The 265,542-nt window shown below is 27.9% G+C and overlaps 9 protein-coding genes and 3 non-coding genes across 12 annotated transcripts; 7 read left to right on the top strand and 5 right to left on the bottom strand.

Moving 5' to 3' along the window:
- Window positions 1-8,484: 8,484 nt before the first annotated feature.
- On the bottom strand, window positions 8,485-10,900 carry LOC100202503 (50 kDa hatching enzyme). The gene is made up of 6 exons (XM_065807448.1): window positions 10,603-10,900; window positions 9,903-10,134; window positions 9,602-9,719; window positions 9,228-9,358; window positions 8,819-9,046; window positions 8,485-8,729 (listed from the first exon to the last, which is right to left on the bottom strand). Exons 1-6 carry the CDS (start codon window positions 10,675-10,677, stop codon window positions 8,617-8,619), a joined length of 897 nt encoding a protein of 298 aa, XP_065663520.1. The 5' UTR covers window positions 10,678-10,900; the 3' UTR covers window positions 8,485-8,616.
- Window positions 10,901-22,807: 11,907 nt separating this feature from the next.
- Window positions 22,808-22,880, top strand: trnat-agu (transfer RNA threonine (anticodon AGU)). Its single transcript has one exon. It is a non-coding gene; the product is annotated as a tRNA-Thr (tRNA).
- Window positions 22,881-31,205: 8,325 nt separating this feature from the next.
- On the bottom strand, window positions 31,206-33,470 carry LOC100215198 (retinol dehydrogenase 12). Its single transcript, XM_065807450.1, has 2 exons — window positions 33,372-33,470; window positions 31,206-32,351 (listed from the first exon to the last, which is right to left on the bottom strand). The coding sequence occupies exon 2, from the start codon at window positions 32,322-32,324 to the stop codon at window positions 31,374-31,376; it is 951 nt and encodes a 316-aa protein (XP_065663522.1). The 5' UTR covers window positions 32,325-32,351; window positions 33,372-33,470; the 3' UTR covers window positions 31,206-31,373.
- A 7,335-nt stretch (window positions 33,471-40,805) lies between these two features.
- Window positions 40,806-40,877, top strand: trnad-guc (transfer RNA aspartic acid (anticodon GUC)). The gene has a single exon. It is a non-coding gene; the product is annotated as a tRNA-Asp (tRNA).
- Window positions 40,878-44,492: 3,615 nt separating this feature from the next.
- trnad-guc (transfer RNA aspartic acid (anticodon GUC)) lies at window positions 44,493-44,564 on the bottom strand. The gene has a single exon. It is a non-coding gene; the product is annotated as a tRNA-Asp (tRNA).
- A 4,792-nt stretch (window positions 44,565-49,356) lies between these two features.
- On the top strand, window positions 49,357-50,115 carry LOC101241322 (leucine-rich repeat protein SHOC-2). Its single transcript, XM_065808482.1, has one exon. It carries the CDS (start codon window positions 49,357-49,359, stop codon window positions 50,113-50,115), a length of 759 nt encoding a protein of 252 aa, XP_065664554.1.
- A 5,446-nt stretch (window positions 50,116-55,561) lies between these two features.
- LOC100213983 (probable ATP-dependent RNA helicase DHX37) lies at window positions 55,562-142,396 on the top strand. The gene is made up of 31 exons (XM_065807449.1): window positions 55,562-56,087; window positions 58,191-58,294; window positions 58,370-58,677; window positions 61,576-61,778; window positions 62,712-62,866; window positions 62,946-63,041; window positions 64,400-64,440; window positions 65,435-65,490; window positions 71,347-71,460; window positions 78,120-78,302; window positions 78,402-78,598; window positions 82,539-82,635; window positions 84,104-84,199; window positions 99,347-99,454; window positions 99,534-99,580; window positions 108,012-108,089; window positions 109,201-109,297; window positions 120,454-120,519; window positions 121,336-121,393; window positions 121,479-121,627; window positions 122,874-122,921; window positions 123,017-123,079; window positions 123,179-123,335; window positions 126,789-126,856; window positions 128,016-128,068; window positions 129,129-129,180; window positions 131,727-131,841; window positions 139,552-139,689; window positions 141,372-141,540; window positions 141,769-141,866; window positions 142,254-142,396. The coding sequence occupies exons 1-31, from the start codon at window positions 55,788-55,790 to the stop codon at window positions 142,331-142,333; spliced, it is 3,594 nt and encodes a 1,197-aa protein (XP_065663521.1). The 5' UTR covers window positions 55,562-55,787; the 3' UTR covers window positions 142,334-142,396.
- Window positions 142,397-144,157: 1,761 nt separating this feature from the next.
- Window positions 144,158-156,457, top strand: LOC100215768 (potassium voltage-gated channel subfamily A member 10). The gene is made up of 3 exons (XM_065807447.1): window positions 144,158-144,313; window positions 154,754-155,993; window positions 156,188-156,457. The coding sequence occupies exons 1-3, from the start codon at window positions 144,288-144,290 to the stop codon at window positions 156,362-156,364; spliced, it is 1,443 nt and encodes a 480-aa protein (XP_065663519.1). The 5' UTR covers window positions 144,158-144,287; the 3' UTR covers window positions 156,365-156,457.
- A 7,875-nt stretch (window positions 156,458-164,332) lies between these two features.
- On the top strand, window positions 164,333-168,265 carry LOC100212155 (potassium voltage-gated channel subfamily A member 2). The gene is made up of 3 exons (XM_065807446.1): window positions 164,333-164,387; window positions 166,672-167,900; window positions 168,076-168,265. Exons 2-3 carry the CDS (start codon window positions 166,707-166,709, stop codon window positions 168,148-168,150), a joined length of 1,269 nt encoding a protein of 422 aa, XP_065663518.1. The 5' UTR covers window positions 164,333-164,387; window positions 166,672-166,706; the 3' UTR covers window positions 168,151-168,265.
- Window positions 168,266-168,532: 267 nt separating this feature from the next.
- LOC136086199 (uncharacterized) lies at window positions 168,533-171,370 on the top strand. Its single transcript, XM_065808481.1, has 3 exons — window positions 168,533-168,538; window positions 169,324-170,758; window positions 170,856-171,370. Exons 1-3 carry the CDS (start codon window positions 168,533-168,535, stop codon window positions 171,368-171,370), a joined length of 1,956 nt encoding a protein of 651 aa, XP_065664553.1.
- Window positions 171,371-214,886: 43,516 nt separating this feature from the next.
- On the bottom strand, window positions 214,887-254,109 carry LOC100215875 (mediator of RNA polymerase II transcription subunit 25). The gene is made up of 20 exons (XM_065807445.1): window positions 253,939-254,109; window positions 250,745-250,793; window positions 246,050-246,171; window positions 245,725-245,788; window positions 239,899-239,930; window positions 238,982-239,102; window positions 238,848-238,913; window positions 229,016-229,109; window positions 228,588-228,626; window positions 228,336-228,412; window positions 220,871-220,942; window positions 219,412-219,537; window positions 219,265-219,338; window positions 218,985-219,042; window positions 218,579-218,722; window positions 218,274-218,384; window positions 217,868-217,891; window positions 215,787-215,837; window positions 215,568-215,675; window positions 214,887-215,431 (listed from the first exon to the last, which is right to left on the bottom strand). Exons 1-20 carry the CDS (start codon window positions 254,049-254,051, stop codon window positions 214,973-214,975), a joined length of 2,004 nt encoding a protein of 667 aa, XP_065663517.1. The 5' UTR covers window positions 254,052-254,109; the 3' UTR covers window positions 214,887-214,972.
- Window positions 254,110-256,644: 2,535 nt separating this feature from the next.
- LOC100208249 (uncharacterized) lies at window positions 256,645-265,071 on the bottom strand. Its single transcript, XM_065807444.1, has 2 exons — window positions 264,943-265,071; window positions 256,645-257,419 (listed from the first exon to the last, which is right to left on the bottom strand). The coding sequence occupies exons 1-2, from the start codon at window positions 265,045-265,047 to the stop codon at window positions 256,730-256,732; spliced, it is 795 nt and encodes a 264-aa protein (XP_065663516.1). The 5' UTR covers window positions 265,048-265,071; the 3' UTR covers window positions 256,645-256,729.
- Window positions 265,072-265,542: the final 471 nt, after the last annotated feature.

Below are 265,542 nucleotides of genomic sequence, written 5' to 3'. Positions count from 1 at the left end.
TATATATATATATATATATATATATATATATATATATATATATATATATATATATATATATATATATATATATGTATACATAGATATATGTATACATAGATATATGTATACATAGATATATGTATACATAGATATATGTATACATAGATATATGTATACATAGATATATGTATACATAGATATATGTATACATAGATATATGTATACATAGATATATGTATACATAGATATATGTAACCATGAGCGAGATCTCGTCTCGTTCTCGTTTTTCGTGAGAAATGGGACTTCTCGTGAGAAACGAGAAATAGAAAATTCTCGCGAGAAGTAGAACGAGACTTAAATATTATATTATTTTCCAAATTAAAAATTATTATAATTTACAGAATGCTTAATAATTTGTTTTTTTAATTAATTAAGACTTCGTGATTTTAATTAAATTTTTTTTTTAAATCTAATTAAAAAATTTTAATTAGATTTTAAATATTTTAAATACAAAAACTTTTGTATAAAATGGTGCACTTTCGACTTAATTTCATTAGTTTACCAGTGGAATTCGACTTGACACATATTGTTTATATTGAAAAGAAATATTCTTGCCTCATTTCAACGATCAAGAATGTCACCAAGAAAAAACAAAATCTGGAGATATTTTCAAAAATAAAGTGACGGTGCTGAATGCAAGGCGTGCAAAAAGTCTTTGAAAACAAAAGATGGAAACACAAGCGGACTTCATCGTCACCTCGAAAAAAAACACAGCCAAGATTTGATTATATTTGTTCACAGAACAACATATTCAAGAAAGCTTTCAATACGGTCAAGAGAAGTTCAAGCTGGAATGAAGAGCATAATAACGGAGATTAAGCCAAATCTAAAAAGTGTTGCATTTACTTCTGACCTTTGGACTTCTAGAGCTCAGGACAGCTACATCTCTTGGACTTTTCATCCTATTGACGAAAATTGGAGACTATATCACTGGACACCCCATGTCCAACAGTTCCCTGCGTGAACAACCAGGCAAGAAACATGAAACTTGCAGTCAAATTGTCAAACCGCCTGGACCAGTACTTGTGCAACAATCATATTTTGCAATGTGCAGTTCGAGACTCATTTGCAATGACTGCTGGAATGGATGATGCGTTGCAAACATGCAAAGATTTGGCTTCTTTAACTCACCAGTCAACAGTTGCAGCTGAGTTGCTTGAATCAGAATCAGACGCTCAAGGAATCAATTTTAGACAGTTACACCAATCTGTTGACACAAGATGGAATGGTGAACTGGATTCCATGGCTTCTGACCTACATCTAAAGAGTGCAATTATCAGCTTATGTGCAAATGAAGATATTTTTTCTTCAAAGATCATCAGTGCATCACAGTAGATATCAATCGAGGAAGCAGTAGAAATTTTGGCACCACTTAAAGAAGCTACAGAAACGTGGTCGACTGAGTCTATTCCAACAATTAACACTGTCGCCGATTCTCTGTATTTAATTCATGACAAAACTGATCAATTTATTGAGACGGATGGAAAAAATGGCTACGGTGTCTTGTATGCAAAAAACTTGAAAAGCTGCATTGAGGAAAGATTTCCTCTTTGTCACACTGGAAACTTATTGAGTGCTGCAGCAAACTACTTAAATCCTGCTTTAAAGGGACTTCACTTTAAGCTCTTCAAAAAATTTCGAACAACAAAAGAATGGTTAGCCACTCAGGTTAAGGATAATGTTGAGTGCCAACCTGTTGCCAGAGTCCTTTCAGCATATTTGTCCCCTAATTCAAAACTGAAGCGCAAGTTAAACGTCAGACTTGAAACACAAGAGCCAACATCTGAACTGAATCCTATTTTGAGCGAAATTTGCCAGTATAAATATCTCCCTGATGCCAAAAAAGACTTCCCGATTCTTGATTGGTGGAAATTGCAAAGACAGATTTTAGCTATTCCAGCAAGTTCAACTAAATAAGAGAGAGTTTTTAGCTCAGGTGGAAATGTCGTCCGATCATCCAGACACAACTTACACCCAGAAAAAGTAGAACAAATCATCTTAATCAGAGAAAACATTGTCTTGTTGGAAAAGTTTGGCAAAAAAATTCTGAATTAATATTTGAAAAAGTTGTTTACATTTGACAAATGTCATTTGTGTCTATTTGTCAAAACCATGTTCACATTGTTTTTTTTTACTTGGATTTAAATAAATTTGTTTTCAAAAATTGTTAAATTTCTCGTCTCGTCTCGTTCTCGGTCTCACGAGAAGTACTAACTTCTCGTCTCGGTTTGAAAAAACCTAGTCTCGCTCATGGTTAGATATATGTATACATAGATATATATATATTCTTAGATATATACATATATATATATATATATATATATATATATATATATATATATATATATATATATATATATATATACATATATGTATATATATATGTACATATATATATACATATATATATATATACATATATATATATATATATATATATATATATATATATATATATATATATATATATATATATATATATATATGTATATATATATATATATAAATATATATATATATATATATACATATATATATATATGTATGTATGTATATCTATGTATATATATATATATATGTATATATATATATATATATATATATATATATATATATATATATATATATATATATATATATATATATATATGTATATATATATGCATTCATATGTAATTTGAGCTAGTGTATTCTACAAATAGAGTGCTCGATGTTCTTAAAGAACAAAGCAACAATAAATTAGTAAAAACACTTATTTAAATTTCTTCTACAATCTGTTTCACCTTCACATAAACCTGGTGAAGGTGAAACAGACTGTATATATAAATGTATATATATATATATATATATATATATATATATATATATATATATATATATATATATATATATATATATATATATATATATCTATATATATATATATATATATATATATATATATATATATATATATATATATATATATATATATATATGTATATGAATATATAAGCAATATATGTTAAATCGCATAACTTATCTTATCTCTTTATCTACTATATAAAATAAAGTAAGAGAATGTATAAGCTTTGCCATTTAACATATACTTTACATGACACATTTATATAAATTTTAACTTATAAGCTTATAAGCTATGCCATATATAAATATATATATATATATATATATATATATATATATATATATATATATATATATATATATATATATATATATATATATACATATATATATATATATATATATATATATATATATATATATATATATATATATATATATATATATATATATATATATATGTAAACTAGTAAAAACTTTTCACTAATTTATTATTGCTTTGTTCTTTAAGAACATTGAGCACTCTATTTGTAGAATACATTGACATAATTTATATATATATATATATATATATATATATATATATAAATATATATATATATATATATATAGTATATATATATATATATATATATATATTTTTAAACATCTTCGCTTCCAACAAGGCTGCAAGCAGCCACTAATTAAAGTTGGAAGTTACTGAAAGAGAAAAGATGAAGATTGTAGAGCAAGATAACGATTGACAGACGACTAAAAAGATTGAAAATTATATGAGTCAGGAAAGCAAGATGTAGGAATCGAATTCCAAAGAGCTGATGTTCGAGGAAAAAAACTAGACGAATAAGCGTTTTTGGAGGATCCGCCCCAGATATGGCAACAATATTCCATACAAGGCCGGATTTGAGATTAATAGAGATAGAGAATAGAATCCGAAGTAAGAAAGTGACGAGCTCGATAAAGAGATTCAACCTTAGCAGATGCTAATTTTGCAACTGATTTAATATATGGTTTCTAAGAAAGATTGGAAGTAAGAGTTAATCCTAGAAGATGAAGAGTAGGTGACTCATCGAGTACATCACCGTTCATAAATATAGAAAGTTCTAAATTATTGCAATAACGATTGGCTGAAAAATTTTTTATCTGAATTAAAGTTCACCAGCAACTGTGAGCCCCATGCTTAAGCAGAAGTAAGATTCTTTTCAAGCTCAAATGCCCCTTCCAAGCAATCAGAGGGTGTTGGTTTTTTATCAAGACAAGAATAAATGGTAGTGTCATCAGCAAACAATGCCACTATAGATGAGAGAATATCTGGAAGATTGTTAATGTAAATTAAAAAGAGTATAGGACCAAAGATAAAACCTTGCGGAACCCCTGAATTTACAGAATAAGAAGAAGAGTGTTGTCCATCGAGGACAACTTTTATGCTACGATTGGAAAGGAAGGATTCGATGATCTTAAAGATGTTGCCGGATACACCATAAGAAGAAAGCTTATGGAGAAGACCAGCAAGCCAAACTTTATCAAAAGCTTTTGAAATGTTGAGAGCGATGGCCTTAACATCTCCATCTTTATCTAATGCACGATAAAACCTGTCAGTTATTACTGTTAACTAATCAGCTTTAGAACGAGAAGATCGAAATCCATATTGATGGTCAGAAAGTAAGTGATTAGATTCAAAATGAGAAATTAAGTGTTTGTTAGTTAAAGATTCAAAAACCTTGCTTATGATAGGAAGAAGACTTATAGGACGGTAGTTAGACGAATCAGATCGCTCTCCAGAATTTTTGAAGATAGGGATAACAGATGCCGCTTTCCAGCAGGCTGGAAAGCAAGACTCTGATAAGCACTTGTTGAATAGTTTTGAGAGTATAGACGACAGCTCCGGAGAACACTTCTGCAAGACAATAACAGCTATGTTGTCCGGGCCACAAGCTGCAGAAGAGTCTAGGCAGGAAATCACTTTAGATACAGATGCTGGAGTGATATGAATGTCAAGCAATGGATCAACCTATTTGTTGCCAATATCAGGTAGAAAGCAACTAGAAGAATCAAGAGATGATATTGATGAAAAGTTTTTAGCAAACAATTCAGCTTTGTCTTTGGGTGAGGTGACAAAGTCTGAACCATACAAGAGAGGTGGAATTATAGATTTGCCCTTATTATTGATATTATTAAAGATTCTCCAGAAGTCACGAGAGCCTAATTTTTGAGATGAGATACGAGATTTCATGACCTAAGAATAGCGGGTTTTGGCGTTAGACAAAACCTTTTTACAATCGTTTCTAGCAGTAGTAAACAGACGTCTGTTTTCTGGAGAATTGTTTTGCTGATAAATATGGAAGAACGGTTTCGATTGGAAATCGCATTAGCACAGTGTGAAGAAAACCATGGAGGAGAGTAAGGCTTGACCTGGAATAGTCGAGAGGGAATAAAAGATTCCATGCCAGCCTGAATCCACGAAGTTATGTAAGAAGCACATTTGTCGACAGGAAGACGAAAGATTTCTACCCAACGGCCATCACGAAGAAAATCACGGAAAGAATCCCAGTCAGCTTTACTGTTGTTGTAAGAGGTTCGATAATAGGGGGATTCAGATGATGAAGAAGAATGAGATATTCGTTTTAGAGAGATCAAACTGTGATCAGAAGCACCTAAGGGTGAATGTGGAGAAACTGAGCACTGAATAGAATCAGAAACAAGACATAAGTCGAGTAGAGAAGTTAAATGATTCGGGTTGTCTGGAAAGCGAGTTTGAAAGTTGACTATTTGAGTTAGGGATTGAGAAAGGCAAAAGTTGTGGGCTTTAATGCCTGCCAATATATATTATATATATATATATATATATATATATATATATATATATATATATATATATATATATATATATATATATATATATATATATATATATATATATATATATATATATATATATATATATATATATATATATATATATATGAAGTATTTTATAGTTTACCTGAGTTGTATATTAAATGTAAAAATAACTAATATCTTAGTATATAAAGTACATTTTATTCAAAAATTCGATATTACATTTTTAATCATTGTCACTTTCCAATTCAAAAAGGATTTCCATACCTTTAATTTTTGCTATTTTGTTTTTCTTTTTTAAAAGGAACTTACTAAACTTTTACAGAATAGCTCATCCGGATCGTTATCATTAATTTTCATCAGTTTATTTTGCTCCACATCAATCATTATAGCTTTTTCAAGAGCAACTTGCAATGGGTCAGGTTTAATTTTTCTTTTCATTTTATTTGGTGACGAGATGATCATTTGTGGTAATGCAATTGAACTTACAACTGTTTCATTTTCCCTAAAAGTCAAATTATCTCTCGAACTTGATGCTTTAATCGTATTGTCTATATTTTCAAAAGCAATGTGTTCAACTGGAGGCTGTGTTGCAAAAATGTCGCATTTTATGTTTGAACTAGTCATTTTTACCCCAATGACATCTTTCAAAAACATTAATTCTGTAAAGAATTGATATGAGGGTAGTTGATCTCCACCAGCTCCAGACATGGTAGCCTTCTTTTGGCGGTTTAAGCATCTACGAAAATTTTCTCTTAGCTTTGTCCATGTTGAAGTCAGAATTTTTGCTAATCAAAAAAAATATATATATATATATATAATAATATGTTATCTTATTACAAGATAAAAAAAAGTATTGTTATTTGAATCGTTTTGATATGTTATGAATATGTTTCAATAATTCAGTGTTATATTAGTTTTATAACTATTACACAAGTTGTTTTGCTATTATTTCCTAATTTTGTTTTTTGGCTGTGTCTCTTTTGTCAGTGTTCCAAATATTTATGTAAATGCTTGATAGTAATAAAATGAACTATTATTATTTTGGTTCTATCATAAATTGTCATTGATTGCGTTTTTTATTGTTATAAACATAGATGTAGTTTTGTTTTACATACTTTTGTTAAAATTTACTTAAAAAAAAAATAAATTTAATAAAGCAGATATCTGCCTCCATGCTTCAATTTTTAAAGGTGTTTCTTTATATGAGCGAGTTGTAGTATCTCATAGACACGGAAACCTTCTCACTTCTTCTATCAAATGAGCTTCCAAGCTCTTGCTTGTAATAAGAATAACTCTGTATTCTTGAAAAATTGACGTTTAAATCGGTCATTATTAAATTGAATTTTCAATAATCAATGTCGGGAATCGGATAGGCCACTCGAAATTTTAATATGATAACATATTATTCGGATATTTATACAATTTAAAAAAGCAGTTAAACTGACATAAAATTGCAATTGTAGGTAAATAAATGTCGCAATGCTTTCCATTTGGCATGATGGTAAAAACTAAGCTTCGGGAAAACTAAATTACAAACTACGCATGCTCACGTGATTAATTTTCCCATCCCTTTCCCTTTCCCGTAGTAAAACGGATGAGTGGAAACTGACCTTAGCGCTTATTTGATCGGCCGTTTCGAAGTTAAAACAATTAAGTATAATAAAACAAGTTAAAAAAGTGGAGATAAGACAAAGTGAATTCTTAATTGACACGTACCCGACGTATTATTACACAAATCAAGAACTAAGATATAAAGATTTTGATTTTTTACAAGATTGGAGTTAGAACAAAGCGTAAGCGCTCAGATCGCGTACGGTTTATCCGATCTTAGATAGCAACAATAAATTAATTCAAAGTTTTAGGGGATTGTAATTATTGTTTAATCTTCCACAAAAATAATTTCTTTATTTAAAATTAAGTTTTTATAATGTGATATAATAAAAAAGAAATTTATTAATATTGTAAAAGAATTAATTTTGTTTTGTTTGTATTTATTTATATAAACTCAGGACCGGCCTACTTTATGGACAACCCATAATTTAAAAAAATTTCATTGTAATTGTTTGTTTTTTTTCTAAATTTTAATTTTTTTTAACTCATAAAGGAGCGAAAGAGGGTTAAAAAATGTACGTTCTTTAAGGACGACTCCTTAGTTTATATTATTTTTAACAATATACATTAAAAAATATTTAATTAACTTGTTGCTCTCACGTCATGAGCAGGGAGGGCAAAACGTTTAGGGCTTTGTTTGTTTCCAGGCTTTTTACATTAACATATAAACGTTTCGAGTTTGCTCCACGTCGAACTGGCACAACAACTTCAAGTTATTCTCAAACAACAAAAAAAGCTTGCTACGGGCCTTTGTTTACATGACCTCATTTTATTACAATTTTTTTTTAAGCCATGGCTACTTAAACATAGCTATTGGCGCCAGTAGCTAAACACGTTCTGACGTTGTGGCTAGTTAATATTAAAATCAACTTTTTTGTTAAACAATATTATTTATATTATTGTTATTATCATCTAAACTATTATATTTTAGCTAAAACCTTAGTAAAAAAAGTTACATCAGTTTGCTTTAATTTCATATTGTATACTAGTAAACTAAATATACTTGTCCAAAACTCATTTTAGATAAGTATATTTAGTTAAAGTAATACACTGCTATAATACAAACAGAAACAATATACGTTTATACAAAAAAGATGTTATTATGGGTTGTTGACTACGTAATGAGCTTTAAAGTAAAGTTATCACAAGTTGTTGATTACTATTACAGTTTATTGAAATAAAATATTAATATTGTGCTCTACAAATTGAGTCATAGTATTTTGTAAAATGTTCAACAAGTTCTTATTGCAGACGTCTTTTTAAAGTTGGTGCTTTATTATATTAACAAAATCTGCATGATTTAGCACATGATGCTTTCATGTAATCATGCCATTGTGGAGGAGATCTACAATAAGCGAGATTTTTTGAACAATCAGTTACTTTATCTGAGCAACCTAAAAATATTAATTAAAATTTGCATAATAACTTGATAATAGTTTGCAAGCTGTAAAATTTTAAATTTTTACTTAAAGTAATTACTTACTTCCAGTTCCAGTACCAGTACCAGTTCCAGTTCCGGTGCCAGTTCCAGTGCCAGTTCCGGTTTTTACGCCGTACATTTGCTGAATGCGTCTTCGATCGTCTTGATGTAACTGCAAATTAGGTCGATACCCTGAGTATGATGGATACATGATTGTTCCTTGGATATTTGAATGTTCTAATCCAAGGATATGACCGATCTCATGGACAGCAATTTCAAAAAGATCAGTACCTAGAAGGTTACAATTTATATAATTTTATAAACTCTTACAGTTTTTTTGTTACTTAAAAAACTTTTTTAACTCCATTTAAAACATACTAAATTTTAAAATGAAATAAAGTTTAGTATAAAGTATAAAAAAATAAAACCCAATATGTATTATAAAGTTATAAAAATAAAGGAAAATATTTACCAGTTGTTTTAATGACCCATCTTTCACCCTCATCAAAACATAAACGTCCTTCTGGTGGAAAGTAAGCATGAGCTAAAACCCGTCCAGGCCCATCAAAAGGTGAGTTATCTCCGTGGGAATTGTGATGAAATCTAAATATATATATATATATATATATATATATATATATATATATATATATATATATATATATATATATATATATATATATATATATCATAAGTTATCAACGGTTTTAAGAATTAGGCTAAAACTTCAAATAAAATTTTTTCATTATATTTCATTATTATTTTGATATTTATTTTTTTCATACATGTTTAAATAATTTGAAACAGGTAAAAAACCAATGAAAATCAAAATTTTAATTAACCTACCCAATAGTGATATCACCTTTTCCGCTGGTTTCTGTAAAAGCCAAATGCGTAACATCAGACCACATTTTAAAAGCTTCTCGAATCGTCTGTCTAACTGCAACGTCGCTTAAATCTTCACCTAAAGCAAACATCAGTAATTGCATATTAATTGTAATGCTATTGTTACGTAATCTAAATCAAGAGTAAACTAATTTTTCAAAATATCATTCGTTAGTTCATAAGTGTTTTTCAAGAAAATGTTTGCTTGACTGATAAATTAAACTTTTTATGGAGTTAAATATAAATTATAATAAATCGTTACATTTATTTCTAAATGAATAAGTCAATGTTGTCTTTGTCCATTTCGAATAGCCGTTATACCCGTGTCGATCTGGATTACCACAACGAGGTTTAGCCATCTCAGCTTTTGTATTTTCATCAACAACACCGGTGACTTGAAGATTGTTAAAACTCTGATAATCTTTAATGGCATCAGTTACTGAAACTCGATTGAAAGCATTTCGGTTTAAGTAACCAAATGATGTTAAGAAGTCCTATATAGAAAACAAGGAAAGAATGGGTTCAAAAAAAAAGTGAAACATTGTCAAAAAAGTTTTTAATTTAAATTTTTATTTATTATTAATACAATTAAACTATTCAGTATCTGTCAATATCAATATATATATATATATATATATATATATATATATATATATATATATATATATATATATATATATATATAACTTTATTTAAAAGTTACATTATATATATATATATATATATATATATATGTATATATATATACATATGTATATATATATATATATTTTATATATATATATATATATATATATATATATATATATATATATATATATATATATATGTATATATATATATATATATATATATATATATATATATATATATATATATATATATATATATATATATATATATATTATATTTGATAATTTTTTAAATGCTTTGCTTTTCTTGGTTTTTAATAAATAACTTACCTCCGCATCTATATCTGCCTTACAGATTACAACAACAACTAAGAGACACTCAAGGGCAAATACTTTTAACATCATTTCATATGTTTAAAAAAATTGAAATAGAGTTTTAAAAGTTTTTCAATTTATTTGAAAGTTAAAAGAAACCTGGGATCAGGTTAATTTTTTAAATTACAAACACGAGTAAGCAAAGTGTACAAACAAATTTCTTAGTAACCAATCAAATTTACGTGTTAAATTGCATATTTATTATAAAACGAGCGTAAGAATTGAGAAGTTGGTACAAAGTCACAAAAAGTACGAAAGCAGATGTTGTGGTCTATAGAAACTCTTCTAAAATGATATTGAAACAGATGGTTGTATTAAAGTGGAGAAATTAGCGATGTTATCTTTACACAGCTAGTTACATGGAATATAGCTACAATCAAAGCTAATCATAAAAAATTAAGTATAACAAGAAATTATGTACATTACACTTATAAATGTAGTTATGTATGCAGTTGATTACATAAAGTATTCTTATTTGCTAATCTAAACTTAAAAATGTGTTTAAAACAACTTTAAAAACTTTAACCCTGACAATTAGCCTGCAGATTTATGGTAACAACGAGAGTACAATTACGGTTACCTTTTATGCTTACGCGTAACATTTAACCTTTATTTATATGATTACTATGTGTTTAAATCAAATTTATTTTCAATGTTCAACAGTTTTTCTTTATAAATACGACTTAGTTATTCTAGTCGTTATTGCTGGTTTTAGAGATTTTTTTTTATTTAGATTTTTTTGGTATTTTTTTCTTTTAATATTATTTTGTTTTTATCTCTAATTTTGGTCAGATTGTTCAAGTAACTTACCAACTGTTGTCAAACGGCTTTACTATTATTATTATGAGGGTAAGGACGGGTAGTTTCAGCAGTGAGAGATTTTCGGCACCCTTTTCATAAGACACCTAAAAATATTTATTTGTTTGGACATTTAAATTATTTTTGTGTATTGTAACAAGATAAACAATTTTCTTAATAATTTAGATTTAAATTTTTTTTTTTTTTACATTACAAGTACGTTATTTTATGATTATTTGCTATTTCTAAATATTTTTTCCTTTTTTTAAATGTAGGATAAATGGTTTTTTCCTGTCCATTTTTAGCAAAAATAATTATTAATTTTATTCGAAAATATGATCTGAATAAAATGCGAGTATTATTAAAATGCGAGTATATTATTAAACTCCAAGTAGCATAAATTATAAGTTATTATACATAAATTATAAGTTATAAGAGTTTCATTAAGGACTGCTCTAAGGAGATAATTTATGCTGATTAACCATTTTTAATTTTGGCAGCGCCAAATTTACCGACCTGTGAAAAACTCAGTAACTAAAACGAATTAAGGTGAGTTTCCAATCATTTGGTTTTCTACGGGAACGGGAATTGTAAGAGATAAATAATCACGTGAGCATGCGTTATATAAGTTTTAATTTATCCGAAGGAAAACTAAGCATGCTCACGTGATTATTTTTCCTTTCCCTTTCCCGCTCCCGTAGAAAAACGGATGAGTGGAAACCCACCTTTAAACATTAAGTTTGTAACAAAATAATTCTTTGTATATACATCATTAGAAAACCCTTCAATACATTATTTTTGAATTAAAATAGTTATAAAATTTGAATATTTCTACAAAATGTTATCAGATTTTAAGTAGTAAATTTTCGATATATAGATTTCCTGAACAAACTATGGCCAAAATTTTTTTTTTTACTTAAATTGTTATAATTTTAAAGAAGACGCTTACAACGCATTTAATACGCCAATTGCATCTAATACCTTCATAGTAACAGACAGTTTGTTGTAAACATTTTTTATTTTTTTATTTTATTTAGGTGCCCCATAAAGTCCTTAAGGTCTTATCACAGAGCATCGCGGATGAGCATTTAATTGGTTTAAAAAGTTCACACTTCCTTCCTAGTCGATGTCGCAAAACTTGCCCAGAGCTGGGGTTTGAACCAAGCATCCTTTCTTTTTGAGGCAAGTGCCCTAGTACTGCGCCACGGCTGCTCAAATTGTAACAGGACTTTGGTTTTTTTGTTACTTTAAAGAACGCAGAGTTTAAGTTATTTTATTATTTTTTTATTTTTATAAAGAAGCCCCAAGAAGTTTTTTTTTTTTTTTGCTCGTTTGTTTATTTCGCCGTTTAATAACTTTTATAATTTAAAAGTTGGCGGGGCAAGTAGAAGACGTTATTTTATTTAATCACCGAGCCCCAATCGTACGTTTTTACAATAACGTACAATATATTTATACTTTACAAATTATTTATGGAAAACTATAAATGCAAAATAAATAACAGTTAGTTTAAAAAATATTTAACAATATTCATGTTAAGAGTAATTATAAAGTAAACAAGAAAAATTGAAAGAAAAGAAGCAAAATATAAATTAATTAAAGAGCATGTATTTGCAAGAGTCGTACTATATATGTATACTATACAACTTATTTATTGAAAAATATAAAAATAAAATAATAGCAGGTTGTAATAAAGTAATATTTAAATAAAGTACGAGAAATTAAAAATAAAAGAGTACTTAATTTACAACAACCGTAATTTATGCATATAAAAAACCGTTTTTATGTATATTTTAAAACTAATTTGTATAAAAGTAAAATAAATAAAAATTTATTTGTAGTTAAAATAAAAAAATAAAAGATATTCAAGAATTCAGATTAGATTTCAACAATAACTTTTAAGATTAGAGGAAACACCATAACTGAATTAATAAAAAAAAGTTGATATATTCTGAGACATATTTTATATAACTTAATTTTAGTTTAAAAGAAGCATTTAAAATCGGATATATTAAAATCCATAAGTAATAACACCTGTTTCGATTCATTATTAAACTGTTGTATACTAACTTTTTTCGTATTTGCAATATTAGAAAACTTTTTTTCACAAATAAGGTCCACGATATTGAATTGAATATGTAATTTGTTTTGAATTATATTTAGGGACTATGTAGTTATTATCTGAAAATTTTGTCGGGTATTTATGAACTACTTTTTCACAACAGGAATTAAATATTTTAAAAAATACCCCATCTTTATTTTATACATGAACATTAAAACTTGGTGTAAGTTGATTTTATAAACGTTTAAGGCGCCAAGTATACTCAAAAGAGGCTCGCATGGTACAGTTTTATCAGCTCCAAATAATATTCTGCACGCATGTTTTTGTTTACTGTACAATTTTTTTAATTTTGTATGATTTGTACTTGCCCGTGCAATATTGCAATAAATCAACTAACAATGAATGAAAAAAATAATAAACTTTTTAAGAATTTATTATTTAGAAATGGTTCAGCCCTATATATCACGGCAATATTTTTTGATATTTTTTCTCGATACTGTTTATATGAACACTCCAACGTAAATGTTTATTTAATATTACGCCCAAAAAGTTTACTGAAGTTTCTCTTTTAATGTTAGCGTTATTGATTATAAGATTTGGCAGTTTAATGGGAAATTTTCTAATTTATTTACTTTATGGAATAAAATAAATTTGGTTTTATCCACATTTAGAGAAAGTCTAATACTTATAAACCACTCATTAACCTTACCCAACTGTTCGTTAACTGTTTCAAAAAGTGTTTTAATATCTCTGTGGGAATAAAAAAGATTGGAGTCTGCATAAAGAATACAATTTAAGAAGTCTGTTAAATTATCTAAATTTAAATCATTTATATATACTAGGAATAATAAGGGCCCTAAAATAGAGCCCTGGGGAACACACAAGTTACAGCATATAGAGTTATTTTTCTTTTGCTCATTTTGTATAAATTGCTTTCTATTGGTCAAACAACTTTTAAACCAAAGTAACTTATTATTTTTTGCTCCATAATATTCAAGTTTTTTTATTAGTATATTAAGATTCTTACGGTTTTATCACAGAGCACCACACAGTGATTTAGAAACACTTAAAATTTGGCTAAAACACAGTTTTTTGAGTAATTTTTGAGGGCAATTTAAATGATTTTATTAGCTAACTATTTTCTACAGTTTTTTCGAACGGTATAAAAAAAAATCAAGCACTTTAGTAATAGATTTAAAAATTTATGTTTGAAATTGACCAAAAACAGCTTTTTTCTATCATTAAAATTTTATCATTATTAAAACATAATTTTCTCCCTAAATACAAAGCCTATCATTTTAAAATTATTATATAGAAAGATAATAGATAATTCTATCTTAATTTATGAAACTATTTAAATATGTATTAATACAAACTACGCATTTAAAAATGCAATTTTAACATTACAAGTTGAAACTGATTTTTATGGAGCCAGGACTTTTTACCTTTGACTTCCTCTTCGCGAAGCCAATTCTTTTTTTAAAGAGAGTTTGGATCATTCTATAAGAAACTAAAAAATTTAGCTGCCCTATCTTGCCCCATTTTGAAATAACGTGATTTTAAAAAGCTCATTTTGTAAAAAATATTAGCAACGTTAAAGCTAATACGACGTAATTTAATTTCAATTTTTATGTTTTAAGAGTTTTTTCTAACATTTCTGAACAAAACTTTTAATTTTTGTGAATGTGTGTGTATATATATATATATATATATATATATATATATATATATATATATATATATATATATATATATATATATATATATATATATATATATATATATATATATATATATATATATTTATATATATATATAACTATTTTTAAAGATAACACGATGTTTTTTATTCTTGACATGTTCGTAAAATTTATTTACATTTTCAAAAGATTATTTTACTATAATAAAAAACTCTGAAATAAATATTAAAAAATAGTCTTTACAAAGAAATATTAACGGACAAAAAATTATACATAATAAACCAATATATTTATTACAAAATAACTCGGCAAATAACCAATCAAAATAACCAACTGTCAAAAAAAAATAATAATAAACTGACAGTAAAATTAAATAGATAAATTTACAGCATAATGTAAAGTTTGATTATTAAGAGAGGGACTTTCCCATTTAATGTGGAGGGCTTCTTTTATCTTTAATTTGTGCTTGGTTGGAGCATTATCCAAAATCTCAAAAGAATCACAGTTAGCTAAATTTTTGTAATTAAGAGATAAATTTGAGTGTTTAAATATATGAGATTGTTTATCACTTTTAAGGTGCTGATTTACTCTAGTTGCCAAGTGTCTGGAGGTTTCTCCAATATAACTGTCATTACATCCAGCGCAAGAAAATTTATAGACAACATGAGATTTAAGCTGTTTAGGAAATGACTCTTTTAAGCAAAAACAATCTTGTACTTCATTAGTAGTGAAAATTAATTTTATTAGAACATCCTTGCAATATTTATGAACAATTTTTAAAATTTTCATTTTAGTGTAATTGGAGTACATTCCAATATATGGAAGCATAAAGTATCTTATATTTAAGCTATTAACAATGTTAGAAACAGATGGGTTCATTTTCTTATCAATATAGGATTTAATTTTATAGTCAATAATTTTTTGTGGAAATTTATTATTTTGTAAAACTAATGATAGATTCTTAATATCTTTATCAAAACCAATCCAAGAATTATTAATTTTAAATGTACGATCAATCAAGCAACGAACAAGTCCAAATTTGTAGCGAGAGGGAATAAAACTAAAAAAACTTTGTAAAAGATTTGTATACATTTTTTTGTGATAAACTGAAGGCGAAAACGAATTGGATTTTTTAATAAGTACATTTAAATATATATATATATATATATATATATATATATATATATATATATATATATATATATATATATATATATATATATATATATATATATGCTCAATTATATTCAAAACTGGACTCTGGGGAGGCCAGGTTATCAATTCCAGTACTCCTTCCTCTGCCATTTCATTTAAAAAATTTTTTGCCACTTGGGAACAATGTTTTGGGTCATTGTCCTGCTGCAGAATAAAATTATGACCAATAAGTCCCATTCCGGATGATACAGCATGGTGCCTTAGGATATCCACATAACGTTCCCCGATGAGTCGCTCCCCTATTTTCATCAAATCACCTACTCCAGATGAAGATAAACAGTCTCAAATTTGTAAAGAGTCTCCTCTGTGTTTAATAGTAGGGTTTAAACACTCGGGCTGATAGGCTTCTTCTATTCTTCTTCAAAAATATTGGCGTCCCTTCGTTCCAAAAAATTTCGAATTTGGACATTCAAAACACTTGCGCAATTTTATTTATTTTTATAATTTTTTGTTGGCTATTTAGTGCTCATCTTTATTGTTATGAAATATCATAAGTGTATTAAAAGAGAAAAACAAAATATAAAAGTATATAATCACGTAACCGATATACTTTCTCTCATTGAAATTTGTGAATGGGATAGAGTTAAAACTATATGGATTCTTCTTGTTATGAGATTAAAACCAAATGATTTATTAACTTTCAGTATTCTTGATACAGAACGCAATGCGTTCTTCCGTTTTTAAATAGATTTTTAGACAATTCAATTTAATTGCTTAACTTGTAACAAAACTAATTTTCCGAATATCAATGAGTATATCTTGATTTAAAACGCATATAAAATAACATATTTGTATATTAAGTTAAATGAATTGTGTAAAATCTGCCTTATGATTCTACTGCAAAGTTTTTATTTCATCCATTTTGTTTATTTTTAGAGGTATTTCAAGAAGATGAACTGAATATAAATGATATCCAATTATCATTTATAATTGATAAACGTTGTTTCAATTTTATATGTTGCACAATATTTAATAATGATACAAGCTACTATAGATCAATATTTTTATTAAATAGTGAATTTTATTTGGTAGATGATTTAAGGTGGCACACAACTGAAAAAAAGCAAGTTTTTTGAAAAAAATCAATTTTTAGATTTTTGGGTATTTTGATTCTATAACCATTCCTTGAACATATAAAAAAAAAATTAGTCTCAAAAATGATATAAAAGTTGATTTAATATCATTTTAGTAGATGACACTTGAAAATAAATTCCCTAACAACGCCTTAGCAACCATCAGTCATAGGAGTTTTTCTGAATTCAAAACAGTAAAACACCATCACAAACTTGGTTTTAATTTGTTATACGCAGACTCTTGTTAGTTTTCAGTTTTAAAAGTCATAATTCAAAATTTTATTCACGAACAAGAGTGTTTTTAATCTGTTAATGTTAGTCTTTTATACTGTAACTTTTCTCTCATTTTATACCAAATAATTTAAAAATTGATTTCAATTTAGTTGGAATAAAGTTGTTTTTAAATGAATAAACAAGGAAATAAAACTAAACAAAATTTATCAAGAAGGATAAAACGAAAATGGAATGGTGTTGTTGGAAATAAAAAATCATCTTCTTCTTACATCTTATCATCGACGATGACATCGTCCACAACTCAAGCAGCAAGTAGCTGTTCTAGTGAAAGGAAAATCAAACCCAACTACTCGAATACATTTGATTCTGGAAAAGATAACTATTTTGTTTTTATTAATTTTTCAATTCTTAAAGAACTTATAGCTAAAACTGCATGCAACAACTGCTTTCAGCCATTACTTTTAACAGATGTTGATTCCAGTAGAAAAGGATTTGCACATTTGTTTCAATTAAAATGTGAACACTGTGATTATGTTAAAAGATTTAATTCATCAAACAAATCAATAAATGCTAAATTTGATGCAGTAACAGCTAACTCACCATATGATGTTAATATTCGTGCAATAACAGCTTTTGAGAAATAGGCTGTTGTTATGAAGCTATAAAAACATTTTTATCTTTCATGAACTTAAAATGTATATCTGAAAATGGATTTCAAAAATTAAACAAAACTATTATGGTAGCCTTTAAAAGTGCTTCAGAGAAAAGTATGTTATTAGCGACTAAGGACTCTAAAAAAGTTGACATTGCTCAGGATATACCATGTGTAAGAGTTTCAATTGATGGTACATGGCAGAAACGCGGTCACAATTCATTGCACGGCGTAGTTACTGCGATTTCTGGGGATAAATGCATTGATATTGAAGTTTTGTCTAAGTACTGCATGGGCTGTAAAATGTGGAACAGTAAAAAAGGAACTCCAGAATATCAGTGTTGGATAATTGATCATCAATGTGAAATAAATCACAAATCTTCGTCTGGAAGTATGGAGTCTGCAGGAGCAGTAACAATTTTTAATCGCTCGGTTAAAAAAAATAATCTAATTTATAAAGAGTTTCTAGGTGATGGAGACACTTCTTCATTCAAAGATGTCAAAAACTCAAACCCTTACCAGGATTTTGACATCACTCCAATAAAACTTGAATGTGTAGGTCATGTGCAAAAAAGATTGGGTACACGACTTAGAAATTTAGTCAAAGCACACAAAGGCACTAAAACACCTTTATCAGGTAGAGGTAACCTAACAGAAAAATGTATAAATTCTATGCAAAACTATTATGGCATGGCCATTCGTCAAAATGTCAACAACTTGTATGCTATGAAAAAGGCAGTTTATGCTATTTTATTTCATTTTACCAACTTTGAAAACCAGCAAATGCAACATCAATTTTGCCCAAGAGGATTGGCAAGTTGGTGCAAATATTGGGCTCTAAATAATACAAATTACAAATCAAAATCATGTATACCTATCTGGATTAAGAATCTTATTTTACCAATCATCAAGGATCTTCAGGCTGATGATCTTCTAATTAAATGTTTGCATGGAACGACGCAAAATGCCAATGAAGCATTAAATTCTATTATATGATCTCGCGTACCAAAGCACACATTTGTTAGTAAGTCTACAATTGAAATGGGAACATACTCAGCAGTGCTGCATTATAATGATGGTGCTAATGGTGTATTAGAAGTTTTAAAATACTTTGGCTTGAGTGGAATTGTTACATTAGCTTCGTCAAGTAAAGTTGACAAAACCAGAATTCGACATATGAAGTCAAAGTCAACGGATAAAAGTAAAATGCAGAGAAAAAAAATAAGAGCAGTTAAAAAAGGTTTCATAGACGATCAGCAAATTAAAAGAAACAACTGATAGTTACATCTCTGGTGGATTTTGATAATTTTTATGTTGTTATATATTTTTTTCTTATTTTTGCTTTTTTCTCAATATGTATTTTTTTAAACTTTGAAACACATTTTCTCATTAACAAAACAGAATTACATAATACAATTTTCAGGATTTGTTTATCATAATATAATACTTCATTTAACCCTCAGAATTTTCATAAAAAGTTATAGAAAGTGAAATATTGATGTTTATAGTGCTGAATTTATTGATATTTCATATATATATATTAGGTGATTTTGTTAGAAATGCAATATTTCATGAAATAATTTAAATTATAAAAATTCCCACGGTCAAACAGGGTGAAATATGATTAGGAAGCTATGTTCAAAATTTTAGTTTCAGTAGTTGAGGCAAAATTAAGTTATTAGGTTTTGAAGATTTACTAAAAACACATGTTTTACAACCCATTTTTGGCCATTATGGATAATAAAATTAATTAAAAAAAAAAATTATCTGTTTTTTATTTTATTTTAATATAAAATAATTGTCATTAAAAAAAAAAAAATCAAAATTTTGATTATTTACAAAAAAACTGGTTTTCAGTTGTGTGCCACCTTAAGCAACTCTATCATTAGAAAATTACCAAAAATGTATAAAATAAAAACTATTTTTTATTACAGTAGGGGAGACCGGGGCTAGTTGGCTCGGTTTTTACTCTATGAGCTCTGTAGCCCTAACAGTACATTTTTTTTTAAATATTAAAGTGTAGTCTTAAAGAGTATGGATTAGGGTATCTTATAAAATTTGCATTCATTTAAAAAAAAAAATTCTTGGGGCCTTTCCGGACCCTTAAAAAAAAAAAAAAAAAAATTTGCGCCAACTTACCCCACCACGGGGGTAAGTTGGCGCAAACTATAAAAATGATTATTAATGCACTATTAAGTGCAAAATTAAAAGAAATTTTTTTAAAATTAATTTTTGCAACAATTTTATCCCAAAATTTAATATTACTTTTAGCTGGTACCAAATATTAGTCCGTATAAAAGCCAAACAGTAACCCACCTTTTATCTGTGGAAAAAAAAACTAAACAAAATTTTTTTTAATTTTTTTGTAAGAATAAATATTTTCAATATTGTTTAAAATAAAAAAAATAAAAAAAAATAATTTTATAAAAATAAATATTTTTTTCCATAGTAAATGCTATGAGCCAACTTACCCCGTAAAAAATTTGTCAACTTACCCCGAAAGCTTTTTTTTTAATAAACAGTCTATAGATCCTGAAAAACGGCAGCTTTGAAAAAAAGTCCAACTGGATATAGTAAATCAATTGTGACTGGAACTTTTACAATAATTTTTTTTTCATACGACTTATTATTTTCTTTGTAAAGTAAAAAGGAAGCGATGTTCTAAAAGTTACGTTTTTGTCCAAAAAACGCATAAATCTCAATATCTCCCATGCGCATGCGCAAATCCTGACAATACTACAGTGAATGATGAAATGGTCAATGAGGAAGTTTCTGAGTAATTTTTGTCACTTTCTGATGAAAGGCTCTAAAGATAAACGCAGTTCGTCAACTTACCCCTGCGGCTAACTAGCCCCGGTTTCCCCTATTATCCACAATTATTTTCGTCGCGTCCATAATTATTTTCGTTGCAGTCCATAATTATTTTCGTCGCGTCCACAATTTTTGTCATTATAAAAATACCTCAGTATTTTTTTTGACGAAAAATATAATGGCAAACGAAAACAATACAAGCATCAGCAATACAGTTTTTACCACCTTACAGCCCTCAACTTAATCGTATCGAGGAGTTTTCTGGTGTGATGAAAAATTTATTCAGAAGGATACAACCACGACCTAATGATCCACAAGAAATGATTGACATTATTACTGAGATTTTAACAGGTTTTATTAATACTCTTTTGAAAATTATTATTCTCACATGTGTTGAGTGGGTGTTAAAAGGAATTTATCGTAATGAGTTTATGTGATTAAATTATGCTTGAATTTTTTTTCTTAATTTACTGTAAAACATTTGAAAAATAAAGACTACAACAAAAATAGATTAGATTTTTTGACAGGTAATACGTAATACAATAACTATACGTTGGTGTAAAAATCTAAACACTTGGTTTGGCGTGAATATGGGCCAAAAGACACTAAAGTAGGACAGATTCCTTTATACATCTATCAAACTTATACAAATTTATATATTGAATTATGATTAAAAAATAAATAAATATTTACCAGAACAAAAAAATATTACTTTTCTCAAAGTTACAAAATTTAACGTACAAAACGTAACGAACAAAGGCGCAATATATCAGTTTGAACAAAATGATAAGAAACAGTTCAAAATAAATTGATTCAATTCGTAATTGAATCAATTTATTTTGAACTGTTTCTTATCATTTTGTAAAACGTAATTGAATTACGTTTGATGAAATACAACTAAAGAAGAAGAGAAAAAATGAAGCTTCTAAAAAGCAGAACAATAAGTCATAACTCAAAAACTCGTACGAAATAAAAATGATTGACTTGAATCAATTTGATCAAGCGCGCCCGATCGAGGTTAATTGCATCATTACAGACGTAATCTTTATCATGTCGAATTTAGGTTTAGATATTTGTAATTATGAAAAAGAAATTAATTTATTAACTTAAGTTAACGTTAAGTTAAATCATTTAGAGTAATTAGAAATTTAGATTTATTATTTTGATGCTTATTTTGGTGTTTAAAAATTGTATTTTAAAAATGTGAGGCCCCAACAAAATTGGAGGCCCAGGCCATATGGCTCCCCCTCTGATAGGGCCTATATATATATATATACATATATATATATATACATATATATATATATATATACATATATATATATATATATATATATATATATATATATATATATATATATATATATATATATATATATATATATATATATATATATATATATGTATATATATATATATATATATATATATATATATATATATATATATATATGTATATATATATAACGAACTTTGAAACCTCATTAGAACAGTAAATGTATGGGAAACAAAAAGCTATTTAAGAAAGCTTTCGACGAAAGTGTTGCAAAATATCATGCTGAGTTATTTATTAAATTTTTAAATATAATATATATAATTTTTAACTCATTGCCGCGGTGCTGTGGCTTAGCGGTTAAAGCGCCTGTCTAGTAAACAGGAGATCCCCGGTTCAAATCCGGGCAGTGCCTGAGTTTTTAATTATTGAAAAGTCTGATTTATTTATCAGATTTATTTGTTTTTAAATAAGAAACAAGTAAACACGAGAGAGTTTTAATATTTTTTTTACTCCAGTAACTGCGAGAAAAGTTTCTAAAAGTTTGCCAAAATAATCCGACTACTAACTATTAGCAAAAAACTTCTAAAGCATATTGTTCTCCTTTTTTACCAAAAATTGTTTTAGATCAAAAAAAAAGCACTCTTGAATATGAAAGAATAAAGATAACACAGAACAAAACATGTTTTAGTACTTTGTACGGACTACTTGAACTTTTAGAACAGCCTCAAATCTTGGCGGTATTAAGGCAACAAGAGGACAATATTCGGTTGTTTCTTTATGAAATCACGCTTTCATAACGTCTTTTCTCAGCAGAGCCGTACTTTTCGCAAGTGCAACAAGTGCAATTGCACTGGGCCCGCGATATTTAAGAGGAACCAAATATTAAAAACGCGTTTTTCTAATATGAAACTTATTTATAAGAAACTAGCACTAGAAGCCAAATCTTAAGATTTTTATTTTATTACGAGTTCGAGGAATATTTCCTAATTTTGCACGCGAAATCGAATGAAACTCCATTCAAATGACAATGAAATTCCGCTCAAAATTTCCCTTTGAAAAAATTTCACTTTAAAAATCAGTCAAATGAAAACAAAAAAATTAATTGCAAATTATCTGCGTTCAACAATGTCACAGGAAAGACTTTCAGGATTTACAATACTGTCGATAGAAAATGTTACCGCAAAAGAGCTAGGAAAATTGATACATAATCTCTTTGTATAGCTTTTTTCTTAAGAAATAAAACCCAATAAAAATGAATTCAATAAAATTAAAAAAAAAATTTAAGGGCCCTAAAAAGTTACAGCACGGCTCTGTTTCTCAGATCTGTTTGTGAAGTTGGGTTCTGTTTACAAACTTATGCTTTTAATTTTACCCAACAGTTTTCAATGTGGTTTAAATAGGGTGAACTGCCCGGCCACAGGGCAAGAACATTAGGCGCATTTTCTTAAGGCCATTTTAACAGTTTGTGCCAGATGAATTCAAAATTAATTAAACACATGATTCTAAATGATTTGTGGAGCTAATAATCTTACCTTGTTGTTAAAAATGTTTAGCAATTATGGTGAACTTAACACCCTCTGTTAAAAAGTTTAACAGAAGGTGTAACGTATCGTAGATTGAAACGCGATTTTGATGGCTGGCAAACATTGACAAACATTGTGTGCAGCAAACTGCTTAACTTGCACTTTGTCTAAGAAAATGAAATGTCGTCACATTTTAACAATTCACTATATTAAAGTTACTTTATAAAATTTCGACCAGTAAAACAACACGGCTTTCAAAGTTGTTAGCCTTAAGTACTAGCTACTAGTATGTTTTCTACACTTAATTGGGTTAGTGTTTTCGGAACATTCTCCACCATCAAAGTTTTAAAAGTCACTCTTTGTTCTTTTAAGTTCTATAACTGGAACGATCTTTTTAATACTATTCCAACATCCGCAGGCAGTTCTTCCATTGGTTGTGTAAATTTAGTTTTTTTCCCTTCTATCATACTGGAAGATGTTTAAACCAAGAGTAGTACATTTAGTAATCACTTAATTTGTAAAAGAATTTTTTTGGGTTGCAAGTAATTGCTTCAATATCAGTGAACAGCAAGTTTAATTTTTTAACAGCCTGATAAATCGATTTACTTTGTTTCAAAGTAGAAGTAGAATGATACCCTTATATATACCATTTAATGTCGATCCTACTTTGTATTCTGAAACTATTTTATTTAGACTGCTTTCAATATAAATGTTATATAGATGAGGCAATAGAATAGAACCTTGCCGCACTCCTTATGAAACACTAAATTGATTTGAGGTAAGTTCTTGATATGATATGTTTGCAGTACGGATAAATAAAGCGATGAAATTGTGTGTTCTACGGACAATGGAGGTTTTTTCGACATAGAGCTTCTCAAATAGCAGATTTCAGTTGCAAGTATCAAAAGTATTATTGGCATCTAAACTGCACATGTTTATAGTGCTTTATTGTTTCACTCAATAGAAACTCTGCGAGGAGAGTAGAGCTGTATTTTTTTTTAAATGACTATCTGTTATACTAGGACATGTAAGTAAGATTAGATATTCTAGAAGTTAAGTAAAGGTAGGTAAAATATTTATTCTACGGTAATTATTTGGATCATTAAGAGATACTTTATATGATTTAATAAGTGGAATAATTGTTGAAGTTGATAGATCTTTTGGGACCTTCCCATTCGTTAGAATACTGTTATAAAATTTAGAGAGTCACAAAAGCATACTGTTGTTAAAGAGTTTTTAAGGTGTTAAGCGCTTATCCCATAGCTATCTGGTAACTTATTACTATTTAGTAGTGAGATACTATTTATAATATAAGCTGTTGTAATAACTAAATAATCAGGTGGTGGAATTTGAATTGGGTTTTAATTGTTATTCATTATATGCGGCCTATTGAGTAGAGTTCGAAAATGTTGTCTGAATTCCTTATCTTATTATTATTCCTTGAACGATATCTTTTATGTTTTGCGATTTATTAACTAAAAATAACCGAGTAGTTGTTTTGGTATTGGATTTACAAATGTTGTACAAGAACTTCTGAGAATTTGTAATTCTCAGATTTTCAATATTTATTGTTTTTTCATGAACCTCTTTGTTTTGGGCTGCTTCAACCACTTTACGAAAGTTTTTACGTGCTATTATGTATCTTTTGTACTCCATGCGTTCTGGTGGCTTATTATAGCTTGATTTTTACCATTTTTTATAGTTAAATGAAAGATTTTTTTTCCATATTTTAAGTTCCGTTGTTCACCACAATTTAGAATACAAATTATGTTTTCTTAAAAAGCTATTTGAGCAGCATTTTTAAATTGTTCGCATGTTTGCATTAATTCTTGTTCGATTTCTTGTTTTTCTTCATTGAAGGTGTAGTTATTGAAAGCTAAAGATAGATTTAGATTATATATTGTAATGAAAATTCTGTTATTTTGTGCATATTTCGGAATATATCTGTATTTTTGTGTTGTGCTATATAATACGGTTGATAATTTAGTATATGTAATGGCGATGCTCGTAGCCATTGGTAAGTGATGTCTAAGTATAATGGCATAGGAGGAATAATTTTGGTACTTATAAAAGATAGCGATGACTCTTTTAGTGCTGCAATGTGATCAATATAAGATAAGTTAGAGAGAGTTTTATGCTAATAAGTGTATGTTGGACCAGCGCCATTGATTATGTAGATAGGCGAGAGTTTATTTGATTTAATGAAAGTAAAGAGTGGGTTAGAGAATTTATTGCGTGATTAGTTATTAAGATATTCAGGGTTGTAGATCTTTTCAGGATATGATTGAAAATCTCCAGCAATAATACATTCACTAACATCGTCATGGTTTTTATAACTGACGTAACAAGGTTTAATTGTTGCTCATATTTTGTAAGGGATTCCTTACAAAATATGGGCAACAATTATTTTCATCTGTTTCGACATGATGTAAGGTAAATACCAATAAAGATTAGATTTATGCACTTTTGTTTACCTTTAATAGCAAGGATATTTTTATCTTCATAAATTATTTGAGGACACGAGAGAAAATCTTTTTTAAAAATGGTCTTCAATATGCTTTTTTTCTGCCACATGAAAAAATACTTTATGTGTCGGCTTTGCTATATTGTTGAGCAAAAAGAGTTCAATATTTAAAAGCCAATGTTCTAATATTAAGACAATATTAAATGACTTGACCAGTTCGGAAATATAAACCGAGTTTGATTTAAAGCATTGGCAGTTATATGCACAAAAAGAAACTTTTGCAAAGGTTTTAATTACCATGTTTCCTTCCATTTTAAATCAAAATTTGGTATCTGATTTATGTAAATTGTTGTCTAGTAAAGAAAGGTTGTTTTTCAAATGTAGAAAATGTTATTTGAGAAGGTTATACTAAGTGCGGCGCATTAACGGTTCTTTGTTGAGGTGTTTTGCTTCTCGAGGTATCGCAATGCATGCTAATGATTTAAACAATTGCTGGAGCATACTTAGTATAAGTTTTAATTTGTTCGATAGAAAACTGCGCGTACTCATGTGACTATTTTTCCCTTCCCTATCCCGTTTCCGTAGGAAAACCGAAGGTGGTCTGGGTCTTCGACTTCGGTGCCGAACTTGGAATAGAAATTGAAAAGTTATTTCAGTTAAGTTCGGTTAATTAAAAAATAAAAAGTAAACAAATTAAAAAGTTTATTTGAATTAGATAAAACTTTCATATATATGTATATATATATATATATATTATATATATATATATATATATATATATATATATATATATATATATATATATATATATATATATATATATATATATCTGTACCTCGGAGGGATACAACACTATGTCCATTTTTTTCCATATTGACTTTATTACAGAGTTAAAATCAGCTTTTCTCATATTTCTTAGAGGAATAGAGCACTATGTCCAAAACCAGTTAGAACCAGATATAGCATGTTTTAAAACAACACCAAGCCCACTTTCATTTAGAGGGATAGAACACCATGTGGACTTGGTGTTTTATTCTTTTGAAGCATGTGAATTACTACTGGACATAGTGTTGTATACCTCCACACAGCCTGGTGGATTGTTAGCGAACTAAGAGTACTTTTGACAGTTCTGATGAGTTTACATACCGTGCGTTCGTTTATACCCACCTGGTGACTTGCGGTTAACTGGAAGTCACGTTCTTTTATGGGTACTTGAAGTCATTGTAACTTACCACAAGCGTTCTTTTATGGTTACTCGGTAAGTTCAGTTACTTCCTCATCTTACCGTAGTTTGGACTTCGGCGAGATTGGTTGACATGCGCAGTGTGTCATCTAGGCGGCGCTTACGTGCTGTCGCCCTGGCAACCTATTCTCAGCAGCCAATAGTGTCAAAGCTTCATAGCTAACTAATTGAAAGCGTTTGGGAGAAACAAGTTAACTGCCACTTACCAGGTGGGTACAATAGAACGCACGGATAGTTGGATGTGTTTTAAGTCATAATATTTGCTCTTTTTTAGTAATAGTAAGAATAATGAACCATAATTCTCGTGGGAGAAAGATTCTGGAACTATTGAAAAGTTCTAAAAAAGATTCTACTACAGGTAAGCTACTGTTTTGCTCATTATTTTTAATGTGATATACATAACCTCAAACAGTTAATGTAATGTTTTGTTATGAACCTAAACTTCAAAATATTATGTTTTACATGTAATATTATAAGACTTGTTTTATTTCAGAACCAAATCATACAAACAGCAAGGATGTTGAAAATGAAGAGGATAATGGAGATGACTTGCGTTTCGACGAAGATGATGATGATTCTGATTGGGACAATAATTATGAGCCTCCAAGCTCTAAAACGGATTCCAGTGATGATGTCCCTGTATTTAATGAAATACAAAATAAGGTCAGTAGAAATAAAACTAGTGCTAAAACAAACTCAAATGGACATGAGCTACGTATACTTGAGAAAGACTTAAATTTGATTGCAGAAAATCAAGTAGGCCTAGATTTGCAAGGAACAGTAGGCGTAAGGAAAAAAGTGAAAAATAAATCTATTTCTACTCAGAGAGGTAAAAAACGTGTCGTTCATACCAGTGAATGGGCATGTAATATTCAGAAACGTAAATATTCTGCAGGTGAAGAATATATTAGTAAAAAGGGTAAAGTTGTCCCTGCCAGAATTATTAAACCTCCTTGTTCTTGCAGACTGAAATGTTCTGAAAAATTATTACAAAGTGACAGACAGGAGATCTTTAATGCATACTGGAGTCAGGAGAAGGGAAATGACATAAAACGGCAATTCATTGTTTCATGTGTAGAGAAGCATAGTACTGTCCGTTCAAGAAAACGAGACCTTGCCTCCAATAAGTCAAAACAAAATACTCTACAATATTATTTTACAGTAAAAGGCATACGAACTAGAGTATGTAAACTTATGTTTTTAAATACACTATCTATATCAAACACCGTGGTAGTTAATGTTTTGAAAAATATTGAACCAGGTGGAATTGTAAAAATCGATCAAAGGGGTAAGCAAACTCCCGTCAATAAAACATATAATGACACTGTTGAAAGTGTAATAAGACACATCTCTTCCTTCCCAAATTATAGCAGTCATTACACTAGGGAAAAGAGTGATATGAAGTATTTGGGTCCGAACCTGAACATAGAGAAAATGTATGATATATATATCTACTGTATGTAGAGGATTGTAATGAAAATGATTTCAACCCTTTGTTAATAGCTAAAAAATAGCTCTACTACGATGTGTTCAACAAAAAATTTAAGTTGAATTTCAAACCACCAGAAATAGACACGTGTGACACATGTGATTATTTTCAAGCAAAATTAAAAAATAATAATTTGACTCTAGATGAAACAAATTCTATTGAGGAAGAACATAATGCACATCTGGATGAATTTAAATTAAGGTATGATTTAAAAAGCGAGGACACCAAAAGGGCTAACAATACCTTTAAGGTATTAACGGGTGATCTTCAAAAATGTTTGCCGTCACCCCTTATAACAAATTGCATAAGCTTTTACAAGAGAAAACTTTGGACGTTGAATTACACCCTTTTTGATTCTTCTGATTCGTCAGTCCATTGTATTATGTGGGACGAATCCAAAGGAGCTCGTGGCGGAAATTAAATCGGATCTGCATTACTGAAATGGGCAGATACCGTCATTCCTGGCAGTGACATTGAAGAAATTATTCTGTGGTCGGATAATTGTTACGGCCAGAATAAGAATATTAGCCTTATTATGTGTTTCTTTTGGATACTCGATAAGTATCCTCAAGTAAAAATCATCACTCAAAAGTTTCAACTAAAGGGCCACACGCATATGGAGGCAGATACTGTCCATGCACTGATAGAGCGGAAGAGAAAAAAACTTAACAAAATGACAATTCTAACGCCCTGGGATTGGCAGCAGTTAGTCAGACAGACCTCAATGAAGTATACTGTGCATAATATGGAACTGGAAGATTTTAAAAATTTTAGGTCTTTGTACGATGTCAAAACATGAGAAAATCCACCCTTTATTAATAGAAAAAAAGATGTCAACAAAGAACAAGTTCTTCTGTCAACCTGTGTTCAACTGCAAGTAAAATAGAACAGCATGAGAACTCTGTTTTTGAAAAGTAATTTCGCTGATGAAAACCAGGAGATTGACTTTGTTAGGTTTCGAAGGCGACACCTTACATTGCCAATATCGCAACAAAAGTATAATGATCTATTGGCATTACTACCATATGTTCCTACAGTTTGCCATGACTTTTATAAAAACTTAAAGCATACTAGTAATACCACTAGTGAGTACCCTGAAGGAGACTTACGTGATGATGACTGAGTTTTTTGCATCTAAAATACCATTTTAGTTGAATACATAGATGTATTATTTGTATTTGTAAAGAGAATTATAAATAAAATAGTTAAATACATTTTCTAAGTCAAATAGTATTGTGTTTGTTATTGAATATCCCACATTAGGTCTTATAGTACAATAACTTTATTAGAGGGATACAACACCATGTCCATTAAAAAGTGAAAAAAAACCGTAAAAAAGGTTTTTTTTTATTTTATAACAACTGCATGATGTAAATAACAATAAATAGAATGTTCTGGTAAAATATTGTTTCAACATTTCAATAAATAGCTGTACCAATAACACTTTTTGTTGAAAAAAAGTTTAAAACTCCTCTCCTGTAAAGTTGTGAAAATGGACATAGTGTTGTATCCCTCCGAGGTACAGATATATATACGCGCATCTAACAATTTAATTTTATATCTAACATACGCACGTATGTTAGATCTAAGAAAAAAATAAAGAAGTTTTAAGTTTTTGTATGGTTGTAAAGATCTAGCTTTAAAAAGTAGACATTTACTAAAAGTTTTTATTATATTTTCTTATTAGTCAAATTTATATAAACTTTCCGAGATAATTATTTGTTGATCAGCACACCAAGAAATTTAGATGATTAGCTTTTTTCGATTGTTATGCTTTTAAGAAAATCTAAGATTTAAAAATAATTGAATTTTTTGTATATAGACTTAAAAACAATAATACTTTTTGAAATTAAAACTTTTAGCAATAATGGCAAGTGTAGATTTTCTTTGTGCAGAAATTAACTTTTTTTTTTTTTTTGTTAAGCACAGCGTCTGCAATATTCGGGGTTTTAGTGTCTTTTTTATTTTATTAAACTATAATTTCTGAAAAAGAATGGTTTACACAAATAAATAGAAGCTTAATTTTATAATAAGTTTATTGTTTTTTAAAGAACTATTACAAAATTTAACAAAAAATGAGCTTTTGAATTGCTATTTAAAAACATTCCGACAATTAAAAAATCTTTGTTCAAGTTTTAAGAGCACTAATTATATAACTGATAAAAATTAAACTTTGTAGTGAACAATTATAATGGGTATGCAACTCCAGTCAACTTTTCGCTTATTTCCCATAATTTTTTTAATTGCGTGAGGTCATTAAAAGCTTTGTGACAACACGTGGTCACTTGGCACTCCTTAAAGTATTTTCCTGCATGCTCTTCTAATCCCTCTTTAGTTGCGCAATAAATAGTAGTTTGGGCACCTTCAATCGCGTTCTTCACACCTAAGAAACGTGGTAAAAATTGTAAGTAGAAAACATGTCTCTGTAAATCTGATTTTATTGCTCCGGGATGAAGAGAGTATGTGGTTATGTTTGAATTTCCAAGTTTGTTTTGGAGTTCTCTAGTAAATAAAATATTGGCCAACTTGCTTTGACTGTAAGCTTTAATTTTGTTGTAACTTTTCTCCGAATTGATATCATCAAAGTTAATATCGCCAAAAGCATATACCATTGAGCTGACATTAATCACTCTTCCCTTTGTTTTTATCATATGTTTTAACAGCAAGTTTGTTAGAGCAAAATGACCAAGATGGTTTACTCCAAATTGCATTTCAAACCCATCTTCTGTTTTCCAGTGAGGGCACATCATCACTCCCGCATTATTAATCAAAATGTGAAGTTCATCAAATTCTTTTATAAAATTTGAGCTAAAATTATTAATAGATTTAAGAGATGCAAGGTCGAGTATTCTTAAAAAAATCTTTTGAGATCCACTTAAATTTTTAACTTCTTCTAAGGCTTTTTCTCCCCGATTTAAATCTCGGCAAGCCATTACAACTGTAGCACCTCGTCTGGCTAAATCTATTGCAGTTTCTTTACCAATACCCGTATTAGCACCCGTAATTATAACGGTTTTTCCATCTAACTTAGTATTTGTAGTGCACATTGCATGGGTGTTAAACTTTTTAAATAAGTAGTAGAACACTGGTACAATTGTTGCAAACGCCACAGTATAACAAAGTTTACAATCATCCATTTTTATGAAACTAGCTTTCAGTCATCTCTAAAATAAAAATAACAAACTGCATATATATACTCATATGTATGTACAGGTTCATAGGTAAGCAACAATTTATTGATCGCCGGGATAAAGTGACACTTTACTCCTTCACAATACGATTTATATATAAAATCGTTTAAATATATACATACATATAAACCAAAGTTAAAACTTGACTTGTATGTGTGTTGTATGTGTGTTGTATGTGCGTTGTATGTGCGTTGTATGTGTGTTGTATGTGTGTTGTATGTGTGTTGTATGTGTGTTGTATGTGTGTTGTATGTGTGTTGTATGTGTGTTGTATGTGTGTTGTATGTGTGTTGTATGTGCGTTGTATGTGCGTTGTATGTGTGTTGTATGTGTGTTGTATGTGTGTTGTATGTGTGTTGTATGTGTGTTGTATGTGTGTTGTATGTGTGTTGTATGTGTGTTGTATGTGTGTTGTATGTGCGTTGTATGTGCGCTGTATGTGTGTTGTATGTGTGTTGTATGTGTGTTGTATGTGTGTTGTATGTGTGTTGTATGTGTGTTGTATGTGTGTTGTATGTGTGTTGTATGTGTGTTGTATGTGTGTTGTATGTGTGTTGTATGTGTGTTGTATGTGTGTTGTATGTGTGTTGTATGTGTAAGCATTTACTAGTCTTTAAAGATTTTGGAATAAAAAGTTTAATAAGCATTTTATCTTTAGAAATAATTTTTCAAAAATATAATTTATATGTTAATACTTATTAAACTTATGATTTTTTAGAATTTACGATTTAAGCAGGTGTTTTTTGCGTTCATACTCAATAATTGATAAACCTCGGTGTTCCAGTAGAAAAGTATAAACTTTTCTACTGGCACACTTTTTGCTTAACTCGTCTAAAAAATTAAGTCGTAATAATTCTAAAAAAAAGGAAATTGTAAATAAAAAGTCGTTTTTTCACAAAAAAAAAGACAAAAGTATAATAAATAAATATGCATAAACTTATGACAAAAAATATCTTTTAGTTTTGATATTATTGTTTTTTAAACTTAGCTTACCAAACGTAGATTCAATTAACAAAAACAAATCCTTGTAATAACATTTTTATCTGTTTATATACAAAGGAAAAGAAATTTGCGTTGTCACGATGACACAACATTTTATTTTAATCTAAAATAACTCATTTATTTCTTTGACATAATCCATAATTTGTGTAATTTTTTTTTTATATAAAAATATGATTAAAATGGAATAAGATTAAAAGTTTTAAAGAGGGGACAAACTTTTACAATACTAAATTTTTTTTTTCATCAGCAAAAACACTAAAAAAAGCCCGTAATTCTCCCTGATCCCTTAAAAATTAAAAGCTTTTTTCATTAAATCTTTTAAAGTACTTTCCTCAAGTTTTCAGACCCATGTTTTCATATGATTCTGAATCAGTATAATGTATTCTATCATAATCATTCATAAAAACAGAGGGAAAAAAAAAAGGGGGGGGGGGACGAAGAGAGAAAGTCGAGTAGCACCCGTACTTTGTATTTTTTTCAATAGTTCTTATTATTTATTTATTTATTTGATATTTTTGATTAGACCCCTTTTCGTTGATTTGATTTTGCGAAACACGTGCGGATGTGCTAGTCCTAATCAGTCAGAACAAACAATTTTAGCATTTTTAGTTGAATGAAGAAGAAGTAAACAGTTTGGTATTTTTTTATTATCTTCTATACATCTAAAATATCGCGACGTTAGAATTATCTTGTTTTAAGTCCATGTTTTTGCAAACTGAGAAAATCGGTGTCAAAGTTTGAGTTTGTTTGCTGCTAAGTTGAAAAAATTATTTGGGAATTAAAGATTTTCTTTTGATTGATGATTGTTCCGTTGTTTATTTTTAAATAAAAAAAACTTATAAAAATTTCGCTAACGCCCATATTTTCCCACCCACTTTTGGAGATAGAACAAAATAACTTTGGTATTTTGTAAAATACAAAAATGTTATTTTGTTACATCTTATATATTAAATATATTAACTACATTTTTTAACAAAGAAATGTTGAAAATCAATGGAATTTTGTTCTAGGTAGTCATTCGTCTTACGCAGTGCTGTTGCACCCCCACGCCCCTAAATTAGGGTTGGTTGGGAACCGGCGAATCTATGGGAACTCTTTTTAAAGTAAAAGGAGTTGTTTTTTTTGTAATACCTAAAAATGGAATTTTTTTAAATTTATTTTGGGAGGGGCTCCGACCCACTAGCTATTGCACTGTTCTTACAAGTTTGTTTGATACCTGTTCGCGCCGGCTCTGAACAAGACTAAGACATCTAATTTAAAACAGAACACTTCGCTACATAATAAAAAAAGGGTAATATATAGCGTATAGGAAAGGGATGAAAAATATTTATCAAAAAAATAGCTTTTTAAAATTTTCTATCAATTATTTAAGTCTTACAGATATTAACACAACAATTAAACTAATCTAATTACAAACAACATGAACTTGATTTTATTTTTCGTATACCTGTGATTCTATTACAAGAATTTAAGTATTTATTAAAAACTATTATAAATAATAAGTTAAATAAGGAATTTTATCAAGATTTCTAAATAATAATAATAATTATATGTTTTATATATCAATACTAAATAAATAACAGAGAAAGTCATATATAAAATCACTTTATTAATGCTTTGTAAAACGCAATATCAACAGCAGGCATGTATGAATACATGGAAATGATATCATTTAGCTTTTTCAGCAGATAAAGACTGATAAGGAGCACGTAAGCAAGCTGCCATTGGTATATTTGTCTTTAATGGTTTGGTAATAATGCTTGATGCTGCTCGCTTGACAAACTTATTAATACGAGCTTGTGAATAATTGTCTAAAAATGAGGTTTTAAAAAAAACATGGTATGGCAGTCCTTTTCTATAAACAAGATTTTTAACTCTTGTATAAGGCACTAACTTATAACTTGAAAAACCAGCAACAACTGAAAAATTCTTCACATCTATTAATTGCATTTGGTAAACAGAGAATGGTTTTTTACGGTTTACATTTTTAATAGCTCTTTCTAGTCCAAGCGGACTAAATATTTCTGCAACAGAGAGATTTTTCAATTTGACTATAATGTTATCACATTCTTGAATGCTAAGGTGACCTGGCTTGCAGAACTTTTGCTCAATGACTTTAATTTTGGGTATCGTATAATAAATTCACATAAAGCTGCTGACATGAAACTATTGTGGTTTTGTGGTACACATGAATCGAACCAAAGTATGAACTTAATTATGTCAAGGTCATCCATGATTTTCAGAAGCAGACATGTTACAGCACTGGCAAGATCATTTCCTCCACGACCAGCCATAGCTTCAAGCCAAAGGACGCAATAACCTTTCTTGTTAAGCGAACAATGACCAGTTAAGTTATAATTTGAAAGTTTCCGTTTGTAATAAAAGTTTCCAACATTAGCCCGAGGCAAACTTAAAACATTTTCAAGATCAATACAAACAACTGCAGTTTTAGGATCAGCATTTTGACGATCTTTTTCATGTTCAGTTTTGGTATCATTCCTTGATGTTATGTGCTTATTATAACTATCTGTCTGCTCATTGCTTGCATTAACAATGTTGCAATATTCATAGCATGTGTCACATAAATCTTTCTTTGGTTTTTGAAATTCTATGTTGAACTCGTGATTGAAGATATAACGATACATATGTTCTTTTACTGGAATATAGTCATTTTCATCACAATATATTTTAAAAAGATCATACAGTTTACCTATATAGAGTGATCCTTCCATATACTCTTTAAATGTATTTTTCCTGCAATAATGGGCCTCAATTCTTGTGAAAAGATTTATATGGTCTTGTACAACTTTTTTAGAATCTTCCGGTAAGCTTTTTTTTACATATCTTCCAAATTTTGATTGCATTGACGTTCCAGTAGTTAAGCATTTATTAAATTTGTGAAAGTAAAATATTCTTTGGCTACTAATATTTAATGTTGAAAGATAGTAGGATTTACAAACTCTATATTGTGTATTAGAAACAAAGAAGTAATAATAATGACATTTTTCTTCTCGAATTTTCACCAGCAGCTGTCCGACAGCGTTTTTTCTCTAGTTTTTCAGTAGTTTTTGAATAAAAATGTTTTTTACCTTCATCATCTAAGGTCCAAAAGTTATCAAATATAACTTGACGCTCGATCTCAGTTATATTAGTAGAGCATTTGAACTTACAATTTCTGCAACTTTTTAGCGTTGCATAGATCTTTCAGGCACTTGTTTACCTTTTGAATTTTTATAAGCTTTACCCGACTGACGTTGCATTTTTTTTATATTTTGTTTCCAATTACTCGTATCAGCTTTACGTTCTCTAGATATTCCACCATGGGGTGACCTACGAGGTGTAATACCAAGCGACTCTAAAGATTAAAAAACTCCATTACCTTTTTTACTTGATTATCTAGGATGCATAAATAATAAATTATTTTGTTTTTTATGCATTCTGGATAATCAAAATAAAAAATTGGCAAAATTATAACGCTAATTAAGTGAAAAAATACCTTTGTTTTGATTTAGAGCATGTTCCATTTTTTGGTCAATATTTTTAGTTGCCATTTTGAAAATTACAATAACAAAATTATTCCGCACAAATATGTAATTGTAAATATATGATTAGGAGTTAAAATAAGATATGATCGGAGTTAAAATAAGATAACATTTTCAAATTTGCTTATTTAGGAGATAGAACAATGCAATATGGCATGCAACAGCGCATTAAAAGTTTTATATGTTTTCAATATAAATAAAATAGAAAAACATATTCAAAAACTATAAAAACTAGATTTTTTCAAAAAGTGGAGATAGAACAAGAAAATTCTAACATCGCGATATGGAAAGTTGGAAAGAATCAAGTTATTTTGAAACATTAGATGAAGCTGACAAGTTTAAGTATATAAAAAAGCCTACTTTAAGTGACAGAAGCACGCTACCAGATCCATACACATTGGTAAAAGCCTCTTGGAAAGATGATGTACCACTTTTGCCAGATATTCAGTGGGGCGATATATACACATATCTCATAAATACTCCAAGCTAATACACAAATGAGAATATGAAGGCTTATAAGTCTCTTGACGCATATAATATTTTAGTTTGAGGGCATGTTCAAGATGTTTATTTTAATTAGGTATGTTAAATGAAACTTTTAATTTCATAAAATTTTAGGTTATACATCATTAAAAAGTGCTTCATTTCAATATTCCTACAGTGAAAAGATTTTCAAGAGTGAACCACCCTACAAAAAATTATGACATTTTAAGTACCGATTTTTTGGTATTAGGATTTGTTGAAGAAACTGTGGTCAAAATAAAGTTTTTATTAATTAAAACTATAAACTAACTTAACGAATTTTTATTCAAAAGTTTATACCTTGGTATCAAAAGATAGATACAAAAGTTATCTACATAAATATATACATACTATGAATACTCTTGTATATAAAAATCCATTAAAAATTTGAGAAAGTTCCCTTTGAAAAACACTTTTTTTGGTATTTTGTTGAATTTTTTTATTGTAACTATAAGTAGCAACTATGATAACTTGTTTTCAAAATTTGCAAAAATTGTTTTATCCTGTTATTTGCTATGCATATTGACGTTCATTGCCGTAGCAAGCTTTGTTTAAGGCTAAACATAATTTGCACACCCGTCCCTAAAAGAGAAGGGGCATTTTTCAATGTCTATTGACCTACAAGTTATTGAAAACTATGAAATTTTCTATAAAACGAGCGGATTAAAATTTACATTTTACAAAATTTTTTTGATTTGACGAATTTATTGATTAATGAAAGGCAAAAGATAAAGAAACATTTTTGCTAAATTTGAACTATTTAAAAATATAGTTAGCAATAACAATAAAGAACTAATGTTTTCGAGGTCATAAACTCCGCCGCTATGTGTGAACCAGTGCATTTCACGGGAACCCTGGAGGTACTAAATCTTTTTTATAAATAACGATATTTTCGTATTAAAATATTTTTTCCCTCCCCCCCCCCCCTCTCGCATTTTGCAATACGCTTTTTTGAGTACCCTCCACCTCCCTAAAAGTACCTACGCTGTTAACCTATTTATCTAACATTTTATGATATTTGCTTTAATTTATAATCATATATAATCAACCTACTGCCCTCCCATCTCATATACGCCATCTCCAGACCCCCTCTTCCCCTCCGAGCGTACGTACTTTATGGACGATCCCTATCGAGTTTTTAAAATGCTTTTGCATATGCTGTATAAAAAAACGTAATGATTTAAGATGCATTCAAACCAAATGCACTAAACCAGGTATAAAACAAGGAAAAAGTTATGAAGATCTTGCTAAGTGATTTTTTGGAGGAAAACTACTCTGTTGAAAACCTTGATCTGCCTAATACGTTATGTTCTTATGCAGAAAAAATCTAGTAAGTTTAAAGGAAACAGGTTTAAAAAGATTTTAATTCAACGCTCGATCTAAGTACAAAAGTAAGTTTAAATGGGTACAAAGTTACTCCATAAACTGGAGTAACTTTGTACCCATTTTGATATAGAAGATAACTTTTTGAAAAAAAGAAACTCTTTCCCAAAACTATTTTGATGCTCAAAGTTGTGCATTACTAATGCCATTTGATTAGTAGAATGGTGTATTCATTGTATTCACCAAATGTAAGAATTTATGAAAATAATGAGGTGGTCAATGTTACCCGGCAATGGAGCAACTTTGTCATAGTAAATTGCTTTTTTAGCACCGGATGTAAATTAATTGTTATAAACCACATTTAGTGTAATTTAAATTTACAGTTAGCATTTATTTCAAAAAGGGTACCTAAAATGTGTCAAGAAATTAAAATTGGGACAATAAAAATAAATATTAAAAAAACATATTAGCTAAAATAGTTTGATTTGATTTTATTATTTTTTAACCCAATAATTAAAAAAACTTACTAATTTTTTTAATTAAATGTCAGAAAAAATAAGAGAGTACTAAAGAACAAACAAACAATTTATAAAATAAACTCTGTTTTTTTAAAAAAAAACTTAGGCATCTCTCCAGTAATCTATCATATATTCAATAGAGACTGATTCACCTTCAGATGCTGTTTATGTTTCACTATCGTATTCTACAGAAACAGATTTTCTTGGTTCGATTTTAAGTTTTTTTTTGGATATGTTTTTTTTATTCTTATTTTTACTTTGTGCAACATCTTTCTTATCATCACCTTCATTTTTTTCTTATTTAATATGTCTAAAAATCTGGTCTAAAGCTTTACAAGGGTTCAAGACGTTTTCACTTGGAAATTTGATATACACACTATTAGGATTAAATGGCACCAAACCACAAGTTCTAAATCCACTTATAAAAATTTTTCTCAAACATTTAATAATGGATATCATTAAATCATTCAGCAGCCTAGAGAAATTTTCTTTTGGTAATGTTGCAAATTTTTTACCACGAGAAGTAAGTTTCCAATCCAGAAGTATACTTCTCCATGTTTATTTAATGGTACAAAGAATGCAACTTCAAGAGGTTGAAGCAAATGAATTGAATTGGGCAGAAGGCATATGAATCTAATGTTATTTTTTTCACAAGAATGAATGACTGTATGACTTAAATGGGAAAAGAGATTGTCACCTATTAATACTTTTTCCGAAATTGTTTCTTACCGCATGGCAATTTGGGTGGTCATGATTGGGTTCTATTAAAGTGAGAATTTTTTGGACCATGTTTTATCCATAAATTGTATAAATGTGTGCTTTTAAAAACTGTGTATGGTGGAAGAATTTCTCCAACACCATTTCCACAAAACATTACAGAGAAACAAGTCTTACTGCTATTCATTATTCTCTCAGGGTACTTATAGTTCCACGTTTCATAACTTTTTTATTTTCAGGGTCATCACACAAGTTTGTTTCATCATAATTCCAAATGTTACAAGGTGGAATTCCTTCAAACTCAAGTCTAATATTGCCAAAATATATTTTTAGTTGATTTTTGTTTATAGCTGCACGTTTTCTTTTAATATTTAATGCAATTCTATGGGTTAACTGAGAACGTTTCATAAAACTAGAGACCCAATCATCACCAGCTATGCACGTTTTCCAAAACTATGCTAGTTATATTTACGAGGCATTATGCTTAAAACAAAAGTAAATATAAACAACACAAGCAAACTGCAATGCAGTAATATATTAAAATATTATATAATTTTATTAAATTGCAATTAAATTTAAAACTAAGAGTCTATAAATTTTAATTTTGTTATAAAGTTAATAAAATTATGATTTAGCAACAACAACAAATAGTTTAACAAGAAAATATGCTATAAAAAAAGTAGAAATCTAGTTGGTTAAAACTTGTTAATAATATTGTTAAAAATAAAGAAAAAGAAAGTTTTTCAAATGCCTAAAAAATTGTATGAGTTGCAATAAAAATTAAACGATTTTTCAACTAAATATCCTCGGTAGTATAGTGGTAAGTATCCCCGCCTGTCACGCGGGAGACCGGGGTTCGATTCCCCGCCGGGGAGCACCTTTTTTCTTAAAGCAAGTTTTTTTTACAGGTAAAGGTTGCCAATGGTAATTGTAATGGTAATTCGACTCGAAGTAAGGGGTAATTGCGCGGGTAGTATTATCAAGTGATAGTTGCACTTAATTCATTTTAATTTTTTTAAGTTTAAAATCATTCATCATAATATAAAAATTTCACAATATTAACTTGGTATGTCGAAAAAGATCTAGTAGAAAGTTTCAATAATTTAGTGATTTCTTTATCACTATTAAAATTTATGAAAACATTGAACGTTTTGAAAATTATTCGAATTTCTGTTTTAGAAACCTTATATATCGTCGGTATACAAGGGAAATGCATTCAAGTCCAAAAACATCATTTTGAGATAATGAACAAATAAGTTTTTGCGTAATAGTTAAAATGATAAGTTTTTGTGTAATAGTTAAAAATAAAAAATCTTAACTACTCATTAAAAATTGATTTATTAAATTTGTGTGGTATATCAAACGATAGAGAATTTAAAATACTAAATTATTTAGTAAATAGTGGTAAAATTTCCCTTTAACCCCTCTTTTTTGTTTTTTCATTTCTTGATGGTTGCATAATGTTCGAAATTCATGGTCTGCAAAACTGGTTTATGTCTGAAATAAGGATTGGGTTGTAAAAAATCTTTAAAAACTTTTAGCAAATCAATGCCATCTAACCATAAAAAAATGACATTGTTGACCCCTGTCCAAACCCCAGTTATGTGGAAACATGGACGTTAAACCTATAAAAAAAATCCTCTATTTTTATTCAAAATCCCCTTATATCCTCTTTTTCTTATAAAAATTTTATGTGGCCACCCTGTAGATACAATTACAGCGAATAATAGTGAACTTTGGGAAAATTCTTTATTCAGGAATGCCTTATTTTGTTATTTGTAATGAAGTTTTAGATTGTCACCATGGGTTTGGCAGAAATGTTTCAAAAAAATATGATTAGAAAAAAAATAAAAAAAGACATGTAACTAAAAATTTGCTTATAATGGTGCTGTTTATGATGACACTCTATTTAATAACATTGTGTGCCTTATTGATTAATCCTAGTGGCGGTCCTATTCCCATGTATATCACTCTTTCATCTTTGTCCATTATTTATAAGTCTAGTTTTTTTGTTTTCCATCCTTAGTTTGAAACGTTGGTTCTGACATGCACTGGTCGAGAAAATATTAAAAATAAATTTTGTTTAACTTTACTTAGTAAATCACTATACTTGCGTCTGAATTATCGCCTCCCCCCTAGTAAATCATTAAAGTTGCTCATGAATTGTACTCTGCCCTTAGTAAATCATTCAATATGAGATGTATATTAATGGTGTTGAATGACAATGATAGAATTGATATAACTGTTATTATTATGTAGCTGTATATTTTTTGTACTGTAATTGAAATTTCTAGAGCTTTTAATATATAAGTTGTAGGATTATTTCTTTAATTTAGGAACGTTGGAAAGAGGCAACTGTCAATCTTACTTTAATTAGTATATTTATTGTCCAAAATATAGTAAATTTAATTTAAACATATAATAATATTAATTAATATACTTTTTTAAGTTTAAACTTTATATATTATATATTATATTTTTTTATTAAAAGGATTATCACTAATTGACATTTTTTTTTAAAATTGCAATAATATTGCAATTACACCCGGCCAATATTGCCAATCGCTTGCAATGGATTGGCGATATATTGGGCAATAATGTTGCAATATATTGCAATATTGATAATAAAATTAAATTATTATTATTGCTATATTGACAATAAAATTGCAATAAAATAAAATTAGTTTGACATGTACCTAGCTATTTGAACTAATCAGACAGACAACACAATTTAGGTGTCAAATACGGGAGCTGCACACCCTGTACTGCAGGGTCTCTTGTCCTTGAAGGAAAATGTAATGAGATCTTTTCCACTTTTAAATTTTGCAAAGCGTGGATGCCATTCAAAAGAGTTGATGTTGAAAATTTTATGTTCTTACAGGATGGTTTTGACACCACTGTTTCAAATTATTTACAGAAAGTAAGTTGTTATACATACTTTCATACATGAATATCGTTTATATGATAATACCTGCCTAAACCTTTCGCTTTAGCTAATGCAGTATGATGTCATCAGTAACTTTTCATGTTTACCTAATAAATATATATAAATATAAATATATATACATATAAATATATATACATATAAATATATATACATATACATATACATATATATATATATATATACATATATATATATATATATATATATATATATATATATATATACATAAATATATATATATATATATATATTTTATATATATATATATATATATATATATATATATATATATATATATATATATATATATATATATATATATATATATATATATATATATATATATATATATATATATATATAACTTATCATTTTAACTATTAACTATTGCAAAAACTTATTTGTTCATTATCTCAAAATGATGTTTTTGGACTTGGATGCATTTCCCTTGTATACATGGAAATAGGACCGCCACTAAGATTAATCAATAAGGCACACAATGTTATTAAATAGAGTGTCATCATAAACAGCACCATTATAAGCAAATTTTTAGTTACATGTCTTTTTTTATTTTTTTTCTAATCATATTTTTTTGAAACATTTCTGCCAAACCCATGGTGACAATCTAAAACTTCATTACAAATAACAAAATAAGGCATTCCTGAATAAAGAATTTTCCCAAAGTTCACTATTATTCGCTGTAATTGTATCTACAGGGTGGCCACATAAAATTTTTATAAGAAAAAGAGGATATAAGGGGATTTTGAATAAAAATAGAGGATTTTTTTTATAGGTTTAACGTCCATGTTTCCACATAACTGGGGTTTGGACAGGGGTCAACAATGTCATTTTTTTATGGTTAGATGGCATTGATTTGCTAAAAGTTTTTAAAGATTTTTTACAACCCAATCCTTATTTCAGACATAAACCAGTTTTGCAGACCATGAATTTCGAACATTATGCAACCATCAAGAAATGAAAAAACAAAAAAGAGGGGTTAAAGGGAAATTTTACCACTATTTACTAAATAATTTAGTATTTTAAATTCTCTATCGTTTGATATACCACACAAATTTAATAAATCAATTTTTAATGAGTAGTTAAGATTTTTTATTTTTAACTATTACACAAAAACTTATCATTTTAACTATTACGCAAAAACTTATTTGTTCATTATCTCAAAATGATGTTTTTGGACTTGAATGCATTTCCCTTGTATACCGACGATATATAAGGTTTCTAAAACAGAAATTCGAATAATTTTCAAAACGTTCAATGTTTTCATAAATTTTAATAGTGATAAAGAAATCACTAAATTATTGAAACTTTCTACTAGATCTTTTTCGACATACCAAGTTAATATTGTGAAATTTTTATATTATGATGAATGATTTTAAACTTAAAAAAATTAAAATGAATTAAGTGCAACTATCACTTGATAATACTACCCGCGCAATTACCCCTTACTTCGAGTCGAATTACCATTACAATTACCATTGGCAACCTTTACCTGTAAAAAAAACTTGCTTTAAGAAAAAAGGTGCTCCCCGGCGGGGAATCGAACCCCGGTCTCCCGCGTGACAGGCGGGGATACTTACCACTATACTACCGAGGATATTTAGTTGAAAAATCGTTTAATTTTTATTGCAACTCATACAATTTTTTAGGCATTTGAAAAACTTTCTTTTTCTTTATTTTTAACAATATTATTAACAAGTTTTAACCAACTAGATTTCTACTTTTTTTATAGCATATTTTCTTGTTAAACTATTTGTTGTTGTTGCTAAATCATAATTTTATTAACTTTATAACAAAATTAAAATTTATAGACTCTTAGTTTTAAATTTAATTGCAATTTAATAAAATTATATAATATTTTAATATATTACTGCATTGCAGTTTGCTTGTGTTGTTTATATTTACTTTTGTTTTAAGCATAATGCCTCGTAAATATAACTAGCATAGTTTTGGAAAACGTGCATAGCTGGTGATGATTGGGTCTCTAGTTTTATGAAACGTTCTCAGTTAACCCATAGAATTGCATTAAATATTAAAAGAAAACGTGCAGCTATAAACAAAAATCAACTAAAAATATATTTTGGCAATATTAGACTTGAGTTTGAAGGAATTCCACCTTGTAACATTTGGAATTATGATGAAACAAACTTGTGTGATGACCCTGAAAATAAAAAAGTTATGAAACGTGGAACTATAAGTACCCTGAGAGAATAATGAATAGCAGTAAGACTTGTTTCTCTGTAATGTTTTGTGGAAATGGTGTTGGAGAAATTCTTCCACCATACACAGTTTTTAAAAGCACACATTTATACAATTTATGGATAAAACATGGTCCAAAAAATTCTCACTTTAATAGAACCCAATCATGACCACCCAAATTGCCATGCGGTAAGAAACAATTTCGGAAAAAGTATTAATAGGTGACAATCTCTTTTCCCATTTAAGTCATACAGTCATTCATTCTTGTGAAAAAAATAACATTAGATTCATATGCCTTCTGCCCAATTCAATTCATTTGCTTCAACCTCTTGAAGTTGCATTCTTTGTACCATTAAATAAACATGGAGAAGTATACTTCTGGATTGGAAACTTACTTCTCGTGGTAAAAAATTTGCAACATTACCAAAAGAAAATTTCTCTAGGCTGCTGAATGATTTAATGATATCCATTATTAAATGTTTGAGAAAAATTTTTATAAGTGGATTTAGAACTTGTGGTTTGGTGCCATTTAATCCTAATAGTGTGTATATCAAATTTCCAAGTGAAAACGTCTTGAACCCTTGTAAAGCTTTAGACCAGATTTTTAGACATATTAAATAAGAAAAAAATGAAGGTGATGATAAGAAAGATGTTGCACAAAGTAAAAATAAGAATAAAAAAAACATATCCAAAAAAAAACTTAAAATCGAACCAAGAAAATCTGTTTCTGTAGAATACGATAGTGAAACATAAACAGCATCTGAAGGTGAATCAGTCTCTATTGAATATATGATAGATTACTGGAGAGATGCCTAAGTTTTTTTTTAAAAAAACAGAGTTTATTTTATAAATTGTTTGTTTGTTCTTTAGTACTCTCTTATTTTTTCTGACATTTAATTAAAAAAATTAGTAAGTTTTTTTAATTATTGGGTTAAAAAATAATAAAATCAAATCAAACTATTTTAGCTAATATGTTTTTTTAATATTTATTTTTATTGTCCCAATTTTAATTTCTTGACACATTTTAGGTACCCTTTTTGAAATAAATGCTAACTGTAAATTTAAATTACACTAAATGTGGTTTATAACAATTAATTTACATCCGGTGCTAAAAAAGCAATTTACTATGACAAAGTTGCTCCATTGCCGGGTAACATTGACCACCTCATTATTTTCATAAATTCTTACATTTGGTGAATACAATGAATACACCATTCTACTAATCAAATGGCATTAGTAATGCACAACTTTGAGCATCAAAATAGTTTTGGGAAAGAGTTTCTTTTTTTCAAAAAGTTATCTTCTATATCAAAATGGGTACAAAGTTACTCCAGTTTATGGAGTAACTTTGTACCCATTTAAACTTACTTTTGTACTTAGATCGAGCGTTGAATTAAAATCTTTTTAAACCTGTTTCCTTTAAACTTACTAGATTTTTTCTGCATAAGAACATAACGTATTAGGCAGATCAAGGTTTTCAACAGAGTAGTTTTCCTCCAAAAAATCACTTAGCAAGATCTTCATAACTTTTTCCTTGTTTTATACCTGGTTTAGTGCATTTGGTTTGAATGCATCTTAAATCATTACGTTTTTTTATACAGCATATGCAAAAGCATTTTAAAAACTCGATAGGGATCGTCCATAAAGTACGTACGCTCGGAGGGGAAGAGGGGGTCTGGAGATGGCGTATATGAGATGGGAGGGCAGTAGGTTGATTATATATGATTATAAATTAAAGCAAATATCATAAAATGTTAGATAAATAGGTTAACAGCGTAGGTACTTTTAGGGAGGTGGAGGGTACTCAAAAAAGCGTATTGCAAAATGCGAGAGGGGGGGGGGGGAGGGAAAAAATATTTTAATACGAAAATATCGTTATTTATAAAAAAGATTTAGTACCTCCAGGGTTCCCGTGAAATGCACTGGTTCACACATAGCGGCGGAGTTTATGACCTCGAAAACATTAGTTCTTTATTGTTATTGCTAACTATATTTTTAAATAGTTCAAATTTAGCAAAAATGTTTCTTTATCTTTTGCCTTTCATTAATCAATAAATTCGTCAAATCAAAAAAATTTTGTAAAATGTAAATTTTAATCCGCTCGTTTTATAGAAAATTTCATAGTTTTCAATAACTTGTAGGTCAATAGACATTGAAAAATGCCCCTTCTCTTTTAGGGACGGGTGTGCAAATTATGTTTAGCCTTAAACAAAGCTTGCTACGGCAATGAACGTCAATATGCATAGCAAATAACAGGATAAAACAATTTTTGCAAATTTTGAAAACAAGTTATCATAGTTGCTACTTATAGTTACAATAAAAAAATTCAACAAAATACCAAAAAAAGTGTTTTTCAAAGGGAACTTTCTCAAATATTTATAGTCTGGTTTACAATCTTTTACCATAAAAATGTCCATAACAACTGCCTAAGTTAAACATACAATTTTACTTATTATTTATAAAATAACTTATCTTTTTTTAAAATTTGCTTAAATTTTTCGAGACAATTGTTGAATAGTTCAGGGAATTTTTCATCCCAATTTTATTAAATATATATATATATATATATATATATATATATATATATATATATATATATATATATATATATATTTATATATATATATATATATATATATATATATATATATATATATATATATATATATATATATATATATATATATATATATATATATATATATATATATATATATATATATATATATATATATATATATATATATATATATATATATACAGTGCTGGGGGGCACAAACTTTTTTATTACAGTTTAACTAAACTACTAACTAAAACTAAAAAAAGTAGTTAAACTTTTAGTTACAAACTTTTTATAAAAAGTAGTTAACTTAAACTATTTAGAAATAGTTAATTAAAATTCAACTTTTTTGCGCATAAAATTCAAATTTTTTTCATTAGGTTTATCACTTTTTAGTTTAACATCTTTGTAGCACATGTTCACAAGTAAGCTGTTCATGTTATCAATAACAATAACAGATTATTAGATTAACAGTTTGAATTTATGATATTAGCAGACCAAGCGGAAATGATGTTGAAAAGTCCAGTTCATGCACTAAATAAATAAATACATAAAAATAGTAATAACAGAATCCTTGGAGTCCTTGGTCAGGTGAGTGGTGCATAGAAATAGAACGATTTATTTGGCGATATATAAAAAATTTAGTTAATAAAAATTTAGTTAAACTTTTTCAACTAAACTAGGAAAAAAGTTAGTTAAACTAAAAGTTTAACTTAAATAAAAAAATTTAGTTTAACTATTGCATTTAACTAAAAAAAAGTAGTTTAACTAAAAGTTAACTAAAAAATTAGTTAACTATGCCCATCACTGTATATATATATATATATATATATATATATATATATATATATATATATATATATATATATATATATATATATATATATATATATATATATATATATATATATATATACATATATATTTAAAGGTTCTAAAAAAAAAAAAACAATTCTAAAAATTTCGTTTGCGTGTAAATAGAATTTTTTTTTTTAAACATCAATGCAATAGAATCAATATTTTCTTGCATTCTGAATGCAAGTTGGAAAAGCTATATAATAAAAAATTTTGTATAACTGGGATAAAAAAACTTGAAAAATTTGTGTTGGGATTAAGGAAGGGGTTGAAATCTCGATAGTTCCCATAACCCTTTCTCCTTCGTTGCCGCATTCACTGCTTATATAGCTTTTTTATCTTTAATTTTTTATTATTTACTTATTGAGGGATAGACTCAAATAATCAAAACACAAATACCTGAGTTTTTGAAGCTTTTTAATTGATAAATAAAACTGTTGAAGATTTTTGAATTCGATAAATGCTCTCGCTTTGGAACAAAATACGTTACCTTTCACGTTTTCAGAACCATTGTTACCGTTAGCGTATCGAGCTAAGAGAGGCTCCGGTATGAACATGCGATTAGATGGTTTAAGATAAACAATGTCCGGTGCTGTTTTAACTAGTTTTAACCCATGTGCTTATGTTTTGGAATATTTTTCGACAGTTACTTAAAAAATAAACTTAATAGCTTAGCACTTCAACTAATTTTGTATTTTTGTTTAAACAATAATGAAAAGAGAATGTTACTTGCGCCTTATTACTTAATTTGTTTGCTAAGTATACTAGGCTAAATATGACTTGTACAGAAGTTACGAATATAATCAAATCTTGTAAAGAGGAAGGCAGCTCTACGTTAAATATAAGTCATAGAAAATTAGTAATATTACCACCAGAAATTGGCGATTTGCATAAGTTAAAAGTATTGCTGCTAAATGATGCATCTCTTATCATGCCACCTAGAGAAATCGAAAAACTTATTAATCTAGAAGAATTGCACTTAGAAAACAACAAACTTTCTATGCTTCCCACTGGAATTAAAAATTTAAGTAAACTGAAATATTTATGTTTGTCGCATAACCCTATTTCTTTTGTAATAAATGATGAAACTGCTAACTTCAAGTGTTTAAGATACTTGTTTATTGACAATATTGAAATGTCTACTATGCCAGCTAGTATGTGCTTGCTAAAAAATTTAGAGTATTTGAGTGCAGGCAGTAATAATCTTAAAAACTTGCCTGAAGAATTTGGTTGTTTAGAAACATTAAAATGGCTCAGATTATCAAATAATTGTTTGGAAACAGTGCCAGATTCATTTGAAAAACTTCAAAAATTAATTTATTTAGATCTGAGCATTAACTTGTTTTTTTGTTTTCCAAATAATATTTCCAAGTTAAAAAAACTTTCTTCATTAATTCTAAAAGATAACAAATTGACTTTTTTGAATGAGTCATTATCTAATTTTCTTTGCGGATTAAGCAAACTTGACTTAAGATATAACAAGATAATTGACCTGCCAGTTGAAGTAATGTCATCAAGTGGTTTGTTATTGTGACTATATAATTTTTATTATAAATGTAAAATTGAACCTAATAAAATAAATTTTACAATAATTATATTATTGTTAATAAAATACTACTAAAAAGCTAATAAATTGTTACAATATTTGTTTATTCAAAAAAAAAGTTATAATAATTAAGAGATGAAAAATAATTATTGATTGTATTATGGGTTATTCTTTTTAAATAAGTATATAAATTTTATAACTTCTGACAATATAATGTTATAACTTTTTAATAGCATAAAATTATTCAATTTATTTACATTAAAAGAAAAATACAGAAAGGTGATGCAGGTAATACAGAAATTACTCTTATGTAACACCTAGAGAGAAAAGTTAATCAGCGTGAATTACCTAAAAGCTCATTTGTTAAATAAATATTGTACATTTTTTTATTTGCATTAAACAGACAAGATGAATAAATCATGTGATTGTGTAGAGAACTCCATATTTTAATAATCATTTCAACAATATTGTGTATAATTTGTAGGTTATTAAAAGGTCAAACTCTATTCTATGGCATTCAAGAGAGTCAAGTATAAAGATAATAAATGTTGAAGTGTAATCTTTATGAGAATTATAACATCTTTAACTAATAATTCTTGTACAATAACTCTAGACCTTTTCTAATCAACATATATCTTTTCAAAAATTGGGTTTCCTCATTTGGGTATATGATTCTAAAATAGGTTGAACATGAATATAAAGCACATTAGAAATAAATAAATAAAAAAAAGAATTTGCTTTGCCTTTTTATAAAAGAGCAGTAGTTAAAAAATTTCTTATCCACAATTATATCTATCTATTTTATATCTATTTATATTACTATTATATCTATCTATCAATTAAATATATCACAATTGTATTAATATCTAGGGTTAATACATTAGAGGTATAAATGTTCAATGAATTTGATTAAATCATACGAAATAATTTTTATAAAAATTATCATATTAAAATCAGAAAAATGCAAATGATGTAAAAGAAGTAAATATTAGTTATGTTTTTAGTCAGATTTTTACCTTACTTAATAAAAGGTTTCACATAAAAGGTGTTTGAGATTCCAATAAACTTTTATCCACCAAAAAAGAATCTTATTAAACAAATTTAAAAAAAATACAATATGTAATAAAATATATAAAATATCAAACAAAAATATATAAATCCATTTAATAGAAGGAAAATGAGAGGTTTTTTTTATGATTAAAATTGATGCAAGTTTAAGTGTACAAATAGGTTTAAGATAAGTTTAAACATCAATTGATTAGTTTATTTTATACCACCCCTCCCTTATGTCAATCACTGTCAAACTTCTATTAACCCCAGGCAGCAGGTTATTTCATTGTGATGTCACACTGTTCATCTAAACATGCATTTATAGCACTATAGTCTTTCATTTTTACCATAAAATGTAAATTTAAAAAAAATTTAGAGAAAAACCAGAAAAATCTTTAAAAACTTTAAATAGATTTTTTTAAATTATTTGATAACTGGTGTTCCCTCAAAAATGGAACTACAATTAAACATTTAAAAAAAGTTTAAGTATGTTTTTTCCAAAAAAATTAAATGAAGATTATTTTGCTGGACTGATGTACATTTAATATTGTTAATCAATTCTTTTCTAATAATCCTTTAAGACGAACTGCATTTAATCTTCTTTTAGTCCTTTTAATCCTTTTTTTTTAGTCAAGCTCGCAAACTGCTATACTTCCTCTAGAATGATTTTTTTTTTAAACAATACTTGATTCTTCCAATTAATTTGTGAACATTTTTGATTACTAATCTAGTCATACCTTTAGGACTAATTGCAAGCCATACCAGTACTTTGCTATTGAAACTTAGCTTTTCTTTTGTACTTGAGGTCTGGAGAAGCATACTTGGAGTTACTTTTGCAGTTTTTTTAGAAAAATATAAAATTTCATAAGTTTCCTCAATTAAATTAAATGGTTATGACATAAACTGTAGTTAATTTTGTCTTAATTAAACACAAAGAGTGGTTGAGAGCAGTTTTTTACCACAAGCTTTAAGTTTAGGTGTCAAACTTATATTTATATATATATATTATATAGTTTAGGTGTATATATGTATATATAGTATATATAGTTTAGGTGTCAAACTTATATGTATATGGAATGTATATATATATATATATATATATATATATATATATATATATATATATATATATATATATATATATATATATATATATATATATATATATATATATATATATATATTTAAGTTTAAAGCATAGTTTTGTAAATAATTTATTTGTATTAACATAATTTTTTCAACTGTCTTATTTTTTAGTGTTGTTTTGAAAAATATTTATATATTTAATTTTTATTTATATATATTTTAATTTATATATATATTTTTTTGATGATTAACATTTGATATCAATAGAATAGTGATGGTGGTCTTATTTTCAAGAATGATGATTTAATGAATGATCATTATTTTACTTAAAAATTGTTTTGATAGTTGGTCATTATTTTTCATTAGTTTGTTATTATTTAAAAAAGTTTATATAACAACAACAGCATCAATATATTTCTAGAAATATAAAATCGGATCGTTCACTCTCTAACAGTATAACTGAAAAGAGTAGGGTGAGAAGAAGAGGTCTAGCGTACACTAAAAAAAGAAATTATTGCAAAAAATAAAAAACAAAAAAAATGTAATAATAATAGCAATCAAATAAAGTAATCAAAAATTTTCAAAAATTGTTTTAATTAGTTATTTTAAATAACTTTATAACCCAATTTTAATTTTTATGAAAAAAAATTATGTTTGCAATAGCTTTATTTTGCCTGTTACAAAACAACAAGTGTGCAATTTGTTGTTTTGTAATTGATCTATTCCACTTTAGAAGTGGAAAATATATTAGTTATATATTTAGTTATTTAATTAAAGAAAAAATGATGTTTGCTCCTAGAAATGGAATATTATATCATTGTGATAGTTTAAAGGCATTGATCATGCAAATTGAAAGTTTTTAGAACAAAAGATTTTCCTTTTTTTTTTAGTTTTAACTTGTAAATTTGTAGTTTTAAGTTTTTATTTAAATATCAATAACTCTTACTCAAATTAAGTGACATTTTGCTACCTTTTATAATATTGTATCATTTTATGCTACCAAAATAATATTGTATTTGGAAAGTGGAAGTGAAGATGTTTAAAAAAAAAAAAGTGGCTGTTGTTTTGGATCAAACAAGAAATATATTTTGAAAATCTGCAATGTTTGACTAGAAACTTGCTTCAGTTGACAGTCAAACAGGTTGTTTAGCTTCCTCTCCAGTACTATTCAGAAGTTCGATGCATTGTAAGTTTCTGCTAATTAAATCAACCTTGACTTTTAAGCTGGGGAATATGTTGCTCATGGGAATGGAAAATTGCTTCCTGCTGCCACTGGTGTAGAGAGCAAGCTTTAAGACTGGTTTTCTATTCTTTTTCCTTGTTTGAAGATGGAAGTTCCAAATTTCTTGATGTACCCAAGTTGACTTCTCGGACTAGACAGGTAGCTGCTAAAGCAGTGGTTGAATTGTTGAAATCCTGATTGTTTGATAAACATCTTATTTATTTGTGTTTTGATACAATTTCCCCAACACCTGGAGATTAATGGTGCATATACTCTTCTTGAAAATGAAATTGGATGGAATTTGCTGTAGCTGGCCTGCCAGTATCATGTGTTTAAAGTTATTTAATTAATAATTTTGATATATGTCAAGGACCATTGGCTGATCCAGATATCTTATCTAAATCATTGATAATGTTTTCCAAACAAATTAAAGAATTCATTTAGGAGCATTGCAACAAAAATTATTCCCATTGGTAGAGCATCAGTTCATTCCAGGTGGCTGCAGAGTTAGCAATGAACTTGGCATGTGTTAATGATTTAGCTGAATGTGGTGTTGTCTTGTTCAGCATTTTAATTCATCCGGACACAAAAAATGAAATGCAGAGAAACTGTTTTTGTTGCAAGTATCAAAAAAAAATTTTCCTTTTGCAACAAAGATAATTGTTTCAATATGTAATAAGTTCTAATTGATTTACCTAAATTTGCCTGAACTTAGTTAATCTTTCTCAATTTTGATAAAATCAGCACACTTTATCAACAAAATGTAGTCTATATTTTCTTGTTTGTAGTTTTTAAAGATTTCCAACCACATATATAAATTATTAAATATTTTAATATTTAGCAGATAATAAATAGTTTACAATATTTTGTCAAACTATCAATACTGCAAAATATTTGATGGCCAAAATTATAATTTTTTTTAAAAAAGCTTAGAGGATCTTGTGGATGATGCTTAGAGGATGATGTGTTGTTAAAATGAGTCAAAATTTTAATTATGTTGCTGTTTTATTGTGTAGAAACTTTCTAGACGATGCCTATTGAAATTTGTCATATAAAAAAAATTATTAGGCAACATAGTTATTTTTATTAGACTTTTTTTTACAATGTTTGGGGACACCAAACATCGTAAAAAACTACACTTGACTTCAGTAAAGAGTCATTTTATTAAAAATGCTTGTGAAAATTCTTGTGAAAAATGTAAGGTTGTAGTCCTTTAGAAAAGAGACTTATAGTTAAAAAGTAATATTCAAAGTAGATATTTAAGGTTCATTAATATCGGCAAAGGCTTGTACCTTTTAAATAAAAGAAACAGCATTTTATGAGCCAGCACAGATACAAGAGCATTTTATTTATTAAAGATTAAATTAGGGATTTAAAGCCAGGACAGATACAAAAGCAGTATTTTATATAAGAATAGATGAATAGAAAAAAGTTGGGATGTTTAATGTTACTATTAAAAATGTTGTTTAATGGAAGTAAAAAGTTGTGAAAAATATTCAGTTATTTAAGAAAGTTGTGGAGAAAAAATATTAAAATTAAAAACAAATTAAAAGATTTTTTGAATTAAATTCAGTATTTCATTTTATAATTACTATAACTAATATCTTTGCATAATTAGCCTTATGTGAAGCATTGTTGATGTTTCGTTTTTTTTTCGGAAAAAACCATCTGTGGGAACTTCAGTTAATACATTGACTGAGGTTTTGGGTTTGGGCAGGTAATATCTGAATATAAAGAACATTTTGGCAAAAGGCTTTTTCATTTTATGAAAAAACTGTTGGTAATAAGGTTGGCATTTTAAATATTAAATTGTGCAAAGTCGACACTTAAGTTGTGCAAGTGTATTGTGACATTGCTGACCTAAACCAGCTAAAGTGAGTATGTGTGCATTTTTTTTTTTATGGTAGCAACATTTTGAACTATAAAATTTATAATATTTATTTCATAATAATTGTAATTTTTTTTAACAATAGTTATCATAGTATTTATTTTATGATTAAAGTATCTATTTTTATCTAGTATTAATTATTATTTAAATCAGTTTATTTATCTAGTATTAATTATTATTTAAATCAGTTTTAATTATTTTTAATTTTCAGTTTGTTTTTATAAAATTTTATTTTTATTTTATTACTGTTTTTATGATGCTGCATTTTTATGATGCTGCATTGTTTTCTTTATCAACTTTTGTTTAATTTAATTTTTATGATGCTGCATTGTTTTCTTTATCAACTTTTGTTTAATTTAATTTTTATGATGCTGCATTGTTTTCTTTATCAACTTTTGTTTAATTTAATTTTTAATGTTTGAAATATTAGAAATGGCAAAACTAAATAAGTGTTTTAATAAAAAAGCTCGTCAAATTTCATCACAGTCTATTGAAGATTTGCAAAAAAGCTCTTCTGAGATTGCCAAAAAAGTTAAACTCGAAGATGAAGAATATAAGAGCACGAGAGATGAAACAAATGTAATGATCTTAAGTGCAAAAAAAAAAACTGTTAAAAAAGTTAATCCTTCAAATGAAAAAAAGATAAAAAAACTTACTAAAAAACAGAAGAAAAAATTGCTACAGATTGTTGAGCAAAAGAAAAAAAAAGAACAGGTGCTGTTTTGTAATATTTTATTAATTTTATGCATATATACTAATTATGAAATGAAGTAATTACTTCAAGCATATTTTTTCAAAAGATAGTGCTATTTTTTTCTCACAACATTGTGTTTTTGTATATGCTGAAAACCATTTAATTTTCTTGGACTTGCTTTTGCTGTATGATATATGGACTTTTTACATGAATGTTTTATTATTTGAATTTTTATAATATAGCTACCAATGTTTTTTTAAACTTGGTAGTTATATTATGTCAACTTAGGTTATATTCCTTAAGTTAGCTATGCTTGAATTTTAACAATAAACAGCGTTTAAGATAAATGGATGTTCTTTAATGTTGTCACACATTTAGGAGTGGAACAAATTTCAAATATTTGTAACATGTTTATTATCACATCTATTTTGTTACATGACTTTTTTTTTTATAAAAACTTAGTATAACATAAATTTAGTTCATAGTTTTGTTGTTTTGATTTTTTTTTTTATTGATTCTATTGATAAAATTGGTATGATTAACATTGATTTTTATTAATTTTTTAAACTGATTTAATCATGTTTGTGAACAATTTAAAAAAAAAACAATTATTTTACATATTTTTATTACTTTTTAAGAATATTTGTTGCTGAATAATTTTTGTTTTATTGTTTATATTTAATTCAACCTGTTAATGTGGCATTAACAACTCATTGGCAGATTATGTATATTTTAATGTTTGTGATAATACTAAAATAATGGCAAAATAAGTGTCAATTTTTTATGAAGATAAATTTTTTATTTGGATAAAATTTTTTTGATAAAAGATGGAGGAAATAAAACCAAAAATTTGAAGTCACTTTCCCAAAAGTGAAAAACAAAAGCAATAGATTTTTGTCCAAAGCAGAAGGCTATATAAAACAAAAGAACAAAAGAAAAGGCTAGTTAAAACAATAGAATGGATAAAACAAAAGCCTATATAAAACAAAAGGTATGATGAAAAGGCTAGTTAAAACAAAAGGGCAGAAAAAAAGTTTAAAACAATAGAATAGATAAAACAAAAAGCTAGATAAAAGTTGTGTCAAATTTAAAATCTTATCAAGAAATCATGGAGCCTTTAAATATACCGTTGAATTCATGAAATCCTCAAGGGGTCTCAAAAGTTTTTGAATTATAGGAATTCAATCCTTAATACTACAAACCTATTCCACTTTAGTAACCACCATTTCCACCATGTTTGTAAATTTTTAAATTTGGTTTTGTAACTTTTACCACATTTTCTTAAAAAAAATTTTTCAAAAATTTCTGAAACATTAAAATTTCCGCTGTGTTCTTTTCAAACCACACAGGCATATATACATACATTCATACATACATACATACATACATACATACATACATACATACATACATACATACATACATACATACATACATACATACATACATACATACATACATACATACATATATACATACATTCATTCATTCATTCATACATACATACACACATACATACATACATACATACATACATACATACATACATACATACATACATACATACATACATACATACATACATACATACATACATACAAACATACATGCATGCATGCATGCATACATACACACATACATATATGCATATTAATTTGTGTAAAACTGCCCTTGAAATATCACATAATGACATAATACTGAAATAATAATCTGCAGTTGATTAAATGCATACATTAATTGAGGGTTTTAGTAGGCAGTGTCTAATAAAGAAAGATTTATCACAACAATTTTTTAACTCTACTTTTTCTTTTTTTACCTGTATAAACAATGTGTCCAACACTCCACTATAAACAATGTCTGGATTAAAATTCTTATGCATAAACAGTTAAATTATGTTATATAATAAATTGCTTAGTTATGTTAATTATATTTCAATCTGTTTCATTAACAATTTGAACAGTTTTCAATAAAATTATGTTATCTTTGTTTGAAACTGTTCAATTTTGTTTGTTATTTAGTTATTAAAATTTTTTTTTTCCACTGTTTAATTATGTTATCTTATTATGCAAGAAGTAATTTCAAGATCTTGGAAGAGTTTGTATTTTTCTTTTTTCTTAATTTAGCGTGCTGAAATTTTAGCATCATTGGCTAATGTGCAAGTATCTAAAGAAGAACTTTCTCTTTATAAATCAACTTCTAAGATAGGCCAGGCGGAGTCCTTAAAAAGGTTTATTTTTAATTAGCTTGAATGGTTGATAAATTTATTTGAGTTTATTTTTAAAAGAAATAATATTTTTGAAAGGAAAGTAGCTGTTGAATCAAACTCTACCGCCGAAATAAATTCTATATCTAAAAGACGGCGGAATCGGAAACAAAAATCAAAAGAGAATTCTTCCACTTTTATTATGCAGTGTGATTCAAAAGAAAATAATGAATCAAGCTCTGATGAAGAAAACTCAGAAAATGAAGGTTCTGAATGTAAAGAAGATATTGAAATTAAAAAAGAAAATATTGAAATAATTAAAGATGTGTATAATGTAGATAATAATAATGAAATAAGTAATCCAAAAGATTTAAACAAAAATTTTATTAAACTGCAAAATGTTGAAGGTAGGTGTGCAATTTATTTATATCTATTTGAAAATGTAATTACATATTTTTATATTCATAATACATTAAATATATCTATATTTGTACTATAAGAGATAAGAACCCATACTCTGAGTCTTGGGTTTTACCAAATTTGGTAAATTTTCAAAATTTCCAAAATTAAATAAATGTTTTTATGGCTTTTTTTTGACAAACATGGCTGCTTCTTGAAAAACATGGCTGTCTCTTGACAAACATGGCTGTCTCTTGACAAATATGGCTGCTTCTTGACAAACATGGCTGTCTCTTGACAAACATGGCTGCTTCTTGACAAACAGGACTGCTGCCTTGTTTGTCAAGAGGATCAAGTAGAGCACAATACTACAATAGTAAGACCATGATTGTATTTGTAGAAAAAATAAAGAAATGCAACCTTGCAACAATAGGAGAGTGGCTCAAGCTTGGTAGATAAAGCAGGTCTAATTACATTTGCAATGTGCTTTCAGACTTTGTCTGAGGGTAAGAGGGTTGTTATTCGTCAATATGGGAATGCCAACAATGTTGCAACATTTTTTTTGCAGTAAATAAATGAGCTTTGTTGTCTAACAAAAATTGTGGATCCATAAGCCACTGCAAGCCTTAGGCTGTTACAGAAGAGAGATCAGATTTAAAATTGGCTGCTTGTTCTAAGCAATTAAAAAGTGAAGATTTTTTGTCAAGACAAGAGTATAAAGTTGAGTCGTCAGCAAATAGAGCCACTTGATACCACTTTAGATTTCATGAAGATTGTTATTGTACATAAGAAACAATACAGGAGCAAAGATAGAACCTTGTGGTATCAAGAATAACTTTACTACTGCAGTTAAAAAGAAATAATTTTATAACCTCAAAACCTTTATATAACTTTTATATAATATATAACTAATAACAGAGTGAAGACTAATTGTAGGATAGTTGAAGAGGTCAAAGTGATTTCTAAAGTTTTGAAAAATTGGAACCACTTATTTAGCACTTTTTAAAAGTTTAGCAAAAATTGAAGAGAGTTTTGAAGAACACTTTTTTAAGGCTATGATGGAAATCTTGCCTGAAACACAAACTGTAGAAGTGTTTAATTGAGAATTAATTTTAGTATTGGAAGCCTGAGTGATTTCAATGTTTAACAATAGGTTAATCTGTTCAACTGCCAGGAAGAGTATGGCCATTATATTCAAGAGTCAAATTAAAGGTAAAGTAGATGAGAATAACAAGATTCAGTAAACTGAGAATAACAGAGCTTAACATCAGACAGGACTTTTTTACATTAGCTTATTGCAATAATAAAAGGACATTTGTTCATTAGAGAGATGTTTTTGTAAAAAAAATGAAAAAAATGATTGTTGAAAAATGTGGAGTAGAATGAGGCTTGATTTAAAATTGAAGATAAGTAATAAATGCTTCAAAACTTTTATTCCAGAAGGAATAAAAGCTTCCAAGATGCACTTTTTGCATACATATTATGGATGTAAACATATCTGCTTGCTATTTATTTAGATGCCGGCATACAATATCTTTTCATTGTTGTATAAACTTTAGTATTTATATGGTGTAGTATTTGCTGAATGTGAAGATGATCAGATGGATGTGTGGTGTGACTCTAGCAAGACAAGAAAAGGAGGCATAATCTTAGACAGATTAGAAAAAGTTTGAATCGAACTAAAATTGTTAGAAAAGATTAAAGTAATTTAGGTATCAGCATGTAAAGAGGTAGCAGCTTCAGTAGAAAATTGTTGTTGTAGAAGTAAGGAAGTTTGAAGAGAGTGCCTTACATATTGAGCTTTAGTTAAGAAAAAAAAATACTCTAGATTGTTTATATTAGGGAAACAGCATAAAAGAGGAAGGCTAAAGCCTCATGATGATGATGATGATGATGATGATGATGATGATGATGATGATGATGATGATGATGATGATGATGATGATGATGATGATGATGATGATGATGATGATGTTGATGATGATGATAATGATGATGACTATGATGATCATGTTGATCATAATGGTGTTTATATATGCATATATATACAAAATATAACATGAATTTTGAATAAAAAAAAAATACTTTAGGATGTATAAATGTTTATGCAGCTCTGATCACAAACCTGGCCCTGGTTATATTTTATCCAACCCAGCCCCAGTCAAATATCAACCCCTGTCAGTTACTATACTACAATAAGCATAGTGCGAGTACTCTACCACTAGACTACTATTGCAATTATTTATTCAACCAAGCCAAAAAATATAAATATTCCTAAAACCTTGTTTTTAGCATTTTTTTGAAATGTTTTCATTAAAAAACTCTAGTTTTGAACTATAAATTACTAAAAAATGTGTTGATATTGGTTGACAACTATTGAAAATTTTTAAATTACATTAGTTAAAATTTTTAAATAATATAGTTGCAATTTACTTGAACTTCTTCCATTTCATTTTATTTTCTTCCATTTCTTTTATTTCTTTTCTGTTTCTAACTTTTGTTGTAAACAAACATTTTTAAACAAAAATTTAAGAGGCATTTTAAAGACTTTTTTCAACAATATGTTTTTTAAAAAGGTTATATTAAAAAAATTTATATATTATTTATAAAATCTCTATAAAATTTAAATTCTTTTGAGACTTAACTTGATATTCTTAGAGACAAAAATATTTTTTATAATATATGGTACCTAACATGTTGTTAGGTGTTTTGGTGCATGACCTTTTGTTTTTAAATTTTATAAATTAATTTTTTTTTGAATTAGATGTTAATAGTCATCCAAAAATAATTTTGGTATTTAAAAATTAAAAAAATTAAAATTTCGTTTTAAATGTAGATTTGTAAAGATTTTTATATTATTACAATTATTTTTAGTTTATTAATTTACTAATTAAATTTTTGTTTAGCTAAAGATATCATAAAAGGACCAGTTAGTTTAGTCAAAGATAGTGTCTTAACATTTGAGAATCTTGCTAAAGATAGTATTTCAACACCTATTAATTTAGCTAAAAATAGTCTCTCAGCACCTGTCAATATAGTAAAAGAAAGTGCGTCAACTTCTGTAAATAAACCACTTTTTGTTGAAATAAGCAGAAACAATGATATTCAAGTAAGACTTAATTTTTTTGTTTTTTGTGATTTTAAATTATAATAAAAATTTCTTACAGTTTTTTTTTTGTGATTATTCAATAAAATAGTTTTATATTACTTGTACCAAGTATCTCTGCCAATTTTACCATAGTCATCATCATGTCAATTTTCTCATAATGAAATTTTCTTGCGATTTGTATAACTGATATCAGTAAAAGTTTATTAATAATAGTGGGTTACAAAAGAAATAAGAAAATATTTTAGATGGCATAATTTCATAATTTCAAATAACTTTTGTAACATTTGACTTAAAATTATAGAAGCTATATCCTCTTAAAAAAACCTCCTAATGATAAATGTTCACATTCTTGGTCAGAAATATGATGGCTTTGTACCACTTGTTATTATACTGAGATGCAAGATAAATTAAAGCAAAATGCATCACCTGTTATTAGTACCTGTATATACATGTGTGGACTGGTACTTCTAATAATGCTCTTTCTCTTCTAGACAATGTCCAAAAGGCATTGTAAACATAGTTGGACCTGCTTTATCTGCCAAGCTTGATCCTCTTTCCCATTGTTGTATGGGTACATCTCTTTCTCTTTTCTACAAATACTATCATGGTTTGTGCTCAAAGGAGCTATCACCTCTAGTTCCATCAATCAAAACTCATTTTCACTTGACTTATCTTTTTACTGTATTTGTCCCTCTAAAAACTTTAATTTGTCTAGTTTTTTTCCCGCACTGCAAGCCTTTGGAACTCTCTTCCATCTTTATCTGTTCCTGACTCATAAAACCTATAACTTTTCACAGTCTTCCGTCAACTGTTTCTTTGATCTTTAATTTTATTCTTTAACTTAATAATAAAACAAAAAAAAAAAAACTTTAATTTAAATATAGATGCATAATTATTATGTATATAGCGGCATAAAATTTTATGTTTTGGTAGGCAGCACGATTATTACTACCTATTTTGGCTGAAGAACAGGTGGTTATGGAAACAATTCAAGAAAATGATGTTGTTATAATCTGTGGATCAACCGGAAGTGGTAAAACAACTCAAGTACCTCAATTTCTTTATGAAGCTGGTTATGGAACTCATAAGTATGTTTTCTTAAAGAAGAAGAAGAAAAAAAAGATAACATTTGTTAATTTTTTTGTTTTTTTTCTTAATTTTTTTTAGTCCCCATTCTGGTTTGATTGGTGTTACTGAACCGCGTCGAGTTGCAGCAATATCTATGTCCAAGCGTGTTGCCCAAGAAATGAGTTTACCAGAAAGGCATGGTATTCTTTTTTTGAGTTTTTGAAAAGTAGCCTAAAAATTTTTTTTCATAATTAAAGATAAAGTAAAAAATAAGTTCATACAAATTTTTATAGTAAAATAAAGATCTAATACAATTAAGTACAAGCTAAAATCTACTATTAGTAGATTTTAGCTTGTATTTAATTGTATTAGATCTTTATTTTACTATAAAATACTTAATACTATAAGTTAAGTCATCTTAATTTTTTTAATTAAAAAGTAAATTTGAATTTTAAATTCAAAAAAGAAATGATAAACATTTTCGTTTTAGCAAATATTTTAACATATATTTTTGTATAGTTAATATTTAACAATATTTTTATATAATTAGTATTTAATATAGTTATAACAATTTTTTTTTGCATAGATTTTTATATAGATTTGAAAGAAAAAATTAAATATTTTTATTTAGGATTTGTTTTTTAAAAATAAAAAGTTTAAAACTTCTCCATGATGAACTATTGCTATGCAATAGTTCATCATCATAATAGTTGCTATGCAAAGCTATTGCAAAACACTAGTATAATACTGGAAGGCCAACAGATATTTTTAACAATACAAGAATCTGATCATAATATTTATGCAACTTGAATCATTTTAGAAAAAAAATTATAGCAAATTTGTTTTTTTTTTTAATAACAATTTTAATGATTTTTATTTCAGTATGTATATGACTATTCCATGAATATCTATTGTTTTACCATTTATGATCATTACCATCACAATTTCTTTTAAAGCCGTAATCAGTAATTAATAAGGTCCACTTCTTTTTCTCTGATTTCTATTTTTTTCTATACGTTTAAGATAAAGACAGTTAAAGTTCTGTAACTAGTTCCAATGCCTTTAAAAAGTTAATATTATTGATGCTTTTAGTAATTTGAACATTTTCCCCTAGTGTTCAGCTAGAAAGTTTTTGTTATTCTTAAAATTTCTTAAAGCAACAGGTTGTCCTGCTGCCAGTGGTGTTGAACTATTGCCTTCAAACAACAAATTGATTTGTTACATTTGGAATATAATTGGCTTTATGAATTTGCTATTTTTCATTTTTATGTTTGTAAAAATCTTTTTTGTTGATAAGAAGTCTGCAGGATTTTGACTTAGATTGAAAATGACACAAATAGGCTCAAACAGTTTCAACTAGTCAAATTATGCTTTCTAAAATTTTTCAAATAATATTAATTGCATATACCTTTTTTTTGGTGTCTATAGGCAGTTGCCTATTTTACTTGTAAATGTATTTTAGAATAGCAAATATTTATTGTTTTTTTATAGTAAAATATTTTTAAGGCTGATTTTTACTGATTTAATAAAGTGTATATTTTATATCTTTTTAGTAAAGTTTCTTATCAAATTCGATATGAAGGCAACATAACAGGTTAAAATTTTTTATTAATATACGTTATATTGCTGTCATTATTCTAAAATATTTTATTTCAAGATTTGTAAGAACAACTTTTATGATAATGAACTTAACAGAAAAAAAAAATGATTTCAAAAACTTTATGGTTTTTCAATATAGATTATAAATAAATATTTGACATAAAAATTATATTTTCTATTAAATTTAACATTATTTGTATGAATATAGATATGTATATATACAGTGGTGAACCTAGACAGGTTTTAATACTGCTAAATTTATTCTAAATAATACACAATTATATAAATAAAAAATATGATATATAATACTCTTTGATAAAGTTTTTTTGAATAAATTTATTAAAAGTGTTTATTAAAAGCAATTAAAATAATTTTAATTAAATAATTAAAATGTAATTAAGTTTTTAAGTTTTTGGAATTTTTTTTTACTCCTCTAGTTTTATCAGCACAGTTTTAAAATGTTCCCCTATCTTAGAGTTTTATCAGCATAGTTTTGAAATGTTACTTTATCTTAGAGTTTTATCAGCACATTTTTGATATGTTCTTCCATTTTGGAGTTTTATCAACACATTTTTGAAATGCTCATCTATTTTAGAGTTTTATCAACATACTTTTGAAATGCTCATCTATCTTGGAATTTTGATTTATTATATTATTTTGATATTATTTATGCTTATGTTTATACTTTGTACTTTAAGGAAATTAGAAAAGAAATTTAACTAGCGTGTAATTCAATTTTTATTTAAATATTGTGTACTTTATTAGTTCAATCAACTTCCTTGGATTCTCCCAGTGGATCCGAGCACACAATTCTTCCAGATTTTAATCCTATTCCAATTTTATAAAAAAGCAAAAAAAAAAATTTTTTTAATTATTTTTGATTCTCTAATGATTTTTTAGTTGAACATTTCTCAACAGTTTTTGGCTTCTATGTAGTTATCAAAAGCTTAACATATTTTATGGTTTAATTATCATTTTTTGTATTATAGAAAACACTGTAATAAAGTTTATGACTGATGGTGTTCTTCTAAAAGAAATGGAGACAGTATATAGTTTTATTTCTTTAACTATTTTTAGTTATCATGTTTTATATTTTATATTAATTACATTTAATTAAATTTTTACATATATTGATTTTTTTTGTGATTTTATTTTTGTGACCTGATCTGGTTTTAATCCTTATGATATTATATGTTATTTATTTGTTATTTATATTCTTACATGTATTTAAATATTTAAATACTTTTGTTTGAATATTAAAAACATTATAATAAAGTTTTTAAATTATTAATAAATGTAAGTGTTGTTTATTAATGTATTAGCTACATTTAATTATATTTAATAAATTAATATTATTAATTGTATCAAATATAATTATTACATGCGCATAATGGGTAAACTTTAAATAATCATAACATCATTATCATTATTTTTTAAAATACAAAATGTTTAAAAAAAGGTCATTTAAGATTTGATTAAAAAAATATTCATTGATTTTCAATTGTTATTTCTTCTTATAGAATTTAGTCTAGATTTTATTGATTCAGAAAGACGCTCTATAAAGGCTTGAGTCAACTCACATAAAACAATGCTCCTATTAAGCTGTTCAAGATTTTTTCTTACCATCCATTTTTATAACCTAATCCTATAATAATTGACTAAAAGTCCTCAATTAACCTTGATTCCGGAACATTGGCAGGATTATCTTTTTTTGATGCAAAAATTACATAGTCTTCCTCGAAGTATTCTTAAACATAAAAGGCATTAGCCTTTTTTTAACTAAATCTAAGTAAATTTTTTGATTGATTGCTAGACCAATCTTTCTTTGGATTATGATTTTTGATTTTTCTCTACAAGAAAAAGCTAAAAAGATCCAGATTAAAAGTTTTGGTTCTTTTTTTATATTTAACACTTTTTTATAGTATTTAACACTCTTTAATGTTGCTTGTATAAAATTTTTTTTTTCGTTGATGATTGAGAAAGTGTAAATAAGACTTATCATTAATAATCCAATCATGTTATCCGAAATTTTGATTCTTCCATATATACTCTTTTCTGTAAGTTGTTGGATATTAATTCAACCTGGAATCTTTATCTTCTTTTATTATTTTGAATAAAATAGCCTAGACTAAAATATAAAATAATAGAATAGAATAGAATTTTTATGATTTTATGACTATATAAAGCTGAAAATCTTTACTAGTTGCTTTACAAAAGGATACAACATGCTGATCAAACATTAATTTTAAGTGTCAACTTTTTCGTGAGGCATTTTAATAGCTTTTCTGTCTAATCTATGGTTTCTTAGAAAACCAGATTTTTTTTGCATGTTGATTTATTTGCACGTTGAATTATACTGTATATAGTTGATTTTGTAATTTTCTCAGCTAAATGTTCTGCAGTACATATTTTACTATTATGTTTATTTTCTAAAAGAACTACCCATGCTCTCCAACAGTTAATTGCTTTACATTCATTTTCTAAAATAAAATTAAAAAAAGTCTTAAAACTAAAAATATATATAAAAGCACCAGGGTCATTCCATATCAAATCACCTAATGGTCCCCAGGGTACCACCTCAAATTTGCTTCAAATTTTGACCACCCACAGTATTTATGAAAAAATACAAACCTCAAAATTTCATCTTGATTGACCAAACCGTTCAAAAGTTATGATTGATTTCATATTGACCAAAATCAGAAAAGTTTAAGTACCTGGAGGTTACAGTAGATTTTTTTGATTTTTGACAGAGCATAACTTTGTAAATAAAAAAGGTGATCACCTGAAATTTTGTATGTTAATAATTTTTAACCCAAGTTATCCAATTTTGTAGGTGTTTTTGATTGGCTTTAAGGAATTGATGAGTTATTGTACCCTAAAGTTGCTATAAAATGCAATAATATGAAAAGTTTTGGAAACTTTAATGAGCTACAGTTCAATACCTACAGACAGGCAGTACCAATTTTTTCTACATTTGTGTTCTTAAAGTAACCACTTGTGGAAAAAATTAAAATTATGTGTTAAAAGTTAGTTTAACACTTGCAGCAGCCTATTAAAATCACTTTTTTTTAAAATATAATAAAAACATACACTTTGCAGACATAGAAAAAAGCATGAACAGTGAATTTATGGAACTTTTTACTGGCGAGGTTCTATATATAGACAATCACCAAAAAAAATTTAAAGACCTATATTCTATCTTGAGTTTTAGCATTTTGAGGGTGATGCTTTTTTAGTTTAAAAGGATACCTAAAAAATAGCGCAAGTTATATTATATTTCAAAAAAACAAAAATGCTGAAAGAAGATGTGTATATACACATGAAACACAAGTACACTATTTTCTTTATCTCTGATTTACATAACTCATAATACTGTCATAATCTTTATTAGCAAGTTTGTAGTCCTGAGCACTTCTATTCTTAATGGATGGAGCACTTATTTGACATATTACTTTATCAAATGGAACCCAACACTGACTTGATGGTGCATCATTAGTCCATTTTAAATTTATTTTGTTTCTATGCATGATTTTTACATTAACATCTTGGTTTTCATTACAAATCTCAAGCACAAGCCTTATGTATCACTCATCATCGTAAAAGCATGCAATGTATTTACCAGGTTGAAAGTTTGAAGGATCTTTTTTTGCCAAGTTAATATTATTCAGCATATGGGTATCATAGACAGTATCGTTAGAGATTCTCCATAAAAATAATTTCTCTCCACCTCGTACAAAGCTGTGATTGCTTCTTGTGCCTCGGACTGTGCTCATCTCTTCATATCGTTTCTTTAGGTTAAAATAAGCTTCATGATTATTGGTATCATCACTTGAAATGTAAAATATGTTAACACCTTGAATGTTTTTTTCAGCCCATGTAAACAGTTCATTTGGTGTGAGAATCTGGTTTGCATTTACTGCTCGTAGACTCGCTTTTGCTGCTTCTCTTTTTATATTTCCTCCTATTCCATCACATGGACTTTTGCCATGGGATGTAGCAAAGAAGTGATGCTTCAGCATTTATATTGTGATCTTCAAGATGGTACATTAAGTTTAACAGACATTTGTAATTTTTGTTCTGTGACACAGCACCATCACTGAAGTATTTTACTTTATTGATTGAGGGTAGTTTGATTTTGATCATAGGGAGTAATTTTGTAAGAAAACAATGAACTGTTGTGTGGTCATGGCAAAGATGGTCAGAAATTGTACAATAGCATTCACATTTAAATTGATTTTTTTCATCTTTGTAATGAACAGCAATTGGATGTAAAGTAGCTTGATCGGCCAGTAAAAACCTTGTACAGTTTGTTGCACAAGAAAAATATAGTTCTCTGCAAAATCCTTAAGAATAAGACAAGTGCGTTGATCTAATGTTCTTTTTTCCTCTGATAAGTAGGAGAGTTGTGTTACTTTGATAAAGTGGTGGTGACAAAGATCATACAAAGTTTCACTTAGAGTTTCAATAAACTCAATAATGTTTGTTTGGACTGTGACAAGTGCAGTTTGGTCAATTGACACCGATTGTTTGTATGTGATCTGATTGTCAAAATTAAAATCATTATTTTCCAACACATTTTACAAGTAAGTCTTTAAATTTACTTTATCGGGGACAGTTGGAACATAGATGAAACATGCAACTTTGACTATCTATATTACAAACACATAATTTCATCAAATCTTTGTAATATATTAAATTGCCCTTAGATAAAGCAGCGCACATCAACTTAGCATTTTGATGATAAGAACATATACAAACTGAGTGACTTCCACTACTTTGGCCTTAGTTTGCAGAACTTGCTGAATCCAACTTTGTGTTTAGGGTATAACTTCTTAAACTCAAGATAAAGTTCCTTTAATTGAACTAATATTAAATGTTTTTATTTATGAACTTTTACATTATTTATATGCACAAAAAAGTCTTTTCTCCTGGACATTGTCTTGTGAACTTTTTGGATTCATAAATTTCAACGACTTTTTGTTTAACAATATCTTGCAAAGGCTGTCCTAATTTAGCCTCAGGTTTAGCAAGTATTCCTTTTTTCATTTTTAAACTTTCAAGCTTTCTTAAAAAGATGTTCTAAAACTGAAAATGTTTTGCATTTTTTTTCAATTGACCAACATTCAGGAGTAGTTGAACTTTTTCTTCCTTCAAACTTATTTTCATTTAATTTTTATTGCATCTAACAGTTTGTCTAAATCATTACAGTTAATACGTTTTTGCTCTTTTTCCGATTCTATATCTTTTGGGTCTATATCCAATGCTGGCGCTACTAGGTTTGTCTTACTTGTTGCAATTCTTTTAGCTTTTTTCTTTCCATATCCTAATTTATAGTGCCTACTTACATTTTTGAGTGAAGATAAAGACACACTCTTAATAATAACAGTCTTATCATGGTCTGAACAACTAAAATCTTCTTCAGCAGCTACATCTTGGCTAACTTCTGTAGTTTTTTCAAGTTTGAATTCATTCATACAGTTAGTAAAAACTTTTTGACCAGGTCTGATCTTAAGTTGGTTTGCTTTTGATATATTAACTTAACGCATTCCCTTGATAATATTTTTCTTGTGAACTTTAAATGGATCACAAGAGTATTTTTGAAGTTTTCAAAAATACTGTTGTGCATTTTTAAAAACTTCAAAAGTACTGTAAAAAGCCTATATTTCATATCTAGAAATATAGGCTTTTTCATGGTGAAAACATATCTCCTCATTTGGTTCAAGAGTGTATCCTATCCTTTGAATTAAAACTTTAATATCAGCATCATTTAGTCCTATTCTTCCTACCATTCTACAATATGATGTTTTTACAATCTTCATTTAAAACTTTTCCCACACAACATTTCTCTGACATTTTTTACTAATCTAAAAATATTAAAATCAAGGGTTAAGCATGTAACATGTAAAAAAAAACCACTAATATTGATTTATTTAGCAACTTTGATATACAAGAACTCAAAAATTGTTTAAAATCAGTCAAAAACGCCTTTAAAATTTTAGGTGATCATCTGTTTTATTTGAAAAGCTATGATCTGTTAAAAACAAAAAAAAATCTACTGTAAGCTCCAGATACTCAAATTTTTCAGATTTTGGTCAATATTAATTAAATTATGACTTTTGAACAGTTTGGTCAATCAAGCTGAAATTTTCAGGAAATTTGTTTTTTTCATAAAAACTGTGGGTGGTCAAAATTTGAAGCAAATTTAAGGTACCCTAGGGCACTTTTGAAAATCTAGGTGATTTCATTTGGAATAACCCACCAATATTTAATTTTATTAGTATATAGTATAATTAAATTTTGATAAATAAAATATTCTATAATAGTGATTGAAACTTTATCCAGATTTCAAGTGAACACTCATTATGTTGTTTTTGTTGATTTATTGACAAATCAATAACAAAGTTGTATCAAGAATCAAAAACAAACAGGATTATAGGCGGTAATGATTGTAGGTTATGGATTAACATCAACATTGAATTACTGGTTTATATTATCTATCTGCATATATTTATTAATATTTGTATAATATACATATCTTGAAATTAAAATTAAAATCCAGTTTTGAATTAAAATTGAAAATGATTCAAAACTTTATAGTTGTTCATAGATTTATTAATATATATTACATTTAATGATAATTTATTTTTTATAAAAAGTTTAAACTTTGCTATAATATGATTTATAAAAATAAGTAATGCTATTTTTTATTTATTAACATTTGATAATTTAAACTTTTATTGATGTAAATATTATAAAACAATAGAAAATTATTTTGAGTGAATTAAATCAAAAAGTTTTTAATTTAATAAAAGTTAAAAATTTAATTTGCTTGTTTTTTTGACTTTTTTTGTGACTTGAAAGCTTAATTGTAAATTAAATAATTTTTTATAAATTTATCTAGGATTTTCTATTGAGCAAATACTCTGCATTGATCATTGATGAAGCCCACGAACGCAGTGTCTATACTGATATTCTAATTGGTTTATTGTCTCGAGTTGTTCCTATGAGAAATAAGGTGGTTGCTTTAGAAGTATTTTATTGTTATTAGTTTATTACTTATCATTTTTTTTATTTTTTTAAATTAGCTTCTTAGTCTTTAACAACAAAGCTGATTGGCTGATTGACCCGTGACATATTTACTGTCACATAATAGGATATGACATAAAATACTCTTGTGAGTGTATTTTTTGTTTGTAAGAACGAGATTTTATATTTAATTTTTTATTTTTGGTTAATTAGTAGTGTAAAAATATTATTGAAGATAATGGTGATTTAATGATCAGGTGCATTTAATAAAAATAAATTTTTTAATTATTTTCAGTGGTTTGTATCATTGAATGTAATCCCCTCAAACCTCAGATGTTTTATTCTCCCACCTGTCATTGGCCATATTGTGAATATATACAATATGCAACAAAATTATTCATACCCCAAGCATATTACTAAACTTTGTTTTCATACTCTGACATATTTATTTTTTATTGCTTTAAAAAAAATAAGTATGTGTAAACATCATAATTAAGAATAATTCTTTGGTGATAATTAAGATCTTAAGTTATCATGTTTGATTATATTTAATATATAACATAAAAAGTGCAATTTTAAATACGACATGAGTATTCATACCTATTGAATTATTTAGTGCTGTAAGTTTATTTTTTGATTGTTTTTGCTGGTAAATTATTTAATTTTGTTTGTCTACACTACAGACGTAAAGTTTTAAATATTTAAATAGCTTCTTCTGTTTCATGTCAAAAGTTTTCCAAAATGCCAAAGACCAACAAAATTAGTGTTGATGTGCGGCAAATGATTGTTGATGATCATGAAAGAGGCTTCGGATATAGAAAAATTGCTGAAAAATATAATAAAAGCAAGGCAACGGTACAATCAATAATACAAAAATATAAAAAGACTGAAAGTGTGCAAAATAAAGTATGTTTAGGCTGTCCACCAAAAACAACATTGTACAAGAAGTAAAGCGAGAGCTTGTTATTTCTGCCAGAGCTATTAAAGAGAAACTCTATGTTGTATTAATTGTTTAGAAACGTGAACGTTTCTAAACAATTAATACAACGTAGACTTCGCTCTGCAGGGTTTTATAGATCCCATGTTACAAAAAAACCCTTTATTTCAAGAAAAACTAAAACTAAACGTCTTGCCTTTGCAAAAAAGTACTTTTCAAAGACACTAGGTTTCTGGAAATCAGTTTGTCTGATGAAAGTAAATTCAAACTAAAGAATTCCAAAAAAAGACTGAATGTAGGGAAAAGAAAAGGAAAACCCTTAGACAAAAGAACTATAAAAGCAACCATCAAACACAGAGGTGGTAATGTACTTGTTTGGGGCTGTTTTAGTTAAAACTGAGTTGGTAACTTAGTTCAAATTGAAGAAAAATTAACTGGAGCTGGATATGTAAATATTTTGCAAAACAACCTTATGCCCTCCGTCAATAAATTAGGATTAACGAATCAATTTGTCTTCCAACAAGACAATGATTTGAAACATACCAGTAAAATTACCAAAATATATTTCGAAGAAAATGAAATAGAATTGTTGGATTGGCCTGCGCAAATTTGTGGCATTATTTGGATGGCAAAGTTAATAGGGATGAACACAGTATCAACAAAAAAACTTCTTTTTAGCATTGGAGGCAGCTTGGCATAATATTCCTCCAAACTATTTACAAAACTTAGTTGATAGTATTCTTCGTCGCTTGCAAGCAGTTATCGATGCCCAAGGACTTCACACTAAATATTAATTAACAAGCAAAACAAAAAACTTGAATATACTAAATAAAACTTTGAGAGGTATGAATACTTTTGACTCTTCCTAATATCTCAATTTTTAAATAATTTGCACTTTCTTTAAAAACAAGATTTAATTTTTCAAATATTATAATTAATATTGTTAGTAGTTGCTACAACAAACATTTTTTTAATTTCAATTAAAATTATTTTAATCAATTTGGTTTTTGTTTTATTGCTACAACATATTTTATGATAAGGTATGAATAATTTTGTCGCATACTGTATGTAGTATGTTTTGTTGCATATGTAGTATATGTAGTGTTATGTAATAAATTTATATGCATCAATTATGATGCTTGTAATAAGGTTTTAAATAATGTCTGAGCATTTTAATTTTATTTGCATTTGTCATAAGCACCAAAATCCCATGTTTTTAGCTTCAAAACTCTGATTCTTAAATCCCTAGGTTGTTGGCAATTTTCAGGTTTAAACCACAAAACCATTTGGCAAATAAAAGGAAATAAAATATATTTTTAATACTTAAATCTAAATAAATTAAATCTATTTTTTACTTTAAAAAGTTAAAGTTAAGCATAATAAATTAAAGATTAAATATATATGATATAAATAATAAAAACAAATAACAATACCAATAAAAATTCAAAAAACTTTAATACAAATATTAATATAGCTTGAGGTTCAGCCTTCCCTTATGTCATTGGTCACATTGAGAATATATATATTAGGATGCTCTGAAAAATTTTAAGTCAAAATTTTTTACCTCCCTGGATATCATCCCATTCTTTTTATCATAAAATACAAGAAAAATCAAACTTTAAGATTTAGAAATAACTGTAAGCCTTACCACCACAAAGAAAATGTTTTTCATATTATTTAACATTGAAAATACTACAAAAAAATTTTAACATTGAAAATATAATAAAATTTTTTTTCAAAATTTAGAAAAACTGTTGATATGCTCATTTCAATGAACATAATGAAAAAAGTTCAGTAAGGTTGTTTTATAAGATTTAAATATGCTAAATTAGTACTGATGCCTCTAAGAAAAAAAACAGTTTTTAATTGTTTCCCAGGGTTCCTTTTTTAAAATCTGGTACTTTGTGTCTGTGTTTTTAAATAACCTGTAACAAATATTGTTTCTGTATATCATCTTTAGTTAAAGTGTTTGCAAAGTCTGTGATAAGTTTCATGGCTCTTTCAGCAAGATCATTAACAACTTTTGCATGACGAATTAACATAGCTGCTTCTTGAAAATCACTACTTGCTGGCGGCAAGTGTAACCAGGCAGTTTCAATTCTGAGTAGGTTGAACAGGAGCTGAGATTTCTTGCCAATCAAATGTACTAATTTTTTGGATGAAACCAACTGTGGAAAAACTGGTACTCCTTTATCCAATGGCATGTCTTTCTTTACTTTAATAAGTTGTCTGGCTATTTGTTTCTTTTTCAATTCTGGCACCAAACTTGAAAAAAAAGAAAAAGTAGCAGGTTTTTTGGTCAGATACCACAGATGCCTGTTCGGTGCAAGAATGGTTGCTTCACCAACGATGGGTCAGTTTTCTTTAACATGTGAAGATTATAGTATAACTAGAGATCATTTGATGGTGCATTGGCTGCAAAAGGGGTGGCTAGCCACGTCTTAATGTAGAAGAGTGCATTTAATATGCAAATAGAATGCAGTTCCTCCATTTTAACTTGATCATAATTCAGCTGGTCACCAAAGGCATACATCTTAGCACTATATATAACAATTGCCATCCAGCGGGCATGATGGTTTGCACCAGGTTTTAGCTAGTGCACCCCACAAGGAGGCATTTCTCCCAAAAGTATTAGCATGAGTTCTGCACATTCTCTGTAATCATCACGAGGCAAGCTGTTACTGTCAGCTGAAGTCAACATTTGTTTCAAAAAAAAATTAACAACTTTGTCTTTCTGCTGTTTAAGACAATGATCAGTGGTATGTAAAATTTTAAATTTAAAGATTTCTTAAATTCTTTAAACTCAGGAGTGTTAGGACTGGATGTCAGACCAAAAATCTTTTGCCAAGCAGAACATAAAATTCTTTCTATTACATGATGTCAACAAGCAAAATAGAAAAGCTTCTTGTCTAGCAACGATTCCAACGGTACGCATGCACCATTTTTCCATCCAAAATTTGATGCTGTGGCATCATAAACTAGTCCAACAATTGACTGTTCTACCTTCCACTGAACCACAAGAGAATGACTGGTATTAGCCATAATTGCGCCAGTTCCATCAGAGATTACTGGAACTCCAAGTAGTTTACCTTCTTTACAGTTTAGAATCCAAGCTATAAGAACGCCTAGCCATTCAGCATCCTCTGGAACAATTTTTCCATCCCAATGTAATGTAACATATTTTGGGGAAACAAATGTACTTTCAATCTCATCCCCATATTTTATTCAAAGTTTTTTAGCCACTGTTCTGCTGCTTGTTTTTGATAAAGTCACACACTACAAATCGGCACCACCCTCTGAAATTATAACTGCCATAAAAGCAATTAGTTTACCAACTGATAAATTTAAGCGATCTGCCATTGCTGAAATTTTTTCACTTTTGAATGGATTGCGTAGAAGAGCCAGTATAATTACTCTGTTTTTATCAGGTTGGATGTTTTTTGGTTTCATACCAGATATAGGTGCGTTTTCAAAATCTTCATCTTCAGAATTGTCAGAATACTTACCTTTAATACTTATTTAATAATTATTATTGAAAGTGGCTCTCCATTCAACTGAATTTTTTTTTAATGTTTATCTACCATGTCTAAAGATCAACAGGCAATTTGATTGATATTAATCTTATTTTTAATCTAGTTTTTAAGATAAAGTTCTTTAAAGTCACAAAAAATTTTAATTCCAAAACAAAAATATCAATTTTAGCCTATTATTGTGGAAAAAGCTAAAATTTTGGATTTTAAATTTTTTTTGCTTTTCTATAAGTATTCATAATATACTTGCTATCTTAAAATAATTGAAGTATAAAATCTTCTTGTTTAAAAGTTATTAGCTGTTAAAGTTGATGAAAAAAACCTTTTTGCTTGAAGAGTGAAATTTTATGCAAAATAGACCATTTAAATGGCATTTTCTCAAGAACCGTATTATATATTGATCTGAAATTTTTTAAACATACTTTTCTCATATATATTACAAAATCAAAAAGTTTCAGCAAAATCTGAGATGATCCATAAGGGACCTTTACTCACTTGGCATGCAAAGACCCATTTAATAAAATGTCTCAATCTATTATAATCCAGTAGAAGCTTTGCCACATAATAACTATTCATGATTATTGCTTTGTTGTGAATTTAAAAAAATGTTTCATAGATATTTAAAAAACATATATGCAAAATTTGTTTTTTAAATAAATATTTTTACAAATTTTTTTGGAAACATTTAACAGTTAAAACAATTGAACAAATAAACATAAAAATGAGAAATTGTGTCCTTATGGTTGTGTGATTGTGATTGTATTTTGTTCTTTTTGTTGTGTTTTGTAGTCAGAAAAAAAGTTGTTTTATATTAAACATCTAACTTTTGTTTCATAGTCAGAAAAAAGGTGGTCAAAAACAACTAGTGGCGGGGATAGATCAAAAGTTCTCATACTTTGAAATTTGGCAAGTTTCCTATATATTATATATGCTACAGGGAGGAGGTTAAAGATGTATACAATCTTTATTGTGTTATTTAAGTGGTGTATCTTGTTTTTTCAAAAAATTTACATAATGAAATTAAAATAAATTTGAAAGAAAATTAGAATTTTATTAATGTCATTATTATGATATTTTAATCAATAACTTAAATTATATTATTTAAAAAATAATTATATTATTTTTTAGATTAATGATAGGACCTGACTGAGCTCATAAAATAATTCAATTACTTAGTGACTATTTTTTATCTGAAATCGGTTTATATAGTAATGAAGTCAGATAACTTAATGATGTCTAACTAGATATTTCTACTAGTTATTCTATATCATTCATCACTGAGTTATTTACATAGTTATAGAGTTAAAGACTTTTGAACTTTTTAAAAAATATTTGTCTTCGTTTTTAGAAGTTAAATTTTTGTATAACAATTATAAAACCTCTACTTCTAACCTAGAAGCATATAATTTTTTTAGGAAAGACTATTCATTAGGGTTATGACTTTTTTTCAACCCCATGCTCCTGTACTGTAGTTTGACGAACTTTTACCTAAAAAGCACGAAATAAACTATTATTTGCATATCTTTTGAAGAGTTCACCCCGGCATTGAAAATCAGTTATGACATAAAATTGATTTTTCAATGGCAGGGTGAACTCTTGAAAAATGGATTTTGACATAAGTACTAACATGTATTACATGGTAGTACTTATGTCAAAATTGATTTTTCAATGGCGGGTGAACTTTTTTCAAAAGACATGCAAATAATAGTTCATTTTGGGCTTTTTAGGTAAAAGTTCATCAAATACAGTACAGGAGCATAGGGTTGAAAAAAATTCATAACCCATCTGTTCATATACAATAGACATACAAGCCATTGCAGTAGAATTTCTTATTCTTTTCAGTATTAACATTAGTTCGATCACATATTGTTTATTAGATTAATGATAAGACCTGAACTGATATAATTAAATTACGTAGTGACTATTTTTATCAGACATCAGTTTTTATTTTTATCAGACATCAGTTTTTATTTTTATCAGACATCAGTTTTTATTTTTATCAGACATCATAGTAATTATGTCAGATAACTTAATGATTTTTATCTAGATATATATTAAACATTACTGAGATTTACAGTTATGTTAGAAATGTTAATAGATATTGTGTTTATTTGTATATCCTTAATTTTTGAAACTAAAATTTTTATATAAAAATTATATTTTTACAAATTTTTCATTTAGCAAGGAAAACTTCTTAAATTAATAATCATGTCTGCTACATTGCGTGTTGAAGATTTTACAGAAAATAAACGTTTATTTTCAACTCCTCCTCCAACACTAAAAATAGATTCTCGCCAATACCCTGTTACAATACATTTTAATAAGAGAACAGTAGAAGATTATATGTCTGAAGCTTACAAAAAGGCATGTGTTTTCTTTAAATAAGTTTTTGTCTCAATTTGTTCAATTTATGTAATTGTCTATCCCAAATTTGAAAATGTCAATTACTTATTTTGTATTAAGGTTTGCAAAATTCATCGCACGCTTAAGAATGATGGTGGTATACTTGTTTTTTTAACTGGTCAGAGTGAAGTGCAAACTTTATGTAGAAAACTAAGGAATTCATTTCCAGCTGTTAAAACACCAGTTGTACATAAAACAGTAACAATCAATGCTAAAAATCAGAAAACAGAAAATCGTGTTAATATCGATTTAGACAGGTATGTTATAATGATGTGATAATAACAAGTAAGGTTATGTATTGATGTTTGATTTTGTTTTTAAAGATAATGAAAAAATGTTGTCCATAAAAGATAATACACATATATATATATCTTATGTATGGGCACACTTACATCTGTTTACAATAACCAATTATTATTATTATTATTTTTTTTTTTGTAAATACAAAAATGGGGTAGAATCTTTTGATTAAAATCTGTTTTCTAAATCTTCATTTACAGAAAAAGTACTTAATGAATATTAACCTTATCATACTAATGTTTTTTAATTACAGATTTGAATACACATCAGTGAATAGTTTAAAAATATTTAAGATTTATAAATTTTTACATTTTTTTTTAGTATAAACTTTTATACATAACAGAAAAAAAAAAATGCAAATTAACACATTGTATAGACACAAAGTATTTATGTAGACACATGTTTTTGTAGAGAAAAATTAGTCTGTTTGTTTGTCTTGACATGGTCATTTGTTTACTAAACTATAAGTAAATTTTTATTCAAATTATTCAAAAACTGCTCAGAAAGAAGTTTTAGTTAAATATATATATATATTTTTAAACATCTACACTTCCAGCAAGTCTTCAAGCAACCACTAATTAAAGTTGGAAGGTACTGGAAGAGAAAAGATGAAGATTGTAGAGCAAGATAACGATTGGCGGACGACTTAAAGGATTGCAAATTATATGAATCAGGAAAGCAAGATGAAGGAAGTGAATTCCAAAGAACTGATATTCGAGGAAAAAAACTAGACAAATAAGAGAATGAATTTTAATAGATGGCACAAGAGGAGCTAGCTCTTTAGAACAGTGCCCATTGTAGAAATTTATATATAATAATAGAAATATATATATAATAATAGAAATTTGTAGAAAAGAGAAAGAGAAACAACATTACGGCGATGTGATAATGGCTGGAGGCTGGCTGCAAGATTAGGTTCAACTATGTTTACAATGCGTTTTTGCATCTTGTCTAAAAGAGAAAGGGCATCATTAGGAGATCTGCCCCAGATATGGCAACAGTATTCCATACAAGGCCGAATTTAAAATTTATAGAGATCCGAAGTAAGAAATAGAATCCGAAGTAAGAAAGTGTTGAGCTCGATAAAGAGATTCAACTTTTGCAGATGCTAATTTTGCAACAGATTTGGTATATGGTTTCTAAGAAAGATCGGAAGTAAGAGTTAATCCTAGAAGATAAAGAGTGGATGACTCATCGAGTACATTACCATTCATAAATATAGGAAGATCTAAATTATTGTGATAACGATTGGCTGAAAAAAATTGAGTTTTATGTGAGTTAAAGTTCACCAGCCACTGTGAGCCCCATGCTGTAGCAGAAGTGAGATCCTTTTTAAGCTCAGATGCCCCCTCCAAGCAATCTGAGAGCTTTTTATCATGACAAGAATAAAAGGTAGTATCATTAGCAAGCAAAGCCACCTTAGATGTGAGAATATCTGGAAGATTGTTAATGTAAATTAAAAAGAGTATAGGGCCAAGGATAGAATCTTGAGGAACCCCAGAAGTTACAGGATAAGAAGAAGAGTGCTGTCCATCGAGGACAACTTTTATATTACGATTGGAAAAAAAGGATTCAATTATCTTAAAGATGTTGCCAGATACACCATAAGAAGAAAGCTTATGGAGAAGACCAGCATGCCAAACTTTTTTGAAAGCTTTTGAAATGTCAAGAGCGATGGCCTTAACCTCTCCACCTTTATTTAATGCGCGATAAAACCTTTCGGTTATTACTGTTAGCAAATCAGCTGTAGAATGAGAAGATCGAAATCCATATTAATGGTCAGAAAGTAAGTTATTTGATTCAAGATGAGAAATTATATGTTTGTTAACTAAAGATTCAAAAACCTTGCTTATGATAGGAAGAAGACTAATGGGACAATAGTTAGACAAATCAGATCGCTCTCCAGAATTTTTGAACATAGGGATAACAGATGCCGCTTTCCAGCAGGCTGGAAAACAAGACTCTGATAAGCACTTGTTGAATAGTTTTAAGAGTATAGGCGACAGCTCCGGAGAACACTTCTGCAAGACAATAACAGGTATGTTGTCCGGGCCACAAGCTGTAGAAGAGTCTAAACAGGAAATCACTTTAGATACAGAAGCTGGAGTGATACAAATGTCAAGCAATGGATCAACCTGTTTGTTGGCAATATCAGGTAGAACGCAACTAGTGGAATCAAGAGATGATATTGATGAAAAGTTTTTAGCAAACAATTCAGCTTTGTCTTTAGGTGAGGTGACAAAGTATATATATATATATATATATATGTATATATATATATATATATATATATATATATGTATATATATATATATATATATATATATATATATATATATATATATATATATATATATATATATATATATCAGGCCTTGTTACGAGATTTCGCTGCGTAGCGAAAACGCGTATCGAATTTTTAAGTAACTCAGCAAATATATTTTGCATCGTTAGAAGTTATATTGCGTCACTAGCGTCTTTTCAAGTACCGCATTGTAATGAAAGTTATTTTATTAACGCGTTAAAAATCATACAAACAGTTTTTTTTTTCTCACTATAACAAAAGTTACTAATAAAATCAAAGTTCTTATTAAAAAAATCATTTTTATTATTTTTTTCAAATATAAACTAAATTTTATTTTGAAAAAAATATTTTTTTCATGAAACGTAAAATATTTGTTTATTTTCTTATGATTTTACATTTGGTTTTTGGTTATTTTATCAATTGTTAATAAATTTTTTCTTATTTAATTTGTGAACTCTTTTTAATAATGTTTTTAAACAGTAGAGTTTTTTTTTGTTATTTATCAGTTACCGATAACATATTCGCGATCATAATTTATTTTCATAAATTAAATGAACGTCATTAAAACTTTACGTTATTGAATTAACAATAAACAAAATATGTTATTAATAAAATTTTTACATCAAAATAAATCATGTATTTTTTAAACTATTATGACTAAAAATAATTTTTATATTTAAAAGGAATTTATATATTTAATTCCTTAAGATAAAACTTAAACACTTTATTTTTTTTAACTAGTTTTTAATAAAAATAAATAAATGAAACAAACTGTTTCTTTAACAAAAAAATCTATTAGTTTACAATTGCGGTTAAATGCTTTTACTTACGACTTTATTTCTTCTGAATAAATGTCACGTTAACGATAATCAAAAGATAATTTAAATATTCTAAAAGATATAAGTTTTTGCGTAGCGCAAAACTGCTGAGCGCGTAGGCAAATCGCCTTTTCGCAAGCAAAATGCGAGCTGCGTAACGCTTCTTAACAAGGCCTGATATATATATATATATATATACTTTTTCACCTCACTAACCCTGCTCTTGCACTCATTTATATGAGTAAATGAGTGCAAGAGCAGAGAAAAGTTCTCATAAAACGAACACGGTGGGCCATGCAAGCTGTTCCTCTAAACAGCTTCTTACAAGAGTTTTATTTTTTTGCACGTGCTATCTGTTTATTCTTTTAAAAAATTGCCTATTATATACAAAGTTTATACTTGTTACAAGCATATGTTTGTAACATTTTTTTATTAACAATATTACTTTTTTGATAAAAATTTGACAAATAGCTATAAAAGTTTCCACTGCTTATAAAAATTGTTTTATATTTTCTTATTGTAATAAAGTTCAGACACTTTAAGAATTATTACAACAATGACAATAAAAGTGCATAATATATTAAAGTAAATAATGTATAAATTATATAATTCATTACATAAAATAAAGACTATTATGCAATAATTTAAAGTGTAAATTAATATAATAATAAATTTTTTTTTTAAATTGGGTTATTAAAGTTAAATGTTATTAGTTAAATGAATAGTTAATAGTTATGAAAAATAAATGAAAAGTTAAATGAATTTCTTTTTTAGTTATGAGGCAAATCCAAAATATACTCCTGATGAATATTTAGAAATGGAATCAGGCGATGAAGATATATATGAAGAAGATAACAAGCTGTTTGAAGATGTGAGAATTTTTTCTTTGCACTAGTTAAATACATTTTTTTATATTTGCATTATCATAAATTTATAATGTAGTAATTGATTGAATTAGATGCCTATTATTTCATCTATCTTTTTAAAAAAAAAAAAGTTTAATCCAAATACAAAACACATCAATATACACATCAATATTATATCCAAAAATAAGCTTTCCTTTAGATGGCTGAAAAATGTGTTGTGATTAAAAGTTCATTCATTGTGGTACTTTAAGGATATGTTTTTATGAAAATAAAAAAAAGTCAATAAAAAGTTTTAGATATATATAAGATGTATATATCATAAAAACAAAGTAGACAATTACACAAATTGAAAAATTTATTTTATCCATATAATTGGTCACATGATTTTTTAATGCTTTTAATTAGTTAAAACATTTTTAAATGGATTTAAAACCCACAAGTTTTGCTAAATAGAAACATTTAAAAAGTTTTTCAAGGTAATCTTTATGAGTAAAACTATTTTTATTCTCTCAAAAAATTGTTCTTAAAAAATATTGCACCCATTTTACTCTAAACAAAAGTTTTTAATTTGCTTAAAAAAATAAAGTTTTAGGATGCAGTTAAACCACGTTTTTAAACTGCAATTATTAATTTAAACATTTAATTTTGTCTTAAAATTTAAAAATCTTTCTTTACAATTATTGTAGTTGTTAATTTTTTTTTTTACAATTTGAAATAAAAAGTAAATTTAAAATAAAAAAGTAAATTTAAATTCATTTATATAATGACTCTAATCTAGTTTATAGATTAGAGTCATTATAAAAATTATGCGGATAGAAACCAGTACTTTTAATTATGCAATGTAACAGCAATTAATTTAAGTTTTTCGCTTTAACGGCATCATTCAAATGTAATAATCAATTTACTAATTTAATTAGTAGTAAAATTATTTATTTTTATTAAATTAATTTACATTAGTTTATGAGAATTTACTTAATAAAAATAGTATGATGTAAATAAGTTGCTCCTTTGGGCGACTTAACCGCATCAAAATAATATTTTTAGTTGGTCTCTAAGCAAATCAGTCGTCTGATGCCATCAGACAACCATGTCTGTACAATATTATAATATTTTAGTTTAAACCATAATTCATCCACATATTTGTGCACAAACGGCCTATATCAAGACTTGAATTTTATTTTAAATCCCATTAAATACAATTTCACAGTTATTTATATCATTTCATTCATTATACAATATTCATAGTATACATCTAACGAAATAAAAAATAAACTTCAAACATTAGATTTTTAGTAATAAAATTCATTTTGCGTACCAACAAATTTAAAAAGTGGACATGATGTATCGATCTTATAAAGATAGTTTATTAAAAGTAGCAAGTAGTATATATATAAGTCAAGATATGTTTGTATAAACAATATATATATATTAAATATATAAAGAGCATATCTTAAGATTTTTGTTGATTTATAGGAAAAAGGAGATCTCACAGATGCAATCACAGATTGTTCGATACCACTTTATGTTTTGCCACTGTACTCTATGTTACCTAGTGATAAACAAGCTCAGGTTAAAATTTTAAATTTTTTTTGTCTGGTTTAATAGTATCTTTTTGTTTTTATCAGAGATAAATTTGTATAGTAATGATGTCAGAAATGTTATTATTATAAAAGACACATATCTATTCATGGAAAGACACAATATCTATTGTTAATAGATATTGTGTCGTTTTCATGTATTCTTGACTTTAAAAATGATCATTTTTACTAAATCAAATGAAATAAAACTATTTTGTAATTTTGCCAATCTGTGTTTTTGTAATTAGATTAATGACCATATAAAGGTCAATTTTAGCTGTGCCAAAAACAGAAAAACATATTTTGCAGCATTATCTTTTACATGTTTATTCCAATCTAGCATAGATTCATGGTGTGGTTTCTTGTAATTCAAATGAATATTAAAAGTTATTTTACTCAACTAATATGCAATAATGTTATATATGCAATAATATTATAGTATGCAATACTAATATGCACAGGTGCTAATCTGTTTGATATGCTATGATCATTTTTGCAGTCAATCCCAATCCCATTCCAATTGTTTTATTTAATATTTAAATTATGATTCCTTTATTACATTAGTTGTCTTATCATAAAAATTTACTTTGGTATTTCTAGTACATAATGGATGAGCAGTTAAAAAGGAAAATACATTCTAGTAAAATGATTCAAATTAAAAAATAATGATATTGTTTTGAAGCACTCAAAGAAGTTGGGATTTTTTTAAAACAAATAGTTTTTGTTTCTTAAAATATGTAACGGTTTGAAAACAGGATTCAATACAGGATTAGCAGATAAGAGATCAGTTTGATTGATTCAGATGAGTTTGAAATTAAGGGCTAGATTATCCATATTAGTTGGAAAATTGATCTTTTTTGTTCGAACAATAGTTAAGGGTTATGCTGGACTGGTTTTTTTAAGTTAAATGGGAAAACTAAAACATTTTCTTGAAGTTGTTATGTATTTCCAACAAAATACAAACACAATTAAAAATAAATTGATACAACCACTGGAAAAAAATGACATATTTACTCTTTCACATTTAATTTGTGTACACACTTTAGAGAGAATCGAGAGATATCATCAATACGCAGAACATCACTTTTAATCTCTAAGATAACAATAACAATAAGATCATTAAAGATTATCAGATCATCATCCAAATATCATGACATCATAAGTTTTTTTATTACAAGTATCAATGTCAGTTAATTTATTGTCAAGTTTTTCATTTTTTTGGTGTCAATTAATTTATTACAAGTTTTTAATTTTTTTAAATGTAAAATTGTTAATTTAAAATTCAAGACCTTTGAACATTTGCCTTTAAGACCCTTAACATAATAACATTTAATCGGTCTCTACTGTTAATAAAAACAAGTTTTTCAAAAGTATGTCTTGTTGGACCTCATTGAAGCAAAATATAAAAACATAAAGATTTCAAAAATAATAACTTTACAAAAAACATAAAAAAAAACAAAAAAAAAAGGTGTAAAAATGCACTTTTTTTTCATTTTTTAATTAAAAAATTTCAGTTGTTATGCAGTAAAACCTAGAAAAATAATTTTTATCATAAAATGATTATTATTTTTGAAATTTTTATATCATTTCACTTCATTTGAGACCCAACAAGAAATAATTTTTTTATTTTATAATTTTAGGTGCCCCAAAAAGTCCTTATGGTCTTATCACAGAGCACCGCAGAATAGCATTTGAAACGAAGTTCATGCCTCCTTCCTTACCAATTTTAAAAAACTTTCAAAAAATTTTAAAAGCCATATACTTTTGAAAAACTTTTTATAATTAATGTTAGGAACTCATTAAATGATCAAGGGTCTTGATGTATATATGTGTGTGTGTCTATATATATATATATATATATATATATATATATATATATATATATATAATATATATATATATATATATATATATATATATATATATATATATATATGTATATATATATATGTATATATATATATGTATATATATATGTATACATATATATATATATATATATATATATATATATATATGTATATATATATATATGTATATATATATATATATATATATATATATATATATATGTATATATATATATATATATATATATATATATATATATATATATATATATGTATATATGTATATATGTATATATGTATATATGTATATATGTATATATGTATATATGTATATATATATATATATATATATATATATATATATATATATATATATATATATATATATATATATATATATATATATATATATATATATATATATATATATATATATATATAGGAGACCGGGGCTAGTTGGCTCGGTTTTTACTCTATGAGCTCTGTAGCCCTAACAGTACATTTTTTTTAAAATATTAAAGTGTAGTCTTAAAGAGTATGGATTAGGGTATCTTATAAAATTTGCATTCATTTACAAAAAAAAAATTTTGGGGGGCTTTCCGGACCCTCAAAAAAAAAAAAAATTTGCGCCAACTTACCCCACCAAGGGGTAAGTTGACGCAAACTGTAAAAAGGATTATTAATGCACTATTAAGTGCAAAATTAATAGAAATTTTTTTTAAATTAATTTTTGCAACAATTTTATCCCAAAATTTAATATTACTTTTAGCTGGTACCAAATAATAGTCCGTATAAAAGCCAAACAGTAGCCCACCTTTTATCTGTTATAATATTAAATTTTATCAATATTGCTAAAAATTTAAAAAAAAATAATAATTTTATAAAAATAAATATTTTTTTCCATAGTAAATGCTATGAGCCAACTTACCCTGTGAAAAATTTGTCAACTTACCCCGAAAGCTTTTTTTTTAATAAACAGTCTATAGATCCTGAAAAACGGCAGCTTTGAAAAAAAAGTCTGACTGGATATAGTAAACCAATTGTGACTGGAACTTTTACAATAATTTTTTTTCATACGACTAAATATTTTCTTTGTAAAGTAAAAAGAAAGCGATGTTCTAAAAGTTACGATTTTGTCCAAAAAACGCATTAATCTCAATATCTCCCATGCGCATGCGCGAATCCTGACAATACTACAGTGAATGATGAAATGGTCAATAAGGAAGTTTCTGAGTAATTTTTGTCACTTGCTGATGAAAGGCTCTAAAGATAAACGCAGTTTATCATTTTACCCCTGCGGCCAACTAGCCCCGGTCTCCCCTACACTAGAAAATTCATTAGTGCCTGTGGAGCTTGTTTTTAGTAACCTTTCATACTTGTAAATGATATTTATTTTGAGAAGTGAAGGCAAGATTTATATCTTATATATATTATGCATACCTAATGAGTGTTTAAGTGAAAAATAATTAAAATTAAAAATTTAAATGACTGAAAACAAATGTTAAAAATAAAAAATTCTAAGTTAAAAAAATTTCATTAAAGAATTTCTTTATGAACTATGTTAAGAGCATAATGATAAAACTTTTCTTCAAAAGCATGTTACACACATTTAAGTTATTTATTAACTGATTTACTTAACTATTTATTAACCACCATGTCTTTTACTATATTAGTGTTTATTATTATTAAAATATTAGCAACAATTAATTAATTAATAAATTAATTAATAAAAAATATAAAGAAAAAAGGACTTGAAAGGATTTATATACACACACACGCACATATATACTACTGAAATTTTGGATTCAGACTTGTCCAATAGGGTATATCATACTCATGCATGTTCTAGTTTTGATTCAACACTTTTCCTATGTATTTATAAAGCCTTAGTTGAATGGTACAAATTTTTTTGTTGAAAAAAATGCTCTTGCTACCAGGAAGACGTTTTTCTTTTTCTGAAAATATTGTGTTTTTTTCCTAAATGCTGACTATTTATGTTACAGATGTACATAATGGCTATTTATAATATTGATTAATCCTATGCTTTATTATAGTAGAATGTTTTTTGTTTTTTAAAATATTATTTTGTGTATAAGTGCTAGTTAATATTCAAATACACCTTATAAATAAGATAATAGCTATTATAGACTTATTTTCAAATTAAATGCTATTATTCCTGCCATTTTATTTTTCAGATTCATAATATATTTAAAATAGAAAAATTGCATTATTAGATAGTAAGAAAACCAGAAAATCCATCAACACTAAGCTTCGCAAGTATCTTGGAGACCCAGAAAAGTTTCTCCAAACTGAGTTTTCAACATTATGTGATTATTTGCAGTGATGTCTTGATCTGCAACGAGAAAAATTACTAGTTTAATTTTTTTTAATGTTCCCCATGAAATTGTAGAATGATAGTTTATTTCTAAAACAGAGTTTAAAGAGCCTATAGTTTGTGGTACTGTTACGTAATAGATTTCACTCGTGGTTATGCGTTATAGGTTTACTCCAAAGTGTTTATAAAGTGACTTTATTTAAATAAACAACTACATCTCGTTTACCCAAATATAAATAATCAAATATATATATAAATACAATTTATATTATTCTCTTAAATAGTTCGTCTTTTAATTAATTAATCCGTTATTGCTTCACTAACTCTTCTGACTGACCTTATGCACCAACCCCCGACCTTGTATATCCCCTATATCTATATTCACATACACCGTCATATCTCGTCTTCTTCGCGTTTTTATATCTTCAGCAGACGCTAGACGCGGCTACGGTTAGTAAACAGTTTGGTTGATAAACAAATGTTTATCCAAACGCTATACGCTTCATTGAACTTCAGTGTTCCGCTTGAGTAGTTTTGTTTGAGACCTCCGTAACATTACTTACCAAAACAGAAAAAGTCCGTCCTCGGACTTAAAAGCATTACCAAAACATCAGAACTTATAAAATCTCAGTAAAACAATAAAATCTCGAATAATCCGTAGAATCAATAAATATCTGCAGACAACAGTATCTCGAAAAATCAGCAGAATCAATAAATTACTGTAAACAACAATATCTCGAATAAACCAGCAGAATCAATAAATTACTGTAAACAACAGTATCTCGAAAAATCAGCAGAATCAATAAATTACTGCAAACAACAATATCTCGAATTGAATACTCGAATAAACTACCTATCATCTTGTCAAACTAACTTTGTACGCAACTCATGGTGAGTGGAGTCGTTCCATTTCTCCATCCGGGAATTATTGAAACCCTAATTCCCGCCACTACCATTAACAAGTAATCTTCTAGTCTCTATGGACATCTTTACAAGCCGGATACTTGCAAGCACGCATGGAATGTCTTTTTCCTTTAGGGGACATTGATGTTGACTGATCTTGTCGTGGCTGCACCATAGCCTCATTTTCCAAGTGTTTTTGAAAACATTTTAGGCACGGTAAGACATAATTGAAATTGGGTTTATTCACAATCAAAAATATGACTATGAGAAGTATTGCTGCCCACAAAATGGATCCACTAATACCACCTAGAAATTTATGGAAAAAGGAGCCTGCGCCTTCTCCAACATCTTTTACAGCTCCTCCTGCGGCTTTTAATACTGTGGATGAAGCAACACCAATTGATTGGACTAATTTTTCGTCTAAATTGGAAACACCACTTAGGGAGTCTTTAATGGCTCCTCCGATAGCTTTAATAATTTGGCTCCCTCCGCTTGCTGTGGCTTGTAGGGCACTGCCTAAGGCCGTACCAATGCCTGTCAAAATATCACCTCCATTTGTATCACTAATGGTTTTGAGTGTTTGTAACGTTTCATGCGACCCTGATATCAGTTGTAAGACCGTATACGGTGAAAGGCGTTGTGGTTTATCGACTAAAATATCCTTACTATAGCCTCGAATGCGGGGAATTGGTTTAGTCTTTGAAGGTAGAACGTTATCTAGCTGAGTTCCAACAATTTTAACTCGTCCGAAGGCTGTTACTTTGTACATGGTGTTTTGTCTTGGATCTTGTAGGTAGGTGTGTTTAGGTCTGAGCTTACAAGGGATTCGAGGACTGGTCCTTATTAACTTCCTATCACTAACTTCTAAAAAAAAAGTGATATTTGAACTTGGTAAAGTTATAGGGAAGTGCTCAAAACAGAAATTGCCTATCTTCCGGGCATAGTTTATGGCATATCTAGTATAATGTACGCACTCTGACAGTAACAGAGCATCGCCGGCTGATTCAACAGTCACACCTGAAGATTGGTGTATCCATTCTGCCGATGTTGTAGGAAATTGAGTAATCATCCACCGATAGATGCGGGAAATTTCGGTCTGTATAAAGCACATTTGCTCCCAGGCACTTATCATACTAATTTTTTGGGACATGAGGGCGACGGAAATGTGCGCTTCCAAAATGGCCGTAGCTGGATCATTTCCTAATTTCTGCGAATTATTATCTGCAGCGGACTTGTATTGTTGAAAAACATCCTCTGGGAATGTGGGATCTTTTAGGATCATGCCGTTATCCAGAGTAAGCACGTTGCCCTTTTGTTCTGATATCTGTATTGCACCGCCGATTTTTAGGCTCCTGATTAGGATAAATTCTCCAATCTGCTCGATAGGGTATGTACCTATCTTTTTCATGACTTCTTCGTCGTGTTTAATGGACTCCCAGACAATTACTGATTCTGGCCATTCAGTAGGCACACACCGACGCATGACATAATAACATGGACTCTTTGTGACATATTGTTCTATCGTTAAAGATCGCCCGGTAAGTTGTCCTTCGTATATTCTCATATTGAAGTGCATATAATCCGCTGTTTTTGTGCGCATCCATGAGCAATGGAATTCGTCTGAAACTACTGTTCTCCATGCGTTAGGGCCAGCTACTTGCAGCGCTCCATATGGTGAAATTTTGGTGGTCATGGCTGAGAGACATTCTCCTTGTGTTACAGCTACTTTTTTTGAATCTATCTCTCTTGACTTTTGGTTAAGGAAGTTTGATTGGCATGTGAGGGTGACCTTTTCGGCATAACAATGATATAAGATTACTGTCGTTGTTTGTGGTCGGTAGGCGTAAACATCTGCCACGAATGTCTTTACAGAATCATTTAAGGAATGCATATTATGCGCACAAGATAATATTGAAGGTAGCTGATAAACTCCGATAGGCTGCACCTTTGTACAATCATAGACTTCATTGATAAATAACCCTGTGGTCAATGTAGGTATTACGAGTAAGCATGAGAGAATAATGGAAATCATTATATTCCATGATCTGTTTATATTGAAAATTGGCAAGAGTCTATTTCTGGTCTGTTTTTTCGTATATCAATCGATCGATCAAGCAAGGTTCAATTGACAACAAGGTGAGTCAGAGTTGTCGGGAACATTTTATTCATCTACTATTAGATTTGACACTAAAAATATGAATGCTGCAGCAGAAATAAATAATAATTCCAATGTTGATGTAGTTAGTGATATTGATAAAGTTAGTGATAGCAAAGAAGACTCTACATTAGAAAAACAAAAAAATTATCTTAAACGAAATTACCTTGATATTAGAGATGCTGCCATTGTCTCTTTCAGATTTGGTGTTTCATCAACTGCGACTGCTGCTATCATTAATGGTCTTCTGAAAGATATTATGAAGGCAGGAAAACTTGTTGATGATAAAAATAATCTCATTTGTGATAGCATGAAAGTTTTTTGTGCCAAAGAGTATGCTATGAATTGTTCTAGAGTAGATGAAATTATAGACTGTGAAAGAAATATAATCACTGGAATTTTTGTTGATGGTAGAAAACATAAAACCTTAATCCTTATGAACAATAAGACAACAGGCACCTTCAGAAAAAATAATTGTTCAAGAATATCATCTAACTGTGACCGAGGAGCTTAGAGATTGCAAGCCTAGAGATTGCGAGGAGCCTAGAGATTGTGACCGAGGAGCCTAGAGATCTTACTCATTATACACCAGAACCTAAATCTAAAATATGTAAACCAGCCAAACAATGTGCTACTAGATTATTCAACTGGTTAATGGAAAGAGGTAAAGATCTTAATCTCCAACTAATTGGTAGTGATACTACAAATGAAATTTCTGGATGGAACGGTGGAATGCTTCATTTTGTGTACAAACTTATCCATCGAAAACTTTTTAGATCATTTTGCTGGCTTCACATTAGTGAGCTTCCATTCCGCCATTTTGTGGAAAAACTTGACAAGCCAACTTCTTCAGGAAAAGGATTGCGTGGAGCAGTTGATAAACTGTTTTCTAAAGTTGATAATCTTGAAAGAATTGCTAAATTTATGCCAGTTCCTCTTTTGGAGCCTTTAGTTGATATCAGTGAAGATTTTTTTAAGCAAATGAGGACTGACAGTTTAGTTGCATGGATGTATTTGAAAGCAATAGTAAAGGGAAACCTTGGTCCTGAAGTAGCAGCTCTTAAGTGTGGTAGATTGTTTCACAGTTGATGGCTTATTTGTGACATGAGATGCTTGCTTTTATATATGAGCAAGTATGATCTTAAACCTGAGAATGCAGATATCTTAAAGCTCCTTGCAACTTGGGTGACACAGGTTTATCTTCCAATATTTTTTGAAATTAAAGTAAATCACAGCATTAAATATGGTTCTGATCATCTTTTAAAGCTGTTTGACTTTGGCAGAAGCAAGATGATAGGGTTAAAGAAGCCTTTTTCTAAAAATTGAATCCTGGTGGGCTCATCCTAAGAATATATTTGTTGCACTTCTCTGTTCTGATAACTCAGAACAAAGGTCATTTGCAGTCGACATAATATTGGCAGTCAGAGCTGGAAGTGAACATGGCTCTACTGATGTGAGACCTTTTAAAGTTCCTCAAACAATAAACCTCGATGCTTCTGAAATCAAAGAACTTATTGATTGGAAAAAGTCATTACTGAACCAGTTTTCACAGCAAATTTGTCATTTGCCTAACTCAATTTTTTTTCTCCCCTAGAGCTTCCTTTATATTCTTTGCATACCCAAAGATGTGAGAGAGCAGTAAAATTAGTTACCGAGGCAACTGAGTCAGTGTGTGGTTGGGATTTAAGAGATGGTTTTGTATGAACTCATTTGCAAAATCGAGAAAAAATGCCTGTAATGAAATCAAAAAAAGACTTTGTTTAAGTGATCAATGCTATAAAAACTATATTGTAAATTATTTAGAACTTTTTCTCTTGCTCTTTAAACAGAGTGATTATATATTTAGTTAGTAACAATTTTTTATTATTAATTTGATATTATTTGGTTATTATTACTGAATTTGTTACATGGTTGTTTTATTTTCAAATTTGTTAAAATTTATAAGTCGTTTTTATTAATTTTTCAAGTTGTTTTTGCAACTATGGCATTCCAACTATTTGAATGAAGGTTGTTTGTTTGTTTTTTTAAGGAGGAAGGGAGGTAAAACAATTCCAATCTCTTTACTAAGCTTTCGAAAACTTTTGAATGCATAATATGTTTAAAAAAAAGCTTTTTTATTTATGTTCACATAAATAGTAACTGTAATATACCTTGATAATTATAAATTGTCAAATATTGACAGGGGGTGGGCAGGACCCCTAGTTGTTTATATACATTTGTGGCTGAGGAATCCTGGGGAGTCAATGATAATTTTATCTATTATATTACTTGTGGTTAATTTTTACATTTCAAAATTTTAATTTGTTTTAAAAATTGTCGAAAACTTTTTAAAGATTAAACCTGAATTTAAAAAGATTAATTTTTAATAAAACCGTAACTTTAAAACCCTGTTCCTGGTAGCTAAATATTATTATTTTACAAAAATATTATCAAAATTGAATTATCCATACCCAAATACATGGGAATCCAAGCGTACTAGTTAAAATTTTGAAAATTTAAATTTTGACTGAAGTATGATATACCCTATTGTACAGTGGCACGCTGACCCTAGAGACTGTGCAAAAATCCCACATGAGGCTTAACCTTATTATCATAGAAAAGGCTTTTGAAAAAAAAAATTTTTTTACCATAAATTTACTTTAAATATCAACTAATGATATTTTATTCACTTTATGCTTCCACAAATTTAAATTTTTTGAAATTTAAATTTTTCACAATTCAAAAGACATCTTTAATTATCTGGTTTAAAGTGTTATACTTTGAGCTCTAGTATATTAATATTTTGCATAATCGTCAGCCTCAAAAATAATAGCAAAAAATATTTATTATTATGTCATATAAATCGCTTTTAATGAATGTAGTGATCATGATAGTCAGATGGGAACTTTAGATCCTGAAACTATTTAATTAAAAGAAATCACAAAATTGTTGATGTTTAAGTATTTTGAAAAATTTCCCGTTAATTTATATAGTTTTATACAAAACTATATAAATTAACTATATAAGTTTTTTTCTTAATCAAAATTCCAAATTATTGCAAAAAAAGGTATTTAAAAAGGTGATTTCAAAGCATAAAAACTATTTTAAATGAAGAAAGAAATAAAAGAGTCTGATTCGTGCTTTTAAATGTTTTGTATGAACACAAGTACCGTTTTAACTATCTTGTATAACTTTTTCTATTTTAATTAAAATAGTTATGTGCGCATTTTTCAGGACAAAAATTCAACACTTGAAGAATTAGAATAACATAAAGTTTCTAGAAACACTTAAAATTTTTAGTTTTACAAGTTATCAGGTTTTTTATTTGAAAAAAATTTGGTTTTATTAAATAATATTAATTCTTAGATTATCTATTGTTTAAATTATCTATTGTTTAGTTACTTAACATTATAAAAAATATTTTTTAACACATAATATTGTTTTGAAAATTATCTATCAGGCAAAAAAAATTGATTTTTTTTTCGATCTCAAGAATTAAATAATTTTTCTACATTCTCCTAAACGTTTGAAATCTATCACTATTACATTTTTAAGCAATAATGTCAATCCTGATAAAAATGCTTATTATAGTGCAAAGTTTTAGTGCAAATTAGTTTACTCTAAGTTACATTATAATACTATTTAAATGTATTGTGGCAATTATTTATTTATGGGGCTTCAAATCAAGCATGTTTGGTAAAATACCCCATAATTTTTTAGAAAAATACTGCATGGACTTTTTGGAGCCAGCAAGCCACTGAACTTGTAGTATTAAAGTATGTATTAACATCTAAATAAAGATTTTATTTTTAATGCTTAAATGCATTAATGCTTAAATGCATTTTGTGACAGAAATAATAAAAAATTTTAATATGAAAATTATATATACTTGCTATGAATTGAAATACCAAAACAAATTTTTGAATAAAATCAAAATTTATTTGTTTAAGTTCATATTTTTTGGAGAAAGAAAAATATGTGCAATATTTTAAACTTTCAATTTTTTTTTCAACTTTTTATTTATTAACTTATCAATGTTATGTCCCCAAGAGTTTTTAAAGAATTATCTTTTAAAGTATATGTAAAAATTTTCTCTATTATTTACAATTTTGAGTTTTATTTTTATTAAATAAAATACAATATTTTAAATAAAAACTCTAAAACAGCTTAAATCTCTGATGTAATATGAGCTCAGTTACCAACTAGTGGCTCCAACTATAAAACTTATGCTCACCTTTATTTACTGTATTTCATTAGATGTAATGTTTTTTCTAATGCATTTCCAAAATATCTTGTTCAATGTTATAAAGTACTGCTTACAAAAAGTAACGTTTTTAATAGCCATACCCTGTTATTTTGTAGGGTTTGCTTTTCTAAGCAAGGGCTAGGAGAAATAATCTCTGAATTAAGATTCCATTCCGTTAGGTTCTCTTGGTTGAATATAGGGTAGAGATGGTGTCTTGATATAAATATTCATCTTGGGCAGATGTTAACTGCATCCAGCTACTGTCTTGTAGAAGGCCTCCTAGGCAAAGCCTTAAACAGAATAATTCTATAACAGATAAACAGAATAATCCTATTGACTAGCCTTGCACCCCTTCTTTATCTATTAGGCTGGCATAGATGTAAACCTGTATTACATTGTTTACTGCCTAGAATGATGAATGCTGGATCTTATTGATTCTACTCAAAGTTTTTTTGCAGGTTTTCTTTAAAACATCAAAGTTATAACAATGTCATGAATTGTGTCCCTATTAATACTTTTGGTGTGTATTTTCAAGGCCACATAAGAAGCCCTACTGTTTGACTTAAGGTTAATTAGCAGAACTGAGTCAACAACAGGGCTCATTGCTTGGAATGCCATGCTCTATCTATAAATGAGTCTAGTTCTCTTTAAACTGAAACCACGCCCAAAGTGACCAAAAATATTAAACATAAAAAACCATCCCCACTACCTAAATATTTTAATATATCTTTCACAAATATTCGTGGTCTTTAAAGTAACTTTCCATCAGTTGAATCTTACCTCTTGCAAAGTTCACCAGACTTGCTTGCTCTTGGTGAGACTAATTTAAATTTGCTATTCCTTCTTCAGATCTCAGTATTTATGGGTACTATCTTTTGATTTGCAAAGACTCCAATAGTCACATAGGCTTGGGCATATACTTACACATAATTCACCTATTTGTTAAGAAACCAGATTTAAATCCCTCAATCATTCTTTTATGTGCTTCCACTTAGTGCCTTTTCACTCTATCGTTTTTCTCTTTGTTTTTTATTGTTCTCCTTCTTCTCAGGCTTGCTTGAGTTGAAGGAGAACAATATCAGAAATTGGCATGGTCAATTTGATCAGAATTATATCTAAAACTTTTTTAGATGTAATTTCTGGTCAAATTGACCATGCCATTTATCTTTCCTCCTCTGCCAATAATGTTGTTATTAAAGAGTTTAATACTCATCACACTAAGTGACTTGGCTTTAACACCACTGACCCTGTTGGATCTAAAGCCCATAACTTCTGTATTTCTCAATCTCTTACTCAGATAATAAACTTTATGTTATCCAGACAACCTTAATAACTCCTCGATTTGTATCTTTTCTCTGATCTTAGTTTGTATTCAGTTTTTCATTATTCTCTTTTAGGTGGTTCCAACCATGCAATAATGTTTATAAATTTTCATCTCGTACTCCTTCTTTGGACTCACCCTATCACCGTGCTACTTACTATTACCCTAAAGCTGACAGGGATTCTTTTTGTGATTTTCTTTGTGACTGTCCTCGGGCTGATGTCTTTCGTCTCTCAGCTGATAAATGCGCCTTTTACATAACCTCCTGGATCCAGGTAGCTATGAAAACTTCTTGTTAGTTTCAAGTCAAGTCTCATCTCATCTTCTGCTCAAAAGGTTTTTACCTTTTTGTGCAGCTGCTATATCTAATCATAATAATTTTTTTCATCTTTTTCAAAAGAACAAGTCTCTTAAGAACATCTGTTTATTATTGCAAGAAATCAATGTAAAAAGGTGCTGTCTGATGCTAAGTTCCATTAATCTCAGTTTAATCTTAATTTAAATTAATCTCAATAAATCTTGCATCTTATCTCAAAAGTTAAGCTCTTGAGACTTTTGGAAAAACTTTAACTGCGTCATTAACAAAGGTCAAGCATTCCATCACTAATTCATGGGACTGTTCTTATTACCTCTTCCAAAGATAGGGCAGAACTATTTGCAAAGAACTTTTCTTCTAATTCGACTGTAGAATTTTATGGCCATATTCTTCCTGCCATTCCAATTAAACAGGTTAATCTATTGTTAGACATTCAAATCACTGTTGCTAAAGTTCTCAATTGAACTCTTCTACAACTTATTTAATCAGTGCTTGACTGAATCTTGTTTTCCTGTGGCATCTGTGGTTTCAACTTTCAAGATCTCTGGAGAACATTCTGACCCCTCCAACTATCGTCCGATCATTCTTCTCTCTATTATTACAAGATCTTTGAGTTTTTGATTCTCAAATTTCTAACATCCCATCTTGAGTCTAATAACTTACTGTCTGACAATCGATATGGTTTTTGATCTTCTCATTCTACTGCTGACTTGCTTACTGATGTGATTGAAAGCTTCTGTTGTGCATTAGATAAAGACAGCAAGGCAATGGCTATTGCTCTTGACATTCAAGGACTGTTGCTCTCAATTCATTGTGTCATCTTCTTGACAGAAGACCAGCCAAACTATAGCATGCTGGTTTTCTCTATAATTTGCTGTGTATGGTGTATCTGATAATATTTTTGAGATTATCAAATCATTTCTTTGTAACTACATTATTAGAGTCACCCTCGAAGACCAACTCTTTTTTTCATTTCCAGAAACATCTGGTGTACCTCAAGGTTCTTTCCTTGGTCTAGTTTTATTACTTATCTATATTAATGATATTCCTGACAATCTTTCATCTAAAGTAGCTCATCTATTTGCTCAACTTATATTTATTTAACTCAACTATACTCTTGTCTTAACAAAACAACTTTTCTTTTCGATTGCTTAGAACAGGCAGCCAATCTTAAATCTAATCTCACTAGAGCTTGCAGTGACTTGTGATTTTTAACTCCAACAAAAATCAATTATTTACTGCAAACAGCTATTGCAATTCTGTTGACATTCCTATATTAATAAAAGGCTCTCTTTCTCTGAGTCCTCATCTTTGCGTCCTTGATTATTGTTCACTACTGATCTCTTATAAAAACTATGTATGCAATCGTGCTTGCCATTATTTTTTTCCTAATTCTATTCTCTACCTTTACAAATCTCTTATTCATCCCTGTATGGAATACTGTTGTCATATTTGGGATGGTTCTTCTAATGATGCTCTTTCTCTTCTAGACAAGGTCCAAAAATGCAATGTTAACAAAGTTGGACCTTCTCTATCTGCCAATCTTGAGCATCTCTCCCATCATTGTAAAATTGCATCTCTTTCTCTTTTCTACAAATACTATCATGGTTGCTGCTGAAAGGAGCTATTATCTCTAGTTCCATCAACCAAAACTCATTCTCACATGACTTGTCATACAGCCAAGTTGCAATCTTTTAACTCTATCTGTCCCTGCATGCTCTAAAACTTTTTATTTGTCTATTTTTTTCTCCGCATCTTCATGTTTTCTTGACTCATAAAACCTACAACATTTTAAATTTTCTGTCAACTGTTTCTTTGCTCTTTAACTCTATTGTTTGTTTTCTAGTAACTCCCAACTTAATAGTGGTTGCTTGCAACCTTGTTGAAAGTGAATTAGAAATTTTAAAAAAAAAAAAAAAAAAGCAAGTTTCATATAAAGAAAAAATTTTTAAATCAAAATTTGATTAAATTAAGATATTTACATGTTCATTTATTTATATATATATATTTTTTATATATTTTATTTTATCTCAGGTATTTTCATCTCCACCATCTGGTTTTCGTTTATGCGTAGTAGCAACAAATGTTGCAGAGACTTCATTAACTATCCCTGGAATTAAATATATTGTTGATTGCGGAAAGGTTTGCAGAAACCTTTTGTTTTTAGTTTGCTTTTTGTTTTTCTTCTATACTTTTTATGTAAACATTAGGTTTTCTCTAGGTTAAAAAAAGATTTTATGACAAAATAACTGGAATGTCTACTTTTAGGTAGGTTCTGCTTTTTCTTTTAAAATTACAAAGGTATATTCTTTCTTCTTGATGTGAATTCATATAAATTTTTAGATTTTTTAATTATTTTATTTATCTTTATGTAATTGATATTGATATCTTTATTTTTTGATATTTATATTTGTTGTTTATTGTAGCATAAAGTTTACATACATAAACACATACATATTTACTTTTTTTACATTCTATAGCGTTTTTTTTTTCTTTTTAGATTTTTTATTTTCCTTAAATTGAAGTAATGTTTGTTTACATATTAAAACACTTTTAAAAGTTTTGATATTATTTTTTAAGTTTTGTTGAAATATTTATAATCTAATAGAATATATTATTACAATTATTATAGTTTTTATTTTTTTATTGTGCATTTAACAACATTTTTTATTAACAATTTTTTTATTAACAATAGATATTTTTATTAAGTTATTATTAATTACTTAATATGATATTATTTTTAAAGGTCTTAAAAAAGAATTAAAAAAAGAAATTAAAAAAATGTCAAAACAACTTTTTAATTTTTAGTTCCTTTTATTTTATTTTATTCATGTTTTTTATTATTAAATAAATTTAACAAACTAAATTGAGAAAAATTCACTCTTTTGTATCAATGGATAACAGTTTACAATCGTTAGGTCATTGCTTAACAATAATTATTAATTTGCGCGCACTTTGCAAATCTGTGAAAAGTTGAATAAATTCAATAAGCATTTTTGATATATCTAATAACTTTTGATATATCTAATTAACTAGAATAAAAATTGTTTAAAAATGCAATAGTGGTGTAGTGGTAAAATGCTCGCCTGACAAGCGAGAAGTTTTGAGTTTGATCCCCGCTATATCCCTGGCTTAACTCATTTCTCCGCGTAGCGATCTTATTTGTCAAGGTTTGTGTTTCAGAGCTAAAGAGTTAAGAGAGGGTTGTAGATTACAATAAAGATTAATATTAAATTATATAATTAAATAGGTTACAATAAAATAGCCTCCTCGATTGTAATGGCCCTCTCGGCCTTAGGGAGGTGAATAACATTAAAAAAAAATTCTCTTATTTGACATGTTTCTTTAAAATTAGATGTTCATCAATAAATTAAGATACAATTGTCAATGTTTATTAAAAAAAATGATTTGTCATACCGTGACATACATACATACATACATACATACATACATACATACATACATACATCCATACATACATACATACATTAGTAAGTGAAGTGGGTTGATATTTGACCAGAGCCGGGTTTGATAAAAGAGTGCCAGGACTTGGTTCAATAAAATTTCTAATCTCTGTCTAAGATTATGGCATCTTTTCTTGACTTATTAAGGTAATACTACACTTCCATCTTATGATCATCTTCGGTCTTGGTCAAATGTTAAACCATAAAATTACATAAATATTAAAATTTATATAATTTTGTAAGGATATTGTATGCCAGCATGTAAATAAATAGCAAACATAAATGTTTATATCCATATATATCCATATTATGTATGCATAAATGAGCCTCCTATGTTTCCTCATGGATCTAAGCAGGAATAGCTTTTATACCTTCTTTTCAGCTTCATGTCAAGTTTCATTTTATTCCATGGTTTTCACCTTCTTGTGCATCTGCCATATTTTATCGTAATCATCTTTTTTCATCTTGTTCATAAGAACATCTCTCCTGCAAACAAACCTCTTTTTGCTATTCCAATAAAACGAATGTACAAACCTGCTGTCTGATGCTAAGCTCCATTATTCTCAGTTTACTAAGTGTTTTTGGAATTGTTCTCCTGATGGTATATCCATCCATGAGACATTTTATCCTTTGCATGAGGTAACACAATGCTCTTACACATGTCTTTGTATATTCTGTGATCAATAGTTTCAGTAAATCCATGAATTGGATCAACACCATTCCAACTAAAAATCCCAAAATCATTAAATTACCTCCTCCATGTTTTTGGTAAGCAGTTAGGATCATATTTTGCACCTACTGAACGTCAAACAAACTTTATTTCATCTGATCCAAACTGCTTAAACTTGTTTTTATCATTAGAAAGAATCTTTGGTCAATGTTGACTCTATTTGAGATAGTGTGATGATAATTCTTCTTGTCCTAGTTATCCAGGGAAATCAATGGCTTTTAGGCTGGAGGTTTTTCAAACACATTTATATGGTGTAAACAACATTTTTTAGTAGAAATTCTACAATTCATTCCATAAAAATGTTTCATTTGTTCATTCAAAGCAATCACTGTCAAATGGGGTTTTTCTTTGCTAAATATCACAAGTTTTTTATCCTGATGATATGTTGTTTTGCATGGTCTTGCATGCATCATTTATAAGCTTTTTAGTTATTTTTATAAAGTATTTGTTTACTATATCAATTAATTAGCAATTTTTAGGAAAAAGTGTAAAAAGCTTCGGTATGTCCGCCCATTTTGGGGCTCATTAAAAATCATTAATTTTTAAATTAATCAAAGAAGGTTAATAAATAATCAATATTTATTTAAAACATAACAGTAAACATGAAAATCTTTTAATTGGTTAATTAAAATTTTAATTGAAATAAGTTAATATAAGATAGATAATATAGATAGGTTAGATATAATGAAATAAGTGCTGAAATATTATATTATATATAAGTATTAGTAAATATTTAAGTATTATTAAATATATAAGTATTCGTAAATATATATAAGTATTATTAAATACACAAGTATTAGTAAATATATAAGTATTAGTAAATACATAAGTATTAGTAAATACATAAGTATTAGTAAAATTCAATTTTATTTAGCTTGTCCGTAGTTTTTTGGATGCTACTGTAAGTCTAACATTTCACCTTTAAAACATGGGCCTATGTTTATCAAATCATTGAATTGTCAATCAATGCCCATACTCTTCTTGCTATTCCTGTTAGGAATAGCAGGAAGAGTATGGCCATTAATTTGTGATTTAGATGTCTAACTACAGGTAAACCTGTTGTTAGATATCCAAATCACTCCAGCTTTTGTTGCTAAAGTCATTTCTCAATTAAGCTCTTCAACGGCCTGTACACACTAGGTGGACAAAATGAGAAAAAATTTACTTGTCTAATCTTGAAAACTTATTTAATTTTAGTTTCTATATATATATATTAAGATAAATTTAATGATAATTTATTTATATTAAATCCTAGGACTCTGAGCTATTATTCAAATATATTGAAATTTGAAAAAAAGAATTATGATTATAAATAAGTACTTTTGGTGATATCAACGTTGTGTGGTATTTCAATTTCAACTGTATTGTCAAAACACAAAATTAATACATGTTATTTTAGAGTATTTGGAGATAAGGAAAACCATTGTGTACAATAAATTTGTCATTGCATGTTATCTCAGTTATACTTTCAAAATCACAAATTTTTAAGAAATTTATTTTTTGATGCACTGTAACTAATAATTGACACAATTTACCATGTGCTGTCTTATTTATTTGAGCTATATGATGCTTCAATCAAGTTTCCATTTATTGCTTGTCCCCTTTAGTCCCTGTTCAGATTTTATATGTTTTAATTTGGTTGCTATGTACTTAATTTTGCATAGCGACAACCTATTATTACATAAACGTTGTTTTAACAGTTTTTTATTTATGCTAACTACACAATATTGGGCACGTGTATTAAAATGAGATTCACAATTATTATAAGGGTAAATTTTTTTGGTTGTTATGGATACCTTACTTTGCTTAGCATAGCAACAACATATTTTTGGTAGTTGCAAGTAATTTAATTATGTTTAATACTGTTAGTGTTAGTAATTTAATATAACGAAGCTGGTATTTAAAATTAGGCCTGTGTTTTATAATCAGAAAATTATTTTTGGAAAAAAAAGTTTTTTTTGTTTTGCAAGTGCTTTTGTTGAACCAAGAACATATCAATAGTAATTTAAATTAATAATGTTAGTAATTTAATTACTAACACTAACAGTAACTTTATTACTTTTAATTTTAATTACTAATACTTATAGTAGTTTGATTACTAACAAGAATTAGTAATCCACGTGGCATATATATTATAATATTAAACTGTTAAATACTAAATATTTGTTTAACAATTATTTAGATATGGTTTTATTAAACTTAGATATTCATAATTTATTTCAAAAAAAATCTTGGTATTTCATAACAAAAATTACTGAAGATGTATTAAAATTTATTCACCCCAAAATTGCTGAATATGAAGACATTAATTTCAAGCATGCTGTTCAACGATTTGTTTACTTGTATAAAAAAAAGCGGAAATCTGCAAACTATACTGTCAAAAACTTTGAAAAGAATTCAGTTTGTGGTGTCTCTCAAAAAAAAAAAGAATATTCTTTATATTCCTAATATAGATTATATGCACAGAGAATTCAAATATGGTCTTTCCAGTCTCCATGCAGAAATTCAATTTTTTGAGATGATTTTGCATATTGCATATAAAAAGAAACAAGAAAGTGGCAAGCAAAATCTAAAGAACACAAAGAAAAGGTATCTGTAACTAAACAAAAAATTCAGACTGATTTTATGAACAAAATTGGGCTTGTTATAGATTTCCCAAAAAGTGGTGGTTCTGGATCAAGCAACGATGGCAATACTTCAATGCGTGCTTTTGTAGCATATGAACAAGGACAATTGTTTTGACTCTGTTAGACTATATGTGTCCCTTTATCCATGGTATTACATGGCTCAATCATTAAACATTTCCTTCAGATATTTTGCAATCACTAAAACAATCTTCAAACGATATTATTGTTCTACAAGTTTTTGTAATTTAAAATTGACAACATTTGCTTGCTCTATTTTTTGTTTTTATTATTGTTAAAATTTTAATTACCTAAATATTTAATAGTTATTCAAAATAAATGAGTAAAAAATACGATAAAGTTTATTCAAAAATCAAATTACCCCGTTGTAATTAAGGAAATTATCTGTTAACTAAGCAATATAAGTATCCATGAAAGCTAAATTTTTAAAAATGTCACTTTTATAAGAAGTGCAATCTCAAATTGGTACTCATGCCAGATTTAGTGAATATAGCACTCGAAAAATATCTGCAGATACCCAAAATTGGTAGTTGCTAAGCAAAATATGGGTATCCATAACAGTAAAAAAAAAAAAAAAAAGACACCTTCATAAGAAGCACAGACATCATATTATTACTCATGTTAATTTTAGTGAATATAACCTTAATATTAATTAAGTCATGAATTTTGTCCCGTAAAAGTGAATTTTGGACCACTGTGCAGTGGTCCTGACAAAATTCCTGTCTTCTATTGTGCATTTCTTTTGTGAATTAGATGGAGGCAGCAAGACAAATACTATTGCTCTTGACATATCAAAAGTTTTCAATAAAGTTTAAAATACTGGTCTTCTCTGTCAACTTGCTTCACATAGTGTATATGGGAAAGTTTTTGAGGTTATTAAATCATTTCTTTCAGCACTCTTCTTCATTTCTAGTAACTTCTATGGTACTGCAAGGTTCTGTTTTTAGTTCTGTATTTTATCTTTTCTATTATATACTTATTTCTAATATTTTCTATTTGCCAGGGCTGGGGTCAAATATGTTTGGTCAAATACAAACAACTACAAATTAGTAAGTGACCAGGGCCTCAGCTAAAAATGAGACTTTTTTCAAATCCAGCCCCGGCTAAACTTTTTAGCAGGGGTTAATAGCGCTAGAAAAAAATTTATAATACTTTATACATTATAATTTTATGCTTACATTTACTATTTATTAAATACTGGCATATACTTATATATTTTCAAACTCTAATTTACTTCCAACAAGATTGCAAGCATCCACTATTAAGTTATGAGTTACTTTAAAATAGAGAATAAGAAAAAATACTAGGAAATGGTTAACTGAAGTCTTGAAAAGTTGTAGGTTGTATATAAAAAAAAACATGAAGCTGATAGTTGTAAGATTTGTTTGATATGCAAGGAAAAAAACTGGATTAATAAAAGTTTTTACAGCATGAAGGAACAGATACAATAAAAGGATTCAACTTGTGTAATAAGAAAAAAGCAAGTATAAGTTTTGGTTTATCGTAGTAGACATGATAGGTTGTTTGAGCATTGATCATGATTGTATTTGTAGAAAAAAGAAAGAAATGCAACCTTGCAACAATGGGAGAGTGGCTCAAGCTTGACAGATAAAGCAGGTCTAATTTATTATTATTTTTTTTTTTATGTCAATTCACTTCCCCAAAGCTGAAAATGCCATTACAGACGAGGAGGCTATTTAATTAAAGCTTCTGAGATGTGCTTTATGCATTTATATTATGGGTATAAACATATGTTTGCTATTTATTTAGATGCTGGCATACAATATCCTTTCATATTTTATATAAACTTTAGTATTTATATGCTGTAGTATTTGCCGAAAGAGAAGATGATGATGATGGTGGTGGTGGTGGTGGTGGTGGTGGTGGTGGTGGTGGTGGTGGTGGTGGTGGTGGTGGTGGTGGTGGTGGTGGTGGTGATGTTTACTACTACAAATACGTTAATTCTAGATTTCCAAATACAAATTCAAATACAAATATATGCAATCGGTAATTTCAAATACAAATACAAATATTTGTAGTTTAGGTTAAGAAAAAAATATCAAGATTTTATCAAGGCAAGACTGATAAAATGGTCTACTAAATAGAAGAATGAAAAAACATTTTTTAAAAACAAATTTTTAATTTATTTTAGTGTTAAAAAAGACAAAAAAAGATGAAGCACTCGGCATTTCCCAAAAAAAAAAACTGTTTAACCTAGTTTATCCAACTGCAAATACATTTTAATCAAATATAAATACAAATATTAAAAAAAATTTTTTATCAAATATATTATAAATGCAAATACGCCAAATTAGCCCATTTTTACCAAATACAAATACATATATAACCCCAACACTGCTATTGGCTGACAACTCATTTTTATACTTCTGTCCTTGACACAAATTCTTTATATTTTGGTTGCTTAGAATAAGCAGATGATCTTGAATCTTGACCTTGAATTTAAAACCTTGTTGGAAATGAATTAGTTTAAAAAAATGTCAGTATTTAATTAAAAGTAAATATATGTATAAACTTTTAATATATAATGTATTATAAATTATTTCCGAGCCCTGGCTGTCAACCCCTGCTAAATCTTATAATTTTGCAAGGGCTGGGGCCGGATTTGAAAAAAGCTCCATATTTAGTCAGGCCCTGGTCATTTAGCTTGCATGTTTTAAAAAATGCAGTGAAATAACCAAACTAGTTTAACGAGAAAATTAAAAATAAACAAACCACAAACTGAAAAGAGAAACAGACTTAGCCTATGATAAAATAAATAAAGGATAAACCAGAGACAATAAAAGCATAAAACTGATATATTTTTTAATTTAAATAATTAAGTTTCGAAGTAATCAAGCTTGGGTTAAATAACTTTGAAACTTCAATTTTTTCTAAATTAGTAGTAAAACACTCTTAAATTAAAATAAAAAGCTTTTACTTTTCTGGTTTATTTTTTATTAATTTTATTATTTGTGAAGACTTTATTTTTTTAGTTAAGTTTTGTATTTATTTTTTTTGTTAGTTTTTAATTCTTTTTTCCTGTTTATAGTTTGTTTATTTTTAATTTTATTTTGAGTTTTTCATTTGTTTAATCAGTGCATTTTTTAAACTCGTTAACTTAAAACATCCAAATGGCCAAGTTGTCAAAATAACTCAGTATATGCATTGTCATTAAAGGCGTGAGACCATACGCGTCTCTTGAGAAGGCTTGATATATATATACGTATACATACATGCATACATACATATATAAATACATACAAACTTCCATACAAACATATATACATGTATGTATAGATTTTTTGCAGCCGTGGCGCGGTGGTTAGAGTTCTGGCTCAGAACCTAAAGGTCCTTAGTTGGATGATGGCTCTAGCACAATAGACGCCAATAATAAGGAAGGAGGCATGAACTTATATAATTATAGTTGTATGATTTTCTGTGGTGCTCTGTAAATAGACCCTTATGACTTCTGGGAGCACCTTGATAACCACACAAAAAAACATATATATATATATATATATATATATATATATATATATATATGTTTTTTTGTGTGGTTTTTATATATATATGTTTATATATATATATATGTTTATATATATATATATGTTTATATATATATATATGTTTATATGTATATATATATATATATATATATATATATATATATATATATGTTTATATAAATATATATATATATATATATATATATATATATATATATATATATATATATATATATATATATATATATATATATATATATATATATATATATATATATATATACATATATATGTGTGTGTGTGTGTTTATATATATATATGAGGAAAATTCAAAAATCTGAAAATTGTTTTTAGGGTCACTTGGACCTCAAAAGCATCAGCTGACCAAAGAACTGGAAGAGCTGGTCGTGTTGGTCCTGGTCACTGTTATAGGTATTTGTCTCATTTCATAGACTAAACTTTAAAGCTGATAATTCTTTTGTTTGATGTGGGAGTGGTTCCTTGTGGGAATAGTTTCATGTGGGAGTGTTTCCATGTGGGAGTGGTGTAGTGAACTTTTTAAGCAAAATTTCTGAATTGCATTCCCACTACATCCCTGGTAGTACCATTCTCAATTTTGAATTGAGAGAAGGTTGACAACAATTTAAAAAGACTATTATTAGTCTACTTAACTAAAAAGGACCTTTGGGCCATTGACTTTAGTTGTCGATTTTATTTGTTTTATTGTCTATTTGGGGTTTAACTTATTATTAAATAAATATAATAACAGCTCAAAAAATTGCTAAATACATTTTATACACGATTACAGATTGTTTATACTATGCATTCATTTGAAAAACATGCATTTGCACTAGAGGCTAAAACAATTTATTAAAATAATAATTTATATTTTTCTAAAATATTTGCTATTATTAAAAATATTTTTAAAATATTATTAATAATGATTTTTATATAAAAAATCAATTTCTTCACTTACTTTGCTCTTAATAAAAAAAATACTTGCATGAAATATTTTATTAAAGTATAATAAATACAATATAAAATATAACTTGAAGAATATATATTAAATGAGAGCATATTAAAGCATATTTATTATAAAAATTTTATCATAAAAAAATTTAGAATCTTAAAGCCTTTAAGTCATATTCAGGGCAAGACTAAAAAAATTGACAACAAAAACCTAGCATTTGGCTGGGTCTTCAGCTTTTAAAATACCAGTCAATTACAAAAAATATTATTTTTCTAAAATAATAGTTTTTTGTCATAGTTCCACTTTTGTCAGTCCATAATACAATTATCTTATTTAAATATGGTATTACGGTAGAGTTTGAGCTATTTTTTACAACCAGATCTTCTTTCTGGTATTAACCTGTTGTTTAGATCAGAACTGAGTTTTTTTGATTCTACTTCTAGGTTTTTATGTAAGAGTTCTTTGGCTAAAGTATTTTACCTCTTTATAAATTTAAATTATTATTTACAATAATTGTGAGAAAGTAAAATTAATGCATGTATTTATTTTTAAGTAATTGCATTACTGTAATAGACTTTATTCATCTGCTGTATTTCAAAATGAGTTTGAGGATTTTTCTGAAGCAGAGATCCAACGTCGACCTGTTGATGATCTTTTATTGCAAATGAAGGTTTGCCAAAATTATGTTTTTTTGTGTTTTTTTCATTTTAATTTTTTATGCAACATAATATTTTTATCTTATACATTTGTATTTTTTTTATTTTACAAACTTGTGTTTGGTATATTTGTATTTTATATGTTTGTGTTATATTTTTTTGTAATTTATCAATAGTAATTTTCTTTACATTTTACGATAAAATATAAACTTTATTTTTTTTTTTTTTTTAAAAAGTTAAGACCGGAAAAGGTTTATAAAAGTAAAAAAATTTTTTTTTACATTTGCCCAAACCAAAACCCTCAGTTGATGTAGCAGTACTCCTCGCATGTTCTACTTATTTACCAGTTGATGTAGCAGTACCTTTCACATTTTCTAGTTTTTCAGTCGATGTAGCACCACTCCTTGCATGTTCTATCTATTTTTCAGTTGATGTATGAAAACAATAAAAATGAAAACATTCAGAATGTTTTTATTTTTTTATTAAAAAAATAAAAAACATTCCAGTCTATAAACATGTGTTTTTGTGATTTTTTAAAAAACAATATAATTTAATTAGTTTCCTCAATATTTTATATGAAAGGTCTTCTGTGTTTATAAAAAAAAAAATATTTAAGTAATTTAAAATTACATTTTATTGATTTTACTCATATGCTTTACTGATCATAATTTGAAGTTTTTCTGTTTTTGCCTGATTTTTTTAATACTGTTTATTAACTATGTGGTTACTATACATGCGGTAGTGGTATAGTGGTAGAGCGCTCGCTTCATAAGCGAAAGGTTTCGAGTTCGATTCCCACCACGTCCCTGTTAGTACCGTGCTCAACTTGTTTCTCTGTGTAGCGGCCTTGTTCGTCAAGTTTCGTGTTTCAGAGATATAGAGTTGAGAGAGGGTTATAACCACAATTAAGTAGCCTCCTCGTCTGTAGTGGCCTTCTGGGCCTTGGGGAGGTGAATTAACAAAAAAAAAATCTGATTGTTAAACATTTTATATATATATATATATACAGTCGTGTGACAATTAATCATGACCACCCACAATTTTTTGCATTCTCAAGTTTCAAAGTCTATTATTTTAATGTTTTTTTGTGATTTAGGAACTCAAAAATAATTTTATTAAAGAAGTATTTTTTTGACAATAAATATTTTGCAAAATGGTAATAAATTTTATTATTCAAAATTTAATACTAATATATTCAAGATCGATATTTGGTGATTTTCCCTTTCGCCTCCATAATTGCAAGAACCCTTTTTGGCATACTTTTGATGCATTTTTCAGCCATTTCCTGCAATCTTTTGTTATGGTTCCAGTGGTGAATAATTTTTTCCATTATTTACACTTTATTTATAATATTTTTTTTAGATATTTGCTTCTTTAGGAGCGCCCAAACATTTTCTATAGGATTTAGGTCAGGAGAGTTTCCTGGCCAATCAAAAAATGGAATATTCTGTTCTGATAAATATTTTTTAATTAATTTAGCTGCATGACGTAGTGCCCCGTCCTGCATGAAGGTTTATTTTTTCACCTGGACCAAACCATTCTGACAATTGTGGCAACTATCTTTGTTCCAGAACTTTTTTATATAACAACTGATTCATTATTCCCTTGACAATATCCCCATTCCTCTTCCACATACAACTGACCAGATCATCACTAAGGTGAGGTGTTTAACAGTTTTAATGATGCAGCCCAATAAGTATTTTCCCCCTTTTTTTTTCTTTTTGCGTATTCCTCCTTCTTTGTTAACACTTGGAATGTACTCGTTGCTGAAGCATATCATAAAATATTATGCAAGGATTGTTAAGCAAATCTTTAATGTTTAATCTAATAAAATGATTATTTTAAAATCATTTGAATTAATTTTACCAATTTCCAATCATCTACCCTTAAATTCATGTACTTTTTTTCCCACTCTAGCCTTTTTTGCATTAATTTTATTGTTAGTTTAGGCTTCTTAGCTGGACGTCATGAAATTCTCTTCTTTCCACATTTACCAACCCTCTTTGGTGTCAAGTTCTCCATATTAGCCATTTTTGTGTGTATATCTTGTACAGAAACCTGCTAAATAACACATTTTCTGGCAATTTCTCATTAAGAAAGATTAGTATTTATTAATTTTTTGTGGTAACAAGTCTTTTTTTAACTAAAATAAATATCTCATTTCAGTACCAGAGTCAAGAATTTGCTTAGGTACTCATAACTTCAAAAATATCACATCAAATTCAATTATTTTTACTTTAAAAGAAATATTCAAGAAACAATAGTTTTACTGATTTAAATAAATATTTTGAAGATAACCTAACAAACAAATTCAAAACTCTGGTAATAAAGCTCAACAAGTGTACAACAAAAAGATTATGATTAAGATGACATCATACAAAATGGCTGTCACAAATGACTGTTGCCAGAAGAAAAAAAAAAAAGGACTGATTTTATGAGTTGAAACTTTATTTTAAACAAAAGATTAACTTTCAATAATGGACTTTTGAACAATGAACAATAATTAATTTTTATTCTACCTTTTTTAAATTATTATGGAGACGTATATATATATATATATATATATATATATATATATATATATATATATATATATATATATATATATATATATATATATATATATATATATATATATATATATATATATATATATATATATATATATATATATATATATGTATATATATGTATATATATTATATATATATATATATTGTATATATATCTTCTGTAGCATATTTAGATAAGCATTTGCTCACTAGTTTTGCTTATCATTATAGCATACTGCGTTTTCAGAAAAAAAAAAAAGAGCAAAGAATAATGAAAGAAAAGATTGCTGCCCCATCCCAAACCCTCAGTCGATGTAGCAGCTCTCTGTTGCGAGTCAGGCTTTTTGTCAGTCAGTGTATGTTCTGAAGGCCCCGGTAGCAGGCCATTTCTGTGTGACATCAGAGTGCTCATCTAAACAAGCAATTTAAGTTGAAATTTTAAAAATCATCAAAACTCATACATATTTGTTAAAGGTCAAATTTTTTTTTTGAACGACTGGAAAAATAATTCTTTACAATTTACATATTATAAACAAGTTAACGTTTTTTTTAATAATTTACTTTTCTTAAAGGAATATGGAAAACATAACATGATAGGTTGCAAAAAAAAGAGGGGTACAAACTTTTTTATTGGTTCTACTTTCTATTTCAACCCAACACTATTCATAATTATTTTATTAACTTATATGTCAGTTTGACAATTTCCTATAAAAGGTTGGATAAAATTTTTATAAAAGGTTGAATAAATTTACTTATGATGACCAGTTTAGTCACATTTAAAGTCTTTTCAAATAATTTGATAAAACCTAAAAGTTAAGATACATAGAAATAGGTTTTATCAAATTATTTAATAAAACTTAAAGTCTTTTCAAATAATTTGATAAAACCTAAAAGTTAAGATACATAGAAATAGGTTTTATCAAATTAGTTGATAAAACTTAAAGTCTTTTCAAATAATTTGATAAAACCTAAAAGTTAAGATACATAGAAATAGGTTTTATCAAATTATTTGATAAAACTTAAAGTCTTTTCAAATAATTTGATAAAACCTAAAAGTTAAGATACATAGAAACAGGTTTTATCAAATTATTTGATAAAACTTAAAGTCTTTTCAAACAATTTGATAAAACCTAAAAGTTAAGATACATAGAAATAGGTTTTATCAAATTATTTGATAAAACTTAAAGTCTTTTCAAATAATTTGATAAAACCTAAAAGTTAAGATACATAGAAATAGGTTTTATCAAATTATTTGACAAAACTTAAAGTCTTTTCAAATAATTTGATAAAACCTAAAAGTTAAGATACATAGAAATAGGTCGAAAAGCAGTAAACAAAGCAACACAGTGGCATGAAGGTATGAAGAGTTAGTGATGGCTCAATGATAAGTAATTGAGAAATAGCAAGAAAATTAAAAATTTCAGATAATTGCGTCAGATATACTCCAAAGACATTAAAAGCAACAGGTGGCAACCAACCTCATGCAGAATCAGAAAAGTTTAAAAAAATTACTGTATGCAAAAATAGTCTTATATTTTGTTAAGTAAGAGCCAATCTGAGGTTAAGTTGTTGTGAAGTTACCAACACATTCAACAAAAATCGTGAAAAACCTATTTCTTCAAATACAATTAGAAACATTTTACTAAGGAGAAAAATTGGTGTTTATGCAGCTGTTAAAAAACCTATGCTGGCAGCCAGATATCAGTTCACAAGATTAAGGTGGTGTAAGAAGAAAAATGGGTGGTCTTTGGAAAAGGGAATGCTAGTAATTTTTATTGATGAAAGTAACTTCAAAATAGTAAACAGAAAAAGCCAATTTCTGAATAAAAGAGTTAAATTTGAAAAGTATAATATTTGCTTTGTTGTACCGAGGTTGCATGGTGGCAGCAAGAGTTTTGGAATTTATGTTATTTGCTTTAGTTTTAACAGAATAGGTGTGTGTATCATATATACAGGCTGAATCAACCGACATACATATATAGAGACGCTAAAGAACTGCATTGTTCCATTAGTGGACATGCTGATTTAAGGAATGGTGGCAATTTCATCAAGATTTGGTGTCTGTCCACACAGCTCCTACAGTAAAAACATTGATGAAAAATAACAAAGTAGATTTTTTTGATCTGGCCACTCAATCACCAGATTTGAATCCAATCGAATTTATTTGGGCACAGATGAACAAAAAATTAGTTGAGGTACAAATAAGATCTATATGCAGCCTAAAGCAAGATTAGATAACATTTGATGCAAAAGTAATGTTTTGCCTGCAAAAGAATGTGTTGCTTGCAAAAAAGACTGCTTGGCTTTTATGAGCATAAGAAAGTTACTGTTAATGATAACGACAAAAACAACATTGTATCACATAAAAGCACACAATAACCATAAAAACTGGTTTTATTGTGTTACCAGTAAACAAAATTATTTTTAACTTAATTATGTATTTTTTCTCTCTAACTGTTGACTAATGATTAATAGAGTAATTTTTACATCATATAAATTTACTAAATAAAAACCATGTTTCAATAGTAAGCAAACAAACCAAGTGGTGACCATGGCAACTAAAAAAAAAAGGAACATAATTATTTGTTTGAATTTATAAAAAAAATTTAAAATCAAAGTCTTACATTTCAACAACAATTTATTTTATCTTTTAAAAGATAAAATAAATTGTTGTTGAAATAAGACTAGATTTAAGCCTCTATCTCTTTCATTTGGATAACAATTATTTTCAAGTTGCCTATTAGCATTTACACTAATAGCTTCTTCTAATATTATCCATTTTAATTTCACTACTATCATTTAACATATAATATAGCAATATTACCAGTAATATTACTATTGTTACAACTGAAGTAACAAATAAACATAAAATAATCTCAGGAATTGTGATCTTTTTTTAATTAAAGGTTATATTTTAACTTAAGATTTATTAAAATCCATATCTTTTATAAGTTTATCTAGATAACTGAATATATAAGTTACAAATTAGTATAACAAAAAAAAAAAAACTTATCATGAAATGAACTTAGATTAATCAAAAATATATAACAGTATTTATTAACATTAATTACTTTTTAAATTAACAAAGAGTCTAGATTACAATGGACATTTTTGTATAAAAAATGAAGCAATGTCAGTCAGTTTATTCTAAAGTACTCTAAAGTAATAAAAAAGATTAAAGAATTCAAGAGTAAATTTAACAATTTAATTTATATATATATATATATATTTATATATTTATATATATATATATATATATATATATATATATATATATATATATATATATATATGTATATATATATATATATATATATATATATATATATATATATATATATATATATATATATATATATATATATATATATGTATATATATATATATATATATATATATATATATATATTTTTATATATATATATATATATATATATATATATTCTAGGAAAATAATTTGGGTGGCGTTCCTTCCGTTTTTTACATTAAATAGCATGGATTTGATGAAGTAATTTTTTACAATCTGATGTACTTTTAGACATTTGTATTATCACATACACATATTTATCAAAAAATTATAAGATTTTGAACATAATATAAACATTATTAATTAATAATGTTTATAATAATGAACATAATATAAACATTATTAATTAATAATTGCACAAACAAAAATTTTAAAAATGACATGAGGAAATTTAAAAAAATTTAAAGTAAACAAAATATTAATATATACACAAACAATACTCTTTAAATTTTAACCTTTAAATTTTTTTAAAAATCATATCTCGTAATAAAATATTAAATTATAATCATGTTTATTTTAATTCAAATACTCATTGAATAAAGAACAAAAAAAAAAAGAACTGCAATCCTTATAACAAAATTTAACCTTTACAAACAATAAAATGTCAGTGTTAGCTCAAAATATTATTTTATTTTTCTAAAATTTCTAATAAAGAACAAAAATAGTTAATAGTATCACAGAAATGTCACTAAAATAATAATCAACATGATAAAATAAGCAAGGTATGAAATGATAGCATTTAAATGTATATTGAATTATATTAATTTAGGACTTCTAAATTTTTTTTTTTTTTAATTTAAAAGTAGTAATAAACAATTTTATGAAAAAGTTAGTATAACTCTTTTATCTCAAAAAAGACATATAAAAGACTTTAAAATGTATAAATTGCTAAACTATACTTACTTCTTTTATAATATGATCTTACTATTTCTAGTATAATTTATCTAATATTTCTAAACTAATAAACTATAATTAAAAAGGTAAAAGGTTTTAACGGGTTGCTACCTTATGCCAAACCCTCAGGTATGTAGCAGCACTCCCTTTTGGCAACAGGCTCTAAGATAGTTGATGTGTTTACTGAATCCCCCCGCAGCAGGCTATTTTAGTGTGATATCAGAGTGCTTATGTAAGCACACATTCATAATTGAAATTAAAAAAAAATTGAAATAGTTGCATTTATGTGGTTTTTTTAAAAAAAATCTAGACTAAATAAGATTCCGCAATTAGTTTATTAGTCTAATTTTAATTTAAATGATCTTTTGTAAACTTAAAACCTAAAAACAATATTAGAGTTTTTTTTTTATCATCTACAGTAAAACGAACTACGTAATATAAAGAGTGTGTATATATAAATATATATATATATTTTATCATTTTATAGTAATATATCGTCTAATATAGTATAAGCCAAGTTATACAAATTCATAAAATTAAAACGAAAATGATATCACTACAACGCAACAAATTTAGGCTTGTTTAGTTTAACAAAAAATGGACTTCAATGGTGTGTCATCACTAAATTACCATGAAGATGTTCTCCTGCGATCTTGAGCATTGCAAGCGCTGTATCTCCATTCGCCAATCTTATGCGTATATTTATTAAATGTAATAGAAAGTATTTTTGCTTAGTCCAGTTAATTGTACTACTGCAATGTGCATGTGTTCGACTATATCTGATGCGTCTTAGTTGCCTTCATTTATACTTTTCTCATGTTCATTAATGTGTATAGATATTTTCTTTCTTGCTTCAATGTAACTTGCACCACATGAAATTCAAGTTATAATTTATTAAAATATCATTGAAGCAATTTGAAAATCAGAAAAAAATCTTGCACATTCATAAAGAAAATCATGAAACTACAAATGAGTCTCAAAGGTAACTACAACTCCTATATTTACTGTTGGAATTTACTGTTGTTACTGTTATAATTACTGTATAAAACGATATAAGAAGACTTTATCCATCAATTGGGCTAAAGGATTATAAGGAAAAAATTTTTTAAGCAGCAAATCAGTGGTAAATAAGATTCGTTGTTCTTTTGAAAGAAATGCTTGTCCAACATAGAAAGGACTTGTCTAAGATGGAAAGCGCTTGGCTTGGTCTAATAGAGAAAGAGCTAAAAAGTACAAAGTCTGATTTTTTGGAAGGAAAGTGAAGAAATACTACAATTACAAGTCCTTCCGAGCAATTAAATACCCAAATTGTTCTGACAAACAAAATTCCACTGCCAAAACATGAGCAAGAAAACTTTATACCCAAATTTTGACAAAGTTGAATGGCTTGACTTGATAGCAAGACTTATGTAAAATGTGACTTTGGTCAACTTCCTGGTGACAAATATTATACTTCAATTGTTTGTGGCAGTGTAAGCAACAAGTATAAATAAAAACTTGTGGACAAATACTGCAAAAAATTGCTCTTATGGCAAGCAATTTGAAGTGGTGGAAAAAATAGTAGAGCTTGTGTGATCTCATCAACCTTGACATCAGAAATTTATATTGATTAGTGCCTTCAAAAGCGACTTTGGCCGCTCATTTGATTGCACGCTAGACCTTGTTTGTTTTGGCCTGACTTGGCTTCATGCCACTATGCTAAAAAACTTTGGAGTGGTATAAATGGAGAAAGGTTAATTTTGTACCAAAAAAGCTCAATCCACCTTAAAGTACCAAAAAAGCTCTATCTTAAAGTCAAGAAATAAAAAGTATTTGTTTACTCTTTAATTTCTTAACTTTAAACAAAAATTGTAGAAGTTTGTAAAAAAAACATTTATTTTAAATATTTTTGAAAAGATTTTCCTTTCTCTTTTTTTTTTTTTTTTTTAATCTCATGCTTTAATGCATCCATGTAATCTAGATGTAACAGCATCAGAAATATATATTTTATCATAAGTTATTTTATCAAATTTTTTTTTTTTAGTTTACTGAGTTCATTGAATTAGACTAAGAAAGCTTTGTGCAGGATTGACAGCTGATAAAGTGTAGTTACCAAGTTGTTCTTTAATTTTTTGTATTGCTGATTGTGAAACTAAAATAGCAAACCAACGGGGGTTTTTTTTATATAACTTTTTATTTTTATTTAACCTTTGTTTTATTTAACTTTTTTATCTCATTTACAGCTAGATATTTTTACACTTAAAAATTTGTTTTATGTTTTGCTTAAATTTTGTCACAACTCAGCTTTTTTGACAATTTTTTTAGTTTTAAAGTTTCTTCAGTTGATACAATTATGTCCATAAATGGAATTTTATTTTTTAATGGTATAAACTTTAGGCTAAAAATTTTTTGGTTACTAGATATATAGTTTACTTTTGGTTGCTAGTTAATAGTTTACCCGAGAACTGAATATTCTCCTAATTTTCCAGGTTTAACACTACATTTTTTACTATATTGCTAGTTGGTAATGAATCAATGTTATGTTTGCTAGAGCAATATTTTTCTTTAGTATATGAAGAACTTATTAAATGATGTTTAGTTTTTTATTTTGATTTCACAAGATACAGCATACTATTGAATACCAAAGTTCTCAAAATCAACAAAATTTTCTAGAGCATATAAAATATGTTCAGAACAGAATATTCAGAATGAAATTGAGTTTCTTTTTAATGTGTTTTCCCAAAATAGGCACTCATACAAACAGTTTTCAGATATCCCCAAAAATTATAAACTATTGCATAAAAATACAAAAAACCAGCTGATGAATCCTGATACTGCCGTGGATACATATAAGATGTTAGTGTCTATCCTTCAGCTCACTATATACATTTTAAAGAAAGTTCCAGTTTGTATTAGGAAATGACCAGGGCCCCAACCAAATATGAGGTTTTTTTACAACCCCAGCCCTGACTAAACAATTCTAGCAGGGGTTGTTAGCTGTTTATATATATATATCAACCCCCGGAATTAGGGTCGGCATTTGGCAATGCTGACCTAACTGCTGACCTAGAAGTGTTTTAGGTCAGCAAAAAGTTGCCTTCCTCATTTTGATATTTTATGGTAAAATCTTTGTATCAATTTTTTTTTTGCCGGCCTGATGCCATATATATATATGTGTATATATATACTTCCCTCGGAATTAGGAAAAATGAGGTTGGCATTTTAATGCTGACCTTAAACACTTTCAGCTCATCAGTTAGATTGGCAATGCCGAATGCCGTCTCTACTTCCGAGGACTGTATTATATATATATATATATATATATATATATATATATATATATATATATATATATATATATATATATATATATATATATAAATATATATATATATATATATATATATATATATATATATTTATATATTTATATATATATATATATATATATATATATATATATATATATATACACACATATATTTATATACAAACATATATATACATGTGTGTATATATATAAGGGTGTCCCATCCACCTCCTATATCCTCAAAAAGATCTGTTCATATTCTTAAAACTTTCTATTGGTTCTCACTAGCAACTCAGTTAAATTTTTTTAAAATTTTATTGGATTTAGGGGGAGCACAAGACTCTTGAACACTTACCGGATCCTTAATATTAGAAAAAAAAGTTTTTCAAAAGTATGTCATGTTTGGTCTCAAAAGAAGCGAAATTATATAAAAATTTCAAAAATAACAATCATTTTGCAAAAAAATTATCATTTAAGATTTTTTTGGAAATTATTAACTGAAAAACACACTTCTTTCATTTTCAGTTATAAAAAGTCTTTTTTCTGCAATAAACTCTAAAATAATAATTTTTAAATATTTATCCACAGCATTATACTTATAAGAGAGTTTAATATAGGTATAAAAACCTTTTTTTTCGCTATGGTAATTCTATGCTTAACATTTTATGGCGTAATAAATCCATATTGCATCCAAATAGTTATCCAGGTGTAAGTTATGTCAGTGAAACAAGAAATAAATTATCTACACACATTAATGAGCATGAGAGAGAAGTATAACTTAAGGCAACTGGGGTGCATCAGGTTGAACACATGCAACATTGTAGTGGTACAATAACTAGATCAAGCCAAAAATACTTTCTATTACGCTTATTGCTTATGATTGCAGCAGAATCTTTTAAACCGCAACAATGGTAATTTAGTGATGACAAGCCATTAGAGACCACTTTTTGTTAAACTAAACAAGTCTGAATCTGTTACTCATATGTTACGTCTAATCATTAATTAAATGACATTATTGCATTTTAGTTTGATGAATTTGTATAATGATTTTTTCAATTTGATAATTTGTTTTTTTTGTTTTTTTATCATTGTACTATTATTTTTTTATATTTTGATTTTATACGTTAGGCCATGTGCATTGACAAAGTTGTTAACTTTCCGTTTCCTTCGCCTCCTGACTTAAAAGCCCTACAAGTATGTATTTTTTATTTAACATTTTCAGTTTCTGAAAAATTTTGTTAGTTTACTTTAAATGCCCACCAATTGAAAAAAAGCAAAAAACTTTTTTATTTTAGTTATAGCTTCGGTGTTTTGTTGTTGGCCAAAAAGTCAGCATAATATACACTGCAATCTACAGACTTGATAATTTATTTAAGCGCTTTTTATTTCTAAGAGTTTTTGTACATGACGTCATTGATTTTTTTTGTTTGTGTATAAGATCAATTATGTAAACAAACAAAAAAGTCAATGACGTCATGTACTTAAACTCTTAGGAATAAAATGTGCTTGAATCAACTATCAAGTCTGTAGATTGCGGCATATATATTATGCTGACTTTTTGGCCTACAACATAACAGAGGTGAGCTTCAGTTAAAATAAAAAATTAGTTTTTCTTGGTATGCATTTATTCTTTTGTTTTAATCAAAAAAATCTAGCCCAAGCATTTTTTTATTATCTTTCTATTTAATATGAACACAACATATCTTAGAGGTTTGGGATACCTTTGAGTAAATAAATTGTAATAAATGGTCTAGAAAAGAATTTATTATGTTTACACTTTTTTTAATTTAATGATTTACTACAGCTATTACAATATACCTATTTTAAAATATTCATAATAATATATTAAAAACAATAAATTATTATAAAGTTCTTAATTATTTTGTAATAATATTTTATTTTAAGCGTATAAATTTAAATTTGTTCTTGCTTTAAAATTAGACTTAAAAATATTATTTGTAGTTTTTTTTAATTTTATTTTTATTTTTGCTGTATAATGAAAATCTTTAGACTGCAGAAAAAATTTTAATAGATCTTGGAGCATTGAAAATTCAATCTTCAAAAAAAGGTATTATGTTTACATCTATTTTTTCAATAAACATGTTTTAGTATTAAGTTTAGTATGAATAAACACATTAAATCTTTTTCTTTAGGAAGTGATGTTGCAGTTATTACATCTTTGGGTAAACAAATGTCTAAAATACCAGTATCTCCACGGTTTTCAAAGATGATTTTACTTGCGAGTAAAGAACAAGGTATTTTACAATTCGTAATAGCAATAGTTGCAGCTCTAACAGTTAAGGTACAAATTTGTTTTTTTTTTTTGTTTTTTCAAAATTTACGTTTTCAAAAGTTATTAACCTTAAAAAGTTTTAAAGGAAATATATTTTTTTACTTTTTTATCATCTAAGTTTGAAAATGTTTCTCCATTTACCAACTTATTTATTAGTTTACTAGCTTTTATTGTGAGTGTAATGCTTACGTTGTAAATGTCAGTGTAATGCTTACGTTGTAAATGTCAGTGTAATGCTTACATTGTAAATGTCAGTGTAATGCTTACATTGTAAATGTCAGTGTAATGCTTACATTGTAAATGTCAGTGTAATGCTCACATTGTAAATGTCAGTGTAATGCTTACATTGTAAATGTCAGTGTAATGCTTACATTGTAAATGTCAGTGTAATGCTTACATTGTAAATATCAGTGTAATGCTTACATTGTAAATGTCAGTGTAATGCTTACATTGTAAATGTCAGTGTAATGCTTACATTGTAAATGTCAGTGTAATGCTCACATTGTAAATGTCAGTGTAATGCTTACATTGTAAATGTCAGTGTAATGCTTACATTGTAAATGTCAGTGTAATGCTTACATTGTAAATGTCAGTGTAATGCTTACATTGTAAATGTCAGTGTAATGCTCACATTGTAAATGTCATGGGGAATGCTTACATTGTAAATGTCAGTGTAATGCTTACATTGTAAATGTCAGTGTAATGCTTACATTGTAAATATCAGTGTAATGCTTACATTGTAAATGTCAGTGTAATGCTTACATTGTAAATGTCAGTGTAATGCTCACATTGTAAATGTCAGTGTAATGCTTACATTGTAAATGTCAGTGTAATGCTTACATTGTAAATGTCAGTGTAATGCTTACATTGTAAATGTCAGTGTAATGCTTACATTGTAAATGTCAGTGTAATGCTTACGTTGTAAATGTCAGTGTAATGCTTACATTGTTAATGTCAGTGTAATGCTTACGTTGTAAATGTCAGTGTAATGCTTACGTTGTAAATGTCAGTGTCAATGTCAATGCTTAAATTGTAAATGTCAATTTTATGTTTTGTTACACAATATGCTGTTTAAAAAGTGTTTCTGTATTTACAGAAAGAATATGAAGCATTTTTTATATGTGTTTTGGGTTGTTCTTTATAGAAATTATTTGCATAAAACATTTTTGTATTTTGTTTAAAGAAAAAGTAATGAGTATTGTTGGAAATTATACTTTAAACATTTAGTTTTGAAGAATGTTGTTAAATATTTTAGGAGATATTTACTGACGATATTGACTTTTCAAACCAGCCAGAGCTTGAGGTAAAATTATTTAAATTATATTTTTATTGTGTTGTTATATTATTTATTAATTATTTATCAATTAAACTAATTAATTTTGAAATGCTTGATTTCAGCTTGACGATCTTAAGAAAAAGAAACAAATGATTACAATAGCAAGAAGAAGTTGGGCGGGTAGTGTAAGTTTGACTTTATCTAATTTTCTTTTGTTTAAGATAATTCAACTAGAAACTTAGTTTGAAGAATAATAAATAAATAATAATTTAAAATATTTAAAGGGTGAAACAGCATTGCTTGGTGACCTGATGGTTATTTTAAGAGCTGTAGGTTCCTGTGAATATGCTGGTTGTACTGAAAATTTTTGCAAAGAAAATGGACTAAGGTATAAAGCAATGACAGAAATCAGAAAATTGCGCTCCCAACTCACAAAGACTGGTAAGTGTATAGCGCATATAGTTATGTTTTGGTAATGTCATTATTGTATGTAGTTTCACTGAGGGTTATTAAATGTAAACATTCAATGTTGATAGATGCTAAACTGCTTAAATTTGGTTCAGCAATTTTTCATGTTCTATCAGAATAAATCAAGTTATTTTTTTAGAATTTACAGTTTGCTTAAATCAGGTGACATGGTATTTTTTTTAAACAAGAAAATAGAAATTTTTCCTAAAGTTGTTTTACTGTTGTGTTGTACATTTTTTTGTAAATGTTGACTTTTTGACTCAATTTTTGGTTCGCAAGTATAGGTATCTCATGTAAAACATCAATGTGCTTATGTTCAGAATATGTGTGAAAATACAAAACACTAACTTTAGGAAGACTGTTTCAGTTAAATAGAAAGTGGCTGGTACTTTTATATTTTTTATCAGGCTTATCGGACTATTAAATCATAAGGAAGTTTTTTTGTCTGGGTCATTCACAGTAGATATTTACTTAAAGGGATTCCCAAGTACCTTTTGTTTTGTGAATAAACATTAGAAACTAAGTTTACTAAACTTATTAAAATAAATTATTTATTGAGAACAAGAATCCATTTGTTGTTTTGCTATTATACTTCTGGTCTAGTTATTAGTAACTTTATGAATCTGCATGTTTTTTTTAAATGATTTTGTTTACGTAATCATATTACGTTTTCCTTTTTTATAAAAAAATGTTAGTGCTATATGAAGCATTTCAGTTCAACAGCAGATTTTTGAAAAAATGGAAATTGCAATTTAACAAAGAATACCGTTTTTTTACTTTTTATTTTTAAGTACATTAAAGTATTTAACTATTATATACTTGAATAATTTTTTTCACTTATTATTTATAGTCACTAATATTAAGAAGAAACTCTTTGCAAAACTTTGATTTTATAGAAATAAAGTTAGCAACTTATTATAAAAAAATGAAAAGTCATACTTATTTTTATAACAACTTGAACAACATAAAAAAATGCATAGTACACCATAAAAGAAATCATAAATATTACAACACCATCACCTAGTGGTTGCCTATTTAACTATATCTGAATGAAACAGACCATAAAGTAGTGATTTTGTTTAATTTAATTTAATTCCAACACTTGAATTGAGCTGTAATGCAAAAATATCTTTTTAAGAGAGAAAATGATCCTAGGAAAGAAACAAGACTGATTGCAAATTATCTAATTAGTAATATCATTGAAAAATTTGGGTTACCTGCTTGCATTTTAACAAAGTCAAGTTTTCTTCAGGTGTTATATGGAAGAAGATAGAGGTAAAAACTTTCCAATAAAAGAGAAAAAAAATAATCAGTGCAAATCTGCGGTAATGCTGGAAATTTTAAAAAGAAAACTGTTAAAACAAATGTGTACAGTTGGTGGTGGATCTGGTATGGATTTGGTGGTGGTATTAGTGAAAGACAAAAGCTACTTATTTAAAGAAAGAGCAGTAGGTGGTTTAGCAGTAGGTGGAGCAACTTTAAATGATATTACACTTTCTAAAGCATTAGTTAATAGAGCAAGATCAGCTAACAAAATTTAAGAAACTAAATTAATTGAAGAAACTTGAATTCCACCTGAATTAATGGTAATTCATTGGGATGAAAAAACTTTTAAGCTACTGGAAAAAGAGGAAGAGCATTCATTCTTAAAAAGAATCAAATTGGTCGTTTTCTACTCCAGCTTGAATGTAGACATGTTCCAGAGTTCTTTATAAAAGCAATATCAAATACTTTTTGTGGTCTGAACAAATTATTAAGAGTGCAGCTGTTTGAAAGGTTCATGGAAGAATTTCATAACCTTAACAAGAATATAAAAAAACATTGAGATTATAAGATATAAAAGAATATAAGAGTAAGACTGGCCTTATGATCAAAATAGTTTACAACAAACACAAGTAAAAAAATAGGCAATGGAATACTTGGAGTGAAAAACTTTTATGAGAACTATTGAGAAGTAGTGGAGCTTATTCTATTTTTTACTTTTTTTTTTCTTTTGGTGGACATATTAAATAAGGTTTCCCCATTTGGTAAGTTGGTTCTGATTATCATGCAAGATGTCAAAAGCCATTTATTATACAAAAGTATTCCTACTTTCTTGTGCTTTTGAATTTAATGATAAAGAAGCAAGAATTTCTTTGTTTTTAATTTATGTTCCTGAATGAATGGGACCACTTGATTATACACTTGTTGAGGCACACTTCTTGGTTAATACCCATTCCACTTTGTTTAAAATGAATTTTACTCACTTTTTGACTAAAGTAAATAGTGAACCAAACAATAATTTTTACTCTTATTTTCTGCTTTATTATAATGCTTGATATCATTAGGTGTCCAAAAATTGGTCATTTGAATAATTTAATCATCAGTTAGCGAATTTCCTTTTTCCTCTTGTCATCAATATTTTTTTTTTTTTTAATAATTATCTTTTTGGACCATAAGTTGCTGCGCATGAGTTTTTGTTTTGGTGTTTTTGTTTACAACATAAAAAAACATTTTTTATATTTCTTGATTATATTACTTTTTTCGATTTCTCTATCTTCATATTTTCTCTAAATGATTTTGACTACAATTAAAGTTTTTCTTTTTTTTTGTTGCTATATTCTATTTTAACTCTGTTTTTCTTTTTTAGGATCATAAAATTTTTGGGAGGTTTCAATAATACAGTTATTTATTTTTAATTTTTATTTAATTTTAAGATGAATTCTAATTTCATGGGTTGTTCTTTATGTTATACTTTTGATTGGTTTGCTAAGTGCGATTTATGTAACTTTGACAGGTTTTTTGTAAATTTTGACAAAAATTCATTTTTCTTTGGTGTGTTAATTAGAGCTTTTTGACTTTTTTTTTTTTTTTGCATCTCAAGTTTTTCTGATTTTTGATATTATGCATGCTTCTAAATAGTTGATCTGAAGCAGTTTTCTGCTGAAGGAAGAGTTTATTATGAACACTTTATTTTTGTTGATATTTTCATCATAATCCTTTCATCAACCCTGTTGATGTTTTCAACATAACTTTTGTACCTACGTGACTTGTGTGTGTATGTGTGTGTGTGAGAGAGAATCAGATTATTAGTAATAAACGGAATATTGATACCCAAAAATATTGGGATTTCCCTATTATTAAAAAAATAATAAATAACTTATGTGTTCATCAGTAAGCAGTGATTAGGTCTTATTTTTTTGTCAATGTTAAAATACCAAAGATAATGTTTAACTGACTAAAAGTATGCCAAAGATGATGTTTAACTGACTGAAAGTGTTCCTAAGCTTACAAAAATACATCAAAAATTACTAAAAGTATCTTGAAATTTATTAAAAACTTTTATTCGAATGTAAATGTATTTTTTTTTTTGTATTTTTTTTGTTTGTTTGTTGTTTTTTAAGATTTTTTAAGATATCTTTTTATTGAAATTTCAAATTTTTTTAGTGACTTCTGCTGAAGAATCTGTTGACGTAATTCTTGATCCAAAAATGAATCCTCCAACTGATGACCAGGCTAGTACCAAACTGTTTTTTTGTTGATTTTTTACTCTAATTGTCATTTTCATGTCTGATGGCTTTAATTCTGATTAAATTCTGATGTCTGATGGCTTTAATTCTGATTTAATTCTGATGTTTGATGGCTTTAATTCTGATTTAATTCTGATGTCTGATGGCTTTAATTCTGATTTAATTCCGATGTCTGATGGCTTTAATTCTGATTTAATTCTGATGTCTGATGGCTTTAATTCTGATTTAATTCTGATGTCTGATGGCTTTAATTCTGATTTAATTCAGATGTCTGATGGCTTTAATTCTGATCACGATTTGAATTTTATTAACTACTAAGTTTTTTTATTTTAATTTTTTATTTATTATAATTGTAATTTTTGCTTCTTTACACCTTTTATAGAGCATATTCATCTGTTTAGACTTTATGTTTTAAAAATCTTAATTAAGCTAATTGTGTTAGTTCTAATAAGTCAATATTGCTAATTATGTTAGTTCTAATAAGTCAATAGTAATTTTTATTTACAATCAGCCTTGTTTTTGGATTTTATAAAAATAAGTTCAATATATTTCTCAAAAACATTTGCAAAACATTTTAATAATAAATTTTATAATAATCAAAACCTAGTTAGTTTGACTTTAGAAACGCCTCACAAAAATAAAAACCACATTTTTGCGTTTTATTTTTCTGAACTTTCTACATATCCATGTTTTATAAACACTACCAGACTTTGCCGCTATTTAAAATCTTTAACTAAAATTAGTTTAATTTAAATTGAATCGGTAGATTTTACCTTAAGGTAGTTTCTTTAATAATACCTAAAATGGTTTCTTTAAAAGATTTTCTCCTTTTTACCTTTTTAAAAGTAACCCTAAAATAATATCATGTAAGTCATAGAAAATTTATTGTTTTTGAAGAAACTTGCTCATTAAAAAACCTTTGTAATGTTTTACTAATTCATCATGTTTTGTTAATTGTTTGTATATTTGTATTTACTTTAGTTATGTTTGTATTTTATCATTGTTTATCAGGTTTTATTTTTAGTGACATTTATTGAATGAATAATTAACTTGATTTTAATGACTGATTAAATTTAAATAATATAATTATTGATGTCATGAATTTTTTCACAAGAAATATTTTGCTGAAAATTTTTCAATATAGGCAACAGCAATTAGAAAAATTGTTCTTTCTTGTTTTGGTGATCGTGTAGCGCGGTATGTATTTATCTTCTTTTTTTTTCCCCAGACTTTGTCGTAAGTTTATTACAATGTAATTAGGTTAAAAAAGACTTATACCCCATTCACACTAACAATAAAATAAGTTTTTACAGTAGTATTTTAAACTGTTTTATACTTTTTCATTCACATCAAATTTAGAACTAGTTTAGATTCCACAGAGAAAGCGCAAAAAGACAAAGTTTTTTTTGCGCTTTCTCTTTGGAAGCAAAAAAACCAAATAAGAGGAAGTTTATTTAAGTGCAGGTTTGGTGTGAATAGGTAACTTGGTAAGTATGGTTTGGTGTGAATAGGTAACTTGGTAAGTAAGGTTTGGTGTGAATAGGTAACTTGGTAAGTAAGGTTTGGTGTAAATAACTTTTAAAAAAATATAATAATGCTTAAATTTGATACAGCTATCTAGAAATATGTCTAGAGCAGCAAAAAAAAATGTTCATGTTTAGACATAAAATGAGGTACATAAAGCAAAAATTGAGTTTAACATAAATGCACCATTAAATAATTTAATACAGAATATAGAATAAAATATATGCAGAATATAATAAATTTCCTATAAGTTATGTTTATTTACTCAATTACTTTTATTATTTTCAAATAGCTGCTCATAGCTACTTACAAATATCTTTAGTTTTTTTTTTTATTTTACCTAGTTGAGTCTAAAACTTATTTAGTTATCAAACTTTTTATTTTACCTAGTTGAGTCTAAAACTTATTTAGTTATCTAGTTGGATCAAAGTAAATAGCTACTTGTACTTTTAAGTAAATGTTTTTAAATTTAGAAAAATGTCACAAACAGTAGTTATTCTATACAAAAGCAATTTTTACAATGCATGTAGTTTTAAGGAAATCATAGATATCTTTATTGAATTTATATCTTCTCTTGATTGTACTAGTTTACATCGTTATCAACATACAACATATAACATGTATCAACATATAACATATAACAGCATATTTATCAGTTAATTTAAACTTTGTATTTTAAATTTAAAATGTTTTTTTTTTTTAAACATTAAAAAAGGGTTGTTTTTTTCTACAGGAAAATTCCAATCGAAGAAGCGAAATCACTTAAAGTCAAGAATGCTTACAAAGTAAATTAAATTTTTAGATAAAAAATTATATTTTTACAAATTGCTTTTGTAAAATGGTATCCAAAGTTTTTTCAATTTTTATTATATATTTTACACTTTGCATTTTTTCATCTTTGAGAGAAAAAAAACTAAACCAAATATTATCTCTGTCTTTTGAATGAAAAATAAACTTTGCAATATCAAATTAGATAATTTACAAATTGCTAAGTTCAAGTTGCTGTTTTACAAGCTAGCTTAAAACAATTTTGAAATCTGTGTACAAAAGAAAAAGGAAGATGAGTCAAAAAATGTTGAAAATGAGTTATACACTGCATTAGAATAATAATATTATTAAGTATTCAGGAAAAAAGTTTAAATGAGCACTCAATTCATTATACAAGACTTGATATCGTACTTTTCAAAAAAGTTGCAACTTCACCAACTTTATATTGCTTCTCCTGTAAAGTGGCATTTCATGACTCATCTCCCTTTTCCTTTTGCACACAGAAATATAAATTGAATTACAATTTTGAAAGACAATAAATCAGCATCTTGTTTAGAAAATACTTCAATAGCTTGTTAAAGTGGCTTTAGGGCAACACAAAGCTCTTGGAAAAGTGAAAGTAATTCCAAACCTCAGAGGGGGATGGCATGGGGCAGCAATCTTTTCTTTCATTGTTTTTTTCTTCTTTTTTTGAAAAAGCTGTATGCTATAAAGATAAGCTAAGATATATATATATATATACATATATATATATATATATATATATATATATATATATATATATATATATATATATATATATATATATATATATATATATATATATATATATATATATATATATATACAGTATTGGACAAAACATTTGCAACCAACATCAATGCTAAAAAGTGTTCCTAATTTTACATGTCTTAAAAACGAAACGAAGTATACTATGACAGCAAACAGTTCAGGTGTCTGGAGTCATAGCATGTCATGACATGAGCAATCAGCTGACAGGTGACAGCACACAGGCAGAATTTCGTTGACAAGTGGGAGCGATGGCATTTGCCATTCTCAATAAAACATGTTATTTTTAAAGAGTATTTAATTAAAAAAAGCTATAAAACCACAATAAAAAAACTGCAAAGTTGTTTTAACAATAACTTTTAATATTAAAAGTAATATTAAAAGTATTAATGATAAAAGAAAAGTAATAAAGAGATAAATACAATAAACAAGTAGTAAATATGATCAAGAAATTCAAAATGATTTGCCATTCATACTTCTTAAACATTCTATTTTATACTTTAAGAATAATGGTAAACATTCTTTTTTAAAAGATGATCTATTTTAGGTATATTTAAAAGGGTTTTAAAAGTAGTATATTTAGTTTTACATTGTATATATTTCTAGTACATTCTAGTACATACATCATTGGGAACGATGGCATTTGCCGTGTATGTCGACCAGCTGGAAAACACCTCGATTTACGTTACTGCCATAAGACCGTGAAGCATAGTGGAGGCAATGTAATGGTCTGGGGTGTTTTTTTGCTAACGGTCTAGGTCCAATACATCGAAACGATGAAATAATGGACCGTTTCATGTATAAAAAGATCCTGTAAGATGTTATGTTACCTCATGCTGAATGGATTATGCCAATAAAATGGATTTTTCAGCAAGATAACGATCCGAAGCACACCAAAACAGTTACATAGTTATTTATCTAAATTGAAAAAATTCAGCACTTTTATATAAATTTAACTAAATTAGCGTTATTTGGTTGCACTCGTTTTGTTCGATACTGTATATATATATATATGTATTTATATACATTTTTTTTTACACTATACAAAATATAAAGACTGTTAAAAATAAAATAGGATTTTTAATGGTAATACAAATGGTTTTTTAATTAACCCTCCTTTTTATAATAGTTGGGATGGAATTTCTTTATATACTTGCAATTACCACAAGTAAGTTGCATAGTTATTATGGTGTAATTTTCTGATCAACACTTTGAATAAGTCACAAAAATGTATAAATTCTGCTAAGCTTCAACAAATTTTCAAAACAATGAATGTAATTGCAAGTTAGAGTATTTGAGAACAAAATTGCAAGAATTTTGCATTTGAAAATTTTAATTGAAGTTGAAATTCTTTTATTGGAATCAAACAAAGCAAAAAAATTATATGAGTTTACAATAAAAAATACTTTAAAAAAATCTCAACTGATTTAGAAACATTCATTATGAGTATGTTTTTTTATATTAAAAAAAAAATTTGTTTTAGGGTTAAAAAACAATCTCTATTTCTTAGGATTTAGGGATTGTTAAAATTTGCCAGATTCAGAATTTCTGTTTAATTATTTTCAAATAATTAAACAGAAATTCTGAAACAGTAAAAATTGTTTGAACAATAAAGATTAATAGTTATGACATATTGTTGTTATAATTAATAAAAATATAAAAATGTTTCAAATTAATTTACAACTTTATAATTATTTATCGTTAATTTTTTTTAATAATTATTAATTTTTAATCATATGAGATGTATTCATGTTATTACTTTCATATTGAATAGTGCTGTTCCTCAGATGAACCTGTTTATATTCATCCAACTTCATCCTTATTTTCCAAGCTACCTGAGTTTCTTGTTTATCAAGAGATCATTGAAACAAGCAAATTGTACATGAAAAGTAAATTATTATTATTATTACTTTTGTTTATTATTTTTATTATTGTTGTTGTTGTTATTATAATTGTTGTTATATATTTTATAAATTTTTTTAATTTAAATTATATAAAAATAAATTTATGCAAAAGATTAATACATTAACTAGTTTTTGTTCTTCCAAGAGTAAAGATCATTATACTTTTTATAAACTAAATACATTAGTACTAAATCTAGTCTCAATTATTTAGCATTAATTTCAGTTAGTACTAATCTCAGCTAATCAGTACATATCTTAGTTATTTATTAGTAAGCTTAAAGCAGTTATTTATCAGTAAGCTTAAAGCAGTTAGTTAGCAATAAGCTTTAACTTATAATCATAACAATATATCGATGTTAAAAAATAAATAGTTTTCTTTCTTTAGGAGATTCCATAGTGCTCATATTAAGACCCAAGAAGAAGAATATTATACCCAAAAATATACTATTGGTATATAAATAAAAATATGCAATTTAAAAAATTTACAAAAGATTTTGAAAATTCTGTAAAATTTAAAAACAAAAGTGGAATTTTTTGAATTATGCAAAAATTTATAAGTATGAAATATTACAGTGCTCTTTTTAGTAAGCAAAGAAGTTGTTTTAAAGATTGATGTTTAAAATCATATTTTTTAATTTGATTTATTTAAATATTATATTTCATTGTGAATTAATCAAAAATGTGATTTAAACAATTATATTTATTATTTTACTTCGTTATTGTGTTAAAAATACTTGAAATATTTCTGTACAAGGTTATCCTTCTGCTAAGTGGCGTAAAAAAATAGTTCCAGAATGTTTATAAAAAAATACTTGAAATATTTCTGTACTAGGTTATCCTTCTGGTAAGTGGCGTAAAAAAATAGTTCCAGAATGTTTATAAAAAATACTTGAAACATTTCTGTACAAGGTTATCCTTCTGCTAATTGGCGTAAAAAAATCCAGAATGTTTATAAAAAAATGCTTGAAATATTTCTGTACAAGGTTATCCTTCTGCTAAGTGGCGTAAAAAAATAGTTCCAGAATGTTTATAAAAAATGCTTGAAATATTTCTTTACAAGGTTATCCTTCTGCTAAGTGGCGTAAAAAAAACCAGAATGTTTATAAAAAATACTTGAAATATTTCTGTACAAGGTTATCCTTCTGCTAAGTGGCGTAAAAAAATCCAGAATGTTTATAAAAAATACTTGAAATATTTCTCTACAAGGTTATCCTTCTGCTAAGTGGCGTAAAAAAATCCAGAATGTTTATAAAAAATATTTGAATTATTTCTGTACAAGGTTATCCTTCCGCTAAGTGGCGTAAAAAAATAGTTCCAGAATGTTTATAAAAAAACAAAGTAAATATCAAAGAAGTTTTTTTTATTATTTTTTTGCTTGGTTTTTTTCTTTACTTTTTTATGTTTCTACTGTTGTTATCATTTTTTATTAATTATTATTTATTTTATTGTCAATAAATAAATAAATTGCTAAAATTTAATTTTATATTGTTTATTATTTTTCTTAGTTCAAATTTTTTAAATGCGGGCGAAAAGTAGATATGTAAAAATGGGGCCCTTAAAATGTCTAAAGTAGAAATGTAAAATTGGGACCCTCAAAAGCCTAGAGCCCAAGTTTTCCTTAATCCTGCGTTATTTAGAAGTTATTTATCTTTAATTAGAAGTTTATCTAGAATTTTTTTTTTTTTTTTTGTAGTTAGAAGTTTTTTTTTTGTTTGTTTAGTTAAAAGCTTGAAAGATGTTGTTAGTTTTTCTTTGAATTTAATTTATTATTTTTATTATTTCAGAATTTTGAAATTATTATTTTTAGTCTTTTATTGTTTTTAAATGTTTCTTTTATGGTGAAGGAATTTATTATTGCTATATCAGTAATTCATAAATCTCACATTTTTTTATTTTTGGTCGATCTTTTTTTTAATAAAAATCATGTAGCTTTTCTATCTGACAATCACAAAATTCTGTAACACCTAGACCAATTCAATTTCCCATGTCGTATTTTATGTCGCTCTGTTTTATTTATCTTCATAAAATGCCCAATCTTTTGAACAATAAATTCTTTTAAATATTTACATCTGTTTATAAGTAATAGATTTGAGTTATCACAAATCCATTTTAGTTTGACATAGAATCTGATGATTTTCTCTTTTTCTTTCCCAACTGCAACATTTGGATTGCTTTATTTTCTTAATAGTCTCAAAAGCATTGATAGTTTATCTGATCCATTCGGTATTCCTCTTATTCTCAAAACATTCTTAAGTTCATCAAGTACAAATTTTTAAATGAGACTAACACAAAATTTTAAAGTGATCATTTTAAATAGCCATTTTCTTAAAGTTGTTGAGAATGAAATACCACAGAAGTGCATCATATTCAAACACTGTAGGTTAGGGTATAGTGAGTTATTTTTTTTTGAAATTGAAAATTTAAATATTTTTTTCAGATGTCCAAAGAAATTTTAAGATATACTATAAAAAAAATTTTTTCATAACTTTAAAATAAATTACCAAAATAGGGTAAAAGGGGGAATTATTAACAATAAAATATCATAAATTTTCAACACAAAAATTTTTGTTAAAATTCAAAATTTGTTATTGGGCATTAATCTTTTTTAAAATATTATTTAAAAAATCAAATTTGACTAGGGTTTTTTGAGTTTTTAAAGGAGGAGGGGCAGTGACCAGAAGGGGAACTTATTTTAGACTTAGAGACTTAGCCTGAATAACAATGGGTTTTTCTAAACTATATCCTCATTTGACAAGTGTATAAAATATCAAGATTTGATTGTTAAACCTTTAACCTTTCGCCTTTTAATCTTTAAATCTGAAATTATTAATGAAATGTAGTACTGCAAAACCAAATAACATGATTTTTTTTTCATTTTAAAATAATTTTAGCCTTGTCATAGTGATTACAAATAATTTATTTTATATTAGTGACCTTTAAGTGTACTCATTTATGCAAATTTAAAAAAATTAAAAATAACAAATTAAATTATATTAATTAGTAAAACATAAATACATCAGATTATATGTATTGTTATTTGGGGTCATCCATAAAAGGTTTCTCTTTCTAAGAGAAAAGGAAAGATCTCCATTTAAATTCTTATGCAATAGTTTTAAGTTTTCAGTTGAATTTCAATTGGGTGAAAGGAAGGTATTGCTACTAAAAAGAAATGTCTAGATAAGAAGGGTAAAAAAGGTTGTTTTTACAACAACCTTTTTTTCCATTTAGTAGTCACACTCAAAATATAAAAGTTAAAAAACCATCTGTTTTAATTCTTTTTTTGTATTGTTGTTAGGTAAAAGTTTTCGGTGATGGCAACCTGCTCGGATAAACCCATCTCTTGAATCATATCCATAAACAGAAGCACAAGCTTTTGTTTTCTGTTTCATAGCCCATTCAATACTTTATGTGTGGCATGGTGTGGAATCAGGAATCATGGGATTATTTAAAGAAGTAGTAAGAATTCTTTCTTGAACAGATATGTCTTCTTTGTCAGAATCTTTTACGATTTGAAGGATTTAACCCACTGCAAAACGCTCTTCCACTATAGAACTACAAAGCAATGTTGTTAGAACAGCTTCGCTGTGAGAAAACCAGGCTCGAGATATGGTATATTTTTCAACAATAGCCCAGGTAACTTGGTTCTGCATTTTTAATAACCTTAAGGCTTCTAAAACATGTCTTGGTCCTCCTATAAAAGAACATTTTACCTTAATATCAAACCACATTAAATAATAAACCCTAAAAATATACTCAACTATGCAACTTAAATTATTAAAGTTTTGCCCAGACAGTTCATGAACTGAGATACAGATTCATAGCAGTCTATTTGCAGTGGTCAACCATCTGCTGTGATTAACAGGACCATCTTCTTAGGATCTATAGGTAAGTTACCTGAACATATAGCTAAAATCATTTTATATCCATAGAGCTGATCAGTTGAAAGATCATCAATCACATCCTTACTTAATTCAATTGGTCTTTTACCAATGGTTATTATTGGAAAATCTTGAGCAACTGGAAGTAATGTAGCACAACTTAATAATTTACCCACAACACCACTGAATCCATTATTGGAAGTTGTTTTTCCATCAAGATCTTGAATAAGATGTCTAAGAGGAAGCTCATTTGTATGCAGCATACAAATAATCCAAGTTAACTTTTTATTAAGAAGATCCTTTATTCTTTTTAAAGCTCTACCTAACCTACCAGTGTTAGTAGCTGTAGAATCTGATCCAATATACTGTAAATCTATATCAAAATTTTTACACCAATCTGCTATAGGTTTGGCTATCATTAGTGCAGGTTTTTTTTCAAGGCTAGGTTCAAGTGGAGAGAAATGGAATAAATTTTTATTGTTTTTGAATAGTATTTTAATGCTGTTTCATCTTGTTCATAAATAAGATATATTAAATTTTATAATATAATAAAATGTAATTTTTTTTCCCATCAATTACTTTTTTCTTTTTCCTATGAATCCTGTGGTGGTCAATAATCAGTTTATTGTCTTTTTCATTAACAATTCCAAGAACAACAAGAACTGCAGAAGAAATAGCAGCAGCTTCTCTGTTACTTGTTTCATATCTCAAAACTGTTTGAGCATCGATTTTGACATTAAAAAATTGATTGGAGAAATAGCACAATGAGAACATTTAGAGTCAGAGCAAGTTGGATCTTCCTTGCATATAATATTATGTTAGCATCAAAGAATATCAAGTACCATGTCAATTTCATTATGCAACTTATCTTTTATAGAATTTTTCACTCTTCCCCAAACAGTTTGAGTAACTCTTTTCCATTCTTTTTCAATTCTCTGCCTTTTATAATGATTAGGCTGAATTAGAATATTGATATTCACTTTTTTTATACTGTGCAACAACCTAAATCAAAATCATTAATAATATTAAATACAGTATAATATAATAATAAAATAAATTGAAACAAATACAATAATAGAAAAATAATAAATATAATAAAAAATTACAATATTAGATTAAGCCAACCTTACAAGATGACCTTTTGGCAGCAAAATAGGTCTTTAAAATTCCACATACAAATTAAAAAAACGTTAAATATAATTTTAAAAGTAAACATTGCATGTTTAATAACAGATAACTTTACAGACTTAAGAAAATCAGAGTATAGGGTTTTTTGTTTTGTTTTGTGTGATTGTGTTTCATTATAATTAATATTTGAATCTTGAAATAATAAACTATATACAGTTATAATAAAAGTTTACTTTTTTTTTTTATAAACATCTTTGCTTTCAACAAGGCTGCAAGCACTAATTAAAGTTGGAGGTTACTAGAAGAGAAAAGATGAAGATTGTAGAGCAAGGTAACAATTGATAGGTGACTTAAAGGATTGCATATGAATCAGGAAAGCAAGGTGAAGGAAGCAAATTCCAAAGAACTGATTTTCGAGGAAAAAAACTAGACGAATAAGAGTTTTTGGAGCACTTAGGAACAGTCACAGAAAAAGGATGACACTTAATTGAATGACGAGTAACACGAGAATGAATTTTAGTAGATGGCACAAGAGACGCTAGCTCTTTAGAGCAGTGCCCATTATAGTATTTGTAGAAAAGAGAAAGAGAAGCAACATTAAGACGATGTGATAATGGTTGGAGATTGGCTGCAAGAGCAGGTCCAACTATGTTTACAATGCGTTTTTGCACCTTGTCTAAAAGAGAAAGGGCATCATTAGAAGATCAGCCCCAGATATGGCATCAGTATTCCATACAAGGCTGGATTTGAGATTTATAGAGATGGAGAATAAATTTGGGACTAAGAAAGTGTTGAGCTTGATAAAGAGATGCAACCTTAGCAGATGCTAATTTTACAACAGATTTGATATATGGTTTCCAAGAAAGATCAGAAGTAAGAGTTAATCCTATAAGATGAAGAATGGATGACTCATCGAGTACATTACCGTTCATAAATATAGGAAGATCTAAATTATTGCGATATTGATTGGCTGAAAAAAGTTGAGTTTTATCAGAGTTAAAGTTCACCAGCAAATGAGAGCCCCAAGTTGTAGCAGAAGCTAGAACCCTTTTCAAACTCAAATGACCCCTTATAGAGTGTTGGCTTCTTATCAAGACAAAAATAAATCGTAGTATTATCAGGAAACAATGCCACCTTAGGTGTGAGAATATCTGGAAGATCATTAATGTTAGTTAAGAATAGTATTGCGCCAAGGATAGAACCTTGAGGAACCCCTGAAGTTACAGAATAAGAAGAAGAGTGCTGTCCATCAAGAATGGACAGCACTCTTGCACACTAAAATGTTTTTAAGTGTAAAAAATAATACTAATATAATTTATGTCGCATTTTTCAAGTATTTTATTTTTTATTTAATAATTTTGTTTAATTTGTTCCTGACTAAAAATGGTAATATTATTTCATTTAATTACTGTAAAATATTTCAAACTTCATTTTAGTAATTTATTTTGAAGTTATGAAAAAAAATATTTTATAGTATATCTTAAAATCTCTTTGGATATCTGAAAAAAATATTTAAATTTTCAATTTAAAAAAAAAAGTTTTTTCACTACACCCTACTGTAGGTGATATTCAAATGTATGTAGTGAATGATTCTTGACTGCAACATCTAATTTTTTGTTAACTACATCTTTTTTTTTTCTTTTTTTTTTTTGAGTGTAGAAAATGAAATGTAAAAAGAATGCAAAGAAAAAAAGATGCATGGAGAGGAAAGAATCAAGCCATCCTAATCTCCTTTGAAACACCCTGATATACATACTAATTCCAATTTCTGTCTTAAATCTTTTCTTATCTTTTAAAGTTGCACCACACATCAATTTGATCATAAGCTTCTATGCTCTTTCAAGATGATGGACATAACCTTTATTGCCAGTGTTTTACTGCCATACATCATAACACTACGGACACATGTGCTGTATAACTTTCTAATAAATCTTGTTGTTCAATCTGTGGTGGTAATTTTTGTTACTCGCAAATTGAAGCTTTTGAAGCAAAAATAGATAATTTTTTAAATTTGCCACAGACATACCCTACGCATGTCTGTGCCAAATTAAAAAAATTAGCTTAATTTTCAACAGCAAGAGATGCATTATTTAAGATTAAAAGAAAGTTATACATCACATGTATCCATAATGTTATGATGTATGGCAGTAAAACATGGGGAATTAAGGTTGATGATGTCCATCATCTACAAGGAGCAGAAAAGCTGATGATCAAATGTTACAGATGAATAAAAAAACTTCAACTAAGGAAAGATAACGCTCAAGATCTTGTATATTGGAGAAGCTCTTTAGCTCCAAAGCACAAAACTTGACGAACAAGGCAACTTTTGCAAAAAATAAGTTGATTTATGGTACTACCAAGGACATGGTGGGGATCTAACTCTAAAATTGATGATAATGATGACGATGATCATGATGATCATGATGATAAAAAACAAGATATTCTATAAAAAAGAATATTATTTTATAAAAAGTTCAGGTTATGTAATTAATTTTTAACTAAGCGTTTCGAATTAAATTGTATATTGAATTACTTTTGATTGTTATGATAAAAGTTTTGAATTAATTTTTAGATATTTTTAATAATTTAGGTAGATGGTAAATGTAGATGGCCGCAACCTTTATTTCTGTATTTTCAGCAGCCCACCTGGAGAAAAAAAAGTGACTTATTGATGTTTTCTATTTTATAGCTATTTTATGTACAGAAGAGGAGTGGTTACCAAAGTATGCTCATTACATGTGTAGTTTTGCAAAACCGCTGGAAGATGTTCCTCCTGTTTACAATGAAGAAGAGGGGGTCGTTAAATGTTATATGACTTGCACATATGGTATTCATTTAATTGTTTTTGAATCTTTTAATTTTTTTATTTTGTATTTATATTTGAATTAATTTCATTATGTATTTTTTATTTCAAAGTATTGAATAAATACTAATGTTTTTTTAGTTAATTTTGGTTTATGTTTTTGAATCACATAATGAACAAGTTTCTGATATATATATACATATATAATAAGGTCATTTGAATAATAAAATTTAAATTTTATTTCAGATTTTTCTAACTTTATTAATTCAAAACTTTTCTCAATTTTCTCAATTTTAGTATAAGTGATTATTTTAGCCGGGATTTTAAGATATGTATGTAATATATTTGGTACAAAATGTTAACTTGCCCAACTTATTTCAAAGAATGTTTTTATACAAAGTGGAGGCCTGGAAGTTAACTTTATATTATATTTTGTATACTTGTTTAATTAACTTTTTAAAAATATTTTGATTTATGCTATTTTTCTCTAATTGTTTATTCTCTCTTTTTTTATTCATCTCTTTTTATTCTCTATTCTCTTTATTTCATTTTACCATTAATTATTTTCAAATTTTACCATTATTATTTCTAAATTTATAAAAAAAGATTCTTATTAACTTATCGACACCTTAGTGTATATGTTTGAAAATTTTTCTGTTAATGCACACTACCACTAGTGTGTACAAATTTTACTTGGTGAAACTAATGCGGTAATATTTTTTTGTGTCCAAAATGTTCTTGAATTTATTTGAAAACGGTAAACAACTTATAATAGTAATAAATAAATAGCAGAATGATTTCATTGCACCTTTTTAAATGGATGTTATAAAAATACAAATAAAGTTAAAAAAAATACTTAAAATTTTTTTTAAAGTTTTAAAATACACCCTAAAGCTTTGTAGCTAATTTTGTACATGTTCGGCCCCAATTACTAATTGTATTATAAATGCATTGTTTATTTAAAAAATACATTTCTGTCTGCTCCTGCCTACAATATTAATTGAACAGCGCGAAATGAGTATTTATGAAAAATTTGTTTAAAAGTAGCGATAACTTTACAACAAATAAGTTGGAGCAGATAAAGTGCCCACAATCATATCTTAATAAAGTGTTAAATAAATAACGACGCTTTTTTTACTACTTGTAAGTATTTTATTTTAATTTAGTTATTCCATGAATAAATTATTTCAAGTTAATATTTCAATTGTTGAGTTTTTTTCTTATTCGTAATAAAGATTTTTTTTTTTTTAATAAAATTTAACATTGAGTTTTTTTTTTCAATATTTTAACCTTCGTAAAGCTAAACCATAATAACTATAGACAAAACAAACATACATAACAACTTCATTGATTCCCCATTTTAGTAAATTTTACAATTTCCCAAATTTTCAAAAAAACAAATTCCCAATTTTAATTTTATCCGATTTCTGATGAGCATATAAGTTTTTTTTCCGTTCCAGTCAACTGTATCCCCCCCCCCCCTCATCCTCTGTTGTTTAAGCTACTTCAGTTAGCTTCTTTTTCGGCGTGAAAACTCTTATAATAATTTTTTATAAATAACTTTTATAAAAAATAATTATAAAAGAGGTAATGATGGGAATTATAAACTCATTTACCATTCAATGATTAAATGTTACTTTAGTTTTAAATTATTTATAATAAAATTTGTTTTTACATTAAATTAAATTCATAAATTTGAATTTTAGGTTCTCATGTATGGAAGATTTCCCCCCAACTTCTCACTTATCCAAATCGCCCTGAAAAATATCGTTGGTTTGCTCGTTTCATATTAGAAGGCCAGGTCATAAGCAGTCTTAAAAAGTTTGCTGAGTATTTGGTAACACCGGCCTCAATAATGGTGAAGAGCTGGGCGCAGTAAGACCGTAATTCTATTTATGACCTTAGTGTGTTCTTGAGAGACTAAAGTTATTTTTTGCTTCTTTTATTTATTATACTTTCAAAGTATATTTACTTTTTTTTTTATTTCAAATTAAAAAATGAATATCTACAGTAAACCTTTATGTACGCATTCATTTATTCTTCAAACAGATCACTTCAAATCTATGAACAGCACAGAATAAATGCTCTTTTTTTTTTTTTTAGCTTGCAACCAAAAACTGATAAGTTGTTGAATTGTTTGATGCAAGAAAACATTGATTGCAAAGAAAAATTAATTAAACATTGGAAAAAAGACAACAAATGTAAATGCATAAGGTTTTTTATTCATTTCATCAGAACTTGGTATATCGAATTTTTTTTTGTTGATAAAAAGTATTTTTCCAATATTCTATTGCCATTGAGTAAACTTATCTGTAAAAATAAGTTATATTGTGAAGGTTTTTACTTCGTAAAATATGAAACTTTTTTTATATACGTTTTTGAAATATGATCTGGTACGCCATTTGTCTTATTTTTTATACATCTGAAGCATTAAATTTTTAGTAGAAATAATTTATATTTAAAAAAAATTTATTTCTAAAATTAAAAAAAAAAAAACAGCTTGCATATGATTAAAATTCTTTGAACTTGCATATTAAATAAATATTGCTTAAGTTATCATTAACTAAAATTATTATTTTATTTTTTAGTTTTATTGAAGGAATATTTGCTTTGGGTTAGCGAAGTCAAACACGATGAAGTCGTAACTTTATGGCCTCCTTTCAAATAACACATTTTGATTCCTCTTACATGTGTCATAACCTGTTTTTCTTGAAATAAAATCCTCGTTTAATTTTGTGTTATTTGTTCTTAGGCTTTTTTTGGTACTAAAATTAATACAAACTGTATAATTATACAGCTTTTGTAGGCGGTGGGGTTGGATTTTTAGTTGTTTAATGGGAATGAATTTGTTTTTTTAATTTTAACATAGATTTATTTTCCCGTTATAATGTTTGGGAATCATAGTAACTGTTTTTAAAAATCTCGTTTCAATTTTAATAATCGTATCGAGGTGAGGTGCAAAATAGTTACAGAATCGTTCCGATTCTAGCAAATATCTTTTTCGAAATCAGAAATGTGTAATGCAACTTTCCTGTCACAAAAATTGTCGATAAGAAATTCTAAAAAGCGATAAACTAATTAAAAATTTGGTTTCGTGCGTAAACGATAGTACCCGATTTAATTTCATTTTATAACTTATTTAAACATAAAACTATCGTTTATTTCAGAAACCCGTCGAGTGAATTTTTTTTTTTTAAATGTTATTATTTAATACAAATTTAGGCCTTTAGAAGTTATTATGAATGACCTTTAGTCTTATGCGGAGACACGTATATATTTTTTTATTTTTATTTTTTTTAGAAATTTAAAACGCATTTATTTTGTCTGGAAATTTACGTTAATTGCAAGAACCTCTTTAAAATTTGGAATTGTTTTTAGTTTTCCGGAAAATTAAAAAACCACACTGGATGTGTTTTATAAAATAAACTATTTAAATGTATCTATCAATATTATTAAAATTATTTTACATTTGAAATTATAATTTTACGAAAAAGCCTCCTTATATAATTGTTCCGATTTCGTGCAACTTTGCTATACTGCTCTACTTATAAAATAGACGTAACTTCGAAAACAAAAAACGTATTTATCCAACCAGTCGGCTTGGTACATTTCAGAAACTTTTATTATCATTAATTGACTTCAAAAAAGAGCTTTCCTGAGATTTTAATGATTTCTTAAATATTTTATTTAATTATCATAACTAAGCACTACAGTTTTTTTGCTATGTACTAAAATTATTAATTAATTTGTTAGCATGTTTTAGGTAAGAAAGAAAACGAATACGGTCTTTTTGCATTGTATCATGGGAGAGTATATGTTAATGAAATAAATTCCGGTCTAAGTCATTTTTCATTTTTTTTTCACTTACTGTCTATTTTGTAAGTAGGACAGTATATTTAAGACTTACTTTGATCTACCTATGTTTGCTCTACTTTAAAAAATTCACAATATATATATATATATATATATATATATATATATATATATATATATATATATATATATATATATATATATATATATATATCAAAGTGATATTCTATAACAGTTTTGAAAATGCAACTTTTTTTTTTTAACAGATTTTCATTGAATTTTATTTTATCGTTATTTTTAATTTCAAATTGTTTTATTGTTATAAAATATATGCGAGGCCTAAATATCTGTCTGCCATAAACACTACGGGGCTGTATTTAGTAGACATTCAAATGAACGGTTACAGTCGACCGGTCGCACTTCTTAAACGAAAGTTTGTTATTATGTAAGGGTAACGATTTACAGGAAAAAAAATAAATAAATGGAATATTTTTAACGTGTATATCCTACTGTGAACAATCATAAAGAAATGTTTTACCGTTTTCTTAATTATTATAAAACAGCTTTCATTAAACTTTAAAGTCTGCGTATAAAATAAAAGTGAATTTTTACTTGTAATTAGCGGGGTGTTTTTTTTGAAATCTCACAAAAATAAAATCATATCAAATAAATTCTGAGCAGAAAAATAAAGACGATTTATCGATGTTTCATTGAAGATATGTAATAGTGTTGAAATAATGCTTTTTTAACATTTCGTTTGATGGTTTTGGAAAGGGTTTTAAAATTTAGTTCAGCTACATCATTGTAGAATGGATGAAAATTTTCTTGAGGAACAGTATGTAATTAATTCATTTGTTTTCTATGGTTTGAATTAAAATAAAGCGTCATTTTCTAAACCCTAATTTCGTTATTGTTTAAAAGTTATTTATGTTATTATTGTATAGCTTAATATTACATAACTTAATTAATGTTGTTTACAATATTGTAAATATTAGTATTATAGCGACACTATTTAATTTAATATATTTTTTTAGTAGAATAATAATATTAAAATATAGTAACAATAATATAATAATATAAATAGTTAGGTTTTAACAAAATTAGGAAAAAAGTGACTTTTTTTTTAAACGTCGAGGTACAATGGTTAGAGAGCTGGACTACTCATTCAATGGTCTCGTAAAAGCTTGTACGACACATTTATTAGTCAATAGTAAGGAGGATGGCGGGAAATTAAATGCAAATTTCTTTGACGGCATTATTTTGAGATAACACGATGAGGTCTTCTTTGGTTTACTTAAGGAAAAAAAGATAACATTTTTTTAATTAGATATAATTATTAAAAAAGCGTTGAAGTTTATTAAATATTTAAAAGCAAAAGCAAACTAAATCAGTTATACCTAATAATATATAAATATACAATAATCTAACTTTTGCTGTTCAGTTATAAATAGCTATCGTAACCATTGGAAGCACTTTCCTAAAAAATATTTATACTAAACAAAGGCAGATTGATAATTTTGGGTGATGATAGTTACGAAAGCAACGTCGTTAAGTAATGCCAATCGATTTATTATTATTATATTTTATTCGCATTACATAAAAAAACTAACTTCTCGATGACATTTCGGGGACCGCGTTTGATAAACTTTTGACAAAATAAAAATAAAAAATAAAAAAAATATTATCTATTGACATTTGAAAGAACATTAAAAAATATTTACTTAATTTTTTTTTGTTTTAAAAATTTTTTGAAATTGTAGAGAAAAGTAAAAATGAACTTCTTGAAGTTCAAATTTTTTAAAAGATTCTTGAAGATTCAGTTTTAACTTAAAATGCGACATATATAAAAAAGGCAAAGTAAACTTTTAAGTTAAATGCATTTCCGCGGTGTTCTGTTACACAGAACCTTATATAAAAAATATTGGGATTTTATTTTGTTGGATTTAATGGGGAGGATAAGGTAGTATATATCGCATACGATCTATATATAATCTATGTAAATACAACATATTTTGGCAACCCTCATTTTTTCTTATACCAGTCTATCTATTTTTAGTGCCCAAACGATACCATGATGCATTGTAGTTTAGTAGATGCATTGTCAGGGTTTAAAACTAAAAAACTGTTCTTTATTTTTAGATTTTGGGGTGTAAAATTAAACGTTTAACCTATTTGAAAAGGTTTTATAAATCTTTAGAATGTACTTCAAAATTGTCATTTAACTGCCTTCAAATTTAGTAAAAAAAGGGGGAGGGGTAATATCTTAGAGTCTTTGTTTGTTTTATCCCAGGCTCCCATAAACGCTGTTTTCCACATAGCGTCGATAGTGCCAATATGTCCAAGTTTGTAGTTTGCTTCACGCTTACAAGTTACTTTTCTTAAACTAAAACACTTGCCTACGTCCTGTAAAGTACGTCTTTGTACGCCTTTAAAGTAAGTTTATCTATAAAAACTTTATCAAAAGTTATTTTAAAGTTTTTGAAAATAAATTTTTAAGCATTAAGTAAACTTAGAAAATTGAAATCACATGGAGAGATTCAATTTTTACTGAATGAGGATAGAATCTCTCAATATGAGTCCATTTCAACTGTTTTTTGTTCATATGAGACATAAAAGATCTTTTGTTGAGGTTAGCGCTCCATCTGCAACACATAATATTTTTTGATTTTATTTACACGTGAAATCTTTATAATTATTTTTTATTTTATTATACTCGTTATTCATTTATTATTTTATTATAACTGTTTCATATTTAATAATAGTTATTTTTTGTTTCATATTTTATTACGATTATTATATATTTTATCATAACATTTTTATATTTCATAATAATTGTTTTATGTTTTATTATAGTTATGTTAAACTTTATCGTTTTTATGTTTTAGAATTGTTGTATTGTTTATTATTAATTTTGGTATACACAAAACAAATATAGTATAATAACAATAATGTAATAACACAACAATAAATTAATAATAAATATACTCTAATATTCTTATTAAGAATTTGTTTTTATACAGAAGCACCACAATAAAGTAACAAAAAAGTTTAGTAATAATTTACTATAAGCTCGCGTGTGACCACTACTAAGCAGTGTCAAACATTTTTTTAATTCCAGTAAGGTTCTTCGGAAAGATTTAACGGTCTCGTCACGGAGCATCGCAAAGAGTATTTAACGAGAATGTTAATGTACGGAGTAATCGAGCATTCACTCTAAATATATAATTTACAAATTTTCTTTAATACTCATATATCAACGTATAAAACTTCTACTTGTAATAATCTATCATTTGAGTGTTGATGTTTGAAGCATTTATCGCATTTTTCATTATAAACCACTTTTGTCGTTTTTCGTAATTCTGTATAACTGGGCTTTATTTACGAAGTAAAAGGTCGTTAAGTTTTGATACTTCTAAGGTATTAAGTACCAGAAAAGATTTGCTCTTTCATAGCACAAAAAAAAAAAAGCATATAGTTACTTTTCAAATCTGTCCGGTACACAAAAAAATCATTCATTTTTAGCTACTTCGACAGGGTGGATCCATATCGTAGGGGGGGGGGGGGGGAGGAAGGGCAATGGGGCCAGTTGCCTCCTATAGACATTTGGTAAAAAAATTTTTAATAAGTTTGTGTGGTGTAAAAAAAAAACTCGGCTGATGGGATATCAATTGATAACGTATTTTCATAGTTACATAGTTACATACAACGTAGTTACATCACTATTATAAAATTAGATTAAGACAGTGAAAGACTAATATTCTAAAAAATGTTGAAGTTTTTTTTTTGTGTTGTAAAGTTTTGTTTACATTGTTTTGCAATATATATATATATATATATATATATATATATATATATATATATATATATATATATATATATATATATATATATATATATATATATATATATATGTATATGTATATATATATATATATATATATATATATATATATATATATATATATATATATATATATATATATATATATATATATATATATATATATATATATATATATATATATATATATATATATACAGTATTGGACAAAACATTTGCAACCAACATCGAACAATGCTAAAAAGTGTTCCTAATTTTACATGTCTTAAAAACGAAACGAACTATACAACCACAGCAAACAGTTCAGGAGTCTGGAATTATAGCATGCCATGACATGAGCAATCAGCTGACAGGTGACAAAACAATCCAAATGAAACAATCCAAAACAAGTGCAACTTTTTTGGATTGTTTCATTTTCTTAAGTCTGGTCCGTGTCAACGTCACGGAAGTTTTTTAATAATTAAAGGAAGTATCCAGAAGTTTCCAGAAGCTTTCAGAAGTTTCCAGAAGAAGCATCTGGAAGCATCCAGTAGCATCCAGAAATATCCAAAAACATTGAGAAGGATCCAGACGCATCCAGAAGCTTCCAGAAGCATCGAAAAGAAGCATCTAGAATCTTCCAGAACAGGTTCACACAGGTTCATTTTACTATATAAGAGACATATAAATCGACATGTAATTCAGTCAGTATATGGAAGTCAATCAGTCAGTATTATTAAGACAGTTTATCGAAGTGAGTTTTATCAAAGTGTTTTATCGAAGAACATCAATACAAGAAGTGAAATACAACAAGTGTTTCATTACATCAATAGAGGAGGCTGAATAAGTGCGAATTTCATAAATGCGAACTGGCATAAGTGCGAAGCAGTTGCAAAGACTGGCATAAGTGCGAACTGGCACAAGCGCGAACTGGCATAAGTGCGCCGAAAGAATTTGCAAACATTGGCATAAGTGCGAACTGGCGTATGTGCGAATCAATTGCAAAAACTGGCATAAGTGCGAACTGGCACAAGCGCGAACTGGCATAAGTGCGCCGAAAGAATTTGCAAGCGTTGGCATAAGTGCAAATTGGCATAAGTGCGAACTTGCCAGTTCGCTACTTATGCCAATTTGCACTTATGCCAATGTTTGTAAATTCTTTCGGCGCACTTATGCTAATTCGCGCTTGTGCCAGTTCGCACTTATGCCAGTTTTTGCAATTGTTTCGCACTTATGCCAGTTCGCACTTATGCCAGTTCGCACTTATGCAAGTTCGCACTTATGCTAATGTTTGCAAATTCTTTTGGCGCACTTATGCCAGTTCGCGCTTGTGCCAGTTCGCACTTATGCCAGTTTTTGCAATTGTTTCGCACTTATGCCAGTTTGCACTTATGCCAGTTCGCACTTATGCCAGTTCGCACTTATGCCAGTTCGCACTTATGCCAATGTTTGCAAATTCTTTTGGCGCACTTATGCCAGTTCGCGCTAGTGCTAGTTCGCACTTATGCCAGTTTTTGCAAGTGATTCGCACTTATGCCAGTTCGTGCTTGTGCCAATTCGCACTTATGCCAGTTCGCACTTATGCCAGTCGCACTTATGCAGATTCGCAGTTATGAAATTCTCACTTATTCAGTCGCCCCCATCAATACAGTCTACATCCAACTAAGCCGTTGTGTTCCACAGAGCATTATTGTATCATCACAAGGTAAATGTAACACGGTAAGCCTTGAGAAGCGTGATTATTTATTTTTTATTATTTTTATGACTTCAAGTGCAAAAATGGCTTTCCACCACTTCTAGAGAGGATTCTATGATCGTCAGATCCGTCAAGAAGGATCCCTGGATATCATCAGTCGAGATACAAAAGCAATTAGAGCTGCCTGTAGCGGACCGAACAATCAGACGACGTGCTGTTGAAGCTGGATTGTTTTCTCGACGCCCTGCAAAGAAACCGCTGATTTCACTAAAAAACCAGAAGAAAAGACTCCTGTTTGCTACATCTCATATTGACTGGAATGTGCAGAAATAGCGAACTGTCTTGTTTAGTGATGAATCGAAGTTCAACATCATTGGGAGCGATGGCATTTGCCGTGTGCGTCGACCGGCCGGAAAACGCCTCGATTTACGTTACTGCCATAAGACCGTGAAGCATGGTGGAGGCAATGTAATGGTCTGGGGGTGTTTTTCTGCTAACGGTCTAGGTCCAATACATCGAAACGATGGAATAATGGACCGTTTCATGCATAAAAATATCCTGAAAAATGTTATGTTACCTTATGCTGAATGGAATATGCCAATAAAATGGGTTTTTCAGCAAGACAACACTCCGAAACACACTGCAAAAGTAGTCAAGCAGTAGTTTCAAGACAACCACCTATCGGTGATGGATTGGCCGCCTCAATCTCCGGATCTCAACCCTATCGAGAACCTGTGGGAGATCGTCAACCGCAGAATTAATCGTGAAGGTGTTCGTAATAAGGATCAACTGTTTGAACAAATCCAAAAGGCCTGGGAAGCGATTCCACAAAGTTTCATTGATCACCTGATCGAATCTATGCCTCGAAGATGCAAGGCTGTGATCGAAAACAAAGGATTCGCCACGAAATATTGATAGCGAAATACAGCTTGGTCAACATTTTGTCGAGTTGCACTTGTTTTGTCCAGAAGGAAATCAACTTTTTTTAATACTTTTGATTAATTAATTAATTTTCGTGTACAAATAATGAACTTTGTGATGAATAAAACTTGAAGAACTTTGTCTCTAAACAGTTACATAGTTATTTCTCTAAATTGAAATAATGCAGCACTTTTATATAAAGAAACTAAATTAGCATTATTTGGTTGCAGTCGTTTTGTCCGATACTGTATATATATATATATATATATATATATATATATATATATATATATATATATATATATATATATATATATATATATATATATATATATATACATATATTTCCAAAGTTTCTCTTCAGCACAAAATGAGTAAAAATTCTTATAAATGAGACAATTTTTAAAATTTTTGTTAAAATCATTTATTTTATAAATACATGTTTCGACTATATCATTGCCATCATCAGTTAAAATATATTAAAATGCTTAAATCAAATTAGTAAAATAAAGTTAAATTAATAGAGACCTTCTAATAAAAAATAGAATAAAATTACAATTAAATAATGGAACAAATGTTATAAAAAGATAAAAGAACCGGTAATGTTAAAAGGAACTAGATTGAAATTGTCATTTTTACATGGTTCATTTGTTTATTAATAGTGCTTTCTTTGAGTTTTAATATAAATTTGTTGGAGAACGAAACCAAAATTGAAAAATTAGCATGATTAAAACTATTAAAACAGCTTTTATTTGAATGAATATGTTTATAAATGTGTTCTTATTGAGTTTTTATCCCTTTTTTTGGTGCTTGATTATTCGCGCCATTTAAAGATATCTCTTGTTATATTGCCGATATAACAAGATTTACAGACTGCTCATTCAAATTTATAGACACCGAATTAATTTATGTCTGTAGGAAAGGGATCTTTTGCGGAAAAGAATTTTGAAATTTTAAAGGAAGTAAAAACCAATCTTACGGTGACTGATTAACAATATCTTTTAATGATCGCGTTTAGTCTTTGTTTAGTTAAATCAGATATTTTTCCAATATAAGGAATTTTAAAATATTGATAATTTTGTAGTTTTTCTGAACGCGATACGTCGATAATGGTGTTGTTAATATAAGAGCTATGGATTTTCTTAATAAATATATATATATATATATATATATATATATATATATATATATATATTATATATATATATATATATATATATATATATATATATATATATTTATATATAGATAGATAGATATAATACTCGGATGCAAGACTTTATTAAATTTATAAATTAAAATTTGCAAAAAAAAAAAAAAATTTTTAGTCAACAATATATATCAACAATATATATATATATATATATATTATATATATATATATATATATATATATATATATATATATATATATATATATATATATATATATATATATATATATATATATATATATATATATATATATATATATATATTTATATATAGATAGATAGATATAATACTCGGATGCAAGACTTTATTAAATTTATAAATTAAAATTTGCAAAAAAAAAAAAAAATTTTTAGTCAACAAAAAGTGTCTGTTTCATACAAACTTTTAGTCAGAGACAAATGATTCAGGCAACTAAATGTGTTATTGCTACAAGTTCAACGTACAGTAACTTTTTCACTCTATTTAAAAATTCATGTTACGGACTCCAGAATTTTGTCATAATATTAACTTAAATTAATTCGGGTTAATTATTATAGTATATGTACTACCAAGTAAAAAAATATACTTTTATTCCGTTTCTAAACCTTAGGTTTCACTATTGGCAACTAACTAGTTCCGCAATTTTAGTCCGCATATATTTAGTGGGCAGTACTTGCTATTTCTTTGCAGTTAGAAATCAAAAAATTGTAAATATAATTAAGCAGTAATTTAGCTCAGTTTTTTAATTGAAAAGTATACCAGGCCGTAAGTTTTTCCACCATACTTTTGGAGTTTGTTAGAATAGCTTTTACCTGAGTTTTTTACCTCCATTTGTATATCGTTTGCCGTGAATATTCCTCCCAACTTAGAATTGCTCTTACCTGAGTCAAAACCCTGACTTTAGTTATCAAAAAAGTTTCTTTTTGTTCTATTTACTACATTGTAATATTTTTGACGTGCAGATCATTGCTAACAATGATCTGCCAACATCCACGTCAAAAAAATAGCTGTATAAAAGTCTGGACTTATTGTCTGCAAGCTTATAGTTATAATTTATGACAATATGGTCATCTGGTTAATTTGGCCACTTTCTTAAAATTCAAAAGGTACAGCGTGTTTTTTTTCATAGATTGCGCAGTGTTAATGAATTTGTAAAGACTCGTTAATATGGTCGCTGGTTTGACAATATCTTTAGTATGGAAGTAGTAAGGAAGATTGTATGATATTTTTTTGTTAGGAATATCTAATAAATTGGGCTTAATGCTGTTTTTTTAGATTATGGTTTGTTATATTGGAAGGATTAAGAGGGAACTGGAGTCAAGAGAACCTGTTACCAGCTTTAAATGCCAATTGCAAATGGAAAGAAGGTGAATACCGCTGCTAAAGAGTTCAATGTTCTAAAGAGAACCATTTAAAGGTACTTAGAAACACAACAAATACTGAAGGCTCAACTTGGTCGCTAACCACTCCTTACTGCAGAGCACGAAAATGAATAGTGACGCGTATTAAATTATTGGCAAGTGTTGGTTATCCTATCACACCAAAACTGTTAAGATCATCTGTATATCGTTATTACCAACTCAACAAAATTTTACACCTATATTAACTAAAGATAAAGGTAAAGTTGGCCGTGATTGGTTAATAAGATTTATGGAACGTCATGCAGATATTTCTTTGAGAAACAGTCAAAAGTTAAATCTTGCTAGAGCATAGAAGATTTAACAGAAGCTCAACAAATGTATGGAAAAGATTATTTTGAAAAACTAAAACAAATAATAGAGAAGTTGGCTCTGCAAAGTAAATTGAATTAAATTTACATTATTGATGAAAAAGTCTGTCAATTATTGGCTTACAAAAATCTACAAGTATTGTAACAAAATCGTATAAGAAGAGTCCATATATTAGCTTCTAAACATGCTGAAAATGTTTCCTCAACTATTGTTTCCTGAGGAAATATTTTAAATTACAGCATACCACACATGATCACCTTTAAAGGTAAGAGAGTGAAACCAGAATGGCAAGGTAATTAACCCCCGGGCGTTTGGTAGCAATAATTCCAAAAGTCAGATAAACTTAAAAACGCTTGTGAAATGGGTACAGCGTTTCGCAAAATTTGATACTCCGGGTACCGATCATACCGATTTACCGATCATCGATGGCGTATCCAGCCACTTGTATCAAAATATTGTAGACTGCTGAAATATTGCTGATAAACACGAAATCATTATGTTTTGCCTTCCAAGTAACATCATTCACGAGCTGCAGCCCATGGATACGGCTGTCTTTAAAGCTTTTGAACATTACTAGGAGCAGGAGCTTTATAAATTTTGGTTCCAGAACAAAGAGAAGGCCCTAACTAAACAAAGGTTTGGGCTAATATTTACTCAAGTATGGAACAAAACACTTACAACATCCGGATTTTTGGCAAAAAGGCATAAGAAAGCTACCAAACAATCGCAGTCATGGTATTGCTTCATCCGTAAAGAAGACAGAATTGCAGGCATGAGGCTCTGTAATTGTTGTGTTGTCTTCTTCCAAAGAAACATACATTTGTCCACAATGCGAGCAAAAATGCAATTATATTACTTGGCTTACTTAAGTTTTTTTGCTTTTTACTAAAGATACTGAAATCTAGTAGAGATAATCAATTTTTTTGTATATATTATTTGTTTGTTTGCATTTAGGTTTTCAAACCCTAAATGCGATCAATGATTTAACCTACTCTACTCTGCCAATGACTTAACGTACTGATTAAACAAACTAGCATGATATTCTTTTGAAAACTTATTAGAATAAAATTTCTATTCCTCTACCCGCTCCTCCCTCCGACTAAGCATAATAAATTTAAACTTTTTTAGTAATATTCGTAATTATTAATATTGCATACTCAATTAACTGGCTAGTTTAAATTACCATTTATATGAAAACAAAATTTTTTACAACTTTCTTTGTTTAATTTTACTATGTTCCTTAAGATCTTTAAAACATCAAAAAGCTTGATAATGCTAAAAATCTGAACATTATAGAACCATGCAAAAATAATAGTATAAAATAGCATAGGATAGAAAAAGATGAGAATAATATAATAAATAACCTATTAATAGAGTAATATTAATTGGATTCTAAACATAGCAGAAAAACAAAATAAAAAAAACTTATAAAAGCAATAAATAAATCAAGGCTAACTTGATTTTAGGTTTTCTATAAAATTGTCTAATTTTAAAATCTCTAATTTTAAAACTTGTTTTTAATTTTTGATTTTTAAAATTTGTATAATTTACAGACTTTGACAATAAAAAACGAAACAGTGCCAGTTAATAAGTGCACATAAAAGCACATAAAAGCACATAGATGGCTGCAATCTCTACTATAATTGTAATTTTTAATTTAAAGTTGTAGGCTCAAACGCATACTGTTAGTTTTAAAAAACTGTTTTAAAAAACGACAAGAAAAAGGAAAAAGAATTTTAACAAATTTTTAGATTTTTTTAAATGTACCATTTTATGTTTCATGATATATTTATAACTTCTATTACTGTTAGGTACCTTTGGTATCAAAACTTTTATTAATACATGTATTTAGTCTAAAAATTCTTATTGTTAAATTTATTTATTATCAACATTTAAAAATGTTTTTACTTTTAGGTGTGTTTATCATCGATATTTTCAAAACGAAAGTAAGTTACATACAGTGAATCAAAGTTTACCATTATTCAATACTAAGCCAAATGTAACTATATCTAACTGTTCCGCTTGCAATACTTCTGTAAAAAATACAGAACCACCATCAAAATTTAGTATTATGCCAGAGGAGAACGTGATTGTAATAAATATTTCAGGAAAAAAATATGAGACATATTTAACAACAATAGAGCGTTTTCCAAACACGTTGCTTGGTAATCCTGAAAAAAGGAAGCATTATTATAATCCAATAACACGTGAGTACTTCTTTGATCGTCATCGAAAAGCTTTCAATGGGATTTTAAATTATTACCAATCGAGCGGATTACTAGAGAAACCAGAAGCGGTTTCAGAAAAAATATTTACTCAGGAAGTCATGTTTTTTGAGCTAGGAGAAATGGCGTTACAATTCGAAAACGATTGTAATGCAGTAAATTGCCCAGGGGAATTAAATTTTCCATCCAATCCGTTATTCAGGACAATTTGGATAATGTTTGAGTACCCAAAATCTTCAAGAATTGCTCAATTTTTAACCATTCTTTCTATTTCGATAATACTACTATCCATTGTAGTGTTTTGTATTGAAACAATTCCTTCTTTAGATCCTGACCATAAAGAAGGGGAGCATATGAAAACAACATGGCTGGTTCTTAATTCTATTTGCAACTTCTGGTTTACACTTGAATATCTTATCCGTTTTATTGTAGCACCCGACCGTTTTTTTTTTGCCCGATCTATTTTGAACATAATAGATTTGGTATCTATAATGCCCTATTATTTGGGATTTGCTTTTGATTCTAAAGCATCAAATTACATAATATTTCTCAAGGTCATTCGAATCTTGCGCATTGTTAGAATTTTTAAACTTTCTCGACACGCGCGTGGTCTTCACGTGCTAGCAAGCACAATCAAAGCAAGTATTGAAGAGCTCGTTATGCTTGTTATGTTTCTTGCAATTGGGGCAATCTTGTTTGCAAGTGCAGTGTATTTTGCAGAATCTACAAGAGAAAACTCAAATTTTAAAAGCATTCCTCACTCTCTTTGGTGGGCTATTGTTACCATGACAACTGTAGGTTACGGAGATGTTGTGCCAACAACTCTTATTGGGAAAATAATTGGTACATTTTGCGCCATATCTGGAGTATTAGTTATTGCTATCCCAGTTCCTGTGATTGTCAGCAATTTTGAGCACTTTTACAAAGAAGTAAGTTAAAATTTATTAAAAGTTAAAATTTATTAAAAGTTAATGTTTATTTAAAGTTAAAATTTGTTCAATTTTAAAGTTATAAAGTTAGGAATTTCGAAGTTTTAAGTTTATTCTGTTATTTTTCGTTTTGAAGTATTGATTTAAATATTCATCCCAGGATATTTTCTTTAAACGCTATTTAAATACCACAGGAACATGACAGACGTGCGAGAGAGGAAGAAATTTCAAAACGCGAGAGCTTAACTAAAAAGATGTCACCCATGAAAGACACTTTACGAATATTGAAAACTACCTCGGTACTTTTATCTGAAAAAGAAAAAAATTCCAACGGGAAACAAAACAACATTTCCTTAATTACAAAGAGTTAATTGCTAATCGCGAAAAACTAAATCCAACAAAGAACGTTGGTAATCGAAAGAATACTTAGTATATTTAATCATGCTTATGTTTTATCATCTGTAACCAGTTTTATTTTCATTTTCATTATCATATATATATATATATATATATATATATATATATATATATATATATATATATATATATATATATATATATATATATATATATATATATATATATATATATATATATATATATATATATATATATATATATATATATATATATATGTATATATATATATATATATATATATATATATATATATATATATATATATATATATATATATATAATTTTTTTTTTGCAATAATAAATCGATACTTTTTAATTTATTTTAAATTGTAAATAATTTTGAACACTGTAAATAACTGTATATATTAAAATAGTAACTTTATTCATTTAAAAAAATAATCATATAATATATTGCTTCCGAGACTTGTTATAGTTCCTACAAAGAATATTTAATTTGCGTCAGCATAAATCCTACTTGTTTATAGATTCGAGCATGCACACGAATTAAAAAAAAAACTACAATTTTAATTTATTGGTTGACTCCATTTAACTTTATGTTTATGGTAAAGATTTAATAAATATTTTTCTTGTTTATTGGTTTTAAATCTCTGACACCACTCTCTAATTTTTTTTCAAACTTATTTGAATCAGTTGCTGAAGTTTTTAGCATAAATTGCAACTTGGTTTAGATGTTCTGTTTTGTCAACGTTTAGTTTTCTATCATTGCGCGAAGTTTATATTTAAATAATTTTGCTTAAATTTTGGAGGTTTGATTTAGTACAAACTGCTTTAATATTGTCTGCAATTATTACATTTGAAATCAATTCTAACAATTCTAATCTGCAATCTGTTAGATTTGTATTCAACTTTATAACCAAAATTTATATAGACTTTTCTAAAATTTGAACAAATACTTATATAGAGTAGGGCGGGGCTAGTTGAGTATAGGGACAAGTTGGGCAATTAAAATATCTCGAAAACTGCGCATCGCAAGTAAAAAAAAAGTTGTTCTTTTCTCTAAGATACTTATAAATTTATTCATCTGTCATCACTTAAGTGTTGGTATTTTATTAATTTATTGGACGATTATAATTAGTCGTTTCCTAAGTCTTTCTGTTCTCTTTAAAACCTTACTAATGTGTCACCTTGTCTAGTAGGGGCAAGTTGAGCAACTTTAAGAATAAATAAAACTATAGAACACAAAATAAACAACTTTGATACGATAGAGTTTTGAAATTTTCAAATCGGGCTTCAAAGTTCAAGATGTAAGTAATAGAAGAGAAAAAGTTCAATTTTCGACTTTTTCTCTTCTATTACTTACGTCATTAAAGTGAATAAAATAAAAAAATTATAAATTATAGAAACACTTATTGTTAATGATAATTTTATTGACGATTTATCCAAGTTCCACACCATCCATATATATTTATTAGTTGATTGCTCAAATTGCCATACACATTCGTTCAACTTACCACTTAAATGTTAGTTGATTGCTCAAATTGCCATTCACGTTTGCTCAACTTACGTCGTTGGAGCAGGTTGAGCAGCCAAGTAAACTTTAAGCAATATTTTCTTAAACAAATCAATATATATATATATATATATATATACTTTTAACCAATTTTTAGCAGGTTAAATTATCTTTCCATTAGTAAAAAAATTACGTAAATCTGATAAATGATCCTTTATGTAAATCCGTTATGTAATTTACGTCACGTAAATGTCCCGTTCTTGAGATCTGTTAGATTTAGTAAAAATTGCTAAACTAGCCCCTTTATCTTATTCATGGGCCCTCTATCTTATTCATGGCATTAAAACAACGTCGCCAGTCAAAGCTATTGTTTTTTTTTCAGGTTATAGGTAAATTTTTGAAATAGGTAATTTTGTATAAATTGTAATTTTTAACAATTTCAATCTTTAGTTACTGCATTTTTAACAATTTTCAATCTTTAGTTACTGCATTTGTTTACTTCAAATTTTATACGTCGCACAGTGGGCTAATTTTCAAAAAAGCTGGCCAAAAGTCAAAAAAAAAAAAAATCACTATTGTGATTTTATTATTTTGAAACTACATAAACAAAGCCCTGTTGCATTTTATTGTATACGAAAAAATTGTATAAATTTTAAAGTTACCTAAATCTACGCATTGGATGTTGTTCATAAAAGTGTATTCTAAAGATTGATTAAAAGAAAAGGCACCTATTTTTGCCTATTACTTCATTAACTTATATTGTGCAGTGCTAGTCGTGTTTTTTAGTAAACAAAATGGCGGTGTTTTGTTTTCTTTACAAAATCAGTCAAATTGTATATAGATATAGTTATTATGCTTCTTGAGAAACTGATTTTGTTAAGTGCAATAAAACGACAAAAAAGTTAGTTGCACACATGAATGAGATTTTGACAAAGTTAGAGTGTAGGGGGGGGGGGGGGAGAGACAAACCACCTCGGTTACGACGTCTTTTTTACCTCAGCTACGACGATTTTTGTATAGTTTTATTGAATTTTACAAAATCAGTTTCTCAAAAAACATAATAATTATATCTATATACAATCATATGATTAACAGTATATTTTACCTTTCTCTTATATATCGAATTTATATAATATAATATATTATCGATTACTTTTTACTTTATTTTTAATTAGTTTAGTAAAGTTATAATTTTTTTATGATTTTTTCAATTATTATATTTTCAATTAATATCTAAGGTTCACAAAAAGATCATTTGCAAATTCCTCGAATTGAAATTTTTGAAATTTTAAAAAACGAGTTATCTTCAGATCTAGATGACCAGCTTAATATTTTGCAATCACAGTTGTGTCTAAGAAGAAAAATTTGTTTCCAATTTTCAACAGATGATAAAAAGAAACTAAAAAATGTATTAACAAAATTAAAAATAAAATGGAAAAGTAGTAACCGAACAAAAAAAATATTTTTGAAGACACATGACACTTGGTTAAAAGCCTCAACAAATATTTGTGTAAGTTATTTAATGCTTATCTCTATTAAAGTTTTAAACTTTTTTATATTTACTAAACATTTAAATAATTTCAGATTGTTCAAGCACGAATAAAAGAGAGAAAAAGCCATAGTGCAATGGGTCGACCACCTTTGAATTTTGATGAAGCTAGTGAACGAACGAAACGGCGAAAAACAGAGGAAATGCGTTCGATATTTAGTTCATCCGAGTTAGCATTTGCTTCTCAGATGAGTCTTCGGGCTTCAGGAGCATGCAATGCCGGAGTTACAGTTAAAGATTTACCTTCCACAATTCAACACCGAGTCGCAAACTATATAGAGAGCCTTAAATTGTCCCAAATTTCACAAACATTTGAACTATGTGCTGAAACAGCTCTTTCTATACTAATGGAAGCAAAGCTTTCTAAACATCAATATTGCATTATAAGAAGTGCTGCAATTGCGAATAGCTCTTCTTTTTTACCATCTTACGAAAAACTTAAAGAAGCCAAGAAAATTACCCTTATTTCAGTTACCCTGAAGATATAACGGTAACTGAAATAAGCGCCAAAGTAAAACTGCAATCTTTATTAAATCACACTGGTTTAAGAATTATAAAAACTCAACAAAATGTAAAAGACTCCTTGAATGTAAATATTTTATCAAATTTTATTTTAATTTTTAAGTGGGGGTTTGATGGCAGTTCCGGTCATAGCGAATATAAACAGAGATTTGCCGATGGAAGAAACTCAGATGCAAATGTTTTTCTGACTTCACTTGTACCATTACAACTTTTGTGTACAAATTCAGTTTTAGGTCAAGATATTAATCTATGGAAAAATAGGACACCCTCATCTACTCGATTTTGCCGACCTATCAGACTTCAATTTCTTCACGAAAATGTCCATACAAGCATTAATGAAAAAGACTATATTGAAGATAAAATTAAATCACTGGTTTCTCTCGTCATTGTTCAACATGAAATAGAAATTAAAATAGATTATAAATTGGTTATGACAATGATTGACGGAAAAGTTTGCAATGCAATAACATTGACGAAATCAACAATGCGGTGTTATTTGTGTTCTGCTACTTCGAGTCAATTCAATAATATCAATTTCGTTAAAGAAATAAAAGTTGACGAATCAAAATTGGAATACGGTTTATCAACGTTGCACGCATGGATTCGCTTTTTTGAATGTTTTTTGCATCTTGGGTATAAACTTGGAATAAAAAAATGGCAAGCACGTTCTGACATTGAAAAAAGTATAATATTACAACAAAAATTGTTAATCCAGAATGCTTTTAAGCTGCAGCTAGGGTTTATAGTTGATCGACCGAAACCAGGATGCGGTAATACAAATGACGGAAATACAGCTCGAAGATTTTTTAAAAACTCACAAGTGTCTGCTGATATTCTAGGAGTGGATTTAGAACTAATAAATCGGTTTCATGTAATTTTACAGGTATTATCTAGTGGCTTTCCTATAGACGCAGACAAACTCGATAACTATTCTACCGAAACTGCACTACTTTTTGTTGAAAAGTATCCTTGGTACTACATGCCTACAACAGTACACAAAGTACTTATTCATGGAGCCTTAATAACAAAAACAGCAATACTACCCATAGGACAACTATCAGAGGATGCACAGGAATCGAGAAACAAAGACTTAAAAAAATATCGCGAAGATTTCTCCAGGAAAAATTCCAGAAAAAATACAATGCATGACGTTTTTTGCAGACTTCTGGTTTCGTCAGATCCTGCAATATCTTTACTTTTAAAATCTCATGCAAAAGTTAGCAGATCTTTGTCTTCTCAAGCTTTATAAATGTTATTACCTCCGGAGATTAACGAAAACTCTGAAACTCATTCGTCTGTGATTGAGTTTATCAACAATATTTCAATATAACAATAGTGGTGATTTATTTTAAAGTAATATAAATGAAACAATTATGATAAATGATGCAAATAAAAGTTTTCCTTGTTTTCCTTGAACAAATAAATAAGTAGAATAAATAATGAATTTTTCAATTTATTTTTTTTAACACTGCGGCATAATAATGCAGTCATAATACATTATATATCGGTATTATATATAATGTTTATATATGTAATGTAAATAATACATTAGTCTATTGAACTTAAATGTTGAATTAGAACTAATTGGTTAAGCACGAAAGCCCAAAGGCATTTCTAATGATTAATGTTTTTAAAACACCGCCATTTTGGATCTATCATTATTGAAAAATGCTTTACAGAAATTTTCCATTAATTATAATCATTTTTTGACTTTTGGCCAGGTTTTTTGAAATTCCGCCCACTGTGCGTCGCGTCAATAAATGATGTCAAAATGTCTTTTAGAACGTTTATATCGCGTTCCTTTTAAATGTATCTTAAATCAAATAAATAAAAAACATTAATCAACAAACAAAAAATAAAGAAAAATTTAGAGCCGACAACACCGGGGGGACACGTGCCCTCCCTCCCCCACTATTTTTGTTATGGACGACTGTAACGATTGTGACCCCTTCCCCCCACTTTGAAACCCGTATCGTCGGCCCTGAAATTAGAATATACAAAGGTATCTTTTTGATATAGATTTGATTTATATAAAACTGCAGATATACTTCAAGTTTACCTGAGAATTTTTATTTTAAAATCTTTTAGCAAAATAGAGTATAAAAACAAGAAATCAAAGAAATCAAAGCAATCAAGAAAAAGATTTCCCTGAAGCTATTAATAAATTGAAAAAGGAAATTGGTTAATCAATTAGACAATTTTTTTTGAATTTATAAAAATTTAAATACTCTTAAAGTAAATTTCTTTTTTTAATTACACAGGTCTGCGACATTACACTATTTTGGTATAAAGTTAGGCGATCAAGATAAGTTTTGGGCTCCACACAAAGTTTGTTCAATATGTGTTGAAGAACTGAGGCAATGGTTTCAAGGTAAAAAGCGGTCCTTACGTTATGGAATACCAATGGTTTGGAGGAAGCCCAAAAATCATAGTTATGACTGTTATTTCTTAAGTTTCAATGATTATGTCTGACCGTAAATGGGAATTAATACGATAATTGTTAAAGAAACCCATCTCGTGTACCTTTGACCAGACTAGGATGTTGTACCTTTTTAATTTGAAAAATAAAAAGGATATTTCTTACCCTAACATTCAATCAGCCATTCACCCTATTCCTCATGGACCTGGAGTACCAATACCCTCTCCTCCAGATTCTTTGGATGATATTCTAGATGATCCCGAGACATTGACTCAGCAAGGTGATAGTGAAGAAGACAGTGATTACTACGATCCTGGCACAACCGATCTCATTCTATTCTTACAATCTGAACTGAACAATTTAGTTAGAGACCTAGGTCTTCCTAAAGACTCGGCAGAAGTTTTAGGATCTAGATTGAAAGATAAAAATATGTTGGCTCCGGGTACATCCTTTTCTTAGTATCGATCAAGGGAAAAGGAATTTGTATCTTTCTTCTCTCAAGAAGGTAACCTGGTATTTTTGCAGTGATGTTCCTGGACTTATGGCATGTTTTAAAATAGAATATGCTCCTGATGAGTGGAGAATTTTTATTGATTCATCAAAAAGAAGCCTTAAAGTACTTCTGCACAATGGCAATAAGTATGCTTCTATGCCAGTTGGACACTCTTAAAAAATGTTACGAAAACCTTGAACTGGCTTTAAACAAACTCAGCTACTCAGACCACAAATGGACACTGTGCTGGGATTTAAAAGTTATTTCAATGCTGCTTGGTCAACAAAGTGGCTATACAAAGTTACCTTGCTTTCTCTGTGAATGGGACAGTCGAGACAGAAAGCAGCACTACATAAAAAAAGTTTGGTCCTTGAGAAAAATCTTAGAAGTTAGGGGTTAAAAATGTTGAGAGAAAAAGCCTTAAGGATCCCAAAAAGATGTTACTCCCACCACTTCACATTAAGTTTGGGCTGATGAAGCAATTTCTTAAAGCATTGCCAAAAGAAGGGGAGGCTTTCAAATATCTTTGTGGGCAGTTTCCTGGTTTATCCGAGGCAAAGCTAAAGGAAGGAATCATTGTCGGACCAGACATTAGAAAACTTATGAGAGGTCCTTATTTTATGGACAAAATGGAAACAAAAGAAAAGGCAGCATGAACATCCTTTAAATTAGTTGTAACCGGTTTCCTAGGAAACTACAAAGATCCAAACTATCAGACCATTGTCACAGACATGCTCGACAACTTTAAGAACCTGGGCTGTAACATAAGCATTAAAGTTCAATTTCTTCATTTACATCTTGATTACTTCCCTGCAAACCTTGGTGATGTAAGTGAAGAGCAAGGCGAAATATTTAACCAAGGCATCAAGGAAATGGAAAGAAGATATCAGGGAAGATGAAATGTCAACATGATAGCGGACTACTGCTGGATGTTGAAGAGAGATGATCCTAAACGAGTCCACAGCCGTAAAAGCAATAAAAGAAGCTTCGACAGAAAGCAAAAACGTTATTATAAGGAGCTGAAAAAGAAATGTAAGTGTTCTTGAAATATAGTTTAGAAAATGACTTATACATAAAATAAAATTCTATAACGTTTGAAAAATGTGAAAAATTGGTCGAATTTTGTTATTTTACCCAAAAATAATCTCTTTTTTGTGAGAAAACCTGACGTAATAGAAAAAAATGGATTGCATTTTCGAAATCAGCGCTGAGAAATACAAAAAAAAAAAACAGTTATCGAATTCCAAACAACTTTAAAAAAATATTTTTTGCAGACCTGTTATTAAAATGATAAAAAAAGAAATTGAATTTAAAAGTGTTTAAGCGCACTCTCCATTGCAAAAGAAAAAAATATTAAAAATGTTTCATGTGTTGTCATAGCAATGGTAATGAAAAATGTAAAATAAAAATTCTGTTGGAAGCATGTTGATAAATTTTTTTTTTTACGTTATAATGATTTATAAAATCATTCGCTGGTATAAACTTTTATAAAGTTAAAAATCAATGCATTCTATATTACTGTATAAAGTTAATTACTATTCTTTTTTTCTCTTCTTTTTTCATATAACTATAATGAATTTGTTTTTGATCATTTAATATTAAGCATTTCATAATATTATTATGATTGATTTTATTGTTTTGTTTGTGTACTTAATTTAGGTTTTTAAAAGGTTGTTGTTTTTTTTAATTTAGGTTAGCAGGTAACTCAGTTAACTAGTTTTTAACTAAGTTTTAAAAGATTAAATTAAATACAACAAATTATAATAAAATTTTGTCAATTATATGGTTAAATAAATGGAATAAATAAGCAAAAGCCGGGAATAATAATATTTCAGTCTTTTGTTTTTGTTACTATTTAAAGTGACAGCTCCAGGATGAGGAGGGGGGGGGGAGGGGAGGAAAGAAGGTGGGGGAGTTATGGGGGTATGCTTCCCCCCCTCCTAAAACTCTTGGATTCGTCAGTGACTATTTAATATTATTGTTGTAGTTGTGGATATTATTTATATATATATATATGTATATATATATGTATATATATATACATATATATATATATATATATATATATATATATATATATATATATATATATATATATATAAGGTCAAAAAGTGACTAAAATGTGATCACAAACAAAGCACAACTCTTAGAAAAAATAGTTCATGTGTGAACTCGTCATCCTCAAAAAAAGGCAAAGTACAGTCTCGTACTGTTAGCATGGCGCCCAGATTTAAAACTTTAATAGTGGTTAAAGGCGACTCAACAAAATAATAACATTTGATTGCTTTAATTTTTTTTTCAAAAAGTAGTAAATTCATATATTTTATACAGTTATATTGTTTCGTTAGTTAGATAATAAATAGATATATATTGTAAAAACAATAAATATAATATCACCTGTTATTTAAGACATAAAATTATATATATATATATATATATATATATATATATATATATATATATATATATATATATATATATATATATATATATATATAATAAAATCTGTGTGTTGAATGGATGAGTTTTTTCCGATATTCCAAAAAGATTGAATTTATTTGTTAATTACAATCGAGTTCGCATTGAACAACCACCTTAATCTATTTATTATTCCATTAAAAAAAATAATGTAATTAAAGAAGTAATAGGGGAACCTGTTGTACTTTTGACCACGTTGTACCTTTGGTCACTCCACTCTGTCGGGTTACTATTATTATTTAAAAAAAATGTGAAGTGCCATTTAAAATAATAGTCTATGACGACTCTTCTTACCGTAAAGCATCATACTTGGGATAGATGGTATCGATCCACAAGTAATTATAAGTTTGGCTCTTAAAAAGTAAATATTTGTGTAAATCTTGTTCTGATTTTAAAAATGTGATAAATTGTTGTTTGATTCATCTACGACATTATAAACATTATCCAACATTTTTTGTCATGGAAAAGTTTCGATGATTATGTTTACCGTAAATGGGAATTTATACGATAATTGTTAAAGAAACCCATCTCGTGTACCTTTGACCAGACTAGGATGTTGTACTTTTGACCAACAAAAACTAAAAAAAATATCTGACTTTATCTAAATAATTATAATAACAGATTTTAGTTAAAAAAAATTAGTAATACTATTAGTAATACTAAGTATCGTAACTTCGATACGCGATAAGTCTTTGCAAGATTGTAAGGATTGATTTTTCTTTATATTTTTTTAGACAATTAGGATTGATTACAAAATAGTTAGATTTGTTTTTTTATTGATATCAGGAAGGCCAGAAGTTGCTATATAATATATAACAAGCTAAAATATTAAAGAGGTTCAAAAATGGCATGATTTTTTAATAACAACATTTTGGTCAAAGGAACAACGCGCATCGGTCAAAGGTACAACGTACGTGTCATCGGTTAAAGGTACAACGTACCTTTGACGAATTGACTTCATTTTTTAAAACGCGGGAAAAAGATACTTCTTGGTTGAATGAAAAAAAAAAAAGTCCTAAGTATAGTTTGAATGGTTTAAATAGTGGTCAAAGGTACAACAGGTTCCCCTATTGTAGAATACACATTATGACACGTTAGTATGCATTTAAATTTTACAAAAAAATCCAATCTATAATAATAAAATATATTGTTTATTAAATTATGGAGAAAATGTGTTTCAAAACAACTACAAAATATAAACAAAACTTATTTCCAGAAGGTCAAGTATTTGATAAATATTCTTTGCATCTCTTATTAGAATCTTAACTGAATGCTTTTTAATGTTTATGCTTTCTTATAAACCTGATTTATTTTGTGTGTTTCTAGGCGTTTTTATTGTCGATACTTTTATATTGATATCAATGAATAAAGCGATAAGTTCAAGTTTACCAATATTCTCAACAAAATCAAATATGGGATTGTCTAATCTACTCTGTCATTCCAGAAATTGCGAGGCATTGTCAAAATTCTCTTTGAAGCCAGAGGAGAACGTAATTGTAATAAACGTCTCTGGAAAACGATACGAAACTTTTCTCACAACGATAGAGCGTTTTCCGAACACGTTACTCGGAAACCCCGAAAAAAGAAAGCATTTTTATAACCTAGTAAAACACGAATACTTCTTTGACCGACACAGGAGAGCTTTCAGTGGCATTTTAAATTATTACCAATCTAATGGTTTACTAGAGAAACCGGAAGAGGTTTCAGAAAAAATATTTACCCAGGAACTTATATTTTTTGAGCTAGTAGAAACGAAGCAACATTGTGAAGACTATAACTCATCAGTTTTTCAGGAAGAGTTACATTTACCATCTAATCCGATTTTAAAAACAATATGGGTTATGTTTAAGTATCCAAAATCTTCAAGACTTGCTCAATTTTTAGCAATTTTTTCTTTGACAATAATACTACTTTCAATCGTAGTATTCTGCATACAAACAATTCCTTTTTTAAATCCTGATAATAAAGAAGGAGAACATATGAAAACAACATGGCTGGTTATTAACTCTATTTGCAACTCTTGGTTCACATTGGAGTACCTCCTACGCTTCCTTGCTGCACCAGATCGTCTTTATTTTGTTCGATCGATTTTAAACATCGTTGATTTAGTATCAATAATACCGTTTTATTTGGAATTTGCATTTGATTCTAAAAGCTCAGCGAACTATATAATATGTCTCAAAGTCATTAGAATACTGTGCGTCATTAGAGTATTTAAACTTTTTAGGCACGCACGTGGTCTTCACCTTCTTGCTAATACGATTAAAGAAAGTTTTGAAGAGCTTCTTATGCTTGTTATGTTTCTTGCAATCGGTGCAATATTATTTGCAAGCGCTGCCTATTTTGCAGAAGGAAAAATAAATTCAGATTTTCAAAGCATTCCTCACTCTCTTTGGTGGGCTGTGGTCACAATGACAACTATTGGTTATGGTGATGTTGTACCTGTAACTCTTGCTGGTAAAATGATAGGAATGTTTTGCTCCATATCAGGTGTTTTAGTGGTAGCTATTCCAATTCCAGTAATTGTAAGCAATTTTGAGTACTTTTACAAAGAGGTAAGTAATGCGTTTAAATAGTCGAAATTGATGATGATGATGATGATGATGATGATGATGATGATGATGATGATGATGATGATGATGATGATGATGATGATGATGATGATGATGATGATGATAATAATGATGACGATGAACAATTAAATTGATAGTAAAATTATTCTTATCATAGGAGCGTAACAGACGCACAAGACAAAAAGAGTTGTCAAAACGCTTAAACCTCACTAAAAAGATACCATCTTTATAGAACTCATACTCATATGAAAAAATTCGGTTTAACAAAAGTCAGAGAAATCAATATAAATAAAAAGCTCTAAAGTTTAATAACAAAACTTACAGTTGAATAAAAATTAAATATAGAATTGTAGATTCATATATACATATATATATATATATATATATATATATATATATATATATATATATATATATATATATATATATATATATATATATATATATATATATATATATATATATATATATATATTCTTCAAAAGTATGTAAAACATAGATTAATACCAAATCACTTTAAGTTATTTTTCGAATAAATAACAAAAGAAGAAAAAACAAAAATAAGGTACCGTTTTGAATTACTAATATATATCAATTAAATAAAAACTTCTATTATGGATGTAACTCTTTACTTTTTGAGTTAATTTGTATACAATATTTCAAAGGAGTATAGATAACCTCGTTGTCAAGTATAATATATATATATATATATATATATATATATATATATATATATATATATATATATATATATATATATATATATATATATATATATATATATATATATATATATATATATATATATATATTTATAAAAAACCGTTAAAAATAAAACAAAAACAAAAATTAAACCGTTAAAAATAAAAAAATTAAACCGGTAAAAATAAAACAAAAACAAATTATTATAAGAAAGAGGATAAGTTTACATACTATACCAGATGTTTCAACTTAATTAAATTTTATAAAGCTTATCTAAGATGTTAACTTTTAAAAATTATATTGTCGCCAATTATAGTATTGGATTATATCATAACATCAACGCATTAAAAAACGCAAAGAAAAACGCAGCAAAATCAAAAAATCAATGGATATTTCTTCAAAGATGTGTTAAACATTGCATCAACCCAAGATTTCTTCGTATAAAAAATCCACTGAACAGTAAATTTAGTAAATGCTTAATGATAAAAGTTAAAAAAGATCTACTTCTACATACCCAAAAGCTAGCAAAAAAAAGATATTTCAACAACATAATTTCAATCAAAAAATTAGAAGAATTTATAAAATCATGTGTAAATACTAAAGATTTTCAAAAAATTACAAACATTACAGATAAGTCCTACGAATATATATTTTTGAGATCGAGAAATAAACTAAAAAAAACAAATTTGATTTATTAATCAAGGAAAGTAGATATAAAGATAATGATAACCAAAGAAAGTACAAGTTTATAAAAGAGGTAACACTTAATTTATGTGCTGATAATATCCCAACACATCACAAAAAATTACTAGATTTAGGACCCAACTTTGTTCCCATTCCGAGTAAAGTTCCATATATGGATATAATAAGTATATCTGAAACGGCAGCTTTAAAGTTAAAATATTCAAACAAAAATACTGATGCAAATAAACTTAGACAAGATGTACTTCGAGTTTTGAAAATTCATAAACCGGTTTGTACAAATTTAGATAAGGATCAGTTTAAAGCTCTCAAAGAACTTAAGTCTAGCAACACAATTAGTATTTATCCGTTCGATAAAGGATCAGGCTTTGTTCGAATTAAAAAAACCGATGCTCTTAAAAAAATTGAAGAACAACTCGGAAAATCTAAAATCATAAACTATGATCCAACTCGAAAACTTCTTCGCAACGTTCAGAATACTTTACGAAATCTGAAAACAAAGTTTACAAAAAATGAATATAGATCAATTTATCCAAGTGACGCCACTCCTCCACGATTATATGGTGTCACCAAAGCACACAAACCAACTAATAACTACCCAATGCGAATTATAGTAAGCACAATAGGATCACCTACATATAAATTATCAAATTATTTAGTAAATCTCATCCAACCGACCTCCAATCTTAACAAAACAAAACTTCAAAATTCAAAACAGTTTGTTGAATGTGCTCAATCATGGTATATCAATCCTGGTGAATTTCAAGTTTCCTTCGATATTGTTAATCTTTACCCTTCAATACCAGTTAAAGAATCAATCGATATTTTATTAGAACAACTCCGTAACAGTCCTGTCTTTAAATCAAAATTATCTTTTTCAGAAATAAAAATACTTTTAGATTTGTGTTTGTCAAATTGTTATTTTTTACATGAAAGCAACATACACACATTGGAAGATGCTGGTCCTATAGGTTTATCATTAATGGTAGTAATGGCAGAGAGTTTTCTACAACATTATGAAAAAAAAGCGTTACTACAGGCACAATATCTTACACCACCAATATGTGTAAAATCATTTAAAAGGTATGTAGATGACATCCATTCCCGTTTTATAAATGAGGCAGAATCAGAACGTTTTCTCAACTTGTTAAATAATCAACACACAAATATTAAATATACAATTGAAAAAGAAAGTGATTCACACGCAATAAACTTTCTCGATCTCTCAATAACAAATAAAAAATCCGGAACATATCTTTTTAAAATCTATCGCAAAGATGCAATTACTAATGTGCAAATAAAGCCGCATTCTTGTCACGATCCAAAAATAATTTATGGTGTATTTAAAGGTTTTATCCAAAGAGCTTTTGCATTATGCAGTAAAGAACACATAAATCATGAATTAAAGTTTCTAACAGAAATGTTTACAGAAAATGGTTATAACAAAAAAATACTTCAAAACATTGTCAAAAAAATAAATAAAAAATTAGCAAAATAATCAACAAAACAACAACAATAACATCAATAAACTAGAACCAAATTATATTTCTCTACCATGGGTACCAAAATTAAGTAATCAATTAAAACAGATATTTAAAAGTGTAGGCTATACTCCAGTTTTTAAATCACCAAAAAACCTTCAACAATTAATAACTCAAAAAAACAAGCCTCGACTTCCCAACAACTCTTACCCAGGAGTATACAAACTGGAGTGTTTGTGTGGAAAGCTCTATGTAGGTGAAACAAAACTCAAGGTTTCAACTCGCATTTGCCAACATCAAAAACATACTTTTGAGGGAAAATGGAAAAATTCGGCCGTAGCGGGGCATTCCAGAAATTGCCATGGTGCCTTTGGCTGGAATAATAACAACACTGTTAAAGTAGAGGAAGACTATTTTAAGAGAAAAGTGAGAGAGTCCTTGGAAATACAGTTTCACCAGTGTTCTCCGGGTGAAGGCGGTTTGAATGAAGACGACGGTGATTACGTCACATCGTCGTTTTGGAAACCTTATTTTTCTTTTTTAAGATGCAAGAACACATTACATTGAAGTTTTATTATTTGTTTGTTTTTTTTTAACGGTTTTTTATATTACTTGAATAACGAGGGTATATATAACCCCTAGAAATATTGTAAATTATTATAAGAAAGAGAATAAGTTTACATACTATACCAGATGTTTCAACTTAATTAAAAACAAAAACAAATCAATGCAATAGTTTCTTTTGATTCAAATATTGAAACAATATTGGTTTCCAAAAGGAGGTTGTGACGTAACCTCCATCATACTGATTCAGACCGCCGTCTGAAGGCGCACATTCGTGGCGTTGTATTTCAAGGGCTTCCCTCACTTATCTGCTAAATTGTTGACCTCGACTTTTAAAGAAATTTTATTTTTCCATGTAAAATTACCATGACAATTTTTTGAATGGTCAAATTTTAAATAAAAGGAAAACTAAGTTAAAAATTCGTCAACTTATGTAAAATTAGCTAAACTATGAAATATATCATACGATGAAATGCAGGTGTCTTACGACGTTGTCAATTTATACCCATCAAAAAAAATAAATATGTATCAAAAACGATTCTAGAACTCGTTATTTTAATCAAATAAAATTAGTCCAAAACTGTTTATATAAACACTATTTATATAAAAACTATTTATACAAAAACTATTTATACAAAAGTTTAGCTCAAGAGGATAATGAATCTATCAAAAATGTTACTGAAAAATCTCAACATAAAATTTTTGTAAAATCTAAGTATCGTCTTATCAAAAAATTTAATTTCTTGAAAAATATAAATCCAAAGGAATAAGCTCAGACTTTTTTATTCATTAAAGATGTTATGCTAAACCTATGTGAAACAGAAAACTTGAAAACAATAGAAATCTTCTAGAACTAGGATCTAAATTTCTCCCAACTATACAAAATATACCCTTTATATAATTACTTTAGTAACAGAATCGACAGCGTTCAAGCTAGAGTATTGCAACTAAATAGTGAGTTCATACGCAAAAAAAGAGTTCATTACGCAAAATTGTGAGTTCATTACGTAAAAATGTGTTGAGCCAACTTAAAACGTTTAAACTGCCAAAAAAAAAAAAAAAAAAGGCAGTTTAAATCACAACCAAAGAAAAGCATAAAAAAAAAATAAGAAAGAACAAAAACATTGATATATACTCTTTTGATAAGAGCAGGCTTTGTTAGAATAGAACACAACAAAATCATCGACAAAATTCGCCACGAAATTGGCAAAGCAAAGATAGACAATTTACTAAAAAAGAAAATAAAAGTCTATACCAAGCGACCAAATACCAAGCGACTCAATACCGCCACATATGTATGATAAGCGCACAAATCAAAAAATCATACTCTTTGCAATTAATAGTTTCAACCAATTTTAAAAAAAGGAAAACAAAGTTAAAAATTTGTTAACTTTTTTAAAATTAGCTAAACTATGAAATATATTGTACGATAAAATACAGGTGTCTTATGACGTTGTCGATTTATACCCATCAATCCTACTGGGTGAGGCCGCAAATACTCTTCTTGATATATTAGAGCTCTTCCCAAGCTTAAACAAGCTAACAAAACAAAGTGTAATAAAATAAAATCACTAATTAAACTGTGTTTATATAAATGTTCTTTTTTATTGAATGAAGAAACTCACGAGCTTGTTGATTCAGATCCAATAGGAATTTCACTCATGGTAATACTTGCGGAAGGTTTCCTGAGTTTTTCGAAAGTAAAGCTATAGACATAAAGCTTCATACTAATCTACCGCTAGAAATAAAATTATTTTTGAGGTACGTATATGATAGCCACGCAAGATTTACTAATAAAGATTATGTCATCCGTTTTCAAGAGGTATTACTCAGTGGGCACGGTACGTTTTTAAAACGTTTTTAAAACGTTTTTTAGACGTTTTTATAAGGTTTAAACCTAATAAAAACGTCCAAAGAACGTTTTAAAAACGTACTGTGCCCACTGGGTAAACAGTCAATATCATGCCATTAAATACTCAATCGAATTGAAAGATTAAACGTTTTAGATATCCAAATAACCAACAAAAGGTAATTATAAAAAAAATATAAAATTTCAAAATCTGGCAAAAAAAAAGAATAGACTCAAATAATGAAATAGTCTTATTCGTCTAGCAATGATGAAACCAAGCCAACTATAACGCTAGCGTGGATCCCGACATTATTACCAAAATTTCGAAAAATCATTCGAAAAATCAGGAAAGCAGGTTACAAGTGAGCCTTTAAATCTAGTCCAAATATTAAATCTTTGCTAACCTCGCGCAGCAAAACAAAACCACTATCAAATAGCTATTCTGGAGTATACCTAATAGAATACAAATGTAAACAAAAATACATTGGCGAAACAAAAATGAAAATAGCGACAAGAACAAAACAAAACCAAAAAAGTGTATTAGAAGAAAAATGGGACGAATTTGCAATCGGGCATCATAAAAATGAATGTCTATGCAATATAAAATGAGAGCAGTGAAAACTTTAAAAATTAAACCTAAAATATTTGAAAGAAAAGTTTGAGAATCAATTAAAATTCAATATAAAGATGAATATTTGTTAAAATTCAGAATATGAAGTTTACTGAAAGGTGAAGTTGATTTCGGCTTTGATGCCGAATATGAAACAAAAATTCGGCTTTCAATTAAATTTGGTAACAATTGCCAAATTTCATTTAACTTTTAATTTAATTCGGAAAATGGTAATTATTTTAAAAAACAACAATTTTAAACTACATGATATATTTTAAATATAGGTGTCTTACAGAATCAATTAACGAAAAGTCTTCTTTAAGCACAAGATTTATTTATCACTTATCAAATCTTATTTATCCATTTTAAAAAATCCTAAAGGACAAAATGAAGGTAAAAACAGATGAATACTTAGCAAAATATTCTTAAAGACTTTTTCCTTTGTAAATTGACGTTCGAAATTTTCCAATGAAAGTTGTTTCCATACTTTTGTTAATGTTTTTTTTTTAAAGTTATTATTTGTAAAGATTTCTTGATTTCTCATTATTGTTGTATTTTTAGATTTTAGATTTTCGTTTTAGACACAAATTGTTCTAGTTTTTCATCATGTTTTGAAATTATAAGCTTCCCAGTGGCAGATCGAGGTCATTGTCCTAGGAGGGAGGGGGGGGGGAGGGTAATTTGACCAACAAAAAAAAATTAATCCGTATATAAATATTTTGAAAAAATCATATGTTGAAAATAAATATTTATTTTCAAGGATATAAATCCGTCCCTTATTTATAATAAGGGACAGATTTATATCCTCGAGAAAATTGAGCTTTCTAGTTTTTGAAGATGCAAAACTATCAATAATCTTTTCGACATTTATGGTGCAATCTCTATGGATATGCATTATAGCCAAGCTATTTAATCGTTCTTGTTCTATATTGAATCTTAACCAAGTTTTAAGTCTTTTTAAAACCGAGAAACTCCGTTCTCCCGAAGCAACGCTAACAGGCAGCGTGCGAAGCAGTTGCAATACATTTAATTAAAAAGAAGACATTGCCATCACATTGCTTATATGCTTCCAGCACACATTCAGGTAGGTCTTATTACTTTTTGATTGCGTCTTTCCATTTTAGCTCTCAAAATTCAAGTTCTGATAAAACTTTCATTAATTGGATAGCTCATCAATAGTATTTATCTTGGGAAGCCCTTTCATAAAACTCAGTATTATTAGTTATGGATGCTGTTAACTCTGTCTTTGTTTTATTTAATAAACTTCTAGGTATTGCTACATTTAATTTAAAAGAGTTCAAGGTCTCGTCAGATAATCTGAACTGTAAATCTAAAAGTATGCTATCAAGTTACGGTAAATAAAAATTGACGCTATAGTAAGTTAGAGGATTATTGGTATTAAGGTTTGTGCGATTAGTTTGATTTCCTGTAATTCGCGAAATCTTGATTTTTAAACCTTCTAGTTTTAAAGTCTTCTAGTAACTTTGATGCAGTCATAAATGAAGCATTAAAGTTTTCTTCATTCTGACGTCTTTTTTAAAAATATTTTTATAGTATGTTTAAGAATAGTTTTGGCATATTCCTTATTCAATAATTTTTTATTTGAAGAGCCTCACTTAAAGAGACTGTGGTATTTAACACATTGGCTATTGAACAAAGTGTTATTACAAATAAAGGCTCAGACATTGCATTTTTTCGTAATGCAGCTTTAGTTGAAGAATCCCGCTCATTCCACTGAGATATCAAATCAAGTGTTTCTACCATATTTATTGAACAAGATCTAAAACTTAACACTCATTTTACAAAAATAATTATAACTTTCGTATTGGTAAAATATACACATGGCGGGGGCAAGAAGAAGACAAAATAGTCTTATCGCCAAGCTCCCAATAATCCGTTAATAATATAGCGATCAAATCTTTAAAAATGTTGTCAAATATAAAAAGGAAAAAAAGTATGTATATTTTTTTTTTTTTAAAGTAAATTCTAAAATTTATTTTCAAATATAATTGAACACAAAGCAAAAATAAAAAAGAAACAAACGAAAAAAAAAAAAAGATGTTCAAAACTATATATAGAAGTTTTTAATTATTGCGATTAAGAATTCCCAATTAGGAAGTATAATGAAAAGCATTCAAGATTTTAAGAAAATATTTTTAGTTTTTCATAGTAAGAAAATAAAAAAATAAAAAAAGTTTTTAGAGAATTAAATTTTTAAACCTTTGCAAACAAAATGAAAATATACAATGTAATATTTTAAATATAGCTCTGGAAGTAGTCCTTCATGTTTTGATTAATTAAAATTATTTCTTTTAGTTTTGATTTAAAAATATTTATGTTCGCAAGCGTTTTGATGTCATTTCCAATTACTATGCTCTATAGTTGGGGGCCTCTAGCTGTGATAGAAAATGTAGTGGCTTAAAAGTGAGTTTTAGCCTGAATATAATTATTGTTTGCATGTCTAGTAAGGTATTTGTGCTGTATATTTTTAAATAGCATTTTAAAAATATTTGGCATCGTATCGTTATTGACTTTATACATAAAAATTAAATTATGATATATACTTATTTGGTAAACATTTAAAAGTTTTAGATTAATAAATAACGGTTGTGGATGAGAGAGACGGTCTGCGTTGGATATTATTCTTATGGCATGTTTTTGTTTGTTAAATGCGAATGTTAGTATAATTGAGATAAAAATGAATAAAAGAGAAGTCATCGGTCAGGTCAGGTTATCCTGATACTGGTAACATGAAACGCACTACAATCTGCTTCATGTCCTGCTGCCATGTAGAACACGCCTTTTTAGGCAAAGGCTAGGAGAAGCCAACTCCGACTTAAAACAACCCCTGCCTTGGGGCTCTTTCTTGAGAAAAGGCTAGAGGTGGTGTCTCGATAAAAATACTTATCTTGGGCAGATGATAAATACATCCGGCTACTATCTTGTAGAAGGCCTTTTAGGCAAAGACTTAAGAGTTCAACAGATTCTATTTTGACCAGCCTCGCACCCCTTCCTCATCTATAAGACTGATGCAGATTTATTTATAATACATTTTTTCCAGTTTAGGATAATGAATGCCAGATCTTCACGCCTCAAAGCATGGGTTTTGCTTGTGTCTCTGTTTCCATGACTATGCAACTCATTCTATTATCTCCTAATAAGAGTGCAGCTCTAAAACTCAGTTTTATGGTTCTGAGGCCGGCTGGTAATCAAGTTTCACTAACTCTGTGGTAGCTCTCAGAGAGGCTGATTCCATCAACAGCTGAAAAATATCAAAGTATTAACAGTGCCATGTTGCGCATGGATGGTGTCCCAATTTGTACTTTTGGTGTGCATTGTCAAGACCACATTTGAAACCCTTTGTTACGGCTTAGGGCTTATTAATAGTAATGAGGCAATTGCTTGAGCAATTAAACAGTGTATTGAGTACTGTCTATGCTTTGAGTCAAATTATTTAACAAATTTAAAAATGAATAAATTACCAAAACCTATAAAACACAAAAAGCCATCGTCATCACCAAGTTCTCAAAACCTATTATTCACTAATGTTTGTGGTCTTCGAAGTAGCTTTTCTTCTGTTGAGCCTTATCTCTTGAAAAGATCACCAGACCAACTTGCTCTTTGTGAAGCTAATTTGAGCTTGGCTGTCTCATCTTGCGATCTTAGTGTTGATGGTTATCTTCCTTCAATTCGTAAAGACTCTAATAGTCACGTGCTTGGGGTGTGCATTAACATTGGTAAGAATTCACCCATTTGTCGTAAAACTAGGCTTGAATCCAAAGACTATTCTTTCATGTGCTTTTGTTTAGCTCCACTTCACTCATTCGTCTTTCTCTTTGTTCTAAATCGCTCTCCTTCATCTCAAGACTGCACTCTTTTTGATGTTATTTCTGATCAAATTTACCAAGCCCTCTCTCTTTATCCATCAGCTAATATAATTGTTGTCGATGACTTTAATGCTCACCATTCTGAATGGCTTGACTCTTGTGCCAGTGACTCTGCAGGCATTAAAGCCCATAACTTTTGCCTTTCTCAATCCCTAACTCAAATAGTCAACTTTCCAACTTGCTTTCCAGACAACGCGAATCATTTACCTTTACTAATTGACATTTGTCTTGTTTCTGATCCAAGTCAATGCTCAATTTCTCAATATTCACCATTGTACTGTGATCAGAAGTACCTCAATGTACTTCTAATCAAACGGTGATCAGAAGTACATTGAGGTACTTCTGATCATAGTTTGATCTCTCTAAAACTAATATCTCATTCTTCTTCATCATCTAAATCCACCTATCATCGTACCCCTTACAACTACCTTGGACTCTTTCTGTGATTTTCTTTGTGATGGTCCTTGGGTAGAAATCTTTTGTCTTCCTGCTGACAAATGTGTTTCTTACATAACTTCGTAGATTCAGGCTGGCATGGAATCTTTTGTTCCCTCTTGACAATTCCAGGTCAAGCCTCACTCTCCTCCATGGTTTTCTCACACTGTGCTGCTGCGATTGCCAATCGAAGCTGTTACTTCCATATCTATCAGCAAAATAATTCCCCAGAAAACAGACGTCTGTTAATTACTGTTAGAAACAATTGCAAAAAGATTTTGCCTAACGCCAAAGCCCGCTATTCTCAGGTCATGAAATCTCATATCTCATCTCAAAAATTAGGCTCTCGTGACTTCTAGAGAGTCTTTAATAGTAATAATAATAAGGGCAAATCTTTAATTCCACCTCTCTTGTATGGTTCAGACTTTGTCACCTCACCTAAAGACAAAGCTAAATTGTTTCCTAAAAACTTTTCATCAATATCATCTCTTGATTCCACTAGTTGCGTTCTACCTGATATTGCCAACAAACAGGTTGATCCATTGCTTGGCATTCGTATCACTCCAGCTTCTGTATCTAAAGTGATTTCCTGCCTAGAATCTTCTACAGGTTGTGGCCCAGACAACATACTTGTTATAGTCTTGCAGAAGTGTTCTCCGGAGCTGTCGTCTATACTCTCAAAACTATTCAACAAGTGCTTATCAGAGTCTTGTTTTCCAGCCTGCTAGAAAACGGCATCTGTTATCCCTATGTTCAAAAATTCTGGAGAGCGATCTGATTCGTTAAACTATCGTCCCATTAGTCTTCTTCCTATCAAAAGCAACGTTTTTGAATCTTTAATTAACAAACACTTAATTTCTCATCTTAAATCTAATAACTTACTTTCTAACCATCAATATGGATTTCGATCTTCTCGTTCTACAGCTGATTTGTTAACAGTAATAACCGAAAGGTTTTATCGTGCATTAGATAAAGGTGGAGAGGTTAAGGCCATTGTTCTTGACATTTCTGAAGCTTTTGATAAAGTTTAGCATGCTTGTACTCTCCATAAGCTTTCTTCTTATCGTGTATCTGGCAACATCTTTAAGATTATTGAATCCTTCCTTTCCAATTGTAGTATAAAAGTTGTCATCGATGGACAGCACTCTTCTTCTTATTCTGTAACTTCAGGGGTTCCTCAAGGTTCTATACTTGGCCCTACACTCTTTTTAGTTTACATTAACGATCTTCCAGATATTCTCACACCTAAGGTGGCATTGTTTGCTAATGATACTACTATTTATTCTTGTCGTGATAAGAAACCAACACTCTCTGATTGCTTGTAGGGTGCATTTGAGTTTGAAAAGGATCTCACTTCTGCTAAAGCATGGGACTCACAGTGGCTGGTGAACTTCAATACAGATAAAACTCAATTTCTTTCAGCCACTTGTTATCACAATTAGTTAGATCTTCCTATATTTATGAATGGTGATGTACTCGATGAGTCATCTACTCTTCATCTTCTAGGATTAACTCTTACTTCCAATCTTTCTTGGAAACCATATATCAAATCAATTGGAAAATTAGCACCTGCTAAGGTTCCATCTCTTTATCGAGCTCGACACTTTCTTACATCAGATTCTATCTCTATCTCTGTAAATCTCAAATCCGGCTTTGTATGAAATACTGTTGCCATATCTGAGGCGGATCTTCTAATGATATCCTTTCTCTTTTAGACAAGGTGTAAAAACACATTCTAAACATAGTTGGACCTGCTCAAGCAGCCAACCTCCAATCATTATCACATCGTCGTAATGTTGCTTCTCTTTCTCTTTTCTACAAATACTATAATAGGCACTGCTCTGAAGAGCTAGCGTCTTTTGTGCCATCTACTAAAATTTATTCTCGTGTTATTCGTCATTCAATTAAGTCTCATCCTTTTTCTGTGACTGTTCCTAATTGCTTTAAAAACGCTTATTTGTCTAGTTTTTTTCCTCGAACTCTTCAGTTCTTTGGAATTTGTTTCCTTCATCTTGCTTTCCTGATTCATATAATTTGTAATCCTTTAAAAATAAAAACAAAATAAAAAGTAGATATGTTTTAAACAAATTTGATTTAAATAAGGTTTTACCTCATAAAGTATGCCAATATTTTTAGAAATTTTATGTTCGAATAATTTTAAGTGGTTTATCCATGTGATATTTTCGTCAAGAAGAACACCTAGAAACTTCATTGAGTGTTCTCTTTTTATAAACTGATTCCGAATGCTATCATTTGGGAGCTTTAGGGAAATTTCGTCTCTTTGATAAAGACGATGAAAAAAAATATACTTAATTTTGGTTAAATTAAATGACAATTTATTTGTATTAAACCATTCAGTTACTTTTAACAATTCTTTGTTGACTGTTTTAAATAGAGTTTTTATATTACTATGGGAATAAATTGGTATCGTCAGCAAACAAAAGAGAGTCTTAAATATTTGAAGCTCTGCTCAAGTCGTTAATGCATATTAAAAACAAAAGTGGTCCTAAAATGGATCCTTGAGGAACTCCACAAGTGATTGTCTTATTGTCAGTTTTACCACCTTCATAAGAAACATACTGCTTTCTATTAGACAAGTAGCTTTTAAACCAAACTATATCTGCATTCTTAACTCCGTATTTTATTAGTTTTTTTAATAAAATATGTTGGTCAACTGTGTCGAAGGCTTTGCTAAGGTCTATAAAAATACCTAATGTATATTCTTTTTATCAAAAGCTCGAAAAATATCATGAACAAGTTTAAGAATAGCATGATCAGTTGAATGACCTTTTTTGAACCCAAATTGTTTGTTATATAAATTATTATTTGATCTTAGAAAAGAGAATAGTCTATTATACATTATTCGTTCCAGTATTTTAGAGAAGCAAGGAAGAATGAAAATAGGTCTATAATTAGAGACATTAGATGGATCACCCGAATTGAAAACCGGTATACCTCTTGCAATTTTAAAACTTTCTGGAAATATTCCTTGTTTTAAAGAAAGATCAAATATGCAACAGTGGTGTTATTAAATAATGCAAAGATTTTATTAAAACATTATTGCTTATTTCATCAACTCCTAATCCTTTGTTTAGTTTTAACGTTTGAAAAGGAATCAATTACTCATTTTTAGTCAGTTTATTGTTGGTCATTATTGTATTGTTAGCAGTTAAATATGACTCTACGCTAATTTTACCAAGTTTTAGTTTTTAGGCTAAATTTGATCCTACACTTACAAAAACTTGATTAAATATTTTAGCAATTTTTGATTCCTTAAGTATATCAACGTCAATAAAGTTTATTATTTTTGAAAGACAAGTAGTTGATAACTTTTTTTTACCAATTAGTTCTTTAATGAGATTCCCGGTTTTCTGGGTGACCCTTTGAATTTTAGTAATTGATTTAAATAATATATTTTCTTTGAACGATTTATAACTAGCTCAAAAATACCTTTATATTTTTTATGGTTGGATTCATTATCGAATGTTCTTTTTTTAAGAAATTTTTCTTACAAACGTCTGTACATCATGCCGTTCAGTTCATCTTGTTTCGCATAAGCTTGTTTGCACCTTATTTATATATTTAAGAACATTACTTTGCCTACACGAAGCTTTAAATAATGATATTACTTCTTTCATTGTACCCGTTGTATTTTTTACTGTTTGCAGAGACGAACATTTGAAAATTAATAAGTTTAAAGCATGGTTGTACAATTTGTTGCGTTTGGTAGGATAATCTGTAATTTCGTGACTGCTCCGTTGTTTTCACTTAAAATAAAGCTGCATCCATCAGTACCTATACCAACACAATCCTTTAACCTTTTAAGGCCTGGTGTACACATAAACAGACATTCTTAAAGTTATGATTGCACTTAATCTTAAAATTTTTTTAAGCTAAAACTAACTGAGTTAGTTCTAATAGAAATTTTAATTTATTCTAATTATTTCATAAAAAACGAGGTTAGCGCATGTTGGGAAATTTTCCTGCTTTAAATACAGCATCAAAATAAGGGCTGACTAAAAAGTAAAGATTTTGGCAAAATGCCATATACTTTTCCAAAATTTTTTGTAGCAAAAAATATGCACCTGCAATAATGACTGAATGGAAATTATTTTACAAAAGTTAAAATCATGTTTTCTAATATTTTGTTAAGGTTCTGCTACTTTATGCTTTTAGGAAATCTACTATAAATATTTTGTACACTTTTGTGCACATAAGGAACTTACGCCATGCTAAATTCCTTTAAGCATATAAGGAAGATAAGGCACAATACATTATTTTGTGCAACATTTTTGTTTACTTAGGGATTTGCCTTAACGTTTTTGTTATCTCAAATCCCTAATGTACACGTATGTGTACAAAAAATATATCTTGAACTTTGACCTTAAATAAATTAGTGATATGATATTGCTATACGATTTCCTATGAGAAAAATAAATTGGTTTAAAGTTAGCTACTCTAATTAGAGTCTAGGCCTGAAAGAGTTAAATTGAAGCCAAATTTGGTTAATGTGCTTATAACTGTGTTTGCTAGCAATTCTTCAATTAATACAGGTTCATAAGTATAATCAGAATAATTTTCAGTATGGCAGTTTACAAAACGAATAAAATCTTCACGAATTTCACAGGTATTAACATCAATATATCTTAATACGACTGTCATTTAAGAACTATACTGGTATCCATTGTTTAATCAAATATAACGCTATAAAACTTTCCTTTAAAAATTCTTGTTTTAATTAAGTCCGGAATTTGTTTTGCACATAGTTCAATTATTTCATTTTGTTGCTTTAGAATTACAGTTTATTAAATGGCTTTTTAAAATATTTTCCCCAGCTCTCACTCAGAAGCGAAACAACTCTCGAAATTTGCCATCATTAATTACTGAAGAGTTTTGACTTATTTCAAAGATCTGCCCATCATCGAGATGACAAAGCAAAATTCTGTCGACCAAGAAATATTATAGATTCATTTATAAGCTTTAATCGTTCTCAATTTTCTTTAGCTTGTTTGAGTCTTTTTTTGTTAACTAAATTACGTACATCTGTTTAGGGACATTCATATATTCTGATGAAATCTGATGCTGCCAACATAGCAGCTTTGTGATACGCATTGCAATCATGTAATTGTCTTCACCTTTACCCTAAAGTCTCCATCTTTACCCAAAAGCTTTGAATAACTTTTAAGAGGTAAAGTAACTAGCTTGAGTAATTACTCTTGGCTGTGTATTGCCTCAACTTTTGCAAAAAGAAAGCAATACTTACAAAAAATTCCATAAAGGCATTCTGAAATCATTCTTCACGGAAATTTATGTATATGTTTCTCAGAAAAAAAGCAATTAACATTCTTTAACTTCTTTAAATGCACAGAATATGGATATTTGTAATTTGGACCAGGAAACCAATTGCATTTCAATAATCGGTATTTATCTTATTCAGTTACCTGACGGGATGAAAATGCCCCACTGTCTATAGGCAAACAGCTATCATCTTTTGTGGCAGGTATTGAATCTTATTTGTTAATTTTTACGTTAGTTTTACTTGTAAAATTAGCAGCTGACATACCAAGTCCAGGTTCTGGAGAAAAAGCTCTAAGTTTCATTGTAATTTGGTTACTTTCAGCCCCGCCAATAAATGCACAATTAAATCGAATGATGACACCGAAGATAAAGGCAAAACGGTAGTACCAGCATGGTCTTGTATTGGTACATTTTTAATTCTTTTGACAAAATAGACATCTAAAGAGCTTGTCCTCTTTACCCTGTTGGTCATTATAGCTTATGAAAATAAGTAAAATAGTAAAAATCATTTTTCATTTATTTATTTAAAATGGTATTAAAAATCACTTTTGTTTTCTAAATAAGAAACCAATTCATTAGAAATTCACTTAGTTACTATTTAAAAAAAAAAATTCTTCTTACCTTATTTAAATACAACTTGAAGTGCATATAAGTGTAATATAAATTAAAGTGTTACAACTTCAATTGTTGAAAAATAAATACTTTTTTATTGAAATTTTAACTACCAAAAACGACATAGCGTATATAAATTATACTACAAATTAAAATTAAACTAAATAAAAAATAATTATTTACCATTAAGACCAAATCTATATTAATTTTTTCGAAAGTTTTTAAAAACAGTTTTAAAATTTTTACAAAATAGAACGATAGTAATTTTATAGTTTTTTATTGTTATTTTAATTATATGTAACCCAGTACAATCTTCTTCATGTCCTACTGCCTTGTAGAATACGCTTTTTAAGACAAAGGCTAGGAGAAGCAAACTCCGACTTAAAACACCTACTGCCTTGGGGTTCTTGCTTGAGAAAAGGCTAGAGGTGGTGTCTCGATAAAAATACTTATCTTGGGCAGATGATAAATACATCCGGCTACTATCTTGTAGAAGGCCTCCTAGGCAAAGACTTAAGAGTTCAACAGATTCTATTTGTTGACCAGTCTCGCACCCCTTCCTCATCTATTAGACTGGTGCAGATTTATTTATAATACATTTTTTCCAGTTTAGGATAATGAATGCCAGATCTTCACGCCTCAAGGCATGGGTTTTGCTTGTGTCTCTGTTTTTATGACTATGTAACTCATTCTATTATCTCCTAATAAGAGTACAGCTCTAAAACTCAGTTTTATGGTTCTGAGGCCGGCTGGTAATCAAGTTTCACTAACTCTGTGGTAGCTCTCAGAGAGGCTGATTCCATCAACAGCTGAAAAATATCAAAGTAATAACAGTGCCATGTTGCGCATGGATGGTGTCCCTATTTGTACTTTTGGTGTGCATTGTCAAGACCACATTTGAAACCCTTTGTTACGGCTTAGGGCTTATTAATAGTAATGAGGCAATTGCTTGAGCAATTAAACAGTGTATTGAGTACTGTCTATGCTTTGAGTCAAATTATTTAACAAATTTAAAAATGAATAAATTACCAAAACCTATAAAACACAAAAAGCCATCGTCATCACCAAGTTCTCTAAACCTATTATTCACTAATATTTGTGGTCTTCGAAGTAGCTTTTCTTCTGTTGAGTCTTATCTCTTGGAAAGTTCACATGACCAATTTTTTCTTTGTGAAACTAATTTGACTTCAGCTGGTTCATCTTGTGATCTTGGTGTTGATAGTTATCTTCCTTTAATTCGTAAAGACTCCAAAAGTCACACGCTTTGCATGAGAATTTACATTCGTAAGAGTTCACCCATTTGTCAGGAAACTAGGTTTGAATCCATAGTCTATTCTTTCATGTGCTTTCGTTTAGCACCACTTCACTGTATTGCCTTTCTCTTTGTTCTAAATCGCTCTCCTTCATCTCAAAACTGCACTCTTTTTGATGTTGTCTCTGATCAAATTGACCAAGCCCTCTCATTTTATCCATCAGCCAATATTGTTGTCGTTGGTAACTTTAATGTTCATCACACTAAATGACTGGGCTCTAGTATCATTGACTCTGCCCACAACTTTTGCCTTTCTCAATCCCTAACTCAAATAGTCAACTTTCCAACTTGCTTTCCAGACAACCCGAATCATTAACCTTCTCTTTTCGACTTATGTCTTGTTTCTGATCCTAGTCAGTACTCAATTTCTTCACATTTACCCTCAGGTGCTTCTGAGCACGGTTTGATCTCTCTAAAAGTTTTATCTTATTTTTCTTCATCATAAGAATCCCCCTATCATTGTAACTATTACAATTATCTTAAAGCTGACTGGAACTCTTTCTGTGATTATCTTTGTGATGGTCCTTGGGTAGAAATCTTTCGTCTTCCTGCTGACAAATGTGCTTCTTACATAACTTCGTATATTCAGGCTGGCATGGAATATTTTTTTCCCTCTCGACAATTCCAGGTCAAGTCTCACTTTTTTCCATGGTTTTCCTCACATCGTGCTGCTGTAATTTCTAATCGAAACCGTTACTTCCATATCTATTAGCAAAACAATTCTCCAGAAGTTTTTGTCTAACGTCAAAGCCCGCTATTCTCAGGAAATGATATCTCGTATTTCATCACAAAAATTAGATTCTCGTAATTTCTGGAGAATCTTTAATAGTATCAATAATAAGGGCAAATCAGTTATTCCACCTCTCTTGTATGGTTCAGACTTTGTCATCTCACTTAAAGACAAAGCTGAATTGTTTGCTGAAAACTTTTCATCGATATAATCTCTTGATTCCACTAGCTGCGTTCTACCTGATTTAGTTGTCAAACAGGTTGATCCATTGCTTGACATTCGTATCACTCCAGCTTCTGTATCTAAAATTATTTCCTGCCAAGACTCTTCTACAGCTTGTGGTCCGGACAACAGTGTTCTCCAGGTCTGTCGTCTATGCTTTCAAAACTATTTAACAAGTGCTTATCAGAGTCTTGTTGTCCAGCCTGCTGGAAAGCGGCATCTGTTATCTCTATGTTCAAAAATTCTGGAGTGCGATCTGATTCGTCAAACTACTGTCCCATCAGTCTTCTTCCTATCATAAGCAAGGTTTTTAAACCTTTAATTAACAAACACTTAATTTCTCATCTTGAATCTAATAGCTTACTTTCTTATCATCAATACGGATTCCGATCTTCTCGTTCTACAGCTGATTTGCTAACAGTAATAACCGAAAGGTTTTATCATGCATTAGATAAAGGTGAAGAGGTTAAGGCCATCGCTCTTGACATTTCTGAAGCTTTTGATAAAGTTTGGCATGCTGGTATTCTCCATAAGCTTTCTTCTTATGTGTATCTGGTAACATCTTTAAGATTATTGAATCCTTCCTTTCCCACCGCAGTACAAAAGTTGTCATCGATGGACAGTACTCTTCTTCATATTCTGTAACTTCAGGGGTTCAATACTTAGCCCTATACTCTTTTTAATTTACATTAACGATCTTCCAGATATTCTCACATCTAAGGTGGCATTGTTTGCTGATGATACTACCATTTATTCTTGTCGAGATAAGAAGCCAACACTCTCTGATTGCTTGGAGGGGGCATTTGAGCTTGAAAAGGATCTCACTTCTGCTCTAGCATGGGGCTCACAGTGGCTGGTTAACTTTAACTCATATAAAACTCAATTTTTTTCAGCCTATTGTTATTTCAATTATTTAGATCTTCCTATATTTATAAACAGTAATGTACTTGATGAGTCATCTACACTTCATCTTCTAGGATTAACTGTTACTTCCAATCTTTCTTGGAAACCGTTTATCAAATCAGTTGCAAAATTAGCATCCGCTAAGCATCTTTTTATCGAGCTTGACACTTTTTTACTCCGGATTTTATTCTCTATCTCTATAAATCTTACTTCTGATGATAAGTCAAATTGTTGCCAAATCTGGGGCGGATCTTCTAATGATACCCTTTCTCTTTTAGACAAAATGCAACAAACTCATTGTAAACATAGTTGAATCTAATCTTGCAGCCAACCTCCAACTATTATCACATCGTCGTAATGTTGCTTCTCTTTCTCTTTTCTTTAAATTCTATAATGGGCACTGCTCTAAAGAGCTAGCGTCTCTTGTGCCATCTAATAAAATTCATTCTTGTATTACTGGTCATTCAATTAAGTCTCATATTTTTCTGTGACTGTTTCTAAATGCTCCAAAAACCCTTATTCGTCTAGTTTTTTTTCCTCGAGCATCAATTTTTTGGAATTTGCTTCCTTCATCTTGCTTTCCTAATTCATACGATTTGCAATCTTTTAAGTCGTCTGTAAATTGTTATCTTGCTCTACAATTTTCGTCTTTTCTCTTTCAGTAACTTTCAACTCTAATCGTAGTTGCTTGGAGCCTTATTGAAAACGAAGATGTTGAAAAAAAAAATAATAATAGAATGAATTAATGATGATAGCATAAAAATGTTTCGAAACTTTTATCGTTTTTCTTTGATATCGTAAAAATATTAAAAATGCAACGATAGATATTTTTGTAATGCTATGAAATAGTTTTAGTTTTGCAAAAAAAAAGGAGATATATATATATATAAATAGTTAGCTGCAGAATACTTTTTTGTATTTTGTTATTACTTTTATAAATTTTTTTAATAATATTTTGAAGTTTGACATTTCTTTGGAGGGGTAGTTACCCCTTACCCCCTCTCCCTTTCCCCGATCCTTTGTATCCGCCACTCTCTATTTAAAAAATAGTTGTTTTTTCTAATGAAAGTGATAAGCTTTTATATAATGTTAATTATATGTTTGACAAAAAATGTTAGTCGCCCGTGTGGGATTTTTTTTAAGTTTTTTAATTTTCACTAATTTATGATTAATAATATTGTAAACATAATGATAATATAAACATAATATAAACATAGTTTTATACACATAATATAAACTAATTTATATTATGTGTATATTATCGAAATACGAGTTAAGTCAATAAAATTCGATTTATAAGTTTGAAAATGACCTTCAGTCAGATGTGGTTTTAAAAATCGGTTTTTAGTTAAATTCTATTTAAAAGTCAAAATTCGAATTTCAGTTAAATTCGGTTTAAAAGTCTAAATTTGACTTTCAGTTAAATTCGGGTCTTGAAAAGTCAACTTTGCCGGTCCTTTATTTATTATAACAAATGAGGACCCGAAAACGGAGGTATAAATTTTGATGGTGGTCAGTAGGGTAAACTGACCTATTTAAGGTCACGTCCGAATTTTGGTCCATTTTAAAAAGCACTAAAATCTTTACTAAAGAGTTGGGTGGTTCTGTTATAAAATAAAAAAATATTATTTTAGCTTGGTAAATTTTTAAGATATTAAGTTTAAAAATACAAGTAATATTAGAAAACAATTTTGTTAAAACTAAATAATATCAATAATTCTTTTAATTTGTGAATTTCTACAGTAAACTCCCGGTAATTCGAACCTCCTAGGGGAATAAGAATTTACTTCGAATAACCGAAATTTCAAATAACTAAAAATCCTCTTCAAAGTGACTTATCGCTATGATCGGGTAAAATTTGGACGATTTTAAATTGAGTTTTCTTAAAGACAACTTAAGCAATGTAATGATTTTCTTTTATAATGATGCTTACATAATTAATTTTTACTTAAATAAAAAAAAAATATAGCCTAAACTTTACAACGTCCAAGTAATTTAGTTTTTTGTAAAGTACCCTCCATCATCTCCACAATTTTACTTTGCGCCACTTTTTTAAAGTGCTAATCCATAAATCTCAGAAATTTTTAACGCTATTTTCACATTTGCCTCTTTTCCTCAATATTCTCTTTACAATTGCCCAGTAAGATTCGATATCTCGCTGCTCAGGGCAGTTTGGTGGATTGCCATCCTTTGGAACAAACTCTTTTTTCTTATACCACTGAATTAATTTTTTGGAATAGTGGATCGATGCCAGATCTGGCCAAAATAAGGTTGATTATTTGTGCTTTTTAATTAGAGGAAGAAGTCGTTTTTTCAAGCATTCTCTCGCATATAGGGGGGGGGGGGGGAGTCTCCCCCTCCCAGAATCTAAAAAATAGAAAAGTTGGGAATTTCCTTGCCACGAGTTGGGGCAGTTGGGAAATCGGTGATAAAATCAAAAAATATTTTTTAGTTAAATATAATCAAAGTTTTTGCGAAAATCCATCAAAGATCTAATTCTTTTTTGACTTGGACAAATAAACTTTACGTTTAATAAACGGCTTAAGGCTGTATTTCACAGCTTTAAGTTTTTTTTCGCGCTTCTTTTTTTTGTTATCAACAATAAAAATGGCAGCTGCAAGTTTATGTTTGACTAAAAGCAGTTATTCATTTTTTTTCATACTTTCTACTTTGAAACGTGAATATTTATTTCCATGAATTGATTTTAACATTTCTGTCTTTGTATAAAAGATATGATAGCATTTAAAATGATATGATTCATTTTTTAATATAGTAATTTTATATAAAGAAAATAAATGCTAAACTCTGATATGAACGTTTTGTGCCTGTTATTACTTCCAATTATCATTATACTAAAGTAGGATCAGAATTAGGTTTGTAGGAGTAATATGCCTAATAAGAATATATAATAGGATTATTAGTCTTATTCTACTATGATAAGACTCTTATATCTTAACACATTTATTAAGAGTGATAACTTTTATAAACATTAAATCATTTAAAAATTACGGTAAATTATAGCAACGCGTTTGTTTTCCAGCACTAACTATGAAAAGCAAAAGATATATATTATAATGTTGCGTATGCAAAGCAGTATTTGATAACGACTATAAAACCAGTCATGAAAGATCCGTTAATGGTGGTTTGGTAGAAAGGTTCATATAAAAACAGTGGGAGCCCCAGAGAATTCTTTTATAGCCTCCTTAGCTTCAAAAAAACGAAAAATAGAACCTTCGAATGCTGGTAACGATGTCAAAGTGGATGATGAAATACAAAGTAGTGAGCATACAAAGTTAGATTTGATAATAATTGAAACATCAACTTCAACGTGTGGTATATCCATAGAAGAAGAAACAACATCTTCTGATAAAAAATTTGAATAGGACGCAAGTTCAAAAATCCAATAGACTTGCTCTAATAGAAGAGCAAAAAATGGAGGTGCAGAATTGAAAAACTGTCGAAATTCTTATCGATAAATGCAAGACTTTGAGATGCCAAGGGCTAGCCTTTAGGGAATCAGGCAGTGCTAATCAAGATAACTTTGTTGCAGTTGTGAATCTAATCTCTCGCCACAATCCCACACTAAAGGTCTGGATTGAAGATAGAGCCCTTCGTCCATATAAAGTTACATACACGGGTCCATCGTCTCAAAATAAAATGATTAGTTTAATTGCAACTGAATTAAAGAGTAAGATCATTGATGAAATTAACAGCTCCAATTTTTTTTCCGTGATGGCCGACACTACTCCCGATATGTCACATAAGGACATAATGAGTATAGCTGTGAGAACAACCAGTGAAAACGGTGAGAATCAGGAAAGGCTTTTGAAATCCGTCGAATGCACTGATAAGGCTGGAAAAGGGATGGCTGAGCTCATTTTATCTTCTTTACATAAAGAAGGCATTGACACATCAAAATGACATTTCAGTCGTATGACTACGCGAGTTCAATGTCTGGATAATTTAAGGGAGTACAAAAGTATATAACAGAAGAAGTTGGCCATAATGTACCCTACATACCTTGCCAAGACCACAGAACAAGCACTGCTCTTGAACATGCCTGCAATGTTAATACTTTAATATGAGAATTGTTTAATGTCCTCGAACAGTTGCATGTTTTCTTCACATCAAGCACAAAAAGATTTAGTCATTTAAAAGAAAAACTTGAAGACATTGACTGTGCAATACAGCTTGTAAACCTGTCTAGAACAAGATGGACCGCACGAGACAAGCCCATAAACTATGCATTTTTGTAATCACAGCTGCTTATGGTGTAGCATCAAATGAGCGTTCTTTCAGCCAACTCAAGATTGTAAAATTACATCTGAGAACAACAATGAGTGACGAGAGATTGGATAGTCTTATGCTACTGAAGTGCGAAAAAGAACTTTGTAAAGGAGTTAACCCCGAACATCTTGTTAAACGATGGGTTTAATTGAAGAAACGTCATATTAAAATCAAACAGTAGACAAAAATGATAGACTGATGATAAAATATTGTGCGTATAAGTCTTGTAATAAAATAATATTTTCCATATTCCTTTGTATCCATTTCCGTAAAATTTTAAACTGCTGTATATGCTGCCAGAATGGTTTGTAAAGTTTATTGGATTTGTAAATTGTGTTTTTTTGGACTGATACAATTTCACTATGAATGGATAAAACTTTTAGACGTTTTTTGAATTGAATATTTTGTATATATGTAAAGGAAGCCATGTTTTGTTAATAAAAGTTAATAAATACTGATAATTGGCAATTCATGAGAGTGAGTGCAGTGTAGTACAACAATCAGAAGATTTTGTAAATAGGACAGAAATTGATTTCTTGAATTCTTAAATTACAAAAAATAGTTGTGAAAACTATGTGAAGCAGTTGGGAAAAACAAGGTCTCTTAACCCTCCCCCCCCCTGGAATTTTCTCACGCAACGCCCCTGATTAGAGTTATTTGCTTTCAGTAACAATAAGAATATTAGCGAATGTTTATTATTCAACTTGTTATATAGAAGTACAAACTTGCAAATACAAATTGTTTTTATTTTGTTTAACTATTTTAAAAAATAAGATGGAAAAAAAAGAAAGCAACGTTCTGGCTATATATCCCAGGAAAAAAAGAAAAGAAAGCAAATTATAAACATTTAAAGCAATTTATTATTTTTAAGTGCATTTTTTGTTCTAAATTAGGTTTTTTATTTATTTTCTTCCGCTTTTTATTAATTTATTTAAAATACAAAACTCTGAAAACTCTGCATCATGATCTGTCATGCATATCAACGTTCCTTGGTATAGGTCAGGGCTCGGCAACCCGCGGCTCGCGAGCCGCACGTTGCTCTTTTATCTAAACTGTGCGGCTCTCCAGGCTGTCCTAATTATATATTATAATCCAGAAATGTCATTAAAACATATTAAACTATTATCCTTTTGACTCTTTAGAAGATTTTCAAAATTATTTTAGGAAAAGTGACTCTCTTTTTAAAATAAGTTGCCGACCCCTGGTACAGGTCATAATTACGGTTAATTATTAAAATAGCGTTACAATAAATAAATTTTTATTGAAAAACGTTTTTTTTATTTCTTCTCCTTCAAATTCTCGTAATTTTTTTAAAAAACAAAAATTTTAGTAAATTTTTTATCGGGGGAACATTTATTACGGGAGGGGAAGAAATATTTTATCCCACCGGAATGTTTCTTCGAAAATATACTTTACGGGGGGAATGTTTGTCCAGGTACATACTTTCCGGGGGATAAAATATATATAATTGACAGTACTTAGTGTATTGAATGCACGTTTTCTTATAACATAATATCTTACTATACAGTATATATTTACTATCGAACCTTTAAAAATAAATTATAAATTTTGGGTTATAAGTTTTGAAAATAATGCCGAGAGAAAAAACGCAATGCAAGTACCAATGTCAGGAAATTATGTGTAATGCCTTAGTTCGTCCTGATAAATAGAAAGGTCACTGCAAAAAGAAACACGCATACAAACTTGGGAGGTTAGTAATAATTAATATTTTTAATATATTCCATACAATATGTTAATGTAAGGATGTATTTATTTTAATAAATTCTTCAACATTATAAATTTATTGTTAGTACTGGGTTAGATGCTAAATAAAGTTCCCCAAGTTAGCAAAATTATAATCAGAAATTTGTATTTTTTTTTAATACAGAAACTTGGAAGTCAAATTCAAAGTAATTGGATCTACACAAAATGATGGAGAATGGGTTAAATATAGAGATGCTGTCAAAAATCCTTTGCTTGATGACGTTGTTGTTAACAACGGTATCAAGCAGTGTAAACTAGTTTAAACCAGTGTCAGAAAATTTAACTGATGTAACTATGGAATCCGTCATACCCAACCAAGTTTTCTTTCCCACAGTTTTAGAATTATCATCTCCTAATTCTATTGAACAAGTTCATGAGTCTGTAATAGCAACTGAAGATAATGTTTGCAAAACATTTAAAACTAAAACAAGCGCTATAATTCCAATGCCTGCATCTCGGATAGAATCTGAAAATGAAATAGTCAATTCATGTGAAATTGAAAATAGTGTTAAAATAACATCTGTTGAATCTCAGGGCAATATTGATATTGCAATGTTTAAAATTCTCGTTTAACTGTATCTGTTATAAACCAATTGTTATTTACAAACCATTTGCCCAAAAAAACGTTTGTTTTTCCACGAAAAGTTCACCAATTAGATGGTGTAGTAAGAATCGACTACATGAGATGCTTTTAAATTTACTCATTAGATCATCAGAAAAGAATAGGAAAGTCGTAAATATGTCTATCAAATGTTTCAAATTTTTGTCTACTGAAATGATGGCCATTCGTGGTCACAATTCCAAGAAGGGTAAATTTTTCCACCTTTTTTAAGAATTTTCTGAACTTGATATTTCATTGGCCAATTATTTATAAATGTTAAGTACTATTCGTTCAAATGATTTTCTTAAGAATGTGATGAAAAGTGATGAAACCTCGAGATAAATCTAAAATGGAAACCCAATGTCTCATCTTACGTTATTTAGAAAATACACCTACGGATCCACGTCCAGTTGAGAGAGTAATTGAAAGTTTACAACATGTGAAAAAACTGGAAAAATTTTGAGTGAGAGAATTTTTTCAATTTTATCAAGTATCAAAGTCGAAATAAATTGGATTATTGGCCAAAGTTACGATAGCGTAAGTAACTACAGAGGCAAATTAAATGGTCTAAAAACATAAACCCTCGAAAAGGCTCCAAAAGCCGTGTATGTTTGGTGCAGTGTACATCAATTAAATCTAGTTATTGAACCCGTTTTAAAATGTTGTTCCGAAATAACAAATGTTTTAGGAATTATTCAAGAACTGTATAATTTTTTCTCAGGACACAAGCGATATTCTGTTTTTGTCGAAATGCAGCAGAATGCCAGATATACGAAATCGTTGAAAAGAGTTTCTGATACAACCCGGAAGTGGAGATCAGTAAAAGACGGCATAACAAATAGTCTTGACTTAGAGACAACAAATTCAGCAAATGGGCTGTTATGTAAAGTAGACGATATAAGCTGTATAATGTGAATGTATTTTTTGAAATCAATATTTGATGTAACTCGGCCAGTTTCTCGTATTTTGCAGGCCAAGGCAGCAGATCTCTCAATTACAGTTCACTTATCAAAATTTGTATAAAAAAACTGACAAATATGAGAAATAATGTTGATGATCTCTACCGTTGATGATCTCAACCAAAAATCCGCAATAGAATCTTGTATCTTCCGCAATATTGATACCAACTTCAAACTAAAAAGAAACAGAAAGACAAAACTCATGCCAGGGAAGACGGCTGCTGATAAAAGTATCAATGATCCTGAACAAGCATTTAAAGTTGGGGTTGTAATTTGTGGATTGGATGTCATTTTGCAAGAGATACTTCTTTTTTAGAAGAAATACATTATTTTACAACTAAAATTTTGTTGTCATCTGAAATAATTAGTCTGTCTCAAATACAAAACATTTGTAACTTTTATGATTTGAATGCAAAAGAATTTGCAAATGAAAGAAATGATTTTTTGCCAATTTTTAGTCAACGGTTGACTTTGTTAGTATAGAGGATATATATTCTAACAAAACGGAAAAATCACAGCAACAACGGTCTGAAACACTTTGTACAAACGAATCTGGAGAAATAAGTAATAACGAGGATTGGGAAAAGTTATGACAAATGCGATGTTTCTGATGACAATCAAACTTCTAACAAATGGATTGACTATAGATTCGTTAAGCCATTGCGAGCTCTACTACTGTTTTTGTTTCCTAATTTACGTTTTTTTAGAAATATTGACAATTATAGATGTAACAAGTTGCAGTGTTGAGCGGGCAATAAGTCGGGTGAAAACTATGAAAAATTGATTACGAAGCACAATAATCGATGATTGGTTTTCATCTCTAACAGTTTTAACAAGCGAGAGAGACATAATGGAGTCTTTACAATCAAATTACATTATTGATCGATTTGCTATGTGTTCGACCAAACTGCAAAGGTTATTAATGACCTAAAGGGAAGAGAATCAAATTCGAGCTTATCAGCAGTACACAGTATCGGTAACTAAAACTTTGAAAAGAAAAAAAAAAGTGCAACCTAAAGGTTATTAAAATCTTAAATAAAATTGATTTAAATAAAAAACTTTTTTATGCTTTAGTTACTTTAGTTACAGCCAAATTGAAATTCGGGTTTTTTAAAAATACCTTTTACAAAGAGACGCCATTTTAAAACAACTCCTTAAGTTCAGATAAAACTTAACTGGGTAAACATAAACATAAGCAATATTAAAGAATATCGGTCACGGTATGTGATAGATATTCTTTATCGGATGGTATGATGGAAGAGGGGCACCTCTGACCCCGCCCTCCTATTCCCCTACAATGTTCAATATATCCGGCATATCCGGATATTAAAATAAGTATGCGGCCGGATATGAAAAAAATCATATCCGATACACCTCTAGTATATACGCGCTTTGAACAAAACGCTTCGCCGTACCCAAAAATGTTTAATCAAAATCAGGGGAGGAGGTTGCTTCATGAGGCTTGGTGGCGATAGACGCCCCTATATATATATATATATATATATATATATATATATATATATATATATATATATATATATATATATATATATATATATATATATATATATATATATATTAATTTTAATATAATATATATATATATATAAATTAATTTTTTATTCTAAAGATAATAAAATAGTCTTTTTTTTCAAACATATTAAATAGAACTTGAGAAAAAAGAAGATTTTTTTTTTTTTTGAAAATTAACTAATAGAACCTATAAAAATAAGGATTAAATATTATTTGTTAATTTTTTTTTTAATATTTTTTTGTGAAAAAGTTAAGAACCACAAAGAATTTTTTGTGCTAAATGCGGCGGAAACGTCTTCTTTTAATTTATTTTTACCTTTTTTTTAAATATTCTTTTTATGACCTGAGTCATTACCAATAAACCAATAAAAATATTAAAAAAGTATTTAATTTCAAACAAACAAAAAATTCATTTCTTTTGAAAAAATGAGCTGAAAAGATATTACCTATGAAGATCGTGTAAAAGTGGTGCATTTTCACCCGGAAGGTAAAACCTCTCGTGAAATTGATAAAGTAATAAAGCGATCACATTGTTCGGTGCTAACAATTATCAAAAGATTCAAAGAGACGAAATCTTACGTTGATCGCTATCGTTCTGGAAGATCGCATTTGACAACACCCAATGATGATCGTCTTTTAATAAGGTTGGCAAAGAAAAGTCGAATCATGCCGTCGCATGAATTAAGAAGGGAATGGAAGCTTTCAAATAGACATCAAGCATCGGCATCACTTGTGCGTAGGAAACTAATAGCTAACAAAATGTGCTGGAAAAAAGCTGTTCTAAAATCGACGACCAAACAACATATAAAAAAAAAAAATGTTGCCAAAGCGTCAAAGAATGGTGTAAAGAAAAATGGAGGACAGTAATGTTCAGTGATGAGATGAATACCGAGGTTGATAACCGAAAAACCGAATTATGATTAGCAGGCAGCCTTCAGAAAAATATATTCTCGATTGTATTGTTCAAAGAACAAAATAAGGTAGCGGGTGGGTTGGAATATGGTGCTGCATGTCATATTATGATCTCGGTATGTTTAAATTATTTGATGGTCGACTCAACTCTATTTATTACATCGATATTTTAAATAACTTGTTAACATTAATTGATGCACTTAATAAAGCGTTCCGTTCATTTTTCAGCAAGACAATCCACCATGTCACAGGGCTAAAATTGTCTCTGAATGGTTTGAAAGCAAAAATATTGAGCGTCTAACTTGGCCACCAAATAGCTCACATCTTAATTGCATTGAAAATCTTCTGAGTTGGCTTGATAAAGAGATTGCCAAGAAAGCACCAAGGAGCCTTGAGGAATTGCGCAATATTTTACCAACAATACTTGGAAATGTTCCCAAACATATTTTAGAGAATTTAATAGACTCAATGCTAAATCGTATAAATTAGTGCTTAAAAATTCATGATAGAATTACGCGGTATTAGGTAAAAGTTACAGTTTTTTGTTCTGTGGTTCTTAACTTTTTCACAATTTTTTTTTAAATAAAAATTACCTATAAAACTTTAAATACATTTTTTTTATTTGTTTAAAAGTTTTTGTCATTTTTTTAATTTTTTTATTTTGTTTGTCTATTTTCTAAAATTTATTATTATTATTTTTTTACCAGAAAAATATATTCGATGAAATAAAAATTTAAAAATAAAAATAAATTATGATTTGTTTATTGGTGGTTCTTAAATTTTTCACAATACTGTATATATATATATATATATATATATATATATATATATATATATATATATATATATATATATATATATATATATATATATATATATATATATAAATAAACAGGTTTTCACTGATATCATCATCATCAGTAATGAATAAAGTTTCAATGATATCATCATCATCATCGTCATCATCAGTAATGTACTGATTTTTTGGTTAAGCTGGCACCTTTTTTTTTTAAAAAAGGTGTTTTTTGGGTAAGAAACAAATTATTTTATAATGTTCAACCATCCATCCAGTCGGAAACAAGTGGCCATATTGCGACACTAAAACTAACCATATTGAATTGGGGGAAAACAAACTTTCATACGCGAAATTAAGAAGTCGTACTTTTTAAAAAGCGCTATATCCTACAATTACTTTGAAACTTTATCAAAAGAAGCAGCGGAAAGATATCAGAGAAAAATAAATATTTTAGGTGGTTTTACTTTATTTTTACATACTCTCTGTTTAAATAAAATAATGCATTAATTTCTGTTTAGATATTATTTTGGTTATTTTAGGGTTAAGTAAATGTCCATACAAGTTTACAGCAAATCCTTGGAGTGAATATCCAAGTCAGTGCCCTTCTTTGAGCTATCACAATCTTTGTCACTACCTGATTAAAACTCCACGTAAGGGATTCTTATCTAATTTATATTTTAAAGTTATTTTATTATTTTAGTATTCCAATAGTATTAGTGACATTAACTGCTCACATTTCAAAAATAGTTTGTTTTCTTTGCTTTATAATTTACATTATGAAAGTATTTGTACATGTACATGGATATATATTGTACATGGATATTTTGTGCATGGATATACATTGTACATGTACATGGATGTATATTATAATATGCTTTAAATTATATATTATGAAAAAAAAAATACAATGTGTATACAAAATGCATATACATTATTTTCAATGTTCACATTTTTTAGGTATCTATTCTCCAGAAGCAATGAAAAACTATGAGGCATTATAGGCTTGGAAATTCTTTCAAGATGGCTGGGTCTAAACTATTGTTCATTCGAAAATATGTCAGGATATTACTATTTTGAAATGCGAGGTTCGACCTTCATATAGGACCACATCTCGTAACCATAAACCTTGGGTTGCTCTTGACTCTCTTGATAATTTTTAACTGCTCATTGTGACTGTATGGTTGGGTATGTCTCTTTTATATAAAATGAGTAAAAATAGAATTCAAAAATTCGATTATATTTTTATAGTTTTTATCTATTTTTTTAGTCTTGGTGAAACATAATCACATGTTGCTGCAATGCTATATAAAATTGAAGAATTCATATTGGAATGACATCGAGCACACCAACTGACTTGACTTGTCAACTGAACCAAACTTTTACAAAAAATATTGTTGGCTCCCCAGTTTCTCGAATCAACTTATATTCCGATGCTGCAAAAGAGAAGCATTCTAAAATGAGAATAAGAAAAATGCCTAATTCTCTAACACCTCAAGAAAAAAGTGATTTTTTATCAGAAATACAAATTGTGCAACCCAAAACTGCTGCTCTTCATTTGTTTAAAGATATTGATAAGGAATTTATTCAAATGGAATCTGTTGTCATACCAAAATTACCAACATCTTCAAGACAATTTTTCATTTTATAATGAGCAACTGATATTTTATTTTGATGAGAAAAAACAAAACAAATAAATTTTGACATTATAGTTTATGTTGAAGAAGCAACTTGAAATAAATCGCTATGAGGTTACTGGTTTAGAGTAAGAGTTGGCCGAATAACTGGCTCTACTTTGCATCAAGTTTTTCATGCTAGAGTTTAAACGCCGTCTGTTTCATTAATTTTAAATATTTTTGCAGAGAAAAATATTCAGATTCAAAGTCCTGCTATAAATTGGGGAAGAGTAAATGAAAGAAATGCATTGACTTTATATATATAGATTCATTCTGACTCAAATGCAATAAGTAATTCAAAACCACTGTCAGATATTTTTATTCATCAAAATTTGAGAGTTGAAAAAATAGGACTTTGTATTGACTTTGAAAAACCATGGTAAGAAGCATCTCCTGATGTTTATTCTACTTGTTGTGGGCATGAAGTTTTAGAAATTAAATATTCTTTTAGTTTAAAAGACAAATCATTAAAAAAGGACATAGTTAAAGATGCTTTTTGTGTTGGTGTAAACATGGATGGAAACTACTTTTTTAAAAAAGAACACCAACATTTCGTACAATATTACTCCCCACTACATCAAATAATACTATAAATAAAGATATACATTTTTGCATTTGTAAATCTAAAAGTTTTCAAAGTGATGATACAATGGTTGGTTGTGATTCATGCGATAACTGGTTTCATCTTAAATGTTTATCTTTGAAATTAGCACCTAAATCTACTGTATGGTATTGCATTGACTGCAAATACAAAAAGAAGTTCCTGCACACAAAAAAAGTAATTTATGTATTTTTAAATAGATATATATATATATATATATATATATATATATATATACTGAAATAGTATATATACTATTTCAATATATATATATATCTATTTAAAAATACATAAATTACTTTTTTTGTGTGCAGGAACTTCTTTTTGTATTTGCAGTCAATGCAATACCATACAGTAGATTTAGGTGCTAATTTCAAAGATAAACATTTAAGATGAAACCAGTTATCGCATGAATCACAATTATATATAAGATATATATAAGATTATATATAAGATATATATATTATATATAAATAACCAGTTATCGCATGAATCACAATTATATATAAGAAAAGACTATAGACTAAGCACTTTTTGTTACTAATAATAAAACCAACAACCACTTGTAAAGAATTATCTATGCCAAGTAATACTTTAAATGCGATTTGAATGCTGTGAAAATTTGAAAGCCGTTTAAAAGATATCTATGATAAAAGTGAGTTTTATCGTAAACTTTTCCCCAAGTTTGTCAGAACAGCGCATACGATTACTATTTAGTCACAATCAGAAAGAGTAAGCGACGTAGCTTCGTCAGAAATATTTTTAATTGTTCGACAATTTTTTAATAGTCCAATAACTCTTTCAATATATATTCTAACCAATGATATATTACAAGATTTTTCTACATCTGAAGCAGAAAGTTGAATTTTACCTTTCGTAAAAGCTGGGTTTATCAATAAAGAGCAGCTTCCAGCAGCAAAACCATATTGCAATGCAAAACCTCTATCTGCTAAAATTTGATCACCTGGCATATGGTACTTGCTAGATATAAATTCTGATCCACGTACAATTTGATTATATTAAGTTCTACCTCCAAGAGGTGTTCATGATATAAGACATTTTATTGTGCAATGCTTTTTATATTGGCTGAAAAATTGTGCTCTTGCCATAAGGGATGATGACGATTCCACAAAAATCTCAAAACAATCAATAATCGAAGCTAATCTTGGAAATTTGTTCATGAAAACTGGAGGAGTTGTGTTAAAAATATGATTACTATCTTGCATTTTTATTAAATACTTTAATTTAACATACATAATATCAATCCATTTCCAAAAATTATCTAATGCAGTAGTTTTTTTTAAAACCAAACATAAATGATAACACCTCAAAGTTAATGTTGTGTCTTAACTTTACCAAGCAGAATACTATTTGATCAGCTGAATCCAACATTTTAAGCAAATTTTCATCAGTTCCTTTGCAAGGGAAACACAGCAGCTTTTCTATTATTGGTAAACTAAAACCTGTAACCATTGTGCATTTATCAGGTTGCGATCAAATTTTATTTATTCCCAGATTGCAATTATTAAATTTTAAGGACATAAACTTTGACATAAATAAATTCCTTTCTAGGCGAAGATTATTTATTTCACTGGAATCTTCAGAACTTAAAGGAATAGGAAATTCTGAAAAAAATTAAAAACACCGTGTTAATAAGGAATTTCCAAAAAAAGCAAAAGAATATATGAATGGGTTGTTTGAGAAACACCTCATACCCAAAATAAAAAACTTTTCAAAAATCAAAAAAAACCCAACTGATCCATAATCATATATTTTTTGAATTTTTTTGTATGTTTTTACAGGGGTGACTAAGTGGAGATAATTTGTTTTATGGATATTGGATGTGTATAGCCTACACAAACGATTCAATGTCTAACTTAATTCTGGCCAAAAATGGAAATAAGGTGTTTCTCAAAAGAATGATTTGTATATATTTATAAAAAGAGTAATCAATACCTTGTCTAAAAATATCACTAGAGCATTGTTCTAAATTACCTCCATTAGGAGTAGAAAACCAAAATTCTTAAAAGAAAAACCAAACAAAAAAAGTAAGTGTATATAGATATGAATATAATAATGAATCCTTGTTTTATTAAAACATTGTTCTAAAAGATTTTGTTTGCATTTAGGAATACTATGTTCTGGAAAATATTAACAAAAAAAGTGTTTATTAATTAGTTTTACAATTGTGCAAAATAAAAAACATAAATAATTATTTGGAAAAAAAAGTTTTTAACCTAAAAATGATGTATAACCTTTAGAGCATTGAATGAAAATATTTTCATTATTCATTGAAAAATAAATTCTTGAGAATAATTTTTTATTATTCTACAATAAGCATTAACAATGCAAAATACAAAAGCAAGCTAGTTTTTAATTTAATAGTAATTGTATGTTCTATTTATATCTATTCTAAAACTACTGCTAAAGAACTGGTTTATAATAGTAATTGTATGTTCTATTTATATCTATTCTAAAACTACTGCTAAAGAACTGGTTTATAATAGTAATTGTATGCTTTATTCATATCTATTCTAAAACTACTGCTAAAGAACTGGTTTATAATAACTCTATAAGATATAGAAACAGTAAAATCTGGGGGGAAAAAATCAAAATTTTAAGGAAAATAAAAGAATATAAACATTTGAATACAATAATCAATACCTATCAATACCTATCAATATCTATCAATACCTATCAATACCTATTTAAACTTTTGCTTGAGCATTGTTTTAAAATAAGGTATTTTTAAAATAAGGTATATTTGAAAAATACCAGACGCGTACAAGGGATAAATTTGTTATGTATAAATACAAATGATGTTTAAATTAGGCCCGTAGCTTGATTTAAATACCATATATTTAAAGGGTAAGCACTTTTTCAAGAGGTGCCAAAAATAAAATAAAAAAAAGGCGCGCAAGGGCAATTTTTTTTAGTGTCTCTATTCACCTATTTTTTGATAAGATTTTGGACAAATTTAATAAAATGATTAATTATATTTTTTATAGTTTCAAGACGGTTTTGTCTTGCCGTTTTTTTTGTTGTACTAACAATTTTTGAATATATGTTTAACTTCAATTTTTTAGTGGTCAAACAGGAAAAAACGCAAGAAAGCACGTGCCCCCTCGCTCCCTCCCTGCCTACGGGCCTGGTTTAAATGGGTTTTACTAAAAACTCGTTTATTTATTTTAAAATAGTATGTGAAGAAACTAAATTATGGAAAAAATATTATACAATATTTGCATTTTTAAATCACAAATATTTTTCATAAGAATGAATTGTTTTCAGCAACATGTCATCTTTTTCAATTTTTTCTGCAAATTCTGAGCAGCTATATTTTCTTAAATTAAATTTAACCCCTTCATTTAATACTACGGTAACTACAGCAGCAGAAATATCTTTCTAAATTTTTTTTTCACTATGTTTTAAAAAACATTGGCTTGACTTTGAACAAAAAACAATACTATTTCAACCATTTCGTACTGAAAAAGTCAAATAAAAGTTTCGGACAGTTTTCTAAGCTTCAAAAGTATGATCTTAGCGGTTGATATGACTTAAGCACTCTTTCGATAGCTGGAAGTAAGGCCAACAAACAAACTTTTAAGAATCCTAACAATTTTTGATATTCCACACCGACCTCATCGCAGAAATTTTTTAAACTAGAAACTCAAACAGTAAAACGGTAAAAAAAAATTTGAGGAATAATTATCTCCACACCAATAGATAAACAACCAGATCCAGTGTTTATTGCGTTTGATAAAATATGAGCTTTGCAACCGATACCAATGATTTCCCAATGATTTCAAGCTTAACGATTAAGTTTTTGTGAATATTGTTATTACCGTTTCGTTTTAAACCTCCAAAATTGGTGTTGTCTGCAAAAATAGCTAAAAGTTTTGAAGAAATATGATTAGCGCTAATGCATTTAAAAATAACTTCTGATAAAATAAATGATGTTTCTCCATTTACACAATCCATGTTAATCAGCTGAATTTGCACTCCCTCTTTAACATCAAAATAACGAGCCAAAATTGGAAACATTTGAACGTCCTTGTGGTTTGATGCATCAGAAAGAATTGACTCATATGATGCTTTTAATAAAGCATTTTCTGAGTTAGTTTCATAATATTTCTTGAACTCGTTTACAATTATTGCTTCACATTTTGTACGCGCGTAAGCAAATCTTAGATCATAAAGTTTCTTAATTAGCTTTGATGTACAACCAGCACTTCTAAAGCTATGGTTGTGTTTGATTGTGTGGAATGCAATTGTTCCATTTTGAATGGCTAATATTTTTTCATTTTGACAAAAACTCTGACTCTTCATCAACTTTGTGATTTTGTTTTACGCTATAGAAGCATCCAATGCCATTTTGTGTTTGATAGATTTGCAATGATTTTCAATTGCAGACCGTCCACGACTACAAATGTCAAATAGACTTTGACAAATAGTACTTTTGAGGAGCTCATCTTTGATCTGCGTTATGAAAGAAAACATTTTTTTTAAATTATCATTAAATGTGTTCAACTTTCTCTTCTTACTATTCATTTTTTGAATTTGATGTATAAATAGTTATAAAAACCTTTAATTACTTTTTTATGAACACTTATTTTTATGAACTTCTTATTAAAATAAATTGAAAAGCGTTATTTACAATAATTAGGGAAAAAAGACATTACAAGGCAAACAAAATTTGCGTAAAACGAGCGCATTTTCTTTGTTGTAGGGGAGACTGGTTCTCCTAGGGACGCCATGTACCTAGGGACACTCAAATATTTTGAGAATTTTGTATGAGAGCATAATATTTTTTACATGTGGCAACACTCCACCTCTTGAGGTCAGTTGACAGCCGAAGTGTCATCGTGTTGGTGTGAAGCTTTGGAAAGTGGTGATTAAAAATTGATTTTACAACCCTTATATGTAAGTTTTTTGACATTTTTTTTTTAAATTTCCCCCTTATAATGTATTTAAGAAAATAGTTCTTAGTTTATACGAATACATTATTTTATTTGCTTGAACATTGCGTTAATAATATCTCTCAAATCCTAACCTCAAATATTTAGTCGGCGTTTTTTGTCAATTTGACGCCCTGTTGTACCTAGAGACATGTACCTAGGGACATGTCCCAAGGTACAAGAGAGTGCCGAACTTCTGTATCATCAGGAAATATTTGTTTAATTTAATTATTAAATATTTATTTGTTCTGGAAAAATTGATCTCACTATTTTTTATTTATTAGTGTTAACTATTTTAAGTAATATTGTTACCTTCACTATAAATAAATAGTTCTTTTAACGATCTATACCATTGTTTTAGTTTCCTTTCAGGATTTTTTACAGGTTCTTTTTTATTTATAATTATTAGCTCAATAGAAGCCAATCTGAGTATTCGATTACCCAGTGTCCCTACGTACAACCGCCGTCTCTAGGTACAAACACCTATGTCCCTAGATACAACCCCATGTTGTACCTAGGGACAAAGTCAGACCTCATTTTGCGGCTAAAAAAAAGTACTAAAATATTGTATTATAAAGCAGAGACTCTCATCAAAAGTGCACAAAGGAACATATTTTCATATACAGTTTTCAAAAGTTCAATTATATTCGCCGATGAAAAATTACACTCAATAACTTAAAAACGTCCCTAGGAGAACCAGACTTCCCTAGTTGAAAAATCTTTCAAAGGAAATTTATTTCTTCTCTAATGGAAATTTTTAAAACTTTTTTTTCTAAATGTTTACGGAAATTTAATTCATTTAGTTTCGTGTTCATTTAGTTAAGGGATCGTCCATAAATCACGTAACGGAAAATTTCACAATAAACAAAACAAAAAAAGATCAAAAGTTTTCCCTCGCAGAGTCTTAATCTAAATAAGAAATCAAAATAGTCCCTTAAGTTGAATGAAAATCACAAAAGAGCTTAATATCTAATACCGCGCAAAAGAACTTAATATCTCTTACTTATGTTCTTAAAATATATTTTTCGTTTCGTAATTTATGGACGATCCCTAAGTTTATTGGAATTTTATTCATTTTGTATTTTAAATAATTTTTGGAAAACTCATTTATTAAAAGTCTTTCAAATAATATTTTTTGAAAGAAATTTATTTGCGTTTTTTAAATATACGCGTTTAATAGTTGTTTTTGTGTTTTCATTAAAGTTGCTTTTTCTTGATATGCCTGGTGAAAATTGTGCAATATTTGGTTGTTTAAATTATGGAAGACACAAAGATATCAGCATTTTTAAAGTACTACTCCAACTAATGATGCAAGTAAAAAATGAAGTAATGACCTTATTAACTTTTTTTCGCACATTGAACATTGAGCAAGCAAGACGTTTTTATAAAGCCAAAAAGTTATTTCGTATTAGATATTATTTTATTATAAAATATATAATATTATTATTTTATTATTATATATATATACTCGATATATTTATTATGGCAGTTACAATCGATCAAATAGAGAAAATGATGAAAAAAATGTTTAAGGAGTTTAAAAAAGAAACTGAAAGCATGATAAAACAACAAGAAAAGAATGTGTTAAACATTATAAGTAGTAGCACAAAAATATTATACGAGCGATTAGATAATGTTGAATCAAATATTAAAGAAAATTGTAAACAGATCAAAACAATAAAAAAAGAGGTTGAAGATATTAAAGTGAGTCTAAGTTTTCACGAACACTTAATAGATGAAAAAATTAGGTCTGTCGTTAATTCACAAGAGAAGTGTATAACAACAAGCGCAATTCAAAGTAACGAATCAGCATTTATTAAAATTAGAGGCAAACTAAGAGAAATGGAAGATCGATCTCGGCGGAACAATCTGAGAATTGACGGAGTTAAAGAAAACGATGGGGAAAGCTGGGAAGACAGCGAAATGAAGGTAAATAAAATTTTTGAAAATTATTTAGGTCTAAAAGGCATTAAAATAGAAAGGGCACACAGAACTGGCCAAAAAAACTCAGTTAAACCAAGAACAATAATAATAAAACTTCTGGACTTTAAGGATAAAATCGATATTCTTAAAAAGACCACTAATCTTAAAGGTAAAAATATCTATATCAATGAAGATTTTTGCGCTGAGACAGTGCAAATTAGGAAGAATTTACGGGAACAGATGAAAATCGAACGAGCGGCAGGAAAGTTTGCAACCATCTCGTATGATAAGCTGATCATACGCGATTGGGCTTCAAGGAAAAGTAATAATTTAATATCCTAGTATTTTAATTTTTTAATATCTTATTTTCGTGATTACGAAATTATTTTATTATTTTTTCTTTTCAAAATGGATGACAACTTTTTATTTAACTTTAATAAGGAAAATAGCAGCTTTGATGACTATTTCAATGAAAAAAACATTGTAAGTGAATACTATTCAGTCCGTTAATCTACTCAATTTTTTAGTAAAAAAATAAATAATTTTTCAATTTTAAATCTAAACATTCGAAGTATTAATAAAAACTTTGATAATCTAAAACTATTATTGCATGATCTAAACCACGATTTTAAAATAATTAGTCTCACGGAAACGTGGTTAAAAAGCAATGAAAAAAATTGCAATTATGAATTAAATAACTACGTATCAATTCACCAACCTCGTAAAACCCACGTTGGTGGCGGTGTAAGTATCTTTATTCACAAATCTATTAACTTTATATTGCGTAATGACGTCAATGTTAATGATACAGATTATGAGTCGTTGTGCATCGAAATAACAAATAAAGCAACCAAAAATATTATCATTAATTCTATTTATAGAAAGCCAGGTGGGAATTTTAAAATATTTAAATCTTATTTAAAAAATTTTTTAAGCAACACCAACGTAACAAAGAAACACGTTTACTTAACTGGTGACTACAATATAAACTTGTTAAATCATTCTTCAAATGTAAATGTTCAATACTTTTTAAATACCTTAATTCAACATGATATAATTCCAACAATAAGCAAATCAACCAGAATAACTAACACTTCATCAACATTACTTGATAATATATTTACTAATAATATTCATAATTGCCTCCTAGAATCTGGTATAATCAAAACTGACATAACAGATCATTTCCCAATATTCTTAATTACAAATAATATAACTGATAATCATTCTGCTTTAAAATCTACAATCCAAATGCGACAGATCAATGAAAACTCCCTGTTGCACTTTCGAAATCTCTTATCAGAAAAAATTGATTGGGACCTTATATTACAATCACAAGAGGCAAATAAGGCGTATGATCTTTTTTTGGCGCAGTTTTGTAAATATTACGATTTGGCATTTCCACTAAAAAAAATAGTTTTAAATTCAAAATCACTTTTAAGCCCTTGGATGACCAAAGGTTTACTTAAATCATCTAAGAGAAAACAAAAACTTTATGAAAAATATCTAAAACATAAATCATTCACAAATGAAATAAATTACAAAAATTATAAAAGTTTATTTGAAAAAACAAAGAAACACTCTAAAAGAATTTATTATGCTAAGATGCTAAAAAAAACACAAGGAAACACTCAAAAAACTTGGAATGTGATTAACCAGATAATTGGTAAAAAAAGATGTTCTAACAATAATTTGCCACAAAAACTCATAATTGATGGGGAAATGATCAGTAATAAAGAAACCATCGTTGAAAAGCTCAACGACTATTTCCTTGAAGTTGGCCCAAATTTAGCAAGTAAAATCCCAAAAAACACCACAAATTTTAAATCCTATATAAAACCAACCAATATATCTATGAAAGAAGTTAGTTTAAATATAACTGAGGTGCGTAATGCGTACAATAGTCTAAAAAATAATAAATCCGCTGGGATTGATCAAATTAGCGTGAACGTAGTTAAAGCAATCTTCGATATCATAGAACCATCTTTGTTTCATATTTTTAACCTTTCAATACAATCCGGTATTGTACCGGAGAAATTAAAAATTGCTAAAATATCACCTATTTTTAAAACTGGCGATAACACAATTATGTCAAATTATAGACCTATTTCTGTCTTACCATGCTTTTCAAAATTGTTAGAACGTATTATGTATAATAGGCTTAATAAATATTTAACCAAAAACAAAATACTGTATAATAAACAATTTGGATTCAAAAAAAATCATTCAACGGATCATGCAGTAATCGATTTAATAAATTATATATCCGATGGGTTCAATAATGATTGTTATACACTTGGAGTTTTTATTGATCTGTCAAAAGCATTTGACACAGTTGACCATGACATACTTATAGAAAAACTAGAACTCTATGGAGTATTAAACAATAACCTACTCTGGTTTAAAAATTACCTGTCAAACAGGAAACAATACATAGTGTATAAAGAAAATGAAACAGGAAACAAAGTTATAACTTGTGGTGTTCCCCAGGGATCCATCCTAGGACCACTATTATTTTTGTTGTACATTAACGATTTATATTTAGCTTCAAAGACTTTAAATCTTATTTTGTTTGCTGACGACTCTAATCTTTTTTACTCAAATAAAAATATAAAAGATCTTTTTAAAATATTTAATGAAGAACTAATAAAAGTTAATGATTGGATTATTTGTAATAAACTTTCATTAAATGTACTGAAAACTAAATTTTTGTTGTTTCATAAACCTAGTAAGAGTGATCACCTCCCTCTAAAATTACCCAATCTCTTTATGAATAATTCGGTTATTAAAAGAGAATCAAATGTAAACTTCCTGGGAATAATATTAGATGAAAATATATCATGGAAATCTCATATTAAATCTATTGAAAATAAAATTTCCAAAAATATTTCTGTTCTATATAGAGTTAAACCATTTCTTAATATCAAGTCTTTAAAAATTATATATTTTTCATTTATACATAGTTATCTATCCTATTGCAATATTGCATGGGGAAGTAGCAACTATGGAAAGCTTAAAAAAATTTATAGTAAACAAAAAATTGCATGCAAAATTATTTTTGGCATTAAGAGAACTGCTCATGGAGAGCCTTTCTTAATGGAACTTAATGCACTCAATGTCTATAAACTTAACATATATCAAGTAATGCTGTTCATGTTTAAATCTAAACATGGTTTGTCGCCTAATATATTTCACTCTTACTTTACTAAAATTTCTCATAAGTACCCCACAAATTTTTCAAATGATAATTTTGTAGTTCCAAGATTCTATTTCAAACTCAGTTCATTCCAAATTCAATATCGTGGAGCATTTCTATGGAATGAATTTTTTCAAAAAATTAATAAAAATAACATTCTTCAAAACATATCTTTTGAACAATTCAAAATAGTATGTAAACGTTTCTTAATAGGAAAAAATTTCGATCTAAAATATTTATTTTAAAATTTGAAATATTTATTTTAAAATTTGATTATAAAATAATAAAAAAATTTGATTATAAAATAATAAAAAAATATATAAACTGAATAGGTTTTCATCTACTTTTTTTGTTTGTTTTTTTTTGTGAAAAAGTCATAACTTATTAATTTTTTTTTTTTTGGATCTTCTGACTTTTATTTTTCATTTAAATATGTTGTTATTGAAAACTTATGCTATTTTAATATCTTATTATAAGTTTTATAATATCTTTGTAGAAATATATATATATATATATATATATATAAATATATATGTATGTATATATATATATATATATATATATATATATATATATATATATATATATATATATATATATATGTATATATATATATATGTATGTGTGTATGTATGTGTATATGTATATATATATATATATATATATACTTTTATGTTTAAAGTTTTTAAATTGTAATATTAACTGACGGCTTCAATGTTAACGGGGCTCGGTGATAAGACAGTCTGTCTTCTTCTTGCTCCGGCCATTTATTATATATGTAAACGATTTTTCTCATTGTAAATAGTATTATACGGCAAAATAAAATTAAAAAAAAAAAAAAAAAAAAAAAAAAAAACGTAATTACTCGAGACAGACTTATTGATGATTCTTTGAAAAAACGAATTAATTTTTTCAATCTATATATATGCGAATTTCACTTTACCGTAGATCAATTTTGGGTATATTCTTTACGAAAAACTTTAAAGGATGGAGCATTGCCAACATTAAACTTCCCTAAGAAAAGTAATCCATTGCAGCAAATTTCGCTATCCAATACAATGCGTGAGGAATTTCAATTAAATCAAGAGTTGATTTCTCAAACTAAAATGCCATGTTACAAATCTTTTGATGATTTTACTAAGCGTATTTTAAATCTCTCTCTTAGTGATTATTGGAAAATATCTTTGGATGATAAATTAGTAATAATTACTTGTTATTCGCCAGAACATGTCTTACCAAAGTATGAAATTTATGTTGTCGAGTTTCTAGATTATTGTATATAAGTTTTTGGTTGGATATTACCAAAAGATCATCACCTGTACCTTCAGTACAAAGGGTCTTTTTAAATGTTTCTTCGTCAAAATTTATTAATAATATTGAAACTCTTGTTCTTTGTCAAGGTATAGATGTAAAAAATTTAGACTTAACCAGAATTTTAAATTTGAAAAACATGTTATACCTAAAAAATTCAATTACTTGACTTTTAAGCTGCTTTCTTATAAACCTAGTTTAAATCAAGATGAGTTTTATTGTTCACTTAGTTGTAGTATTTTGTTACAATCCCAGAGCTGTTATACTTCATGCCATTCTCTGCATCTTAAAACCACTTTTGAAGTAAACAATACAAAAAAAACTTTAAATCAACCTGCAAAGCTGAATACTCCTCTTAGATTTACCTCCACAGAACGAATTTAATTAAGTTTGCAACAACAGCATTTAAAATGCAAACAGCTGGAAAATCGCACAGAAGATATGAAAATAGTTTTAAATACAGAAAGTGAAAAAGTGAGCTTAGAACTGGACCAAATCCTAAAAACACTGTATTCTAGTTTTAATCAAAAAAAGTTCCAGACTTAATGAAGCTATTTTGGAATGAGTAGCAAAAGTATATTAAAGCTTCAAGTCCGTGTAGTGTTAAGTACCATCAAATGATAATAAAGTTTTGTCTTAATTTAGCAGCTAAATTTTCATCAGCATATTCTGATTTGCGTTTTGATAGTATAACTGGCTCAGGATTTTTAGTTCTTCCAAGTTTACGCACCTTGAGAGACCACAAAAGTTGTGTACATCCTTCAAGAGGTTTTAATCCTCAAGTCATAAATGATCTTGCAAATAAAACTGTTGATTTCTCTAGCTCTGAACGGTTTGTTACTACTCTGTTTGATGAAATGAAAGTTTAAGAAGATTTAGTTTCGGTTAATACTCCGGTGATTTAATTGGATTTGTAGATATAGGACATATTCAAACTGACTATGCAACACTAAAAAATGTGAGAGAGATACCATCTTATGTCTTAGTATTTCACGTTAAAATATAGCAAATCCACTTTTCATAGTCTAGCTACATTTGCCACAACTGGAGTGACATTATCACAACTTATGTCAATATTATGGAAAGCAGTTCGTTATTTAGAAAGTATAAATTTAACAGTCATTGCTGCAACTGCAGATGGTAATAAAAAGTTCTTTAAAATGCGTAAGAAATTGGATCGGGGTTCAGGGAAAGACGTTATATGTCGCACTAAAAACTTGTTTAGTAATGATAATAGATTCATTCATTTCTTTGCAGAAGTACCACATCTAATCAAATCTTCTCGAAATTGCTTAAGTAATTCTGGTTCTGGTTGTAAATCTCGCTATATGTGGAATAGTGGATTTTTTCTTCTTTGAAATGTTTTAAAACAGTTTGACCAACAGAAGCAGCTGAAACTGCAGAATTTTATTTAATGATAGATATGTTTTTTGATTGTTTAAATGTAAAAAACAGTGTCGAATATTTAACAAAGGGAAAAAAATTTTTAAAGCGTTATGAATCAGTAGATGATTTAAGATTTGCTTAGTTAGATTACTTCCTCTTTTACTTTAAATTGTGGAAGGAATCCATGGATCAGTGAGAAGGAAGTTTTGACGAGAGCTCAAAATCAAAAATGTTTATTTCTTCACAAACTTATGAAGGTTTGCAAATTACAGTGCATTCATTTAAAGAAGTTGTATTTTTACTTGAGAATGGTGTTAAATTTGTTTTTTCTGAAAGATTCTGCCAAGATGATCTTGAAAACTACTTTGTAAGGCAACGTGCAATTGGTCGCAGAAAAGATAATCCATCGTCAGAGATCTTGGCTTTAATGACAATGCAATCAAGTCACAGTTTTCAGTTCGTCCAATTACTGGTAATATTCAGTGTAATAACAGTAATATGATGGATATTGAAAATATTCCTTTACCAAAAAGAAAAAAAATAGGTTAAAGTCATTAGAATTAGAAACCAACTTTGAGCGCTACTATTTCACATTTGATGATAAATTAAAAATTAAAAGGTTGTTTTCGTAACCACAAAATTTTAAAAGCATTATTTGTCATTTAAGATCTATAAATAATTGGCAAAAAGGCAATGTGTTTTTATTCAAAAAATATCCCTGAAAAATCGGATTTTTATGATATAATAAAGGGTCTTCCATTAAGTAATAAAAGGGGTGGTGGGAACTTTATTTCTGATCTAAAAAACAGAAAGGGGAGTGGTCTTAATAAAAATGTGGGTGAGAATTTTTTACAGAACACAAATAAATTTGAATAGAATTCAATTCTAGTGCGGCTTGCGGTCAAATGTGCATTTTTTAACAGCTATTTTCCTATTAAAGGAAAACTTATTTTTTGACAAATCGAAATTTAGGTTTTTTAAAGGTCTACGATTATTTAAGCCTGATTATAATGTAAGCTTTTATTTGCACAAGATATATGTATGGGATTTTACCCAAAAATATATGAATGCATACAAAGAGGGTTCAAAGACAGCAAGAATGTACACAATTTGTCTCTCAATCACTCCTAAAACTTGATTTCATTTTTTTAACATAAACATTAAATTTTAAATTAAAAAAAAAATTATGTAACAAAGAAATGTTGAATTATCTCAAAGTTTTTTTGATGTTTTAAAACTTATGCTGGTGAGTAGATATTTGATGTTTTAAAACTTATGATGGTGAGTAGATATTTGATGTTTTAAAACTTATGTTGGTGAATAGATTTTGTGATAAGTATCTGTACTTTACTGTAACTCTTTAAATTTAAAATTTTAAAATTAAATTTAATTTACTACATATTTCAAAAATTAAAAAAAAAATATTTTAAACTAATTTAGCTCAATATTTTATGCAGATTTTTAATCTGCAAAAATAATAAGTTTCTTAATAAACTTTTCTAAATATTTGTTTTTAATTAAAAAAAAAACAGAGCTTGAAAATTTAATGATCATGGTAAATAACTCTCCTATCTCATAAAAATGTTAATTAGATTGTAAAAATGATCCATAAAATTTTGATTTATCACATTTAATTAGTTCCGGCTACAAATCTGTCTTTTTTATTTATCAAACCTACTTAAATGAATCAGCTACTAAGTACATTTCATTATTATTAAAAAAAATAAAACTGAAAGTCAAGACAAGTTGTTTAAAAACTACACATTTTGCAAAGCAAATTTTTCACCAAATTTTTTTTTGTATTATATAAATATTAACTATTCATTTTCAATTTTGGAAACAGCACGCAGTCAGCCATTACCCAAAAAATCACTATACAATTGCACATCTGATACTGTTTGTTGCTGTTCTTGTTGTTGGGCCAAAGCAATAGCAGCAACAATTTTTTGTTGCTGTTGCTGCTGTTGTTGTTGTTGCTGCTGCTGTTGAAGCAACAGTTGCTGCTGTAATTGCTGCGCTGACCAATTCTGATTTATTCTTTGCGAATTAAGAGCTGCAAACTGTTGAGATATACTAATTTGAGATTGTAGATGCTGATTGATTTGAGAAATCTGTGATTGTTGCTGATTCGGTTGAGTGTACTGATTTTGCTGTAGTTGATTTAATTGCGGTTGGGTTAACTGATTTTGTTGCTGTTGTTGTTGTTGTTGAATTGATGAATTAGTCTGCTGCATCTGTTGTTGTTGCAAAAGATATTTTAGCTGAGATTGCGATGTTTGCTGCATCTGATTTTGAGAATTTTGTTGATACTAAAAAAAGTATTCACGTGATCATTAGACTTTGCAATAGACTTTAGACAAAGCAATACTTTATTTTAATTTGAAACGATCTGCAAAACTATAAATGTAAAATAATTATAAATTTAAAAATGTCAATTGATTTTACCTGCTGCTGCATATACTTTTGACGGACCATTAACTGTTGGGGTGTCAACTGTGGATTGTTTGAAGATACAACAACATTTCTGGGAGTTTGTGTTTGGACTCCAATGTTCTTAAATAAATTATAAAAGAAAAGCCTCAAAACAATCTAACTCAAGATTGAGCAATCTAATTTAAAATACAAATAAAATAAACAAAATGCCAAATTACAACTAAATCATACAGGAAAATTTGGTTGCTTTACAGCTCGAAGTTTATCTTCAGCTATAATAGCCTAAAAGAAAAAACTATTAAAAACAATTATATAAAGATAAAATAATTAAAAACATATATGAATAAAATAGCTAAAAACATTTATACATGTAGTAGAAGAAAAACAAACAAAAAAAACACCTTAAGTATGTCCCTGTGACGTAAATTTTGGCTTTGTCAAATTTTTTTTTTTTTTTTTGCTGGCTATTAAAAGGTTTAAAAAAGAGTTTTGAAATGTTTTTATAACTAAATGCTATGTGAAAAATTTATAGATTTACTCTTATACTCATATACTCTTATATATCGTATAGCATATAAACTTGGGACAACAATCTTTATTCACGTCATATTCTCCCCATCTAAGGTTTTAAAAATGTTTTTCAATTCCAGTAGCAATTTTTAAAACTTTGTTTATTTGTTTACAAAATATCTCAAAGCAGCTTAGACATATCATAGTTGAACTGCCATTTTTCACTATCAAATACTATTTTCAAGTGAAATATATAAAACCTTTGACTAAATAAAAAATCTCTAGGTTACAAATGATTTTATTAAAAACACGATTACTTATTAAAATTTTATTAAAGACAAAATAAAACATTTAATATTATCAGATATCATTATTTCTTGAGTGTATCTCTTTATTTGTAAAGTTTTGAATTTAATATGGATTACTTAAAGTGATTGTTTTCTTCCAAACGTAAAAAAGCCTAACAAAATAAAAAATTTATTTTCAGCCATTTTGACAAATATTTCATTTAATGGTCGTTTTCACTAAAACTCATTGTAGGAATGATATTTTTTATGATTTATTTTGGATATTTAATTTTAAAAATGTCATTTTTTTCATAAATATTTTTTCAAACAAATCTTTTTTATACTTAGCAGCTAGTTTTAATTTTAAAATAATCCAAAACTTTTTTTAAAATCTAATAATGTTAATCAGCTAAAAGCTGTGTTAATGTTAGCTTGCTGACAAAGTTTTGTAAATGTTTTTGCAACGAACTTTATTTACAAATAATGTTGGACCATGAACTGGGCTTATAAAACCTTTGGACCATGAACTAATAATGTTATGCCACTAATAATTGTTTTCCATTTAACGCTCCATTTCTAGGTCACTGCGTTCTATTTGAAAGAAACATCTTAAAACATTGTCGTTAATTCCAACTGAACTGTTTTATAGAACTTCAATTTCATAGAAGTTTTCCGTAGAACTTCAATTTCATAGAAGTTTTCCGTAGAACTTCAATTTCATAGAAGTTTTCCGTAGAACTTCAATTTCATAGAAGTTTTCCGTAGAACTTCAATTTCATAGAAGTTTTCCGTAGAACTTCAATTTCATAGAAGTTTTCCGTAGAACTTCAATTTCATAGAAGTTTTCCGTGGAACTTCAATTTCAAAGAAGTTTTCCGTAGAACTTCAATTTCATAGAAGTTTTCCGTAGAACTTCAATTTCATAGAAATTTTCCATAGAACCTTTCAATAGAACTTCAATTCCATAGTACTTTTCCATAGATTTGATATAGACTGTAAGACAGTAAATGATGCATGACTTTATTTTTAACTACTTTCTCCATTACTTTGCACAGCACAGAAGTAACAGAAACTGGTCTGTGGTTATGTGTACCTATGATGGAACCTCCTTTGAACAAAAGGAGTCACATTTGCTACATGCTATGCCTTTAGTATCATTCCTTACTCTATTGATTTCTATACAAATAATTTGTTCAACATTATTGACAACACTGAAGATTTTAGTTTTATTAACAACACTGAGGATTATAATTTTATTGAACACACTGAGAATTTTAGTGTTCTACCACTACGGCATATTAAACTAAAATACTTATTTTCAGTTTTCTTGTATTTTTTTTTTAACTTTTCTTTTAGTTAATAATTTTGATAATTAAAAACAAAACACGCACTGATTCTCAAGTTTTATTATTAAATGTATGTACTGTTTTACATTTAAATATACATAAAAATGAATAAATTTAATATTGTTTTCAAATAGAATAATAATTATATAAGTATAAATATAAAATATACCTTTAACTGTCCAACAAAGTGTTGCTAAAATAATTGAAAAGAAAAAATTAAAATCTTAAAAAAAATGTAAAAAAAGAATTTATCAAATTCGTGGCTGCAACTTAGTGATAGGATATCGCATAGTTGCAATTTTATTTAGTAATATCACTTTATAGATAATATCAATTTATGGATCTTGAGCTTGAAATTTTTACAAATTGAAAATTGTGTCAAGATCTGAAAATATAAGATTTTCCACCATCAGATTTTTATACAATATCAAATAATTTTAAGTTGATACCTGCAACTTTATTCAGTAAGGGTTCAGTAACATAGATATTATTTATTGTTTTACAATACGCAAATCAGGTAATATCATTATTTTAAGCTCTCTATTCATCATTCTGATTTTAATTCAACAAATTACCTGATCATCTGGAACAACCCCAAGAAAACACGATTTCTTTGGACTGTATATAAGTAACAAAACTCGAATGGGCACTTGATCAGATGGATTATTTAGAAAAACACAACCAACCTAAAAAAAGATTATTAACAAAAAGACTTGAAAACTACTATATATGCAAAACTGTATGTAATTAAACTGTATATATATATATATATTGTATGTAAGTAAACTGATTATATTTTATGAAATTTTTGAAAATATTGAATTCTTTAACCCGCTTAAATTATATCTACAAATGTGTGCAAAATATAGTAAAAAATTACAAATTTTTGTCCCGATGTTCCTGAAACCCCTGAAGCTGGACTGCCATTCATTATTCTACACATAGATTGCAAAACATCATTGTCAGTTGGGGAAAAGCTAAACGCCACTTGTTTAGCCTGTTTAAGAAAACAGGAAAGATTATGCTGAAAATTAAAAAATATTTTTAATTTAAAAATCTAATTCCATCAGAGATTTTTTCTGAAAATTCTATAACTAGATCATAATAATTGGAAAAGACATTTTAACATTTATTAAGATAAAGTATCATTTTACACAAAACATGAAAAATATCTAAAAAGAACAAAATAAAATACAACAAAAGTACTAAATAAATCTGAGGTATTTTACACAAAACATCAAGGTAAAAATAATTAAAAAGAGCAAAATAAAACACAACAAAAGTACTAGATAACTCTGTGGTATTAACTGCATATGTAAGTCTCTTGGCCAATCATTTGTTTGTCTAAAGTAAATTTTTGAATCGTAAAAAAATAAAATGCTCAGAATAGTAAAATCTTTATAATTGTTAAAAAAATAAAATTATATAAACAATACATTTATAAAAACAAAACAATTATGCATAAAATATAATTATAAAGAAAACATAACTATGCATTAATTATAATTGTATAAACTACAACAAACAATTTTAATAAACCAAAAAAAAAAAAATAAATAAACATACAAATTTTCTGCAGTAGGTACAGTTGCTTTACATGGCAATATCCGTGAAATTTTTCCACCTTCTACAGTTAAGTTCTAAAAGTAGATATGAAACTTTAAACAGAGACTTATTATTTAATATAAAGGATTGCACATTTTTTCAACTCACTGTTTCATTCCACTGTAACTGACCACTCCAAACAACTTTTCTTTGAAACTGTTGTAGTTGTAACTGAGATTGTTGTACTTGTGGTGCCATCTGTTGTAGTGGTTGTTGTGGCAGTTGTACTTGGGGCTGTTAACATGCATAAATATTATTTGGTACACTCTTGAACAGGACTTAGTTCATTTTAAGCAGACAGTAATTAATTTCAAAGTAATTTAAAATGTCAAAGCATAATCTATTAATTTCAAAATTACACAAATTAAAAATTAAACAAACTTAAGGATTAAAAATAAAACAATTATCAGGAAGTAAGCAGACATATACTTAATAACTTAAGTAATAAAAACCTTAGTTAAGTATTTACATACTTCATAAATTAAGTATGTGAATATTTAACTATTTCATCATAATGACTATATTGAAACTAATTAAACTAAATTTAAAAAAATGGAAAAGTATGTATTAATTAACTAGGCTGACCTGTCAAACCCAAGCAAAATAAAAAATAAATTTGGAAGAGAAGAAGGATAAAAAAATTAAAAAGATATATTGAATATTTTGAATTTAAATGTTCAGAACAAAATGAAAACACTATAGTAAAGCGCGTAATAAAAAAAAATAAGAAGAAGAATAAAAACCACACATGCAATAGAAATGAAATAAACTCAGATTCTTGAGGGAAAATTATAACCCATGTGTTAAGTCTAAAAAAAACTTATAAAAAAAATAATAAAAAAGGAAGTTAAACCACGAGCTGACAGTTTGTCAGGTTGATGCTTTACATGATTATGCTATATTTGTAATAAGTTGCAAAAAACTTATTAGATATAAGAATATAAAATAACTCAGAAAACAATAATAACAATGGAAATAAAAAAATAAATAATAATAAATATAAAATAAAGCAAAATGCAAAAATAAAACAAAGGCAAAGTACCTGGATATGCATGTATATATACATTCACACACATATAATACATACAAACATACATACACGCATATATATACATACATACATTACATGCATACATATATTACATGCATACATACACACATTCACACACACAAATATATATACATACATATACACACAAATATGTATATATATATATACATACATATATATATACATATAGATATATATATAGATATATACATATATATATATATATATATATATACATACATATATATAAACATATATATATATACTAATAGATATATATATAGATATATATATAGATATATATATATATATATATATATATATATATATATATATATATATATATATATATATATATATATATACATATATATATATATATATATATATATATATATATATATATATATATATATATATATATACATATATATATATATATATATATATATAAGAACCAAAAGGGAGGTAATGGTAATATTTAATGGTTATATTGAAACAAATCAAACTAATTACCATTGAACCAGAATTTGGCACTAAAGATTGACCCATTTGGAATGGTTGTAAGATGGTCGATGTTGTAATAACCTAAGAATAAAATGACAAGTAAAGTGTGTTAGTAAATTCTATAAAAAGAGTGCTCAATGTCCTTAAAAAACAAAGCAGATGAATTTATATACATATATTGTGTGTATACAGGCCCGCCGGACGGCAGGCACAATGAATGATTTTCACCCAGGCGCCAAGGCTTCAAAGGCGCCAAATTTTCATTAAATAACTTTGTTTTCTTTTTGAGAATATGAAAATATATAAATTTATAGGAATAATTAAATAAAAATTTATATACTTATTTTATGTAAGAATAAGTTATAAAAATATAATAAAACTATAATAACTAAAAAAAAAATTTTCAAAATTTATTTGTTTGCGTCACAATGGTCGCAAAAAGTGACCAACGGAGTCGTCCAGTTACGTAGACTTGGGAGATGTGAAAACAGAAGTAGATTGTAGATGATGTCATTGGGTAAGAATCATAAATGAATGCAAAGACTATTTTGTAGGAGGAATAAAATTTCTCAGGGATGGGGTGAACAATAACTCACACTCTAGTCATCCTAAACAAATGATAAAACAATGGTCTTTGAGTAAACAAGTCAATATAGATCCGCTGGTTTATTAATGGCAACCATGGCTAAAATTACACTAGAAGAGACACCATATGAAAACAATAAAATAAACACCATATGAAAACAATAAAATAAAATAAGTAGATAACAAAATATTAAGTAAAATGATAAAAAATGATAGTTCAGGCAATATAAAAAGAAAAAATAGGCTGATAAAAAATAGGTCTAAACTCTAGATAATAAATTGAAAACTGATAATCACCTGTGTGACATAAAAGTATATAAATGTCATCAATGTAACTAATACATAATATAAAGCTCACAAAGCGCTATTATACATGGGTGTAAGAAGTAAAAAAATGTTGATGCCATGATAACCAATCAAAATTAAGTAGTGGATAATGGTGATCCCCCTCCTCAGGAATGCACTGCAATCACCAATGACGTTTCGGAGAGCCTGAGACCTGCACTAATACCACTAATCAGGGGCGTGTCCTTGTAACAGATCTCTCCCCTTGCACTCTACGTCATGCTAGTCAATATTGCAATATAGTAGGACTACACTACATAAGTCAAAAATCCCAATCCCTATTCCAGTTTTTAATACAGCTCCAACATTCTTAGAGACCTCATGAGGGATGCGCGTGGTGTGAATATAAACAAATATGTAAATACATATAAACATAATGTACACTTACACTAGAAGAGACAAACGTGTACACATGCATGTATGCGCATGTATTAAAATAAACAATTTTAATGTATAGAAATAACACAAAGCAAATAGAAAGTAGTAATTAATAATTATGAGTAACATACCGTTTCTTTTATGGCTGAAATATGTCTTATAAATATAATAAGTAAATACCACTCATAAACATCAAAATTAAGTTAAGATGGTTTGTGGTTAGTACAAAAGTAGTTAGTAGAAATTGTTGTAACTCCAATAGTATGGAAAATATAAATCTTGCCTGGTAAGTAGAGACAATAGCTATCACACAAACAGACTCAGATTAATTAAAAAATGATTAGCCAGAGATAAAAAAATACAAACATATAATCAATTGGCAGAGAATAGTGAGAAAATAAACAGATGAGATAATAAATGCAATTTTTTACTTAAAACTTATAACCACTGAAAAATGTAACGTTAAAAAACAATATTGTTGACAAAACGACTAAAAGAACGTTAGTGAAGACTGTATAGTGCAAACCGAAACAAACTTAGCGACGTAAGATCAAGAAAATTAGATAGAAACAAAAAACCTAATGAGATCGTGATATGTCTAAACTTATCTAGTAGTATTGTTCAGTACATTCCAACCAAGAATACATTTGTTATAAAAATACGCTAACACATTTTTTTTTGAAAAATTTTGGTGCTGTTATGCTTCTCACAAATATATGGTCTCATTCACACTTTATATAACAAATCTGAATAAATATACAAGGATAAGGTCAAAAAAGGTTATGAACAAAAGTATATAATAAAGAACAAAGATTTGATTGATTGATTTTAAAGACTGTTGATGTCTACAGGTGTGATAATGTAGTGCATTAGTATGTTCCATTTGGTTGTCTTGTATGGTCTCATTATGTTTTCGTTCACTTTCAAATTAGGTGAATAGAAAGCTAAACACACTCACTCCTTGCGCTTATGGGCTAGCACATCAGAGCCAGAGGTATGACCTACAGAATGGATTTCAATTGATCAAATGCACACATTAGTCACCGTAGGCCACAAACCATCACTCTTAGCCAAAAGAGCTACTGCCCCGTGCTGGTGTGGAATGATGCGCTATGGAGTGAGATTTTAGATCCGAGCACATAGTCAGCAAGTGCTAATCCGACGTGTATTGTGGAGCTTTCAAATGAACGTGTGCGTGAGTGTCAGCGTAGTCATTAGGTTATGGAGCACCGTAACCACATCCAGCGGGATAGCCTAATGTCCATTTTGTCATTGTGGTGTACATTGGAAAAAGTCAGGGTTTGCCAGCCACAAAGAATAAATTTATTTATTTACGTTATGTAAGATTAAAAATTTATAATAAAACTATAATAACTCAAAAAATTTTTTTCTAAACTTTCTTAAATTTATTTAGTGCATATTTGTGTACTATTTTTAAAATGTTTTAAGAACAAACTATGCACAGAGCCACTGAGAGGCAGGGGATATAGGGGCATACATGCTCAGGGCGCAATAAAATAGATTTATGTGATGTGCATAGCAAATACCTACCAAAGAATTATAGTTTTAAATTACCAAAGAATTACAGTTTAAATAATTTATTTATCTTTTTTATAACTAAATGTTTAAATGAAGTGTTGACCAAGCAATCTCTACACAGTTATTACAATTTTACAAAAAATTTACAAAAAAAAACCTTCCAAAAGTGATGCAACTATAGCAACCAAGTCTTTTAATGCTTTTAGGAAAATAAGGGGATTTGCATCAGATTTTTAAAAGGCTGAAAATAATTTTGATTATTTTTAGCTTAATTTCATGCAAGACCCTTAAACATCAAACATTTTATCAAAATTTCATTAAAAGTATTTTATGATGGGTCTCAAACGAAGCAACATAATATAAAAATTTCAAAAGAATATATATTTATTAAAAACATCTTAAAAAAAATTAATTCAATAAACCGTAACAAAATATTTATTTTATGTTAAAAAACCATAATTTTTATGTATAAATATCTAAAACAACAATTTTCAAAATATCCAAAATGCAAACTTTTAAATTTTTTTGATAATATTAGGGAACTGTCATATTACTATACTAGGGTGCTTAAGAGTTTTACCTTATTAGGGTGTCTTGGGCAACGCCTAAAATATATTTTTTAATAAAAACTTTTTAATTTTTAATTTTTAAATATTTATGAGCCTTGACTGAGTACAAAATAAAGTTTAATAACCTTTACAAGTATAAAAAACTTCAACTTTCACTTAAGAATAAAACAAAACAATAAACATTTTTTTATATTCATGGTTCATTGCGCTTGGAAGTTCAAAAACTATTTTTATTTTATAAACTGTAATTTCTATTACTATTCTGTAGTTTCTTTATGTAAAATGTTTTTTATTGTTTTTAATATTTTTGTTATTATTGTTATTATTATGAGCTTATTTTAATTATAGTTTTTATTCAACTTAAAAAAATTTATTCATTTAGTTCACCTGCTGCAATCATTTAGTTCACCTGCTGCAATCATTTAGTTCACCTGCTGCAATCATTTAGTTCACCTGCTGCAATCATTTAGTTCATTCAGTAAGATCAATGGGTTAAAACTGATGTGGCAATTTTTAGGAATTTTGAAGAAACTACACAAATTTGAAATTTTTAAAAACAAATGTTTAATCATTTGGTGAACTTTGTACACTTACTTTTCGTGCACATACTTTGTTACTGGTTAGTGATATCTTGACAAGTTCTTTAACATTTTTTGAATTTTTTGTGACAACTGTACAAATTTGATATATAATTACAGTTAACAATTTTAAATAAAGATACGATATATACAGTAGCATCCAAAATTGAACAAACTGTTTCTTACAAGTAGATATTTCTTACAAGTATGTCATAATATTGTACAATTATGAAAAAGATAACAAAAATTCAATTATGGGAGTGATTGCTCAAAATTTTATTAAAAGAATGCAAACAATTGGCTCAAAAGTAATTGGACAAACTAAATTTCAATTAATTTTAAAACCTTTTTTTTTTAAAACTACTTTTTGTACATAGTACAAGAAAATTTAATCTCAAATTTCAGGCTTCAATCTCAAATTTCAGGTGCAAAAAAAAAAAGCTTTTTCAACCAGAAGAAACCTTGTAGAAAAACCAGGCTAGATTCAGCACAAGAAAGCAAAAGCTTTCAAACCAAGGAAAAGCTTGGTGTCAAGAAGATGCTAATATAGAGGCTTGTATACTGCAAAAGCTTTTTTTTTTTTTAACATCTTCACTTTTAACTCATTTTCAAGGAAAAAAATTGGACGAATAAGAATTTTTGAAGCACTTAGGAACAGTCACAGGGTGAGACCTGGTTGAATGACAATTAAACACAAGAATTTTAGTGGATGGCACAAGAGACACTAGCTCTTTAGAGCAGCACCCATTATAGTATTTATAGAAAAGAGAAAGAGAAGCAACATTACAACAATGTGACAATGTTTGAAAGTTGGCTGCAAAAGCAGGTTTAACTATGTTTACAATACATTTTTGTGCCTTGTCGAAAGAGAAAGGGCATCATTCAAAGAGCTCCTCCAGATGTGGCAACAGTATTCCATAAAAAAACGGACTTTTATAGATTTATAGAGATAAATAATAGAATCTAGAGTAAGAAAGTGTCTGGCACAATAAAAAGATACAACTTTAACAAATGCTAATTTTGTAATGGATTTGATATATGGTTTCCAAGAAAGATCAGAAGTAAGAGTTTAGAAGTAAGAAGTTAATCCTAGAAGACAAAGGGTAGATGACTCATCGAGTACATTACATATAGGAAGATTAAGATTGTTGCAATAATGATTAGCTGAAAAAATGAGTTTTACATGAGCTAAAGTTCACCAGTCACTGAGAGCCCATGCTGTAGCAGAAGTGAGATCCTTTTCAAGCTCAAATGTACCCTCCAAGCAATCAGAGAGTGTTGGGTTATTATCAAGACAAGCTTAACCAGAAACGGCTCTAGATCTGTACTTAAGATAAATTAAAAAAACATGCCTAGACATAAATGGACATAAATTATATAAACTTCATTCACACTACACACAGCTCAGAAATTTAAGGTTTAAGTTTACTATTGGAGTACCCCAAAAATTTTAAAAATTATAGCATGTGGGGCATCTGGACATTTCATTTTCATATTAAGAAAAATCTGGGAGGTATCACATTTTTAGAAAATTGATATTGACAGGTAGCTTCTTCCCTTCTTAAAGAAATTTATTCTGATCAAGAGAAAAGTCTAAGAGCTCAAACAATTCTCAGATTAGGTAAAATATTGTTAAATAAAAATAGTTATGATATAATTCCTAAAATAACAGTTTGTCTTATGATAAACTATTATTCTTAAAATAAACAGTTGTTTTAAATTAAGGAGGTAAAAGTATTCATATTACACTTGGTACTCCAGAAAGATATCAGAGAATGATTCCTTACAATGAGGTAGAAGCTTTGGTAACTACATTAGGACTTAATCAGTTTAAGTTTAATGAAATGTTAAAAACTTTGAGGATGGTGTAAAGTTTGAGTCAAACAATGGAGAAAACCCTGGATAAAAAAAGTAAACTACTTTTGAAATATTGTGTCACTGAATTATTAGACATTCAAGAAAAGGAAAAAAATAATGATTATGCTAAAGTGAAGTAAGACTTAGTATATATTGAAGATATTACAATATTTCTGGATTTTGTAATGAAATATTGAGGGCAGGTACCACAAAACACATTTGTAAAGATTGGGATGGATTCAGGTGTTTATATTTTAATAACAATCTTTTTGAAAACATATTTAACCTTTCTCTTGGTCAGTTTAACGAGCAGACATCTGAATCTTGCCATTCCAAGATGAAAAGTGTAATAAACAGGTTTGGAGTTTTGCAGTACAGCAACAAACATAAGGAAAGAGGCAAAAAAATTGCTGAAGTGTTCAGTTCAAACAGTTTGTAAGTTATTGAATATACATCAATTGTACATCAAAACACAAACATTATTGAAATCTTAAGTTAAAAACATTTGTAAATTTATTTAAAAAGACAATAAAAATACGTTAGTGTAAACAATTTTAAAATATTTTATTTAGTATTTATTATATTATTATTTATATGTTAGGTTATTAGGCAACTATCCATACAATATACTATTCTGCTAAATTACTTATATACTGTTAATATGTTCTACTTTACAAGGCATACTATGTTCCTAAATTAATTTCAAGCATATTTAAACTTTTTTCGCCAACTTAAAGCAGTCTAATGATGTTGATGTATAAATACAAAATTTAAAAAGCATAAAAAGTAGGAATAGAAAGTTATTTTAAGTTAACTTTACTATTCTGTCAGTAAATTTAGTTTTTTTAAATACGAAAAAAATGACTTTTTAGCAGATTTTCAATGTCAATTCTGAGCTGTGTACACATTCAGACTTATAAACCAAATTCAAAACTATAATAAAGAAAACTTATATTTCCTTCATAATATTTTTCTTTATAATATGTCTTTTTATGATACTTTTCTGTGTTGAAGTATTTTCTTTTTAGTAGATTTATATTTTACTATTTTTGTTTGTTTGTTTGAATATGTCCTACATAGACAAAGATACCCAAAAGTGTCGAATTAGATTTTGAATCCCAGGCCCTTGTAAAGTCTGCTGTAAAGGCTAGGGATCTAGAATACCCCAAAACAAGAAGACTGTGACATCAACCCAAGTCTGAAAAGGAAATAAATGACTAAAGTCATCTTTTAGGACTAAGATTTCAAGTGCCTAATAATAGAGTTTCAGACTTCTTTATTTCTTTTCTTTTTTTAATTTATTTATTTGAACATGTCACATCACATTTTAAAACTTTTCACAAAGCTTACACTTGATGATATTTCAATTCCTTTGTGAAATCAAAAATCAATTTTTTATTTAAATAAGTTGCCTGTGAAAAGAAACTTATTTAAATTAAAGTTTGTATAACGAAAACTTATAAAGTTCTCTTTAGCAACCTTGCCGGCACATTTAAATATGCTCTTCACTGTTTTATGTAAATTGCTTGAAGGGTCATTTATACTGTGAAAAAAAATAATAACAAAATAAAAAACATTAAAATTAATCAGAAACTTGAATGCAATTTTTTGAGAATAATATACTTGAGATGATGTATTTTGGGGAATGCTTGATACAGATTGATCATCCAACTTTAATTTCTTAGAAACCACACTTATATCTAAAACATTTTAAAGTTAAAAAATATTTTTAAATTTTTATTTTTTTTAAATACTATTGTATTTCCAAATCATATTATCATGTTGTCAACTTACATAATCAAATTATAATTATTTTCAAATCACATTATCACACTAATAGGTACATTAATTAACTATTTATTGATCAAAATTTACCTGCAGTTTCATTATTTTCCACTTCAATCACATCTTGAACTAAAAGAATTTAAAAAATATGTTATCGGTTATTGGGAATTTTTTTTATAATTACCAATATAAATTTTTTATAATGACCAATATAAATTTTTATAATACCCAAATAAGTCAAAAGCTACAAGAAAAGTAAAAAAAAAATTATTTGAGTTAAAAATTACAAGAAAAGTGATAAAGAAAAATCTTTTTTTCTGCTTGCGAAATAATAAATTTTAAAGTTTGAAAAATCAAAAAAAAAATTTTGATAATTTTTTTTTTTAATTAAAAATTAATTATAATCAGAAAATTAGAAAAACAAAAATAAGGATTTTTTTTTTTTTTTTTTTTTTGCATTTTGTACATTGCTTTTTTTTTTTGCAGTTAATAAAACTGAATAATTGTTATTTGAAAACCTGGAAGTTGAATTCCTTTAACAAGCACCATATGGTTTGAATTAGTTGCATATTGAGTAGATTTTGCAAAAATGTTTGAAAAATCAGAATACAGCTAAAAAAAAAACTTTATTAATAAAGTAATGATCAAAGTAAAAATCAACTTAAAACGATCAAAGTTAAAACAAGTCAAAATATGGCTATTATATATAAATATAATATATATATATATATATATATATATATATATATATATATATATATATATATATATATATATATATATATATATATATATATATATACTATAGATGTTTTTACCTAAATTTGTAATACAAAACATGGCTCTCTCACCTGACTTAAAATATCATATGACAAAGAATCAATCCGAAAATAGAAAATAACTTGTTATAAATTGTAATGAAAATTTTAGTAAATTGTGTAAAAAAGAATTTATATGTCAAAACACTATGTTTTGGTATTTCTTCATAATAAATGTTGCAAAATACAGAAGAAAAATCTCAAATTGCAACAATTTGTGCTCTAAAATGCAGTTTTTCAGCATTCAATATGTAATAATTTATGACAGCAAAAACTAATGCTCTAAATATCTCCTGGTCCAATCAACTTTATATAACTGCCATAGTGTGCCCAACTGGTTGAAGTCTCAGTGAAAATATTTGGGGTTGGATGGACCTTAAAATGTGCAACACTAAAAACACACTTGAAGAATGTTCTTGGAAGCATAATTAAATTCTAAACCAAACTAAATTAAATTCTAATAATTAAATTCTGAACCAAACTAAATTTTAAGAGTACTACGCATGAAATTGATGCCCAGGCTTATAAAAATGTGTGTTACTATTAATCATATCAAATCTTTTAAAAGATAAAAACTCATTATGTTTTGCATGATACAAGGAAACATTATTAGCCAGAGGAACTGAAATCAGTAAAGAATTGCATGTACAATATGAAAAATTTCCACAAAAAGAAAAATTGTCAAAATATTATATTCTAACAATTTTCCATAATTGATGCTTTTTTCCAACAGCTTTTGATATAAAAGGTCTAATCCAGTTCCATTTGTAAAGTAAAATAGTTTTATGAATAGAGTGCGTTTGAATTAGACATTTAGCTTTGTAGAATAGTTTAATATGTTTAGAAAAAATTATTTTTCAGCTTTAAAAAAAATTATTTTTCAGCTTTATCTTGATTATGATTATAGGTTGTGTCTGTTTTTTAATTTTTTTACTTTAAGAATTTTGAAACTGTTTAAAAAGCCTTCACCTTTGTGTTGCTGTACGCTTCCGTCTCTTTATTTTCTTCCAAATCTAAATGGTGAAGCACAACTAATTTGCTATTTGATGGTCCAAATATTTTATGGACAGACTTTAAATGCCAACGTTATGTTGCCTGTTAAATCGCCAAAACATTTTATTTAATAATTTACTATTTTCTTCAGGATATTTTTTTTGCAATGTTGACAGATTACAAATTTATTATCAATTAAAGGCGCATCTGCATAATCCTATATATATGATTTAGTTGCTTTAGATTTTTTTCTTTTCTTTTTCTAAACGTGAAAATGTTAATGTTATTCATGTTATTTACATTTTTTAATTCTTGCTCGATAAACGACATTTTAGAAGTATATATTATGAATACCATTGTTTATTTATAAAAATTTGTGTATGCATTTGACATTTACGAATATCAATTAATCTTAGTTATATTGTTAATTAAACATTTTTGGTTCATAAAACATAATTAAATACATCTATATTGACCTGTTTTATTCGGGTTTTTTTTCCATAAGTTACTGTTGCAAAAGAATTTATTTCAACATTTAATTACAAACATTTTGATAAATAAGATGTTTAATTTTTACAACCCATTTCTATCCATTTAGTGAACAAATTTTCTTAATGGACTTATTTAGTTTTTTTAAATTGTTTTCCCTAAACAAAATGTTGTTTAGGGAAAGGCATCAAAAGTGCTAATTTCATATGTTGCAAAAAAACTTTATTTTGAAATTCAAATTGTGAAATGCTATATTTTGAAATAAGTACTAATGAAATGGACATTGATGATTTTAAATGTTTTGTTCAGATTTAAAAAAAATTAATTTTTTTTAAATCTAAACAAAACCTTCTAGTTTAACAACTCTATTCTGAAAATATTTACACAACTCCGCTTTTCTCATTTTATTAGCTGACATGTTAGATATGTAATACATTTTTAACCTTAGGGTAGAAGGTAAGATAAAGTTTTTAATCTCAGGGTGGAAGGTGAGATGAAGTTTTAACCTTAGAATGGAAGGTGAGAAAGTTTTTAACCTTTGGGTGGAAGGTAAGATGAAGTTTTTAACCTTAGGGTGAAAGATGAGGAAGTAGATGGTAGATGGTAGATGGTAAACAACTTTTTTTTAAACTTTTAAACATAATATTATGGAAAAGCTAATAAAATAACTTATTGGTAGTATGTGACAACCCTCTCTATTAGGAAAAATGAGGTCGGCAATAACTTATCGACTTCAATCTTTTATATGTCAGCATCAGGACGGCAAAAAAAAATTAATAAAAAGGTCTTAATATAAAACAAAGAAACGAGGTAGGAAAATTTTTTTGCCAACCTAAAACACTTTAAGGTTGGCATTGCCGAATGTCGACCCTAATTCTGAGGGCTTATGTGATATAAATCTGTGGTGTTGTTTGCTAGTGGTAGTATGTGATATGAATCTATGGTGGTATTTGCTATAGTAAGTGACCAGGGTCTCAGCCCCAGCTAGAAATAGGACTTTTTTGCAAACAAGACCCCAGTCCTGGTAGACTCATAAGATTTAGCAGGGGTTAATAGCTAAAGCTAGGAAAAAATTTATAATATTATATATAGTATAAATTTATGCATACATTTACAATATTGGCAATAAGATGTAGATGTAGCTGATGTAGCAACACTCCCTTGTAGCAGCAGGCTATAAGTTAATGTAGCAGAAATAAAAATAAAAATGTTAAGAATGTTTTTATTTAAAAAAAAATAAAATAAAAACTTTCTTTAAATTTGTGTTTTCATTGTTTTTTAAAAAACAATAAATTTAATTAATTCTCTCAATTAAATTAATTCAAAGAAGGTAGACAATTTTTAAAAGATCACGCAACAAAATTGGCATTAATGGAGAAAATTAAAATGGAGAAAATTAAAAAGCATCTCACACACTCAAATGTATCAATCTTAGAATATCTGTACAGTGCAACCTCAAAATTGTGAACTTCTTTGACATAACTCATAATCTCCGCAACCAGTCATACCAACCGTACTGCAAACCTGATAATACTTTAAACAACACACATACTTAATCTAACCACCCTCCTAGAATACTAAAACAACTATCTCGCAATGTTGAAATGAGATTGTCTGGAAATTATAATTACAAAGAAGTGTTTAAGAAATCTGTGTCTATTTATATTGAAGTACTGCGATACTCTGGTTATAAACACACTCTCTTCTACCAACCTAACCTAAAACAACAACAGAAGAAAAACAATACACGCAAAAAAATCTGGTACAACCCTCCTTTTAGTATAAAATTCACCACAAATATATAAAAATGCTTTTTAAACTTGATTACCAAACTTCCAATTAACCACATAATACATAAAGTTTTTAATAATAACACAGTAAAAATCAGCTACAGTTGCATGCCACACATGAAACCAGTAATAAATTTACACAATAAGTGCATCCTAAACAAAAATCCAACCATCAATAAAAATAACTGCAACTGCCTTAATAAAAACAATTGCCTTTTACTCAATAACTGCTTGACCAAAAATATTGTATACCAAGCAACTATCACTTCAGATAACTCTTCAATAAAAAAATCATACATTGGTATATGTGAAACATCCTTTAAACAGATATATGCAAACCATTTAAAATCATTTAAGATTTCTAAATATAAAACCAACACAGAACTGTCAAAAGAATTTTAGAATTTAAAAGATAATAAAAATCCAGTGGTTATTTGGAAAATATATAGGCGATGTGAGACGTATAACCTGACAACAAAATTGTGCAAGTTATGCCTTCATGAAAAATTCATGTGCTTTCATGTGCTTTCGTTTAGCACCACTTCACTTTATTGCCTTTCTCTTTATTCTATATCGCTCTCCTTCATCTCAAGACTGCACTCTTTTTGACATTATTTCTGATCATATTGACCAAGCCCTCTCTCTTTGTCCATCAGCTAATATAGTTGTTGTCGGTGACTTTAATGCTCACTACTCTGAATGGCTTGGCTCTAGTGTCAGTGACTCTGCAGGCATTAAAGTCCTCAACTTTTGCCTTTCTTAATCCCTAACTCAAATAGTCAACTTTCCATCTCGCTTTCCTGACAACCCGAATCATCTACCTTCTCTACTCGACTTATGTCTTGTTTCTGATCTTAGTTAGTGCTCAGTTTCTCCACATTCACCCTTAGGTTCTTCTGATCACAGTTTGATCTCTCTAAAACTAATATCTCATTCTTCTTCATCACCTGAATCCCCCTATTATCGAACCTCTTACAACTACAGTAAAGCTGACTGGGATTCTTTCAATGATTTTCTTCGTGATGGCCCTTGGGTAGAAATCTTTCGTCTTCCTGTCGACAAATGTGCTTCTTACATAACTTCCTGGATTCAGGCTGACATGGAATCTTTTATTCCCTCTCGACAATTCCAGGTCAAGTCTCACTCTCCTCCATGGTTTTCCTCACACTGTGCTGCAGCGATTGCCAATCGAAACCGTTACTTCCACATTTATCAGCAAAACAATTCTCCAGAAAACAGACGTCTGTTAATTACTGTTAGAAACAATTGCAAAAAGGTTTTGTCTAACGCCAAAACCCGCTATTCTCAGGTCATGAAATCTCAGATGTCATCTAAAAAGTTAGGCTCTCATGACTTCTGGAGAATCTTTAATAATATCAATAATAAGGGCAAATCTATAATTCCACCTCTTTTGTATGGTTCAGACTTTGTCACCTCACCTAAAGACAAAGCCGAATTGTTTGCTAAAAACTTTTTATCAATATCATCTCTTGATTCCACGAGTTGCGTTCTACCTGATATAGCCAACAAACAGGTTGATCCATTGCTTGACATTCATATCACTCCAGCATCTGTATTTAAAGTGATTTCTTGCCTCTACAGTTCTTGACTCTTCTACAGCTTGTGGCCCGGACAACATACCTGTTATTGTCTTGCAGAAGTGTTCTCCGGAGCTGTCATCTATACTCTCAAAACTATTCAACAAGTGCTTACCAGAGTCTTGTTTTCCAGCCTGCTGGAAAGCGACATCTGTTATCCTTATGTTCAAAAATTCTAGAGAGCGATCTGATTCGTCTAACTACTGTCCCATAAGTCTTCTTCCTATCATAAGCAAGGTTTTTGAATCTTCAATTAATAAACACTTAATTTCTCATCTTGAATCTAATAACTTACTTTTTGATCATCAATATAGATTTTGATCTTCGTTCTACAGCTGATTTGCTAACAGTAATAACTGACAGGTTTTATCGTGTATTAGATGAAGGTGGAGAGGTTAAGGCCATTGCTCTTGACATTTAAAAAGCTTTTGATAAAGTTTGGCATGCTGGTCTTCTCCATAAGCTTTCTTCTTATGGTGTATCCGGCAACATCTTTAAGATCATTGAATCCTTCCTTTCCAATCGTAGCATAAAAGTTGTCCTCGATGGACAACACTCTTCTTCTTATTCTGTAACTTCAGGGGTTCCTCAAGGTTCTATCCTTGGCCCTATACTCTTTTTAATTTACATTAACGATCTTCCAGATATTCTCACATCTAAGGTGGCATTGTTTGCTGATGATACTACCATTTATTCTTGTCGTGATAAGAAACCAACACCCTCTGATTGCTTGGAGGGGGCATTTGAGCTTGAAAAGGATCTCACTTCTGCTACAGCATGGGGCTCACAGTGGCTGGTGAACTTTAATTCAGATAAAACTCAATTTTTTTCAGCCAATCATTATCGCAATAATTTAGATCTTCCTATATTTATGAACGGTGATGTACTCGATGAGTCACCTACTCTTTATCTTCTAGGATTAACTTTTACTTCCAATCTTTCTTGGAAACCATATATCAAATCAGTTGCAAAATTAGCATCTGCTAAGGTTGCATCTCTTTATCGAGCTTGTCACTTTCTTACTTCGGATTCTATTCTCTATCTCTATAAATCTCAAATCCGGCCTTGTATGGAATACTGTTGCCATATCTGGGGCGGATCTTCTAATGATGCCCTTTTTTTTTTTAGACAAGGTGCAAAAATGCATTGTAAACATAGTTGGACCTGCTCTTGCAGCCAACCTCCAACCATTATTACATTGTCGTAATGTTGCTTCTCTTTCTCTTTTCTACAAATACTATAATGGGGACTGCTCTAATGAGCTAGGGTCTCTTGTGCCATCTACTAAAATTCATTCTTGTGTTACTCGTCATTCAATTAAGTGTCATCCTTTTTCTGTGACTGTTCCTAAGTGCTTCAAAAAACGCTTATTCGTCTAGTTTTTTTCCTCGAACATCAGTTCTTTGGAATTCCCTTCCTTCATCTTGCTTTCCTGATTCATATAATTTGCAATCTTTTAAGTCGTCCGTTAATCGTTATCTTGCTCTACAATCTTCATCTTTTCTCTTTCAGTAACTTCCAACTTTAATTAGTGGCTGCTTGCCACTAATTAAAAAAACTGAAATTATTATTAAAAAAATTGTCAAAATGTTGACATAGAAATAAATTCCTTCTTTGCCAATTTGAGACAATCGATAATATGATGCCTTAAGTCTAATTTAACAGAGTTAAATTAGACTTAAGGCATCATATTATCGATTTTTTGAAGTCCGATTCCATTGCATTGCTTAATTAGTATTTTTAAGGTTTTTTTAATTTCTTGATTTCAAATAATATATATAATTGCCGCCAGGCACGAAACTCTGAGTACCAACAACAGCCATATTTTTTTCTTTTTAATATTTACTAAATATTTCAGTTCTATTATATAAATCATTTGTTATCATTATATTGATCATTGTTAAACGAACAAGAGAATTTATTGTACATTATTATACAAAATCATTAAACAAAAAAAAATATATATATAATTTACTTTTGACAAGATTGTCAAAAGTAAATTAGTTACCATAATATATATTACTCCCTCCATCCGGAAATATGGTATACATTTCAACAAAAATCATAGATTATCGTGATTATAAAAGTAAATTGGCAACTGTCATTACATTGTCATAGTAAATACTCATGACTATAACCTGAAATATTTGACGTAAGCAATATCATTCTTAATTAAAAACTTAACACTCAAACATCAGTGTTTCTTGAGACAAATAAAATTAATACCGCTGCAAGACGAGTATGGAAAATTCTGAAGGAAATTTGTTAAACTTAGAAAGAAGGGATTTCAAATATAAACAATTAACCAAAGAACAACGTCAAGGTATATTAGAAAAATTATTACAGCAGATGAAGGAGAATAAGCTAAAACACGGTGCAATCAATGAAGTTGCTACTGCGTTTCGAGTTTCCAGACTAACTGTTAGTAGAATTTGGCATGCAGCACAAACTCAATACAGAGAAGGTAAAATATGTGCCGGTAGTTCTTTAGAAACAGAACATAAGGGCGGAAGACCACTCAAAACATAAAACTTGACACTTAAAAAAATCCTTTTGACAGCGCTAATGATACTATTAAAAAACTGAAACTTAGTGTGTCTCAAAATACAGTTTGTTGACGGTTACAACTTTCAGGACTTTTGAGCTTTAGAGCAGCAAAAAAACCTTTCATTTTTCAGAAGAATAGAAATGCTAGAATTAAGTTTGCAAATTCTCATAGAGGCTGGAATATAAATGATTGGAATAGAGTACTCTAGAGCGATGAATCAAAGTACAATTTGAAAGGTCCTGATGGAAATTTAAAGGTGCTTAGACCTAAAGGTAAACGCTTAGATCCTAAAAACACAAGAGAAACAATCAAGCATGGTGGTGGAAAAAGTGCAATGGATTGGGGTTGTTTTTTTGGTTTTAGTGGAGTTGGACCTATTTACCGAATAAATGGCATTATGGATCAGTATGTTTATCGTGATATTCTCAAGGAAAAAGTGGTTCCTCATACTGATAATAATATGCCTCTTTTATGGACATTTTAACAAGACAACGACCCCAAACACACCTCTAAACTCGTTAAAGAATGGTTTGAAACAAATCAAATTAAAGTAATAAAATGGCCAGCTCAATCACCTGATCTCAACCCCATTGAAAATTTATGGTACCAAGTTGAACTCTCCATAAAACACAAAGGAACTTCAAAAACTCCGATGAGCTATATAAAGCTATTGAAACCACGTGGAATGAGATTACACAAGAAAAAATTAATAAACTCATAGAGCCGAGGAGATGTTCCTTGATCCTAAATAGTAAAGGATATGCCATTAACTATTGATATTAACATTTTTTAGGGTAGTTTTAAAAAAGTTGCTAATGTTTTGGAGGACCACGTTTTTGCGTTAAAATACCAATACAAACAAAAGTTCACGATTATTTTTTTTCAAGTTGTCTTATTATGTTAAAATCTTTTTTCTTATATGTAACATTACCCATTTTTTTTATTTGTGTAATTAAAAAAACAAAATTACTGTAATATGTAATCAAAGTAGAAAATTTTATTTATTTTATTTGGTTGCTAATGTTTTGGAGGACAGTGTGTGTGTATATATATATATATATATATATATATATATATATATATATATATATATATATATATATATATATATATATATATATATATATATATACAACCCTCGGAATTAAGAAAATTAAGGTCGGCAATAACTTGCCGACCTCAACCTTTTATAGGTTGGCATCAGGTCGGCAAAAAAAATTTGATACAAAGGTCTTACCATAAAACATCGAAACAAGGTCGGCAATTTTTTGTTGACCTCAAACACTTTTAGGTCGGCAGTTAAGTCGGCATTGCCGAATGCCGACCCTAATTCCGATTTATATAATATTTTATATAATAAAATAATTCCGATTTATATAATGATTTATATAATTGAACTGATATATTTAATATATATATATATTTCTATAAATTGTTGCATTTGGGAGTATGTTAAGGTAAAATATGATTCTTTTGACAACAAATACGCCACTTTTAATTACTTTTGATTTTTGTTCAACATTTCCGTGTTGTCAGAAAGTTAAAACCATTAGTTTAATTACAAATTAATCGTTTTTTTAAAAAACCGCAAAAACGCAAATTTAATTGACCAGAATGTTTTTAAAAACATTCTGAATGTTTTCATAATATAAACATTGTTTTTATTTTTATTTTTTTAACTGTAAATCCTGCGCGGAGTGTTGCTACATTGACTATCTTATAGCCTGACTCGCAACGGAGTGCTGCTACATTGACTGACAAATAGCCTGACTCACAACGGAGTGTTGCTACATCGACTGAGGTTTGGTTGGGGCAGGCAGTCTATCAATTGAAAATATAAAAAATTCTAGTCTTGCATTTTAATTTTTTTTTGTGTCAACTAAATGCGGAAAAACTTTCTGACAACCAGTTAGGAGTTAAAGATGACCAAGCAAGTGTGTGTGTATATATATATATACACACACACACACACACACACACACACACACACACACACACACACACACACACACACACACACACACACACACACATGCACACACATACACATATTAAAATTGTAATTTTAATAGATAAAATCTATTTTATTAACAACTACTGTGTTTTCATATTACCTTTCGAAAAATCTCTTTGTAAGGGAGAATGTGTCTTGCACAAAATGCAGATATGCATATTGATTTCTATTTAAAAAAAAATATGTTGAAATCATTTATAGTTAACAATTAACCATTATTTTTATGATACTTACGCTAACAAAAACTCCAAGCAGTTCATCAAAAGAAAATCCTGCATAGGGGCAATTCCGTACAACAGGATTGAGGTAAGGAGGAGTGTTGGTAATGATTACAACATGCTTCACAACATGCTGGCTACAAATTTAAAAACAATTTAAAAATACTTTGCTACATTTTATTAAAAACATTTTTAAATACATTTTGTTATAAAAAATAAAATAAAAAGACAAAAGAATAGATTGAAAATGAACAACATCTTTTTATTCCTTTTAAAAAAGCAAGAGTAGAAAAAAAATTATATTAAAAGAAACATTAAAAAGGATATTTTAAGAGAAAGTTTACAAAAAAGAGGTACAATGCAACAGATTATTTTAGAATAAAAATTTAATTTTCTAAATTTTGCTCAAAGATAGTTTAACTAATCAAATTTAGTTCAAGTCATTAACTTAAAATTGGATTGAAATTGACCATTAAGACCAAATATAAAATCTAAATCTTTTTTTTTATAAATGCCATGGGTTTAAACAGGTTTCTATAATGACAATTTTTTTATTTAAACAACTATGGAAGATTTAAATTATTTTTTACAATTGGGTTTTTCTTCTTTTGAAAAGCATTAGCCTTAACTAACTTAAGTAACTTTAAGTAACTTCTTTTAAATTGTTGTTTAAAAGAACATGTCAAGTTACTCTTAACTTGACTTATTCTTTTAAACAACAAAATGCTTCTTTCCTTTAAATTAGCATAAACTGTGTTTAGTGAATCCGATTTAAAAATTTTCTTGAAAAACAAATTGGGAAAAAAAAGTTAAATTTAAACTGATAACCTATAACCAAATACCTGTTCAACTATAAAAAAAATTTCCTAATTAGGTTAAAAAAAAACACCTAAAAAAAAGGCCAAAATACCTGCTTAAATAAAAAAGAAATACCTATTTCGTAATGCTGCCATATTTTCAAGTACCTATTAAAAAAAATTTATAAGCATAACTAATATTTATATAATTTTTTAATTGAAAAATATAAAGCAACATAACAACTCTTAAACCGCAACTCTCAAACCAAAACTGCTTCTTTTTTTTTGTGGCCTTTCTCCAGTTATTTTAACCCCATTGTTAGAAGTAAGTTTTTCATAAACCTTTGTTTAAATCTTTGTTTACAAACTGGAATAAATTTAGCTGAAAAGTAGGGGAGAGGGGGACCACCATGAACACTTTTGGTTTTTGTTTCTTAACAATTTTTTTTTTGTAAACAAAATTTACTTTGTTGGACTGGTTTATACCTACAAAATTAAATTTATTAATTACCAAAATAAAACAGGTTAAACTTTTGAGACTATTTAAAGTAAAATTAGAAATTTGTGTCAAGGTACCCCACTCAAAAAGCACCTTAATACAAACTATGAGTATCATTAAAAAAAAGAATATAAAACTTAGAGAAAAAGCAGATTTTCATTTGAAAGACAAACAAATTAATAATTATAACCAAAATAATGCATCAAATAATCCAAATCATAATTCAGAAATCAAGATAATATATTGTTTTAAATGTCATTCTTAAACCACAACAAATAATGTCTTTGTATCGAAATTGGATCTGCTTGTATTATATTTATACAAATCTCTTACAAAATTGACTGTAAATACTATAAGAAATGATTTTTAAAGTTGTTTTTAACTCAATTGAGTACTATTCTATAGTTTTAAGACCCCCTCCCCCTTCCATATGCTGTATCAAGTACTTGCTAATAGAAAACAATAGCTTGACTTTTATTATCAACTTATTTTTTCAATAGTTTTGTTTAATGAAGTTTAAATATATATATACAAATATAAGAACTTATAGATTGCAATTGACTAAATAACATTACTTACCAATATACACATCAAATAACATACCTTGAAACTTAGCAACTTTAAAAACTATTACTTTGCCATCAAAAAAACACAAAATTCGACCTCTCAAAGACCTTATGATAACAAATGATATAATTTTTTTTGTAAAGACAGCTCTAGTAGTAACCGTTTCACCATATGAAAGTAGTTGTCACAACTCTTAAGATGCCCCCACAATTACATTGTTTCATGGTGCCCCACGCTTCCCTACAATAAGTGTGTGCTGGTATATTTATATTACTTATTGTATGTTTTGAACTTTGTTTGCAATAAATTTATTATAACTTGTTTGCACAATTAGGAGAATATTTATTAACTTACGCCATATTCAAGTTTAAAAAAATAAAAAGCTCTAAAAAAAGATTTTAACATCAATTTATAATTTCAGTTGATGATTTTATAATAAATATATAAATATTCTCAATGTTAAGTGGCACAAAAAGATTGAGAAAGATTTTATATCTTTTTAAAGATAAAGTTTTAGCTAAAAAAAAACTAATGAAGAAGCTAATAACTGTATATGTTCAATTTAAACAGAATTTTTTGAATTAAGTTTATTTTAACAATGATAAGTGATCATTTATTATTCCATTATTTAATTCTAGTTTTTTTTTAACTAGACAAGTTTCGAAGAAATAATACCTCAGTAAAGAGTTGTTCAAAATATAAACACCTTTCTATCCAGTTTCTACTTGAACTCATTGAATGTTTGAATCTTTAGTTATATATACTGTTTATTTTTGGAACTGTTACTTTTGTTTCCATTAAAATATTAAACTGTTACTTTTGCTTCCATTAAAATATTAAACTGTTACTTATGTTTCCATTAAAATATCAATGCTAAACTGTAGAATGATTTTTTTGTTTCTGCCTATTGTTTCAATTATTTTCTTATCATTAGCATATAGGTTTGTTTTGTAATTCCTTTTTTTTTTTGTTTTTGTTAAATCATTATTACAAACAGTAAACAATAAAGATTCCAATTATATCATTTATTTCAAGTTCTGCTTGAATACTTGAAAAAATGCTCTAAATGTTTTTGGTTGTATAATCCCTTCTTGTTTTGAATTTTTTGAACAGAAATATTCTGAAAATCCAGTTTCAGAGGAAAAACCGATAAATTATTTTTTTATCTGTTTTATTATTGTAAATATTTATGAATTGTATTATTAAAAAGTTGACGCATTCTAACTGATTTTTTTTGTGCATTTAAAATAGGAAGTGCAGTAAACCACTTTCTTAGTAAGGTTTTTGTTAATTTTAGCAGTTCTAGGCAAGTGTCATGTGTCGAATTATTCAGCGATGGTTGTGTAGGGCAGAACAAAACAACATTCTTTTAGGCATGGTTTAGCATTGGCTGCATTAAATAACTGTTAGTGATGGAAGCTAGATTAAAGATGTGTTTTTTATATTTCCAGTACAAGGTCATCCTTTTTTACTGTGTGATCGCCTATCTGGAAGAATATTACAAGACACAGCAAGCAAGTCAAATAATACTACACCTGAATAGTTTATATCATGAGATATTCAAGATGTATACTGATGAAGTGTTTATGGTAAAGAATAAGTATCGCATGAAAGCAGTTGCAACCGCAACCGCTTGTTGGAATTTCATTTGCAACCGCAACCGCTTGTTGGAATGTAAGAATTAAAGAGAATACTTGTTCATTTGTATGAGTCAAAAAGAAAGTGTGTTATTACTGTATGTGGAGAAAAAGAATATAATACAAGTACAAACAAGCATCAGTCATTGTTGAAAACAAAAGCATTTCATTCAAAGGTGAAGAATTTCATTCAAAAGGTGAACATTAAAAACCTTTTATAAAGTGGCGCTTGGTAAAAGCTGGGAAAGTATTCCAAAGTTAGCTTTCTACAAGATAATCAATCTATTATTGATACAGATAATCCTGGAAATAACTGTAACTAATGCATCCAAGTTGACATGGCATGTGCTTAGCAAAAATTTAATACAGTAATGAGTAGTAGGTAATCAGGACCCTGGCCCCGCTAAAAATGAGGCTTTTTGCAAACCCAGCCCCAGACTCGGCAAAGTTATAAGATTTAGCAGGGATTGATAGCCAGGGTTAGAAAAAAATTACTTAATATATTATAATTTTATGCTTACATTTACTATTTATTAAACACTCGCATACATTTAAATATTTTTAAACTCTAATTTACTTCCAACAAGATTGCAAGCAGCCACTAATAAGTTATGAGTTACTTTAAAATAGAGAATAAGTAAAAATACTTGGAAACGTATAACTAAAGACCTAAAAAGTTGTAAGTTGTTTAAAAAAGGAAAACATAAAGATGGATAAAAGTTATGAGGTTTTTTTGATGTTCAAGTAAAAAAACTGGATTAATAAATGTTTTTATAGCATGAAGGGACAGATACAGTAAAAGAATGCAACTTGTTTAATAAAAAGCCATAGAATTAGCTTTAGTTTATTATTATAAAGATAATAGCTCGTTTGAGTATTGACCATGATTGTATTTGTAGAAAAAAGAAAGAAATGCAAACTTACAACAATGGGAAAGTGGCTCAAGTTTGTTATTCGTTGTTATTCGTTAATATAGGAATGCCAACAATATTGCAATATTTTTTTGCAGTAAATAAATTTTGTTGTGTAAATGAGTCTTGTTGTTTAACAAAAATTGTGGATTTTAAGTCCAGAATTTGAAACCATAAGCAACTGCAAGCTTTAGGCTGTTACAGAAGAGAGATCAAATTTAAAATCAGCTACTTGTTCTAAGCAATTAAAAAGTAAATTTTTTTTTCAAGACAAGAGTATAAAGTTGAGTTGTCAGCAAATAGAGCCACTTTAGATTTCATGAAGATCGTTATTGGAGATAAGAAACAATACAGGAGCAAAGATAGAACCTTGTGGTACCCTTAAAGTTACTTGAAACAAAAAAGAAGGAAGGCCTTCGAGAATAACTTTAATAATGCAATAAGAAAGAAATAATTTAATGACCTCAAAACCTTTTTATAAAGAAACTAATAACAGAGTGAAGAATAATCGTAAATTAGTTGGAGAGATCAAAATGTTTTCTAGAATTTTGAAAAATTTGAACCACTTATTTAGCACTTTTTAAAAGTTTAGCAAAAATTGAAGAGAGATCTGAAGAACACTTTTTTAAAACTATGATGGAAATCTATTCTGGAGCACAAACTGTAGAAGAGTTTAACTGAGAACTAACTTTAGCATTGGAAATCAGAGTGATTTTAATGTTTAACAATGGGTTAATCTGTTTAACTGTCAGGAAGAGTATGGCCATTATATTCGAGAGTCAAATTAGATTAAGATTTCTTTGCAAATAACTCTGCTTTATTCTGGCAAAAGTAAAAAGATCAGACCCATGATTTACAAATTAAATGTTAGACTTACTTTAGTTAATGACACTGTTGAAGTCTAAATAAAACTCTCTAGAACCTAACATCTGAGATAAAATACAAGATTAAGTAAACTGAGAATAACAGAGCTTAACACCAGACAGGATCTTTTTACATTAGCTTCTTGGAATAATAAAAGGACATTTGTTTTTAAGAGAAATGTTCTTGTAAAAAAGATGTAAAAAATGATTAAAGTTTAATAAAACAACTGCTCAAGATCGTGAAAAATGTGGAGTAGAATGAGTCTTGACTAAAAATTAAAGAGAAGGAATAAAATTTTCAAACTTTTATTCCAGAAGGAATAAAAGTTTCCAAGATATACTTTATACATACCTATTATAGATATAAACATATATGTTTGCTATTTATTTAGATGCTGGCATACAATATCCTTTCATTGTTATACAAACTTTAGTATTTATATGGTGTAGTATTTGCCAAAAGAGAAGATGATCAGATAAATGTGTGGTGTGACTCTAGCAAGGCAAGAAAAGAAAGCATAATCTTAGACAGATTAGAAAAAACATTGTACCAAACAACATTTGTTAGAAAAGATTAAAGTAATTTAGGTATCAGCATGTAGAGAGGTAGCAGCTCCAGTAGAAAAGAGTAGTGGTAGAAGTAAGAAAACTTGAAGAGAGCGCCTTACATATTGTATGAATGAGTTAAGATAAAAAAAATGCTCTAGATTGTTTATATAAGAGAAATCCATAAAAGAGAAAAGCCAAAGCCTGATGATGATGATGATGATGATAATAATGATGATCATGATCATGATCATCATGCTTTAGTCCCTTTTATGCTGTTGATGATGATACTTATGATTATGATGATCATGTTGATCATAATGATGTTTATATATGCATATATATACAAAATATAACATGATTTTTGAATAAAAAATATATACTTTAGGATGTATAAACGTTCATGCAGCCCTAGTCACAAACCTGGCCCTGGCTATATTTTATCAAACCTGGCCCCAAACCTAGTCAAATATCAACCCTGGTCACTTACTAGGGATGTGGACTTTATGCAATAATGATAAACAGTTATTATGGTCAAGAGTAAATTGCAGTGAAATAAAGTTATAGACATGGTAATATCAATAGTAAAAAATGCAGTAAACAATAGTGCATTTTGTAATACTAGCATTGTTATTGATAATGTTGAGAAAATGCTGCAAAACCAGACGATTTCCTATTTTGGCGCAAACGCAGACTAATCCAAATTTTATTACTCCATAAATAAATTATAACAAAGTTTATCTAAGGAAATTATCTATGTTCTGTGAATCATGACCCTTGTTGATGTATGCTATGTTAGTAAAATAGCATATATAGTAACATTAGCCAACATAAATCAAGGAATTAAAAATATCAAGGTATGTTAAAATTTTTAAATATGGATTTGTGTGGTTTTGCGTGGGAGCTCTTCATGTATACAGGTAAAAAAAACTAATTTACCTGCAAGGCTGTTGCTAAAGCCTCACTTAAGAAACAACCACTAGCCATGCCACCATTAGCAAACCTAATTGAACAAATAATTTAAGTTCTGTAAATATTAACTTTATTAGATATAAATTTTTAAAATACATTTGATAAAAATATATTTGAAAGATACACCTGATAAATTTTATTTAAACTTTAAATAAATCAATTAACTTGTACAAAAATAAATAAAAATTTGCTAATTTAAAATTTAATTTTTCTTTTGCTTACTTACAAAGAAAAAATATAAAAATTAAAATAAGATTTATTTACATAAACTTTAAAACTTTATAAACAAAACCTTAGGTTTTTGATTTTCAAAAGAAATTCTGATGCATTTTGAGTAATTTTTCCTGGACTCATAGTTACATCTTGTCTAAATTGGTTCTGGAGTGTAAGTAAACTGTACTGAGATACTTGTCTCTAAATTAAAATGAGAAATCAAAAATAATATGTTTAATAATAAAATGATGAATACATATACATAAATAAATATCTATATATACTAGGGTTATGACTTTTTTTCAACCTCATGCTCCTGTACTGTAGTTTGATGAACTTTTACCTAAAAAGCACGAAATGAACTATTTGCATATCTTTTGAAAAGAGTTCACCCCACCATTGAAAAATCGATTTTTTGTCAAAATCAATTTTTCAATGGCAGGGTGAACTTTTTTCAAAAAATATGCAAATAATAGTTCATTTCGTGCTTTTTAGGTAAAAGTTCATCAAACTACAGTACAGGAGCATGGTGTGGAAAAAAAGTCATAACCCTAATTGATACTTATGTCAATATTGACTTTTCAATAGCGGGGTGAACTTTTTTCAAAAGATATGCAAATAATAGCTCATTTCTTGTTTTTTAGGTAAAAGTTCATCAAACTACAGTACAGGAGCATGGTGTTGAAAAAAAGTCATATATATATATATATATATATATATATATATATATATATATATATATATATATATACAGGCTTCGGCAGGAGTAAAAACCACACGGGCTATGAAAAGCCCGCCACAAATAGACTTTGCGGGCTAGGAGGGCCGCCCATCTCGATGATCTCGCACGGGCTTTTACAACTTTGAATTTTTTTTTTTTTTTTTAAAGTTTATAAATTTTTTTGATATTTTTTATTTAAAATGTCATTGAATATGAAATATTTTGTGAATTGAACTAAAACAATAACTTAGAGAGCCAATTGTTTGAGAGCTAATTAGAAAAAAATCTTTTATTAATAAAAGTAAATGAGTTGGATACTTTTCAAGTTTCAATAATTGTTTTTCAAAGTTTTTTATTTGCTCAGAGCTATTTTTGTTTCACGCGGGTGAGTTGTTTTATGGTTGCTTTTATTTAGATTTGTTATTTGAGTGAACTTTATTTAGTTTCATGTTCATTTTTTTTCTTTATTCCAGATATAGGCAAACCAATAAACTTGAAAACGACAGAAAAAATCATAGAAACAACCATGGCGTTTCATCACATTTCCTTATTTAAGCATCCTGACTTGTTTTTTTACCAAAGTCTATTTTAGTATATTATTAATATATTTTTTTACTAAAGTTTTTTTTAGTAAATTTTAGTATATCGTGCTTCTTTAGTTCCTTCGTTTCTAGTGAATAAAAATCTTATAGAATGATAAAATTTTCAAAATCTAACTGCGACTTTTTTAAGCTATAGCCACAAATAGTTTGAAATCTTTTTTTTTTAAACCTTAAATGAATGAGTTCGATAGTTTAAGAATTGTTTGGTAACTAATGTTAATGTTTCAATTCAATTGTTTATATACTTATGTATTCTATTGGGCATGAAAACTAAAAACTCACTTAAACTGTTTATAATTTGTTTTATAATTTTTATAACTTCGCTTTACCTATGCCTATCCTGATCGGAAATAGTTAATCTGATACGTAAATAAAAAAATTTGAAATCAAATTTCTCTAAATAAAATTAATAAAAAGTTTTTATTTAGAAGTACTATTAATTTTTTAAGATACAGGGCTTCCATTACTTCATATACAATATAAGCATGTATTAAATAATTCTTATACAACATAAGCATGTATTATATACAATATAAGCATTATTCTTTTTTATACTGAATGCAAACTTTACACCCTATCTTCACAACAAAAATTGTTCCATTCTCCACCTCAGTTTCTTTTCCACAGACTCCATCTTTACCCCAACTTAAAAATGTTGTTGGTGTAACTCTTCTACCAGAAGATGCCATTACTATCTTTACTGAAAAACTAGAAAAACTTGAAAACTTAAATGACTGGATAACTTGAATAACTTGATAACTACAATGCAGACACACTATTTATATTATTCTATAAAAATTGATTAGCCGTCTGTTGATTTTTAATGAGATATTTCATTTTTAATAACGAGTTATACAATTGCATATTAAATAAGCTGCCGTCTCGTTAAGAAAAACCATTAAGTTAACGTGGAAGTTAACAGGGAAATAATTTGAATGTCTTTAAAGTAAGACAAACTAGTTTATCAAAAAAAAGATCACATGAATAATTTTTTTTATTATCGTTATTATTATAAATACCAAAAACCCAAAATAAAATCCTAATTCTTGTGCATCAAATGCGTATATTTCCCTTTTTTAATCAAATAATTATTAAATTTATAACATAATACGGTAACTCAATATTATATCGATTCGATATTATACTCGATATAATACGGTAATTCAATATTATATCAATCAGTTATCGTCGTTTGAAAAACTGTACGATTTAGTTATATTATTTAAATTGTTTAAATTATAATTGTTTAAATTTTACATTTGAATATAAAAAATTATTACATGGATTTTGCTATCAATATTAAAATTATGTCATAAGAGAAATTTTGAAAGAGTACATAAATAAAAAACATCATAAAATTCACCTTAATTTTTACCTAAAATTTATTTTTGAGACAGGCTTTTTTTGGCCCGTCTAAACTGACTTAGACGGGTGCGGAGATGGGCACAGGCCATAGCCCGCCATTCCTGTCGAAGCCTCTCTCTCTCTCTCTCTCTCTCTCTCTCTCTCTCTCTCTCTCTCTCTATATATATATATATATATATATATATATATATATATATATATATATATATATATATATATATATATATATATATGTATATATATTAGGGATGTGACTTTTTGGTAAATTTTTGGTATCTCCAGTTTCCAATATAAAAAACAGATGAACTTTGATTTAAAAGTAACCGAAAAGTCATTAGTTTTATTTAATTTTTGAAAAAGGTCACCCACCATGACCCTTGATTCCAAACTGGCTCCCCTATATCAGAGAACCTTTTTTTTCTTCAAAATATATCAACCTGGGTCTCAAAAGAACCAGAGTTCTATAGTGATTTCATAAATTCATAATCTTTGTGTGACCTTTTTCAAAAATTAAATAAAACCAATGACTTTTCAGATACTTTCAAACCAAAGTTCATCTGTTCTTTATATTGGAAACTGGAGTTACCAAAAAGTCACATTACTAATATATATATATATATATATATATATATATATATATATATATATATATATATATATATATAAATATATATATATATACACATATATATACATATATATATATATATACATATATATATATATACATATATATATATATATATATATATATATATATATATATATATATATATATAAATATATATATATATACACATATATATACATATATATATATATACATACATATATATATATATATATATATATATATATATATATATATATATATATATATATATATATATATATATATATATATATATATATGTTGTACTCTTGATGTTGAATTGGGATGTAGTTCATTACTTTTCAACATATATTATTTTTGTTATCAGTACTTTCTCTACAAGATAGCCTGGAGCTGTAAGTGATTGAACAGCCTGTGTCTTTGACTTCCCTCTCAAAAACAGGCAATCGAATTTAATAAAACTTTATTAAAAATACTTTTATTGATCAATAGTTGTTGAATCTTAAATTGTAAGCATCACTTAATGTTAATTAGGATGAAAAACTGCTAACAGATTTGAGTAGAAAAAGCAAAGAATTTTCTTGCTGTCTAAAAAATTAGTTTTGTTTTAATTGTGCTCGAACCGCTTGCTACACAAATATTGGTTGTAGCACAGGTGAAGAACAGTGTAACACCTCTTTACATACATTAAATGATTGACTCTAACCATTAATGTAATAGTTTTCAATACAATGTCTTCTAATATAGGATTACAAATTAGTGCCTGCACTTTATTTGAAAAAGCTTTAAAAAGAGGTCATGGCAATGTGTTTACAGCTGTTTTTAGACTATCTAGTGGTTCTGATATGAACCAATTGATTTTTGCGCTAAATCATTTTTTCTAGAAAATAATGAAATCAAACGTAAACAATGATTTTCTTGGCTACCAAATGCAAATGTGCCAAAACATTTAAACTTCATAGAGTTATTGCGAATGTTACTATTGCGAATTGTTACAAACATATTTTCCAGTCAATACAAGCAAATATCAAGGCTGAAAAGGTTTTAAATGAGTGTGGGGAAAGAGGTTGCGCTTATTCAATCCTATGATTATTTGCTGACAATAGATAAAACTCAGAAGCAATACTTGTTTCAATTCATGCCTAGTTATAAAAATATTTCCTATTTCATCAAAAGTTAACATTTATATTTTTAGAACTTCTGCAGACCTTCTACAAAACTTCTACAGACCAAAATTGACTCGATCAATGAATATATTTCAAAATTGCAAATTTTGAAATATATTCATTGATCACCATGGTATTTTGATTAATTATATATAAGATATTTTAAAAATTTCAAAACTTACTCTCTTTACCTTCTTTAAATAAAATTTATTACTACGCCCTCTTATTTACACTATCTTATTTTTACACCTCTTAGTAGCGCCCTCATATCTTGGAAATACTTATTTATTATTTACAAAAAAAATACCGGAGAGCCAAATATAACTTCTGCTGGGCTGATTCCATTACTAAAGTATCTAAAAAAATATAACTAGAGTGTAATTATCTTCATCATTTTAAATAAGAAACCAAATACCAACCTTTTACTTGGGTTTATATATATATATATATATATATATATATATATATATATATATATATATATATATATATATATATATATATATATATATATATATATATATATATATATATATATATATATATGTATATATATATATATATATGTATATATATATATATATATATATATATATATATATATATATATATATATATATATATATATATATATGTATATATATATATAGCCATTGGAATTAGGTCAGCAGTTAGATTGCCGAATGCCAAACCTAATTCTGAGAGCTAATATATATATATATATATATATATATATATATATATATATATATATATATATATATATATATATATATATATATATATATATATATATATAAATTAGAAAAAACACTTATCTAGTTTTTTTCTTCAACAGTAGGTTTGAAGAGTAATTTGTTTCTCCATCAGTAGGTTCATCAGGAAGAATCAAGAAAATTCTTCCTGATTGTTGAAGAAAAAACTAGATAAGTGTTTTACTAATTTATTCTTGTTCTGTTCTTTAAGAACATTGAGCACTCTATTTGTAGAATACACTAACATAATATATATATATATATATATATATATATATATATATATATATATATATATATATATATATATATATATATATATATATATATACATTATATATATATATATACATTATATATATATATATATACATTGTATATATATATATATATATATACATTATATATATATACACATTATATATACATTATATATATATATATATATATATATATATATATATATATATATATATATATATATATATATATATATATACATATATATACATTATATATATATATATATATACATTGTATATATATATATATATATACATTATATATATATACACATTATATATACATTATATATATATATATATATATATATATATATATATATATATACATATATATACAATATATATATATATATATATATATATATATATATATATATATATATATATATATATATATATATATATATATATATATATATGCATTATATATATTTATATTTTAGGGATGGGTAATCAAGTCAATGTAAGTTTTAACTTAAATAAGTAATCTAAAATTTTTCCATTAAAATAAAATTTAGTTTTACACTGAAAAAACTTTAAAACAGCACATAGTTATTATTTATATTTAGTTAAAAGTTTATCAAGGCATACTTACATCTTGGCATCTTACAACTATTTGGTCATCATAAACTCAAAACATATTTATTATCATTTTTAAATGTGCAACAAATTTGTATATTCATTTCATAAAATTAATAAGAAAATTTATTGCCTTTAAAATGCAGAAATCTGGCAAGCATCTACTCAAAACTGGATTACATTATATTTTAGAGTGACCAGATATTCGAATCACAAAATTAAAAAGTACTAAATAACTAGTTTACTAATATTTGCTGAAACAAAAAATTGAACAAAAAATTATTCAATTTTAGTTTGGTACTAAAACACTAAAAATTAATTAAGTTTTTAAGTTATCATTTATCTAAATATCTAAATAAAAACTTTAGGCTCTAAAATTACTATAAAATCTCAGGATCTAAAATTACTATAAAATCTCAGGATAATTATGGAATTATGTCTGCTACATGAGTAGCAAACATGATCATAAATCTATTTTAAACATAGATGAATTTTTAAACTTTATTTAAAACCTCTGGAAAATTTTTATCAAAAAATATTGGTTATCAATTTAGCAATTGGAGGTGGGTAAATGCGGAATGTTGTAAAGGGTAAAATAAAGTAAATAAAAGTACTGAATAATTGAGGTTTTTCTTAAACAAAGTTTATTTCAGTTAATTTCATTAAAGTTCAACTTACCAAGTTCATTTTTTTCTGAATATGACAGTATAAATATGAATATGATAGTATAAATATTTTATATATGTTATAAATTACAAGTTTTTTTTAGCTTATAGGGATCACCAAGTACCACCAAGACAAGTTGTTTTATTTATTTATTCTTTTTTTAAATTACTTTTTTGTTTTTTGTATTGTAATATTATAATTACAAAAGCGCAATTAGACAATATGTTTTTGTTTTTTTTTTTAAATTCAAGATCTGATTAATTAATTTAATTAAGGTCTTTAATTAAGGTCTGATTAACTAATTCAATTAAGGTCTTTAATTAAGGTCTGATTAATTAAGGTCTGATTCCCTTTTGTTATTACAAAACAAAATACAAAAAAATTCTCTTAAATGACTTAAAATTAACTCAAAAATGTAATGTTATATTTGGATAGTTCATTTTTGAAGTTTATATTTAAAAATAAATAATTGATTTGCTAATTGCAGCTAAAAACATAAACTTTAATCTATCTTTCTAAATAAAAGTGGAAATGTGGTATCCTTCATTTAATAGCAATATTTAATTTGATGCAAGTCTCCTTTTTTTTCTAATCACTGGACTAAATAGAAAATATAGAAACTTTGACTGCATCAACTAAATTAAAAGCTAAAGATTGTAAATTAAACTGTAAACTATAAAAAACTTATAAAAACTGTGGTGAGCCTTACAATTATTATTTACATTACGCAAATTCATGAGATAAAATTAGACTCATAATCTAAAATATAAGGGCAAATTTGAAATGTTTATTGATTGTATCTAAAAAAATTGTTTTTGAAACTTTAACTTTAAAAATTAATTTCTTAATATTTATTTATAAAACAAGCACCACTTGCCTCTGCAATTCAGGAAATCTTTTAGATTTTAATATTTCAAGCTCTGGTGGATTGCATATAAATAAACAAATTTATTTAGAATAAATATTTTAAAAGCAAGACTTAATAAGTGAATTTTTTTTTTTTAAAAGTAACAACTGTAAATGAGCTTACAAAAAATCTGAATGAAAAAAAATAGGAAATATTAGAATTAATTGTTCATTTGTGAGGTCTGCTGATTTAAAGAGTATCAAATAATTTTATTTTTGTGAATTTTATAAGGTTTAACACTTTTCCTATGTTCTCATAAAATGAGTAAAAGATAAAAAATTAAAATTACCTGACAGATGGAAGAATATATGAGTTATAGATGGCATTAAAGTCCTCTTTACAGCCAACAGTGTCTTCTATTATATATACAACATCATATTGCTCCTCACTAATCAACATCATTTACAATTCTTATATATTTTTGTAGCAAATTAAATATTCATTTTTGTGCTAAAAATAAAGGTATATTATTGTAATTAGTATAATCTAAAGTTGCATTTAATTATTAAAAGCATCAATTGATTTGTAATATATGTACATATATACATACATACCTATTTATGTATGTATGTATGAATGTATGTATGTATGTATGTATGTATGTATGTATGTATGTATGTATGTATGTATGTATGTATGTATGTATGTATGTATGTATGTATGTATTAGTGATGTACCGATAGGACTTTTTTGCCGATACTGATGGATGGGAAAAGGCCGATACCGATAAATTAATCAACTATTGAAATTTTGAAAATATAACACCGCACAAATTTAAATCGTGTAAACTTTTCATGGAATCAGTACTGGTAAACAAATACTTGGACCTAAATCAGAGTCAAACCATTATTTTAAAAGATATTAGAAAAACTCAGTTAAAAAAATACACATTTTTTAGTTTTTTTTACTATAAAAAGAAAACTTTCAAAAAATAAATACAATTTTAGAGGAACGCTTTATATTTTAATTTTAAAAAGAAAATGAAACTAAGATTAGCAGTTTACTTAATTTCTTTATTAATTTATTAATTTAGATATCTAAACAACATACAGAAATATAGAAGGCTATAAACATATATGAACATTGCTTGAACATATATGGATAACAATTAAATAGGTTACTTTTAAATAGGTTACTTTTAAGTATAACAATAGAACAACACAAAATAAAATTATTCTAAAAACAAAACTGTGGTAATAAAAGTATTAGTACATTCAGCTGTTAAATTAAAGTATATAAACATCATCTTAAGAATAAACAAATTTGCCTGTAAAGAAAGTCAAAATAAACAAATTCTCAAAAAAATTTTAAGTAATGTATAAAGTTTAGTTTATTTATTATTTAATTATTATCATAATGCAGGATAAAGGTATAAAAATGATATAAAAATGCCGTCGGTTGGAAAATCTGTAAATTAATTAAAAAAGATAGATGTCGATACCGATTCCAATTGTGCAAAAAGTGGTCAATTAAGGCGATGCTGATTATTCGGTACATCACTAGTATGTATGTACTTATTATGTACTTACTTTTTTCCATGTATACATACATGGAAAAAAGTAAGTAAAATATAGATAAAATGTGAGTGATGTTTTCTGTGAAAAACTACTCATATGTATTTGTATGTGTATAAATATATGTGTGTGTATATATATATATATATATATATATATATATATATATATATATATATATATATATATATATATATATATATATATATATGTATATATATATATATATATAAATATATGTATATATATATATATATGTATATATATATATGTATATATATATGTGTATATATGTATATATATATATATATATACATATGTATATATATATATATATATATACATATATATAAACATGTGTGTGTGTTTTACATAAGTGTTTGTGCATATGTGTGTCGCTGTTGTGTGTGTATATATTTTACTAAACAGTGTACTTTACATTCTCCTTATTCCCACAATTGGGTGAACAATTGTCGCAGTTGAAACAATTTTTTTTTAAATTTATTATTGCACAATTATGCATATGTATATTTTTTGTAGGTAACTTCTTTGTTTATACTCTTCTTTACTACTGGCCTCTCAAATTAGAAGCCTCTCCAAATTAAAACTTAAACACCAAAACATCTCATAAAACATCTTTTATCATTTGTCAATTTTTGATTTATTTTTTACTTTCATAAATCTCTTATCCACTTTTGCATGGAACATTGTTGCCATGGTTACCTATCCTTTAAAAAAATGTACAAGAGCTTATTTATAGTTAGACCTGCTGCCACACGAAATATTGTTGGAAAATTCCTGCCATGAATCTGTCATAAGGCTCTAAAAAACTTTTTTTATCCACAAATACCATTGCAGCTAACAGCTGTTCTAAAAGCTTCTTGTTCTTCTACCAAAAACATCTCTTGTTCAACCTACCAAAATGGTAGGTTGAACAAGAGATATTATCATTTTGTTTTTGTTAGCTTCAACTTTTTACACTTTTAACTTGCATAGACACATTTTTTTTATTGAAATTACATTGCATTGAAAGCCAACAGCCAGATGTGTAAAACAGCCCAAGCTTCTTTTTAGAAAAAAGACCTTAGTTCATTTTTATGCAGCAATAGAATTGAGTTTAAAAAACTACAAATTAAAATTCCTTTTCTTTATCATAAACAAAATCAATTTATAAAAGTTCTTAAAAATATTTTATTTTATCTTTTGACATTATCTTTATTAGGAAAACAACATATATATAAAAGTAAGTAGTAGTAATAGCAACTTGGGTTGTGAATATGTGAAGAAAAATAAACAACTTAAGAAATGTTAACTCTGGTTTAACAAAAGTTTTATTTATAGCTCAGGTTATTAAACTAGTTTTAACCAATAACTAATTAAATGTAATACTTCTAGCTATTGCAAGGTCAACTTTAATAATAGACAGAAACACATGCTTCAGATAAAATCTAGCACAAATTTTTGAATTTATTACACTGAAATAACAACAGCAGTTTATTTCACATTTTCCCCAACTCTCTTTACAACTTTACAATTACATTACTTTCTTTAAATTTTAACACATTTTTATAAAGTTTCTTTAACACCGTAAAGACTTTTTTTTCTGCGTAAAAATTCATCGATTGCTGCTATACATAATTCCCATTCAGTTTCTCCAATTGGTGAATCCATAATATTAGGATAAAATCGCCATACTAAAGATTTAATAATTTCAACAATGTCTTTGGGCAACGGAGCTTTGCCTCGTTTACCACGGGTATTTTTACCTACTAATTCTTGTTTACGATCTTTATAAATTTCTTGAAGTAAGTTTTTTGCAAAATTTTTGTGAGAAACACTGCGACTACGAACTGTTTCAGCAAGTTCTATATATTCATCACTTACCTGGACCTCATGAGAGTAATCATATTTACACAAAGGCAACTTCTTTTGCCTTATCAACATACTCATACTAGGTTTTGAATCATCTTCACTGCTAATTTCAGCACAATCAGTATGGGAACAAAAACTCTGATCAGCTGTAGATACATCAATAAATCTCTTGACATGGTTGTTGAGATTATTTAAACGCATTTTATGTTCTTTCTCAACCTCCATTGTGGCAATTCTTTTTTTAAGTTGGGCATTTTCATTTGATAACTCTTTTACTGTTTGATGCAAATGTTTCACTAGTTGAATGACATCTTGCTCATACAACTCTCCGCCATTATCATTACTGCTGTTTGTATGTTGATCCTCATCTTTAACTGCAGACTCCTAAAATACACATTGTTATATAAGCTAAAATATATATATATATATGTGTGTGTATATATATATATATATATATATATATATATATATATATATATATATATATATATATATATATATATATATATATATATATATATATATATATTATATATATATATATATATATATATATATATATATATATATATATATATATATATATATATATGTATATATATATACATACATATATATATATATAAATATATATATATATATATATATATATATATATATATATATATATATATATATATATACATATATATATATAGAGAGGTCAGCAATAATATCCTCAATCTTTTAGAGGTCAGCATCAGGTTGGCAAAAAAAATATATTAAGTTCCTACCATAAAACATAAAAATGAAGTCGGCAGTATTTTGCTGACCTCAAACACTTTTAGATTGGTATTGTAGAATGCCAAACCGAATTCCAAGAGCTGTATATATATATATATGTATATAGATATACATATACATATATATATATATATATATATATATATATATATATATATATATATATATATATATATATATATAATATATATATATATATATATATATATATATATATATATATATATATAGTGCCCAACCAGAGTATAACTTTGACCAAAGTCAAGTTTAAAAAAATTGGCCAGGGTCAATGCCAAGTATAAGTTATGCTGATTTTAATGTTGGCAAAGCATAATTTTTGTAATAATTAAATGTGGAAAGTTTTTTAAAACCAACCACATCCAACTTTATTACATTTGAGAAATTTTATATAAGTTAAAACTTTCATTATGTTAAATAAAATGAAATAGCTAATAAGTTTTAAAAGAACAGGTTAAGTTCAGTACATAGGTAACAAAGTACATACACTTCATACAACTAAAGAAAAGTCTCAAACTAATTTTACTTTTTATTATTTACTGTATTAAAAAATGGATTAAAAAATGTTTAGAAGTCAACTCTATGAAATAGTAAAGAAATTTTGGGTAAAGAAACAAGACAAAAATTTGACTAATGTGCTAAATGTATTTTGTGGTAAAAGTTGTTTGGCTACAGTCATTAAACAGAATGCAGTTTAAATTAAAAAATTAGTCATATGCAATTTCTATATTGCATAAGATTATACTTTTATCATGCACGAATAAAATTGGTGCATGATAAAAATATACAAGCTATGACATGGCAATGATTGTTATTAAGATGACATGGTTGTCAACAATGACATGGTTAAATAAATTAATATTATTTTTTTTGTTATTAAAATACTTTCAAATCCAATTTATTCAAAATAAACATTTTTGTTATTAAAATACTTTGAAATCCAATTTACTCAAAATAAACATTTTTTGGCTTAATTGTGCATTTTACAGTAAAGGAATACCAATGCATTCAAACCTACCTTTTAAGTATTAGTTATTTTAATTCATTTATCAAAAAACTTTAACCCAAACATCTATACATACATTTTACTTATCAGATTTAAGGCAGTTCTAGGCCAAGACAAGCTGCAATTATGCAAAAAATACATATCTATGCAGGAGCAGATATAGCATTTTTTGATGCTTGGGATATTTTCCAGACATGAAGTTAAACTTTATACCTATGTAAATTAAGGATGCTTTGCAAAAAATTGCAATAATTGGAGCCTGGGAACAAAAAATCTCTAAAATTTCAGCCCCAAACATGAGAGAAATTTTACAAAATATTCTCTTTTTTTGCTATTCTTAACTAAATTTATATTTATCAAAAAATTTAAAATTTCATGCAATAATCTCTTAGCGTTCAAAAACTGACCATATAAAGTTTAAAAACTCTCTATTTGAGAGGGTTACAAATTTAATAATTGTAACAGTCATTATATATGAAATTGTGTCAATATTATATTGCTAATTTTGGCTTTACATAAAATTAGTAATGAATGAGAGTTATATCTCTGTTATATCTTATTTTACTCTGGAATAAGTTGCAGAGCTATTTGCAGAGCATTAAATACAAAGGTAATCCTGGTGGAAAACATGGTAACTTATTTTGATATTGAGTCATACAATGTCATACAAGAAATCAGAAAATCTAGACTTCTGTCTGCCCAAAAGAAAGGTGATTAAAAAAATGTCATCTTTTTTCATCATCTTTTGAACATCAATTGTTACAGAAAGGTAACAATGGATTCTCATGACAAAGTTTTTGAAATTAAAGCAAAAATTCAAGAAATAAGATACAATTGGAAAGTCATGCTTTGTCAGAAAGAAGAAAGAAAATGAAAGTAAACAGGATGATCAGGATGTTAAAGAAATTAATAATGAAGAACAGAACACTGAGCATGATATTGATGTTACAGAAGTATATGTCACTTTAAAGTGGGACTCGAATTAGTAAACAACCGGGGCTGGTATTTGACCAGGGCGAAAGCCAGGTTTATTGCTGGGGCTGCATAAATATTAGTGCATTCTGACATGATATATAAAAATAAGTCAATATGCATTAATGTTTATGCAGTCCAGTCCGTAGAACCAGCCTTGGCCACAGTCAAATACCAGCCCTGGTCAATTACTAACTCAAATTATAAACCTGAAATAAATAGAAAGTCAAAATTTGTTACTCTTCATCTACTTAAAAGAATCATGCAACACAAGGATTCAATTCTGAAGCAGACAGGTTGAAGCTGTCCTATATTCAGGTTGTGGTGATTGTGTCTGCTGTAATTAAAGCTGGTGGTATAAAATCTGACAACTTTGATACCTCCAGATTAACATTATAATGAAGCAGAATGTTAAATCAAAAAAAGATTGAAGAGAATGTCATAGATAATGTGAAGTACAAATTGGTGCCCTTCACTGTGACAGAAAACTTTTGAAATACATGTAAATGCATGTAACATGAATAGTTGGCTGTCTGGTGTTTCACATTACAGTGAGGAAATTTTTATGAGTGCTCCTGTCCTTTCTGATTCAAAAGAAAATGTTAGAAGCTTGGGATCTCACCAGCAATATTATGACATTAGAATTTGACAACACAGCCAGTAACAGTAGCATTCTAATGGTGCTGCTAATGTTATCAAAAATTAGGCCAAAAACTTCTTTACTTGACTTGTTAAAACTACATTTTTGAAATCTTTGTCAGAGCAGTATGGAAAAATAAGTTTTTTGCAAATTTTAAAACTACCTGGCTAGAACTGAGTATATGCAATTGCGAATCAAGACATAAGATATTGAATGGGGACTGGTTGGAAAATATCAAAGAACAAACTATACAGCAATTTATACATCTGCTTGCTAACAAAGATCACAAACAATTCCAAGAGATGGCTATTGAGAAAATATGCACCTAAAACACTCTCATTAACTTTGGCCAACATCCAGTGTGGTGTATATCATCTTGAAGCAGGAGCTATCCATCAGGCTGAGTGGATGTCATGTGACATTTATGCAGGAAAAATATTATTGTTATCCAGACAAACCTCCTATGACAAAGATATGAAGATCAAACGCTTTAAAATGAAAAAATCTCTTTTTGACACACACGCACAAACAAAAATTAGCAAAAATTTTACTTACACTTCTAATGTTTATGTGTATTGCCACATTTTCACTAGGTTGAATTTTTAAAATGCTGCAAAAGTATTTACATTAAATTTTTAAAATGCTGCAAAAGTATTTACATTAAATTTTTAAAATGCTGCAAAAGTATTTACATAAAATACAAACAATTTTTTACAAACTATTTGTTTTACTAAAACAAAAATATTAACCAAATAAGAATATACTTTAAAATAAAATAAAAAGGTGAAGTTTTTTTCGCTTAGATTTGGCCATTACTGACATAAAAGAAGGGATTTAGAAATATCTTTCTTTTTTTTTTTTTGATTGCTGGATAATGTGTGATATTTGCAGGGCACAATTACGTGCTGACTTTTCTTCCTCTGACAAGTATAGGACTTTGACATTAATGTCTTAAAGAGAATTCACAAAATTGTTTGCTGATTGGATTTCACTTTTTCCTGACTTTTCTCTGTTGGTTGCTAAATGCTTAACAAGCCCCAATGCCATCAACATTTTTTTTGCCATGCATTGCTGCTATTTTGTTAAACTTCTTTTCAAGATGCATTATTGCGCTTGTCATGACTTTTTTTTAAACTGAGACAATATCACTAAAAATGTGAATTTTTTTGGCAATAAATGAAATAAATTCCAATAACTTATTTAAATTTGCAAAAAAGCACCAGAACTTTGGTAAATGCATGTAGTTTTAACTTAGATTACACAAATTCAAAATTAAAATGTGCTTTAACTAAGCATCATTATTCAAAACTTCAAATGTAAAAAAACTTTATTACGTTTTTGTTAACTTACATTACATGAAAATTGCAAAAGTTCTTTTGTTATTTTCTTAAAATATATATATATATATATACAAATATATATATATATATATATATATATATATATATATATATATATATATATATTTTAATAAAAAACTCTGACCGACAACAAGTTATCTTTATTGCTATCTTGCTCTCTTTGCTATCTTGGTTGCTTGCAGTCTTGTCGGAAGTAAAGATATTGAAAAAAAAATTTGAACATGTTAGCTCCATTTTCGCACTAAATTAATTCAGATTGTGCAAATAAATTCATGGTTAAAATAACATTAAAAAAACTTTTTTTATCATGAGATAGCGAGAAAAACACTGTAACTTTTGAAAGCATAAAAATGACTTAAATAAATTAATTTTAGTACTTAAAGTATATTTAAAATAAACTTTCATGTGTCTACATTAATATTCATTTGCTAAAAGTTGACAAAAAAGAGAATAAAATTTGACTTCATAGTGTGTCAATAAAAACACCAGTAGAATGAGAACCACTCTATATATTTTGGTAAAAATTAGTGAAAATGTACCACATCAGACTCTGGATAAAATTTTAGTCTGATTGGTTACTTGGTTAAGCAGTTATGGGAGTTTTAGTTTAAAGTTTTTTGCTACTTATACTTCAAAATGTTACTGCGATATTCAGTCACTACTATTATAATAATGGTTACATGACTGTTCTACTATGTAATGTCAACAACTTTTACTATAATTGTTTAATTGGTACATGTGCCATTTTTATTTTACAGACCAAAATATTGATTAAATATGTATATATATTATTATTTATGTATATATATATATATATATATATATATATATATATATATATATGTATACATATATACTTAAATATATATATGTATATGTGTGTGTGTATATATATATATATATATATATATATATATATATATATATATATGTATGTATATATAATTATTGTGCATTTTCACACTATACTCTTTAAGAGCTTTAACACCCCACGCATGAATTCATTTTTTAATTTATCTATTTCATATTCACATATATTCTATAACACAAACATATAAACAGTATAAATTTAGTTAAAATGGTTAAAACAAACTTATATAAAGCCAAAAAAGTAACGAGAGCATTGCAAAGAAAGTATAAAATTAGCTGTAAACAGAGTCGTCATTGTTTGGAGAGATGTCTAGAACAACTCTGAATCACAAAGACAAATTTATCTGTGTTCTAAGTAAAATAAATTATATATCCTAAAATTTGCTTAGAACTTAATTGTATGTGGGGTGCACCAGTATCTGTTTCATCCTCTATTGCAGACTGAAAGGATGTGATTTTGCCAAAAAGCCATTATTACGCAGACTAAATAAAGTTGAAAGATTGAGATAGGCAAAAATACATAATGATTAGACAATTCAATAATGTTCTTAATTTTTGCTCTCAGTTGAATCAAAGTTCAAAATTTTCAATAATATGTTTGTCAGTTATTTGGAGAATGTATGATTCCAACAGTCAAGCATAGTGGAGGTTTAGCCATGGTCTGGACATACTTTTCTGGAAACAAAGTTAGTGACCTGGAGCAAATTGAGAGCATTATGGATAAAAATAAATACAAAAAAAAACATGCATTTCCATGTGGAAAAAGAATTTTGGGTTGTGGATTTGCTTTTCAACAAGATAACAATCTAAACACACTTGTAAGTTCTGCAGAAATTATATTGCAGCCAAAGAAAAACAAAAAAAAACTAAACTATATGTTATAACCTCTTTAGTCCCTTGATTTAAAACCGTTCGAGCCATTGTGGGACAAATTAGATAAAAATGCAAGAAAAATGCAAGAAAAATGCAGCCAACTAATCAAAAACACTTTTGGGCACTCACACAAACATGTTGGAATCAAATATCAACTGAATCATTGCAGATTTTAAGGAAGTACAGAGTGTGTGTTGTTGTTATAAAAGCTAAAGAAGGATAATTTGAAGAATCATGAATAAAAAAATAATGGAAAATTTTTTATGTTATCTTACTTTGTTGAAAGATTATTTTAAACGGTTTGAGTTCAAATGTTTTGAACCCAAACGATTCAAAATGCTTGGATTCACTTGATAAAAATAATAAGATGTACAAAAAAAAAATTTCTCATTGTATGTATTTATTTATATTATTAACAATAAAATAATCATGCTTTTAACAAAATATGATATTATTAGGGATCATGTAGTATATTTTCTTTTCTTTTTTTTTTAAATATTTTTCCAATAATTTTTAATTACTCATATTGTTTACAATAAAATAATCTTTCAACAATATAAGATGACATAAATATTCTTATATCATCTTATTTTGTATATTTTTTTGATTTTTGTTTCTTTAAAGTATCCTTCTTTTGCTTTCATAACAGCAGCACATAAACTTGTATACCTTTTGACCGGTAGTGTATATATTCTGAACTAAAGTGGGATATTTGTGATAGTTTCAAGAAGCTTGCTTTTTGCTTGACTTGCAAGGGTATACACAGTTTATAATATTCGTTATTCTTTTGCTTACAAGACAGCAGGGCGGATGATGATCTTTACATAAAAGTTCATTGGTCCCCAAGAGTAGCGCTAAAGCCGCAGGGGTGAGAGACTATATATGATCTCAAGTCAGAAAAGATGAAAGTATACACTCAAGAAAGTCGCAATCAACAAAGCACTTCTAATCTTGAAGAAAGAATTTTTAATAAAGAAATTAATTGTGATTGTATGTTTAAAAAGCATTTATAGTAAAGAATTGTATTAAATATCATACTTCCCAAATACCATTCATTATATGAAAAAATACTATATGCTATGTATTTATCCTTACAATATTAAAATAGATTAATACAACATACAGACTTGAAGAAAAGTTGCACTTATATCAAGAAAATATGAAATTATGCATAAATAAAAAACTATAGATGTTACATAAAAATGAATGTGACTTTTTAATTCGTTGGCAAAAAATATATAAATAAATATTGAAAAAATCTAGGTAGGCAAGACCTTTGTTGCATGGTGTTTTATACTTTACAAATCTGTATTCAAAAAAAAAAGATGTGCTAGTAAAAAAAATAGAAGCTTACTGATTTTCAAATTTACAATAAAAAACCCACTTCTCTTATAAGAAGATTTACACTGCCATTGTGTTCAGTAAAATTATCATCGTCTGCTTCATTCATTCTGGCTCGCTTTGAAAACCTTTCTTCATTTTTGTCCATTATTTTACTAATGAAAATAAAAACTTAATAAAATATTTATTTTACCTTATTTATTATTATAATACCTTAACTATTCAATAACTTTCTTTATTTTATAAATGGTTTAAATCAGTTAAGCCTTGTTGAACTTTAAATCTTTATTAAAAATTCAACAAGGCTTAACTGATTGATCATTATTTTTGATTTCAATCAGCTTTTGTTTAAACTTTTGTCTTCAAAAAAAACTACACAAATTTGTTACCCCTCCAATAAATTTCAATCTAAAAGCTTTTGCCACCCATTGAGCATTTAAAAAATACCTTAAGTGATATACATATTTTTGTTGTTAAAATCAAATATATATATAAAAAATATATATATATATATATATATATATATATATATATATATATATATATATATATATATATATATATATATATATATATATATATATATATATATATATTAGTATTGGTATTAGTAACTTAAGTTATACACAAAAAGTTTTATTGT

The sequence above is a fragment of the Hydra vulgaris genome, chromosome 10, assembly GCF_038396675.1.
Source record: "Hydra vulgaris chromosome 10, alternate assembly HydraT2T_AEP".
Taxonomy (NCBI): Eukaryota; Metazoa; Cnidaria; class Hydrozoa; order Anthoathecata; family Hydridae; genus Hydra; species Hydra vulgaris.
This window is presented reverse-complemented; position numbering and strand designations above follow the sequence as displayed.

Coding starts and splice junctions, on each gene's coding strand:
- LOC100202503 (XM_065807448.1), bottom strand. CDS start 10,677: ATGATGTTAAAAGTATTTGCCCTTGAGTGTCTCTTAGTTGTTGTTGTA. Junction 9,720..9,902: donor TTATTCATTTAGAAATAAAT/GTAACGATTTAT, acceptor TGTTTGCTTTAG/GTGAAGATTTAAGCGACGTT. Junction 8,730..8,818: donor TACTGGTACTGGAACTGGAA/GTAAGTAATTAC, acceptor TAATATTTTTAG/GTTGCTCAGATAAAGTAACT.
- LOC100213983 (XM_065807449.1), top strand. CDS start 55,788: ATGTTTGAAATATTAGAAATGGCAAAACTAAATAAGTGTTTTAATAAA. Junction 121,628..122,873: donor TTGCAGCTCTAACAGTTAAG/GTACAAATTTGT, acceptor TAAATATTTTAG/GAGATATTTACTGACGATAT. Junction 123,336..126,788: donor CTCCCAACTCACAAAGACTG/GTAAGTGTATAG, acceptor AAATTTTTTTAG/TGACTTCTGCTGAAGAATCT.
- LOC100212155 (XM_065807446.1), top strand. CDS start 166,707: ATGAATAAAGCGATAAGTTCAAGTTTACCAATATTCTCAACAAAATCA. Junction 167,901..168,075: donor TTGAGTACTTTTACAAAGAG/GTAAGTAATGCG, acceptor TTCTTATCATAG/GAGCGTAACAGACGCACAAG.
- LOC101241322 (XM_065808482.1), top strand. CDS start 49,357: ATGACTTGTACAGAAGTTACGAATATAATCAAATCTTGTAAAGAGGAA.
- LOC100215198 (XM_065807450.1), bottom strand. CDS start 32,324: ATGGATGATTGTAAACTTTGTTATACTGTGGCGTTTGCAACAATTGTA.
- LOC136086199 (XM_065808481.1), top strand. Junction 170,759..170,855: donor AGAAATGTTTACAGAAAATG/GTTATAACAAAA, acceptor TCAATAAACTAG/AACCAAATTATATTTCTCTA.
- LOC100215875 (XM_065807445.1), bottom strand. CDS start 254,051: ATGATGTTGATTAGTGAGGAGCAATATGATGTTGTATATATAATAGAA. Junction 246,172..250,744: donor AAGTTATATTTGGCTCTCCG/GTATTTTTTTTG, acceptor ATTTTAATTTAG/AGACAAGTATCTCAGTACAG. Junction 228,413..228,587: donor GGAAAATAATGAAACTGCAG/GTAAATTTTGAT, acceptor AAAATGTTTTAG/ATATAAGTGTGGTTTCTAAG.
- LOC100208249 (XM_065807444.1), bottom strand. CDS start 265,047: ATGGACAAAAATGAAGAAAGGTTTTCAAAGCGAGCCAGAATGAATGAA. Junction 257,420..264,942: donor TAAATCTTCTTATAAGAGAA/GTGGGTTTTTTA, acceptor TGTGTATTTTAG/GAGTCTGCAGTTAAAGATGA.
- LOC100215768 (XM_065807447.1), top strand. CDS start 144,288: ATGGATGAAAATTTTCTTGAGGAACA. Junction 144,314..154,753: donor GAAAATTTTCTTGAGGAACA/GTATGTAATTAA, acceptor TTTTACTTTTAG/GTGTGTTTATCATCGATATT. Junction 155,994..156,187: donor TTGAGCACTTTTACAAAGAA/GTAAGTTAAAAT, acceptor TAAATACCACAG/GAACATGACAGACGTGCGAG.